The sequence below is a fragment of the Ceratotherium simum genome, chromosome 13 (genome assembly GCF_057802395.1).
Source record: "Ceratotherium simum simum isolate JZ-2026a chromosome 13, ASM5780239v1, whole genome shotgun sequence".
Classification (NCBI taxonomy): Eukaryota; Metazoa; Chordata; class Mammalia; order Perissodactyla; family Rhinocerotidae; genus Ceratotherium; species Ceratotherium simum.
The window spans coordinates 30,926,732-31,199,152 of NC_141912.1; the positions used below are offsets into that span (position 1 = coordinate 30,926,732).

The window sequence follows — 272,421 nt, forward strand, 5'->3', positions numbered from 1 at the left end:
TTGGCCCCCCACCCCCCACAAACAACAATAGGACCAGGAAGTGCAATCCTACCATGAATCCAGAATGGGGAGAGGAGGAGAGGAAGTCAAGATGGCGGCGTAGGCAGACTCTGAACTCACCTCCTCCCGCGGACACAGCCAATTTACAACTACTCATGGAAAAATTACCCCCGAGACAGAACTGAAAACTGGATAAGAGGAACTCCTGCAACAAGGGACAATCCTAACTGAGGTATAACAGGCAGAAACTCCCTTCTGGAGAGAAAAAACGCCACCTTCACAAGCCACAGCGCCTCACGGCTGCCTGGGAGCAGCCCACAGGTACGCAGCCCTCCCTGGAGGCGCAGGGCCCTGAGCCGGGGAGCGCCCCCGCTGTGGGCATTTTGTGGACCCAGCACAATCGAGTGGCAGAATATCTGACTTTGCCTGCTACTAAAACATTGGGGAGTACCCCCAGAAAAGCTAGTTCACAAAGAAATTAAAACTGGCTCTTAAAGGGCCCACGCACAAACTCACCCGTTTCAGAAAGCAACCTAAAATCACCAGAAAGAAAGGTGCACAGTGCTTTGGTGAAAAGACATTCACTTGATAGGCTCTGAGCGCATCTGAGACCTCTGCAGGGAGTGGGACATTGGCAGCGGTCATTGTTGTGGCATGGTGTGGGCGTGCTGACACAGACGCTGGCAGACGCCATTGGAGTTCTCCCTGGAGCCCACCAGCCCAGGGTCTGCCCCACCCACTGGAGCACCGATTTAATCCAGCTCAGCCAGGGCAGGGAGCCCACCCTAGGGACGGGCCCCACCCAACAACAAGCCCTCAGGCAACTTGTGGGCCTGCATAGATTGGTGACTGGATTCTCTGCAGCCTGGTGACTGGGCCCACTTCAGTGGGGCAGGGTGTGCACAAGGAGCGGGTGGAGAGTGTGGGGCGGTGGTGGAGTGTGTGGGGCTCCCACCGTGGAGAGACTGGGTCCACTTCGGGAGGTCGGGGCACGCACACGGGGCAGGACTGTGTTGACTGTGTGTGTGGATCAGTGGGCGGCAGGGCTTGTCAGCTGCAGAAGACTTGTGCTTCTCAAAGACCCACATAGGGGGTTTGCCCCACCTTCCAAAGCCTGAAACAATTGGGTGCTCCCGTGCCTGAGGCAAACCCCACCCAGCTGCAATCCTCAGAGAGCTGACAAGAGACCTAACGGCTGGAGGCTTATAGCAATTGTAAGCCCCTGAGCCTAACAACCTGCCATGCTGGGGGCCTACTCACTTAAAAGAAATACTGCAACACAAATGTGGTATTAGAACTTACAGCCAACTGTGCTGGGGCTCCCCACACCTGATAAAGAGACTGAAGGGCCCACAACAACTACAAGCAGCTGAGCATTACAACAGCTGGCCAGGACCATAACTCGGCCTCCCTGGGCGCCTACAGGGAGAGCAAACAGGCCACAACAGAAGGACACACGTAGCCCACACAGGGGTCACCCCTGGAATATTGAGAACTGAAGGAAGCACACTGCAGGCCTCATAAGCCATCACTTACATAAGGTCACCTATCCAAGAGCAGGAGAGTAGCTGACCTACCTAATACGTAGACACAAGCACAGGGAAAGAGGCAAAATGAGGAGGCAAAGGAATACATTCCAAGTAAGGGAACAGGACAAAACCCCAGAAAAGGAACTAAGTGAAACAGAAATGAGCAACCTACCTGACAGAGAGTTCAAACAAAGAGTGTTAAGGATGCTCACTGATCTGGGGAGAAGAATAGATGAACTTAGTGAGAATGTCAACAAAGAAATGGAAGATATAAAAAAGAACCAATCAGAAATGAAGACTACAATACTGGAAATGAAAAATTCACTAGAGGGACTCAAAAGCAGAGTAGAGGATACAGAAGAACAGAATGGGGAGAACCACAAATATTTGGTGAACAATTCTGATGCCACCACACCCAGCTATGCTCATCCTAGTCTCATCAATGGTAGCTGAGGATGGGGACGGAGCTGCACAGGAGACTGCTAAAGAGATTGATGTTCTTAATTGAACCACAGTGGAAGGTGAAATGGGCACTTTCTGGAAAAATGGAGGCACTCTACCAGCTAAATTAAAACAAAAAATGTTTCCTACACTGAGTAAAAAGCGAGCAAAAAAGTTATTCCCCCAAAAGAAAATCTTAATCAGCTCTGCTTGTTTCTTTGGACCTATATCTTGGGACTCTAGACGAAATTGGTCCTAAATCTTAATTCCAACAAAAAATTCTGTCCCCAACCTCCTGAGCTGTCATTAATTGTCTGAAAACCAAAGGAGTTATTAACCTCGACACAGAGAGGCTCCATTTCTGTATTAGTCAACTTTGGCTGCTATAAAAAAAATACCAGCGACTGGGTGGCTTAAACAACAGAAATTTATTTCTTACAGTTGGAGGCTGGAAAGTCCAAGATCAAGGTGACAGCCGATTTGGTTGAGCTCCAAATTTGGTTAGATTAGGGCCCCATTCTTATGACCTCATTTAATCTGTAACACCTCCTCGCAGGCCCTATCTCCAAATATAGTCACATTGGGCTCCAACATATGAATTGGGGAGTACGCTAACAATCAGTCCATAACAATTTCCTTACAGTTTCTTCCATTCACCATCAATCTGATTTTCTCCTTTCTTCACCATAAAAATTGCTAGCTTACTCTTCGTCAAGTCTCTGAAGAACACCAAACATACCAGGATTCAGGCTCTTAATTCCATGATTGCCTGTAATTCATTCTCTGAATAAGAGGCCATCAATAATATAATCAATAGGAGAATAAAAGAGGAGCAGGGAAGTGTTCTTTATCAGACAAATGGTTAGAGTGAGGCAGGGTCAATCAAGGAAAATTTGCTGGAAGAATCCTCCATTTAATGATCCTGAATATCAATGTTGATGTGGTCTAATTTTACATAACCCTCACCTTATTCCTGATCACATCCTAATTCACTCCCTCTTCCTATTTGTATCTCACTTTCTCCATAAGCCCTTTTGGATCTCTATGGACATACATGTGAATCCATCATTAACCTAGCTTAGGATGATGTGAATCCTTGGAAATACGGAGATGTTGACATTAAACTCTTGAATCATGAAGACTATGACTGTCCTATATTCATAGGATCAAATACAGAGCTGCTTAGTGAGTCTGAAGAAAGAGAGGGAGGAGATTAAGAGGACGAGGCAGCCGGGAGAAGAGACAACATAGGTTTTGCTTTTGGTTTTGTTTTTTGGTTTTTTTTTTGTGAGGAAGATCAGACCTGAGCTAACATCTATCTGTTGCCAATCCTCCTCTTTTTGCTAAAGAAGATTGACCCTGGGCTAACATCCACGCCCATCTTCCTCTACTTTATATGGGACGCTGCCACAGCATGGCTTGACAAGCGGTGCGTTGGTGCGCACCCAGGATCCGAACTCCAGGCTGCCGCAGCAGAGCGTGCAAACTTAACCGCTATGCCACCGGGCCAGCCTCTTAATATTTTATTTAAACCCAAAACACAGATGACAACAGTGATGACCTCTCAGGCTTGAGGATCCTCTGACTCTGAGGGAGTATCTAGAGATCATCTAATTACTCTCCTTTCTTTCCCTCAGGTGGAAGTGGGTGCAGTTTCTAATCCCCGTAGCTATGTCCCCAGCCCTTGAAAAGACATTCCTTGAAATCACGACTAAGACAGATGTACTGCGGGAATCTGAAGCATTTCAAATGTCAGAAGGGTTTTTGCTGTTAGACTCCTGCTCTCGCTTCTACCTGATAAATGTAAAGAATTTATAATGGAGTGTTAGATTATTGGTCTATTTTTTTTAAAGTATTGCATATTAGGTGAAGGAAAACAACATCTTTTAGACCAGGAATCACATCCACTGATATTTTCTTTGAAATCAGTAAATTTGTGGAATAACAATAAAGAACCTTATTGAGCACATCTTAGATGCCAGCATCACACTCAGTGCTTTCATTTTTCTCAATATATTCACATTACTTACTACCCTTCATTTTACTTACGATAGAACTGAGCTTGGAGAAATAATATGATTTATTCAAGGTTGCACAATTAGGAGGCAGAGTCAGGATCCAAACCCAGTTTTCCTTCATTTGAAAGATCCTGCTCTTTGCTGCATCACACTCTACAGCTTTTCAAAGTGGTCCAACAGCTACAACAAAAATCAGTCGACTTCATGAGCCTACTAAGCAGGAAGTTGCCCTTAATGAGTTCACCTAATGGCAGGGCCAGTTCACGGCAAGATTTCTCCCCCTTCTCCCTCTTTTTTAATTTATTTTCTTAAATTAATTTTTTAAATTGAGGTAACATTGATTTATAACACTGTCTAAATTTCAGGTGTATATCATTATATTTCACATTCTGTATAGACTACATGGTGTTCACTACCAAAAGTCTAGTTTCCATCCATCACTATATACCTGTGCCCCTTTACCCCTTTTGCCCTTCCCCCACCACCTTTCCCCATTGGTAACCACCAACCTGTTCTTTGTATTCACGTGTTTGTTTGTTTCTCTCTCACATATGAGTGAAATCATATAGGCTTTGTATGTCTCCATCTAACTTATTTTGCTTAGCATAATACCTCAGGATCCATCCATGTTGTTAGAAATGGCAAGATTTCATCTTTTTCATGGCTGAGTAGTATTCCATTGTGTATATATACCACATTTTTGGCCATTCATCCACCAATGGGCATTTGGGCTGTTTCCAAGTCTTGGCTACTGTGAATAATGCTGCAATGAACATAGGGGAGCATATATCTTTTCGAGTTAGTGTTTTTGTGTTCCTTGGATAAATACACAGAAGTGGAATAGCTAGATCATCTGGTAGTTTTTTTTTTTTAATTTGTTGAGGAATCTCCATACTGTTGTCCATAGTGGCTACACCAATTCACATTCCCAACAGCAGTGTATGAGGATTCTCCTTTCTCCACATCCTCTCCAACCCTTGTTATTTGTCTTTTTAATAATAACTATTCTGATGGGCATGAGGTGATATCTCACTGTGGTTTTGATTTGTATTTCCCTACTATTAGTGATGTTGAACACCTTTCATGTGCCTGTTGGCCATCTGTATATTTTCTTTTGGAAAATATCTATTCAGATGATCCACCCATTTTTTGATCAGGTTGTTTTGTTGTTGTTGTTGAGTTGTATGAGTTCTTTACATATTTTGGATATTAACCCCTTATCTGCTGTATGATTTGCAACTATCTTCTCCAAATTGGTAGATTGTCTTTTTGTTTTGTTGATGGTTTCCTTTGTTGTGCAGAATCTTTTTAGTTTGATGTAGTCCCATTTGTTTATTTTTCTCTTTTGTTTCCTTGCTTAGGGAGCCATATTCAAAAAGATACTGCTAAGACCAATGTCAAAGAGCATACTCTCTATGTTTTCTTCTAGTGTTATGGTTTCAGGTCTTACATTCAAGTCTTTAATCATTATATTGTACACCTGACACTAACATAATGTTATATGTGAATTATATCTCAATAAAAATAAAGCAATCTATAACATAAAGATATCTGGAAAATCCCCAAATATTTGGAAATTAATCAACATACTTTATTTTTTTGTTTGTTTGTTTGAGGAAGATTTTCCCTGAGTTAACATCTGTTGCCAATCGTACTCTTTTTCTATGTGAGCCACCACCACAGCATGGCCACTGACAGATGAGTGGTGTAGGTCTGTGCCCAGGAACTGAACCCAGGCCACTGAAGCAGAGCATGCCAAACTTAACCACTAGGCCACCAAGGCTGGCCCTCAACATACTTTAAGCCCCTGGGTTATCATGGCTTAAAGAAGAAATCACAAGAGAAATTAGCATTCTTTTTAACTGAATGAAAACATACTAAAAGTTTGTGGAATGTAGGAAAAGCAGTGTTCAGAGGGAAATTTATAACATTAAATGGATAATAAGAGACTATGATAAACAACTTAAGCAAATAGATTTTATAACTGACATAAAATGGACAAATTTCTTTAAAATCACGTTATCAAATTGTATTAAGAAGAAATAGGAAACCTAAATAATCCTGTGTGAATTAAAGAAATTAAATTTATAATTTAAAATTATTCCACAAAGAAAACTCCAGGGTCAGATGGCTTCATTGGTGAATTCTAGCACTTAAATATTAAAACAAGCCCTACACAAACTCTTGGAGAAAAGAGGAGGAAGAAACACTTTCCAAATCACTTTATAAGGCTAGTATAATGCTGATACCAAAACCAAACAAAGACATCAAAGGGTAATTTCAAACCAACATCTCTCATAAATTCTTAAGGAAATATCAGCAAATTGAATCCAACACATTATGATCAAGTAAGTTTTATCTCAGGATGCAAATTTGGATGAATATATAGGCACTCACATTAAAAGAATGAAGAACAATAACGATAGGACCATCTCCATACAGAAAAATCATTTAAAAAATTCAACACCCATATATGATAAAATCTCTCATTATACTAGGAACAAAAGGCCACTTCTTCAATTTGATAAAGGGCAACTATGAAAAACCTACAGCTGACATACTTTATGGTGAAACTGAATACTTTCTACTTAAGGAACAAGGCAAGGGTGTTGACTCTCATAATTTCTATTAAACATCATACTAGAGGTCCTAGTCAGAGTATTAATGCAAGAAAAATTAATAAAGGAAGGATTCAAGATGGCAGGGTAGGAAGATTCTGAACTCACCTCCTCCCACAGACACAACAAATTTACAGCTACCTATGGAATAATTTTCCTCTGAAAAGGACTTGAGAACTAGATGAACAGTGCCTCCACAACAAAAGATAAAAGAGACACATCAAGACAGGTAGGAGAGACAGAGACACGGTCTCATCCAGGACACCGCCGCAGGGGCAGTGACCCACAATTGGGAAGCGCTCCTAAAAATACAGAACTTATCCTGGAGGAGTGAAGGGACTGTGTCCCACATCAGGCACCCTGACCCTTGGGTCCCGCACCAGAAAGATGAGCCCCCAAAACATCTGGTTTTGAAAATCAACAGGAGTTAAGTCCAAGAGAACCATCATACTGCAGGGAATGGAGAACAGTTCATAAAAGACCCATTCATAGACCCACTCACCATGAGATCCAGCGCAAAAGCAACAGTTTGAAAAGTGCCTAGACAATAAGTGAGGGAGACTCACTTACAAATCCTAAAGCTGCTGCCAGAGAGGCAGGAAACTGCAGTGACTTTCTCTGGGGTTAGACGTGCTGTTGGGCTCCATTTTTACAGTCTCATTCTAACTTGCTGGTGGGCTCCAGTTTTGGTGCCCACCCCCTAGGCTTCTAGCACTGGTAGGTGTGCTCCACAACGTGCCCACCCCAATAGGACTGAGTTAGCGACCCACGCCCCACACATCCCACACCCTAGCCACAGCCCCACCACAACAGCCAGGGGTTGGGTGCCTCTTGAGCACCTGGCTCTAGAAGCCAGAGGTGTTTGCACTTCTGGGCCCCAAAAACCATCTCCTAACAAGACCACTCCTTCAAGACTGGGAGAGGAAGCTGTTTCACCTAAAACATATAGACAAACACAGAAAATCAAGCAAAATGAGGAGATGAAGTAACATGATGAAAACCAAAGAACAAGACAAATCCCCAGAAAAAAACCTTAATGAAACAGAGGTAAGCAACCTACCTGATAAAGAAAGAGTTCAAAGTAATGGTCATAAAGACGCTCACTGAACTTGAGAAAGGAATAGATGAACACAGTGAGAACTTCAACAAAGAGATAGAAAATATAAGAAACTGCCAAACAGAAGTTATAACTGAAAGGAAAAATACCCTAGAGGGGTTCGACAGCAGACTGGATGAAGCAGAAGCATGAATCAGTGAGCTGGAAGACAAAGCAACGGATCTCACCCAGATAGAGTGGAAAAATGAAAAAGAATTTTAAAAAGTGAAGATACCTTAGGAGACATCTGGGGCAACATGAACTAGATAATGTTTGCATTATAGGGATGCCAGAAGGAAAAGAGAGAGAGAAAGGGCCAGAAAACTTATTTAAAGAAATAATGGCTGAAAACTTCCCTAATGTGGGGAAGGAAAGAGACATCCCGGTCCAGGAAGCCCAGAAAGTTCCAAACAAGACGAACCCAAAGAGAACCACACCAAGACACATTTTAATTAAAATGGTAAAACTTAAAGGTAAAGAGAGAATCTTAAAAGCAGCTGGAGGAAAACAACTTATGACGTACAAGGGAAACCCCATAAGGCTACCAGCAGATTTCTCAGCAGAAACTTTACAGGCCAGAAGGGAGTGGCATGACATATTCAATGTGCTGAAAGGAAAAAACCTCCAACCAAGAATTCTCTACCCAGCAAGGTTACCTTCAGAATTGAAGGAGAGATTAAGAATTTTCCAGATAAGCAAAAGCTAAAGAAGTTCATCACCACTAAACCAGCCTTACAAGAAATGTTAAAGAAACTTCTCTAAGATGAAAAGAAAAGACACTAATTAATAATAAGAAAATATATGAAAGTAATAATCTCACTTGAAAAGGTAAATATATCGTAAAGGTTGTGGATCAATCACTTATAAAGCAAGTATGAAGGTCAAAAGATAAAAATAGTAAAAGTAACTAAAATTACAATAATTAGATAAGGGATGAATAAAATAAGAAGATATAAAATGTGTCATCAAAAATATAAAATGTGGATGGGCCTTACAAGACTGATATATCCATAGAATGTTTTATGTGAACCTCACGGAAACCACAAAGAAAAACTTATAGTAAATACACAAAAGAAAATGAGAAATGAATCTAAATATAACACTAAAGAAAGCCATAAAAACACAAGGGAAGAAGGAAAGAGAAGAAAAAAGGAACATAGAAGGGGCTGGCCACATGGCATAGCCGTTAAGTGCCTGCGCTCCACTGCTGGCGGCCCAGGTTCGGATCCCAGGTGTGCACGGATGCTCTGCTTGTCAGGCCATGCTGTGGCAGCATCCCATATAAAAAGTGGAGGAAGATAGGCACAGATGTTAGCCCAGGGCCAGTCTTCCTCAGCAAAAAGAGGAGGATTGGCATGGATGTTAGCTCAGGGCTGATCTTCCTCACAAAAAAAAAAGAAAAGAAAAAAGGAACATAGAGAAACTACAAAAATTAGCCAGAAAACAAATAACAAAATGGCAATAAGTACATACTTATCAATAATACTTTAAATGTAAATGGACTAAGTTTGCTAATCAAAGGACAAAGACTGGTTGAATGAAGAAAAAACAAGACCCAACTATATGCTGCCTACCAGAGACTCACTTCAAAAGTAAGGACACACACAGACTGAACATGGACTGTTGGAAAAAGATATTCCATGCAAATGGAAACAAAAAGAAAGCTGGTGTAGCTATACTCATATGAGACAAAATAGACTTTAAAACAATGACTATAATAAAAGACAAAGAAAGGCACTACATAACGATAAAAGGGTCAATCTAGCAAGAAGATATAACATTTACATATATGCACCCAACATTGGAGCACCAAAATATAAAAAGCAAATACTAACAGACCTAAAGGGAGAAATTTAAAGCAATGTAATAATAGTAGGGAACTTGAACACCCCATTTATAGCAATGGGTAAATCATCCAGACAAAATCAACAAGGAAATATTAGCCTTACATGACACATTAGACCAGATGGACTTAACGGACATTTACAGAACATTCCATCCAAAAACAGCAGCATACACATTCTTCTCAAGTGCATATGGAACATTCTCTAGGATAACTCACAGGCTGGGCCACAAAACAAGTCTCAACAAATTCAAGAAGACTGAAATCATGTCAAGCATTTTCTCCAACCACAATGATAAGAATCTAGAAATAAATTACAATAAGAAAGCTGGAAAAAACAAAAAAACATGGAAAGTAAACAACATTCTACTGAACAACCAATGAGTCATCAAAAAAAATTAAAGGACAAATCAAAAAATACCTAGAGACAAATGAAAATGGAAATATGACACATCAAAATCTACAGGATTCACCAAAAGCAGTTTTAAGAGGGAAGTTCATGGCAATACGGGCTTACCTCAAGAAACAAGAAAAATCTCAAATAAACAATCTACCCTTAGGAGGGTAGGAACTAGAAAAAGAAGAACAAATGAAGCCCAAAGTTAGTAGAAGGAAGAAAATAATAAAGATCAGAGTAAAAATAACTGAAATAGACACTAAAAAGACAATAGAAAAGATCAATAAAACTAAGAGCTGGTTCTTTGAAAAGAAAAATAAAATTGACAAACCTTTAGTTAGACTAGCCAAGAAGAATAAGCCAGAGGGCTCAAGTAAATAAAATTAGAAATGAAAGAGAAGGTACAACGGATGCCACAGTAATACAAAGGATTATAAGAGATTACAACGAACAATTATATGCCATCAAATTGGACAACCTAGAAGAAAGGGATAAATTCCTAGAAACATACAATCTTCCAAGACTGAATCATGAAGAAATAGAAAACCTGAATAGACCAATTACTAATGAGGAGATTGAGTCAGTAATCAAAAAACTCCCAATGAAGAAAAACAGGACAAGATGGCTTCACCAGTGAATTCTACCAAACATTCAAAGAAGATTTAATACCTATCCTTCTCAAACTCTTCCAAAGAATTGAAGAGGAAGGAATGCTTCCAAACACATTTTACAAGGCCAGCACTACCCTTATACCAAAACCAGACAGGGACAACACAAAAAAAGAAAATTACAGGCCAATATCCTCGAGGAACATAGGTGCAAAAATCCTCAACAAAATGTTAGCAAACCAAATTCAACAATATATTAAAAAGATCAAGTGGGGTTTTTTCCAGGGATACAAGAATGGTTCAACATTCACAAATCAATCAATGTGATACATCACATTAACAAAAGGAAGGATAGAAATCATATGATGATCTCAATAGATGCAAAAAAAAGCATTCGATAAAATTCAACATTCCTTTATGACAAAAACTCTCAACAAAGTGCATATAGAGGGAACATACCTCAACATAATAAAGGCCATATATACGACAAACCCACAGCTAACATCATACTTGACAGGGAAAAGCTGGAAGCTTTTCCTCTAAGATCAGGAACAAGACAAGGATGCCTACTCTCCTCACTCTTATCCAACATGGTATTGGATGTCCTAGCCACAACAATTAGGCAAGAAAAAGAAATAAAAGGCATCTAAATCAGAAAAGAAGAAGTAAAACTGTCACTATTTGCAGATGACATGAAACTATTTATAGAAAACCCTAATCTCCACCAAAAACTGTTAAACTAAATAATGAATTCAGTAAAGTCACAGGATACAAAATCAATATAGATAAATCTGTGGCATTTCTATATACTAATAATGAACTTAAAGAAAACAATCCCATTTGCAGTTGCATCAAAATGAATAAAATACCTAGGAATAAATTTAACCAAGGAGGTGAAGACCTGTACACTGAAAACTATAAGACACTGATGAAAGAAATTGAAGAAGATAGAAATAAATGGAAAGATATTCTGTACTCATAGATTGGGGAGAATTAATATTGTTAAAATAGCCATACTACCCAAAGCAACATACAGATTCAATGCAATCCCTACCAAAATTCCAACTGCATACTTTACAGAACTAGAACAAATAATTCTAAAATTTGTTTGGAACCACAAAAGATCCTGAATAGCTAAACCAATCTTGAGAAAGAAGAACAAAGCTGGAGGTATCATGCTCCCTGATTTAAAACTATACTGCACAGCTACAGTAATGAAAACAGCATGGTACTGGCACAAAAACAGACACAAAGATAAATGGAACAGAATTGAGAGTCCAAAAATAAACCTACACATATACAGACAATTAATTTACAACAAAGAAACCAAGAACATGAAAAAAAAAAAAAACAGTCTGGGTAAAGGTTAAATGGAATTCATTCAAATAATCAAAGTGACGAACTCAAGTCCCAGGAAACAGTCCAACAGAGTATTCTGAGGAACTGCTCCTAGGTGCGCAGTTTATATACTTTTTATTTTAACAAAGTAATGTATGTGCTGAAAAAGAGCTTACACATCTAATTTTCATATACTGTAAAGATAACATGACAAGAGTTTTTGGTTATACATCAAACAAGGTTTGTAATGTTGGTGTTATCTATGTGTGGAAGGAGGCAAGGACCAGGGTCGTCACTTTTTCTCTCCATCTCGAAGAAACGCAGCTGGGAAATGTGAGAGTGAGGTACCCTTTATCTTTTCTGTTGTGGATCTGTCCAGCATGCATCTTCAGTCATGAGGTATGAGATTGCAAAGTCATTCTAACACAGGCTTAAGATGGCCAGCATGGCTGCTTCACAGCATACCATGGATTTTGTACTGACTGTAAGCCTCTGCAGCTTGCTTGCTAGATTTGCCTGTTAGAGCAGGAAGAAGCGTCCCAAAAGTTCGTTCACAAAATACAATGGAGAGGGCCGGCCCTGTGGCTTAGCGGTTAAGTGCGTGCACTCCGCTGCTGGTGGCCCGGGGTTCGGATCCCAGGCGCACACTGGCGCAGTGCTTTTCCGGCCATGCTGAGGCCGCATCCCACATAGAGCAACTAGAAGGATGAGCAACTATGACATACAACTATCTACTGTGGCTTTGGGGAAAAAAAAGGAGGAGGATTGGCAATAGGTGTTAGCTCAGAGCCGGTCTTCCTCAGCAAAAAGAGGAGGATTAGCATGGATGTTAGCTCAGGGCTGATCTTCCTCACACACACACAAAAAAATACAGTGGAGAAAGAACAGTCTCTTCAATAAATGGTATTGAGAAAACCAAACGTCCACACGTAAAAGAATGAAACTAGACCACTATCTTACACCATAAACAAAAATTAACTCAAAATGGATTAGACTTGAATGTTAAGACCTGAAGCCATAAAATACCTAGAAGAAAACATAGGCAGTAAGCTCCTTGTATCAGTCTTTGTGATGTTTTTCTGGATCTGACTCCAAAGGGAAGGGAAACAAAAGCAAAAATAAACAAACAGGACTACATCAAACTAAAAAGCTTCTGCACAACGAAGGAAACCATCATCAAAACAAAAAGGCAATCTAGTGAATGGGAGAAGATACTTGCAAATCATATATCCAACAAGAGGTTAATATTGAAAATATATAAAGAATGCATACGACTCAACAACAAAAAAACAAACAATCCAATTAAAAAATGGGCAGGGGATCTGAATAGATATTTTTCCAAAGAAGACACACAGATGGCCAACAGGCAAATGAAAAGATGTTCAACATCACTAATTATTTGGAAAATGCAAATCAAGACTACAATGAGATATCACCTCATACCTGTTAGAATGGCTATTATCAAAAAGACAAGAAATAACAAGTGTTAGAGAGAATGTGGAGAAAAGGGAACCCTCATACACTGTTAGTGGGATTGTAAATTGGTGCAGCCACTCTGGAAAACAGTACAAAGATTCCTCAAAAAATTAAGAATAGAACTACCATATGATCCAGCTATTTTTATCCAAAAAATACAAAAACACTAATTCAGAAAAATATATGCACCCCTATGTTCATTGCAGCATTATTTATAATATCCAAGATATAGAAATAACCAAAGTGTCCATTGATGGATGAATGCATAAAGAAGATGTGATAGGGCCGGCCCCGTGGCTTGGCGGTTAAGTGCGCCCACTCCGCTGCTGGCGGCCGGGGGTTCGGATCCCGGGCGCGCACTGACGCACTGCTTCTCCGGCCATGCTGAGGCCGTGTCCCACATACAGCAACTAGAAGCACGTGCAGCTATGACATACAACTATCTACTGGGGCTTTGGGGGGAAAATAAATAAAAAAATCAAAATCTTAAAAAAAAAAAAGACGTGATATATATATATATATATGTGTGTATATATATATATATACATATATACACAATGGAATATTAGCCATTAAAAAGAATGAAATCTTGCCATTTGCAATAACATGGATAGACCCTGAGGGTATCATGCTAAGTGAAATAATTCAAAAGGAGAAAGATAAATACCATATGATTTCACTTATATGTGGAATCTAAGAAAACAAAAAATGAATACACAAAACAAAACAAAACAAACTCAGATACAGACAATAGATCAGTGGTTACCAGTGGGGAAAGGTGTTGGGGGTTGGGCAAAAGGGGTGAAGGGGGTCAATTGTAGGGTGATGGATGGTAACTGGACTTTTGGGGGTGATCACTTTATAGTGTATACAGATGTCAAATTATAATGTTGGACACTTGAAACATAGAATAATAATAAAAAGAGCAATTAAGAAAAAAAGATGAAGACCAAATCAATTGTATTCACTTCTTTGCTTTGCTTGCAAGTCCCCTAGAGCATTTTTAAGAAGAACATCTTTCAAAACATTTACAACATCTTTCATAATTATTTGTCTATTCAGCTTTTCTCCTTGTTATTGAGACAATTTGGGCAATTTATGTCTTCTCGGCAAAAAGGATCTTTTTCATTGGGATTTTCAAATTTAACAGCACAGAGTTAAACATTTTAGTTGCCAATGATATTCAAATCTCCACACTATCTGCTGTTATACCTCCTTTCTTATTCATCATTTTCTAAAAGTCTCTTGTTTCACTTTTGTGGATCCAAATAGTCAATACTGTATCTAACTCATTAAACGTTACTAAAAACCAGATCTTGAATATATTTTTACATAATATCAGTTTACAAATTTCATTTTCCATTTTTATTTACTTTGATTAACTTTATTGTGCTTATTGTTAATTTTCTAAGTCTAAAATTAAGTTCTGAATTTCTCTATTTTTACTTTTTGTATAATCACATCTTTATTTATTTATTTATTTTTTTTAAAGATTTTATTTATTCATTTTTTTCCCCCCAAAGCCGCAGTAGATAGTTGTATGTCATAGGTTCACATCCTTCTAGTTGCTGTACGTGGGGCTCGGCCTCGCGTTGGACGGAGAAGTGGTGCCTCGGGGCACGCCCGGGATCCGAACCCCGGGCCGCCAGCATCAGAGCGCGCGCACTTAACCGCTAAGCCACAGAGCTGGCCCTAATCACATCTTTAGAGTCAGCTATTTTTGGCTAGTGTCATCACGAACCCAATTTATTCAATTGATCAGCAAATACTTGATCACCCTCATCATACCAACCACTGTGCTAGACATTGGAATTAAAATAGCAAAAAAATGAAATAAAGAAAAAGAAATAAAAGATATAGATTACAAAGAAGTAAAGTCTTACATTTCAGCTGACATGATCATGTACATAGAAATTTCTAAGGCAAAGAAAGCTTCTAGAACTAACAGGTGAATTTAGCAAGACTGCAGGGTATGAGATCAATTGTGTTCCTATGTATCAGCAATGCAATTAAATTTCATTTAAAATAGCATCAAAATAAACTATTAAGGTATCAATTTAAAGAAAGTGAGCAAGATTTGTACACTGAAATCTACATAGCACGACTGAGAGAAAGTAAAGAAAAACTAAATAAATGGAGAGAAATACTATATTCAAGGATTGGAATACTCCATAATGTTAAGGCATCAATTCTCCCAAAATTTATCTATAGATTAAATGCAATTCAATCCTGACTCTTAAATGCCAATCAAAATCCGACCACGTATTTTTTTAAAGAAATCGTCAAGTTGCTTCTATAACATATGCAAATACAATGGACTTTGAATGGTCAAAATAATTTTTTGAAAAGAAAAAAAAAGGATGCACACGACCTGATTTCAAGACTTACTACAGCTCCAGTAACCAAAATAAAGTGCTCTTGGCATATGAATAGTCTAGACCAATAGAATAGAATAAAGAGTGCATAAATAGAACTGCATGTATATACTCATGAAAAGGAGTCAAGCTAATTCAATAAGGAAAGGATAGTCTTTTCCGAAAGTGATGCTGGAACAAACAGATACAAGAAAAAATGCTAACACTAGCTACAAAAGCTAACTTGAAATGAAGCATAGACCTAAACATAAGAACTAAAATTATTCAGCTTTTAAAACAGTGCTAGAAGTATAATTTGAGCCACAGATATAATTTTAAATGTCTTAGTAGCCACACTTTAAAAAGTGAAAAAGTGGATGAAAATAATTTTAACATATTTTTATTTTTATTTTTTTATTTTTGAGAGGAAGATTAGCCCTGAGCTAACATCCATGCCAATCCTCCTCTTTTTGCTGAGGAAGACTGGCCCTGGGCTAACATCCGTGCTCATCTTCCTCTACTTTATATGGGATGCCGCCACAGCATGTCTTGACAAGCGATGCGTAGGTGCGCGCCCGGGATCCGAACCCCAGGCTGCCGCAGCGGAGCGCGCACTTAACCGCTGTGCCACCAGCCGGCCCCTTGGTATTTTATTTAAACCCAAAACATTAAAAGTATTATAATTTCAGCATGTAACCAATAAAAAGATTATTAATGAGATATTTTACATTCTTTTTCTCATAATTTACCTTTCTTGAAATTATTGTTCTCGATCTCCAGGGGATTAGAAATTCCTTAATTTTATGTCCTGCCAGATGATGACTTTACTCCAGATCCGGCCATCCTAGGATTTGCTGATCACATCAAAATCACTTACCCCTCAAACTAGACGCAGGAGACAGTGAGCACAGAGACAGAGCTGGGGGCAGGACCCCACCTCAGCTTCCTCCCTCCTCTCCCAACTTTCCTCCACTCACAGGCCCTCCATCCTCCTCCAATCTCCAGGATTTCATGAATCCCCAGGCACAAATGGGGAGCAGGTCATGAGATATACAAACCTAGATCCCCACAATTCCTCTACAGGAAGTCCTTCCTGAAGTCTGCCCACTCCCATTCCTGCTGTAGCCCCAGTGCTTTCCCCAGTAGAGCCCCAGGTCTGTGATCCTAGAACACTTTTCCTCCCTATAACTGCAGGGCTCACTCCTCACCTCCTTCAGGACTTAGCTCAAATGTCACCTCTCAGGAAAGCCTTTCTGAGGATAATATTTAAAATTACAACCAGGCCCCTCATCTTTCCTACCTTGTTCTTTTCAGCATGTAAGCTCCATGAGGCAGGAATTTTGCGTGAGTTAGTCTGATATATCCCAAAGTGCCTAGAATAGAGCTGGCACAGAGCAGACGCTCAATAAGCATTTGTGAATGAATGAAGAAGTCTAGGGACCAGATCTCAAAGCTGAGACTGACACAGGAGAATTGAGTGGTTTCCTGGTAAGAGATTGGAGGTAAGAGGTGTTTCTCAGACTTTCCTTGTTTTTGATGACCTTGACATTTTTTTGTGTGTGTCAGGAAGATCAGCCCTGAGCTAACATCCGTGCTGATCTTCCTCCACTTTATGTGGGACGCCACCACAGCATGGCCTGACAAGCAGTGTCTCAGTGCGCGCCCAGGATCCGAACCCGGGCCGCCAGCAGCAGAGCACGCACACTTAACCGCTACACCACAGGGCAGGCCCGACCTTGACATTTTGGAGGAGTACTGCTCAGTTGTATGGCAGACTGTCCCTCGATTTGAGTTTGGTTGACTGGGGTATGGGTTTTTGGAAGTAGACCTCAGAGGTGAAGTGCCATTCTCCACACAACATATGGATGGTATATAATATCCACTTGATTGATCACTGATGATGTTCACCTTCACCACCTGGCTAAGGTCATGTTTCCCAGATTTCTCCCTGTGAAGTTCCTTTTATTCTTTGTCCCTCTCCACACAGTATCTTTGAAAGGAAGTCACTATGCGCAGCCCACACTTAAGGGGTGTTCTGCTATAAACATTTGCACGCAGGTTTTTGTGCAAATTTAAGTTTTCAAATGAGTCAGGTAAATACCTAGGAGAGTGATGTTTAGCTTTATAAGAAACTGCTGAATATCTTCCACAATGGCTGTGCTATTTTGTATTCCTGCCCACAGTGAATGAGGGCTCCACTTGCTCCACATTCTGGTCAGCACTTGGCATTACCAGTTTTTGGATTTAGGATATTCTAATAGGTGTGTAATGCTATAGCATTGTTGTTTTCATTTGCATTTCCCTAATGACATATGATGTTGAGCATCTTTTCATATTATTATTTGCCATCAATATACCTTCTTTGGTAAGGTGTCTGTTCAGACTTTTGCTCATTTTTTAATTATTTGTTTGCTTACTGTCGAGTTTTAAGGGTTCTATATATGTTCTAAAACAAGCCCATTATCAGATTTGTGATTTACAAATATTTTCTCCTCTCTGTGGCCTGAGCTCTTTTACAGACAAAACAGTATATATTAATGCATAGATATATTTTTCTGAGAAGAGAAATGAGAAGTTGCTAACTGTGATGGGTTAGAGATAGAGGACTAGGGTGAATGGAGGATGGGGGAAGGATGATGTGACTTATGTTTGTATATTCTTGAGTATCATTTGAATTCTCTTGTGTGTACGTGAATAATGTTTGAAAAATAAATTACATTAAAATCCCTTACACTTGTAAAACACATGACAGATCATCCTCAAATCATGTGTTAAGACTCAGATTCTGATCCTCTACTCGAGGACCAATCATCTTTTCACTGAACTCTTCTGCCTTAGATTTTCCATGTCTGAAAAAGGTAGGCTAGACTGTACAGACCAATACTCCCACTGAAAATACCTAACAATGCCATGTAAACTACAAAAACCATCTTCTTAAAAGCATCAAAGCTGACAAGATACTAATAAATGACCACATCCCCAAAAAGAAGGGAAAGATCCTTTTTGGTTTCCACACAGAATACCATCCTGAGAAATGGAGAAAAGGCTCTGTGAGTTCATTGCCCAGACATGGAGCCCAGCACTTTCAGCTCTGTGCCCCGACCTCTGAACTCTCCTACCCATCTGCTTCCCTTTTAAAAATTTAAACAAAGCTTTTTGTGTATATGTATAATGTACAATATATATGGTATAATATATATTCACTGTAGAAAAATTATAAAATGTTAAAAGTTATATATGACAAAGTAAAAATAACTGTGATCCTCACACTTGCAGATGTTCTGTTGCATTTTCTCCTAGTCTGCTGTCCCAGTGCTGGAACTCTCTCTAAGTTGATGAGCACAGAGCTCACGGGCCTCCAGCCCTGCTCTCCCCAGATGCCATTTCCTGAGGCAGTTCACTCTCACACCTCCTGAGGGGGCTATTTCTCACTTTCTCCTCCCACCTTAACCCCCTTCACTCTCTCCCCATTCCCCACTCTCAGATGATAAGCTTCTTTCTTTTTTAACGCAGAGAAAAGGACTAGGTGAGAACTGCACTATCACCCCTCCAGCCCCCCACATCTATATCTGATCTTCTGCCTGCATTCATATATTGATAGAAATAACCCACATACGCAAAATTATCCTTGGGGTCCTCACTAATTTGTGCGCTTGTATAGATATCCTGAAACCAAAATGTGTGACAACCCCTCATGTACACAGAGGGCGCGGCTCTCAGCCCGAGCGTGTAGTCTGGGACTGGGAAACTCAGTATTGCGGAGCCCCCACCTCGCTGAGTTGCAGTTCCGCCTCTCACAACCTCTGTCAAGTCCTTCCGCCTGGAGACTCATGTCGCGGCCCCAGTTCTCACTCCTATTGCGTTTCCGTTTTCTAGAGCAGCCAATCAACGTCTCCGCGGTTCCCGGTTATCAAGTCTCCACCACCGACCAGAACTCAGATTCATCCCAGACTGGCAGGATGCGGGATGTGGGGCTCCGAAACCTCCTCCTGCTGTTTTGGGAGGCCTTGGTCCTGACCCGGACCTGGGGAGGTGAGTGCTGGGTAGGGATGGAAGGGGCCTCTGCGGAGGGCGGAGCGAGGGGACCGCGCGGCGGGGGTGCAGGACCCGGGAAGGCGCGTCTCTGCGGACACCTGCCCAGACCGCCTCCTCCACCTCGGCCCCGCCCCGTCCTGACCCCTCCTCCAACTTACCCACTTCTTCCTCCTCCCCTGTCCCTCCTCAGCCTCCCGCCTCCTCCTCTCACCCACTCGGGTCTCCCACCCCTAAGTCCTCACCCTTCTCGGTCCGCTGCCCCTTCTCCGTCTCAAGACCCCCGCGCCCCCTCCCCGCTCCCGGCCGCATCACCCTTGGACCCGGGGACCCGCGCCGGGAGGATCGGGCCGGGTCTCAGCCCCTCCCCGCCCCCAGGCTTCCACTCCATGAGATATTTCCACACCGTGGCGTCCCGGCCCGGCCGCGGGGAGCCCCGCTTCATCGTCGTCGGCTACGTGGACGACACGCAGTTCGTGCGGTTCGACAGCGACGCCGCGAGTCCGAGGATGGAGCCGCGGGCGCCGTGGATGGAGCAGGAGGGGCCGGAGTATTGGGAGGAGCAGACACGGAACGCCAAGGACCACGCACAGAATTTCCGAGGGAACCTGAACAACCTGCGCGGCTACTACAATCAGAGCGACGCCGGTGAGCTACGCGGGCCCGGGGCCAGGTCACGACCCCCATCCCCATGGAAGGGCTGGGGTCTCCCCGAGACTCCGGGTCCGACCCGTGAAGCCGCGAGACCCGCTCAGCCCCCAGACCCTGGAAGAGCTGGTGGAGACTTTTCTGCGGTTTCATTTTCAGTTTGGGCATAATCACTGCGGGTGGTCGGGGGGCGGGGCTAAGTGGGCGGGGCTGACCGCGGGGCGGGGTCAGGGTCTCACACCCTCCAGTGGATGTACGGCTGCGACTTGGGGCCGGTCGGGCGCCGCCTCCGCGGGTACAGTCAACACGCCTACGACGGCGCCGATTACATCTCCCTGAACTAGGACCTGCGCTCCTGGACCGCGGCGGACACAGCGGCTCAGATCACCCGGCGCAAGTGGGAGGCGGCCGGTGTGGCGGAGCGCTACAGGAACTACCTGGAGGGCACCTGCGTGGAGTCGCTCCTCAGACACCTGGAGAACGGGAAGGAGACACTGCAGCGCGCAGGTACGAGGGGCCGCGGGGCCTCCCGATCTCCCCTGGGGCTGGGCTGACATCCCACAGAGAGGGGAGGGAAATGGGATCAGTGTCAGAATCCCGCCCCTCGGGAGAGGGAGGAATCCACCCAGGTTTTCATATTCTGTACTAATGACTCTCGGAGAGGCCCGATCTTCTCTAACGGAAAGTTAAGGAATCCAGTTTTTTCAGGAATAGAAGGGGAGACCGTCCCTGAAATCGCCCGTCACTGGTGCCCTTTGACCCTGGCAGCCATCACCATGACTTTCTCTCTCAAGGCCTGGTTCTCGGCCTGAGAACATCTTTGCAGGTCCCACTCCAGCTTTTCTGAGTCATTCACCCTCTACCCAGGTCAGGCCCAGAAGTCTGTGTTCTGCTCCTTTGAGACCTGGAGCCTCCCACTATAGGCTCTCACTCTGATTCTAGAATTTTCAAGAAATGGGAGATCATCCCAGATCTGCAAGTCTAGGCTGATGTCTAGGTTGTGTGCTTCCTCCTTCCAAACCAGTTGTCTTGTCTTTTCTCAGGATGGTCACATGAATGCTGCTTTAGTGGCCCATGGATTTCCTGATTTTGCTTCCATATCAAAAGCATGAATTTCCTGATTCTTCCTCCTCAGAACCCCCAAAGAGTCACGTAAACCACCACTCCATATCTGACCATGAGGTCACCCTGAGGTGCTGGGCCCTGGGCTTCTACCCTGCGGAGATCACCCTGACCTGGCAGCGTGATGGGGAGGACCTGACCCAGGACACAGAGCTTGTGGAGACCAGGCCTGCAGGGGACAGGACCTTCCAGAAGTAGGCGGCTGTGGTGGTGCCTTCTGGAGAGGAGCAGAGATACACGTGCCATGTGCAGCACCAGGGGCTGCCTGAGCCTGTCATCCTGAGATGGGGTGAGGAGGAGTATAAGGTGGGGGGGCTCTCTTTTCAGGGAAATCAGAAGCCCTTTTGAGCACTTTTATCAAGGTCAGGACTCAAGCCTGAGGTCAGAGCCCCTCACCTTCCCTTCCCTTCCCAGAGCCGCCTCCTCAGTCCACCATCCTCATCATGGGCATCATTGTTGGCCTGGATGTCCTTGGAGCTGTGGTGGCTGGAGCTGTGATGTGGAGGAAGAAGCACTCAGGTAGGGAAGGGAGTGGGGGGATCTGAGTTTTCTTGTCCCACTGAAGGTTTCAGGCCCCGGGTAGAGCTTGCTTTGCCTCATTAATGGGAAGTCCCATCCACACACGTGCTTGCCACTCTGGAGCTGATTGCTAACACTCTTGTTAAAGCAGTTGTGAAAATGAAAGTTTGTTTCACCTTGATAATTCTGGTGCTGGGGACCTGATTCCCAGCAGTCACAGGTCAGAGGGGCAGGTCCCTGCTGAGGACAGAGCTCCAGAAGGGCAGTTGGTCCATTCCCCACACATGTACTGTACTGTGTTTCCTGATCCTGCCCTGGGTCTTCAGTCACGGTTCTGGAAACTTCCTTGTGGTCCAGGACTAGGGGGTTCCCTTAGGATCTCATGGCCCCGCCTTCTCCATTATCTTCCCACAGGTCAAAAAAGAGGGAGCTACAAACAGGCTGCAAGTAAGTTTGAGTAGGGGGTTGATCCCTGAGACCCTTGTGATGGTGTAGACGGGAGCCCATGGCGGGAGCTTACTCACCCCATAGTTTCTCTTTTAGTCTCCTCTCCTGTGGGCTCTGACCATGTTCTGTTTTGTTCTACCCCAGGAAGTGACAGTGCCCAGGGCTCTGATGTGTCTGTCACGGATCCTAAAGGTGAGACCCTGGAGGCCTGAAGTGAGAGGAGTATTGGGGAGAGGTGACACGACTGGGTAATGGGGTTCTTTGGGGCATTTTGAGCATGCAGTGGGCTGTTGAGAATGTCAGCACTATGTGACTGACCTGAATTTGTTCATGATTATTTTCTTTCAGTGTGAGACAGCTGCCCTGCAGGGGACTGAGTGATGCAAGATTTGTTGATGCTCCGACTTGGTGATTTCAAGAACCCTGACTGCTCTTTCTGCAACTGGTATCTGCGTGTGTCTGCGTTCCTATTAGCATGAGAGGAGGTGAGAAGACTGGCCCACCCCCTGCCCACACTGACCTGTGTTCTTCCTCTGATGGACTTGCTTATTCTAGCAGAAGCCGGGCTGGGCCATCTCCATCCCTCTCTTAACTTCATGTTGCGCTGAGTAGTAATGACTTGCTTCTTTACTGAAAATATGAATCTGGATATAAACTTGTTTTTTCTAATTCTTGTCATAAGGGATTGATGTGTTAATTAAAGGAGAAGATTGCTGAAGTTTCAGAGAGGAAATAAATGGAAGCACTGAGAACCTTCCAGAATTTGTGTCTTTACTGTGCTGAGTCTGTTGCAGGTTAGGACAGAAGAAGGCTGTGAGGGGCCGAGCGTGGATGAGGCCAGTGCACGCTCAGTGCTCAGTGCATCGTGGGCTTTGATGTTGTCATTCCTTGGCTGGGTCATTTCTGCTGCTCGTTTATTCTGGTCTCTGTAGAAACTTGTTCGAACAGGACCTGCGATCACAGGGATGAGGACGTCACTTAAGCATTGTCATGTTTCTACGACCGTGGGCAGCGAGGGCTTTGTGTGGCTGGGTCAGCCTAGGCTCAGGCCAGGGTCTGGCCCTCAACCCTCATCTTGTGTGTGTTTATATTTTGTTTCTTTGGTTTTTTTGGATTATGCCTCTTTATTTTCATGTTTACCATTCTGGTCTTATTCTCCTCTGGGTGTGCCCATCTGTGACAGCAGCAGGAGTTGTTTGGCCTATCATTGACCCCACAAGGCCCAGGAGTCTGTTGTATCAAGAGATGAATTTTCAGACTCATCTAGCTTTTGCCCTCATTCTAGGGCTGTTTCCTGGATTGTTCTTTCCACCTTTTCTCCTTTTTTAAAGAACCAGATTATAGAATTAGTAGAGAGGAGGATCTGACAGTTTCTCATGTTAGGTAAATTCCTGTTGGATATCTATCTTCTCTGCAGCCTGCCCCCTCTCTATGCCCTCAGCTCTAGTCGTCCTAGTGCTGGCTCCAATCTAAACTCATGGATTTATAAAGCAGAGTCTACTTTAGATTCAGAGGTGGTTGGAAAATAGGACTCATAACCCAAGGATTCTCTTTTGTGAAGAGAGAAATATAATTGTGTGTGTGGTGTGCAGGAGGATAGCTGTGGGAGGGAGGAAGGAAAGAAAAGTACAGGCGGCATTGATGTCAGTTTGAGTGGATGTTGTGCTGTAGCTGCCACAAAACAGCATGTGGCCTGAGGTTACATTAATAAAGATACTGTCTCTAGAATAGGGAGGTGCTCTACACTGATCATTTATTCAACTGATTTTCCAGATATGTGACAAGTTATTTTTGCATCTAGGAAACCTCAGTGAATTAAAAACAGGCAAAAATTGCCAGCCTTGTGGAGCATGTATTCTAGTGGTGAGGGGCAGACTGTATGCTATAAGCATAGTAAATAAGGAAGTGTTTATGTTAGAAGTTCTAAGTGCTTTGAGGAAGGTGACCAGACTGTAAGAGTGTGGGGACAGGGAAGACGGCTGTTTTACTGCGGTGGTCACTGTGGGCCTCATTGGGAAGGTGACCTTGAGTAAAGATTTGAAGGACAGGATTTGTCCACGAGGATGTCTGGAGAAGTTTCTTTCCAGGCAGGGGAATCTCCAGTGCAAATGCACTCAGGTAGAAGTGTCTGTGTCTAAGGAAGAGTGAGGAGACTGGTGTGGCTGCAGCAGAGAGTAATTGAGATGAGGTCTGAAATACACGCAGGTCACGTAGGCCTCAAGGATATTGAAAGGTTTTGACTTTTCTCTGAGTAAGATGTGCAGTTACAAGATGGTTTTGAACAGAAGAGCAACCTACTTTGACTTCTCGTTAGAAGCCTCAGTCTGGTGCTGCGCAGAATCAAGAGGTGAAGGGTGAGCAACCAGTAGAGAAAACTATAGGAGACGAGTGCCGTGTTCAAGGCTAGAGATGTTAGTTGCTTTGTCTGGGGTGTGAGCAGGGAAAATGACACGAAGTGATTGGATTCTGGATACATTGTGAAGATGGGCTTTACAACATTTCCCAATGGGTTAAATCTGGGTTATGAGAAAGAGGATCAAGGAGGATACCCCAAATTTCAGATGTGCAAGAAGAAATGTGGAGTGCTTTCAGTGGAAATGGAGAGGACAATAGAAGAAACACATTTGAAGAACTGACATCATAGTCATCCAATTTAGGAAATGTTGAATTTGAGATGTTTGTTAGAAATGCAAGTGAGGTTAGCAGTTGGATATATGAGTCTGGAGTTTAGGTGAAATGTCTTGGTTGGAGAAATAGATTTGTTAGGTGACGCCGTATAAATGATATTTAAAGCTTTGAGAACTGATGAGGTCACCAAGGGAGTGATGACTATAGAAAAGAAAGGAAAAAGGACTGAACCCTGGACCCCTCCCATGCTAGGTGATCTGATTAGACCACACATGCAGAGCAGACTGCACAGTTCTGACACCATGTCTAGAAAGCATGGAGACCAGGAAGACCTAAACTTTCCTGTGCAAGGAAACCTCTGGACATCTCATTAAGATCTAGACAGTCTTGGGCCGGCCCCGTGGCTTAGCAGTTAAGTGCACGCGCTCCGCTGCTGGAGGCCCGGGTTCGGATCCCGGGCGCGGACCGAGGCACTGCTTCTCCGACCATGCTGAGGCCGTGTCCCACATACAGCAACTAGAAGGATATGCAGCTGTGACATACAACTATCTACTGGGGCGTTGGGGGGAAAAAAAAAAAAAGATCTAGACAGTCTTGAGTAGAGGGTGAGATTCTGCATTTATAACCAGTTTGGTGCTGATGCTGCTGATCTTCGGATCACACATTTAGTAGCAAGGTCATAGACCAGGAATCCCACATGGCTGTGCATCAGCCTCAGAGGTAGAGCTTGTTATATAAGTGATTCTTGGACTCTGTAAGACTTCAGAAGATCCATGTATATAGATATATATATATACTGACATTTTATATTAACTTTTATATTTCTTTGTATATGCACATATTTATGGGAGAGTATCTATAGTATTTTTCAGTATTTATGTGATCTCAACAAAAGTCTAAAAACCATCCTAGTTTAGACACCATGCTACTCAATCTCTGGTCCATGAACAGCTAATAATCAAACTGTTTTAGCAGATCCAATGACATGATAAAATGCTCGTCTTTTCCTTGACAGTTACTAGTCTGAGACAAGATAAGGCAGAGGTTTACTTGCTTAGACTCACTTTCAGTTCCTGTATGTATCTTATTGTGGGCTGATAACCAACATTTCATAAACCAGCACTGGCTCATAGAAGACTCAATGTAACATTAGTTTAGGTGGACTTGTATTCCAGCACCTACTCTGGAGCCAGATAAATACTAGTGATCAATAAATAGTTCATGGGGATTCTATTTGCATAACATGGTAGGCTAGGTTTTAAGGCTGCCTCTTCCACTAAAAATAATCAAAATATAAAAAGCATCCAAGAGTATAGTAGAATAATAAGGAGAATAATGATTTAGACCAAAATATAAATGTGTGCAAATAATCCAGAGGGAAAGGTTGTTTTTATCCTTAGGGCACTTGCCAATTCTGTGAAAATCTTAGCTTTGGTTTTCTTGGGTTCATGAGCTGCAACAGACAGGAAATGATGCCCAGAGCTTCTTCATGTGGGGAGCATAAGAGACATCCCCTCCCTGAAAATCTGGGGAAACAAAGTTCATATCCTCAGAGTACGGCTGAAACAAAACAAAATCTTCTCCATCCTCTAAGAGTATTCTAAGAAAATTTGCCTTTGAGCCAGCAAAAAGGAGCAAACAACTGTTTCTGAGAATCTGCAACCCTAGCTACCCCTCTTGTGATTTGTAGTCCAAATTTGCTTTACCAGTTTAGTCCAAAGTAACTTCAAGACGTGAATTTAGTTTATAATTGTCCTAGATTGATGATGACACAAAAATTGGAAGAGAGAAACAAAAATCTCTAGAGAAATCTACAATTAACCTAGGTATCAAAGAATTTACACAAATAATTATGCAAGGAAATAAAGCAGCTCATAGCAAGAACTGTGGATGTACAAATGGAAAAAAGACTATGATTGAGAATCATTAGAAACAAAGGATAGTATAAACAGGCTCATAAAACTTCAACATTAGAATTATGAGTCATAGAATATAACATAACCAGGATATAATATAAGCATATATATGATATAAAGAAAAAACTGAAAAGTTGAAAATGCCTACAGAAAAATATGACAAAATTAAAAATGCCTGCAGAACATAGGAAACTAAATATAACCTATCTGATTTTCAAAAGAACCAAATAAGTTTTTAAAAATTAAAACAATTTGAATTAAAAACTCACTTTACAGAGCCAGCCCTGATGGCCTAGTGGTTCAAGTTTGGCACTCACGGCTTCAACGGCCTGGGTTCATTTCCCGGTCATAACCACACCACTCATCTGTCAGTTGCCATGCTGTAGTGGTGGCTCACAGAGAAGAACTAGAAGGACCTACAACTAGGATATATAACCATATACTGGGGCTTTGGGGAGGGAAAAAAAAAAAAAAGAGGAAGATTGGCAACAGATGTTAACTCAGGGTGAATCTTTCCCTGCAAAACCAAAAAGCAAAAAAACCCCTCAGTTTACAGACTATTGCTTCAGGCCATGATGGGGTAAAAAGAACCAAATTTACTCTCCTGTCTTAAACAACTACAATTTCAAATAAATACAAGAAACAGTGGTAGTCAGACCTTGGACAACAGGCAGCACAGGGATTGTGACCCCTAAGAGAAAGAAAATAAAAGAGAGGAGGCCTACAATTGTCCACCTCCATTCCTGGAGAGATTTTCCAGGACACAGTGCAGGGAAGAGGAGCCCCAACAGAGCCCAGTAAACTCTGAGTTAATGGGACAGAGCTGTGAATTGGACAGACCAGGACAGGCAGAATCTAAGGGGAAGGTGCATAAAGAAGAGAGCTGAACAGAAAAAGCACTGGAAGTCTGCAGAGGGTTCCCCTCAAGTCTTCAGCTCATCAGTGCATGCACGTAAGGAAACTGTCCAAGGACAGGAAAGAATAATCCAAAAGGATTACAGGGAATAATATCTAGTGCTCTGCAGGGCTAGGAATAGTGCTTATTCCTACCAGCCAGACTGAAAACCTTATAATTTGCTGGGCATTGGGTAAAGTATGCAGAAGGGTCTTGTTTCAGAAGTTGGGAATAATTTGCCTTGGTCTAAACATTTTCCTGTTTTGCCTAACCAATATTAAAAGCAAGACCCGGGGCCGGCCCGGTGGCGCAAGCGGTTAAGTGCGCACGCTCCGCTGCGGCGGCCCAGGGTTTGCTGGTTCGGATCCCGGGCGCGCACCGACGCACTGCTTGGCAAGCCATGCTGTGGTGGCGTCCCATATAAAGTGGAGGAAGATGGGCACAGATGTTAGCCCAGGGCCGTCTTCCTCAGCAAAAAAAAGAGGAGGATTGGCGGATGTTAGCACAGGGCTGATCTCCTCACAAAAAAAAAAAAAAAAAAAAAAAGCAAGACCCAAAAGGATCTAGCAACTTCCAAATAACTTGTGTCCCAGAAATAAAAGCTGAAGAATATTTGTGGAATTCATAAATGTCTAGCACCTAATAAGGTAAAATCATAATGTCTGGCAATAAATAAAAAATAACCAGGCATGCAAAGAAAACAGAAAATACAACCCATAAGGCAGAGAAAAGTAACCAATTTAAACTAACCTAGAACTGACACAGATGTTAGCATTAGCAGTAAATGGCATTAAAACAGTTCTTGTTAATATATTCCTTATGTTCAAAAGTTACATAAGAGACATGAAAGTATATAAAAGACCAGAATCCAACTTCTAGAGATGAAAAATGTCTGAGTTGAAAAATACACTGAATATGAGATGGGATTAATGGTAGATTTGATATCAGAGAAGAAAAAGTCAGTGACCTTGAAGACATAGCAATACAAACTCTCCAAAATTATATAAAGTAATAATTATTACAATGTATTGTTGGATTTGTAACCTATTTAGATATGATTTGTATAACAAAACAGCCCAAAAAGGAAGAAGTAGAAATAGAGCTCTAGAGAGTCATGCTTATATATCTCACTGAAATTGTTCAGATAAATCTGAAGTGGACTTGGATAAATTAAGATAAGGATATGGTAAACTCTAGAGTAACTACTAAGAAAATTACTCAGATAGTGAAAACTATTAAGTAATTAAAATATTACAGTATAAAATATCCACTTAATAAAAAGAAATCAGTGAAAGAGGAATTGAGGTAGGGGAAAGACATGAGACACAGAAAATAAAAGTAAAATGGCGAGCCGGCTCCGTGGCTTAGCGGTTAAGTGTGCGCGCTCTGATGCTGGCGGCCCGGGTTCGGATCCCGGGAGCGCCCCGAGGCACCACTTCTCCGTCCAACGTCCAACGTGAGGCCGAGTCCCACGTACAGCAACTAGAAGGATGTGAACCTATGACATACAACTATCTACTGGGGCTTTGGGGGGAAAAAACTGAATAAATAAAATCTTTAAAAAAAAAAAAAAAAAAGTAAAATGGCATCATAAATCCAGTGTATCAACATTAATGATAAATATAAATGGATTAAACAAGTCAGTCAAAGCACAGATTGTTACACTGAAAACAAAACAAGATACATCTATGCTGTCTACAGTAGACACACCTGAGATTCAATTACAAATGGATTAAAATTAAAAAGATGGAAAAGATATCTCAGGCAAATGGCAACCATAAGGAAGCAGGAGTAGCCACACCGATATGAGACAAAAGAGACTGTTTTTAAAATGCTAGTAAGAAAAATAGGGACGTTCTATAATGATAAAAAAGTCAATCCATCAGAAAGATAAAACAATTATATATGCACCTAATAACTGAGCACCAAATACATGAAAACCAAATTAACGGAAATGAAGAGAGAAATAAATAACAATAATAGTTGTTGACTATTATTCAACAATAATAGTTGAAGACTTCAATACACCACTTTCAGTAATGGGTAGAACAACTACGCAGAAGATCAACAAAGAAAGAGAAGACTTGAACAATACTGTAAACCAACAGTATAAACCTAACAGACATTTAAGGAACACTTCACACAACCACAGCAAAATATATCTTGTTCTCAAATGCACACCAAGCATTCCTCAAGATATAAACCATGTGTTAGGCCATAAAACAAACCTCAATAAATTTAAAAGGATAGAAATAATACAAAGTATGTTCTTTTATCACAGTGGCATGAAATTAGAAATCAACCAATAACTGAAAGAAATTTGAGAAACTCATAAACGTGGAAATCAAATAACACACTTCTACATGACCAATGGTTCAAAGAAGATATCAAAATGAGATTAGAAAATATTTGAGATTAATAAAAATGAAGACACAGAATACCAAAATTGATGGGATGCTACTAAAAGAATACAGAGAGGGAAATTTATAGCTGTAATGCCTATAGTAAAAAAGAAACATCTCGGGGCCAGCCCCGTGGCGTAGCAGTTAAGTGCGCGGGCTCCGCTGCTGGTGGCCCGAGTTCGGATCCCGGGCGCGCACTGATGCACCACTTGTCAGGCCATGCTATGGCGGCGTCCCATATAAAATGGAGGAAGATAGGCACAGATGTTAGCCCAGGGCCAGTCTTCCTCAGGAAAAAGAGGAGGATTGGCATGGATGTTAGCTCAGGGCTGATCTTCCTCACAAAAAAGAAAAAAAAAAAAAGAAACATCTCAATTTCATTACCTACCTAACCTTTCACCTTCCTAACTTTCTACCTTGACTTCTACCTAAGTCAAAGGTAAAAGAGCAGCAAACTAAATCAAAAGCAAGCAGAAGGAAAGGAAAAGTAAAGGTTAGAGTGAAAATTAATGAAATAGAGAATACAGAAACAATACGTAAAATTCACTTAATCAAATTGGGCCTTTGAAAATCAACAAAACTGACCAAACTTCACTAGACTCACTTTGAAAAAAGAGAAAAAAAGAGAGAGAAGATTCAAATTACTAGGATTAGCAGTAAGAGAGGACATTATGACTGACCATACAGAAATAAAGAGAAGTATAAAAGAATACTATGAAGAATTGTATGCCAAGAACTAGATAACTTAGATAAAACAGACAAATTCATAGAAAAATACGAACTCCTAAAGCTGATTTAAGAAGTAGACAATCTGAATATATCTATAACAAGTCAGAAGATTGAATCAGTTATCAAAATTACCCACGAAGAAAGCCCAGGCCAAATGTCCTCACTAGGGAATTCTATCAAATATTTAAAGAAGAATTAAAATAATTCTTTATAAACTCTTTCAAAAAGAAGAGTGGGGGCTGGCCCAGTGGCATAGTGGTTAAGTTCTAGTGTTCTTCTTTGGCAGCCCATGGTTTGTAAGCCTGGATCCCGGGCGCAGACCTACACACTGCTCATCAAGCCATGCTGTGGTGGCATCCCACATAAAAAATAGAGGAAGATGGGCATAGATGTTAGCCCAGGGCCAATCTTCCTCACAAGAAAAAAAACAAGATATAATGATATACACCTGAAATTTACACAATGTTATACACCAATGTGTTACCACAATAAACAAAAAAATAAAATTAAATTAAAAAAGAGATACCCCTTCTTACCTCCTAGGATGGCTAGAATCAGAAAGATCAATATTAATAAGTGCTGTGAAGTTGTGGAGAAATTGAAACCCTTGTAAACTGCTGGTGGGAATATAAAATGGTGCTGCCACTTTGGAAAAGAATGTGGCAGTTCCTCAAAGTTTGAACACAGTGTTACTATATATGACTCAGCAATTCCATTCCTAGGTATTTACCCAAAAGAAATGAAAACATGTGTCTGTCACTGGGCCAGCTACCCCGCCCAGAGCTCCAGGTGGGAGGAGAAGGTGGGTCCTTGGGCACCCACAAGAAAGAATTCAAGCAAGAGCCACAGAATAAAGTACAAAAACAGCTTTTTATTTAGCAATTAAGTAAGATTCAGGTAAGGGAAAGGGACAGGCTACAGAGAGCCCGGGCTGTCTCAGAAAGCAGAGAGAGCAGCCTCGAGCTAGGCTGAAGGGGACTTTTTATGGGATTCTAGAAGGGAAGTGGACGCCATGGCTGGGGATTGGACCTTGGGATGTGCGACCAGTTGGCCGACTGATTCTAGAGCTGCATGTTCACTTTGTGGTCCCTCTGCAAACCAAGTGGTTTACAGCGGGCATGGACGGGCTGCTGACTTGTTCCATGTGACAGGATGTGTAGCTGACTTCAGGCAGCTGTGGCTTCCTGTTTGTGCAGACTTGTTTAACCTAGGGCCTCACCTAGTCCAGCAAGATGCCTGTCTCATGTCCACACAAAAACTCATACACAGAGGCCGGCCCCGGGGCTTGGCGGTTAAGTGCGCACGCGCCACTACTGGCAGCCCGGGTTAAGATCCCGGGTGCGCACCAACGCACCGCTTCTCCGGCCATGCTGAGGCCGTGTCCCACATATAGCAACTAGAAGGATGTGCAACTATAACATACAACTATCTACTGGAGCTTGGGGGGGAAAAAGGAGGAGGATTGGCAATAAATGTTAGCTCAGAGCCGGGCTTCTTCAGCAAAAAGAGGAGGATTAGCATGGATGTTAGCTCAGGGCTGATCTTCCTCACAAAAAAAAAAAAAAAAAAACTCATACACAATATTCACAGCAGCATTATTCATAATACCTAAAAAATTAGAAACAACACAAATGTTCATCAGCTGATGAATAAATAAATAAAAGTGGTATCCATGCAGTGGAATATTATTTGGCAATAAAAAGGAATGAAGTACAGATGCATGCTACATATGGATGAACTTTGAATACATCAGGTTCCATGAAAGAAAACAGAAAAAAAAGATCAAATGGACAGTTTGATTCTATACATTTATTTTTATTTTTTTTATTTTTATTTTTTGTGAGGAAGATCAGCCCTGAGCTAACATCCATGCCAATCCTCCTCTTTTTGCTTAGGAAGACCAGCTCTCAGCTAACATCTATTGACAATCCTCCTCTTTTTTTTCCCTAAAGCCCCAGTAGATAGTTGCATGTCATAGTTGCACATCCTTCTAGTTGCTGTATGTGGGACACCGCCTCAGCATGGCCAGAGAAGCAGTGCGTTGGTGCACGCCCAGGATCCGAAGCCAGTAGCGGAGTGCACGCACTTAACCACTAAGCCACGGGGCCAGCCCCTAGTTTGATTCTATTTATATGAAATGTCCATAGTAAGCAAATCCATATGGACAGAAAGTAGATTAGTATGTGCCTAGGAATGAGGGGAGTTTTGGAGGGAAATAGGGACTGACTGCTCAGGAATAAATGGTTATGGGGTGATGACAATGTTCCAAAATGGATCGTGGTGATGGTTGCACAACTCTCTGAATATACTAAAATGCAAGTTCTTTTAAATGATTCAATTATATGTGAATTATATCTCAATAAAGCTGTTCTAACAAAAAGTGATGGCCCACATTAAACAAAGTAGAGATGCCAGAACTGCCATGGCAGATTGTACAGAAAGAGATCAAAAGGCTCAGAGAAGTGGGCATGCTAGTATGAATCCTCTCTATAAAACTGGAAAACCCACCAGGTGACTATTTTCCTTGGAAGAGCCCAAAGGATACTCTGTATATTAGGCTATAAGGAGTGAGCAGGTGAGCAGAGTATCAACCTCACTGTGTCTGTCCTTTGTAGGCTGGGGCTGACTCTAGGAGATAATATTACAGAACTAGGCTCCCTAGCATCAGTGGGGATAATAGGATCCCAGAAAGCCAGAGAACAGGTGGCAGCAAGGTGGAAACACGGGAAAATTGCCAAAATAGCCAGCAATGTCAGAATGGAAGCCAAGAAGTTCTCACTGGGGGCCGGCTCCGTGGCTTAGCGGTTAAGTGCGTGCGCTCCGCTGCTGGCGGCCCATGTTTGGATCCCAGGCGCGCACCGACGCACCGCTTCTCTGGCCATGCTGAGACCGCATCCCACGTGCAGCAACTAGAAGGATGTGCAACTACGACATACAACTATCTACTGGGGCTTTGGGGGAAAAAAAATAAATAAATAAAAATCTTTAAAAAAAAAAGAAGTTCTGACTGCAAGGGATTTATGGAAATGGCTAATAGACCACGTTGTTTCTGGGGCAGGATAGATGGGCAGTGAACAAGAGTGTTGCTTAATATTGTAATTAACAGATCAAGAATGAATGAATTTAAAGCTGAGATCAGTTGCCCAATAGAAAATTTCCAGTTTCCAGACCTGAGCCAATTCTCAAACCCAGAACCCATTGGCTGAAGGAAAGCCTAGGTCCCCTGAGGAAGTACCCCGCCACATCATGGCAATTGTGTACTGTAGTAATTCCCTAAGTCCTTCCATAAAGGTACCTATGGCCATTTACTCAGGTCTCCATACACTGAGAAAAGAGAATATCCAGATATTTTTTAAGTCTAGTGGATGCATAGTCCAACGGAGACACTGATACCTGGGGAACCAAAGCACCATCAACCCCCATTAAGAGGAGAGGCATATGGGGAACAGGAAATAATGAGTCCTGTCTCAGGTCCATCCAAATCTCAGTGGGTTCTCTGCATCCATACATCCACTTGCTGGTCATTTCCCCAGTTTCCAAATACATAATTGCAGTGGACATATTTAGAATTGTCAAGAACACTCACATTGGTTCTTTGACCTGTGGAGTACAAGCTTCAGTAAGAAAGGCCAACTGGAAGCCCATGAACAGCCTCCTAACTTCAGCCAAGACAGAAAATTAAAACAATATTGTATCTTGGGGGCAACGAAAGAGGTTAATCCTCAAAGACTTAAAGGATGCAGCCACGGTGGTCCCATCACATCCCTACTTAGTTCACCACTGCGGATCCTACAAAACGGATGGATCATTGCCAATGACAGTGGATTACTGAAAACTTAATCAATAATTAGCCCCAATTAAGCAGCTGTTCTGAATGTGATATCTTTAATAGAGCAGATTTACACAGCTACTGATATGTGGTAATGACTATTGATATGCCTAATACATTGAATATCTATGAAAAAGATCAGAAGTTGTTTATACTCACATGAGACAAATAAGACAATACTTTCTATTTTTCCCCAGGGCTATGTTACTTCTCCTGCTCTCTATCAAAATGTAGAAAGAAGTAGTTTGTATAGAACCACAAAAGACCACAAGTAGCCAAAGCAATCCCTAGGAAAAAAGAACAAAGCTGGAAGCATCACACTTCCAGATTTCAAATTATATTACAGAGCTATAGTAATCAAAACAGCATGGTACTGGCATAAAAACAGACACATAGACCAATAGAATAGAATGGAAAGCCTGTAAATAACCCATGTGTGGTATAATAAGAAATACATTTGGTCTTTGTCCCTGGTTCCTAGCACAGAGTTTCTAAAACCCATGGAATTTTCTGAATGATAGAAGTGTCTTTTGTTACTCACAAGGAGCCTCTTTCTGACACATCTGAGTTATACAAATGAGATAACTTAGGGTGGGGCCCCTAGATAGTCTCAGGATGGGGCTGGTCGCCAAAAAGACCAACTGATTAGAGGGTTGGAACTTTCAGCCCCACCCACCAACCACTGGGAAAGTGGGGGTGCTAGATATGAAGCTCTATAAAAACTTTTGAACAAGATTTGATGAGCTTCCAGGTTGATGGATGCACCCACATGACAGGAAGGTGGCACACCCCAGTTCCTCAATTACAGAAGCTCCTGTGCTGAGAACCCTCCTGGACCTCTTGCTGTATATCTCTTGATCTGGCTGTTCATATGTATCTTTTATAATATCCAACTGGTAAACGTAAGTACATGTTAGTCTTAGTTTTGTGAGTGGCTCTAGCAAATTAATTGAACTTGAGAAGGGGGTCCTGGGAACCTCTGATTTATAGCCAGTTGTTCAGAGCACAGGTAACTACCTGGACTTGCAACTGCCTTGTGAAGTGGGGGCAGTCTTGTGGGACTGAGCCCTTAATCTGTGGAATTTGATGCTATCTCCAGGTAGAAGTGTTGGAATTGAATTAAAATGTAGGACACCAGTCGCTGTCCACTGAAAATTGGAGAATTGCTTGTTGGTGTAGAAAAAATAGATTGGACCATGCATATTCAGTCAATTAATATTTGACAAGGGAGCCAAGAATAATCAATGGGGAATGAATAGTCTCTTCAATAAATGGTGTTGGGAAAACTGGATATTCACATGCACAAGAATGAAATTGAACCCCTATCTTACACCACTCACAAAAATTAACTCAGAATAGATTAAACACTTAAATGTAAGACCGGAATCCATAAAACTTTTAGAAGAAAACATAGAGAAAAACCTCTTTGACATTGGTCTTGGCAATGATTTTTTGGATATGGCACCAAAAGCACAAACAACAAAAGCAAAAATCAGCAAGTGGGACTACATCAAACTAAAAAGCTTGTGCACAGCAAAGAAAACCATCAACAAAATGAAAAGGCAATGTATGGAAAGGGAGAAAATATTTTCAAACTATATATCTGATAAGGGGTTAATATATCAAAATAGATCAAGGATTCATACACCTCAATAGAAAAAAAACAAAAACCTGATTGAAAAATGGGCAAAGGACCTGAATAGACATTTTTCTGAAGAAGACATCCAAATGGCCAACAAGTACACGAAAAGATGTTCAACGTCACTAATCATCCAGGGAATGGAAAATCAAAACCATAATGAGATATCACTTCACACCTGTTTAGAATGGCTATTTTCAAAAACAAAAGAGATAAGTGTTGGCAAGGATGTGGATAAAAGGGAACCCTTGTGCACTGTTGCGAGGAATGTAAATTGGTGCAGCCACTATGGAAAGCAGATTCCTTAAAAACTTAAAAATAGAACTACCATATGATCCAGCAAATCCACTTGTGGATATTTATGTGAAAGAAATGAAATCACTATCTTAGAAGAGATATCTACAGGCCTATGTTGATTGTAGCATTATTCATAACAGCCAAGACATGGAGACAACCTAAGTGTCCTTGAATGAATGAATGGATTAAGATTTTGTATGTAAATAATGGAATGTTATTCAGCCATAAAATGAAGGAAATCCTGCCATTTGTGACAACTTGGATGGTCCTTAAGGGTATTATGCTAAGTGAAATAAATCAGATAGAGAAAGACACATACCGTATGATCTCACTTGTGTGTGGACTCTAAAAAGGCTGAACTTACAGGAAGGGAGAGCAGATTGGTGATTGCCAGGTGATGTTGGTCAAATGGTACAAACTTCCACTTATAATATGAACAAGTTTGGGATGTAATGTACAGTATGGTGACTATAGTTAACAATACTGTATTATATACTCGAAAGTTGATAAGAGAGTAGATCTTAAATGTTCTCACCACACACACACACACAGACAAAGGTTACTATGTAAAGTGATGGGTGAGTTAACTTACCTTATTGTGGTAATCATTTTGCAATATATACATATACAAATCATCATGTTGCATACCTTAAACTTACACAATGTTATATGTCACTATATCTCAATAAAGCTGGAAAATTATTATTTTTTTTTAAATGGAAGGGCCAGCCCTGGTGGCCTAGTGGTTAAGTTCAGCACACTCCACTTTGGCAGCCTGGGTTCGTTTCCCGAGCGCAGACTTACACCACTCATCTGTTACTGGCCATCCTGTGGTGGCAGCTCACATACAGAAAAATAAAAAGAAGATTGGCAGTGGATGTTAGCTCAGAGAGAATCTTCCTCAGCAAAAAAAAAAAAAAAAAAAAAAGTTTCTGTTTACCAGTAAAGAATATTTTCTGAAAGAAAAAGAACAGACTGGGCCATCTGGACATTCTACAGAATATTACATTGGTCTGATATATTGATAACATCATGTTATTGGGCTCTAATGAGCAAGAACTGGGATGTACTCTGGATGCTTTGGTTACATGAATGCATCCCAATGGTAGGTAGTTAAAATTATTCAAAGATTCAGAGGCCTGCCGCAGTGGTAAAGTTTGAGGTGGTCTGGGGCATGATGGAACATCCTCTCAGAAGTAAAGGACAGATCATTACACTTTGTACCTCCTGCCACATTTGGCAGAAGCCCCACATTCGGTACCTCTCTTCAGGTTTTAGAGGCAGCATGTTCCATACTATGGCAATATTGTTCTGACCTATATATCAGGTGACATGAAAAGTTGCTGGTTTTAAGTGGAAGCATGTCCAGGCTATAGTAAGTAGCCTTGCTACTTAGACCATCTGACCTAGAATTTATCACAGTACTAGAAATATGTATGGTAGGAAATGTTGCCCTGTGCAATCTGGTGTACCTAGAAATTCCCAATAGAAGGGTCTTCAATGCAGACTCCTGGGCCTCTGGAGCAATGAGCATGACCATCTGCTGCAGAGAACTATACACCATTCAACAAATAGCTCCAAGAACATTGCTGGGCCCTGTGACAGATGGAGAATCCAATCATGGGACATGAAAGGACCATTGACCACATATGCCTTTCATGATCTGGGTTCTGTCAGACCCTAGTAGCAATCCATTCTAAGATTGAAGTGGTACATCCAGGATTGGATTAGCACGGGGGTGGCAAACTACAGCCCACAGGTCACATCCAGGCCACCACCTGCATTTGTAATAAAGTTGTAGTGGAACACAGATACATCCCTTCATTTAGGCATTATCTATGGCTGGTCTTGCACTATGACAGCAGAGTTAAATAGTTCTGAGAGAAACCCTATGCACACAAAGTAGAAAATATCTGACACAAATTGCAAAACAAATGGTTCAGACCCCCATGTCACCTACCACTGTTTTACCTTTGCCTTTTCCTCAGCTCTCACCTATGATCTAATGGGGAGTTCCTACGACCAGCTGACCTAAGAGGGAAAAACCCTGAGCTTGGCTCACAAATGTCTCAGCTCAGTTATGTTGGTGTGAGCCAGTAGTGGCCTGCCCTATTCAGGGATGGCCAAAGACAGTGAGGAGGGAACTTCCTTCCAAAGGGCAGAACTTCAGATGGAGCTCCGATTCATTAACTTTGTGTAGAGACAAAAGTGGCCTGAGGTAAAAATATGCACAAACTCACAGACAGTGACAATGGCTTATCTGATTGATCAGAGTCCTTGAAGGAGCAAGACTGGAAGATCAGGGACAAAGGATATCTAGGGAAGAGGCATACAGTAGACACAAAGTGTTAGGATCTTTTGTATCAAGACACAAAGTGTTAGGATCTTTTGTATCTTTTAATGCCCACCAGAAATTATCCACTATACAAGAGACATTAACCAACCAAGTGCACAGCCAGTAGACATTAGCCAGCCTCTGTCCTGAACCACCACTGAGCTTGCACAACAGTCTCATGAAAGCAATATGCACGGTGGCAAAGAAGATGACTATGCGTGGGTCCAACAGCAAGGGCTCCTTATCACCATGGTTGATATAGTTACTGCCAAAACGTGTGACCTTCCAGCAACAAACAAAGTCCAGTGTGCACCAACCCTGTGGAGGCCAGCCTGCCATCTGGTGGCAAGTTCATAACATCGTTAGTCTTCCACCCTTGAAAAATCAAAGATTTATCCTAACCTGGATTGACGTGTATTTCAGGTAGGGGTTTGCTCTTCCTTCCCACAGTGTCTCATTCAGAACCATTATCTAAGCACTCACATCGGTAAATACGGGACCATACATAACAGTGCCCTGGACTAAGGAAGGTAGTTTACAACAAAGGCAGTATGAAAGTGAGCACATGACCATGAGATCCACTGGTCCTACCCCGTACAACACCATACAGAAGCTCCCAGCTGACAGTAGCAGAAGGGCCTCTTGAAAATGCAGGTCTGGAACCATGCTGAAGGTGACATCCTGCAAGGAAGGGTGCTGTCCTTCAGGATGAAGCATACACAAACAATCATTATATGATGCTGTGACCTGAAAGGGTAGAATAAGTAGGTCTCACAACCAGGTGTTGAAGGAGTGACTCTACTCACATCACTCTCAGTAACCCACTTGGGGTGTTTGTGCCTCCCACCCCCTCAATAGGTTCTACTGCTCCAGAAGTTCAGGTTTCTAGAGCAGGTTGCTTCCATCAGGGAACACAGTAAGAGTCCTATTAAACTTAGAGCTATGGCTGTCACCTGTTCTCTTTGGGCTCCTCATGCCAGCAGACCAGAGGACAAGAGAGGAAGTTACTGTATGGGCAGCGATAATTAATCCCGATCACCATGAGGAGCATGAGGGGAGTCGAGGGGCATATGTTTGGCACTCAGGTGATCCAAGAGGGCTTTGCTTGGCATGCCCATGTCGATTTTTAGTTGTAAATGGGCAGGATAGCAACCACAGGTGATAAAGTTCTGGAGACCAGGAACTCAGACTCCTCAGGGATGGGATTTGGGTAAATCACCAGAGGGTTACCTAGACCACCATAAGTGTTATCCAAATTTAAGAGAATGTAGAATGGGTGGTAGGGGAGGCAATGTGTTGTGGCCTCAGAACCAACTGGAGCAAGGGCTTCTTCATTTACCCAACAGTCCTAGTTGTCCTTTTCTAAGTTTCCTACAAATTGTAAACTACCAAAATTCTGGAGAAGCTGTGCCCACATGGAGTAACTAACATGAGAAAGTGGAACTGATTAGTGCAAAAGATGGACTGCGGCAGGCACTTTGGGTACCCACCAAGATTTAGTACACCCAAGCCTCAGCTGCTATCAGTGTTATTACTAAAGACTCACAACTGTCCCATTCTCCAGAGAACTGCCTTCAGCTCAAGGAAGCTGCTGATTGTCACATAGCCAGTTTTGAAGAACCAGACTCCTCGAGGGCTATTCAATGCACTAAAGCCTCGGCCTGTGAATTCTGGAGATTCTTTAAATTATCGAATAAGAGCTCTGCATGCTAGAACACTAAATCATCCTTCTCTTCTTTTCCTCTCCCCATCCCTCCTGGCCTCCTCCTTTACTTTCACTTTTCTCCTCTCTTCCACCTCTGCCCTCTTCTCCCCTTCCCCTCCACCTAGAAAATCCAAAGTAAATATTTTACAACGTTATAATAGCAAAGGCCTTTCTAAACATAACCCAAATCCAGAAATGATAAAGTAAAAGACTGAAAAACATGACCATCCACATTTGAAATTTTGGTATAGCAAAAAAAATGTGGAAAACTGTTATTATCATAATGTCTACAATGAAGATTTATAAATCAATAAGATCAGATCCACAAATCTGCTCTTCACTCTTCCTTCTTCTGGATGAAGATGACCACAGCAACCTTAGGCCACATAATGAACATGGTACAAACTCTCTCAGCCTGAATCCCTGAACGATTGTGTGGAGCAGATGGTGCTGCCTCCCAACCTCCCCAACACACTGCTGCATTAGAACCACAGTGAGCAGCTTATAGACAAAAATAATCTATTATGTTGAGCCACTTAAATTTGGGGGTTATTTGTTATAACAACCATGTTACCCTAACTAATATATGCCCTTAACCAACAGCCAGGGTCAGAGCACTAACTTACTTGTGAGAGAAGAGAAGGCAAGTGTTATAGACTGAAGGTTTGTGTCCCCCCCAAAATTCATATGTTGAAGCCATAACCTCCAAAGTGATGGTTTTAGGAAACGGGGTCTTTGAGAGACAATTATGGTTAAATGAGGTCATGAGGGTGAGGCCCTCATGATGGTATTAGTGCCCTTATAAGAAGAGATGCTAGAGAGCTTGCTCCCTCTGTCCATCATGGACACTGAGGTCCAGTGTCACCTGCAAAGATAATGAGGAACCAGGACTTGCTCTTTAGGTAAAAGGAGGGAAATAATTGTCCCCCAAAACTTAGGGGGGGCTGGTCCAGTTACAGGGTGTGGCTGGTTCTGTAGCTCTTCTATATTCACCATGCCAAGTAGGGCAGAAGCTGGAGGCAGAATCTAATAAATGATAGCATCACTGCCTCCCCAGAGGTCTCTGAATGTCCAGTGACTGTGTCTTATTGGGACTTGAATGGAAAATTGGAAAGTGATAGGTAGAAGAGACACACGTTAAAATTACGAATATGCATCAGAAGTAGAATATCTTCTGTGGGTTATAGGAAATACAAAAGATAGAGAAACAAGTTAACAACACTATGAGGAAGCCCTTAGCCCAATTTAGAATGTAGAACATTCTACAGAACAAGTGACCTGGTTTCTCCAACAAATTGAACACTTGAAAAAAAAAGAAAGGTGTGATGGGTGGTATGTTATAGAAGAAAAGAGACTAGAGAGACATAACAACCAAATGTAATTTGTAAGTATTAAGCGAAACTAGGCAATTATTGATAACTTTGTTAGGTGTGATAATAGCATGGTGGTTATGTTAAAAAAAAATAATCCTAGGACCAGCCCCGGTGGCCTAGTGGTTAAGTTCAGCATGCTCCGCTTTAGCAGCCTGGGTTGGTTCCCAGGCGTGGACCTACACTGTTCTGTTAGCAGCCATGCTGTGCTGGTGGCCCACATACTAAAAAAATACAGGAAGATTGGTACGGATATTAGCTCAGGGTGAATCTTCCTCAGCAAAATAATAATAATAATCCTTATCTGTAAGAGATGCATACTGAACTATTTAATTGTAAGATTATCTATATAGTATTTGCCTTGAATATACTCCAGGAAAGAAGAGTGGGAGGAATAGATGAAACGTGACGGCCAAATGTTGATAATTGTTGAAGCTGATGACGGGTAATGAGGGTTCATTATACAATTCTACTATTTGGGCATCTGAAATTTTCCATAATAAAAATAATTGGAAAAAGAAATATGGAGACAGGCACAAGAAGAAACCATTCAGAGCATTACAAGTGGATGCTTATATGAAATAAAAATCCCAGCTGAGGTGTGGTTGGGCAGGGAATTATCTCTGGCCTTGAAAGATTACAGTTCATCTGAATTGTGTCCTGCCCCCAAATTTACATGTTGAAGCCCTAACACCCAGTGTGATGGTATTTGGAGATGGGGCCATTAGGAGGTAATTAGTGTTCCATGAGGTCATGAGAGTGGAGCACTCATGATGGGATCAGTGCCCTTATAAAAGAGACACCAGAGACCCTCCTCTCTCCACCATGTGAGTACACAATGAGAAAGCAGCCACTAGCAAGCCAGGGAGAGAGCTCTCACCAGAACCCGACCACGCTGGCACTTCGTCTTGCACTTCTAGTCTCCAGAATGGTTAGAAAAGAAATTTTTGTTGTTTAAGGAAAAAAAATAAAAACTTTACAGTTCATTATAGGCTTGGTAGCACTATTTTACAATGGTGTATGCTGAAAACGAAAATAAAGTACACAATAAGCCTCATGTGTGCTGGACACTGGAGATACAGGGAGGGAGCCCACAGTCCTCTGGGGAAGAAGCTGGTTACAGTACAGTGTGAAAACAGGTGCCATACAGTGAGGTCTCCAGGTGCAGTTATGCACAGAAAGTTGCCATCTAGGGAGATGCTTCACATGACATGTGCAGGTGCCCTAGAGGAGGTGGCACTGGGAGGGGGAAGGACATGTTGAAGAACTGGCAGTTTAGGGTCAGGAATGATGTCAAGACTGAGATTCTGAAATCACATTGTGCGAGTGGCCCTGTCTCAACCGTAACATTTTAAAATCTTACCTTCTTTATGTCCTCCAAATTTGGCCCTAAATTTAGCTTCCACATCTTCCTTTGTCTGAATCTCAATCCTAAAAGTGGTCCTGATTCTAGGACAGGAATTTCTCTGACTCCTTTCCTTTAAAATCCCATAGCCAGATATTTTACATCAGTCTCTAAGAAGACCACATTCAGGAGGAAACCCAGGAACCCTCCTACCTAGAATGTAAGTCTGAGGGCCATGGTGTGCTAATCCAATTCTAATAGAACCCGTCTGCCTCCTTGCTCTACGATTCTGATGAAACGCCCAGCACCCCTGTGGGAATCCAAGTGTCTTCATACAGAGTAACATGACTTAGCAATTGTGTATAATAAAGGCTTTAGGGCTGGCCCCGTGGCTTAGCGGTTAAGTGCGCGCGCTCTGCTGCTGGCGGCCCGGGTTCGGATCCCGGGCGCACACCGATGCACCACTTCTCCGGCCATGCTGAGGCCACGTCCCACATAGAGCAACTAGAAGGATGTGCAGCTATGACATACAACTATCTACTGGGGCTTTGGGGGGAAAATAAATAAATAAAATCTTAAAAAAAAATAATAAAGGCTTTAGAGCATTACACTGGAAATCCATTCACTTTTGAGCATTTCAACATTAACTGCATGACTCTGTATGTGGACAGTGAGTAGCTCACCAAGTCAGTAATAAAGCAGGAAAACATGGATATCTGCCTGCTCGACTTTGGGCTACACTTCATGCAGGACTATCTCCTTAACATCAACCAGGAAACGCTCTTCTCCTGAGAATCGGTAATCACCGATTGAGTATTTGCTGCTCCTCTCCCTGACCCAACAAATCCCATCATGGATCATATCTTTGACAGCATTTCCTAGGTGAGGGAAAGAAATGCTCTTCATGACATTTAAACATGGCCAAGTTGTCACCATGCTATTGACACATGAGATATCTATTACCCCAAAGAGGGCTTACAAAGAGGAATATTAGTCAGGAAAACATAATTTTTTTGTCAGCATCCATTCACCTAAGCTAAGGTAGATCTCTCTACCTGCCAGAAGGAAGGTTTTCATTCCCTCCGAGTTTTCAAATACTTCAGATTCTTAAAAGATGAACTAAAAATGCTGAACATGTTATATGTAAGAAGCAAAGCTATTCTACAGCCCTGAGGGTGTCAATTCTTGTGTATTTGGTTACACATGATAAGGGGCTTTAAAATATCTCATTGGAACCCTGAATTCTGTTTATAAGGTCTGAATAATCTACAGAGTTTATAAGATTCCTGAGTCAACAGGAACAGATTGTGGATAGTTTTCTGATTCGAACATTAAAGCCTAGGAAAAGGCTGACACTATTTTACAATAACTTTAAAAAGCCATCTTTTTGTCTGTCTTTATCCTGGGCTGCTCCAAGGGAAAACTCAGGTATTATTGGTAGGGAAAAAAATGGTTCAAGGAAGGAGCAGGTCTTCTTTCTTTTTGCTACACAGAGATCAACGCTCAGGTGACTGCAGTCCAGGGAGCCTGGGGCTAAAATCCTCCACTTGAGAAGAAGGTTTTGATTTGAATGTCCATGACTGGTTTGGCTCAGGAAGCACATTTAAGGCAAGAATCTCAAGTCTCTTATGACAGCAACACTACATCAGCTCCTGGATTCTAAAGGGCTCAATTTTTCACATCTCTGAAATTGAAAGTTTTCAAAGATTATTGCAGGGTGCCACCACAGAGACAAAGTTGTCCTCAGCTGATGTTGTGGTGCACGTCTGAAGATGGCCAGTAACGGCCAGGAACTGTTTATCTGAATGTCACCTCAGCTGATTCCTTGCATTGGAAGCAGTACACGCAATGCATTGAATCTAGATTTAAATTCATAATTGTCACTTAAAAGGTCTGAATGATTATACTATAATTTAATATTAGATATCACCTATGCAGAAGAGTCTGAAATCAAATTCAGAAAATAAAATTCTGTAAGTAAAGTGATTATTTATTATGAGCAGAATGACTGGACTTTTGTACTTTGTCACGAAGCAACATTCAGGTACAACAGATGACCAAGCAGGGAAGAGAGCTGAATCTAGAGCAAGCCCCTTTCCATCTTCCTCCCTGAGACAAGGGTAAAACCTGTGTTGCTTATCACATGCCTTGCAATGTGTTAAGGGCAGCAGAAGCTGCCTTTTTCTAGAACAGCTTATATATGTGTTAAATCACTAGTGGTTGGTTTGACCAATTTGTGACACGAACAGGCATCATTCAATAGTTTCCAGTTCACCTTCAAAGAAAATTTTCAACTACATTTGTGACTTTGGATTGGTTACTTTCTCCCTCAGGACCTCAGTCTCCTTATACGTGAACTGTGGTTTAGTAAAAGTAACTATGATATCTCAGAGGTTGAGAATTAAATGAGCTGATACTTGAAAGCACTTGGAACAGTGGCCGGCACATAGGAAGTGCTGTACCAGTGTTTGGTGTTATTATTAATCTTTTAATGCAATTTGTATATGAAATTAGAGAAAATTAAATGAAAACTTTTCACCAAACTCACAATTCAGAAGGAATTTCTTGTCTTTCAATATGCTTTCAAAGTACGTAGGTGATCTTGAAAATGGTAAAATGATCAAGTCAAAAACAAGTTCTGAAGGGCAGAGTGTGGCAGCAGGTGTCTCAGGGATGCTGTGCTAAATGACCTGTGGCCAAAGCAATTCAGAAAGTGCTCAGACTCTTTAGGTTTCTCTAATTATGAAATCTTAAAATTTGGGTATTGATGGGAACACATTACATAATTGAATGGATAAATGTATGGTATGCCAGTCAGCCAAAAACATTGCATAAAATTAATGTAGATTTAATTTTTTTCCTTCAAAAGTTATCAAAAAATTAAGTGCAGCTTAGAAATGACATAAGAGCTGCAAAATGTTGAAGACTTTCCAGATGCCAGGTGCTGGCACTTCACATTGATTCTATCTCTTAATCCCTACAATAGCTCAAAGCTCGTTTTAGAGATGAGGACACTGGGGATTAGAAAGGTTAATATAAGTAACATGTCCAAAGCTAAACTTTTACTCATTTTAGCTGAGTCACTGAGAGAATTTTTAAATTCTGCTGGGCCTTCATTAAAAAACAAACAATATTTGCATTATCATGGTAAGACTTTTTCAGTTACAAGTGAACAGTTTCAGCAGAAGAGATTTAGCTTGTTGATTTACCTGGGAAGGGCAGGAGTGAGGCTGACTTAAGACATGATTGGATCCAGAGACTCACTAGATTCTGTCTCTCTGTCTCCCTCTCGCTCTGTTCCCAGGGAAGACAGCCAATATCAGCTCCAATCTCCCTCACATTATCTCATCTTAACAACTTCAGCAGAAAGATAGACATCTTGCTCACAGTGTCCATACATAAAGTACCAGAGAAGATTATACTTAGACCAATCCCTGTTGCTAGGCAGATGTGGTACACCCTGATTGGTCAGTTCTGGGTCACGTGATTCCCTCATCCTGTGGTGCATCATGATATTTATGGTCATGCTGATTATTAAACCATGTAACTATTAAACAAAAAGGCCTATGCAAATTCTCTGGGCCATGTGAGAAATGAAAGACAACACTGACTGTTAGAGCTGCTGGCTTTCTTTTCACTTCCATACCTCTTTATGTTTCCACCTAAAAGTTCCATCTTTTAATCCCAGAATTACCTGGAGGACTGGGCCACCTTTCTGAGATCAAAATTTTGATCTGAATTCCTGTAGGGTGAGCACTAAATCCCTTTGACCTGAGCTCTTTATTTATTCTAGTCTCTGTATTCATAGCCACAGACCTGTGGAGGCCATGCATTCAGGTGGTGCCAAAGTCACCCTGAAGTTGACAGACTCCAAGATTCCCCCAATGTTTCCATCGTCTGGTATTCCAGCCCTTGGGTAATACCCACCTTTGGAAACTAAGCTGGACCTGGTGACTTGCTGGTAACAATAGAATACAGTGAAGTGATGGAATATATATTTTGGGATCACAATGGGACAGGATATATGGGACTAGGGGTCAATTGTCTCAAGGTTGGCTGTCCAAGCCAGGCTGGGGAAGCAGACTCCCCATGGAACCCAATCATAAATGACCCTGCATTCCTTTTCTACCTGAGTGGTTGCTCCTCTAGATGTCAACCTCCACAGTCCCTGTCATCAGAATGAGAAGAAATCGCCATCAGTGATTCTCATCCTGGCTGGAATGAACTAGGGATCCCTCTGTAAAAAAGGATGAGAAGGGAAGAGAAGAAACAAAGACTCCAAAATCTAACACATCTTGAGCCCAAACACTCCTCTAAATCAGGTCCACGTGGCTGGAAAGTTGAGGAAGGTAAGTTTCTGATCTCCCCGTGCTGCCCGCTGTGGCCCAGAACCTTTCTCCGACTTAGAATAATGTCCCAGGGAGCCCACAGTGGTGAACACTGTAAATTTATCTCAGCTCAGCTCCAGAACAGACCACCACAGCCACCCACTCCTGGGAAGTCCTATTCTCTCTATATGTATTAGCTCAGTTGAGTGCAACAGAAACCCAAATAACAGTGTCTAAATAGGATGATGCTTGTATGTGTTGGACATGACAGTGAGGCAGTTGGTCCAGGGCTGCTAGGGTGACTCTGCACCACGAGGTTGTCCAGGCATCCAGGTTCCTATGACCTTCCTTTTCTGCTGTCCCTGGGATGGTACCCTTATCAGCATGATCTGAGGTACCTAAGAATATGCCCATGGTCCATGAACAGGGCAGGGAAAGCAGAGAAGGAGGTAGTTTCCTCCCTTTAAGGACAACGCTTACAACTTCACATCTGCTTCACAGTATTGGCCAGAACTTAGTCAGATGATCACAACTAGCCTCGAGGGAAGCAGGAGAATGAATGCAGTTTTCAATCTGGGTGACCATGTGCCAGATAAAACTCTATTGCTATGAAATAAGGATGATTTATGCTATACTTAGTAAATTTTTAAAAATCAGGAGTGACAGATTTGTTATCAATATCTTAAACTGAACCATATTTGTATGTAAAAAAGAATAATGTCAGCGTATACTGTTAATTGATAACAAAGATGCAAACAGAATGTGTGGTAAAATACCACCTGATACAAAGGGAAATCTCTCTATAATACTGTGGACACTGGTAACAGTGATTATGGCCAGGGAGGGAATGTGGAGGAATTGTAGATGAGAGAGAGGAGATAATTTACTTTTCACTGTAAACTCTTTTATGTTATATGAATTTTTAAAGCCTTGTGCATGTATTACCCATTCAAAATAAATTTTGAATTACCAAAGAAAACCCCACATTCATTTAGCAAACATTTATTAGGCAGTTACTAAAGGGCAGGCTCTCTGCTAGGCTCAGTGAGGGAAACATCAAGGAATTCACAATGGGGTAGAATAACCTGGTAAATGCAAAATGTTATAATTAACAGTTGGGAAACAGCTTCTAGGTGCAAGCAATGTCTAGACTGAGACCTGGCAGAGGAATACACTTAATCCAAGTAAGTGGGCAAAGGAAACCTTTTAGAGAAAGAGCATCACAAACAAAGGCTCAGATAGAGAGAAAGAGCATGTGGGGATGTGGAGGAACTGTTAGCAGATCAGGGTGGAGATTAGAGAGAGAAGAGCACAGGGACAAAAAGTGGGAGTGGTGTGGTGACCATGCTCCAGATCACAAGGCCATCTCAGCTTGAGGAAAACCTTGGCTTTTAACCCGAGAACAGCATGCAGCATATGGCAGCACTGAAGCCAGGGAGACCCTGATCAGATTCACATTTTGGAAGAGTCTCTCTGGTTGAAGTATGAGAATGAACTGCGAGACACTAGACTGGATACATGGAGAAGAAGGGGGTTGGGCAGGGAAAACCTTGCAGGAACAATAATGAGACTATTAGGATGGAGGAAAAGGGTTAAAAGGACCAGAGACTTCTGAGTGTAAGTTCAAGTGCTTGTCATGGGAACAGAAGCATGTGAAAATGCAGTGGGAAAGAGAGGTCCCCAAATGGTTAGCATCCCACCTGGAAAAATGATGTAAAACAAGCAGTTTGGGTCTGTAGCTTAAGGAGTGGGTGGGTTCATAAGTTGTTGGGTGATTGGAAGTAAGGGGAACAGTTCAATTTAGTGGAATTCTCTAAACACTTGAGTGCCTACTGTGTGCCTGGTGTTGTGCCACTCCCTGCATAAAGAAGACTAAGGTACATTCCTTTGTGACCTAAATGTCTCGTCTTTTTTTTTTTTTTTTTTTTAAAGATTTTATTTATTCATTTTTTTCCCCCCAAAGCCGCAGTAGATAGTTGTATGTCATAGGTTCACATCCTTCTAGTTGCTGTACGTGGGACTCGGCCTCGCGTTGTACGGAGAAGTGGTGCCTCGGGATGCGAACCCAGGCCGCCAGCATCAGAGCGCGCGCACTTAACCGCTAAGCCACAGAGCCGGCCCATCTCGTCTTGATGAGGAACTGTGCCAATCCATGATTTTCCAGGAGCCCCACTAATTTTGTCTTGTCCCTGTGTGGTGAGCTGAGACTTGGAGAGGAAACTTCACCCATGTGGTCCAAACATTAGTGGGGAGTTTGGTTAGGGAATACCCATTTCCTAATGTAGCTTACTAATCGACGCAAGAAAAATAAAATCACAAAGAAATCACCTGGATGAAGGGGAAGAAATCAACAAATTGAAATCACAAGAAGTGACTTTGTGGAATCCCATATGAAAGCCAGCTGGAAGAAATAGTGGGAGCCAGGATTTGCTTGGCAGGATGACATATGGAAGAAAAAACCACTTCAGTTTAGTGATGGTGCTTTCCTAGAGATAAAGGACGTTTTAAGGTAAAGAGGGAAATATTCTGAGAGGAAGCTCTTTCAGGTACACACAGAACTCAAGAGAAACCTTTCCAACGACACTATGATTCTTGTATCCAAAACTACACTTTGATAGACCCAGCTGGGCTCTGCAGATCATCTCGTCTAACTCAGGACTCCCAGTTATAATGATCTCGTTCAGTGATTGTCCAGCCTGTGAATGAACACATCTAGTGCAGAGGCCTTGCAACCTCTGGTTCCTGCTTTCTCTGACTTGGAATGTCTCTGTGCAGACAGATTCTAAGATGCTGCCCAAAATAGCCCCACCTCCTGGTGATTAGTCCCCTGTAGGATCTCCTCCCATTGAGTGTGGGAAGGACCCGTGACTCTTCTAACCAACAGAATGTGGCAACGGTGATGTTACTTCTGTGATTAGATCATATAAGATCATGACTTCCCTCTTGCTGGCTGACTCTGTCTACTGTCTTCTTGGCTTGCAAGCTCTGATGAACCAAGCGGCTGTGTTGGAAAGGTCCACATGGCAAGGAACAGAGGTCTCCAGTCTAACAGCCCACAAGGAACTACTCAGTCCTCTTCCCAATGACAGCCCTTCCCTTTCTCGAAGACAGACATCCTGCTTTCTCTTCACCAGCATAAATGTCAAGTTCTCTTAGGATCCTAGTTGCTTTCCTCTCACCATCCAGGAGGCCCCAGTGGGGAGCAGCAGGCAGGGTGGGAGGAAGTGCCCATGAGCAGGGGTGGGGCTAGTCCTCTCCTCACGTTTTCACCTTGGAGAGCAGATGTGACCAGGAAGTCAGCTGGAAGAAGAGAAGTCAGGGGCAGCAGGGATTGGAAGGAGATGAGTGAACACTCCTGTGTCTCTCAGGCCCGTGTGGGGCTGTTTTCAGGCTGTGAAATAAAACAGTGAGGAATAAACTCTGCATGGCCACTGCTGGTCTTTACCCTTTCATGATAGCCCACCTCACACCTCAAATGACAACGCCATCCATTCCCTATAGCCCAGATGCGACCCTCCCTTCCCATCACCTCCAGCAAACATACTCCATCAGCCAACAGAACCAACTCTCCTGTCACTTCAGACCCCATAGACTCAGCTGTAGAGGCCATGTGAAATGCAACAGATGCCTGGCCAGTCTCAGTGCCTGGACAAGAAAGGGAAACTGTCAGAGTCCACAGGAGGAGGTGACCCTTAACAAGGCAGGTGTACAGTGTACAGGAGTCAACATGACAGAGTGGGAACGTGGGCTCAGCAGTCAGACTGTTTCCTTAGAGTCACAGCTCAGCCAGTTGAAAGTCACTTAACCTCTCAGTGGGCTCAGTTTCCCTGTCTAAAAATGGGGTTGATAGCTGTTTCCATCTCATAGGGCTCATACGAGGTTTAAATGATTAATTCATGTAAATCCCTTACTATCCTAGTAAGGACCAAGCCTGACGCTTTTATTAAGGCAGAATCCTGGAAAGAGAGGACGTCCCACTATTGAGTTCCTATTTCCCTCTTCCAAATGTGATGAGGACCAGTTCTCCCAACACTTGTCACCCTGAGCCTACTCTTACTTGCCTGCAGATGGAGAGCTGCTCTGTCCTTTACAACCTGTGGGCTAGGGATGGAGGTAACCAGGAAAGGCCAGGGTGGGACCAAGGATGAGGAGGTCTCAGAGCAACACACAGATAAACTCACAAACACCCACACACATACAACGCACACACATACACCCATATATGCTTATATTCACATACAACAAACACATACTCACACACGTAAAATAGCCATACATGTTAATATGCACACATGAGTCCACACAGACACATACATGTCCATCACACACTACCTTCAGATTTGGGGCCTCGCTTACTCTCAATCTAAGACATTTAGGATGCTGAGGGAGAAAGACCTGAGAAAATTTGTTCCACCAGAAAGAGACCCACTTTCTAGGCACTCTGGTACTTTCTGGATCTCATGTGGCCCTGATCCTGGAACCCTGATAGACAAGCAGGGGATCTGACCTTAGATCAAGATCCTGGAGTCCAGAGGCAGCCACATGCACTGGCCCACCCTGGGAATTGGGGCTCTGGAAGTTCAGCAGGCCACCAGCCTCCCACCTCACCCACCACTTCTCAGCCTGCCCTCTCACAGCCAGGGGAACCTTCCGGGCTTTGCTGCACAACAGGATGACTGCACCTTGGCTCCAGAAGTAGCAGGGACAGGAGGTGCTACTCAACCCCTTGGGGTGAGACACTCTTAGATCCGAATGACGAAATCTAGCTCCGCTTCCCCAGCTGAGCTCTTGTCCTGTGACTCCAGCTCCAATGAACACAGCTCCCAGGAGATCTAGCTGGGCAAATCTCACCCCACACTTTGCTGAACTCTAATCTCCACCTACTTGGAATTTCTTTCTTTTATTTCCTTCATTGACCCAAATCACTACACATCCATCATGTTCTATCCAAAGTTCTATCCATCTCATTCATGAAACTCTCCATGACCACTGGAGTGTCTCACTTATGAACTTTGGTAAATTATTTTCTCTGCTTCTCATTTAACATTTAAGGAGGTTCAGGTCTTGGACATCACTTGGTGCATCAAAGGGTCAATCAAGTGTTCCCAGAAGTATGAGTGCCTCCCCATATTAACTGTAAGTCTTTGAGGATAAACATTAGGTTGTACTTTTGTGATTCCCCACCGCCAGCCCCCAAAAAATATATACTCAGCACATATCCACGACCAACTGACACTGCTGAATATTAAGTGAAGTAATGTCACACAGACCCTGCCCCCTTGTGACCATACTGGGCCAGCCTTTATCTCAAGCGACAACTTGTGCACCCTTGCCTGCCCCAGCCTGACTCTATGGGTGAAGTGGTAAGTACTGCTTTCCTCTGCTTTCTCCCAGGCACCCACCTGCTTGATTTTGTGGCTGCTCTTTGTTCGGACCATGCTCCATGGTTTGGCTGTAGTATCACTGCATATTTCCCTGATTTAAGTGGAGAATCTTCATCTGACTTGTGAAGATCTTGGTTTAATCATCAAAGTAACTTGGCTTCTCCATCAACTGCTTAATGCAAAGTTTGCCTTCATCTCCTCACTGTCATCATGCATGGAAAGGTTGGTAGTCTATGAAGCCAAAGGCAGTAATTTAAGGGACTCCTGGACCTGACTCAGACACAGCTGAATAGAAATACTGCACAGAGTGTGATCCCGAGGTAGGAACCAGAGACAGTGGATCAGCATAAGCTCCAGTATTAACTGACTGAGGACCTAGTCCCCAGTGTGTGGGGAATGAGTGTGTACGTCCATGTGTGTGTGTCTAATAAGAGAGACTGGACACATAACATAAAACAATGAGAAGACAATTGCACAACAACCCCCTGCACAAGTGAATTCAAATCCCTCACAGAGATGCGCTGAGAGAATTCAGAGAAACAAAGAAAACTGTTAGTAGAACACCTCAATAAGAAAACTTCCATGGAGAACTTGTTCTTGAGGAGGGCTTGAATAAGTGGAGAGATCTGGAGTAGTAGAGAAGTTTGAGAAATGTTCTCATGGCTTAGACTGAGGTGTGAGGAACCTGGAAACAGGACTCTTCTCAATCCCCGATGGCTCCCTCATTCTCTCCACTAACGTCCTCCTTCACATCACCTTTGATGCTACTGTGGAAAACCCACTGGCCTCAGAGTCAGAGAGTTCCCACTCTGCCACACTCTCTGTATCCTGGGGCAGTCACTCCCCTCTGTGGGCTCACCTTCTTTAATTCTAGAACAAAGTCAAGGAGGGAGACAAACAGGCTGAGGACAGGAGGAGTGTGTGCCCTGGCTGAACTGGTCCCATGTTCAGGATCAACGCAGTGTCAACACCAATTACTTAGCTGAACCTCTGTCTAAAACTCTAGGAAGGGAGGGGTGAAATGGAACAGTGTCTGCTTCAGCTCCTTAGAGGAAGGTCTGACGTCAGAATGGGTAAAATTATTGTTTTTTTCCCTCTTTTCTGGGGATCTCCCATCTCTCCCAGGTAAACCACTCCACGTTGCAGCAGGTAGAGGATCTCAGGCAAAATCCAGCCTTTTTCTCCCACTCTCTCTCCCTTCCTTCTTCACCATGTGTTGTGTTCAGGAGGAATTCTCTTGGTTTGGATTTTTGGAGAAGGAAAAGGCAGACAGGACTGACTGGAACTCAGTCACATATCTACACATCGTACCTGAGAGACAGGAGAACAGCAGAGGGGGGTAAACAATTAATATTGCTCAGTGGGCTTGAGAAAGGAGACAAAACTATTTCCATTCATTTTTCTCGTACCCAACTACACCTTTCACCTCAGTTTTCCCTCCAACTACCCAAAACAACCAACACTTTTCTTATTATATCACATGAAGGTACCTGGGAGTGGCAAAAGGCTCATGGTACTGTTGGGCCTTCATGCACTGTTAACTGATATGGTTTCCCATGTTGTTACCCAAAGTCATCCTTGACCACACTGGAAGAGTACAGAGAAATAAGTACGATTATTGTATTAGGTGCTGGGATTGCAGGTAAGTTTTTTCTTTTCGTTTTAAAAGTTCTTTTGTTGTTGCTATAATGATGTTGTGCAATCAGAAAATGCTGGGATACAGAGAAAGAGTTGATCTGGGCCTTTACAATGCAAAGAAAGAAGCAAAACAAAACCAAAGCCAAAAATGAAACAAAACAACACAAGAATTTAAATGTATTATCCAATTTAATCCATTCACAACTCTGTTAGTTGGTCAGATGTTATTATCCCAGCTTAACTAACAAATGTTAGGAAGGAGACTCAGAAGCGACCAGCCCAAGTCACATAGCTAGTAGAACCCAGGTCCTCTGACACTGGGCCCGGTGTCTACTATGTCATACTTTTATCTACTATGGCAACTTGAGTGAGGAAGAGGTCTCAGAGATCAGGTGGGTTGATGCCTTAATATTGTCAAAATTCTCTACATAACATCAAGAGCAAGTGGTTGAATTCCTTTAGGGATAGATAACTCACTAGCTACCAAGGCAGCCCATTCTATTGTTAAGCCTAAGTAAAAAAAAGAAAAATTCTTCAGCATGAGCACAATTCTGTCTCTCTGAAGCTTCTACAGAATGAAAAATTTCTGATGTTTACAGTCAGAAAGAATAAATACAATTCTCTACATAATAACCCTCGTAATATCCGAAATTTCTGTAGTCATAAGCAAGGCGAGTTGCATTAAAAAAAATGGCTGTTTTCAGTAGGAAAGTAGTCCAAATGTACCAGCCCACCATTACCAGAAACAAGAAGTCCTCCCTAACTACTTTTTGGGGAACTGTATTAATTTATTAACTCTGATCAAATTTATTTTGGGCTTGATATCTGCCAGGCACTGGGGATGCATTAACGAGCAAGTCAATTGTGCTTTGTGGGTTTATATACTAAAGAGTTGAGCTGAAAAGATAGGCATTTGGAATACAGAGCAAGGATGCCCACCGTAGACTGGGAGCAGCTCATGACGTCCTCCCTGAGATGACATTTGAACTGCCTTCTGAGGAAGAACTGGAGTTGACAGGGAAGGTGTGGTTTACATAGAGGAAAACAGCTGGGGAGACGTCCTGGGTATAGGACAGAGTGGCAGGTTCACAGGATTGACCAAGTCCAGGGAAGCTGGAGGCAGCTGCAGCACGGCAGTGAAGAGTGCGGGCCTCGACCTAGACCACCTAGATTCTAGTATTTCCTCATGACCCACTTAGCTATGTAACTTCGGACAAGTTACTTACCCACTGTGTGCTTCAGTTTCCTCACCTGCAAAATGGGTGATGTTTTAGGGATGTGGTGAGCACTAGCTGAGTTGATACATGTCAAATGCTCAGAACAGCGCCTAGCACATAGCTGATGCTCCACCAACGTTTGTTCTCATGGCTGGAGGGAAACGAGGTGGGAGAGAGAGGGGAGGTTGAAGACAGAAGCCAAGTCCCGTAAGCCCTCCTTGCCTGGCCTGGTAAACAGAGAAGCGAAGGTAAGGGTCTAATTTGAGAAAGTCCACTCTGGTGCAGTATGGAGAAGAGATTGGAGAGGATGAGAATGTATCGACGAGGACCAGTTAGGAGGCTACTGCAGCGGCCCTGCACTAGTGGCTTATATTATCCCTCTCCATCCTAAACAACTCCTCCTCCCATCTCAATTCCTTCACACATTCCTAACCACATCCACCACCTGTCACAGTCAAAGTTAGTTAAGACTAACTTTGATATCTAACCTTGATTCCCCATTTTCACTCTATATTGATTATCTTTTTGTGAGATGGCTTGAACTGTTTGGAGACAAGACAAACCTGCTGCTGCTTGGCTCCCACCTCTTAGAGCACACCTTGGACAGCAGTCATGGCGAATGGGCCCACCAGTACGAACCTCCTGGAAGAGGTGACGTGCAGCCGCCTGGAGCACATGAAGGACCTGTGAGCATCTTCTGTGGCTGCAGCTTCTGCCAGGCCTGCATCACTGAGTGCTGTGTCACTTTCAGATCCACCAAGGGAGCCATGTGCTGTCCATTCTGGAAGAAACCATTCAAGAGGGGGACATCATGCTCAACTGGACTCTGGCCAGTTTGGTCTCCATCCTAATACTGGGGCCCAGGAGTGAGAATCCAGCACAGGAAGTCTGGTTCTGTGAGCAGCACAAGGAAAGGGCCTTTTTCTATTGCCGGGAGGATCGGTAATTCCTGTGTGTGGTTTGCAACATCTCATAGAACACAAATGCCACTTGGCTATAGAGAGAGGAAGATGCCAAACTTTATGAGGTACGTAAACTCTTTTAATGTCTAGTCTAAATTTGGGACAAACTTTTGGTGTCTTGCTTTAGTAGTGGCTTTAGCAGTATTACAAAAATTAAACCTCTGTATTCTAAACACAATTCTGAATACAATAATAGATCCTTTCAACCCTGGTCAAAATTACTTTCGCATGATGCTAGTTCACTTCTAAAATTCTCAGGCATCATAATTTCTCTACCTGTGGAATACAGAAACTTTAGTGTTGCTCTAAGATTTCACATACCCTCCAAAATCCTCTTGAGATTTCTGGGTGTGAAGGAAACATAATTGGATACAAACTGAAAAAGGCAAAAAAGTGCTGAATAGATAGAGCTTTTGCTTGAGGTGGACCATGCTACTTCGGCAAATGAAAACACTGTTATTCAAGAAAAAATGTAACCTTTTTGGCTGAACTGGCAAAATCTAACTCATCAGGTATTTTTTGGTTGAACTGGCAAAATCTAATTCAAGCTTGCCAAAATGGGGATTAATTGTCTTATTGAACAGACTAAAAGGAAAAGCAGGAATACAAGTGACCCTGCAACCAAGCCTGATTCCCCTGCGCTCCTCCTACTGGAAGTTGTGGAACAACCTGTTCAGGGAGGACTGTCCTGGACAGATTCAGGCCACCAGCAGCTACAAGTCTGTCTCAGATGAGTCTATTCCTTGCCCTGGGTTGAGTGTTAGTTAAGATATTTGATCATGAAGCTTTAAGCCGCGGATGACAACATCATTCTAAGAGATGGGAGCCAAGTCGCAGAAGGTTTGTCTTCTCTCCAAACAGTTCAAGCCCTCTCACAAAAAGGTAATCAATATAGAGTGAAAATGAGGAATCAAGGTTAGATATCAAAAGGACATCAATTTTTAGGAGTACTGGGTATTGCAAGTCATATAATAAATAAATTATTATTAAAACAATCAAGATGAATTTCAGAAAGACAGTTCACCTCAAGAACATAAGCAGCTATGCCGGAGAAAGCTATCCAGGATAAGGCCTGTATGCACAAAACTAAGAGACCTATTCAGGGTTCACAGTCAGTGCAGACAGTACTATTTCCTTCCTGGTGACTTCTGTACAAGATCAATACATATTTGTGAATGAAATCATGAAAGACCTTCAAAAGTCTGTGTTGGGGGAGTAACTGTACTTAAAATAGCATAGTGGGAAAAGTTTGAGATTCTCTGGTGGAGAAAACAGTAACTCAGACTTAAGCCTTTTAAAAGAAATGATACTTTTCTATTTCTTCTAGGGGCCATGGCTATCCACCCAAGAGAGACTAAAGGACATCTAGGATTTTTGTGAACCCCAGGCTGAGGCATCCACTTCAGTCAGAAATGGTTCTATGATAGCAGCCACAGACAGTGAGTAATGGAAATTAAAGGATAGAGATACCTAGAAAGTCCCCTTTCTTCATGTGGAGAATGAAGGAAATAGGAAAGGTAAGGTCAACCTCCAGTGGTCATATTAGAGCTTCTCTTTTACCTGAGGTGACAAGACAAATACCACCTCACTTTTCTGAGACTCACTTTTCCCCCTGTAAAGAAGTAACAGTTTCCCTGTTTGACTCTTGTAGTTATCACGAGCCTTAAATGTGTTTTTTGTAAATTACAAGATGTTATGTAATTTAAGTTGTTTTAATAGTATTTGATAATAATAATGATGACTTCTCCCATCTTATGGAAGAGGAAACTGAGGAAGAGACTGCTGAAGTGATCTGTTCCAAGTCTAGCCAGGGGTAGGATATGGTTCTCCTATTTTCATCCAGTGGAGCTCTGACCCTCAGTCTCTTTTTCTAGCAGTGGAAGTGGTCCTGGACCTGGATACTGCTCACCCAAAGCTCCTAGTCTCTGAGGATGGGAAACATGTGACTATGAGAGACTCTCTACTAGGGCTGTCTGCTCATTCCAAAAGACTAGACACCAACCCCAATGTGGTGGATCAGGAAGGCTACTCCCCTGGGACCCACAGCTGGATGGTGGAACTGCCATACTGGGGAGACTGCTTCCTAGGAGTGGCTGCAGAATCAGTGAGAAGAAAGGGAAAGATCTTCCCCTGGCAGAAGCAGAGGATTTGGGCTATGAAGGTCACCAGGGGACAGTTCTGGGCTCTCATGACTCCAGAAACCAAACTGACCCAGGATGAAAATCCCCAGATGGTAGAGGTGACCTGGATTTCAGGAAGTGTCAAGTTTGCTAAAGCAGAAAAAGAGGCCACGATTTTTACTTTTCAGGATTCTTTTAAAGAGATATTAGTCCTATTCTTTGGCCTCTAAGGACTAGGGGGGCACAGCTGACCCTCTATCCCTGAGATGGGCTGGCTTTCCCTTGGCCTCTCATGAGAACTTGCTCAGAAACAGGTTAATCACCAAGGTCAGTGGTTCCTGTCACTTTAGGTCCATGGTGACTATCAGTGGAGGAACAGATGTGGCTCTGCCATCATATCTATGTGATTCTTTTTTGTGTGTGAGGAAGATCAGCCCTGAGCTAACATCCATGCTAATCCTCCTCTTTTTGCTTAGGAAGACCAGCTCTGAGCTAACATCTATTGCCAATCTTCCTCCTTTTTTTCCCCAAAGCCCCAGTAGATAGTTGTATGTCACAGTTGCACATCCTTCTAGTTGCTGTATGTGGGACATGGCCTCAGCATGGCCAGCAAAGCAGTGTTGGTGCGCGCCCAGGATCCAAAGCCGGGACGCCAGTAGCAGAGCGTGCACACTTAACGGCTAAGCCACGGGGCTGGCCCCCTACATGATTCTTAAGGATGGTAAGAGGTCTGTGTTCTCCACATATCAACTGGATCTGCTCCACTGATTCCTAGTAGAAGCCATGGCTTGTGTGTTCCAGTTCCTAAACATCATCATTCCATTTCCGGCCCACAGCCCAGATTTCCCACCATCTAAAGCAGCTGTCCTCAAATCTTAGTGTGCACAAAACCTAGGGTGCTTGTTGAAAATGCAGATTCCTGGGTCTACCCCCAGACAACCAGATAAAGAGTCTCTGGGGCAGAGCTTGAGAATTTGCTATTGGAGAGGAGCTCCAGGTGTTTGGGGATCACACTTCAAGAAAAATGGTCCTAGAGCAGTGCATCTGAAATTCTAGTATGTAAGCAAATGATGTGAAGATCTTGTTAAAATGCAGATACTGATCCTGTAAGCCTAGTGCTGGTCCTGAAATCCATTCTCATGGGCAAGAAACATGTAACATAAGGATTACATTTTAGTCTAGGTTGTTTAATCTTCTTTATAAAAGGGTTCACCATGTGATGTGCCCTTAAATATCCAGTATTCAGAAACCCAATGGCCTGACCACCCAGCAGGCCCATTACTAAAGGCCCATGAGTCTATATGCTTCAGTCAATGTCACTTTGTGTGCTCCATGGCCAATCGACATTCACCCTAACTGCACAGAGCGTCCAGTGCTATGGGCTGTCAGCAGTTTACCATCAAACAGTGGATGGCTGCAGCACTCCTTTGGATTTGCCACAACGCAACAGATGAGTTGTTCCATCAGTGACTCATGCTTCATTATCAGGTGGCATACCTGTTGTCAAAGCCCTCAGTGGCCAATGGTTTGGGGAAAGCAGCAGATGAGCACATCTTCTGCCCACCATCTCTCTGTGTAGCTTGCTATGGCCTCTGAATCCAGGCTTAGTGCTCAAGTAGATGTGCCATTTCCATTTCACATGTGATATTTTTTGTACTTTCCTACCTCTTACAATTTTGTCCGAGAAGACCCCTTTACAGTATGAGAAGGCATAAATTAAATTCTTTGGCATGATAATTGTTATTCACTAGGATTTGACAACACCAATGCAATTATATCACAATGGGCTGTACTCCTCAGAGTTGGAGGAAAGCCTTAAGTCAAAAAGCCCAGAGTCCACTGAATAATGGAATAGTCTCATGGTCAAAGGCCACAAGCAGCTGTCAGATTGGTGAGAGACCCCTGTAATTTCATGGTTCTGAGGAGGATGAAGACAAAGGTACAGCTTGTTTCAGATTTAACAGAACCACTACCAAGGCCTCCAGTCAAATTTAGCTGTATTTTTGGTGACTTGTTTCAGATAATGGAGGAAAATTCTATGTATATAAGGTTTTGTCTCCAAAACTAAAGAGTCAATCAGATAGGGGGTGTCCTTCTTTGTCACTGTGAGTTGTATAAAGTCAGTGATTTCCCTGAGGTGTTTGTGTGTCCAGACCCCAGGCCTAATCACATCTCACTTTGAGAAAACTGAATAGGTAATCTCTGGCACCTGATCCATATTAGTCTCACAAGATCAAATCATGGGCTGTGACCTTTTCTCCCCAAAATCCTCTTTCAGGTGGGACTTCTGGTAATGTCAGTATAAGGAGGTTGGGCAAGTCTCCCCACAGAAGATAATTATGAAAACTGGACCAAAATGTTAAAAAACAAATATTTGAAGTCACTGAAAATAAACAAAGGCAGGCAGAAGTATGGGAAGAATTTTCATCTTGAATCACCACTACTATAACGGGAGAGGACTGTAAGTTAGTAGCCTTCTCACCTGAAGGTGCCTCCAATCCCCCAGCAGATACCCCAGGGAGTCAAGGGGGCAGATGATAAAATTCAGAGCTCAGAGTAGCCGGAGATTTAAAGGGGGAAATTAGAAAGTGAGAGAGCAACAGAAGGACTGAGATACTAAATGTGAATATAAGCGCTGTCAAAATATCTGGTTGACCACTAAATGATGCATAGGTGTGGGACACTCCAGAGAAACGGCTGAAGATCAGGAAGAACCTAGAGGAAAGTCAACCCTTGACAGAAGGGCTGATCCTGGTAAAATCTGCAAGTCTGCACCTTTGACTGATGAATCCCCCCATCAGCACAAAGCTCAGGCAACAGAAAGCCAAAATCTTAACTGGCTTAAGGTATTGAAGATGAGAATGTGTGGCTGGCTGTGCCTTTGGAAATTTAGGGGAAATACCAAAAACAAAGCAACCACAGAGAAGGTGAGTGCCAAAATGTGAGTATAAACTGCCCAAATCCTTGGTTGACCACTGATACACAGATGCAGTAAATCTTTCAAGATCCGTAATAAAAATGCAGCAACTGGATACTGGAAAATGGAGCAGAGACATCAACTGTTGCACACAGCACGGGTTCAGATTTCACAGTGTAGTCCAGGCAAATTAACCACCTTCTAGAAAAAATAACCAATCTTCAGAAAAATAAAATAGACTCCAGATTTGCTAAAACATAATATCTTCAACGTCCACTTTTTTTAATATATAATTTTTTTTTATTTATTTTTTTCCCCCAAAGCCCCAGTAGATACTTGTATGTCATAGTTGCACATTCTTCTAGTTGCTGTATGTGGGACGCGGCCTCAGCATGGCCGGAGAAGTGGTGCGTCGGTGCGAACCCGGGATCTGAACCCAGGCCGCCAGCAGTGGAGCGCACACACTTAACCGCTAAGCCATGGGGCCGGCCCTCAATGTCCACTTTTAAATTAAATATTATTGAGCATGCAAAGAAATATAAATGTGTGACCATAATGAGAAAGTCAACAGAAATGCATTCCCAGTGTGCCCAGATGTTGGATTTAGCACCTAAAGACTTCCACACAGCTATAGAAATATATCTAAAGAATCAAATGAAAATACATTGAAGGAATTAAAGGAAATATTAGTATTAAAGAGTGAACAGACAGTAAGTCTGAACAAAGAAATGGAAAGTATAAAAAAGGATCAAATAAATATTCCAGAACTGAAAAGAAAAAAAAATGAAATAAAAGTTCAGTGGATGACTTCAACAGAAGAGAAGGCAGAATAAAGAATCATAAGGATGAATATAAATCCATAGAAATTACCCAATCCAAAAAAATACAGAGAAAAAACACTGAAGAAAAACAAATAAAACCTCAGAAACTCATGGGAGAATATAAAATAAGGCAAATAGACAATCAGAGTTCAAAAATGAGACGAAGGAGAAAAAAGATTTGAAGAAATCATGTTTGAAAGTTCTCCAAATTCAGGAAAAGAAACCTTAGCTTATAGATCCAAGAAGCACAACAGACACCAAAAGAGATAACCATGAAGGCCACAACTAGACTCATCCAAGTCAAACTGATGAAAACTTAAAATAAGAAAAAATCCTGAAAGCATTAAGAGATAATGAACCTTATATACAGGGGGTGGTGGTTTTAAAATGTTAAATTCTTTAATATTCCTTCCTTCAGAAGGTAGAACTAACTCACCTCCTCTTGAGTGTGGACTAGACTCAGTGACTCACTTCTAAAGAACAGAATAAGGCAGAAGTGATGTTGTGTGACTTCAGATGTTAGGTCACAAAAGGGACTGTGGTTTTCTGCTCTCTCTTTCTCTCTCTCTCTCTCAGATCATTTGCTTGGGAGAAACCAGGTCCTAATCAATGAACCTCTGACATTTGCTTGGCTGGATGTGAACAGTGCTGCGGACCAGTGACTCTTTTGTCCCTCCCATTTCCCCCATTATTACTGCCTCTTTTTTTCGCATGGGAAGATTCACCTTAAGCTAATTTCTGTTGCCAATCTTCTCCCTTTTTTTTCATTCCCCACCCCCAAAGCCCCAGTACATAATTGTGCATAGTTGTAAGTTCTTCTAGTTCTTCTATGTGAGCTGCCGCCACAGCATGGCTACTGACAAACAAGTGGTGTGGTTCTGTGCCTGGGAACCGAACCCGGGCCACGAAAGCACAGTGCCCCTAACTTTAACAACTGGGCCACAAAGGCTGGCTCTCCCCCATTTTTAAACGTCTATGGTGCTTATCCTTTTATCTGTCCCACAGCTGCATATTAGGTTTGTTGGGGGAGAGGACACATAACTTGTCTCTTTAGTTCACAGGTCTTCAGACCATGAGGAACTCCATGTGAAAAGCCTCACTTACATAAACACACTCAGTGAGCCTCATCTGCACCAGATCTTATGTAGATTATGAGATTCTGGACTTTTCACTGATTCTGTAATGCGATGAGATTTTTGGGCCCTTGGGCAGGAAGCACTTTGCTTTGCCTGTAGAAACTGAGAAAGAGTCTCTCTTTGACTAAACTTTAATTAGGCTCCTCTGAGCCCTCTCTTCGATTAGGCCTTGACTTGTGGGTCTCAATTTCCATCTTTGCTTCAGCCAGTTTTGGCAGAAATCCTGTCAAGTCAGTTTAGTGAGAATCGCTCATCCAAGATATCTGGTCAAATTCCTCAACCCCCAGCAACTCCCAGGTAATACGAGATCACTCTGGCCTGCCTTCAGCAAGAATCCTGTTAGGTCAGTTTCACAAGACTTACCCTATCCATGTGGGAATTTTCTATCAACTGACACCCTCCCCCTTGGTTATCAATACCCATTTTTCCTTGTAGTATTCATAGTTGAGCCCAATCTCTCTCCTCTACTGCAAAACCCCTGTTGCAGTAGTCCCTTCATTAAAGTCTTCCTTACTTTATCAGGTGTCACAATAATTTTTATTTCTTTGACAGAGGAATGTAAATAATTAGTGGCCAGAAGATGGACTGTGGTGGTTTTCAAATGTCCACAAATCATTTGATATTCTTTAAATTAGAGATAATTCCCACCCACCCTCACTCCCCCCCACACACCCCCCTCCATGAATATGGGCTGGACTTTTTGGCTCACTCCTAATGAATAAAATAAAGCAGAAGTGATGGTGTGCAACTTCAGAGATTGGGTCTTAAAAAGTACTATGATTTCCTGTTTGGTTTATTGTCTCCTAGGTCACTAACTCTCTGGTAAATCACCTGCCATGTTGTGTGGACACTCAGCTAAGGCGACATCCACATGGCAAGGAACTGAGGCTTTTGCCAACAACCACGTGAATGAGCTTTGAGGTGGATCTTTCCACGCTAATCAAGCCTTTCAGTTCTGGCTGACATCTTGATTGCAACCTTATGAGAGACTCAGAGCTGGAACCACCAAGTTAAGTTACTTCTTCCTTCACTCATTGGAAACATGTGAGGTAATAAATCTTTGTTGTTTCAAGCTGCTAAGTTTTGGAGTAATTTGTTACAAACCAATAGATGACTAATTCACAGGGGAACAATAATACAATGAATGCCTGATTTCTCACTAGAAACAATGGAGACCAGAAGAAATTGGAGCAATATATTCAAAGTCCTGATAGAAAAAACATGCCAAACAAGAATTCTATATCTGCTGAAACGGTCCTTCAAAATAAAGGTGATTTTTTAATTACTCATATTGCTTTTAGAATCCCATTTTAATTTTTTTATTAGCTTCTTTTGTATGATTTTTATTCTTATACTGGTTGTCCTAGGGATTACCATATACATCCTTAACATCAAACAGTCTACTTCCAGTTAGTAATGTACTATTTCACATAAATATAGAAATCTCGCAACTATTTAGGCCTCTATACCACGTCTGTCTTTTATGTTATAGGTGATACATGTAATACATCTCTGTAGGTTACAAAAACCACAAAAAAAAGTTGTGATTTTAGTTTTAAACAGTCATATATTTAAAAGTAACAGGAAAAGGGCACAAAAAAGAAGAGATAGCCTTTTGCATTTAGCCAGATATTTGCCATTTGTTCACGTTCTTCATCTTTTCTGAGAGTCTGAGTTTCCATCTGGTATCATTTGACTTCAGCCTGAAGAACTTCCTCTGTCATTTCCTATAGTGCAGGTCTGTCAGTGACAAACTCTTAATTTTCTTTTATCTGAAAATCTCTTTATTTTGCCTTTATATTTGAAGGATATTTTTGCTGGATATAGAATTCTGGATTGATAATTTTTTTCTTTAGGTCATTAAAGTTGTTGTTCCACTTCCTTCTGGCTCTATGTTTTCTGATGAGAAGTCATCAGACAGTAAAGGAGGAACAAAAGAACCAAAAACACGGCTCGCCCAGTGGCATAGTGGTTGGGTTCGCACGCTCCGCTTCAGTGGCTTGGGGTTCGCAGGTTCGGATCCCGAGCACAGACCTACACAGTGCTTCTCAAGCCATGCTGTGACAGGCACCCCACATATAAAGCAGAGGGAGATGGGCACGGATGTTAGCCCAGGACCAATCTTCCTCAGCAAAAAGAGGAGGATTGGCAACAGATGTTAGCTCAGGGCTAATCTTCCTCACCAAAAAAAAAAAAAAAGAAACAAAAACAGAGAAAATATGATAGATGTAATATCTATCATATCAACACCTACCATAAACCTCATGGACCACCACCACAATTAAAAGGCAGACATTCTCAGAACTGGTTAAGAAACAAAACCCAACTGTATGCTGCTTACAGGAGATGCACTTTCTTTTTTTTTTCCTTAGATGCACTTTCAATATAAAGATGCAAGTTGAAAGTAAATTGATGGAAAAAGATATGCCATGCAAACAGAAACCATAAGGAGGCTGAAGTGGCTATATTAATATCAGAAATAAAAGAGATTTAAAAACAGAATGCATTGCCACAGATAAAGAGAGACACCACATAAGGATAAAATCTAATAGATGAGAAATTTCACAATTACAGACAAAAGGATATCAGTAGTTGCCTAGGGTGGGAGGTGGGGAGAGAAGATCAAATACAAAGGAGCATGAGGGATCTTTTTAAAACAAGGGGACTGTTCTATATGTTGTTTGTGGTAGTAGTTCTGTGATTCTAAACAATTAGGGATATTCATCCAACTGTTCATCTAAAGTTGGTTAATTTTATTTCATGTAAACACCTTAAAAATTTTTTTTAAGTGGGGAGAAAGAAGGCAAAGCGAAAACACTTTTAGATAAATAAAAACAGAGAATTCATTGCTAGCAGTCTTGCAATAAAGTAATTTTAAAGGAAGTCCTCTAAGTGAAGGGAAATGACACTAGATGATAACTCATATATACAGAAAGGAATAACAACAGAAATATACATAATATTCTCTTACATTTTTCTTAATTTCTTTAAAAGACAGATAACTGTTTAAATCAAAAAAGTATTACACTGTATTATTTGGTTTATAATGTATATTGATGTAATATATATGACAGTAATAGCATAAAGGTGGTTAACTAGAACTGTATTGTGGCAAGATTCCTAATTTTACTGGTGGAAAGTTAAAAATGCAGGTTTCAATTCTTAAAACAACAATAAAAATTGATGGAAATAAATATAAGTAAAAAGCCACTAAAAGACATCAAATTATAAACAAAAAGTATTTGTTTGAAACAAAGGAGGGTAGGAAAGGAGGCACAGGAATGAAAAAGAGATGAGACAATTAAAAAACTAATAGCTAAATGATAGACCCAAATCCTAACATATGAACAATGATATTAAATATAAATTGACTAATATTCCAATCAAAAGGCTGAGATTTGCAACTATGACATACAACTATCTACTGGGGCTTTGGGGGGAAAAAAAAAAAGGAGGAGGACTGGCAATAGATGTTAGCTCGGAGCTAGTCTTCCTCAGCAAAAAGAGGAGGATTAGCATGGATGTTAGCTCAGGGCTGATCTTCCTCACAAAAAATAAAAAAATAAAAAAATAAAGTAAAAGGCTGAGATTATCAGACTGGATAAGTATCAAGACAGACTTAATGCTCTATATGATGGAAAAACTTTAAATACAAAACCAAAAATAGGTTAAAAGTTAAAGGGTGAAGGAATATGCCATGTAAATAGAAAGCATAGGAAAACTGGAATGTCTGTACTACTATGAAGCAAAATAGACTTGAGAAGGCGTATTGCTAGAGGCAAAGAAGGACTTTTTATAATGATGATAGGTCAGTATCACAAGAAGACAAAAGTAATAAATATATAAATACCTAACTATAGAGTTTCACAATAGATGAAGCATAAAGTGGCAGAACTGAAAAAGAAATAGACAAATTAACAATTGTATTTACAGATTAGTACTCCTATCTTATCAATAGAAGAAGTAAAAAAAAAACTAGTAAGGATTTAGAAGACTTAAATATTGTGAGCCAACTTGACCTATTTCACATGTATTGAGTACCACATCCAGCAAGAATCGAATAGACATTTTTTCAAGTGTACATGGAACATTCACAAAAATAGACCATATTCTGGCCTAAAATAACTAAAACCTAATTCTGGCCTAAAACTCATTAAATTTAAAGGGATTAAAATTTTAGAGTATACTCTCTGACCACAATGACGTTAAATTAGAAATCCACAACATGAAGATATCTGTAAAATCCCCAAATATTTGGAAATTAATTGACACACTTCAAACTCATGGGTTATCACAGTTTAAAGAACAAATCACAAGGGAAATTAGAATTCATTTTAATGGAATGAAAACGTAATTAAAATTTGTAGGATGGAGGAATAGCAGTATTTAGAGGGAAATTCATAACATTAAATGGATAATAAGAGACTATTCTGAACAACTTAAGGAAATAGATTTGATAATTGATAGTAAATGGACAAATTCCTTTAAAGACACAAATTACCAAACTGAATTAAGAAAAATAGGAAACCTAAATAATCCTGTGTGAATTAAATAAATTCATAATTTAAACACATTTCACAAAAAAACTCCAGGCTCAGATGGCTTCAGTGGTGAATTCCATCAAACATTTAAGTATTAACACCAGTCCTATACAAACTCTTGAGAAAACAGAGGAGGAAGAAACAATTTCCACATCATTTTATGAGGCTAGTATTATGTTGATACCAAAACCAGACAAAGATATCAAAAGGCAACTTCAGACCAGTGTCTCTCATGAATCCTCAAGGAATTATCAGCAAATTGAATCCAACAAATCATGACCAGGATGCAAGTTTGGATGAATATATAGAAATCAATCTAGTGTATCATATTAACAGAATAAAGAATGAGAACCACAGAATCATCTCCACGCAGAAAAAGCATTTTAAAAATTCAACACCCATTCATGAGAAAAATCTCTCAGCAAACTAGGAATAAAAGGACACTTCTTCAATTTGATAAACAGCATCTATGAAAAACCTACAGCTGGTATCATACTTTATGGTGAAACTGAATACTTTCTACTCAAGATATAGACAAGGCAAGGATGTTGGCTTTCATTATTTCTATTACACATTGTACTAGAGGCCCTAGCCAGAGTATTAATGCAAGAAAAAGAAATAAAAGGGATACAGATTATAAAGAAGTAAAGCCTTATAATATACAGCTGACATGATCGTGTACATAGAAATTCCTCAGGCAAAGAAATCTAGAACTAATAGGCGAATTTAGCAATTCTGCAGGGTACGAAGTCAACTCTATTCCTATGTACCACTAATGTGAAATTAGAAAAATGAAAAATTTTTAATTCCATTTAAAAGAGCATCAAAATAAAATACTGAAGTATTAATTTGAAGAAACTGTACAAGATTTGTACACTGAAATCTACATAGCACCACTGAAAGAAAGTCAAGAAAAACTAAGTAAATGGAGAGAAATACCATATTCAAGGATTGGAAGACATCAATTCTCCGAAAATTGATCTACAGATTAAATCAATTCAATCCTGAATTCTAAATGCCAATCAAAATTCTAGCAGGTTTTTAAAAAGAAATTGTCAAGCTTATTTTATAATTTATATGAAAATGTAAAGGACATTGAATGTCAAAATAATTTTTTGAAAAGAAGAAATTTGGAGGATGCACACTGCCTGATTTCAAGGCTTACTATACAGTTCCAGTAATTAAAATAAAGTAGTGTTGGCATAAGGATAGTCTAGATCAATGGAACAGAATCAAGAGTGCAGAAGTAGAACTACACGTATATGCTCATGAAAAGGAGTCAAAGTAATCCAATGGGAAAAGGATAGTTTTTTCCACAAATGATGTTGGAACAAATCGACACAAAGAAAAGAATGAACGCTATACACAAAAACTAACTTGAAATGAAGCATAGACCTAAACATAAGAGCTAAAATTACTAAGCTTCTAAAACAGTGCTATCCAATAGAAGTATCATTTGATCCACAAATTTGAGCCACAGATGTAATTTTAAATTTTTTAGTAGCCACATTAAAAAAGTAAAAACAGGTGAAAATCATTTTATATTTTCTTTAATCCAGAACAATCAAAATACTATAATTTCAGAAAAAGATTGCTGATGAGATATTTTACATTCTTTTTCTCATGCCTTACATTTCTTGAAATTATTGTTTTGAGCCTCCAGGAATTGAAAATTCCTTAATTTTAAGTTCTGCCACGTGGTGACTTTACTCCAGATCCAGCTATCCTAGGATTTACTGACCACAATGAAATCACTTACCCCTCACACTGGATGCAGGAGAGAGTGCGTGCGCACAGAGACAGAGCTGGGGGTAGGACCCCCACCTCAGCTTCCTCCCTCCTCTCCCAACTTTCTCCACTCAGAGGCCCTTCATCCTCCTCCAATCTCCAGGATTTCATGAATCCCCAGGCACAAATAGGGAGCAGGTCATGAGATGTACAAACCTGGATCCCCACAATTCCTCTACAGGAAGTCCTTCTTGAAGTCTGCCCACTCCTACTCGTGCTGTAGACTCAGTACTCTCCCCAGTAGAGCCCCAGGTCTGTGCAGAGGGTGATCCTAGAACACTCTTCCTCCCTGTAAGCACAGGGCTCACTCCCTCACCTCCTTCATGACTTAGCTCAAATGTCACCTCTCAAGAAAGCCTCCCCTGAGGATATTTAAAATTACAACCGGTTCCCTCATCTTCCCTACCTTGTTCTTTTCAGCATGTAAGCTCCATGAGGGCAGGGATTTGGCCTGAGTTGGTTTGTTCTATCCCAAAATGCCTAGAATAGTGCCTGGCACAGAGCAGATGCTCAATAGGTATTTGTTAATGAATGAAGAAGTCTAGGGACCAGATCTCAAAGCTGAGACTGACATAGGAGAGGTAGGTGGTTCCCTGGTAAGTGATGGGGCAGGGGGTGTCTCTTTCTGGTGGGAGGGGAAGGAGCTACTCACTAGCTTATCCCAGGCCAGGAGCCAAGCTGACAGAAAGCCACACAGAGCCCCCTGGCACTTCCCATACAGCCAACATCACATGGCCAAGGACTAAGCCAGACCACCAGCTGCCTCCACAGACTCTTACACTCCGGAGGGGCACCCTGGACCGGTGGCAGTGTTCTTAGGTGGTGAGGTCCTCCAGGTTGCAGTCTTATCTCCAGAATCTACTGATTCTGTGCAGCTGGCAGGCATGGCTCAGCTGCAGCCTGTGGGGCCCATGGGAGCCCTCCCCTGACCCGCGACCCCCAAACTCCTAGGTCAGTCAGCAGGCCCAGAAATTAAATTTGGGTCCAGGACTGCAGGACCTTCAATTTCAGGGTTTGGAGGTGGCAGGCAGCAAGGCTTGAGGAATCCAGCCAGCAAGTCAGTGTCTGCTTAGGTCTGCAAAGGCGAAGAAGAGGCAGGATGCCAGGTCTTGGGCTCTAGGGGCTGTGGAGGAGCCAGGGCGGGCTTGGGGGGCACCAGCAGAGGGTGGAGCACGCTCCAGGCTCCAAAGGGTGGAGGGTCTAACGCCTGGGCACGAGCTCCACTCTTGCCCTCCTTGGGTATGGTGTTGAGACGCATGGTCCCGGATGCCTGGGGAGGGCAGAAGGACGCCTTCGGGTTCCAGAAGAAATGTTAGGCAGAAGCCTGGGCCCCAACTCTTCACTGATCTCCTTGTAGCCCACGGTAGTCTCCAGGCTTCACCCCACCTACTGCCCTCCAGGCTCCAGGAGGACAGTCTCCGTGGCCTCCAGCAGCTTAACAGTTCCCTGCCCGTGGCCCCTGGGCTGCTCTTTTTGGAGCAGTGGCTCCTGCTGTCTTAGCAAATAAAGAGAAGGTGTCCAGGTAGCTGAGGGCTGTGAAATGGGGATGTACTTGGACACAGCTGAGAAGTCATCGCTCAGGGAGTGGGACTCTGGAAACTCTGGAATCAGGCCCAGGGCTGTCCCCTCCGGGGAGGCACAGGATTTGATCTCCCCTCCCCTCAGTTCTTTGATTCTCTCTGTCACGCCAGCATAAGAAGTCGGACGTGGAGGGGAGGGTCTTGCTCTGGGTGAGGGGAAGCCCCTTAATCACCTCCCCTCTCCTCTTCTTATCCCTTTCTTCCGTGTATGTAAGTATGGGAAAATGCCTAAACCTAAGTATAGTTTACAGACCAATTACAGAGCTAACACCTGTGTAATCACCACCCATGTGAAAATAAGAGACCTCAGCGCCCCAGCCAGAAGCTCCTGTGGCTCTCCCCACACAGAACTCAGTCCTCCCCACCCAGGTATTCACTAAGCTGACCGCCTCCCCTGCCCCTCTCCTCTCTGGTTCCTCCCCCTCCACTCCTGTTGGCCTTCATCCCACTACTGTCACTATTTCCTCCCTCTCCTCACTCCTCCAGGAGCTTCCTCATCTTTCTAGGCCATTACCCTGGGGATCTCTTCCTCCTCTTCCACCCCATCCTAGGGATGGAAAATTCAGAGTTGATTTCCTGGAGGAGAGGACTTCATTCCTGGAAGCAGCAGCAGGAACAAGTGACAGGGCCTCGGGGGTTCAAGGTCTCATCCAGGAGACTGAAAGCACCCAGTATATTTGTGGGGTCCACCCCGGACCTAGGAACCAGCTGTTATGGTCTGGAGATCTGCTCCTCCCTGAGGCCAAAGTCCACGGTCAGGGGCCAGCCTGGCGGCATAGTGATTAAACGCATGCGCTCCACTGCGACGGCCCCAGGTTTGCAGGTTCGGATCCTGGGTGCTCACCCGACGTACAGCCTGTCAAGCCATGCTGTGGCGGCGTCCCATATAAAGTGGAGGAAGATGGGCACAGATGTTAGCCCAGGGCCAATCTTCCTCAGCAAAAAAAAAAAAAAAAAAAAAGACAAAGGAGCATTGGCATCGGATGTTAGCCCAGGGCCAATCTTCCTCACAAAAAAAAAGAAAAGAAAAGAAAAAGTCCATGGTCATTCAATGGGGAGAAAAACGTCTATGTTAATGTGTATTTTGGGAAAAAATTCAGACTCTGAACCTGACACTAGATGGGGGCTCCCCTTGCGTGTACAGCCCTGTCCTGCTGCTGGGGGCCCAGGGAGACCCTGGGGAAGTTCTGAGGAAGAGGCCAAAGGAGAGCTCTGGTCTTCTGTCCTCAGCCCCGTGGCCACGCAAGGTCGCCATCGCTCTGCTCCCTCCTATTCGCACAGCCAGGGGAGAGGATGGGCTGTGGGGTGAATCAGGCAGAAGTGGCTGACCTGGACTTCAGTGGGGGATGAAGATGCCTTCTGAGCAGCCCTGGGCTCAGGCTCGGGGGTGGGGCAGAGATGGGAGGAGAGGAGAGCTCTGGGGCCCTGCCCTGTGTCTGAGGTTTCCTTCTTTTCTCCCACAACCCCTCTCTTGATAGCACCTTGATAGCAACACTCTGGAAAACTGAAAAGTAGATTATATTTTTCTTCTACTCCCTATTCCTCTTCTGAGAGCTATTTTAAAAAATTAACTCTTTTATTTTAGAATAAAAGTTTGAGATTTACAGAAAAGTTGCAAAGTAGTACAGAATTCCTGTACATCCCACACTCAGTTGTCCCTGTTTTTAACATCTACATCAGTATCGTGTATTCGTCACATCTAATGAAGCAATATTGAAACATTATTACTAAACTCCATACTTTATTTGGATTTCATTAGTTTTTCCTTTTTCTCTTCCAGGATCCCATCCATGATACCACATTAAGTTAAGTCCCAATCATGTCTCCTTCAGGCTGCTCTGGATGTGACAGTTTCTCAGACTTTCTTTGTTTTTGATGACCTTGACATTTTTGAGGAGCACTGCTCAGCTCTATTGTAGACTGTCTCTCAATTTGAGTTTGGCTGACTGGGGCTATGGGTTTTTGGGAAGAAGACCACAGAGGCGAAGTGCCATTCTCAACACAACACGTCAAGGGTATATAATACCCACTTGATTGATCACTGATGATGTTAACCTTGGCCACCTGGCTAAGGTCATGTTTCCCAGGTTCCTCCAGTAAAGTTCCTTTTTTTCTTTGTCCCTCCCCACACAGCAGTCTTTGGAAGGAAGTCACTATGCACAGCCCACATTTAAGTGGTGTTCTGCTATACACACTTACATGCAGGTTTTTATGCTAACGTAAATTTTCAAACAAGTTGGGTAAATAGCTAGGAGAGTGAGCAGTAGGTTGTATGGTAAGCCTATGTTTAGCTTTATAAGAAACTGCTGAATATATTCCATAATGGCTGTGCTATTTTGTATTCCTGCCCACAGTGAATGAGGGTTCCTGTTGCTCCACATCCTGGTGAGCAGTAAGCATTACCAGTTTTTCCATTTATTGTAATAAATTTATTGTAATTTATATTGTAATACATGTGTAATGGTATATCACTGTTCTTTTCATTTGCATTTCCCTAAAGGCGTGATGTTGAGCACCTTTTCATATGATCATTAGCTATTCATAAATCTTCTTTGGTGAGGTATCTGTTCAGACTTTTGCTCATTTTTTAACTCTTTGTTTCCTTATTATTGACTATTAAGAGTTCTCTATATATTCCAAAACAAGTGATATGATTTGCATCAGATGTGATTTGCAAATATTTTCTCAGAGTCTGTCCTGAGCTCTTTTACAGACATAATAGTATACATTAATGCACAGATATATTTTTCTGAGAAAAGAAACGAGAAATTGCTAACTGTGATGGCTTCTGGGTAGAGAACGTGGGTGACTAGGGGATGAGGGGGATGATGTGACATTTATTTGTGTCACATATATATTCTTCAGTTTCATTTGAATTCTCTTATAGGTGCATGAATAATGTTTTCAAAAATAAATTACATTAAAATACCTTACACTTGTAAAACACATGTCAGATCATGCTCAGATCACGTGTTAAGACTCAGATTCTGATCCTCTACTCGAGGACCAATCACCTTTTCACTGAACTATTTTGCCTTAGAATTTCCATTTAAGAGAAAGGTGAGCAAGATTACATGGACCAATCCTCCCACTGAACATAGCTAAAAATCCCATCTTAAAAGCATCAAAGAGCTGACAAGATACTAATAAATGACTACACCCCAAAAAGAAGGGAAAGATCCTGCTTGGCCTCCACAGAGAATAGCATCCCGAGAAATGGAGAAAAGGCTCTGTGAGTTCATTGCCCAGATATGGAGCCCAGCCCCTCCAGCTCTGTGCCCCGAGCTCCGGACTTTTCCTACCCACTTCATTCCCTTTTAAAATTTAAACAAAGCTTTTATAATCTTATTATGATGTATATGTATAATGTATAATATATATGATATGATGTATATTCACTGTAAAAAAATTATAAAATGTTAAAAGTTATAAATGACCAAGTGAAAATAACTACAATCCTCACACTTGGAGATATTTTGTTGCAGTTCTTCCTAGTCTAGTATACATCCTCCTGCTGCTGCCCCAGTGCTGGAACTCTCTCTCTAAGTTGGTGAGCACGAGCTCAGTGGGCCCCAGCCCTGCTCTCTCCAGGTGCCATTTCCTGAGGCAGTTCACTTTCATACCTCCTGAGGGGGCTGTTTCTCACTTTCTCCTCCCTCCTCAATCCCCTCCATTCCCTCCCCACTCCCCACTCTCAGGTGATGAGCTTCTTTCTTTTTTCACTCAGGGAAAAGAAGCACTAGGTGTAAGAACTGTACCATCACCTCCCCACACCCCACATCTGTACCTGTATCCTCTGCCTTCACAGCAGTGATGAAGGATGGTCCTGCTCCTGTCTAAGGCCACCTTTCAGCTTGAGCACAGGATCAGTTTCCCTCCCTCCCCTGCATCATCAACTTGCTGCTCTCTACTGGCTCATTCATTCCTGGATACAAACATGCTGTAATATCTCCCATTTAAAGAAAAAGAAAGAAAGAAACTAAATAAACCAAAATCCTCTCACAAAAATCCACCACTCAATCCCAAGTCTCCTTCCAACTATTGCTCCACTTCTATGACACTCCTTATAGGACAATTCCTGAGTCCATTCTCTCACCCCCCATGTTGTCTTTTTATTTTTACCCAATATCCATTTGCACATAGTTTAAAAGGTCCAATACTTCTACAACACTTGTTATGAAGACAGATGCCACCCCGCCCCCATTTCCTGAATATCAGAGATAATTTGTTTCAGTTCTTCTAGCTGATTCTCTAATTGTTACTTCTATGCTCTAGCAGAATACTTATAATACTCCTTCTTTGTTATTCAGTTTTATGCATCATCTTTAGTGAATTGGCTCTTCTTTCACACACCTCCATCCTCCCAATGTAATTACTTAACAATTTTGATTAGCTCAATGTAGTGTTTGCACTATTATGATCATGTAAACGTTTGCCACAACTGAGCATTTAGTAGACTATGATTACTTTTCCTTTCTTGAATCAACTTTTTATGTTCTCTGGAGTTAGTAAATATCTTGCTTCTTCATTTGATTAGTTTCTGTTGTATTCATTACTAAGTGACTCCACTACTCTCCCCAGTCTAAATGTTTATGAGCACATTTGAGCACATCAAGTATTCTATCAACTTCCTCTTTGTGAAGACACCTGTCCCACAGCCCTCAGTCCTGCCACGTGTGGACTGGTTCCCTGCACACCTGGGGCAGGGCTGACATCCAGGACCTCCTTCACTTCATCCTGGGAGCCCTCTGCCTCTCTCTTATTCTGGCTCCCCTGTTGCCTGGATCCCACTTTTCCCCTCTTTTGATTTTCTCCATCCTTGTTCCCCACTTTGCCTGGTAGTATCCTGAGGAAGGGAACAAGGAAAGTAAAACATTAAAATTCTAAACATCTGAAATGTCTTTAGGCTGCCCCAGCTCTTACTCACACCTTGACTTGGTACAGAACTCCCTGTTGCAATATTTTTCCCTCAGAATTTGGAAGGCATTGCTGCAACGTCTTCTAGCCTAAGTTTTCAAGGTCTCTTCTTTTCTACCCTTTTTCTGAAATTGCACTGTGATTGTCATGGTGTGGGTCTGTTTTCATCTACTGTAGTAAGAACCTACTTAGGCCCTTCAAAATGTAAATTTGTGTCTGTAAACTCTGAGAAATTTTCTTGAAATTTTTAAATCATTTTCTACTCTCCATTCTTTTTGAAAATGGTATTATTAACATGTTGGAATCTCTTGATTGACAGACTAGTATTCTCATAGGTCTTCTCTCTTGCTTGCCATGACTTTCCGATTTGTACTTCTTAGTGGGAATATGACTTTAATCTTCCAGTTCATCTACTGAATTATTCATTTCTATGATGATATTTTTAATTTCCAAGAGCTCTTTCTTGCTCAATGACTGTAGATAAGTGTATATAATTCTGTTCTTGTTTCATATGCCATATATGTTTTATATCTATTAGATATTATTGACAGTAGTGGTAGAGGACCTGTTAGGTCTCCTGGTTATCTGCTTTCGTGTCATCATGAACTTTTTCCTCACAGCACTCGGCTCAGTAGTGATTTCATTTATTTTTGTCATTTCTGCTAAATGTCTATCTCCCTCAGGACACTGCAAGCTCCATATCACCAGAGTCTTATTTTGCTCTTCACTGTATCTCCCGAGTCTAGCTGATCCTGATCCTCTGGAGGCCTCAAAATATACACTGGATGATGGACTTCACTGTGGTTTGGGGAGTTAAGTCAGACTGCCGCTTGATGTCCTCCTGAGCTCTGAGCCTAGTGGCCTCCTGTCATAGAACATTCTGGAATAATGAAACAGTTCATTTGCATGGGGTGCAGAGTCATCCTTCCACCCACATTGGACAGGGAACCAATGGAAGACAAGTCAACAAAGCCCTGAGAGAAAACTCCCTGGGTTCAACCCCGGCTCCACCACCCCCTAAACCTCTCTGAGTCTCCCTTTCCCTGTTCAAACAAAGAGATCACAGGTTGGGAGTCTCATGGGTTTGCTTTGAGGGCAAATTTGACCCCCTATGTAAATCACGGCATCATTGCCTGAGACATATTAAGTGTTCCTCTTTTCATAGTTAGCATCATTACAGTGATTATCGCATTTAGATAAACTCCATTCTTTCGCTTGTATAAAGCACAATTCAAGAAACATCCTTGAATGCATATTTTAGAGAACATGTGTGATTATCTTCTTAGGATAAATTCCCAAAAGAGAAATTTCTGGATCAAAATGTAAGCACATTTAAATTGTTGAGACATTTTTCAAAAGCACCCTTCAGCGATTTTGTACCAGTTTTCAATCCCATCAATCTTTATGACAGTGTATTTTCCCTACCCTCTGGTAAATACTCTTAACACTTACTTTCATCTTTAGCAAAGTGATAGTTTTTAATTTTTATTCCCATTTCTTATTCCACATTCTCATTTTTATTTACATTTATTTATCACTATATATGTGTTTGACATTGTCATTTCTTCTTTTCCAAATTGTTTTCTAATATTCTTTAATTATTTTTTGATTCAGTTGTACCTATTTTAAAATATTGACTTTAGAAAGAAGCAGCAGCAGCCCCAACATCGGGAACTGGTCTGACACTTACAGCTAGGCCTCAGTGTTGTCAGGAGCTGGCCGGGTGCTCACCACCTGGCATGTGATTCTCCTGTTGGATGTAAGTCACCTCACTGAACAACCACATCAGACAAGGACACTCCGAGAACATGACAAAAGTGAGACAAAACAAGACCACTACATCACTATGTCAGCGCAGACAAAAACAAGGCACCATGCAACTCATAGAATACCAACATCGCCCTGTGCTGGCGCATATGAGCGACCCCTGCTTCTTTCCAGTTACAGCTTCATCCTTGCTCTAGTCGGCCCTGTCTCCAGAGAGGAATTATTGAGATGCCGAATCACAGCATTGCCCCCACTTCCTGACAACACCCAATCTAGAGTGAACTCCTGCCTCCACAGACCGCACCCCCCCAAATCACCCCACCAAAGCCCAAATCTTATCCATGTTCTAACACCTTCACACTAAGATGCCCTGTGGTCCTCGATGGTGTGTGTTCTCCCTCATAGAGATAAGTAGTAAATGCAACTTGTTTGCCCACAGGTGTGCTCCTGGTGGCCTCTCGTTGAAGAACATTGAGACGTGTTATAACTCTTTTGTCTGTCAAAATTTATGTTTTTGAGTTTGATTATTGGCATGTGTTTGTATCTTTGTGAGTGAGTACTTGCTATAGAGAAGTTTTATGCTTTTCTTTATGGTTTTTCATCTTTGGGTCATGCTTCGAGTATTCTTTATTCCACCACTGCAAAAGTTTCATGTATATTTTCATCTAGGAGAGAGGGGCCCAAGGGTGAAGGGAGATAGAATTGTTTGAATTTTGCAGGAAAGTATGGGGAGGAGCAATAGGTAAAGATTCTGAGGAGGTGGAATTCTAAGGTTTACATCTTTGCTCTATAATTTTACAAGTATGTACAGGGCCTACAAGGTATTTGATATACCTTGTGTTCAATAAATGCTTTGTCTTCAGCTAAGTGAAGACTTATGTCCCTGCTTATGTTCACCAGGTTAACAAAAACAACACCAAGAGTCCCAATGTGATATACACAAGGATTAGCTCCAATGATGGGCATTTTCAAACACTTATGATGTTAAGGTGATAAATCAGGTTTCGGTTAATGTCTGTACACTCTAGCTGTTAAAATACATATGAATTAAATTTCCTGGACATGCTGTATTTTAAGCATATGTCTAAAACCCACATGGACAAATGTATGACCCCCATATGGAGATAATTTTATACAACCTATGAGTCACACAGTATCTTTTGGGGAGGAGGAGACTGAAAACTAAGAACATTCTAGATAGGCACTGTCCAATGTGGTAGCTACTAGCCACATATAGTTATTTAAATTTAAAGTAAATAATACTAAAAATTCAACTGCTCAGCACAGTAGCCACATCTCAAGTGCTCAATAACTACAGGTAGCTACTGGCTCCCACATTGGACAGCACAGATATAGAACAATTCGTTCATCACAGAACGTTCTCTTGGACATACTGCTCTTCATACTCTGCGGGCCTCAAGTCAGATGCATTAGACCATGTAAAATGAAAGGGCCAATATTATTTCTCTTCAAGATATGTCAGATTTCTGTCTGAGATATGAATACATAGTAAGCTGGTGTAAAAAAAAACCAAAATAGGTTATCAGTGGGTCTAGTGCCTTCAGGCACACATTGTTCCTAGTTCCAAAGGGAAACATCTGCCTCTCCACCTCTCTTCCCAGACTGAGGACACTCTCAGGCATCAAATTTCCAGCAGGTGAGTTCTCTTCTAGAGGAGACGAGGGGCAATGATCTAAGCTAAGTTTTGGGAGGCAGGGAGTCCAACTCAGGGAGAGGAATTCTGGGAAATGAAGAGAAGGCAAAAGTGGGGACCAGTTGGGAGACTCTCCCTGGTTTATTCAGAACAGCAGTTCTCAAAGTGTGGTCTGTGGAACCCTTGAAGTCACTGAGACCCTTCCACGGGATCCATGACGTCAAAACTATTTTCATAAATATTACTAGACATCATTTGCCTTCTCATTATGTTGACATTTGCACTGACGTAAAACAGAGTAAGAATGGAGGCTGTGATACCAAACTACAATAGTAGTTATCTTCACCACCACTTACTTGCAGAAAAGAAAAAAACCTTTTACTTTAGAATGTCCTGGTTGAAGCATTAAAAATTATCTTGACTAAATCATTATCCTTAAATCCACATTTTAAAAATATCTTACATGATGATGTGGAAAGTACACCTAAAGCCCTTCTGCTACATTGCCAAGTACTATGTCCCAAGGGAATAATTTGTGAGAGCTGAGCTAGCCTCTTGTTTATGGAACACCATTTTTACTTGACAGAATGAATGACAGAAACTATGATTACTTAGACTTAGATAATTGGCATACACTTTCTCAAAATGAATGTGAGCTTCTCCCTTCAAGAAAGTCCACTGACAGGTAACAAGTGACAGTACTTATTGCCGTGATAAAATGGAAGCTCTCAAGAGAAAACCAGAATTTTGGAAACCTTGTGTCCAACCACGTAAGCTTCCCAGTACTGACAAACTTTCCTGTTGGGATCTGTGGTAAAATTAACAAAGGTGATATTGATAATTTATAGTTAAATGCATCAACACTGGAAGATCTATATGACAGTGAAAATGCATTACTTGAAAAAATCATACAGTAGTACTAGAGCCATTCAATATGCAAAATAGGTCTGTGGATTTTTTGTTTGTTTGTTTTGCTGAGGAAGATTAGCTCTGAACTAACATCTGTGCCAATCTTCCTCTACTTTATATGTAGGTCATCCTCACAGCATGGCTGATGAGTGGTGTAGGTCCATGCCCAGGATCCAAACCCACAAACTCGGGCCACCAAAGTACAACGTGCCAAATTTATTTAACCACTACACCCCAGGTCTGTGAATTTTAATATAACAAAACAGGAAATATTCAATGATGTTGTTTCAGGTTCCACTTTGCAAATAACCTTTGAGAAACTACCACTTGTGTAGTTTTATTTTAGAATCAAAGTTGAATATCCACAGTTATCTGAAAAGGTTATTAAAAATATACTACTTCTTTATATTTGTGTGAGGCTGTATTTTTTTCATAACTTTCCGAGGAATAGGAGCTACTCCCAAATCCCCAAGTCAAAGCTGGTGTCTGAGTTTTGTCTTTCTTTCCTCCTTCCAAACCAATTGTCCTGTCCATTCTCAGGATGGTCACATGAGCGCTGCTTTAATGACCCATGGAGGTAACTGAAAGTGTGAATTTTCTGATTCCTCCTCCTCAGACCCCCCAAAGACACATTACCCACCATCCCATCTCTGACCGTGAGGTCACCCTGAGGTGCGGGCCCTGGGCTTCTAGCCTGTGGAGATCACCCTGACTTGGCAGCGTGATGGGGAGGACTAGACCCAGGACACGGAGCTTGTGGAGACCAGGCCTGCAGGGGACGGGACCTTCCAAAAGTGGGCGGCTGTGGTGCTGCCTTCTGGAGAAGAACAGAGATACACGTGCCATGTGCAGCATGAGGGGCTGGCTGAGCCCCTCACCCTGAGATGGGGTAAGAGGCGGATGAAGGGAGGTACCCTTCTTAACACCTTCAACAAGGTCAGGACTCGAGCCTGAGGTCAGAGCCCCTCACCTTCCCTTCCCTTCCCAGAGCCACCTCCTCAGCCCACCATCCCCATCATGGGCATCATTGTTGGCCTGGTTCTTCTTGGAGCTGTGGTCACTGGAGCTGCGGTGGCTGGAGCTGTGATGTGGAGGAAGAAGTGCTCAGGTAGACAAGGGAGTGGGAGATCTGAGTTTTCTTGTCACAGTGGGGGTTTCAAGCCCAGGTAGAACTTGCCCTGCCTCGTTAATAGGAAGTACCATCCACATACGTGTTTGCCACTCTGGAGCTGATTGCTAACACTCTTTTGTAAAGCACTTGTGAAAATGAAAGACAGATTTTACACCTTGAGAATTCTGGTGCTGGGGGCCTGACGTCCAGCAGTTGAAGTTTGGAGAGGAAGGTCCCTACTCAGGACAGACCTCCAGGAGAGCAGTTGGTCCAGTCCTTACACATCTCCTTTCTGCATTTTCCTGATCTTGCCCTGCGTCTTCAGTCACATTTCTGGAAACTACTTTGTGGTCCAGGACTATGGGGTTCCTCTAGGATCACACGGCCAAGCCTTCTCCGTTTTCTTCCCATAGGTGAAAAAGAGGGAGCTACGCTCAGGTTGCAAGTAAGTTTGAGTGGGGAGTTGATTCCTGAGACCATTGGGATAGCGTAGAAGGAGCCCATGGGGGAGCTCACTCACCCCATAGTTTCTCTGTTAGTCTCATCTCCTTTGGGCTCTGACCACACCCTGTTTTTGTCCTACCCCAGGCAGTGACAGTGCCCAGGGCTCTGATGTGTCTCTCACAGATCCTAAAGGTGAGACCCTTGTGGCCTGAAGTGGGAAGGCTGTTGAGAAGGGACACAACTAGGTTTTGGGGCTTCTTTGATTGGGACATTTTGAGCATGTGGTAGGCTGCTGAGAGTGTCAATACTTATGTGACTGACCTGAATTTGTTCATGATTCTTTTTTTTCAGTGTGAGACAGCTGGCTTGTGGGGGACTGAGTGATGAAAGATTTGTTCACACCCCCACTTTGTGACTTCAAGATCCCGAGTTCTCTTTCTACAAGCGGCATCTGAATGTGTCTGCATTCCTATTAGCATAATGTGAGGAGGCGGGGAGACTGGCCAACCACAACCTCCTCCCCACACTGACCTGTGTTGTCTCCCTGATCGACTTTCCTGTTCCAGCAGAGGCAGGGCTGGGTCATCTCCATCCCTGTCTTAACTTCATGTTGCGCTGAGTAGTAATGACTTGCTTCCTTATTGAATATATGAATCTGGATATGAACTTGTGTTTTCTGATTCTCCTCATAAGGGACTGATGTGTTAATTAAAGGAGAAGATTCCTGATGTTTGAGAGAGGAAGTAAATGGAAGCACTGAGAACCTTCCAGAATTCGTGTTTGCAGTGCTGACTCTGGTGCAGATGGCGACAGGAGAAGGCTGTGAGGAGCCAAGGGTGGATGGGGCCTATGCCCAGGCTGTGCTCCATGCACTGTGGGCTTCGATGTTGTCATTCCTTGGCTGGGTCATTTTTGCTGCTCATTTGTTCTGGTCCATTCTGTAGAAGCTTATGCCACCAGGACCTGTGAATGAAGACATCAACCCACCAGGGATGAAGATGTCACCCGAGCATTGTTGTGTCTTCAGGATCATGGGCAGCAAGGGCTTTGTGTGGCTGGGTCAGCCTAGGCTCAGGCCAGGGTCCGGCCCTCAGCTCCTACATTTTGTGTGTTTATATTGTGTTTCTTTGGGGTGTTTTTTTGATTATGTCTGTTCTTTTTCATGTCTCGAGTTCTGGTCTCATTCTCCTCTGGGTGTCCCCCATCTCTGACAGCAGCAGGAGTCACTTGGCTTGTCATTGTCCCCACAAGGCCCAGGCAGGCCCTGCATACTGGAGCCTCTCATATCTAGAGATGAATTTTCAGACTGAATTTTCATTTGGCTCTTGCCCTCCTTCTAGGGCTATTTCCTGGATTGTTCTTTCCATCTATCCCCCCTTTTTAAAGAAATAGATTTTAGAATTAGTAGAGAGCAGGGATTCGATAATTTCTAATCTTAGATAAATTCCTGTTGGGCTTCTATCTTCTCTGCAGCCTGCCCCCTCTCTCTGCCCTCAGCTCTAGTAATCCTAGTGCTAGCTCTGATCCAAACTCATGGATTCACAAAGCAGAGTCTACTTTAGACTCATGGTTGGAAAATAGGACCCATACACCTAGGATTCTCTTTTCTGAAGAGAGAAATATAATCGTATGTGTAGTGTGCAGGAGGGTGGTTGTGAGAGGGAGGAGAGGGGAGAGCAGCCTCCCCTCTGTACCTGTGAGAAAAGTACAGGCAGCATTGATGTCAGTGTGAGTGGAGGTTGTGCTGTAGCTGCCACTAAACAGCATGTGGCCTGAGGTTACATTAATAAAGATACTGTCTCTAGAATAGGGAGGCGCTCTACACTGATCATTCATCTGATTTGCCAGCTATATAACAAGTTATTTTTGCATCTAGGAAACCTCAGTGAATTAAAAACAGGCAAAATTGCCAGCCTTGGGGAGCATGTCTTCTAGTGGTAAGGGGCAGACCGTATGCTATAAGCGCAGTAAATAAGAGAAGTGTTTACATTAGAAGTTTTAAGTGCTTTCAGGAAGGTGACCCAGAGTTAAGTGTGTGGGGACAGGGAAGATGGCTGTTTTATTAGGGTGGTGAGTGTGGACTTCATTGGGAAGCTGACTTTGAGTAAAGATTTGAAGGACATGAAGGTTGTCCATGAGAATGTCTAGAGGAAGTTTTTCCAGGCAGGGGAACCTCCAGTGCAAATGCCCTGGGGCAGGAGTATGTGTGTTCAAGGAAGAGTGAGGAGGCTGAGGTGGCTGGAGCAGAGAGTAATTGAGATAAGACCTTAATTACACCCAGGTCATGTAGGCCTCAAGGATATTAGAAGGTTTCTCTGAGTAAGATGTGGCGTTACAAGACAGTTTTGTACAGAATAGCGACCTACTGTTACTCCTCTTTAGAAGCATCAGTCTGGTGCTGTGCAGAATCAAGAGGTGAAGGTGAGCAACCAGCAGAGAACACTGTAGGAAACTAGCGTCATTTTCCAGGCTGGAGATGTTAGTTGCTTTGTCTGGGGTGTAAGCAGAGAAATAATAGGAAGTGACTGGATTCTGGATACATGCTGAAGATGGGCTTTACAGCATTTCCCAATGGATTAAATCTGAGTTATGAGAAAGAGGATCAGGGAGGATACCCCAAATTTCAGACTATGCAACTAGAAATATAGAGTGCCTTCAGTGGAAATGGAGAGGACAATAGAAGAAACACATTTGAGGAAGCAGCATCATAGATATCCAATTCAGGAAATGTTGAATTTGAGATGTTTATTAGAAATGCAAGTGAAGTTAGTAGGATATATGAGTCTGGAGTTTAGGTGAGATGTCTTGGTTGGAGAAATAGATTTGGGATGTGACACCATATAAATGCTATTTAAAGCCTTGAGATCCAATGAGGTCACCAAGGGATGACTACAGAAAAGAAAGGAACAAGGACCAAACTCTGGACCCTCCCAGTGCTAGGTGATCTGATCAGACCACATACCCAGAGCAGACTGTATAGTTCTGACCCCACATCTAGAAGGCACGGAGATGGGGGAGTCCTAAGCTTTCCTGTGCACAGGAATCCCCTGGACATCTCATTAAGATCTAGACAGTCTGGAGTGGAGGGTGAGATTCTGCATTTATAACCAGTTTGGTGCTGATGCTGCTGGTCTTCAGATCACACATTATCAGCAAGAATATAGACCAGGATTCCCAAATGGCTGTGCATCAGCCTCAGATGTAGGGCTTGTTAAATAAGTGATTCTTGGGTTTCGTGACCAATATCCTGAGATGGTAGGTCTGGGGAAAGGTCTGAGTATTTTGTAACAAGCCCACAAGCAATCCTGGTGCTCAGCCAGATTGCGAACCACTGATGCCAATAATCAGAGAGCATTCAGGGTAGGGAGGGGTATTAAATCCACATTTAAGTGTTTTTTCCTGGGAAGAAAGTGGCAAGACATATGCTGGGAGATATATGTTGTTTTCTCTACCATGTGTAGAGCCAGGTAGAAGATTTTGGAAGTGGTCATCAGCTCAACAAAAGAAAATCTCTGAGTTGCTAAGCGAGTTCCTAAATGTTCTCACCACAGAAAAGAAATGATAATTATGCGACATGATGCAGGTGTTAGTTATCTAAATCTGTGGTGGTAATCATAACTCAATATGTGTATCAAATCAGGAGGTTGTACATCTCTAACGTACACAATGTTGTGTGTCAATTATATCTCAATAAAGCTGGAAAAAAAAAATCTCTGAATCCTTGCTCTCTGAAACTATTCCCTTCATGGATTTCTCACTTCTTGGTGTGAACAATGGATTCCAAATCTCTCTAATTGGAACATAAATGAAAATAGATAGATAGATAGATAGATAGATAGATAGATAGATAGATAGATAGATGGGGAGGTAGGTCGATAGGTAGATAGGAAGTATTGGGGCCCTGGGTACCAAGTAGGAATCACTGCCAATACTGCTGGGCACAGATGCCACTGCTCATACCACTGACTCTCCTGATGCTGGACACTGGATCCTGCAGCTAGGACTGCTGTCTCTGCTGCTCCTGACAACTAGATGACAATACCGCCATTCATACCACCTTTGCCAAATGCATTCTGCATTTGGCAGTCCCATGTCACCAAGTCCTGAGTCAGACTCCAGCATGTGGTCACCTGACTGATGGAGCCTCATGCCATGACCCACTGCAAAAATGTTTGGAAAAGTGGGTTTTCCTCTCTTATGGAGGGAGATGGTCTCTGCCTCCTATCAAGACTCTTTCAGTGTGGAATTCTCCTAAAGTGGGAAGAGGGTACAGGTTCTAGGGGTGGAGACTGGGGGTGAGGGATGGGAAAAGAATGACAAATTGCCATTTTTGGAGCAGTGATCTGAGACCACAACTTGATCTGGTACGTTGTAGGCACTGAGGTTTGGTTGGATGAATGAGTGAGTAATAAATGACATCTTTGAACTTATTCCCTGGATAGTCTGTAATGGGCTCCAACTTTTGTCTACTCTAGGTTATACTCACAAATAAGTAGAGTGGCGTTGTTGGATGATGAAGTGATTACTCAAAATATCTTCTCCCTGCCTTTGTCTCTTGCTAGGATTAAAAAACCAAGATGTATAAGACTTCAGAGGATCCATATATATATATACACACGTGTATACATATATATGTATACATGTATATATATGTATATGTACACCCGTATATATATGTATACATGTATACACTCACATTTTATATTAACTTTTATATTTATTTGTATATGCACATATTGGAAGAATATGCATAACATTTATCAGTATTGAAGTGACCCCAACAAAAGTCTAAAAACCATCCTGGTTTAGACACCATGCTACTCAATCTCGGGTCCATGAAGAGCTAATAATCAAACTGTTTTTGCATATCCAATGACATGATATAAATGCTTATCTTTTCCTTGACAATTACCAGTCTGGGACCAGATAAGGTAGAGTCTTAGTTGCTTACACTCACTTTCAATTTCTCTCCATATCTTATTGTGGGCAGATAAACAGTTCACAAACCAGCACTGGCTCATAGAAGACTCAAAGTAGCATTGGTTTAGGTAGACTTGTGTTCTACCACCTACCCTGGAGCCCGAAAAATACTAGGAATCATTAAATAGTTCATGGGGATTCCATCACCATAACATGGAAGGCTAGGTTTTAAGGCTGACTCTTCCACTAAAAACAATCAATAAAATATAAAAAGCATTCAAAAGTATAGTAGAATAATCAAAAGAATAATGATTTAGGCCAATATATAAATGTGGGCAAATAATCTAGAAAGAAAAGTTGTTTTTATCCTTAGGGCATTTGCCAAATCTGTAAAAATCTTAGCTTTTATTTTCTTGGGTTCATGAGCTGCAACAGATAGGAAATGATGTCCAGAGCTCATTCATGTGGGGAGCATAAGAGAGATGCCCTCCCTGAAAATCTGGGGAATCAAAGTTCATATCCTAACAGAGTAAGGGTGAAACAAAACAAAATCTGCTTCATTCCCTAATACAAGAGAATTCCTAGGAAATTTGCCTTTGAGCCAACAAACAAAGAAAAAATGGAGCAAACAACTGTTTCTAAGAATATGAAACTCGAGCTCCCCTCCTCTGATTTGTAGTCCAAATGTGCTTTACCATTTTGGGCCAAAATAACTTCATGCCATAAATTTAGTTTATAATTGTCCTGGATTGACGATGACCCAAAAGCTGGAAGAAACAAAAATCTCTACAGAAATCTACAACTAACCTAGGTATCAAAGACTTTACACAAACAATTATGCAAGAAAAAAAGCAGCTCATAGCAAGAAATGTAAAAGTACAAATGGAAAAAGACTATGATTGAAAAGCAGTAGAAACAAAAGACAGTATAAAGCGGCTCGTAAAACTTCAATATTGGAATTATGGGACATAGAATGTAACACAACCAACCAGGATATAATATAAATATATATACAATATGAATAAAAAATTGAAAATGCCTGCAGAAAAAAATGAGAAAATTAAACATGCCTGCAGAACATAGGAAACTAAATATAACCTATCAGATTTTCAAAAGAACCAAGTAAGTTTTTAGAAATTAAAATTAAAACAATTTGAATTAAAAACTCAGTTTACGGACTTTTGCTTTGGGCCACGATGGGGTAAAAAGAACCAGATGTACTCTCCTACCTTAAACTACAAATTCAGATAAATATACGCAACAATGGTATTTAGACCTTGGACAACAGGTAGCACAAGGATTTGATCCCTAAGAGAAGGAAAATAAAAGAGGTGAGGCCTACAATTGTCCACCTTCCTTCCTGAAGAGAGTTCCCAGGACACATGCAGAGAGGAGGAGCCCTAACAGAGGCCAGCAGTCTCAATGAGTTGAGGGGACAGATGCGAGAACTGGAGAGGCCAGGACAGCCAATCAAAGGTAAAGGTGCATAAAGAAGAGAGCTGAACAGAAAAAGCACTGGAAGTCTGCAGAGGGTTCACCTCAAATCTTCAGCTCATTAATGCATGCATGTAGGGAAACCATCCAAGGACGGAGCAAGACTAATCCAGAAAGACTACAGGGAACAGCATCTAGTGCCCTACAGGGCTAGGAATACTGCCTGTTCCCACTAGCCAGAGTGGAAAACCTTATAATTTGCTGGGCATTGTGTAGAGTATTCAGAAGGGTCTTGTGTCAGTAGTCGGGAATAATTTGCCCTAATCTAAACATTTTCCTGTCTTGCCAAACAAATATTAAAAGCAGGACACAAAAGGATCCAACAACTTCCAAATAACTTGTGTCCCAGAAATAAAAGCTGAAGAATATTTGTGGAATGCATAAATGTCTAGCACCTAATAAGGTAAAATCATAATGTCTGGCAGGAATTAAAAAATAATCAGGCAAGCAAAGAAAACAGAAAATACAACCCATAAGGCAGAGAAAATTATCAATTTAAACTAACCTAGGTTGGTGTCAAGAAGGCGGCGTAGGTGGACTCTGAACTCACCTCCTCCCACAGACACAACAAATTTACAACTACTCTTGGAACAATTACCCCGAGAGAGAACTGGAAATTGGATAAAAAGGACCCCCGCAACAAGGGACAGTGCTAACTGAGGTGGAAGAGGCAGAAATTCCTTTCTGGAGAGAGAAAAAGCCACCTTCACAAGCCACAGTGCTTCATGGCTGGCTGGAGTAATCAAGGTATGCAGCCTTCCATGGGGGAGTGGGGGACCTGAGCGGGGCAGCGTTACTGATATAATCATTTTTTCGACCCAGCACAACCGAGACAAGTCTCATAATACCTGGCCTTGCTGGCTACTAACAACAACAGGGAATACCCCCAGAAAAGCTACCGGACATAAGTGTCCAGCTCTTAAAGGGCCCATGCACAAATTCACCCATTTCTGAAAGCTATCTAAAATCACCAGAAAGAAAGGTACACAGTCCTTTGGTGAAAAGAGACTCACCTGCACCTCTGGGTGCATCTCAGTGAGAGGTGATACCTCTCCAGGGACTGAGACATTGGCAGCAGCTGTTACTGTGACCTAATACAGGTGTGCTGACACAGCCCTGGCAGACACCGTTGGAGATCTTCCTCTGGCCTCTCAGCCAGGGTCTGCTCCACCCACTAGAGCACCAATTTAATCCAGCTCAGCCAGGGCAGGCAGCCTGCCCAAGGACTGACCCCACCCAACAGCAAGCCCTCAGGCAACTTGTGGGCCTGCATAGGCTGGGTGCCTGGATCCTCTGCAGCAGGGTGACACAGTCCACCTCTGTGGGGCATGGTGTGCACGACGATGGGGTGAAGTATTTGGGCCTTGGTGAAGGGTGTGGCACCTGTGCAGTGGGGCAACTGGGTCCGCTTCAAGAGGGTCGGGATGTGCGCACAGGGCAGGACTGTGTTGACAGGGTGTGTGACCCTGTGGGCGGTGGGGCTTGTCAGCTGCAGAAGACTTGTGTTTCTCAAACAGCCACATAGGGGATCAGCCTCACCTCCCAAAGCCCAAAGCCTAAAACAATCGGGTGCTCCCATGCCTGGAGCCAGCCCCATTCAGCTCTAATCCTGAGAGAGCTGACAAGAGCATTGTAGGCTGAAGGCCTACAGCAATTGTAGGCCCTCGAGCCTAGCAACCAGCCATGCTGGGGGCCTACTCACGTAACAGAAAAACACAACAGGAATGTTCTATTAGACCTTGCAGCCAACTGTGCTAGGGCTCCCCACACCCGATAAAGTAACTGAAGGGTCCATAGCAGCTACACACAGCTGAGCATTATAACCAGCAAGCCAGTGGGACAGCCCAGACTCCCTGGGCACCTGCAGCAAAAGCAACCCTACCACAACAGAAGGACATATGTAGCCCACACAGGCGTCACTCCTGGAACATCTGGAACTGATGACGAGAGGGAAGCACACTGCTGGGCCTCATAAGGCATCTCTCACATAAAGCTACCTCTTAAGATCAGGAGACGTAGCTGACCTACCTAATACATAGATATAAGCACAGAGAAAGAGGCAAAATGAGGAGATAAAGGAATACATTGCAAGTAAGACAACAGGACAAAACCCCCGAATGAGAACTAAATGAAACAGAAATGAGCAATCTACCTGACAAAGAGTTCAAACAAAAAGTCATAAGGACGCTCACTGATCTTGGGAGAAGAACGGATGAACTCAGTGAGAACATCAACAAAGAAATGGAAAATATAAAAAAGAACCAATCAGAAATGAAGAATACAATACCTGAAATGAAAAATTCACTAGAGGGACTCAAAAGCAGAGTAAATGATACAGAAGAACACATCAGCGAGCTGGACAAAAGACTAGAGGAAATCACCCAAGCTGAACAGATAAAAGAAAAAAGAATTAAAAAGAATGAGGACAGTCTAAGGGACCTCTGGAACAACATCAGGCGCACTAACATCCATGTTATAGGTGTCTCAGAAGGAGAAGAGAGACACAAAGCGGCAGAGAATCTATTTGAAGAAATAATAGCAGAAAACTTCCCTAACCTAAGGAAGGAAACAGACATCCAGGTAGAGGAAGCACAGAGAGCACCAAACAAAATAAACCCAAAGATGCCCACACTAAGACACATTATAATCAAAACTATATATATATAGACCTATATATATGATCTATATATATATCATATATAATCCAGAATTAAAGAGAGAATCCTAAAAGCTGCAAGAGAAAGGCAACAAGTTACATACAAAGGAAACCCCACAAAGCTATAAGCGGACTTCTGAGCAGAAACCTTACAGGCTAGAAGGGAGTGGCACGATATATTTAAAGTGCTGAAAGGAAAAAACCTACAGCCAAGAATACTCTACCCAGCAAGGTTATCATTCAGAACGGAAGGAGACATAAAGAGTTTCCCAGACAAGCAAAAATTAAAGGAGTTTATCACCAAGAAACCAGCCTTACAAGAAATGTTGAACGGACTTATTTAAGGAGGAAAGAGAAGACCACAAATACGAATAAGAAAATTATCAGAAAAAAAAAAAGAAGCAATAAACTCACTGGTAAAGGCAAAAATACAATAAAGGTAGCAGACGAACCACCTATGAAGATAATAGGAGGGTCAAAAGACAAAAGTACAAAAATTAACTATTTCCATGATAAGAGGGTACCAGATACAAACACACACAAAAAGAGATTCAATACGAGATCAAAAACACAAAATGTGGGAGGAGGAGAGTAAAAGAGTAGAGCTTTTAGAAAGAGGTCAAACTAAAGAGACCGTCAACTTAATATAGATTGCTATATACATAGGCTGTTGAACCTCATGGTAATCACAAACCAGAAATCTATAATAAATACACAAAAAACTAAGAGAAACGAATCCAAACACAATACTACAGAAAGCCATCAAACCACAAGGGAAGAGAGCAAAAGAAGAAGAAAGGAACATAGAAGAACTACTAAAACACCCAGAAAAAAGTAACAAAATGGCAATACCTACATTTTTATCAATAGCTACTTTAAATGTCAATGGACTAAATGCTCCAATCAAAAGGCATACGGTGGCTGATTGGATAAAAAACAAGACCAATATATATGCTGCATATAAGAGACACACTTCAGACCTAAAGACACTAACAAACTGAAAGTGAAGGGATGGAAAAAGATACTCCAAATGGAAATGAAAAGAAAGCTGGGATAGCAACAGCTATCTCAGAAAAAATAGACTTTAAAACAAAAACTATAACAAGAGACAAAGAAGGGCACTACACAAGGATAAAGGGAAAAATCCAACAAGAGGACATAACGCTCGTAAATATCTATGCACCCAACATAGGAACACCTAAATATATAAAGCAATTATTAACAGACATAAAAAGAGAAATAGACAGTAACACAATAATAGTAGGGGACTTTAACACTCCACTTACACCAATGGATAGACCATCCAAATGGAAGATCAATAAGGAAACACTGGCCTCAAACGACACATTAGAGCAAATGGACATGGTCGAGATACACGTAACATTCCATCCAAAAACCACAGAATACACAATCTTTTCAAATGCACATGGAACATTCTCCAGGATTGATCACATATTAGACCACGAAACAAGTCTCAATAAATTTAAAGAGACTGAAATAATACCAAGCATCTTTTCTGACCACAATGGTATGAAATTAGAAATCAACTACCAGAAGAAAATCAGAAAAGCCACAAATATGTGGAGATTAAACAACATGCTACTAAATAACAATTGAGTCAATGAAGAAATCAAAGAAGAAATCAAAAAATACCTGGAGACGAAAATGAAAATACAACATGCCAAAATTTATGGGATACAGCAAAAGTGGTTCTTAGAGGGAAGTTTATAGCAATACAGGCCTACCTCAACAAACAAGAAAAATCTCAAACAATCTAACAGTGCACCTATAGGAATTGGAAAAAGAAGAACAAACAAAGCCCAAAATCAGTAGAAGGAAGGAAATAATAAAAATCAGAGCAAAAATAAATGAAATAGAGCCTAAAAAACAACAAAAAATTCAATGAAAATAAGAGCTGGTTCTTTGAAAAGATAAACAAAATTGACAAACCTTTCACTAGACTCAGCAAGAAAACAAAAGAAAAGGCTCAAATAAATAAAATCAGAAATGAAAGGGGAGACATGACGATGGACACCTGAGAAATACAAAAGATTATAAGAGAACACTACGAACAGCTATATGCCAACAAATATGATAATCGAGAAGAAATGGATAAATTCTTAGAATCATACAACCTTCCAAAACTGAATCAAAAGGAAATAGAGAATTAGAATAGACCAATCACCAGTAACAAGATCGAAACAGTAATCAAAAATCTCCCAAAAAATAAAAGTCCAAGACCAGATGGATTGCCTGGTGAATTCTACCAAAAATTCAAAGACTTAATACCTATCCTTCTCCAACTCTTCCAAAAACTTGAAGCGGAGGGGAAGCTTCCTAACCCATTCTACGAAGCCAACATTACCCTGATACTAAAACTAAACAAGGACAACACAAAAAAGGAAAATTATAGGCCAGTATCACTGATGAACATCAATTCAAAAATACTAGCAAATCGAATACAACAATACATTAAAAAGATCATACACCGTGATCAAGTGGGATTTATTCCACGGATGCAGGGATGATTCAATATCTGCAAATCAATCAACATGATACACCACATTAACAAAATGAAGAATAAAAATCACATGATCATCTCAATAGACGCAGAGAAAGCATTTGACAAGATACAGCACCCATTTACAATAAAAACTCTGAATAAAATGGGTATAGAAGGAAACTACCTCAACATAATAAAGGCCATATATGACAAACCCACAGCTAACACCATCCTCAATGGTGAAAAACTGAAAGCCTTCCCTGTAAGACAGGAACCAGACAAATATGCCCATTTTTGCCACTCTTACTTATTAACATAGTATTGGAAGTCCTAGCCAGAGCAATCAGGCAAGAAAAATAAAAGGGATCCAAATTGGAAAGGAAGAAGTAAAACTGTCACTATTTGCAGATGACAGGATTTTATATATAGAAAACCCTAAAAAATCCATCAAAAAACTTCTAGGGGCTGGCCCGGTGGTACAAGCGGTTGGGTGCGCACACTCCACTGTGGCAGCCCAGGGTTCGCCGGTTCGGATCCCGGGCGCACACTGACGCACTGCTTGGCGAGCCATGCTGTGGCGGCATCCCATATAGAGTGGAGGAAGATGGGCGGGGATGTTTGCCCAGGGCCAGTCTTCCTCAGCAAAAAGAGGAGGAGGATTGGCAGATGTTAGCACAGGGCCGATCTCCTCACAAAAAAAAAAAACGGGAGGATTGGCATCGGATGTTAGCTCAGGGCTAGTTCTCCTCATGCGCGCGCACACACACACACACAAAACTTTTAGAAATAATAAATGAATACAGTAAAGTTGCAGGATACAAAAATCAGTTGCATTTCTATACACTAACAATGAAGTAGCAGAAAGAGAAATTAAGAATACAATCCCATTTACAATTGCAACAAAAAGAATAAAATCCCTAGGAATAAACTTAACCAAAGAGGTGAAAGATCTGTACCCTGAAAACTATATATAAAACATTGCTGAAAGAAACTGAAGAAGACACAAAGAAATGGAAAGATATCCCATGCTCTTGGATTGGAAGAATTAACATAGTTAAGATGTCCATACTTTCTAAAGCAATCTATAGATTCAATGCAATCCCTATCAAAGATCCAACAACATTTTTCACAGAAACAGAACAAAGAATCCTAAAATTTATATGGAACAACAAAAGAACCCAAATAACCAAAGAAGTCCTGAGAAAAAAGGAACAATGCTGGAGGCATCCCACTCTCTGATTTCAAAATATACTACAAAGTTATAGTAACCACAACAGCATGGTACTAGCACAAAAACAGATGCACAGATCAATGGAACAGACTCGAGAATCCAGAAATAAACCCACACACCTATGGACAGCTAATTTTGGACAATGGAGCCAAGAACATAAAACGGAGAAAGGGAAGTCTCTTCAGGAAATGCTGTTGGGAAAACTGGACAGCCAGATGCAAAAGAAGGAAAGTAGACCATTATCTTACACCACACACAAAAATTAACTCAAAATGGATTAAGGACTTGAATGTAAGACCTGAAACCTTGAAACTTCTAGAAGAAAACACAGGCGGTACACTCTTCGACATCCATCTTAGCAGCATCTCTTCAACTACCATCTCTGACCAGGCAAGGAAAACAACAGAAAAAATAAACAAAAGGGACTACATCAAACTAAAAAGCTTCTGCACAGCAAAGGAAACCATCAACAAAATGAAAACACAACCTAACAATTGGGAGAAAATATTTGCAAACCATATATCTAATAAGGGGTTAATATCCAAAATATAAAGAACTTATACATCTCAACAACAAAAAAACTAACCACCCAATTAAAAAATGGGCAAAAGATTTGAACAGACATTTCTCCAAAGAAGATATACAGATGGCCAACAGACACATGAAAAGATGTTCAACATCATTAACTATCAGGGAAATGCAAATCAAAACTACAATGAGATATCACCTCACGCCCGTGAGAATGGATATAATTAACAAAACAGGAACAACAATTGTTGGAGAGGATGTGGAGAGAAGGGAACTCTCATACGCTGCTGGTGGGAGTTCAAACTGGCGCAGCCGCTATGGAAAACAGTATGGAGATTCCTCAAAAAATTAAGAATGGAACTACCATACAATCCAGCTATTCCACTGCTGGTTATTTATCCAAAGAACGTGAAAACACCAATGCGTAAAGATACATGCACCCCTATGTTCACTGCAGCATTATTCACAATAGCCAAGAGTTGGAAGCAACCTCGATGCCCATCAAGGGATGAATGGATAAAGACGATGTGGTATATATACACAATGGAATACTACTCAGGCATAAGAAAGGATGAAATCCAGCCATTTGTGACAACATGGATGGACCTTGAGGGTATTATGCTAAGCGAAATAAGTCAGAGGGAAAAAGTCAAATACCACATGATCTCACTCATAAGTAGAAGATAAAAACAATAACAATCAATCACATAGAGACAGGTTGGATTGGTGGTTACCAGAGGGTAAGGGGGTAGGGAGGAGGGCAAAAGGGATGATTAGGCACTTGTGTGTGGTAATGGATTGTAACTGGTCTTTGGGTGGAGAACATGATGTAATCTATACAGAAATCGAAATATAATGATGTACAGCTGAAATTTATATAATGTTATAAACCAATGTTACTGCAAAAATAAATAAATAAAAATAAACTAACCTAGAACTGACACAGATGTTAGCATTAGTGGTAAATGACATTAGAAGTTATTACAGGGGCCAGCCTGGTGGCCTGGTGGTTAAGTTTGCATGCTTTGCTTCAGCAGCCCGGGGTTCCTGGGTTCAGATCCTGGGCAGAGACCTATGCACCACTCATCAAGCCATGATGTGGCGGCATCCCATATACAAAATGGAAGAGGATGGGCACAGATGTTAGCTCAGGGCCAATCCTCTTCAGCAATAAGAGAAGGATTGGCAGCAGATGTTAGCTCAGGGCTGATCTTCCTCACCAAAAGAAAAAAAAAGTTATTGTAAATGTATCCCTTATGTTCAAAAAGTTACATAAGAGACATGAAAGTATATAAAAGACCAAAATAAAACTTCTAGAGATGATAATGCCTGAGTTGAAAAATACACAGAATGCAAGATGGGATTAATGGCAGATTTGATATTGCAGAAGAAAAGATCAGTGACCTTGAAGATGTAACAGTACAAACTCTCCAAATTATATAAAGTAATAATTATTACAATGTATTTTTGGGTTTGTAACATATTTAGATATGATTTGTACAACAAAGCAGCCCAGAAAGGAAGAAGTAGATATAGAGCTATAGAAAGTCACGTTTCTACAGAAATATATATCTCACTGAAATTAAGTTAATATAAATCTTAAGTAGATTTTGATAAACTAAGATAAGGATATGGTAAACTCTCGAGTAACTACCTAGAAAATTACTCAAAAATATAGCGAGAAATTATTAAATAATTAAAATATTACAGTAGAAAATATCCACTTAATAAAAAGAAATCAGTAAAAAAAAGAAGAATATAGAAGTGTAAAAGACATGAGACACATATAAAATAAAGTAAAATGGTGGGGCCAGCGCACTGCTGTAGCGGTTACGTTCACACGATCTGCTTCGGTGGCCTGGGGTTTGGATCCCGGGTGTGCACCAACGCACTGCTTATAAAGCCATGCTGTGGCAGCATCCCATATAAAGCAGAGGAAGATGGCCATGGATGTTAGCCCAGGGCGAATCTTCCTCAGCAAAAAAAGAGGAGGATTGGCAACAGGTGTTAGCTCAGGGCTAATCTTTCTCAAAAAAACAAAAACAAAATAAGTAAATAAAGTAAAATGGCATCATAAATCCAATGTATCAACATTAACATTATTTACAAATGGATTAAATAAGTCAATCAAACCACAGACTGTCAGAGTGAAAACAAAACAAGATACATCTATGCTGTCTACAGTAGATACACCTGATATTCAATTACAAATAGATTAAAATTAAAAGGATGGAAAAGATATCTCAGGCAAATGGCAACCCTAAGAAAGCCGGAGTAGCTACACTGATAGCAGACAAAAGAGACTTTTTAAAAAATCCTAGTAAGATAAACAAGGACATTTTATAATGATAAAGCAGTTAATCCATGAGAAAAATAAAACAATTATAAACATATATGCACTTAATAACTGAACACTAAATACATGAGAACAAAATTGACAGAAATTAAGAGAGAAATGAACAACACAACAATAATAGTTGGAAATTTAAACACACCACTTTCAATAATGGATAGAACAAGTACACAAAAGATCAACAAAGAAAAAGACGACTTTAACAACACTGTAAGCCAACAGTATAAAACCTAAAAGACATTTATGGAACACTCCACCCAACCACGGCGAAACATACATTCTTCTCAAACACACATGGAGCATTCCTCAGAATAAACCACACGCTAGGCCATAAAACAAAACTCAATAAATTTAAAATGAGAGAAATAATACAAAGTATGTTCTTTTACCACAGTGGCATGAAATTAAAAATCAACTAATAACTGAAAGAAATTTAGGAAATTCACAAATGTGGAAATCAAATAACACACTTCTACATAACCAATGGATCAAAGAAGATATCAAAATGGAAATTAGAAAATATTTGAGATCAATGAAAATGAAGACACAGCATACCAAACTTTATGGGATGCTACTAAAAGAATACAGAGAGGGAAATTTATAGCTGTCATGCCTACATTAAAAAAGAAACATTTCAATTCAATTACCTAACCTTCCACCTTAAGCCAAAGGTAAAAGAGGAGCAAACTAAACCAAAAGCAAGAAGAAGGGAAAAGTAAAGACTAGAGTGAAAATTAACGAAACAAAGAAAAGAAAATAAACAATACATAATATTCACTAAATCAAATTTCGTCCTTTCAAAATCTACAAAACAGAAAAACCTTCAACTGGACTCACTTAAAAAAACACAGAGAGAGGTAGAGAGAGAAGACTCAAATTACTAGGATCAGCTGTGAAAGAGAGGATATTATAACTCACCATACAGAAATAGAGAGAATTATAAAAGAATACTATGAACAATTATACGCCAATAATTAGACAACTTAGATAAAACAGACAAATTCATAGAAAGATACAAACTACTAAAGCTGATTCAAGAAGTAGACAATCTGAATATACCTATAACAAGTCAGAAGATTGAATCGGTTATCAAAATTACCCACAAATGAGGGTCCAGTGAGGGTCACCAGGCCCAAATCCCCTCACTGGTGAATTCTACCAAATATTTAAAGAAGAATAAAGGAGAAGAGGAAGGAACAATACCACATCATTTCATGAGGCCAGGTTTATTCAGATACCAAAAACAAGACAAAGATATACAAGAAAAGAAAATTACAGGCTAATTATCTCTTACAAACATAAAAACAGAAATCCTCAACAAAATATAGCAAATCAAATCCAGCAACGTATAGAAAGAATTATACACCATGACTAAATGGAACTGATTCCAGGAATGCAAGGTTGGTTTACATTCAAAAACTCAATTAATGTAATACACCATATTATTATAAGCACACCCCTCCATAGGACAATGAGAATATGGAGATCAGTGTGTTCTGATCCTTCTCTGCTTATGAATAGTCCCTGATATATTTTACATCTTGCACCATGTGGCACTGTAGCACATGTGCCTGTGTCCCTTTGAATCACATCTGGGTTATGTATTGAGGGGCTTCACCAGGATTATTCTGACTCCGGCTACACCATGGACTAATCCCTATCCTGATATAACAAAAGAGCAGTGAACACTTACAGCCTAAGGACTGAAAAGGGGGCAGCATCAGGCTGTTCTACATTTGTGAGCAAGAACATAACTGCAAGACAGCAGGTATTCCAGCTGCCAGCAGAAAATATGATTGGTTTTAAGGAGAAAGGGGTTTGTTTTGGTTTTGGGAGGACCAGACTCAGAGGAGTATAAGAGCATAACGGTTACAGCTGGAGGAAGTCATCTCATGCAAGTTGAGAAGGCGTCAATAACACAGAGTCCCGGGCTTTTTCTTCTCTCTCTCTCCATCCTCCCTGCACCTGGTCCAGCAGTGATGGAAGCAATATGGAGCTCACAGCCTCAAGGGAGCAATGGAGGTCCAGCATCACCTGCAAAGGTAATGAGGAACCAGGACTTGCCCTTTAGATAAAAGAGGGAAATAACTGTCCCAAAACCTTTAGAGGAGGGCTGGTCCAGGTACAGGGTGTGTCCGGTTCTGTAGTTCTTCTATATTCACCCTGCCAACTAGAGCAGAAGCTTGAGGCAGCATATAATAATAGCATCACTGCCTCCTCCACAGGTTTCTAAATGTCCAGTGACTGTGTCCTTAGTGGGACCTGAATGGAAAATTGGTAAAGCGAAAGGCAGAAGAGATACGCCTGTTAAAATTATGGATATGCATCAGAAGAATATCTTTTGTGGGTTACGGGAAACACAAGAGATACAGAAACAAGTTAATATCATGTGGAAGCCCTTAGCCAAGTTCAGAATGTGGAACATTTTACAGGACAATGGACCTGGTTTCTCAAAAAAATCGAAGGCTTGAACAAAAAACCAAAGGTGTGGTAGATGGTACGTTACAGAAGAAGAGAGACTAGAGAGAGATAACAACCAAATGTGTGCGGACCTTGTCTGGACACTACTTCAAACAAACCAACTGAAAAAGATACCCTGAAGACACCAAGGGACATTTGAATATTCACTGAGTATTAAGTAAAATTAGGCAATTACTGATAACTTTGTTAGGTGTGATAATAGAATGGTGGCTATGTTAAAAAAACAACCATCATCAGTAAGAGATGAATAATGAAGTATTTAACTGTGAAATTATATGCATAGGATTTGCTTTTAATATACTTTAGGAAAGATGAGTGGGAGGAATAGATGAAACATGATGATGAAATGTTGATAATTGTTGAAGCTCATGATGGGTAATGAGGATTCATTATACAATTCTCTCTACTACTTGTGCATTTGAAATTTTCCATAATAAAAATAATTTGAAAAAGAAACATGCAGGCCAGCCCCATGGCTTAGCAGTTAAGTGCATGTGCTCCGCTACTGGCGGCCCGGGTTCGGATCCCGGGCATGCACTGACACACCGCTTCTCCAGCACACCGCTTCTCCAGCCATGCTGAGGCCGCGTCCCACATATAGCAACTAGAAGGATGTGCAACTATGACATACAACTACCTACTGGGGCTTCGGGGGGGGTGGGAAATGGAGGAAGATTGGCAATAGATGTTAGCTCAGAGCCGGTCTTCCTCAGCAAAAAGAGGAGGATTAGCATGGATGTTAGCTCAGGGCTGATCTTCCTCACAAAAAAAAAAAGAAACATGGGATAAGTACAAGAAGACACTGTTTAAAGCATTAAAAGTGGCTGCTTATATGAAATAAAAATCCCAGGTGAGGAGTGGTGGGGCAGGGAATTATCTCTGTCTGTGAAAGTTAACAGTTCATCTGAATTGTGTCCCACCCCCAAATTCATATATTGAAAACTTAACCCCCAGTGTGATTGATGATATTTGGAGATGGGGCCATTGGGAGGTAGCGTTCTGTAAGAACACAAGCGTGGGGTGCCCATGATGGGATTAGTGCCCTTATAAAAGAGACACCAGAGAGCTTCCTCTCTCCACCATGTGAGTACACAGTGAGAAAGCACCATCTGCACGCCTGGAAGAGAGCTCTCACCAGAATCTGACCATGCTGGCACTTGATCTCGGACTTCCAGCCTCCAGAACTGTTAGAAAATAAGTGTTTGTTGTTTAAGCCAAAGAAAAGTTTACAGTTAATTATAAGTTTGGTAGTACTATTTTACAACGGTATCTGATGAGAATGAAAATAAAGTGCACACTAAGCCTCATTTGTGCTGGGCACTGGAGATACAGGGAGGGAGCCCACAGTCCTCTGGGGAAGAAGCTGGTTACAGTACAGTGTGAAAACAGGTGCCATACAGTGAGGTCTCCAGGTGCAATTGTGCGGAAAGTTGCCTTCTAGGGAGGTGCTTCACATGACATGTGGAGGTGCCCTAGAGGAGGTGGTGTTGGGAGGGAGAAAGGATGGCATCCCACATTGAAGAACTGGCAGTTTAAACTCAGGATGATGTCAACACTGAGATTCTGGAATCACATTCTGCAATTGGCCCTATATAAAACTTACCTTCTTTATGTCCTCCAAATGTGGTCCTAAATTCAATTTCTATGTCTTCCTTGGTCTGAGTCTTAATCCTAAAATTTGTCCTCTTCCCAGGTTAAAAGTTTCTATTATTCCTATCCTTTGAAATAGCCTCTCCATAGCCTGAAATTTCCCACCATTCTCAAAGACCACATTTAGGAGGAAATCCAGAAACCCTGCATCCCAGAATGAAAGGCTGAGGGCCACGGCGTGCCAATCCAATTCTAAAAGAACCCATCTGCCTCCTGTGCTCTAAGATCCTGATGAAATGCCCAGCACCCCTGCGGGAATCCACCTGTCTTCATACAGGATAACATGCCCTAGGAATTGTGTATAATAAAGGCTTCAGAGACATTACACTGGAAATCCATTCACCTTTGAGCATTTCAATATTAATTGTATGATCTGTATGTGAACAATGAGGTCCCTGCTAAGGCTCACCAAGTCAGGAATAAAGCAGGAAAACATGGATGTCTGCCTGCTGGACTCGCAGGCTACACTTCATGCAGGACCATCACCTTAACTCAACATCAACCAGGAAACTCTCTTCTCCTGAGAATCAGTAATCACCATTGAGTATTTGCTGCTCCTCTCCCTGACCCAACAAATCCAATGATAGATCATATCTTTGATAGCATCTGCTAGGTGACGGAAAGAAATGTTCATGACATGTAAACACGGCCACATTGTCATCATTTTATTGACACATGAGATATCTATTACCCCAAGGAGGGCTTACAAAGAAGAATATTAGTCAGAAAACCATAACATCTTTTTGTCAGCATCCATTCACCTAAACTAAGGTAGATCTCAAGGTAGATCTCTATCTGTCAGAAGGAAGGTTTTCATTCCCTCAGAGTTTTCAAACACTGAAGATTCCTAAAAGTTTAACTAAAAATGCTGAACATATTATACGTATGAAGCAAAGTTATACTACCTCCTTCAGGGTGTCAGTTCTCATCTACTTGGTTAAACATGGGAAGGGGCTTTAAAATATCTCACTGGAAGCCTGAATTCTATTTACAAGGTCTGAATAATCTCTGGAGTTTATAAGATTCCTGAGTCAAGGGGCACAATTGTGGATAGTTTGCTCACTCAGATATCAAAGCCTAGGAAACAGCTGACATTTAGAACTTTAAAAAGCCATCTATTTGTCTGACTTTATCCTGAGCTTGCTCCAGAGGTAAGCCTGGGTGTTGTTTGCAGGGGAAGAGGGATAAAGGGAGGGGCAGCTCTTCTTTCTTTTTGCTAAACAGAGAGCAATGCTCAGTCCAGGGAGTCTGGGGCTATATTCTCCACTTGAGAAAAAAGCTTTGAGTGTCCATTACTGATTTGGCTCAGGAAGCACATTTAAAGCAAGACTCGCAAGTCTTTGGGACAACAATACTGCATCAGCTCCTGGATTGTAAAGGGCTTATTTTTTCACATCTCTGAAATTGTAAGTTTTGGAAGATTACTGCAGGATGCCACCACAGAGACAAAGTTGTTCCTCGGCTGATGCTGCCTGTGCATGTCTGAAGGTGGCCAGTAACGGGCAGGAACTATTTATCTGTCACCTCAGCTGATTCCTTGCATTGGAAGCAGTACATGCAATTGCATTTAACCTAGGTTTGATTCATAACTGCCACTTAAAAGGTCTGGAGTGATTGTAGTATAACTGAATATTGGTTATCAGGTATGCAGAGGAGACTGAAATCACAAAGAATAAAACTCTGTAAGTAAATTGATTATTTATCATGAGCAGAATGGCTGCCCTTTTGTACTTTGTCATGAAGCAACATTCAGGTACAATAGAGGACCCAATCAGGGAAGAGAGCTGAATTTAGAGAAAGTCCCCTTCCATCTTTCTCCTTGAAACAGGGGTAAAACTGTTGTTTATCATATGCCTTGTAACGTATTAAGGGCAGAAGAAGCTACCATTTTCTAGAACTGCTTATATATGTGTTAAATCAGCAGAGTTTAATTTGACCAATTTGTGACATAAACAGGTCATCAATAGTTTCCAGTTCACTGTTTCAAAGAAACTATTTCAATTACATTTGTGACTTTGGATAAGTTACTTTCTCCCTCAGGACCTCAGTTTCCTTATGCGTGAACTGTGGTTTAGTAAAAGTAACTATGATGTCTCAGGGGTTGGGAATTAAATGAGCTGATATTTCAAAGCCCTTGAAACAGTGGCTGGCACACAGTAAGTGCTGTACCAGTGTTTGCTGTTATTGTTAATCTTATTACTGCAGTATGTACATGAAATTAGAGAAAACAAAATGAGAAATTTTAACCAGACAGACAATTCAGAAGGAATCTCGTCTTTCTATACGCTTTCAAAGTACACAGGTGACCCTGAAAGTGGTAAAATGACCAAGGACACAAACAAGTTCTGAGAGCAGTGTGTGGCAGCAGGTGTCTCAGTGATGCTGTGCTAAACCACCTGTGGCCAAAGCAATTCAGAAAATGCCCAGACTCTTTAGATTTCTCAAACTATGAAACCTTAAAATTTGGGTATTGATGGAAACATATTATATAATTGGATGGGTAAATGTATGGTATGTCAACCAGTCAAAACACTGCATACATTTAATGTAGATTTAATTTATCCCTTCAAAGCTATTAATAAACTAATAGTGCAGCTTAGAAGTGATGAAAGAGCCGACATATTCTGAAGATTTTCCAGGTGCCAGATGCTGGCACTTCACATTATTCTATATCTAATCCCTATAATAGCTCAAAGCTCATTTGAGGGATGAGGACACTGGGGATTGGAAGGGTTAATATAAGTAATACGGCTACCCTGCTAGTCATTGTAGCTGAGTGGTAGAGAGAACATTAAATTCTGCTGGCCCTCATTAAGAAACAAACAATATTTGCATTATTGTGGCAAGATTCTTTCAGTCACAAGTGAACATTTTCAGGGGAAGAGATTTAATATGTTGATTTACCTGGGAGGGCCTAATGTTGAGGCTGACTTAAGACACAAATGGATCCAGGGACTCAACCTTGTCATCAGATTCTCTGTCTGTCTCTGTTTCTCTCTCTCTCTCTCTTCCTAAGGAAGACAGCCAATATCAGCTCCAATCCCCCTCACATTATCCCACCTTAACAACTTCAGCAAAAAGATAAACATCTTTCTTGCAGTGTCCATACGTAAAGCACAAGGGAAGATTACCCTTGGACCAATCCCTGTTGCTAGGTGGATGTGGTACAATGTGGTACACCCTGATTGCTTAGTCATGTGTCACGTGATTCTCTCATCCTGTGGTGCACAATACTTCCTAAGATATTAAAGGTTGTGCTGATTATCAAACCACATAACTATTAAACAAAAAGACCTATGTAAATTTTCTGGACTGTGAGAAATGAGAGACAACATTAACTATTAGAACTGCTGGCATTCTTTTCACTTCCTTACTTCTTTATGTTTCCACCTAAAAGATCCAACTTTTTTTTTTTTTCTGAGGAGGACTAGCCCTGAGCTAACATCTGATGCCAATCCTCCCCTTTTTTCTTGAGGAAGACTGGCCCTGGGCTAACATCCGTGCCCATCTTCCTCTACTCCATATGGGATGCTGCCACAGCATAGCTTAACAAGCGGTGTGTCAGTGCGCACCCAGGATCCAAACCCACGAACCCCGGGCCGCCACAGCAGAGCGCACGTACTTAACTGCAGCGCCACCAGGCCAGCCCCTAGAAGTTCCAACTTTTAATCCCAAAATTACTTGGAAGACTGGGTCACCTTTCTAGGGTCATAATTTTGATGCAAATTCCTGTGGGGTGAGCACCAAATCCCTTTGACCAGAGCTCTGTATTTATTCTAGTCTCTACATTCCTAGCCACAGCCCTGTACAAGGCCACGCATTCAGGTGGTTCCCAAAGTCACCCTGCTGTTGGCAGACTCTAAGATTCCCCCAATGTTCCCATCCTCTGGTATTCCAGCCCTTGTGTAACCCACCCTTGGAAACTAAGGTGGACCTAGTGACTTGCTGGTAACAATAGAAGGTAAAGTGATGCAATATATATTTTGGGATCACCACAGGACAGGATATGAGGGACCTGGTGTCAACTGTGTCAAGGTTGGCTGTCCAAACCAGTCTGGGGAAGCACAGACTCCTCATGGAATCCAATGACAAATGGCCCTGCATTCCTTTTCTACCTGAGGAGTTGCTCCTCTAGATGTCAACCTCCACAGTCGCCACCATCAGACAGGATGAGGAGGAGGAAGAGATCACTCGCAGTGATTCTGATCCTGGCTGGAATGACCTAGGGATCCCTATTTAAAAAGGACAAGAAGAGGCCAGCCCTGTGGCTTGGTGGTTAAGTGCGCGCGCTGCAATGCTGGTGGCCCGGGTTCGGATCCCGGGTGCGCATCGAAGCGCCACTTCTCCGTCCATCCTGAGGCCGAGTCCCACATACAGCAACTAGAAGGATGTGCAGCTATGACATACAACTATCTACTGGGGCTTTGGGGGGAAAAAATAAAATAAATAAAATCTTTAAAAAAAAAAAAAAAAAAACCAAAAAAAAAAAAAAAAAAAAAAAAAAAGGACAAGAAGAGAAGTGAAGAAACAAAGACTCCCACATCTAACACCTCTTGAGCCCAACACTCCTCAAAATCAGGTCCACGTGGCTAGAAAGATGAGGGAGGTAACAGTCTCCAGTCTCCCTGTGCTGTCCCCTGTGGCCTAGAACCCTTTCTCCAATTTAGAGTAAAGTACCAGGAAGCCCACAGTGGTGAACACTGTAAATACATCCTAGCTCAGCTCCAGAACAGATCACCAGGGCCACCCACTCCTGGGAAGCCCTATTCTCTCTAAATGTATTAGTTCAGCTGAGTGTAACAGAAACCAAATAACAGTGGTCTAAACAGGATGAAGCTTGTATGTGTCCCCCATGACAGTGAGGCAGGCAGTCCAGGGCTGCTAGGGTGACTATGCACCACGAGGGTGTCTGGGCATCCAGGTTCCTATGATCTTCCTTCTCTGCTGTTCGGGGGAGGGTGCCCTCATTGGCAGGACCTGAGGTACCTAAGACCATGTCTATGTTCCATGAGAAGGGCAGGGAAAGCATGGAATGAGGTAAAGTTTCCTCCCGTTAAGGACAAAACCTACAAGTTCACATCTGCTCCATCTGATTGGCCAGAACTTAGTCGGACTAACATAACTCTTGAGGGAGGCTGAAGAATATATGCAGTTTTTAATCTGGGTGATCATGTGCCCAGATAAAACTCTATTACCATGAAATAAAGATGATTTATGCTATACTTAGTAAATTTTTAAAAATCAGGAGTGACAGGGGCCAGCCCAGTGGCATAGCAGTTAAGTTTGCGTGCTCCGCTTCGGCAGCCTGGGGTTCCCAGGTTCTGATCCCGGGCAGGGAACTACGCATCGCTTATCAAGCCATGCTGTGGCAGCATCCCATATAAAGTAGAGGAAGATGGGCATGGATGTTGGCCCAGGGCCAACCTTCCTCAGCAAAAAAGAGGAGGATTGGCAACAGATGTTAGTTCAGGGCTAACCTTCTTCAAAAAAAAAAAGAAAAAAAAATCAGGAGTGACAGAGTTGTCATTATCAATATCTTAAACTGAACCAGTTTATATGTAAAAATAGAATGATCTCAGAATATAGTGTTAATTGATAACATAGATGCCGATAGAACATGTATTGAAATACCACCTGATAAAAAGGGAAACATCTCCCCATAAGACTGTGGAAACTGGTAACAGTGGTTATGTCCAGGGAGAGAATTTGGAAGAATTGTGGATGAGACAGAGGATGGAAACTTACTTTTCACTGTAAACCCTTTTAAGTTTTATGATTTCTTAAAACCTTGCGCACGTATTACCCATTCAAAATAAATTTTGAATTACCAAAGAAAAACCCACATTCATTTAGCAAACATTTATTAGGCAGTTACTATAGGGCAGGCTCTCTGCTAGGCTCAGTGAGGGAAACATCAAGGAATTCACAATGGAGTTGAATAACCTGGTAAATGCAACGTTATTATTAGTAGTTGGGAAACAGCTTCCAAGGAGGAATCAATGTCTAGACTGAGACATGGCAGATAAATAGACTTAATCCAAGTAAGTGGGTAAAGGAAGCCTTTTAGGGAAACAGCATCACAAACAAAGGCTGAGAGAGAGAGAGAGAGAACACTTGGGGCGTGGGGAGGAACTGTTAGCAGTTCGGCATGAAGATTAGAGAGAGAAGAGCACAGTGACGAAAAGTGAGAGTGGAGTGGTGACCATGCTCCAGATCATGAGGCCATCTCAGCTTGAGGAGAATCTTGGCTTTTTACCCAAGAACAACACACAGCATATGGTGGCACTGAAGCCAGGGAGAACCCTGATCAGGTCCGCATTTTGGAAGAATCTCTTGTTGAAGTGTGAGAATAAACTGAGAGACACTAGACTGGATACATGGAGAAGTGGGGTGAGCAGGGAAAACCTTTTCAGAAACAACAGTGAGAATATTAGGATGCAGGAAAAGGGCTGAAAGGACCAGAGAGTGCTATGTGTAAGATCAAGTGCTTGTCATGGGAGCAGGAGCATGTGAAAATGCAGTGGACAAGAGAGGTCCCCAAATGGTCAGCACCCCACCTAGAAAAATGATGTAAAATAAGGGGTTTACGCCTGTAGCTTAAGGAGTGGGGGGGTTTATAAGTCATTGGGGGATCAGGGAGCAGGTGGGAGGGAGTTCAATTTAGTTGAATTTTCCAAACACTTACAGAGTTCCTACTATGCAGCAGGTATTGTGCCACCTGCTGGGGACATAAAGAAGACAAAGGTACATCCCTCTGTGACCTAAATGTCTCGTCCTGATGAGGAACCATGCCAATCCATGACCTTCCAGGAGCCCCACTGATTTTGTCTTGTCCCTGTGTGGGAAGCGAGCTGAGACATGGAGAGGAAACTTCACCTATTTGGTCAGAACATTAGTGGGAAGTTTCATTAGAGAACACCCATTTCCTAATGTGACTGACCAATCAAACAAGAGAAATAAAATCACAACGAAATCACCTGGATGAAGGAGAAGAAACCAACAAAGTGGAATCACAAGAAATGACTTTATGGGTCCTGTATGAAAGCCAGCTGGAAGAAACAGTGGGACCCAGGATTTGCCTGGCAGGATGACACATGGAAGAAAAAACCTCTTCAGTTTAGTGATGGCACTTTCCTAGAGATGCATGAGCTCTGAAAGTAAAGGGGGAATTATTCAGAGAGGAAGCACCCTCAGGTTCACATAAACTCAAGAAAAACCTTTCCAATGACGATATGATTCTTACAGCAGGATGGTGCTTTAACAAACAAGCTCAGCTCTGCAGATGATCGTGTTCATCGTGGGACCCGGGTATAGTGCTCTTGTTCAGTGACTGTCCAGCCTGTGTGTGAACACAGCCAGTGCAGAGGCCTCACTACCTTCAGTTCCTGCTTTCTCTGACCTGGAACATCCCTGTGAAGACAGATTCTAAGATGGTGCCTAGTGATCCCCACGTCCTGGGATTCACACCCTTGTGGAATCTCCTCCCATTGAGTGTGGGAGGGACCTGTGACTAACTTCTAAGCAACACAATACGGAAATGGTGATGTCACTTCTGTGATTAGATCACATAAGATTGTGACTTACATCTTACTTGTCTCTGTCTACTGTCTTTTCTGCTTGCAAGCTCTGATGAACCAAGCAGCTGTGTTGGAAAGGCCCACATGGCAGGGAACAGAGGCCTCCAGACTAACAGCCCACAAGGAACTACTCTCACTCCTCTTCCCTAGGGCAGCCCTTCCCTTTCTTGAAGACAGACATCCTGCTTTCTCTTTACCAGCATAAATGTCAAGTTGTCTTACTGTCCTAGTTGCTTTCCTCTCACCATCCAGGAGGCTCCAGTGGGGAGCAGCAGGCAGGGTGGGAGGAAGTGTCCACGAGCAGGGATGTGGCTAGTCCTCTCCTCACGTTTTCACTTTGGAGAGCACATGTTACCAGCAAGTCAGCTGGAAGAGGAGAAATCAGGGGCAGCAGGGATCAGAAGGAGGTAAGTGAATATCTCTCTCTCCGAGGGCCATGTGGGGCTGTGCTTTTGGGCTGTGAAATAAAACAGTGAGGAATAAACTCTGCATGGCCACTGCTGATCTTTACCCCTTCAGCATTCTGGATAGCCCACCTCACACCCCAAATGCAAACACCATTGATTTCCTGCAACCTAGAAGTGACCCTCCTCTCCTGTCACCTTCAGCAAACACACTCCATCAGCCAACAGAACCAACTCTCCTGTCACTTCCAACCCCATGGTCTCACCCATAGGGACTGTGAGAAATGCAACAGACTCCCAACCAGTCTCAGTGCCTGGAGGGGAAGGGAAGGTGTCAGAGCCACAGGAGAAGACAACCCTTAACGAGGCAGGTGTACAGTGTACACGGGTCAACATAACAGAGTGGGAACTTGGGCTCAGTAGTCAGACTGTTTTCTTAGAGTCACGGCTCAGCCAGTTGAAAGTCATTTAACCTTTCAATGGCCTCAGTTTCCTCGTCTGTAAATGTGGTTGGTAGCTGTCCCTATCTCACAGGAATCTTATGAGGTTTAAATGATTTTATTCATGTAAACCCCTTACTATCTTAGTAACAATAATAAGGACTTTTATTAAAGTGGAATCTGGAAAGGGAGCGGGACCCACCTATTTACCTCCTATTTCCTTCTTTCATGTGATGAGGACCAGTTCTCCCAACACTCATCATCCTGAGCCTCCTCTTACTTGCCTGTTGATGGAGAGCTGCTTTGTCCCTTACAACCTGTGGGCTGGGGATGGGGAAAAACAGGAAAGGCCAGGGTGGGGCCAAGGATGAGGAGGTCACAGAGCAACGCACACACATACACAAACATCCATAAATGCTTATATACACACACACCCTCACACAACCCATACACACACCCATACATGCTTATATACAAACACACGTATATACACACTCACACACACAAAAATACCCACATGCGTTTATTTATATGCGCACATGAATCCACACACACACACACACACATATGCACATCATACACTCCCTTCATATTTGGAGCCTGGCTTAACCTCACTTAATCTCTTATAAGAATTCTAGGATATGGAGGGAGAAGGACCCTAGGAAATTTGCCCTACAAGAAACAAACCCACTCCCTAAGCACTCTGGTATTTTCTGGCCTCATGTGGCCCTGCTCCTGGAACCCTGATAGATGAGCAGGGGACAAGGTCCTGGAGTCCAGAGACCACCACATGCACTGGCCCACCTGGGAATTGGGGCTCTGAGAGTCCCGCTCTAGCCTCCTACCTCACCTATAACTTCTCAGCCTGCTCTCCCACAGCTAGGGTTCCCTCCCGGGCTTTGCTGCACAACAGGATGTCTGCACATTGGCTCCAGAAGTAGCAGGGACAGGAGGTGCTACTGAACCCCTTGGGGTGAGACACTCTTAGATCAGAATGAGGAAACCCAGATCCTCTTCCCCACCTGAGCTCTTGTTCCTCCAGAACACAACTCTTGTGACCCCAGATCCAATGAACACAGCTCCCAGGCAATCCAGCAGGGAAATGCTTCCTCATTTGGGATCATGGGCTGAGAGGTGGCTCTGAGATGGGAAGGGATGTTTAGGGGCACTGATCTCACATCTGAGCCCTGACCCAGCTGAAGCTGCCCAGAGGGCTCCTGCTTTCCCTAAGAAGAGGTTCTGTCCCTCATCTTCCTCCTTACTCTATGCCAGGGTGACAGACTCGGGCAGCCCCTCATGCTGCACATGGCACCTGCATCTCTGTTCCTCCCCAGAAGGTACCACACAGCCGCCCACTTCTGGAAAGTCCCATCCCCCACAGGCCTGGTGTCCACAAGCTCCGTGTCCTGGGTCAGGTCCTCTCCAACACGCTGCCAGGTCAGGGTGGTCTCCACCGGATAGAAAGCCCAGCACCTCAGGGTGACCCCCTGTTGAGGTGCTGGGTCACGTGTGTTCTGGGAGGCTCTGTGGTAGACAAAGCAGGGAGGCTCAGGCAAAGGCTTGTTGAATAGCATCTACTCCAAAGACCAAGATGCCCTAACTCTTGATGGTTTGGCTGCCAACCAGGGCAAGGCAGGGAGAGTCCTCAATCAGGGGGTAGATGGAACCACAACTAAGCTAAGCAGGGTCCAAGACAAGGGCATGGGAACCCAGTCCAACACTCTCCTCCAGGGTAAGAGCCTCTTCAAAGACTCTCCACTGCCTTATCAAGCCATTGGTCAATGCTTCTAGACAAATGTTTATAGGTACTCACATGTATGTATCTAGTAGCAAAGGGCTAGAAGTGTCAAAAACCTCCAGTGCCTAGGAACTAGGCCTGTGCTCTCCTGAATAGTTTCACTCCAGGGTGGGCCTAAGAAGAATGGGTGGGTCAGATGACACTGTCTGGGAGACTCAAGATGGGAGGCTCCCCAAATCCACATCTCTGGCTTGTGGGGAAGCCATCCTCAGCACCGGGGCCCCTCCCATCCCACACTAGATAGCCTACACTTCTATGCTAGATCAGCTCTGGAGGAGACCCCCACCCACACTCCGGAGAAAGAACTGGCCCTAGCTGGGGATGGTGAAAGAGCTGAGTGGGTGGGCTATGGGAAGTCATTACCAGTGTGGTCCAAGCTCTCCCCTCTAAACTCCAAGTACCTCCACAGCCACAGGATGCACTCCTTCTCCAAATAAATCTTGTCTATGAAGTTCCCACTGGCCTCTCACTTTTGTTTGGTGTAGCGGGGCAATGAATGAGACCGCCATGTATTGCAGAGAGTCCATATCCAAACTCACGTAGTTGTCACCATCATAGCCATAACTGCCAGTGCCAGGTGATCCCACTGTCCTCCTGGAGCTCACAGCCACAGGCGAATTGGAGGGTGTGGGGGCAGAGTCATTAAGGGCAGAGTACACCTCCAAGGACTCTCTATCAATGGTCCCTGCTCCCCCACCCCACCCCATCCCACCTTATCTCTTGGCTTCTCCTTAGGTGACATTCACACTCTACACACAGTAGTTTTTCCACTGATAGTGATCTCCTTTACCTGTTGTCAGCTCTGCAGTAAGGAGTGGTCTACAATTGGTTCCAGGAAGTATTGAGAAAGCATTGGATGGGGAGTGATAGACTTGGGTTTTGCCATGAACTGTGTCACGTGGACAAGTTATTCAATCTCCACGGTTCTAAGTTTATCTTGTGTAAATGAGAGGCTTAGACTATGACCACACAGGTCTCCTTCTCCTTCTGTGCCAAAAGTCTCAGATTCTAAGTGCAAGTTTGTGAAAACAGAATTGCAGTACACAGCATTAACATAAGAGGGCACAACGTGCTCAGTATAGTTTTCCTTGAGTGCTATGTACTGAATTATGTCCCCCGAAAATTCATATGTTGAAGCCCTAATGTCCAATGCGACTATATTTGGAGATAGGGCTTGAAGGAAGTAATTAAGGTTAAATAAAGTCATAATGGTGAAGCCCTAAACCAATATGACCGATGGACACATAAGAATAGGAAGAGACAGAGATCTCTCTTTCTCTCTACATACACACACTGAGGAAAGGCCATGTGAGGACATAGCAAGACGATGGCCATCTGCTAGCCAGGAAGAGAGCCCTCACCAGAAACTGAACCCTTCTGGACCTTGTTCTTAGATTTTACAGGCTTTAGAATTGTCAGAAAATAAATTTCTGTTGTTTAAGTCATGCAGTCTGTGGTATTTTGTTATGGCAGCTTGAGCAGACTAATACATTGAAGTACTCAGGAATGCAAACAACATCGACAAGCCCAAACTTCCCCTGGAAAATTCTTGAATGAATTTCAAAGTCAAATATAAATAATCCTGGTACTGCCCCAATCTGGATTAACCATATCCTCCTCTGGGCTCCCACAGTCTACCAGCTCAAGCTCCTAATCCAACACTTACACACTCTACCAGATTCTATTACCTTCTTATGCTGTAAGCCCTGAGAACGTGGGGACTATGTTGGTGCCTATAATATAACGACCTAGCAAACCTTTGTTGAATTCATGCTCCTATAAGGATCAACTGATAATAGCAGGCTCACTATTCAGCTTTAATTCTACCTCTCACTGGTTTATGCCTTGATTTGGCATTCAAGGCTCTTCACAAACTTGTTTCAATAGTGCCAAGAAGATGAGAGATATCTATAAAGATTATTGAACTGCATTTGATCCCCTGAATTCACTGTGCCAAATCTTATCCCACACATTGCTAAAATCTAAGTCCTGCCTGCTTGAAATACATTTCTTTATTTTATTCCTTGACCCAAATAATACACATCTATCCGATTCTATCCAAAGTCCTACCTCATTCATGAAACTCTCCCTATCCACCGGAGTGTCTCACCTATGAACTTTGGTAAACTATTTTCTCTGCTTCTCATCTGACATTTAAGTAGGTTCTGGTCTTTGACATCACTTGGTATGGATCAAAGGGTAAATAAACTGCTCCCATAAGTATCAATGACTCCCCATATTAATTATAAGTTCTTAGGGGACAAACACCAGGTTATACTTACATGGTTCTCCACCTCCAGCACCCAAAAGATACATGCTAAGTTTACCTTCATGACCAGTGAAACTGGTGAAATAATGAATTAATGGCAAACAGACTCCACTCCCCATGTGACCAGACTGGGCCAGCCTTCACTCTCAAGTGGTAAATTATACACGCTCACCTGCCCCACCCAACCCTATGGGAACAGCTATCAAGAGGCTTCCCATCCCTAGGGATTGGGGTGAGGTAGTGAGCATTGCCACCCTCTACTTTCTCCTAGGCATCAACCTACTTGATTTCGTGAGTGCTCTTTCTTCAGTCCATGCTTCACTGTTTGATTGTGCTATGACTGCACGTATCTCATATTTAAGTGGAAATTTTCATCTGACTTGTGAAGGTCTTAGAATCATCATCAAAGTAACTCGGCTCCTCCATCAACCACTGAACACACGACTTTGCCTTCATTTCCTCACTGTCATCGTGGAAGAAGGGTTGGTCATCCACGAAGCCAAGGCAATAAACACGGGGACTCCTGGACCTGGCTCAGACACAGCAGGGTAGAAATACTGCAGAGAGTGGGATTCTGAGATAGGAATCAAAGAATATATATCACAGTGAACTCTAGTATTTATTGAAGGAGGATCCAGTTCACAAAGTGATGGGGAATCAGTGTGTATGTCTGTGTGCATCTAACGGGAGAGACAGGACACACAACATAAAACAATACAAAGACAACTGTACAACAACCCCCTGCACAAGTAAATTCAAATCCCACACAGAAATGCACTGAGAGAATTCAGAGAAACAAAAAGAAATGTTACTGCAGCTTGTAACATCAGCATCACGGCAGAGTGACTTGTTCCCTCAGTCTCTCCCCTTTAACTTACAACTAAATGGACGTTCATTAACCAGCAGAGGATTCCCTACACAGCACAACAGGACTTCTGAGAGATCCACACAGCCATACATTTGAAGGTAGGAGCTGTGCAGGACTGTAGGAGGAGGCGGGAAAAGCCCGGCCTGTGCAAATGCTTGCGGAGTTGCAGCCCGGCCAGCAGGAGCACCCAACATGCCACAGTGGCCCCGCCTGTGGGAGCACTCTGCACTGAGTGACAATTGCTCAGCCACCACATGGGCATCCCTCCCCTGTAGCACAGCACAGGTAAGAAGCCACCCCGCCTGCTCAGAAGGCGGTCTCACCCGCAGAGCACAGCAGCCCAAGGGATCTATCAAGTGGTGGCTCAGCCCCTGTATGGGCACCACCCACCCTTAGTGTGGTACAGGCGAGAAGGCGCGCCATGTGCTCAGAAGGTACCCTCACCCACGGAGCACAGCACCCCGAGGGATCCAACGAGTAGCGACTCAGACCCACATAGGCGCAGCTCCCACCCAGTGCACAGCGGCTCTGCTGGTACCCTGCCAAGCACAGGGGCCCTGCCTACGGTGCCTGACCCACCCACCCAGCACAGAGGCCCTGACCACGTGAGCACAACCTGCAGAGCAGCTGCGGCCAGCCAGAGTGAATGCAGAGTAGCCCTACCCATACAACTTCCAGCAAACACGGCGGGATCAGAAAACACAGCTCCTGTCCACCCCAGCAGTGGCAGGTGGAATTTGTGACCTGATACTACCACAAATGTGCTGGCAAAGGATCACTTCTTCAAACACAATGAAGAACTATATTAACACTTCAGAGGAGAAGGAAAATGGCAAGTCTCCAAACCAATCCTGAAGTCACAGAAATTTACAATCTAAATGACAGAGAATTCAAAATAGTTGTGATAAACTCAACGAGTTACAAAAAAACTCAGAAAGACAGTTCAGTGAACTCAGGAATAAAATTCATGAACAGAAGGAATACTTTACCAAAGAGATAGAAACTTTGAAAAAAAAACAAAACAGAAATTCTGGATCTAAAGAACACAATTAACGAGATAAAAAATAATCTAGAATACACAAAAAAACAGAGCTGACATTATGAAGGACAGAATTAGTGATTTAAAGCAAAGAAATATAGAAATGCTTCAAGTGGAGGACAACAGAGAACTAAGATGTTTAAAAAATGAAGAAATTCTTCAAGAAATATCAGACTCAATTAGGAAAAGCAACATAAGGATTATAGGTATTCCAGAGGGAGAAGAGGGGGAGAAAGGAGCAGAGAGCTTGTTTAAAGAAATAATAGCTGAGAACTTCCCAAACCTAGGAAAGAAACTGGACTTACAAGTACAGGAAACCAATAGAACTCCTAATTACATTAGGGCAAAAAGACCTTCTCAAAGGCATATAATATTAAAACTGGCCTCAGTCAATAACAAAGAAACAATATTAAGGGCAGCAAGGCAGAAGAAAATAACCTACAAAGGAACTCCTATGAGGCACACAGCAGATTTCTCAGCAGAAACCTTACAGGCTAGGAGAGAATGGAATGACATATTCAAAATACTGAAAGACAAAAACTTTCAGCCAAGAATACTCTATCCAGCAAAACTATCCTTTAGATAGCATGGAGAAATAAAAGCTTTCCCAGATAAACAAAAGCTGAGGGAGTTCATTGCCACTAGACTTTCCTCAAAAAAATGATGAACGAAGCCCTCCTACCCGTAACAAAAAGGCAAAGGTTTACAAAACCTTGAGCGAGGAGATAAATAGAATCAGAAAATTGCAGCTCTATATCAGAATAGCTCACTAAACAATTACAAACATAAAAGACAAAGGGAAGGAAAGCATCAAAAATAACTATAAACACTTCAATTTAGTCACAAACTCACAACACAAAAAAGAACAATTTGTGATAACAATATCTCAGAGGGGGAAGAGGAAAGGGATGGAACATGCATAGACTAATGGAGATAAGAGGCTATCAGAAAATGGACTATCTCATCATGAGATCTTTTATACAAACCTCATGGTAACCACTAAACAAAAAATCAGAGCAGAGCCACAAATCATAAATAAAGAGAAAACTGTGAAAACCATCACAGAAAACCACCAAACTGAAATGGCAGTCAGAAATACGAGGGAAAAGAAACAATGGAAATATAGAACAACCGGAAAACAAGAGACAAAATGGCACTACTAAGCCCTCATATATCAATAATCACTCCAAATGTAAATGGATGGAATTCTGCAACCAAAAGAGTGGCTGGATGGATTAAAAAACAAGACCCAACAATATGCTGCCTCCAGGAAACACATCTCAGCTTTAAAGACAAACACAGGTTCAGAGTGAAAGGACGGAAGACGATACTCAAAGCAAATGGCAAACAAAAGAAAGTAGGTGTTGCCACACTTATATCAGACAAAGCAGACTTCAAGATAAAAAAGACAAGGAGAGACACAGAGGGGCAGTATATAATAAAAGGGACATTCCACACCAAGAAGATATAACATTTATGAAAATATATGCACCTAACACACCAATATATACAGTGGAGCATCAATGTATATAAAGAAACTATTAAGAGACCTGAAGGGAGAAATTGACAGCAACACAATAATGGTGGGGGACCTCAACACCCCGTTTACATCAATGGATAGATCATCCAGACAGAAAGTCAACAAGGAAACAGTGGCCTTAAACAAAATACTAGATCAGATGGAATAACGAGATATATGTAGAACATTCCATCCAAAAACAGTAGAATACACAATCTTCTCAAGTGCACATGGAACAGTCTCAAAGATAGGCCATATGTTGGGAAACAAGGCAAGCCTCAATAAACATATGAGGACTGAAATCATATCAAGTATCTTTGCTGACCATGGGCTATAAACTAGAAATCAAGAACAAGAAAAAAGCTGGGAAAGTAACAAACATGTGGAGACTAAACAACATGCTACTGAACAACCACTGGACCAATGAAGAAATCAAAGGAGAATTAAAAAAAAAACCTGGAAACAAATGAAAATGAAAACACAACATATCAACTCTTATGGGATGCAGCAAAAGGGGTCCTAAGAGGGAAATTGATAGCAACACACGCCTACCTCAAAAAAACAAGAAAAATTTCAAACACTCTAACAGTGTACCTAAAGGAACTAGAAAAAGAAGAAACAAAGCCTAAAATCAGTAAAAGGAAGGAAACAATAAAAACCAGAGTGGAAACAAATGAAATAGAGACTCAAAAAACAATAAGGGGCCAGCCGGGTGGCATAGTGGTTAAGTTCGCGTGCTCCGCTTCAGTGGCCCAGGGTTTGTGGGTTTGGATCCCGGGCGTGGACCTATGAGGCACTCATCAAGCCACGCTGAGGCGGGTTCCACATACAAAATAGAGGAGGTTTGGCACAGATGTTAGCTCAGGGCCAATCTTCCTCACCAAAAAAAAGAAAGAAAGAAAGAAAAAAGAATCATTGAAACTAAGAGGTGGTTCTTTGAAACGATAAACAAAATTGACAAACCTTTAGCTAGACTCACCAAGAAAAAAAGAGAGACGGCTAAAATAAATAAAATCAGAAATGAAAGAGGAGAAATTACAATGGACACCTCAGAAATAGAAAAGATTATAAGAGAATAATACGAAAAGCTATATGCCAGAAAATTGGATGATAAACAATGTTACATAAAAAAAAAAAAGACTTATATACATACAACGGAATACTACTCAGCTATAACAAAAGACAAAATCATCCCATTTGCAACAACATAGATGGACTTTGAGGATATTATGTTAAGCAAAATAAGCCAGACAGAGGAAGAAACACCAGATGATTTCACTCATACGTGGAAGATAAACAAACACATGGATAAAGGGAACAGATTAGTGGTTACCAGAGGGGAAGGGGGTTAGGTGGGTAAAAGTGGTAACGGGACACATATATATGGTGACGGATAAAAATTAGACTACTGGTGCTGAGTACGATGCAGTCTATACAAAAACTGATAAACAACAATGTACACCTGAAATTACACAATGTTATAAACCATCATGACCTCAATAAAATAACTGAAAAAATAAAATGAGAGGAGGAAGATGCACTCTTGTTTACCTCGTCTTCCATTCTGTTGCCTGGTACATAGATGTTACAGCTAGAGCTTTAGCACCACCCTGAGCCATAACAATGAGGTGCACACTCTAGGGATCACAGAACGTAAGCTGAAGGAAACTGGGTCCCAGATGACTTTGATGAACTGTCAAACAGACCCTGGAGGGCCTACCTCCAAACATTTTTTTACTTAGGAAATAAATTCCTCATTTGTTTAAGCCACTGTTACCTTTTATTTATAATATACAGCCAAACCTAATCTAACTGAGGTAACCACACCCCATGTGCCTCCTCATTCAACACATTTCCTCCTATACACCTCTTCTTCACACTGTATCCTTCACATGAAAGGGCTCCATCCCTCTCTAATAATCCAATCAAGTCTAAGACTGCCTTTTCTCTACAAAGTTAACACTACCATCTCTTCTTAATACACACTGCTCCTTTATAACATGTTCCAAGAGCACGCAACAATCCTTGAAGAATAAGAAGGTGAGGAGACTTTTTTCTATCAGCTATCAAGACTTACAATAAAGTTACAGTAATTAAGACAGAGTAATATTGGCACAGAAACAGATGCAGGTAAATATGGATAAGTAATTGCTGACAATTATGACACTGCAGAGCAGTTGGGAAAAGGTCACTCCTTTCAATAGTCCTGAATCAACTGACTGTTCATATGGGAAAACAAAGTAACCTGATCTCTATCTAAAACCATACTCTCTCAAATGCATCCCAGGTGGATAGTAGATATAGTGTAAAACTCAAAACAGTAAAGCTAATAGAAGATAATAAGCAAATATCTTCATGACCTAAAGCTAGAGAAAAGACTTCTTAAACAGGAAATAAAAAGCATTAACCATAAAGAAAAATATTGATAAGTTGGATTACATTACAATTCATACCTTTCGTACATCAAAAGACATCAAGACAGTAAAAATGCAAGCCATAGAGTGGGAAAAGATATCTGGCACTTACATAAACGACAAAAGGCTTATATCCAGACTATATAAAGAACACCTCCATCAAAAATCTCCTAACAGGGGCCAGCCCCATGCTGTAGCGGTTAAGTGCACGCGCTCCACTGCTGGTGGCCCAGGCTCAGATCCCAGGCGCGCACCGACACACCACATGTCAGGCCACGCTGTGGCAGCACCCCACATAAAGTGGAGGAAGATCAGCACGGATGTTAGCTCAGGGCCAGTCTTCCTCAGCAAAAAGAGGAGGATTGGTATGGATGTTAGCTCAGGGCTAATCTTCCTCACACACACACAAAAAAAAACTCCCAACAAAGCGAAACAAGGCATGTTTACATAAATTTAAAAAGATTGAAATCATAACAAGCATCTTTTCAGACCATGAAGTTAGAAATCAACTACAAGGAAAAAACTGGGAAAGTGACAAAGCTCTGGAGACTCAACAACACACTACTAAACAACCAATGGATCATTGATGAAATTAAAGGAGAAATTTCCCATACCTGGAGACAAATGAAAATGAAAATACACTGTACCAACTCATATGGGATTCAGCAAAAGCGGTCCTGGGTGGGAAACTCATAGCAATACAGGCCCACCTTAACAAACAAGAAAAAGCCCAAATAAGCAACCTCAAACTACGTCTAACAGAATTAGAAAAAGAAGAACAAACAAAGCCTAAAGTTAGCAGAAGGAGGGAAATAATAAAAATCAGAGCAGAAATAAATGAAATGGAAATCAAGAAAACAGTAGAAAGGATCAATGAAACAAAGAGCTGGTTCTTTGAGAAAGGAAACAAAATTGACAAACCCTTAGCCAGACTCACCAAGAAAAAAAGAGAGAAGCCTCAAATAAATAAAATTAGAAATGAAAAAGGAGAAATTACAATAGATACCACAGAAAGACAAAAGATTATAAGAGAATACTATGAAAAACTATATGCCAACAAATTGGACAATCCAGAAGAAATGGATAAATTCCTAGACTCATACAACCTCCCAAAACTGAATCAAGAAGAGAGAACCTGAATAGACCAATCACAAGTAAAGAGATTGAAACAGTAATCAAACACTTCCCAAAAAATAGAAGTCCACGACCAGTGGCTTCTCTGGAGAATTTTATCAAACATTCAAAGAAGATTTAATACCTATCCTTCTCAAACTATTCCAAAAAATAGAGGAAGGTGAACACTTCCCAACACATTCTACGAGGCCAACATCACCCTGATACCAAAGCCAGGCAAAGACAATACTGAGAAGGAAAACTACTGACCAATATCCCTGATGAACACGGATGCAAAAATCCTCAACAAAATATTGGCAAACCAAATACAGCAATACATTAAAAAGATCATACAGCATGATCAAGTGGGATTTATACCAGGGACACAGGGATGTTTCAACATCTGCAAATCAATCAGTGTGATACACCACATTAATAAAATGAGGAGTAAAAACCATATGATCATCTCAATAGATACAGAGAAGGCTTTTGACAAGATCCAACACCCATTTATGATAAAAACTCTCAATAAAATGGGTACAGAAGGAAAGTACCTTAACATAATAAAGGCCATATATGACAAACCCACAGCCCACATCATACTCAACAGGGAAAAACCAAAGGCCATCCCTCTGAAAACAGGGACAGAACAAGGGTGCCCACTCTCGCCACTCTTATTCAACACAGTACAGGAGGTTCTGGCCAGAGAAATTAGGCAAGAAAAAGGAATAAAAGAAATCCAAATAGGAAACGAAGAAGTGAAACTCTCACTGTTTGCAGATGACATGATGTTATATATAGAAAATCCTAAAGAAGCTATTGGAAAACTATTAGAAATAATCAACAACTACAGCCAAGTTGCAGGGTATAAAATCAACATACAAAAATCAGTTGCATTTCTATATACCAACAACGAACTAACAGAAGGAGAACTCAAGAAGACAATCCCATTTACAATTGCAACAAAAAGAATAACATATCTAGGAGTAAATTTAACCAAGGAAGTGAAAGACCTATACAATGAAAGCTATAAGACATTATTGAGTGAAATCAATGATGACATAAAGAAATGGAAAAATATTCCACGAACTTGGAAGAATAAACATAGTTAAAATGTCCATACTACCTAAAGCAATCTACAGATTCAATGCAATCCCAATCAGAATCCCAAGGACATTCTTCACAGAAATAGAACAAAGAATACTAACATTCATATGGGGCAACAAAAGACCCCGTATAGCTAAAGCAATCCTGAAAAAGAAGATCAAGGCTGGAGGTGTCACAATCCTTGACTTCAAAACATACTACAAAGCCATAGTAATTAAAACAGCACAGTACTGGTACAAAAACAGACACATAGATCAATGTAACAGAATTGCAAGTCCAGAAATAAAACCTCATATCTATGGGCAGCTAATCTTTGACAAAAGAGCTAAGGACACACAGTGGAGAAAGGAAAGTCTCTTCAATAAATGGTGCTGGGAAAACTAGACAGCCACGTGCAAAAGAATGAAAGTAGACCATCTTCTTTCACCATACACAAAAATTAACTCAAAATGGATCAAAGACCTGAAGGTGAGACCTGAAACTATAAAACTCCTGGAGGAAAATATAGGTAGTACACTACTCGTCATCAGCCATAAAGGGATCTTTTTGAATTCCATGTCTACTCAGACAAGGGAAACAAAAGAAAAAATAAACAAGTGGGACTTCATCAGATTAAAGAGCTTCTACAAGGCAAATGAAACCAGGATCAAAATGAATAGGGAACCCAGCAGCCGAGAAAAAATATTTGCAAACCGTATATCTGATAAGGGATTAATCCCATAATATATAAAGAACTCACAGAACTGAATAACAAAAAATCAAACAACCCGAACAAAAAATGGGCAGAGGAAATGAACAGACACTTCTCCAAAGAAGATACACAGATTGCTAATAGGCACATGAAAAGATGCTCAACATCACTAATCATCAGGGAAATGCAAATCAAAACCACACTAAGATATCATCTTACACCTGTTAGAATGGCTATAATCACCAAGACAAAAAGCAACAAATGCTGGAGAGGCTGTGGAGAAAGGGGAACCCTAATCCACTGCTGGTGAGAATGCAAACTGGTGCAGCCTCTATGGAAAACAGTATGCAGATTCCTCAAAAAGTTAAAAATAGAAATACCTTATGATCCACCTATCTCACTACTGGATATCTACCCAATGAACCTGAAATCAACAATCCAAAGAGGCTTATGCACCCCTATGTTCATCGCAGCATTATTCACTACAGCCAAGACATGGAAGCAACCCAAGTGTCCCTCGACTGATGATCGGATAAAGAAGATGCTGTCTATATACACCATGGAATACTACTCAGCCATAAAAAAAGACAAAATCGTCCCATTTGCAACAACATGGATGGACCTGGAGGGTATTATGTTAAGTGAAATAAGTCAGAAAGAGAAAGACAAACACTGCATGATTTCACTCATATGTGGAAGATAAACAAAGACATGGACAGATAGAACTGTCTGGTGATTACCAGGGTCGGCGGGGGTGGAGGGTGGGCACAAGGGGTGGAGGGATGTACTTATATGGTGACTGATAAACAATAATGTACAACAAAAATTTCACAAAAAAAAAAAAAAAATCTCCCAACACAGAAATGCCCAGCACCAGATGGCTTCACTGGTGAATTTTACCAAACATTTACAGAAGAATTAATGTCAATCCTTCTCAAACTCTTCCAAAAAACTGAAGAGAGGGAACACTCCGAAACTCATTTTATGAGGCCAGCATTATCCTGATACAAAAGCCAGAAAAGGACACTACAAGAAAAGAAACCTACAGGCCAATATCCCTGATGAATATAGATGCAAAAATCCTCAATAAAATACTGGCAAACTGAATTCAGCAGCACATTAAAAGTATCATTCACCATGATCAAAAGGGATTTATCCTTGGGATACAAGGATGGTTCAACATAGGCAAATCAATAAATGTGATACATCACACATTAATAGAATTAAAGATCTTACCATCATCTCAATAGACGCAGAAAAAGCATTTAACAAAATTCAACATCCATTCATGATAAAAACTCTTAACAAATTAGGTATAGAGGGAATCTACCTCAACATAATAAAGGCTACATTTGACAAGCCCACAGCTTACATCATACTCAATGGTGGAAAGCTAAAAGCTTTCCCTCTGTAAGATCAGGAAGAAGACAACAATGGTAACTCTCACCACTCCTATTCAACATAGTACTGGAAGTCCTAGCCAGAGCAATTAGGCAAGAAAAAGAAATAAAAGGCATTTATTAGAAGTAAAATTCTCTCTATTTGCGGATAATATGGTTTTATATACGGAAAATCCTAGAGACACCACCAAAAAACTGTTACATCTAATCAACAAATTCAGTAAAGTTGCAAGATACAAAATTAGCATACAAAAATCAGTCATGTTTTTATACACTAGCAATGAATTATCTGGAAAAAATAAAGAAAATGATTCCATTTACAATAGTATCAAAAACAATAAAATACTTAGAAATAAACTTAACCAAGGAGGTAAAAGATCTCTACATTGAAAACTACAAGACACTGATGCAAGAAATGGAAGACGACACAAATAAACGGAAACGTACCCTATGTTCATGGATTATAAGAATTAATATTGTTAAAATGTCCATACTACCCAAAGCCATCTATATATTCAATGCAATCCCTATCAAGACTGCAATGGCATTTTTTACATAAGTAGAAAAAACAATCCCAAAATGTATACAAAACCACAAAAGACCCTGAAAAGCCAAGCAATCTTGAAAAAGAAGAATAAAATGGGAGGCATCACACTTCCTGATTTCAAGCTATATTATAAAGCTATAGTAGGGCCGGCTCCGTGGCTTAGCGGTTAAGTGCGCACGCTCTGATGCTGGCGGCCCGGGTTCGGATCCCGGGAGCGCCCCGAGGCACCACTTCTCCGTCCAACGTGAGGCCGAGTCCCACGTACAGCAACTAGAAGGATGTGAACCTATGACATACAACTATCTACTGGGGCTTTGGGGGGAAAAAACTGAATAAATAAAATCTTTAAAGCTATAGTAAATCAGAACAGTATGGGACTGACATAAAAACAAACACATAGACCAATGGAACAGAATCCAGAGCCCAGAAATAAACCTAGGCATAGATGGTAAACTAATATTTGACAAAGGAGCCAAGAATACTCAATGGAAAAAAGACAAGTTTCTTCAATAAATGATGCTTGGAAAACTGGATATTCATATGTAAAAGAATGAAACTAGACCCCTATCTTACATCACTCACAAAAATCAACTCAAAATGGATTAAAGACTTAAATGTAAGACCAGAAACCATAAAACTCCTAGAAGAAAATATAGGAAAAAAGCTCCTTGACATGGGTCTTGGCAATGATTTTTTTGGATTTGACACCCAAAGCAAAGTCAACAAAAGCAAAAACAAAAAAGTGGGACTACATCAAACTAAAAAGCTTCTGCACAGCAAATGAAACCATCAGCAAAATGAAAAGACAACCTACGGAATGGGAAAAAATAATTGTAAATCATCTATCCGGTAAGGGGTTAATATCCAAAATATATAAAGAACTCATACAACTCAATAGCAAAAAAACAAATAATCCAATTTAAAAATGGACAAAGGACTTGAATAGACATTTTTCCAAAGAAGATATATGGATGACCAACAGGTACATGAAAAGGTGCTCAACATCACTAATCATTAGGGAAACACAAATCAAAACTACAATGACATATCATGTCACACCTGTTAGAATGGCTATCATCAAAAAGACAAGAAATAACAAAGGCTAGCAAGGATGTGGAAAAAAGGGAACCCTTGTACACTATCCGTGGGATTGTAAATTGGTACAGCCACTATGGAAAACAGTATGAAGGTTCCTCAAAAAATTAAAAATATAACTACCATATGATCCAATAATTCCACCTCCAGGAAAATAACTGAAGGAAACAAAAACACTATGTCGAAGAGATAACTGTACCCCCATGTTCACTGCAGCATTATTCACAACAGCCAAGACATGGAAACAACCTAAGTGTCCAGTGACGGACGAATGGATAAAGAAGTTACGGTATAATATACAATGGAATATTATTCAGCCATAAAAAAGAAGGAAATCCTGCCATTTGTGACAATATGGATGGACATTGAGGTCATTACACTAAGTGAAATAAGTCAGAGAAAGACAAATACTGTATGATCGCACATACGTGGAATCTTAAAAACAAGAAAACAAACTCAGAGAAAAAACAAGAAAACAAACTCAGAGAAAAAGAGATCAGATTTGTGGTTACCAGAGGCAGGGGGTGGGGAGTTGGGAACTGGATGAAGGTGGTCAAAATGTACAGACGTCAAGTTGTAAGATAAATAAGTACTGGGGATTTAATGTACAACATGATGGCTATATTTAACACTGCTGTATGGTATATTCAAAGTTGAAAGTAAATCCTAAGAGTTCTCATCACAAGGAAAAAAACATTTTTTTCTTTTTTAATATCTATATGAGATGATGGATGTTAACTAAAGAAGTAGTAATCATTTCATAATATATGTAAGTCACGCCATTATGCTGTACACCTTCAACTTATACAGTGCTGTATGTCAATTATATCTCAATAAAACTGGAAAAAAAAAGAACTCCATAAGAAAAACGCCAACAACTCAATAGATAAAAATGGGCAGAACAGACGTTTCAAAAAACAAGAATATCAAATGGCCCATAAATACAGAAAAAGGCATTCAATCTCATTTGTAATCATGGAAAATAAAAACTAAAAAGTGACACCACCACAATACTCAGTAAAAATGGCTAAAATTCAAAAGTCCAAAAATATTGAGTGTTGATGAGAATGTGAAGCAATGGGGAGTCTGCACTGATGGTGGGGCTTCTGTGAACTGATAAAACCTCTCTGGGAAGTGGTGTGGAATTATCTACTAAAGTTGAACATATATTTAACCAGTGATCTAGCAATTTCACTACTAGAATTATTCACAACTGTGAGCACACACATGTAAATACACACATGAACACTCACAGCAGCCAAAAATTGGCAAAGTCCAGAGTCCATCAACAACAGGATGAATCAATTATGGCAGGTTCATAAAATGGAATACTGCACACCAGTGAAAACAAATGAACTACAGCTACACGCAACAACAGGTGAATAAAAGACGTAACATTAGCAAAAGAAACCTGACATACAAAGGCATTCAATATGCGACTCTTTTTACATTAACATAGAAAAACAGGCAAAACTAAACTATATAGTATCTAGGGACACATACTTAGGTGGTGGTGAAGCTACAAAGAAAAGCATGGACAAAAATACCGTAGAGGTCAGGGCGGCTGTATGAGAGGGAGGGGGTAATGATGAAGAGGTGGCACAGGGGAGGGGGATTTCTGAATGGCTGGCAATGTTCTATTTCTTGAGCTGGATGGTGGTTCCATGGTGATTTTTCACAGAAATATCACTGTGCCACATTTTTTAGCTTTACGACTTTTCTGAATGTGTCAATTTCACAATTTAAAAAGGTATATCTGTATCTGTGTACCTACCTACCTATCTAGTTTTAAAGTAATTAGGGGAAACAATTATTCTTCATTCTCATGGCTTCCTTGAGATTTCCCCCAAATCACTCCCCCCTCCCTGACCCCTGGCCTTTTGAGGACTGATGTAACCAGCAGTTTTTAGAGCAGAGCTGAGCATGCTTGGCCCAGCTCCTTGCCCTTTTCGTCTTCAAATCTTAACACAGAGGGGATGATTTCTCATCTGCTCCCAGCCATATGGAAACTTAGCTGGCAAGTTCTGATGGCGGGGGAGGGGGCAGCCTCAAGTGTTGGGTGGCAAGCTCAAATCAAGGGAGAGTAAGCAAATCAACTAGCTATTTCTGAGCTATTCCCTCCAATTAGTTTCATAAAGCTAATAAAGGTGGTATTTTAGTCTCTGTCTGACTCTTGTATCTCTCTTGTTCTGAAACTGGCAGGGAGAAAAGAAAATGTTATTTATTGTGCCCCTAAAATCACAAGAACAAATAAATGATCTTTTTCCCTAGCACAAGAGATAAGTTCACTATTTTCCTTTCTTTACCACTGACAACCAGGGAGTAACCTCCTACATATGGTAGAAGTCAACTTTTAATTAAAAAGCAACAAAACATGTAATGAGGACCTATACTATTTATATTTGGAATCATAAATGATACTACTAAGATTACTTTTTTTAAAGTTAGTGACTTACAATCTTAATGAGTTAATTAAAAACTTACATAGGTCAGGGGGTAGAGGGAAGCAAAAGAACAATTCAGAATATAACAAGGTACTAAAATCCCATGCTCAAAGGCAATCTATAATGGCAGAAGTTCCAGAATGAGAGAGGCCAGAAAATCCACACAATCAATAGCAGTGTAACGCTGGGCAGGAAAGCCAAAGGCCTTGCTAGCTGAGACTTGGTCTGCTTTCCTTGGTAAAGCTGTAACACCCACCAGTAAATTTTTTAAATATGAAACTTTCAGCAGTGGCTCCACAGGCTATCTTGTAATATGCTGATGTGGGTATAAATAGGTACACTTTTATGGGAAGGAAACTGGAGGTCTCCATTCAAATTTTAAATTTTCATGCCTTTTGACCCAGCAGCCCAACTTCCAGGAATTTGTCCTACTAATACACGGCATGACAATCTAAAAATATATGTGCAAATATATCAAATTATTATGTTGTACATCTAAAATTAATACATTTATATGTCAATTATATCTCAATAAAACTGGGGAAAAAAGATACATGTCCAAGAATGTTCACTATAGCCTTTATTTAATAAGACTTGGAAAGAACCCAAATACTCGTAATAAAATGGTTGAATAAATTATATATCTTCACAATGAAGTAATAATACAGACTTGAAAAAGAGTGAGGTAGCTCTATGTTACTGAACTGGGAAGATAAAAGCCAGTATAAAGTATAATAAGCAAATTGAAGACTGTTTCTATATGTTTGAAATGTTTCATAATGAAAAAAAATGGTGAGAGAAAATTAGATGTTTTGCCTTTTCTTAAGAATCTCGGAAGTCTGGACAGTTGAACCCTCTCCCTACCCATCCTACCATATCTGACCTCAACCAATTTTCCACCTGCACTGCTAATATATCTATTTCCTCTATATGACTCAGTGGTTTCAAGATATCTTTTATTCTCCTTTCCAGATACAAAAACAATATTAAAAACATATATTAAAAAAAATCTTTAATTATCCTGTATCTCATTACTGTAATTCATTTTTGTACACTCCTGTGTTGGAAATCTCTTGGTATAAATCAACATTACAACTCAGCGTTATTCCACCTCTCTGGAACTACAATCCTTTTTAATTTTAAACGAAGAATACACTTCCTTGTTCAAAGAATGTACTTCTACCCTAGTACATAAATCTCAGTCCACAAAGTTTCACAGATCATAATAAATTTGTGTTAAGAGCTCAGATTTCCTTTATTATTATTTTGTGTTATTATATAGACAGATGGAAATAAGAGATCATATCATTGTGTTCACCCTCTTTCCCAATTGTTCTCTCTTGGAAAATACCATGTACCTCATTATTGTTCTATGTCAGAGGTCAGCAAACTATGGTCTGCTACCTGTGTTTGTATGGCCCGCAAGCTAGGAATGGTTTTTACATTTTTAAATGATTGGGGGTAAAATCAAAATAATAATAATATTTCATGACGTGAAGAATTTATATGAAATTCAAATTTCAGTGTCCATAAATAAAGTTTTATTGGAATACAGCAACGCTCACTCATTTAGTATTGTCAAACGCTGTTTTCACACTACAAAGAGTGTGGGCTACAAAGCTGAAAATATGTCCTATCTGGCTCTTTCCAGATAGGTTTGCCAATCCCTGTTCTACGTCATACTACATGTCCTTCATAATTTTATAGTTTTACCTAGACATTTTCCCCCCTTTCCTTCCATATTCAGCATAAAATCTTCTTAATAACCTATTAGTCTCCAGGCAAACACATTCTTCATAATCCTTGGAAACGCACTTCCTCCTGGGAATTTCCTTAGTCTAACCACATCCCTGCTCACCTACAGAAAGCCAGAATGGAGGGCTAGCAACACCTTAAAAATTACAAATGAACAGATCAAAACCAGAACCAAACCTCACAAACACCACTCTCCCTCTAAAGCAAGGCTAAAGAGGCTGACCGCCCAGTTAGTGGCCTTCAAACTACCCTACCTTAGAACTGAGGCATTGTGTGAACTAGTACAAGTACTGCTGCTAAAATGCCTAATGGCCAAAAAGCAATGAGGGGGAAAAAGTTAATAAATGTAGTTTTCTCAAGTTTAATCCTCTTTAAATCATGGGCTCCGGAAAAACGTGAACGAAAAACAAAGGAACAGTAAAGAACAAGTAGACAAATTGTATTTAGATGTGTAATCCTAAATATTTATACCTTGCACATTTGATATTTTCTGCAAGTAAATAGTTTCTGGCTCCCAGAATGAGAGGTTAAATACTGCACAGTGTTCGTAAACAGCATCACAACTTAAAAACATGTTGGGCCATTGGGCCATTTCCTCTCGGAGGGTACACCAAAATCTGTTCATCTCTTTCAGCCGACATTCTGCACGCCAAGGGTAGGGGCAGAGAGGGCAGGGCAAGCTGCCTTTCCTACTAGTAGCGTCATACACTCTCCTCCTCAGCCCCATCACACCTCCACCCAGCACTAGCTCCTCCCCAGCTCCATCATCTCTACTCAGCACCTCCTCCCCAGGCTCATCACACCTCTCTCAGCGACTTTCCCAGCCTCATCACCTCACCCTCTTCCTCCAACGTCACAGGGCTGCGAAGCTTCCAGCAGCAGGAGAGGAAAGCAGGGAGGCTATAATGCAAAAGTCTGGAGTCCTCACACAAGCACCATCTGCTCTTGTGCAGAAACTCAAGTCACAGTCCCAAAAGTGGAAAGAACAGGCCTTGGCCCGCATGCAGTTAACGGGTGTTTGCCGCGCCCTTCCTGCGGTCGGGCCCCGAGCCAGGAGCTGAGCATACAAAGGTGAACAGCGGAGTCGCAGTACCAGCTCTCTCCGGCCTCCCACGCTGGCGGGGAAGGCAGATAATTTCAACAAAGGCCGCCACGCAGGGGTAGGGCGAGGAGTACTTGAAGCCCACAGTAGAGAGAACTCACCTAGTCCTTGAATGTTAAAAGGCTAAAACTCAACTAATCGGAAGTGACGTGCCAGCCGAGACCGCAGGTCCGCCAATTACGTAATTGGCCGCCGCCTCCACTCGCCACCTTCCCCCTGGACGGGCCACAGAGAGGAGAAGTGTAGCTCAAAGTCCGCGACCCGCCCTTGCCCCGCCCCCGGCGGCTCCCAGCCCCACCCGGGACCAGACGGGCCTGGCCAGAGCCCAGGCCCGCAGCCTGCACGGGACAGCCTCGCCGGTCCCGGAGCCCGTCGGCGCCCTGCGGGCAATGGGCTTCAGCGCTCAACCTCGCGCATGCGCGGCCCTCTTTCCCCGGAGGATTCCTCGGGTCACCTGGACGACCGCATTTCAGCCACCTGCCCCTCCGGGTCCCTTCTTGCCCCCGACTCCTCCTGCTGGTTCTCACCTCCGGCCCCCCGCCTTCTCCTTCCTCCACAGGCACCACTAACCCCTCCCGTGGCCGCCCGGCAACACACCGGCTTCCACTGACACGAGCCTCTCGGCGCGGTTTCCGCTTCCGGCGAGTATTGTGTGTCGCGCTGCGGGGCGGGGGCGGGGGGAGGAGGAAGGAGGGAGGCAGCGCTCCGGCGGCTCCGCGCCCCGCACTCCCGGACCCGAAGCCGGGAAGGTAGGTGCTGTCCCGCCGCCGCGCCGGGCCCTGGGGCCTGCCCCCGCCGGCCGGCTCCGCACGCCGCGTCCCAGCGCCCCACGACTGCGTCACCAGCCCCCGGCACGTAACCACAGCTGCCTCCGCCCGCCTCGGGCCCGGGCGGACGTTTTGCCGCCCCGGCGACGTCAGCGCGTCCGGCGTTGCTTGGCTACCCCGCCGTTCCCCCGTCCCGCTGCGGCTCGCCGCCCCGGGTGAAACGCTGACGCCGTCACCGCGGGTCTCGGCTGCGTCATAGCGGCGGGCATCCCACCTTCACGTCACACCTACTCCTCACCTGGACACGCACCCCTCCCTCCTCTCCAATCCCCCTACGCCAGATCTGGCGGGAGAAGATGGAGACCGGGGTGGGACCGAGTTGCGGACCACGCTCAGGAGAGGGTCGCAAAGTGGGACCCCGGACAGTGCTAGAAACAAAATGAGGACGTCCCTGAAGTTTGCCCTTCTACTGAGACACGAGGAATAGAGGGAAAGAAATGACCAACCCAGAGCCACCTGAGGCCTCGCTATGGCTGTAGCTCCAAGCCCTCTCCATACTTCCCTAACCTTTTCCCCATTTCTCTTTCACACCACTTCTTTGCCAGTCCAGATCCATCCTGGTCCCTAACTGCATACAGTTCAACTCACTCCAGGTGAGGAGGCCACCTAATTTCTAGAAGATTGGGGAAGGGGCAGGGTCACTAGTCAAAGTTGGATTTCCATAGGTAGAGAAAAATCGAACTGAACTCCTCTCCTGGTTGAGGGAAGAAATTCAGATCCAAATAAGTTATCAACTCCTACTCCAAATTAAACACTTTTCATGTGTGCCATCAATATATACAGCAATAATCATTGTTAACCCAACTTATCACGTGGCCACTTATCAGCACATAGACCTACTAAATTTCCTTCTTTTGAGTCTCTTGGGAGGGAGGAGGAGGGAGGGTGGACAGGAGGGGTTATGGGGATAGAGAAATCAACTATTTCATGGATAAAAGAGGTGACATTTTAAGGATAGAGGACCAGTCTTCTGCTTTATAAATCTCTCTGGTCCATTTCCAGTTCTTTGAGGCTTCACTTGAGGGAGGTTTTGTTGCCTCTTTTCTTTCTTTTAATTCCCAGCCACTCTAGAACCTATTAGTTGGAGGCACAGTATGTCCAAGGACTTAGTTATCAATAGCTATTTCAAAAGACTCCAATCACTGCTGAATATTTAGAACAGACTTGTCAGCCTTCTTTTCAAGAAGTTGTTGGCCTGGGCTCAGTAATATACTCTTTACTATAGTTGCCATGAATTTACCACTTTTCAGCAGTTGCAAGTGTCCAAATGCACACAAATAGAAATGGGATGTTGTGTGAATCATTTCATTCCAAGAAGAGAGTACACTTCCTCTAGGCTAGTCTGATGAAAGGAAGAATTTCAAACTTTCCTGAAAAGAAGAGGTTGTTACCCTTGCCTAACTCATGCCATTTATCGCCTTTTGAAAGAGTAAGAGACCAGTGGCAGAGAATCAAGCTTACCCTCCCATGGACTATTGTAATAAAACTCTTTATAACATTAAACTTTAAAATATAGTTAATTTAAGAAATCTTAATTAATACTTTGACTTCTATGGCTCTTTTCGCTTTCCCAAACTCCTTTCTAACATATTAGAAAAATATGTTAAACTACAGATACATTAGTCTAGAACTGTTGGTTCTAAGATATAAGTGTATCAGCCTGGATCAGGAGAAATACACTGGGTTGAAGGAAGCCTCTGTTTCTAACAAGAGAAAGCAGAGGTAAAAGACAGAAGAAATTGGGGGTTGCGTGTCAGTTTGGTGAAGAAGGAAAAAAATTAGATTGATGGCTGGGAGTCACAAGTTTTGGAAATGGAGAAACAAAAGATGGGTTGAATTTAGTGGAAGAGAAGATGTAAAGCACCAAGATGGTGCTACATCTGGAGTTAGGATATAACATGGGGGTAAATGTCAGGCTAAGGATGCAGAAAAATTAAATCTCCAACTAATATTTTTCTTTTATCTGCCCCCTTCCTATTCCCAAGTTAAATAATGGCAGAGACAAGTCTGTTAGAGGCTGGGGCCTCTGCAGCCTCCACAGCTGCAGCTCTGGAGAACTTACAGGTGGAGGCGAGTTGTTCCGTGTGCCTGGAGTATCTGAAGGAGCCCGTCATCATTGAGTGTGGGCACAACTTCTGCAAAGCTTGCATCACCCGCTGGTGGGAGGACCTAGAGAGGGACTTCCCTTGTCCTGTCTGTCGAAAGACATCTCGCTACCGCAGTCTCCGGCCTAATCGACAGCTAGGCAGTATGGTAGAAATTGCCAAGCAGCTCCAGGCTGTCAAGCGGAAGATCCGGGATGAGAGCCTCTGCCCCCAGCACCATGAAGCCCTCAGCCTCTTCTGCTATGAGGACCAGGAGGCTGTATGTTTGATATGTGCAATTTCCCACACCCACCGGGCCCACACCGTCGTGCCACTGGACGATGCCACACAGGAGTACAAGGTGGGGAACCAGGCGCATGATGCCAACAAGAGGGAAGAGGGAGGAGCACAGAGGATAGGAGACTCCCTGGGTAGAGGATCAGATGCTCCTGAGGGCAAGATGGTATCTGATCCTCATTCTGTAGTCCCCTTAGAGCTACATATACAGTGAGCACATAGTACACCTGATCGGTTATCCTCAAGCATGAAGAAGAGCAGTGGTGAGGAGTACCGCAAAATTTCTCTCTGACTTTTGTAACACCTTTGAGTATATGTGGTCTTGGAATGTATCATGTCTTTCATAAATGAATGAAACCACATGGAAAAAATCAAACTTAGGAAGAACTGAGAAGTAGTCTGGTTTCTTCATTCTCTCCCCCTGCTCAGAATGTCCCTTTTTTTCCCATTGGTATTGGGAATAGGCACCATAACTTTAGCCTGATCCCCACCAGACTAAACTGAACCAGTCTGTAGTTTGCATCTTCCCCAGATAATGGATAACATGGCATCTGGTTTAACTTACTGCTGGGACGCAGGGTAAATGTTTGAGTAATTTGAACTAGAGATTTTAATATCTTAGCACTTTATCAAGTACTTTGTTTAATTATGTTAATAAAATGTTGGAAACAAGATTTAAGGTAGTTTACCGTATAAGTAATCAAGATTTTATTATATTTGTCAGTGGTTAGAGTTGGATGGGAGGACAAGTTTAAAGAAGGATATCAGGGCACAGAAGGTCACTGTGATGTGATAGGTAGTTACTTGGGTAAGAAAATGGATAGGGTTGGGGAAGGGCACAGAGTTGGTGACAGCTGGACAGCTATGAGATTCAGTTCGAGGAAAGTTTGGTGAGCAAGGAAGGTCACGGGGACAGGCTGGTGGCAAGGGAGGGACCTGTAGGAAGTTGACACCCCAAACGACAGGCAAGAAAAAGTTGGATCAAGAGGTGGTGAGACGGATAGGAAGCAAACAAATGGTTTAAAACAGATATAGGTTCTGCCAGCCAAGCCCAAATGCCACCTCTCCTGCTTCTCACCCATCAGGAGAAACTGCAGAAGTGCCTGGAGCCCCTGGAGCAGAAGCTGCAGGAGATCACCCACTGCAAGTCCTCGGAGGAGAAGAAGCCTGGCGAGCTCAAGGTAAAGGCCAGCAGTCAGCCAAACATTAGCCACACATTATTTAATGCACTGGTTCTGTTTCATTAGGAAAATGCTACTCTCTCAAAAATAATAGTACTTTATCCAGCTTCATTGTCATTAAACATTGTACTTAAATTACTTGTCATGAATTAAGTATTGAGGAGAAAGATGTAAGAGGTGAAGGACGGACTGAACATCTTACATCTGGCGAGTTGAGGGAGTTCATGCCCATTGGTCTCCTTTTCTTTGTAAAGCAGGGAAGCAGGCTCTCTGCTGAGAGTGCAGAGATAGGAGTTTCATAGAAGGATTGAGGAGAGGAGAATTTGGAAGGTTCACTGGAGAGGAAAGGAGAAGGAGCTGACCGAGAGCTCCCAGAACTGCCCCAGTGACGTTAGGACCACATTCTCATAACTCAAGTGTGCTGTATGATGTTGGTTTATTCCTAGAATGTTCCCCTCCCCGTCTTCTGCCTGTAGGATCCTATCCATCCTTCAGGCAAGATGAAAGCCACTTCCTATGCAGCCTTTCCTGACCCTTCAGAAATTAACTTTCTTAATTTTCATACAATTTTGCGTCTCTTTCATAGCTTTACCATATTTGTAGCATGGTATTTTGGTTTCTGCCTTATTTCTTCTGTTGAACAGTGAACAAGTATTAATAGTGGCAGTAATAATAATTAGTATTTATTGAGTCCTGTGTGTTAATTCACTGGGTATCCATGACATTCCAAACTTAGAGAGTTGTTTTAGGTCTTAGGGTTCTGCTCAGGTTGGAGTTCTAAGAGTTCAGGCCAGACTTGGCACAGTGGGACATAGAAAAGCTACAAGACAAAGGGAAGGGAGTCCTAGAAGTCATCTTTGGCAAAGGTGAACTTAGATACCCTGTAAGATAGGTATTATTACCCCAGTTTACACAAGAGGAAACGGAACTTTGATAAGTGTCTAGACCAAAATCATACAGCCAGTATGTGACAAAACCAGGGATACTAGTTCTACATGAAACAATAAATACTTATTAAGCTTCCAGTATGGGCGAAACCCTGTATTTGACACTGAGGAACAATGATGAGCAAAAACAGTCCCTGCCCTCCTTGAGCTTACAGTCCAGTAGAAATAATGGAAAATCACATGGCACAAAAAGCACAGTTGCAAGTTCATAAGAAGACAACATAGAAATTTGACCTCACTGAAGGCTTCCAGAAGAAATAATGAGTTTTTGGAGTTGAGATTTAGGGATCACCAGAAATGAAACACAGGTTTGAAAATAGTAGAAACGTTAATTTTTTTCAGCAGTGACAACATTTTAGCACAAATCAAGTATTGTTACCTTAGTCCTGTATACATTTTAGCAAAACAAGCATTTGAATTTTTTAAAATTTGAACTAATTTTGATAGCAAAGGTGAACTTTGAAAAAAAGTTCTTTATTCTTTTGGAGGGCCCCTGAGAAACTTAAAATATGTGAAAATGAAGCTTATTCTCAGTCATTAACTTTCCTCTTCCCATTGATCACCTTCTTAAAGGTGAGGGATGGAGAGGCGACTAAAAATTTTTAAAACCTTCTAAATGCTGGAACAGAACTGTGGTGTTCTTAAAAATATAAGTTATCGGGACCAGCCCTGTGGCTTAGTGGTTAAGTTCAGTGCACTCTGCTTAGGCAGCCCGGGTTCACAGGTTCACATCCCAGAGGCAGACCTACACCACTTGTCAGCCATGCTATGGCAGCCGCCCACATACAAAATAGAGAAAGATTGGCATAGATCTTAGCCTGGGGTTCACTCAAGCCAAAAAAAAAGAAGATTGGCAACAGATGTTAGCTCAGGGTGAATCTTCCTCAGCAAAAAAAAAAAAAAAAAAAAAAATGTAAATTATCATTTCAGTGGTCTCTGAAACTATTACCAACATTCCTTTTGTGACCATTTTGAATTCTCCTACCCTCTCCCTCATCCCTACCTCCAGAATCAGACCCAATGCCCCTTTTAGAAATAATTTATAATTAACCATGCTGAAATGAAAATTGTGGATAAAATAACCTATCTACATAATTTAAAAAAGAGTATCATGCCCAAATATAGGATAATATAATACAACATAAAGAAAAGTAATTTATAATAAAATCTGATATGTAAATATCTGGGCATGACTACCCTGAAAGACACCACAATGTAGTTTTATCCTTGTGCCTATATGTGACATCAACAATACAAAAAATACAAATTCAGACTGAGGTAATTATGTAGTAATGTTGACTCAAATACCACAAGCTCTTGGTGATATAATTTTTTTAAATGATAAATAACTTTTGGTACAAAAGTACTAAGAAAAAACAAAATACAGTCTTAATGAGTTTGATTTAGCCATTCCTGAAAAATTGAGGTATATTAAAAGCATGTAAGAATTACTCTGTGTTTATATATAAAATGGCCTTCAGTTCCAGGCCCACATTTTTGAATATCCAGCAGAACATGAGAAAATGGTGGAGGACAATTCATCTTGCTGGGTTGTCTCACACGTTGGAGGAGTGCTAGCCTAGCATCCTTGCCAGGAGCCCCCCTAGTCATGGCAAACAAAAAAACACCTCCCATTTCCAAAATACCCCTAGAGGGACGTAACACGCTCATTAAGAAGCACTGCCCTACTTATATAGAGTAAAAAGGGAGAAGGGATTATGGGATTATACAAGGGAGAGCACTTTTGCTTCCTATTTACTACAGTTACGAATCCTAAATTCTACCCATACATCACCCCTAAATATACATGTAGAGGGAAAAGGGCTGTGTTTTTCTTAAGGGTAAATGTTGTGAGAATATACTTTGTTCCAGTGTGCCCCTTTGAAGGCAGCAGTGGAATGGGAAGCAGCAAGTGGCTCTAGAACTGGAGCTTGTCAGCCTGCCTCTGCTGGGAACTAGCTTGAAATCCAGACACCCCAGGCTTGTAAGGCCCACCCTGGCTTTGCAGCCTCACTCTCTATTCCCCCTCAGCCATGCCTTTCAGTCCCTATCCACTTCTTCCTTCCAGAGTCCCAGTCTCTGCTTCTCACTTTGCTTCCCTCTTGGGTTGATTTCTCCCCATCAGTCACATGACGCTTAGAGAATCCTTCTTTGGGGAGATCACTTCTTGTTGCAGTGGAGGTACAGAAGGGAGGATGTACTTGCTGATAACCCTCAGAAAGGGTTATGGTGGTATTTGAGTCCTACATTATCAAATTTCAGGAATGTCAGAGGTTTAAGTCTATGTGCTGGCTGAGAGAAAGCATGTTTCAAATTTCAAGCAACTACAGTAGTCGCCTCTTATCCACCGGGAATACATTCCAAGACCCCAGGTGGATGCCTGAATCTGAGGATAGTACTGAACCTTACATATCCTATACATACATATTTGAGGTGTGACAGCAAAACTAGTACATATTTCTTTTTCCTTCTTCACAGTTACAGATAGAAGATTCGTTCTTACCATAGAACTTAGCAACCTCAGCATACAATTTTTTTTGTTTCCTTATTAAGTCGAGAACTTTTACCTTTTCACATAAGGGAAGTACTTTACAGCTTCTCGTTGGCGTATCCAAATTGCCACCATCACCACCCTTGTGCTTCAGGGCTGTTATTAAGTAAAATAGGGGTTACTTGAACACAAGCACTCCAATACTTGTGACAGTGGATCTGATGACCAAGATGGCGACTAAGTGACTAATGGCTGGTAGCCTATAGGCTAGACGAAGGGATGACTCACGTTGCTAGTGGGATGGAGCGGGATGGCTCAGCTCTAGATTTCATTACGCTACTCGGAAAGGTGCACAATTTAAAACTTGTGAGTTGTTTATTTCTGGAATTTTCCATATAATATTTTCGGACCACAGTTGACCGAAGGTAACTGAAACCACAGAAAGTGAAACCGTGGATCGGGGGACTACCGTAATTTACTTACACACTTCTGGAACCTGTTGTTGGGGTGGAAACTGTCAGTTCTCTGAAGTGAATTGAAACTCTCTAACAGGTTCAGCCCTAAAATCTACATATATATTTTGTAACAACCCATTACTAAAATCCTACTGGAACATCATACTTTTCCAGTTGGTTCTCTGGTTTTTATCAGGTAGATGTCTTGCAATATACAAATGATGACAGTCTTATCTCCAACTTTCCAGTATTTGTGCTTTCCTTTTCTTGACACATTACATTAGCTAGAACTTTAGAGTTGGGAGTAGTAGAGATGTCTCTGATACGTATAATAGTAGATGTTATAATATTATTGAGTTTTTATATCTTGAGTTTTTTTACCAAAACATAAAAGTATAGCTTTTTTGGAAGTTAATATAATTAAAGAAAATTTAAAAATTTTTTAACATTGATTTTTTTTTTATCTTCCCAATGGTCTTCACTCCCAAGTCATGGAGCCATTCTTACAGAAGGAAATTCTAGTAGAGGGAAACATGAGTGTCCTGTTTCCAATGACACTGGAAGTCTGTTAATTCAAACACATGGAGGGTGGGGAAAGGCACCCTATGCCCTTGCTAAACATAACACCGTCCCTCTTTTCTCAGAGACTAGTAGAGAGTCGCCGACAGCAGATCTTAAAGGAATTTGAAGAGCTTCATAGGAGGCTGGATGAAGAGCAGCAAATGTTGCTTTCACGCCTGGAGGAGGAGGAACAGGACATTCTACAGCGCCTCCGAGAAAATGCTGCTCACCTTGGAGACAGGCGCCGGGACCTGGCCCACTTGGCTGCCGAGGTGGAGGGCAAGTGCTTACAGTCGGGCTTCGAAATGCTTAAGGTTCGGCCTTTGCTCCTGCATAGCCCCTCAGGTCGAGCGCAGTATAGCTTTGCACAGGCCATTCTGTCAGCCCAGGATGCTCACTCTTCTGCTCTGCTTCTCTAAATCCAGTTCTTTCTTCCAGACATACTCAAAGGATCTTTCTCTATAGAAAGGCTTCTCTAATTTCTCCCATCCCCTTCTAATCATTTCTTTGTTCTTATGTCTTGTCAACAATTATGTGCTTAATTTGTACCAAAGTAACAAGTCAGTCTTTTGAAAGGAGGGCAGTCTAGTCTGAATTAGTGAAAAAACTATTCATTAAGAATTGTGTAAATGCAGTTATCATTACTTTTCTGTCCTAGAACTTGATTTACTAGCGCTAAAAAAGAATAGAAACATAGTTTGAAGGACACTTGAAATTATGTGTAAAATAATATATTGCTTTTGGTATGTAAATGGTGCCTCTAAAATGTTTGAAATAATCTGTTCTCTTAAGCAGATGAATGGTGTTAGCCAGGCTGTAGGAAACATTTATCTTAGAGATCAGATTACCAGCATTTGAATCAGTGAGGCTTCATTGTACATTTTTCTGCATGTTATGTATTGCTTGGTATTTATTCTTATGTCCTTTCATGTATGTGTGTTCTGCCTTCCACATTAAACTGGGAAATCCTTGGAGGGCAGAGATTTGTCTTCTTTGTCTTCTGGACCCCAAGTATTCACAAATCAGGACTGGCACACAGTTATTAATGTTTATTAACCAATACCAGACAGAGGATACCAAACCACAACAGGAAAGTATGATTCATTCCTATGCCACCAGTCGAACTATCTTTACTGATCCTCAAGGAGACGGGTGTGTGGTTGGTACTTGGGGGACAGAGTAAAGAGCAGACACAATCCCTGTCCCTTGCATTGAGTTCTCGGTGTCCTTGAGGAGCAAAGACAAACACACAAGAAACCATTTGGAAGTTATATAAATTACCAAGCTTCATGATGACCAAAGTTGAAAGTGGGGATTATATTGAGAGAGATGTACTCAGATCCCTCTGGAGTCCCCTTGCATTGTGACCCTCAGTTTGCCCTATGCCTATTTTATAGATCTAGAACTTGTGGGAGGAGGGGGAACCTTTTACCTTTAGGACCCTTGACCACCAGGACCAATATTGCTTTCTTTTCTCCTTCCCTCTAGGATGTCAAAAGTACCCTGGAAAAGTAAGTGATTCTTGCATCTCTTTGAGTGAGTTAGGTCTTGGCTAGGGACTAGGGATACAGTAAGGAGTTGGGGGAGTAAGGATGGGAAAGTCATGCAGTGTCTGGGTAGGATATGAGAGAAGGTTCATTGCATCCATGAAGCGAGTTAGAGAGCAAATCATCAGGAGTAACAGTCCCTTACCTTTTCCCCTTTAAGCATCAAGACTTGTAAGGAAGATACCAAGATAATGTAGAACTAGATTCTAGATTCTAGAACTAGATTGTACAGGTGGAACTGTGTCCAAACAAGATGGAAGGAGGAAGGGGTTGGGAGAGCGGGGAGGGTGATTATCCATTTGCATGAAATATCCCAGAAAGTTCTGAGACTCATTCTTAAGATAAGAGTCTGTTCAGGGTACCATATAGCTCTCTACAGATTGGTAAAAGAAAGCAACAAGCAAGTACTTGTCTTCAGGGAGAAGGAAGAACGTGGGAGGATGGAGAATTTTAGTTTCTCCCTAAAGATGACCACATCTGAATACTCACTTAGCTGGAGCTTCCCCTGACCCTGCCCTTTCTTCCCCTATCTCCCTATCCCTCTTAGATGTGAGAAGGTGAAGACCATGGAGGTGACTTCAGTATCCATAGAGCTGGAAAAGAACTTCAGCAATTTTCCCCGACAGTACTTTGCCCTAAGGAAAATCCTTAAACAGCTAATTGGTGAGTTGTTCCCAAAAGGAAACTAGCAGAGAGAAGAAAGTCCTTCTGTCCTACTTTATCTGGGCTTCAGTTATCCCATCTGTCACTTTTCGTGCCCATACCCACACCTACCCTGTTACCTGGCTTTCAGTCTCACTCTGAGTCACACAGCTCAAAGTGAGAAGCCTTATGTGTCATCTGCTCTAAGTCCCACACTTGTCTAAATAGGGATTCAGAAAGGTTAAATAATTTGCCTAAACTGGTCCTCTCTTGAGAGTGAAAGGGAGTGTCATTAATATTTACTTAGGGAAAATAGTCATAAATCAGGACTGTTCCAGGCAAACAGAAACATGGTCACCCTGTCCCTAGACCATAATGCTATCTTGTCCTTCTTAATATTTTTCATTCTTTCTGGCTTTGGACTGTGTCTTGCACTTCTCCACACAGTGAGATAGATGATGATGTCAGGGGCCGATGGAGAGTGAACGAGGCAAAAACCTAAACCACCAGCCCTTGGAGAGTCAAGCAATCACTATCTGTTTATTTTAGGGCCAAGGTGAGAAGTGAAGCCATTGTTTCCCCCTCTCCGTTAGGTGACATCATGCATTGAGAAAGTTAACCAAACCACAGTGTTCTGGGGACCTTTAAGGGAATAGGCTCTGTAAAGGCAGGCTGGAAGAGTGAGGCAGGGGTGTTTAGCTATTCCCATCCTCATCTAGCTCCCCACTCTGGCTTCTCCCGCCAGCGGATGTGACCCTGGACCCTGAGACTGCTCATCCTAACCTAGTCCTGTCGGAAGATCGTAAGAGCGTCAAGTTTGTGGAGACAAGACTCCGGGATCTCCCTGACACACCACGGCGTTTCACCTTCTACCCTTGCGTCCTGGCTACTGAGGGTTTCACCTCAGGTCGACACTACTGGGAGGTGGAGGTGGGCGACAAGACCCACTGGGCAGTGGGTGTGTGCCGGGACTCCGTGAGCCGAAAGGGCGAGCTGACTCCGCTCCCTGAGACTGGCTACTGGCGGGTGCGGCTGTGGAATGGGGACAAATATGCAGCCACCACCACGCCTTTTACCCCTTTGCACATCAAGGTGAAACCGAAGCGGGTGGGCATATTCCTAGACTATGAGGCCGGCACACTGTCTTTTTACAACGTCACAGACCGCTCTCATATCTACACCTTCACTGATACTTTTACTGAGAAACTCTGGCCCCTCTTCTACCCTGGCATCCGGGCTGGTCGGAAGAATGCTGCACCACTTACCATCAGGCCCCCAACAGATTGGGAGTGACAGGTAGAGACGTGGGAATAATTGGGGTGAGGCAGGGTCAAGAGCTATGGGCCTTCCTTCCTGTGACCTGCTGGAATGTCTTCGTGTCTACCTGGTTCTGGTCCTGAACCATCTGGGAGAAACACCTTGGTTTCTAGAATGGTTTATATGGAGGAGTAGGTGGGACTGGGCTGGGATGAGAGCACAGCTGTGTCTCCCTCCAAATTGTCACGGTGGGGAGCTGGTTCCCAGGGGATTGTCTCCCCTGAAGTCCATCAGGTTTTCTTTTGCACAAGGATGGGTTGGGAAGGAAGGAGAGACTTTTCCAGAAACAAAAATTCTGTGGGAGGTCTGACTTGCTCAAATTGGAGGAGGAAACAGAGACCCCTGTACATCCTTTTAGGGGGTTCTTTGACCCAGAATAGTCTTGTTTCTTACAGAAGATCACAGGGGTCTGTGTACCTCTAGATTGAAATAAAGATGAATGACAGTTGCTCTTATGGGTCTAGAAGTTGAGGAGTTTTCTGAGGGCAGAGATTGGGCATCAAGAAGGTTAGAAAAAAGATCATGGAAGGAGGCTAAAAGAACAGATTCCTAAAGACTAATGAAGGGGAGAGGGTTTTCTTTGGTCTTCTATTCCCAGAGTAAGGTTGCCATTATGAGTAGGATTGGCCAGAGGTAGGAATGTGGGGAGGAGAGGGTAAGAAAAAAGAAGAGGAGAACCCGGGTCCCTGCCTCAGCCTTCAGCAGAGGCAGCTTATTGCCTGCCTCCTTATAGTTGATTTTCTCCAAGAAGTCAGTCACCTTGTTCCTTTTCAGAAGTGAGGTGCCAGAGACTCTGCAAGACACATCTTCCCTTTCACTGCTCTCCCAAGGGAACTTGGAAAGGAGAGAGTCAGGTATTAGAGGAAAGAGAGAAGTATTTCTGTCCAAAGCCCTGGCCTTAAAGAATGTTACTAAGTAGCTACTCCCAAAATGTCAGCCTTGTTACCTGGCTAAGGTGTCCAAGCCAGAAAGGGAGAAAGGAAATGCAGTCTTCCTCACCCTGAGGACAGGGTAGAAGAGCGTGGTGTGTGTAGCAAAGGGCCGTATAGGCATTTTCCTTTTGCCTGTGTGCATCCGGCCTGGAACTAGTATTCACAGGAGCCAGTTTTTTGCTTGTTTGTTGCCATCCTTCACCATTTGCCATTTCCCCATCAGAGAATGTAAATCATTTTAATGTTAGGCCAAAATAAACAGCCTGTAGGGTACATATGTTGTCCAAAAAGGTAAAGCAATGCATGCCAAACCAACCTAAAATGACCTGGATTATCTGCTACTTGGATAATCAGGGGTTCACACAAGATTAGAACAAGAAACTGCAGTTTATTGAGGGCATTTCAGTTCCTCCTACCACCTCAACAGGACTTTGTCCAGACTCTCCTCTTACCTTTGTGCCTTGACTGTGGTTCTTTGTGGCAAGATGCTTTGGTTGGTAAACATAATATGGAACAAAGGATCCACTGAAGTGATCTCTGTGTTGTGTGGTCATTTGATGACAGTCTTGTGTTGCTATGTAAGAATCACTGGGTGTTAAAAATCCATGTTCCTGGGGCTTACCTTCAGTGATTGATCAGGGTCCGGGGTGGGCTTGGGCATCTACATTTTAAACATACTCCTCTCATTTGAGTCTGGGGACCCTTGTGAAACTCATCCCAGAGGAGGTTTCAGCCATTTCCTCCAAGCTGGAGGCCTTGCCCAGGGGTTTTGAGATGGGGGAGAGGCCTCATCCTCTCCTGACTTATGCTGCCGTCTCCCTGTCAGGCTTCATTGCTGTTCTACCCCTCCAGCTTGCATCCCTCTACTTCCGACCTCAGGAACTGGTGGTCATTAACTGTGAAGCAGAGGTAAACACGGGATGCCAAACAGAACAAATGGGAGACAGAAACAGGTCAGAAGGAGGGATGTGAAGTGTGTGTTTGTGCTGAGGGTGGGGTGTAGTTTCAGGAGCAGGTGATGCAGTCCACGGGCTTCTGTGCTCCAGTACCGCTGAGACTAGGAGTTAGTGAGGATCACCTACTGTGTGTCCGGCATTGCTTAACAGAAAGTGTGTTTCTTGGTAAGTGGAAAAGAGTGGGAGTAAGCTGTGCTTTTTGAGGGCCAGGAGCCCTCTTCCCTCACTCCACCATCCTCACGATCCTTTCTAATTTCACTCCCGCTGGCACTAGTGCTTTTTTTAATGTATAACCTCTATTCCTTCGGTGCGTAGATCTTCCAGGCATCCGCCCTTGGCTTCAGGAGAGTAGGGCGGAAGGTCTAGCTGGATATGAATTCCACGTAACCATCTTCCCAACCTATCTGCGTAAAGAGGCAAGTCTTTCTGTCCAGAAGACGCTTAGCAGTTTAAGATCCTCTGCTGTTTCACTTGTCTCTCCAGTCTACCTAATATAACTGATCATGGGCTTGAAGAAGACTGGAGGAAAGCCAAAACTCATAAAGGGACCCTGGGCTTGGGCTGCGGGTACACGGGTTTACAAACACACGGGTCTGTGAGGCCGCAGGGCGGCGCCAGAGTAAGAACCTCAAGGAACCTGCGCGAGGGAGCGCCTCGCGGGCCCAGGAACTACACTTCCCGGGAGCCCTTGCGCGGACACCCGGGACGGGGCTCTCCGAGGGGCGGAGCCTGCGGATGGTAGCTTGTGAGGCACTGAGGCGGCGCGGATGGCGGGGCCTGTGAAGGACCGCGAGGCTTTCCAGAGGCTCAGCTTCCTGTACCAGGTGAGTCCCGCGCACCGGGAGGTGGCCGGGTGGGGCCGGGAGCCGACTGACCGCGCCCCTCCCCCAGGCCGCCCACTGCGTCCTTGCGCGGGACCCCGAGAACCAGGCGCTGGCGAGGTTCTACTGCCACACTGAGAGGACCATCGCGAAGCGGCTCGTTTTGCGGCGGTGAGACGGGAGCGAAGCCTGGCGGAGGGCGGGACGGGGAAGGATGGGAGAAGGAGCGCGGGCGCCGGATGACCATCCCCCTCCGGCCCCAGGGACCCCTCGGTGAAGAGGACCCTCTGTCGTGGCTGCTCTTCCCTCCTCATCCCGGGGCTGACCTGCACACAGCGCCAGAGACGTGAGTGTTCCTGGGGCAAGCGACCCCTTCCTCGATTTGGATGGGTTAGAGTGGGATTTGCTGGAGCAGGCTTTTTCCAGCTCGGGGTTATGTTGCTGATTCCACTTGGACGAACTAAGGTTTAGGCGTGGCTTTTATACCCTATCTGGGCAGTACAGAAATGATGTGGCCGTTAAGAGGCAATCCCACACATGCATAATAATAGGTGTTATTTGGCATCGTGGAGGACGCGATTTCCACCATTCATTCATTCATTCGACAGATATTTAGTTTTCTAAGATGTGTCTATTGTGCTAGATTCGTTATTCTCATTGAAATTCTAGTCTTATAGGACAGACTAACATAGAAACAATTAAAATAAGTGTGGAAAAATGCTTTAATTGGGAGAGTGGAATGCTAAACTACTTTTGCTAAACTACGGTGGTGGTGAGGTTCATGATAGCAAAGCGAGTGGGAAATGGAAATTCTAGGCATAGTGAGGACCCTGAGACAAGAGAGCTGGTGCTGCTTTCCAGGAAATGAGAGTTCAGGAGGCTGGAGTTTGAGGTGGGCAAGACATGAGGTTGGAGAAGGAAACAGGGCAGATATTGAAGAGTCTTGTTAAGGAGTTTGGGCTTTATCTTAAGGGTACCAAGACATTGATAGAGTTTATGCAGGGACTTGACACCATCAAACTTGCATTCAAAGTGGGTAGGGGGTGGAATTCCTACTGGAAAACAGTGAAGGAAAAACTGGGTACAGGAGATCTTTTCCTCTCCTGAACGTGGGCACTCTCTTCCTTTTTCCGACTTTCACCCCAGGCTGCAGGGGACAGCGCTGGACAGTACAGACCTGCCTAACATGCCACCGCAGCCAACGGTTCCTCAACAATCCTGAGCATCTGCTCTGGGGAGACCGGCCTGAGGCCCAGCTGGGGAGCCAGGCAGGTGAGCGGTGGTAGAGAAGAACAGGGGATAACCCAGGGGGATAGAGACAATGGGGAACATAGAGCTGAAGAGGACACGTAGGTGAGCTCTGGATTGGTGAGAGGTGCCACAGTCTTAGAAAACTCTAATTCTGCTCATCTACACAGATCCCAAACCACCACAGCCCCTGCCAAACGCAGCCCACCTTCCCGAGGAGACAGTGCAGCCTCAGAGCTCCAGTCACCAGTGATGGATTCACCCTGTCTTTCAAGTAAATAAAGTTTAATTCTGTTTCACTTTGTGAGTCTGTTCTGTGAGTGTTTCAGCTCTTAATTCCATTTTCCTCTGTTTCTGTATTTCTCTGTCACCAGCTAACCTGTCCTCTGTCCTTATCATCCTCGTACTCCTACCATTCAGGGGATCCCGATTTCCATAGACCACTTGGCCCCACTAAGCAGCTCCCATTTCCAGGACCCTGACTCCAGTGCCCCTTCTCCCCTTCTTCCTCAGTGCAATGCCTCGTTTGGAACTCAGGCTCCAGAGTTGTCTGCAAGGGCGTTAGCCTTCTTAGGACATTCCATATTTAGGTAGCTCTGACTGTTGACTAAGGGCTGGACAGACTGCTGACACCACTGATGCTGTTTTTAAAAAAGTTTGGGTGGGGGGAGCTTCAGATCCTCCAGGCCCAGTCAGAGTTGGTCTTTTCCCAATCTCTGAGTTTTCCTCTATAAAATTTTAATAAAGAAAATTGTACAAACCTGAACTAACAAAGTCAAAGATGCTAACGAAAGGACGCTGGCAGATACTACACAAGTATGCTCTGTAGGTAAACTTTACCTTCAAAGTTTTCTTGAAAATTAGTAAACAACTAATTTTGTTTTATTTGATAACCCTAGAGAACTACTCAGGACAGAATTTCAGACCGACCTGTTTGCTAGGTGCCAGCTAATCATTTTACCCTAAAAGCATACAAACAAAATTTACTATTCCCAGAATGCAGTTTTGTTTCTTCTCCTTCTCTTATAAATCCTGTAATGCACTTACTTATTGGTGCATGAAAATTACTCCATAACATTGTGGCTTAAAACAACAATAATTTATTATTTCCCCTGATTCTATGGGCTAGGCTGTCTGAGGGCTTGGCTGGGTGATTCTGTTCCATATGCCATCTGCTAGAGTCACTCAGGTGCATTTAGCTGGTGGCTAGAACCTAATCTGGAAGACCCGAGAAGCTTCACTTGCATGTCTGGCACCTCACTGCTTCTCCATGTGGCCTTGCTGTGTAGCTGGCTTTGACGTCCTCACAGCATGGCTGTCTCAGGGTGGTTGGACTTCCATGGCTTCTGGCTTCCACAGAGAGCATTCCAAGAGGACAAGCTCCAAGGTGCAACTGCTTATCAAGCCTCTGTTCTTGTCACGCTTGCTGATGTCCCCTTGACCAAAGCAAGTCATATGGCCAAGCCCAGATTCGACATGGAAAGGGCTACACCAGGGTGTGAATACTGGGAGATTCATTGGTTTCCTGGTGACCACCAATATAGCAATCTACCACATCCTCTCTTTGCTTTCATCCTTGACTCAGTCTCTCCACTGACAACTTCACATGTCAGTAAATTATTCTCATGGAAAATACTAAACAGTGTGCACATAACTAAATGTTTCTGAGTTGTTCTTTGACAGTTTATTTCTGTAGATTGTGCCTACCTAGGTCAACTGAAGCTGCCAACAGAAACGTGTACCCTGAAAGTGCACCCCTTGCTGACCTAGACCCTTTGTGTCCTCGGCTCTCCTTCCTTGGCTCCCCTCATGAGTCTCATTTCTGAGCTGGTTGGTTCTTGCACACTAAATCTGATTCTTGGCCGGTTTGTTTTTAATGTGATTATGATTGCACATGACTGTCCGTGTCCACAGTGGGATGGCAGCAGGGTTCCTCTAACTGGAGATCATAGCCCTCTTCCTCCTTCCAAAACTCTGTCCTTTTTCATGTTTACTTATTATGACACTGTGGTTATCAGTATATGCAAAAATGGATTTCTGGTAGAGGAAATCCATTTTTGCAAATCCTAGTATGCAATAGTCAGCTTTCTTTAATGTTTCTAAACAATTTAATAATTCAAAATCTGTGCCCTTTTAGGACCCTTTGAATAAAATTAATAGAGGAAAGACACCAAACTTAGGTCATTCCAATTGAATCAAGAAAACGAGGTCTTCCAAAAGCCATAGAAACCAAGACTTAATCATTCCTGAACCTTATCATTCCTAGAGCTTAGATTTAGCATTTTTTAAGACTGGTAAAAATGAGTATCATTGTCAGGGAGGGAGAAAGAGAGAGAAAGATTGAGAGACTGTCCTTCTGAATTCAGAAAATTACTTAGATTCTCAACAAAGGGAACAATACATAATAATTCTAGCTTTATCTATGTCACATAGTGGCCATAACAATCAAATGAGATAATATATATGGAGGCACCTTGAAAATTGGGTATTATAGGGCATTTTAATAGAGTGTAAGTAGTAACCAAAATTATGCTTTGGAAGTAATAATATGTATCAAAATATGTTAGAAAAGACAGGTCCTGGACCTCAAGGAATCTGAGTTATTGTCCCCACAAAATGTATTTGTAAAATTTGTAAAATGAACAGGTTGACTATGTTCTTTTCCTAAAGTTTCTTCCAATTCTGGAAACTAACAAATGAAGTTATCCAATTTTCCCAGTAGATGTCACAAAACTAGGATTTCTTTCGGACTTTTTCATGCATTCGTTCAATAAATATTTTCTGAGGGCCTCCTCTGGCAGGGCATTGCTCAGAACTTAGGACATATATCAGTGAACAAAAGAGTTGGGGGTAAGACAAGCAAAAAACAATGTTTGATGGTAAATTATATATTATAAAAGGATGTGTGCAATAGAACAAACCAGGAGGGTAAGGAAGCTGTTGGATACAGATTCCAGTTTTAATTAGAGCAGTCTAGGAAAGCAGCCCTGAGAAGGTGACCACAGCGACTCTGCAGGTGCCTCTTCCATATCCCCTCAGATGACCCCAGAGGAGATTACGTCCTGCAGATACTTCCCATACATGACAACAGCTTCTATCTCTGCCCAAGGGTGTTATCTGGAAGCAAGAGCCATGCAGGGTAGGCCAAAAGTGCCAGGCAGTAATGCCCTGGGAGTAACCCCAAACAGTGAGGGATGAGAGTTGGTGGATAAATATTCTACATAGTCTATCAGAGTCTCCAGCAGGGTTGAGCCCTGGTGGCACCGGTGCTTAGACATGCCCTTTATACACTTTCCTCCCTCCCCTGTTTCACTCCCCACTTCCTCACCATAATTCCTGGGGTGATCTTCCAGGTAAACTACCTGCCCCCAAGTCTTTATCTATGGTTTGCTTTGGAATAATTCAAACTAAGAGTAACATTTGGAAAAAAAAAGACTTGAAGGAGGTAAGGGATCTAACCATGTGGGTAGCTGGGAAGAACCTTCTAGGTAGAGAGAACAGCTAGGGCAAAGGTCCTGAAGTGGGAGCCTGCCCAGGACGTTCAAGGATCAGAAAGGAGGGCCGGCCCCATGGCTTAGCGGTTAAGTGTACACGCTCTGCTGCTGGCGGCCCGGGTTCGGATCCCGGGCGTGCACCGGCGCACCGCTTGTCCGGCCATGCTGAGGCCGAGTCCCACATACAGCAACTAGAAGGATGTGCAGCTATGACATACAACTATCTACTGGGGCTTTGGGGGAAAAAATAAATAAATAAATAAAATTTAAAAAAAAAAAAAGGATCAGAAAGGAGGCCAGTGTGAGTAGAACAGAGTGAGCAAGGTGGAAAGTAGTAAATGTGCCCAGAGAGAGAGTGGGAGGCCAAGGATCTTTAGGCCATCATAAAGAAATTGACTTGTTCATTGAGAGGCCACTGGAAATTTTTAGCAAGGAATGACATGATCTGGCAAAACATTTTAAAAGGATCACTCTGTTCTTTTAAAAGTAGACTAGAAGGGCAAAATTGGAAGAAGGGAAAAGAGGAGGCTATGGCAGTCGCCCATTTGAGAGTTGATAGTGGCTTGGACCATGGTGTTAGCAGTGAAGATGGAGAGAAGTGCTCAGATTTTCGATACAGTTTGAAGGTAGAGTCCATAGATTTCCTGGTGGACTAGCACTGCGCTGTGAGAAAAAAAAAATGGATAAACAATTCCGCAAAACTAAAGTTTAAAGGGGCACCTCATATGTACTATATATAATATTCAGAACAAGATATTGGTCTGTCTTTGAAAATATCCTTTGAGAAGGATATTTTATGAATTCCTATATGATCAGAATGTAGAGAGAGTCCAGTGTATCTCCAGCCCCAATGTGGGGAAAGAAGGTGTGGATTAGTTTCCTAGGGCTACCATAACAAGGTACCCCAAAATGCGTTGCTTAAAACAACAGAAATTTATTCTCTCACAGTTCTTTTTTTTTTTTTTTTTTAATTTTTTGTTTATTGCAGTAACATTGGTTTATAACATTGTAAAAATTTCAGGTGTACATCATTGTACTTCTATTTCTGCATGGACCACATCATGTTCACCACCAAAATACCAATTACAACCCATCACCACACACATTTCTAGAGGCTAGAAATCAAGCCACCAGCAGGGCCATGCTTTCTCTGAAGGCTCCAGGGGAGGATCCTTCATTGCCTCTTCTTAGCCTCTGGGGGTTGCTGGTAATCCTGGGCTTGTAGATGCATCATTCCAATCTGCCCCCATCATCAGATGGTGTTCTTCTTGTCTGTCTATCTCTGTCCAAATTTGCCTCTTATAAGGACACAGTCATTGGAGTAAGGCCCACCTTAATCCAATATGACCTCCTCTTAACTTGATTACATCTGCAGAGACCCTATTTCCAAATAAAGGCACATTCACAGGTTCTGGGTGGACATGAATTTTGGGTGGGCACTATTCAATTCAGTCCAGGGTGGAAGTTGGGTTTGAATTCAATCTAGTCATTCCCAGCGTTTATGGAAAGTATACTGTAAGGTTATTTAGAATGGAGAGACATCCCATAACTTCTCTAACTCTCTGAACTTCTCTCTCTGTAATGTTAGTGCTATAAAGGTTCTTAGCGTATATCTTCTCTTTATAAAGATAATCAAAGACTCAGAAAAGTTGCATGATATGCCAAGTTCACTGCAAAGCCAGAATTAGAACCCAAGCTTTCTTCGTCTAAGGGATACTCTTTCTATGTTCACAGTGGCTGAAAAGAAGGTGCAACTCTCCCTGCTAATTTCAAAACTAATAAACAAAACAACCTAGTTTTCTAGATTTTTTCATATTAACCAGGATATCTTATCTATGATTGTTCTACTGAGTGGCCCTATCCCCAGGAAAATGGAACCCTAGCAGAAGATTAGGCTCAGGCCTCAGTCCATGTCACAAATCAATAAACTGGATTTGGAGATGCTATTCTGGGTTACAATGAATTTAAGAATTAAGCATTGTGTTACTTACTAGAGCTGCCATAACAAAATACCACAAACTAGGTGGCTTAAACAACAGAAATTTATTGTCTCATAGTTCTGGAGGCTAGAAGTCCAAAATCAAGGTGTCAGCAGGGTTGGTTCCTTCTGAGGACAGTGAATGAAGGATCTGTTCCAGGCCTCTCTCCTCGGCATGTAGATGACTATCTTATTGCCATATGTTCACATCATCTTCCCTCTGTATGTGTCTCTGCGTCCAAATTTTCCCTTTTTATAAGGACACCAGTCATACTGGATTAGGGCCCACCCTAGTGACTTCATTTTAACTTGGTTACCTCTTTAAAGAACCTATCTCCAAATAAGGTCACATTCTGAGGTACAGGGGATTAGGACTGCAACATATGAATTTGGAGTGTGCGGAGGGAAGGACACAATTCAACTGTAACAAACATGAAAGGATTTATAGCAATCTCAGTAGTTCTTAAGAATGCCACAGTTTACTCAAGATTAATTCTACCAGTAGGTTGGTGCTTGCAAATTCTTGGCCACCGTCAGCTGCCTGCCCCACCTTAGGAAACACACTGTCTCAGTTATCTGCCTGGGTCCCAAGCTGTCCACCCAGGATGAAGGAGATATTTTCAAGACAGTTCTCCCATCTAGCCATAAGGGACAGACTTCCTGCTGCTGCAGACCGTCCCACGGTTTCTGGCCTTCTGGGTGAGGGGTTCTTCTGCATCTGGGTCTCAGCCACTCAGCACAGCAGCCCCACTTTGGCTCTTAAATGAGTCAGCATAGCAATGCCATTCTGATGTTTCAGCCAGTTCAGCACTGGCATGATCACAGACTCTAGTCCTGGTTTGAGAAGAGGCGATGATGGTGTCAGTTCAAAGTTGCTTTTACTTTGTCTTCTGAAGCAGCAAACAAACATTGAAAAGATATACCTGAGATAAAGAAGCAACGACAGGAGCCCCAGCCTCACTGGAGAGACAACCACAAGGTCAGAGGGACCCAAAATTGTGGGCAACCTCACTGCCATTACTAAGGTCAAAGATGTTGGCACCCAGGAACAACTCAAACGCCATACGAGGGAATAATCCGTTACTCAGCCAACCAGGCCACCGTGTTCTACTGCGCAGGCTCTGTGCCTTGACTTTCTTGTGCCAGCGCTGCCAGTCTCTGCCCCCACCTGTGCAGTGATACCTAGAATTTCTCCCTTTGTGTCACTGGGGGCTTTTTGGAGGAGGGCTGGCTAGTGGTCTACCACACACAGGTACACACTGTGGCTTTATCCAGAGATACAAACAACTCTCGTAAATCATTCATAGTAACTGAACAGGGTAATGTGCATTCACTTATCTGATGGACATCTTCCTAATACAGCCTCTCTAAACACACCATTTCCAACCCTCCCACTGCTGCTCATTGTGGTAGCACCAGCAACTCATTTTTGCTGGTCTATTACAGGTACACGTTTAGCTTTGTGAGAGTCTAGATGATGTGATTCAATTTTCCAGAGCTTGATGACCCCTAGATAGCTGATGCCCTGTGGAGCTGAAAGATCAGACAGTGAATCAGTGACCCCTATCAATCTGTAGTCATAGGCTTTATAAAAAGACCTGCATTTCTGACTTTCCCACCCTGGATAATTATAAAACTGGACAAAATGTATAAGGCATTTGTTTCCAGACTTTGGACTATAGGCAGCCAGGGACTGCAATCCCTGAGAGAAAGGGAATGTAGGAGATGAGCCCCACTTTTGCCCCAGCCCTCTGCCTTATGACAATTTCCTACCCATGGCACAGGGCAGCAGGACAGAGTATGCTGGTTCTGCTGAGCTGAGGAGGCAGAGACCAGAATTCAGGGCTGCTGAAGTGGCTGGAACTTTCCAGGTACAGAAAGGAGAGTGGTGCAGGGGTGGGGGTGGCAGAAGGCTGTGTGGGAGTTACCCCTGGATCCTAGGCCAAGCGCTGGGCTGTACTTGCACAGGGCCCAGCAGAGTGTGCTGCTACAGGACCAAGAGCAGCACTTACCAGAGGTCACAGTGGTGGGAGGGCGACACTGCAGCCCTGCAGAGTGGAGACCTTGCTGAAAACCCTGGGCATTGAGCTGAGACACCAGAGAGGCCCACCTTTGAGTGAGGACCGTGCCCTAGAGTAAGAGCTGAAAACCAAGGTTCAGCAGGGTCAAGATGAGCTTCCAGTGAAGTAACTACTTGGCAGAAGAAAACTTTCTTTAAAGGAAGACAACATAATCCAGTGTTAAGTACTGTACTGTTTTTTTTGTGTGTGTCTGTGAGGAAAATCGGCTCTGAGCTAACATCTGCCAATCCTCCTCTTTTTGCTGAGGAAGACTGGCCCTGGGCTAACATCCATGCTCATCTTCCTCTACTTTATATGGGACGCCGCCACAGCATGCCAAGAGGTGCGTCAGTGCGCACCCAGGATCCGAACCGGCGAACCTCGGGCCGCCGCAGCGGAGCGCGCGCACTTAACGGCTTGTGCCACTGGGCCGGACCCCAGTACTGTACTGTTTTTTGATCTCCTAGTTTCACAGTGATTACCCTCTGGTAAAAGTTGTTGTTTTCCTCTCCCTGGCATCCATTACTCCACCTATTGGTAATATGATCTATATTTTTCTTCTCCCTCACTTGCGATCAGTGTATTTTACATGGACTTACTCCAAACCTGATTCTACAAGTGGGCAAGTGATCTAGGCCTATGCAATCAGAGCATCAAAATCCCCTGCCCAGCATGATCCAAGGGCATGGGTGATACCCAGGCTCCTCAGTTAAAATAGCAAAGCTTATAAAAGGTAGTTCAAACAGGGAAATAATGTAGACACAATATTAGGTACCTCAGAAAAGCTCTGGGATGACCAAAGAATCAGGCATGGAGGCCACGCAACCAGGAGCAGTGCCCAAACCACACTGTGGAACTGTCCCAAAGAGCACCTCACTGCCGTCACTACTGAGCCCAGACACAGCCGACCACACTGCTGATGCTGGGCAGTGGGCATCTGCAGCTCCACCAACAGTGCCCATGAGAAGCTGGGCACCTCCCCTGACTCCTTCACCAAATGAAGGATTCTGGCAAATATCTACTTCCTCACAGTGCTGTCTTCCAAATCTCAGTCTAGCATACGTATAACTGATTGGCAGTTCTAAGGTCATATGTCTATGCTCTAGTGTCAGGCAAAGTATGGAAAGTAAGTTGTGGCTTCTATTGGAGGAAGGGATACAGGAGTCATAATATGGGAAATCCCCCCCCGAATAAGAAGGCAAATGTAGATACTGGGCAGCAACAAAGCATATCATGTGTCCTATACCAGCAGTTCTTGAAGTGTAGTCTCTGAACTGCTAGTGTCCCCCAAATCTTAGTTTCATAATAATACTAAGATTTTTTTTTGCCATTTTCCCTGTGTTGACATTTGCACTAGCGGTCCAAAGCAATGGCAGGTAAACTGCTGGTGACTTAAAATGAATCAAGGCAGTGGTACCAATCTGTATCCTTCGTTGCCATACACAGGGCCAGGGTCGGGGGCAGGAGGAGCCAGTCCCAGTTAAGTATGTCCTCAATAAAGAAGTAAAAATTCTGAATTTTATTAAGCCTTGACCCTTGAACATTTTAACTTTCTGTGTGACACATTTGGAAGTGTGCATAAAGCACTTGTGCTGCACACTGAAGTACAGTATGGGGAAATTATTGTCTCCAGCAAAAGCACTTATGTGACTAAGTTATGAGCTGAACTAGTTTGCTTTTTTCATGGAACACTTTTTTTATTGGTGTCATAATAGTTTATAACATTGTCAAATTTCAGTTGTATATTATTATTTGTCAGTCGCCATATATATATGTGCCCCTTCACCCCTTATGCCCACCCCCCAACCCCCTTCCCCTCTGGTAACCACTAATCTGATGGAACACTCTTTTTACTTGAAAAAATGACTGACACAACCATAAACTAGGGTTATTCTGGCTTGGTTTTTGACAGACATATACTGAAAAATGAATGAACTGAGCCTGTCTCTTCAGGGAAAAGAACCAACAGTTTTTGTTGCCATTGATAAAGTTCAAGCTTTTACGGGAAAATTATAATTTGGAAAACTTGTAACCACCTGTATTAGTTTCCTATTGCTGCTGTAATAAATCACCACACACTTAATAGCTTAAAACAATACAAATTTATTATCTTAGAGTTCTGGAGGTCAGAATGCCGCAATGGGTCTTACTGGGCTAAAATCAGTGTGTCAGCAGGGCCGCATTCCTTCTGGAGGCTCCAAGGGAAAATCCATTCCCTTGCCTTTTCCAGCTTCTAAAGGCCACCTACATTCTCTGGCTTGAGGACCCTTCCTCCATCTTCAAAACCAGCTGCCTAGAATCTTCAAATCTCTCTCCTTCTCTCTCCTCCCTCCGCCCTCCTCTCTCTGCTCCCCTCTCCCCTCTCCCCTCTCCCCTCTCCCCTCTCTCCTCTCTCTCATAAAGACACTTGTGATTGTATTGGGCCCACTATAAAGTAACATATTCACAGCTTCCAGGAATTTGGGGGGCCATTATTCTGACTACAACATGGCCACTGTGAGCTCAACAGTTTCCCAATACTTAAAGATTTTTCCAATGAGATTGCTAGTGATTTTTAATGAATGTACCTCTTTTATTTATTTATTTATTTTATAATTTTATTTATTTATTTTTCCCCCAAAGCCCCAGTAGACAGATGTATGTCATAGCTGCACATCCTCCTAGTTGCTGTATGTGGGACGCGGCCTCAGCATGGCCAGAGAAGCGGTGTGTCAGTGCGTGCCCGGGATCCGAACCCGGGCCGCCAGTAGCAGAGTGCGTGCACTTAACTGCTAAGCCACAGGGCCGGCCCAGAATGTACCTCTTTTATATTGTATGAAATGTGTCAACATTTGGAAGATCTGCATACCTCTGTGAACCAATATTTTCAAAGACAAATCCTTGATATTACACAATTATGCATGGGCAAAAGATCCACTCAAAGTGCAACATAGACCAGTTAATTTTTTAATAACATTTTCCCCAATGTTTAAAAGTTAATGTGCACTATAGAAAACAGAAAACACAAGAAGCAAAGAGCACAAAAATCAGCCATAATCACAAGTAGTTTACAGTTTGGCTGGTCCTTCTAGTCCTTCTGTGTGTATACATGTAAACAACTAAGCATACGTTATTTATTTGGTTGAGATATATGTATCATGCTTTTTCACACATTATGAATATTTACAAATTCAAAGTCCCAATGTCATAAGTATTTTGATAAACAAGAATATACTGGGGCCAGCCCAGTGCCTTAGCGGTTAAGTGCGCGTGCTCCGCTACTGGCGGCCCGGGTTCGGATCCCGGGCACGCACGGACGCACCGCTTCTCCGGCCATGCTGAGGCCGCGTCCCACATACAGCAACTGGAAGGATATGCAACTATGACATACAACTATCTACCGGGGCTTTGGGGGGGAAAAAAAGTAGGAGGATTGGCAATAGATGTTAGCTCAGAGCCGGTCTTCCTCAGCAAAAAGAGGAGGATTAGCATGGATGTTAGCTCAGGGCTGATCTTCCTCACAAAAAAAAAAAAAAGAATATACTACACTACCTCAATCAGGAAAGAAATGTAATCCTACCTTTTACAGAGACAAAAACTTCATAAAAGACAAAAATAACCTCTTGGTAAGTGGCTTCTTGATAAAGATGTTAGCAGAATTAAAATTAAAATACTGTACAGCTCCATTGCCTGCAGCTGAGGTGGCCAAGATTGCATCCACCCAGTGCTGCCTTCTTGGTCCCTCAGGCCCTCTGCGGCCATGAGGCAGCAGCCACCCAGGCCTAAGGAGAGTTGTGAGCTGTGCCTCTCCAGGTCCCACTGCCCTTTCCATGGGAGCTCGATTTTAACATAACAGAATAGCAAAGTTAATTGATAGGATCTCAGAGTCCACATTCTGACAAATCTTCAAGAAGTTGTCACTTGTTGTGTTGTGGTGTACTATCAAGAATGTCCAGGGGCCAGCCTGGTGGCGCAGTGGTTAAGTTCAGCACACTCCGCTTCTGCTGCCCAGAGTTCACATGTTCGGATCCCGGGCGTGGACCTACACCACTCAACAGGCCATGCTGTGGCAGCGACCCGCATATAAAATAGAGGCAGATGGGCACAGATGTTAGCTCAGGGCCACTCTTCCTCAAGCAAAAAGAGGAAGATTGGCAACAGGTGTTAGCTCGGAACCAAGCTTCCTCGTCAAAAAAAAAAGGAAGAAAATTTATCTTGACAAAAAAAAAGAATGTCCGTAACTATTTGGAAAAGCTATAAAAACGCTCCTTTACTAAACTACATGTCTAAATGAAGCCAGATTTTCTTCATATACTTCAAGCACCATACTGCAACAGACTGAATGCAGCAGGTATGAGGATCCAGCTGTCTTCTGTTTAGCTAGACGTTAAAGAGATTTGCAAAAATGTAAAACAATGCCACTCTTTTCACTAAATTTTTGTTTTTAAAAATATGGTTATGTTTCATAGAAATAGATTATGTTAATAAATAATGGGTTTTTGATGAATTAATAGACACAAATTTTTTTCAGTTTTAATTTATGATATAGTAAATGTCAATAGCTATAACCCATATAAACAAAAGCATTTGGTGGCCTCAATAATTTTTGAGAGTGTAAAGGGGTCCTGAGGCCAAAGTATTTGAGAACTGCTGATCTACTCACTGCTTCTCCCACATGTCTTACCGGGATATTTGTATTAGTATTTGCATTGCTTAATAATTAAATTACCCAAAATTTAGTGGCTTTAAACAACAAGCATTATCTTGATTTCTGAGGAACAGGGATCTGGGTGTGGCTCAGCTGGGTCTTCTTGGCTAAGGGTCCCTTAGAAGTAATCAAGACATCAGCTGAGGCTGCAGCCAGCTCAGCGCTCCACTAGGGAAGGATATGGTTCCAAGCTCACTCACATGGCTGATGGCGAGCCTCAGGTCTTTGCTGGCTACTGACAGGTGGCATTAGTTCCTTAGCAGGTGAGCCTCTCTATAAGAGTAGCTTACCACATGGCAGCTGGCTTCCATTAGAGACAGAAAGAGAGAGAGAGAGATCAACAGAGAATGCTCAACATGCAAGTCATGGTCTTTTGTAATATCCCATCACCTTTGTGATAATCTGTTCATTAGAACTGAGTCACTAGGTCTGGCCCATAGTCTAGAGGAGAGGATTACACAAGTGCATGAATATCAGGAGGCAGGGATCACTGGGGGCATCTCAGAGGCTGTCTACCACAGTATTTGAGAGCAAATCCAAACTCCACCATAAATACATCAGTGTGTATCTCTAATTTAAAACGTAACTATAATAACATTATTACACTTAATAAAATAACATTCCTTAATATTTGTACTTGATTGACATCTCTTACTTCTCTCTCAGAAAGATACTTTTCTTGGCACTTTTATTGTAAATGTAAACACAAATATAAAAAAACATGTGAAAGAATGGTACAGCTTAATGAATTATTATAAGGCACCCTTAAATCACACCAGCTTAAAAAATTGAATGTTGCCCACCACTTCATAGGCCCCTCCGTGTGCCATGGCCCAGTCACAAACCTCTCATAGCTCTCCCAAATCACTTTGCTTTTATAGCAATAACTACTTGGCATTTTTTTATAGTTTTATCATCCAAGACACTGTAGTTTCATCTTCCCCCATTTTTAAAACCTGATGTTTCAAATATCTCTTAATCTATAGGTTCCTCTCCATGCTTCTTTCCTTTATGGTTTATATTTAGAAGAATCTGTTTGCCGCAAAGACTTTCCCACCATCTGGATTTTGATGAATGTATATTTATGTGAAATTCAGCATATTTCTTCGTCCTCTGTATTTCCTCAAAATTGGGAGTTGGATCCAGAGGCTTGATTAGACTCGGGTTTAACCCCTTTGACAAGACTATAGGTGATTTTGTGTTCTTTCTTAGGGAATCACATAATATCTGGTTTTCTCTCACTTTGTCATGTTAGCCGCTGTTGACATCCAATATCCAGATCCACTAATTCATCAGAGGTTACAAAACGCTGGTGTTTTAAATCTCTCATTACATGTTCATAATTTGGATTTTTTTAAAGAGATGCTTTCCTTGTCTACTATTTGCTTAACCAGTGGAATTGTTCTAATAGGAAAGACAAGATAAATACTTGATCCTTTCCCTTAATTTGCTCAATTTTAAGATACTGAATTGACTTCCTTTCATCCTCCAAAAGTAACCAATAAATTTTTTTCTATACATCATTGTGAACTCACGGATTTAAGCCTCTTTGATGAGTTTCAATCTATTGCAATTATAGTCCTTACGAAGCTAAAATTGTCCCATCTTTGGCAGTGGGAACCTCTTCAATTTGGCTCCCGGGTCCTTTTGATATTACCCTGGTAATCTTCAATAGCATCCTTGATATGTGGTATGACAAGATGGTCCAGATGCATCTTGTCCTTCTCCACCACCCCAAACCTGGAATCAGCTATTATGTCAAGAAGTCCTGGTCTCTTTTAATGAGAAATGGTATTTTGAAACCACAATTGGGTGCTAAATCCTCATTGTTATGGATTTGTCATTGTTTCTAGGCATTTACAGTGGGCAGAGCTAAGGAATATATAGATAGAGATACAGATACAGATACATACACATATATATGCAATATATTATAGGGAATATATATATATAGTTTTTTTCACAAGTTCATACAGATATTTCCAATTTAAGAAATGAAATACCTCAAATTTATATTCATATTCATGAATTCAAATTCAGGACTACAGGGTTCTTACTTTTTCTCTTCTGTATTACATGTGTATCTCCTTTCTCCCACACAAAGAATCCTGGTTTTCAAGGATATAGGGGCTAATAAAGATAATTAGGTAACTTAGAAGATCCCATAAATACTCATATCCCTCATTATGTTCACAACAATCACCAATTAAAATTACTAAAACTATCACCACCAATATGATAACTGCAAATAAGAAATTTTTGCATATGCTTCCTCTGTTCCCCCCATTTAAAAAATAGCTGTACAATATCTACACTGTCAAAGCATACAGTTATTAAACAGCATATTTTTTCCTATTGCTCTCATTTATTATTAATTCAACATTTAAAGTTTACCACCAGTCTTTGTGTTGATATCTCTCTAGTCATTTTTGCATCTGAAGCTCATTCTCTCATTAATTTCTCAGGACGAATTCATAACAACAATATGTCTTGTGGTATAGTTTGCTGACAGTTTTTCTGTGCCCTTTATACTTTTTCTTGAACTAATATACCTTATTTTTTAGAACAGTCTTAGATTTACAGAAAAATTGATTTGAGAGTACACACAGTTCCCATATTTACCCCCTATTCCACACACACACAGTTTCCCATATTATCAACATCTTGCATTAGTGTCGTACATTTATTATAATTAATGAACCAATATTGATACATGATTATTAACTAAAGTCCATTAAGATTCACTTTTTGTGTAGCACAGTTTTGTGGGTTTTGACTAAGGCATAATGTTAGATATCCACCATTACAGTATCGTACAGAATGGTTACATTGCCCTAAAAAACACCCCGTGCTTCATCTACTCATCCCTTCCCACCTCCTACCTGAACCACTGGCAACCACAGAGCTTTTTCTTTAGAATCTCTGTAGTTTTGCCTTTTTTCAGAATGTCATATGGTTGGAATCATACAGCATGCAGCCTTTTCAGACTGGCTTGTTTCACTTAGCAATATGCATTTAAGCTTCCTCAATGTCATTTCATGGTCTGATAGCTCAGTTATTTTTATCACTGAAAAATATTCCATCGTGTGTACCGTAGTTTGTTTATCCAGTCACTTATTGAGGGACATCTTGATTGCTTCCAGTTTTTGGTGATTATGAATAAACCTGCTATACACATCATGTGCAGGTTTTTATGTGGACATAAGTTTTCAACTCATTTGAGTAAATACCTCGGAGCACGATTGCTCAGTCATATAATAAGACTGTATTTAGCTTTGTAGACTATGGTTAGCTTTGTCTTCCAAAGTGGCTGTACCTTGTGCATTTTGATGCTCTGTTGTTAGGTGCATAAGGATTATTATGTCTTTTTGGAGAATTGACCCCTTTATCATTATGTGATACCCCTCTTTATCTCTGATAATTTTTCTTGTTGTGAACTCTCCTTTGTCTGAAATTTATATACCCACCTCAGATTTCTTTTGATTTATGTTAGCATGGCATATCTTTCTCCATGTCTTTACTTTTAATCTCTCTGGTCCATTTATTTAAAGCAACTTTCTTGGGCCGGCCCGTGGCGTAGCGGTTGAGTGTGCGCGCTCCACCGCTGGTGGCCCGGGTTCGGGTCCCAGGCGCACACCAACACACCACTTCTTCGGCCATGCTGGGGCCGCGTCCTACATGCAGCAACTAGAGGGATGTGCAGCTATGACATGCAGCTATCTACTGGGGCTTTGGGGGAAAAAATAAATAAATAAAATTATTAAAAAAAAAAGCAACTTTCTTGTGGACAAAACTAGTTACGTCTTGGTTTTTTATCCACTCTGATAGTCTCTGTCTTTTAATTGGTGTGTTTAGACCCTTCACATTTAAAGTGATTACTGAAATACCTAGTTAGATTAATATCTATCATATTTGTAACTGTTTTCTATTCATTTAACTTATTGTTTTTTTCTTTTTTTAATCTCTTCTTTTTTCTACCTTCTCTGGTCTTAACTGAGCATTTTACATGATTCCATTTTCTCTTCTCTCTTAGCATATAAATTATACTTCTTTTTCAAAATTTTTAAGTGGTTGCCCTAGAGTGTGCAATATACATTTACAACTAACCTATGTCCACTTTCAAATAACGCTATACTGCTTCACGGATAGTGCAGGTACTTTATAACAGAGTATTCCTAATTCCTCTTTCTCACCCCAGCAATAACGTTGCTGTCCTTCATTTCACTTATTTTCATGTGTTACAATCACCCATTACATTGTTGCTGTTATTACCTTGAACGGTTATTAGCTCAATTAATAATAAGATAAAAATAAAAGATTTTATTTTACATTTATGTCTTCTTTCTTTGATACTCTTCTGTATTTATGTAGATCCAAGTTTCTGACCCATATCATTTTTCTCTCTGAAGAACTTTTAACATTTCTCGCAAGGCATGATGACAAATTCCCTCAGTTTTTGTTTGTCTCAGGAAGTCTTTATTTCTCCTTCACTTTTAAAGGATAACTTCACTGGATCCAGAATTCTGGGTTGGTTGTTTTTTCTTTCAACACTTTAAATAATTCACTCCACTCTCTTCTTATTTGTGTGGTTTCTGATGAGATAACTGATTTGATTCTTATCCTTGTTCCTGTGTAGATAGGTACTTTTTTCCTCTGGCTTATTTCAAGATTTGCTGTTTGTCTTTGGTTTTCTGCAGTTTTGAATATGATATGCCTAAATGTAGTTTTTTGTTTGTTTTTATTTATTCTGCTTAGTGTTCTCTGAGATTCTTGGATCTATGCTTTGGTGTCTGTCATTAATTTTGGAAAATTCTCAGCCATTATTGCTTCAAATGTTTATTCTGCTTCTTTCCCTCTTTCTTTTCCTGCTGGTATTGCCATACACATATTTGTGTAATTGTCCCACAGTTATTGGATATTCTGTTATTCTTTCTTTTTTTCTTTTTTTCATTCTTTTTTTTTATATATACCATTTCAGTTTAGGAATTTTCTATTGACATATCTTCAAGCTCACTGATTCTTCCCTTGGTTGTCTCCAGTGGACTGATTGGCCCATCAAAGACATTGTTAATTTCTGTTACAGTGTGTTTGATCTCTAACATTCCCTTTAATTCTTTCTTAGAGTTTCCATCTCCTTGCTTATATTACCCATTTGTTAATCCATGTTATATTAGTCTGATAGCCAGTAGGCTATCAGGCTGCCATAACAAAATACCATAAGCTGGGTAGGTTAAACACCGAAATTTATTTTGTCACACTTCTGGAGGCTGGAAGTCCAAGATCAGGGTGCCAGCATGGTCAGGTTCTGGTGAGAGCTCTCTTCCTGGCTTGCAGATGGCCACCATCTCATTGTGTCCTCACATAATCTCTTCTTTGTGCACACATGAAAAGAGAGAGGGCTCTGATCTCTCTTCCTCTTCATACAAGGACATCAATCTTATCAGATTAGGACCCCACCCTTATGACCTCATTTAACTTTGATTAGCTCCTTAGAGGCCCTATCTCCAACTACAGTCAGTCCATAACACATGTTGATTACTTTTTCCACTAGAGCCCTTAACATATTAATGATAGATATTTTAAATCCCCTACCAGACAATTCCAAAATCTTGGTCATATCTGAGTCTAGTTCTGATGCCTGCTTTTTCTCTTCAGATTGTTTTTTTCCTTGCCTTTTAGCTTTTCTTGTAATTCTTTGTTGAAAGCTAAACATGATGTGTCAGATAATAGGAACTGAGGAAACTGGGGTTTTATTGTGAGGTTTTATGTTGATCTGGCTAGGTGCTGGGCTGTGTTTAATGTTTGCTGTGGCCATCAATGCCAGAGGCCTCAATTTCTTTGTGTTGTTTTTTTTTTGTCCCTGTTGTCTTTAGGTTTAAGTTTTTATCCCTGTCATCTTAGGTTTCCCTCAATACCCCTTCTTAAGTAGTGTGTCTTGCAGCTCTCTCAGTTGTAATCCACTGTTATTATACTGGAGCCCTGTTGATATGGTGTTAACTTATTGTAGAGGGGCTTATCAGCTTTCAGCTTCACTGTAAGATGATTTGGATTCCCCAATATTGGGGTCTTTAGATCGTTCCTACTGGTTAGTCATATTCCTTCCAAGAAGTCTTTTTAAATCTTCTACTTGAAAGATAGAGGCCTATATGCCAGCATCCATGAATTAAAAGAAGAATGAATCTGGGGGAATTAGCATTCAGAACTCAATATGCATATGGTCATTGTAATTCTCCTATTTTCTGGACAGTACTCATGCCCTAAAACAGCGCTGGGCATTCCCAGCCCATGGACATTCTTTTTAAATGTCTTCAGATTTATTCTTTCTGCTGCAGGGAAAGAAGGGCAATTACCCAGTAACTTAGAATAGGAATAGGGCTTAAAAATCAGTCTTAGGGGGGTCAGCCCTGTGGTGTAGCAGTTAAGTGCACATGCTCCACTGCTGGCAGCCTGGGTTCAGATCTCGGGCAGGTATAGGCCATGCTGTGGTGGCATCCCATATAAAGTGGAGGAAGGCCATGCTGTGGCGGCATCCCATATAAAGTGGAGGAAGATGTGTACAGATGTTAGCCCAGGGCCAGTCTTCCTCAGCAAAAAAAAGAGGAAGATTCACATGGATGTTAGCTCAGGGCTGATCTTCCTCACACACAAAAAAATCAATCTTATTAAATTCTTTCAAGCAATCCTTGTTTCAGTGACTCCTTTTCTACTTCCAAAAGTACCATTCTGGGCCTTCTTAGGATCTGTGGTGTAAATCAGGGGGAATATTTTCAAAATATTTCAAAATATCATTCAAAAGAGAATGAGACAGGACAATAATTCACCATATTAACAAACTAAAAGAAGAAAATTATATAATAATCTCAGTGAATGTAGAAAAAGCATTTGACAAAATCTAACATTCATTCCTAATAAGATCTCTCAGCAAATGAGGGATAGATGGGAACTTCCTCAACTTCAAAAAGACATCTATGAAAAATCCACAACTAGTATCACATTTATTGGTGAAAAACTGAATGCTTTCCCACTAAAATTAGAAAAAGACATGGTTGTCTACTCTCACCACTTCTAGTCATCATTGAACTAGAGGTTCTAGCCAATGCAATAAGGCAAGAAAAAGAAACAAAAGGCAACCAGATTGGAAAAGAAGGAGTAAAATTGTTTTTATTTGCAGAAAACATGATCATCTTTGTAGGAAATCTTAAGACATCTGTAAAAAAGCTCCTACAACTAATAAGTGAGTTTAGCAAGAGTGCAGGATACAAAATCAATATACAAAAACCAATTGTATTTCTATATACTAGAAATTGTATTTCTATACGTAATTGGAAATTAATATTAAAAATCAATACCATTTCCAATAGCATCCAGATATGAAATACTTAGAGATAAATCTGACAAAAATTATGAAAGGCCAATGCACTGAAAACTACAAAATATTGCCCTGAGATCCAAATAAATGGAGAAAGATATGTTCATGAATTGGAATACTCAATATTATCAGATATCAGTTCTTACAAAACATCTCTCTCTAGATTCAATGCAATCCCAATAAAAATCCCAATACCATTATTTTTTACTTTGAAGTCATATATTAATAGCCAAAACAACTTTTAAAAAGAAGTGGGACCACGCGTTAAGTTCCATGCTCTCTGCTTCTGCAGCCCAGGTTTGTGGGTTTGGATCCCAGGTGCGGACCTACTCCACTCCTCAGCCATGCTGTGGCAGCTACCCGCATACAAAATAGAGGAAGATTGGCACAGGTATTAGCTCAGGGCAAATCTTCCTCAGCAAAAAAAAAAAAGAAGAAGAAGAACATATTGGAGGACTTAAATGACTTACAAAACTATAGTAGACAATATATTCTTGATGTAAAGATAGACAAACAAATCAATGGAACAGAAGAGAGAGTCCAAAAATAGATCCACACATATATGGATAACTGATTTTTGACAAAGGTGAAAAGACAATTCAGTCAAGAAATGACAGTCTTGACAACAAATGGTGCTGAAGCAATTGCTTATCCATATTCAAGAAAAATTAACTTGGATCTACTGGTCTCCCCAGCCCTCCTCCTCACACCGAATCTCCTAGTCTGGGCCCTTGTCCGTCTGGTCTTCGGCTTTTCCGTCTCACGACCCACACGCCCTCTCCCCAATCCCGGCCGCATCACCCTAGGACCCGGGGACCCTCGCCGGGAGGAGGGTCGCGCCGGTCTCAGCTCCTCCCCGCCCCCAGGCTCCCACTCCACGAGGTATTTGAAAACCTCCGCGTCCCGGCCCGGCCCCGGGGAGCCCGGCTTCACCGCCGTCGGCTACGTGGACGACACCCAGTTCGCGCGGTTCGACAGCGATGCAGCGAGTCCGAGGATGAAGCCGTGGGCGCCGTGGATGGAGCAGGAGGGTCCGGAGTGTTGGGACCACCAGACCGCCGGCGTTAAGAGCACAGCACAGACTCAGAGTGAACCTGCGCGGCTACTACAACCGATCCCGGTGTGCACGCGGGTCCGGGTCCAGGTCGCGACCTCCCATCCCCTACGGACCAGTTGGGGTCCCTTGGGAGGTAGTGACACACTAGACACTTCACAGTCAGAAAGAGCTCACCAGATTTTGGTCTGGGTTTTAGTATTTTCCGTCTGAGCTGTAACCGACAGCAACTCTGGCCAATCACAGGCTGTCTGCCTCGGGCTGGTGGGGCGGGGCAATGTGGGACGGGTCGACGGGGGCGGGGCGTGGGTCTCACTGCTTTCAGCTGATTGCTGGGTGCGTGTTGGGACCTGACGGGATCCTCCTCGGTGGTTACAGTCAGGACACCTACAATGGCGCTGATCACCTCCCCCTGAACGAAGACCTGCGCTCCTGGACCGCGGCGGACACGGCGGCTCAGATCACCCGGCACAAGTGGGAGAAAGGTGAGTGAGGTGGTGGAGAGCGAGAGGGCCAGTGAGTGCAGTGGGTCTGCAGTTACCTTGCACTCGGGAAGGAGACACTGCTGCATGTAGGTACCAAGGGCCGCGGGGCACCACCCTGACCACCCCTAGGGCTGGGACTGTGTTCCCTAGCAGCTCCTTCAAAGAGGAGAAAAGACAGATCCTACCATTTTCCTTCTCCCCTGTACGACCCAGAAAGGGATGAGGCTTTCCAGACTCTGGGAATTTGGTAACTCACGCAAGGATCCCTCCTTCTCTGAGGGACAGTTAGGTATCCAAATGCCTCTGGGATGGAGGAAGGACAAGTGACTGGAAACGTTGGCCAGCTGTTCCTTTTGACCCCTTCCCCCATGGACTTGGGAGCCAAACTATGCAGAGGAGACTATTTCCTACACCCCATCTGGGCCCCTACTCCACAGACTTTTAGGAGCCTGACTCACGTTCAGGACTAGAAGGTCTGTTCCCGTTTCAGAACTGGAGCCCCACATCCTGGGTGGCCTCGCCTCATCCCAGAACCTGTGCAGGAGTAGAATATCCCAGACCCCTGCTTCCAGGCTGGTGTCTGGGTTTTGCCCTCCCTCTCTCCCAACCCAATTGTTCTGCCCATTCACAAGATGTTCGTGTGATTCCTGCACAAACGGCTCATGGGAGGAAAACTAAATGAGATGGTGCCGGCCTGGTGGCGGAGCGGTTAAGTGCGCAGGCTCTGCTGCGGCGGACCCGGGTTTGTAGGTTCAGATCCCACCGACGCACCACTTGTCAAGCCATGCTGTGGCGGCGTCTCATATCAAGTAGAGGAAGATGGGCATGCATGTTAGCCCAGGGCCAATCTTCCTCAGCAAAAAGAGAAGGATTGGCATCGGATGTTAGCTCAGGGCTAATCTTCCTCACACACACAAAAAAGGCAATGAGAGTCCCCTGGATTCAGGATAGCCTGCCAGGATCAAAAACTTGTCTTTCCTAAGATATTGTTAAAACGTTCTCAGGGGATAAAAAGGAACTGAATCCATAATTTCCAAGAAAATGGATAAAAGCCCCGGTGATGAATAGTTTCAGCAAATATCATAAATATAGAGAGCAAATGAAACTTCCTCATCTATGAAAGAAAGCAAAGGAAGCCCCGGCTCATAGCCCTCTAGCGTCTAGCCCCTAAACGCTAGAGGGGGGTGTAGTCGCAGCGGAGAAAACCAATCAACCTGCTAAAACAGACGCCCAGAAAGAAACCTCCTCCTCACTGCTTCTCTCTCCTCTTCTCCCTCTCCTCCCCCCTCTCCTCCTCTTCCTTCTTTGGAAGGCTCCGCCCTTCACCGAGGCCACCCACCAAATCCACCAGAGCGATGGAGTAGCGGCAGACCAGTCTCCCCAAAGTCCCCTGTCCCGCGTCCCTCCCACCCGGGACCCCACGCTCTCCCCAGTGGCAATTTTGGAGTCACTGTGCCCTTCCACACCGCCTTATCTCTCCTTCTGCCCGCCTCCGCTGTCTGGCGGCTCTTCAGTCATCTGCGCGTTGCTCAGCTACGTGTTCTGGGACCCTCCAAGTTGACGACGCCCACAAGGTGTGCGGAAGCTCCATTCCAGTCGCAATGTTTATTTTTCCCAACTTAAAATTCATTTATTATTCATGTATGGAAAATGATAAGTACACTCAAAACGCAGGTCTACTTACACACAGCATATAAAAGGAAATGAAGCACCACGTGACATTTTGCGTGAAAATGACATTACCGAATCACAAAACAAGTCGCGTCTTGGCCGATCCACAGAAGAAGAGGATGCACTTTCCCAGCCCTCGCAAACCTCCTTCACCGAGCACCAAGTCAGTCCTTAGCGCTGAGACATAGTACAATGCGAGTTTTCTGTACAATTGAAAAAAAATAATCACATTAAGATTTTCTATTATATTTTCAGGGATGGCCTAACCAGGACGTTTGCTGAGTAATATTTATCAAAAATCCTGTAAGAAACTATGAACTTAGCAGGAGATATTCTGTTGAAACGTGCATTTCTAGAAAGCACAGTCACAAAAACGTGCTCTGTGGTAAACAAATCAAGCAGAAGCTGTCCATATGGAGCATAAATATAAGGATTTTGCTTACAGAATATATGCCAGTGTCCCAATATGCAACATTGTAGTATAAATATAGAATGTAAACAACTTGCCTCTAATGAATTACTCTAAATAAATTTTACTCTGACAAATAACTGCTAAGGTTATACTTAAATAGCAAACTGGAGAGTTCTAGAAGAAACCCTATTTATCCTAATGTAAAGCTTGATATTTGTTTGCAAAAAAATTTTTTTTTAATTTAGGAGAAAAGTGCTTGATGGAAACAACCACCTTGGGTAAAAAAGCATTTCTTCCCACCATAAACAAAACAAAAACTCCATTCAATACACTTCCCCTTAAAATATATTATATTGGGTTCATTTTTAGCAGGAAATGTTTCAAAACTCAAAATGCAGGAGACATTTTAATGATTTAAGAGCTATTATCAAAAATAAAATTTTTTGCAAGAAGAGAAAAAAATGTTAGCATATTGGATACTAAGTAAGCCCAACTCTGCTCTTAGAAATGGCTAGTTTGCTTCAAATTTCAAAAGCCCCTTGTGGTAAACTGATTCATTTGCTGTTGAAACTGACTTGTGAATTTTGTAGGTACTATGGATTTGTTCCATCCAACAGGAACTTGCAGCAACTGCTGAAAAAACTCTTTCTGTGGCGCCTGATGAGGGACTATAGCTTTTACCAGTTGCGTAGCTAGACAGCGACTTTCTGCAGAGCCTTCAGTGCTTCCCAGTCCATCCCTACCCCCCACCACCCCCAGCCAGGAGTAAACACTGAGATGAGCCTAGGGGCCCCTGCAACTAAGGGCGGTGAACTCCAGTGAACCTGAAACCAAGCCTGTGCTGCTCCCTGAAGTGTGCCAGAGCTGAGAGCATATCAGAATTCTGCAGTGGTGCCACAAGTTCAGGGTTCTCTATTCTCAGTGCATAGTGGCTCTTGTGGAGTGGAGCGACTACACAGTGCACATAATCATGGGTTGTCAGTTATCTGTTGCAAGATGTGCTTTATTCTTCCCGCTCCAGGTCCTTCATTTGGTGCAGTAAACTCCAACGGGAGCTGCCGGTGTTCTGGGGGCATTGCTACCAGGGCCTCTTACCCTGCTGGTTCTGCTGCCGTTTGCTGAGTTCTAGGGACCAGCTGTGGGGCCACGGACTGGGTGCTGCGTCTCTCAGTTCCATGTGGGAAGGCTGACCTCCTGCACCCGTGGAATCACGGCTCAGTGAGGAAGCAGATGAATCACCGCCAACCTGCCCTTGCAGCCTTTCCTCTTGGTTCCTGATGGTCAGTCAGTGTTCAGGCCTCAAAGCAATTGGCAACATGGAAAGCACTCAAGATTTTCTCAAAATTCTGCCTTAATTTTTTCTGTCATTTCTTGCATCATTGCTGTTTTCCTAACATGTTCTAACATTTGTCTCTTTATATCTAGATTATTAAGCAGGTGACTGTAGAATTTCTGTCTCAGCTGCTGCATTTGTGTTCTGCCCCTTCTTCCTGTCTTATTACACAAGGATTAGGAAGCATTCCCTGAACAAAGGAATTTCCCGTAATCTCGGGGTTGAATATGAATTGTGACTACACCTGAATTTATGTCTACAGAAGCTGAGTGTGTACAACCAAGCCTCTTAAACTTGCAAACTCTCCAAGGTCATCTAAACCACTGGGTTGGTCTTCCTCCAGTCTGTGTGGCGATACTTCGAGGAGTTGAGGATGTTACAACACACATTTCCAGAGGTGTGTTTTTGCTGAAGTGAATGATCCTGAAGTGCTTTGGGTTCTGATGAGGATATGAGCAGCGCAGATTCCATACTGACTCTGGGAATCCTCATCCTTTAACATTCTCCCAGTAAAAATCCCCAGGAGCTGTAAAGCATTTAGAAATTTCTTTCTTGGGCAGCTGACTAAGCACGTCTCAGAGCAAATTTCATTATTCGGGGCTTCATAGCGTTGTTGCGTCTTGGGCTTGGCAGAGCTTTGTGCCAAAGCAGGACAGAGCGGGGGCTGGGAGAGGCGAAGTTTCCCGCTCTCAGCCCAGCGGCCCAGCCTCTGGCGAGCAGGGAGGGAGCAGGCGAGGGCGCGTCCAGAGGCGCGGCGGCAGCTCGCAAACTTCAGGAGCGCACAGCCGGCTCTGCGCGCAGGGCTCACACGCCACAGACGGCGCGGCGCCGGGTGCCGGAGCCCCTGACCCGGCGGCTCACCTGTGGCTGGCCACGGCTCCAACTCCGTGTTGCTGGATCGATCTCTCTGCAGGAGTTCCCGAGTTCTGTATCCGCACAGTCCAGCATCGTGCCTGGCACATAAAGGACGTGAATAACTCTTAGCGGATTTAACGAAAGAGCAATCAAGCAAGGCGGTCCGAGCTGCACCGTGGAGAAACCACAAACACTCCCAGACCTCTTCCGGGTCCTGCTCTCTTTCCAGCTGCTGAGACTCTTCTCCCCCTAACCTTCCACGTCTCGACGTCACCGGGATCCCCTGCTATAATTCCCACCTGGGAGCTTCCTCTGGTCTCTCTCTAGTGTCATTCGCCTCGCTTGACAGGGTCCCCCATCCCCGCCACACACACGGATTTGGGACACACTGTCTTCCAGATTTCCCGGTTCTCCCAGCTCAGATCTCTCCCCCCACGCTCTGGACGGGCCCTTTGCTTCCCGGGGGTGTAAGGGAAGAAGCAATTCAACTCGACTCTCTTGGCTTCTTGTTGTGTCTGGGAAGAATGGGACAATCTGGGTTAGTGAGAAACCAGGGGAGACTCAAGGGACAGTGTTCACGATTTATTAGAGATGTGCAATATCTCAATAGGAGGATTTTTTCTCAATAGGAGAAAAAAACAGTCAAATTGAAGAAAGGGCCGAGAGAAAGAAGAAAGGACGATGGGCTCCAGTGCTAAAAAATAGTTCATGAGAGACCAAATACGGTCGAAAACGCGGAGGAAATCTGGCTTTCCTGAAGTTCCTCGGCGGTTGCGTTGGTCACAGATGCCGGAGTCCCTCGCCCGGGTCCGCTCCTTTGGCGCCGCCCTGTGGCCGCTCCACCTGGCTGAGGTGCAGTTCCTATTCTCTGCTGATTCCACATCCGTGATCTCCCCGTCTCCCCTCGCTCATCGCATCAATACTTAGCACTCAGTCCCCGAAAACTCGGTTTGCTCAACAGTGCCCCAGGAGATCCAGTCGCCTTCCCCTCTGGACCTGTGACTCCGATCTGCAGCGCGCAGGCTCCTACTCTGCGCCGCCCTAATCTCTGGTTCACCCCTCCATCCCACCCCGGCCTTTGTGGCGGTTCCATCTCAGGGTCTGCCCTTGTCTGGGATGTGAAGCGCAGTGTGTGGCCACTGCCCTAGCTTAGGTCATCATTATCTGTCCCGGGGATTTCTGCTAAAATTTCCTAACACTTTACTTTGCGTCCAGCCTGGCTTTCCTCCCAGGACTCTGCCTGCAACCAGAGAGATCTTTGTAAAGCAAAATGTCATTTGGTCTCTCCCCTACTTAAAAGTCTTCAGCATCCCACATAAGCATCTCAAGTGATGCAGAAAAGGATTTGATAAAATTCAACACCCTGTCATGTTGTTGTCGTGATAAAAACACTCAACAAACTAGGACTGGAAGGAAACTCAACATAATAAAGGCCATATATGAGAAGCCCACAACTAACATCATAATCAATGGTGAAAGTCTGAAAGCTTTTCATCTAAGATCAGGAACAAGACAAGGATGTTCTTGTCTAAGTCCCACCTGGGAGCTTCCTCTGGTCTCTCCCTGTTGTCATGCCCCTCGCTTCACAGAGCCCCTAGTCCCTGCCATATACACAGATATGGGACACCCTCTGTCTTCCAGGTTCACCACTTCTATTCAACATGGAACCAGAAGTTCTAGCCAGAGCTATTAGGCAAGAAAAAGAAATAAAAGGCATTCAAATCAGAAGGAAGAAGTAAAATTATCTCTGTTAGCAGACGACAGGATCTTCTATGTAGGAAATCCTAGAGATTCCACATGAATAAAAACTGTTAGAGCCAATAAATGTATTCAGCAAAGTTGCAGGATACAAAATCAACATGCAGAAATCAGTTGTGTTTCTATACACTAATAACGAACAATCCAAAAAGGAAATTAAGAAAATAATTCCACTTACAATAGCATTAAAAAGAGTAAAATATTAGGAATAAACTTAACCAACAAGGTGAAAGACTTGTATGCTGAAAACTACAAAATATTGCTGAGAGAAACTAGAGACACCAATAAATGGAAAGACATTCTGTGTTCATGGATTGAAAGATTTAATATTGTTAAGATGTCAATATTAATGAAAGTGATCTACAGATTTTTGCAATCTCTATCAAAATCTCAGTGACATTTTTTGCAAAGATAGAAAAATTTATCCTCAAATTCATGTAGAATCTCAAGGGATTCTGAATACCCAAAACATCTTGAAAAAAAGAACAAAGGAAGAGGACTCGTACTTCCTGAATTTGAAACTTATTACAAAGCTCCAATAATCAAAACAGTGTGGTACTGGCATAAAGACAGATATACTGGCCAATGGAATAGAATAGAGAGCCCAGAAATAAACCCTAACATATATGTTCAAATGATTTTAGACAAGGATGCCAAGACCAGCCAATGGGAAAAGGACAGTCTTTTCAACAAATCATGCTTGGAAAACTAGATATTCACATGAAAAGAATGAAGTTGGACCCTTTCCTAACACTATGTACAACCATTAACTCAAAATGGATCAAAGACCTAAACATAAGAGCTAAAACTATAAAACTATTAGAAGAAAACATAGGGGGAAATCTTCATGATGTTGGACTTAGTAATAATTTCTTGGATATGACACCAAAGGCCCAGGCAACAAAAGAAAAAATAGGTAAGTTGGACTTCATTAAAATTAAAAACTACTCTGCATTGAAGGACACTATCAGAGTAAAAAGACAACCTACGGAATAGGAGAAAATATTTGCAAAGCATATATCTGATAAGGGATTACTATCCAGAATATGTAAAGAACTTTTACAATTGAACAACAAAAAACAAACAAACCAATTAAAACTGGGCCAAGGACTTGAACAGACATTTCTCCAAAGAAGATAAACAGATAGCCAATAAGCACATGATAAGATGTTCAACATCACAATCATTAAGGAAATATATATCAAAAACATAATGAGATACTACTTCATACCCGTTAGTATGGCATATATATTTTTTAAACACAAAATAACAAGTGTGGACAAGAAATTGAACCTTTGTGTATTGTTGGTCATAATGTAAAATGGTGCAGCTGCTGTGGAAAACAGTATGGAGATTCTTCAAAGAATTCAACATACAATTACCATATGATCTGACAATTCCATCTCTGGGTATATACCCAAAATAAGTGAAAGTAGGGACTCAAACAGATATTTGTACACCCACATTCTTGCAGCATTATTCACAGTAGCCAAAATGTGGAAGTAGCCCAAGTACCCATCTATAGATGAACGGATAAACAAAATGTGTTATATACATACAATGGAACATTATTTAGCCTTAAAAAAGGAAGGAAATTCTGACACATGCTGTAACGTGGATAAACCTTAAAGACACTATGCTAAGTTAAACAAGCCAGCCACAAAAGGACAAATACTGTATGTTTCCACTTGTATGATGTACCCGGGTAAGTCAAATTCATAGAGACAAAAAATAGAACAGAGGTTGCCAGGGGCTGGAGGGTTGGGGGGAAGGGGGAGTTAGTGTTTAATGGCTACAGAGTTCCAACTGGGGAAGATGAAAATGTTCTGGAGATGGATGGTGGTGATGATTGCGTAACAATGTGAATGTACTTACTACCACAGAATTGTACATTTAAAAATGATTAAAATGGTAAATTTTATGTTATGTATATTTTACCACAATGAAAAAAAGACACATTCCAAAAAAATTAAGGACAGAAGTCATCTGACTATCCCAAAAGCTTCATAAGTAACATTGTTTCCATGTTAAGTGCCATAGTCATTTGACCACCCACCTTGCTCTCACCTATACTTCATCCTAATAAACCACAGGTGAAAGTGTAACTAACTGCAATGCTTTTGCATGACAAGAGCTATTATTCCACTTAACACCAGCAAAGGGGTCCCTATTGCTTACAGACCGTTTAGCGATCTACTCCAAAATCCCAGGCTGAGGCTCCATTTTCTAGAACCATTTACAGTGCCAATTGTCTTAGCCTAGATCCTTGAGAGAGCAGAGACTGAGTCAAGGATTTCAGATGCTAATAATCATTTGTGAAGTACAAGCTCAGGCCTGTGAAGGTCAAGAGAAAACAGAGAACAACAAAAGACCCTGAATAGCCAAAGCAATCCTAAGAGAAAAGAACAAAGCTGGAGGTATCACACTCCCTGACTTCAAAATATACTAGAAAGCTATAGTAATCGCAACAGCATGGTACTGGCACAAAAACATACACAGATCAATGGAACAGAATTGAGAGCCCAGAAATAAACCCACACATCTATGGACAGCTAATTTTCTACAAGGGAGCCAAGAACATACAATGGAGAAAGGAAAGTCTCTTCAATAAACGATGTTGGGAAAACTGGGCAGCCACATGCAAAAGAATGAAAGTAGTCTATTATCTTACACCAATTGCAAAAATTAACTCAAAATGGATTAAAGACTTGAATGTAAGACCTGAAACCACAAAACGTCTAGAAGAAAACATAGGCAGTACGCTCTTTGACATCAGTCTTAGCAGCATATTTTCAACTACCATGCCTGACTGGGCAAGGGAAACAAAAGAAAAAATAAACAAATGGGACTACATCAAACTAAAAAGCTTCTGCACAGCAAAGGAGACCATCAACAAAACAAAAAGAAAACCTAACAATTGGGAGAAGATATTTGCAAACCATATATTGGATAAGGGCTTAATCTCCAAAATATATAAAGAACTCATACATCTCAACAAAAAGAAAACTAACCACCCAATTAAAAAATGGACAAAAGATCTGAAGAGACATTTCTCCAAAGAAGGTATACAGATGGCTAACAGACACATGAAAAGATGTTCCACATCACTAATCATCAGAGAAATGCAAATTAAAAGTACAATGAGATACCACCTCACAAGGTCAGAATGGCTATAATTAACAAGACAGGAAAAAGTGTTGGAGAGGATGTGGAGAAAAGAGAACTCTCATACACTGCTGGTGGGATTGCAAACTGTTGCAGCCACTATGGAAAACAGTATGGAGATTGTGCAAAAAATTAAGAATAGGGGGAAGGAAGTCAAGACGGTGGCGTAAGCAGACTCTGAACTCACCTCCTCCCTCGGACACAGCCAATTTACAACTACTGGTGGAAAAATTACCCCTGAGACAGAACTGAAAACTGGATAAGAGGAACTCCTGCAACAACGGACAATCCTAACTGAGGTAGAAGAGGCAGAAACTCCCTTCTGGAGAGGGAAAACGCCGCCTTCACAAGCCGCAGTGCCTCACGGCCGCCCGGGAGCAGCCCACAGGTACCCAGCCTCCCTGGAGGAGTGGGACCCTGAGCCAGGGAGCCCCCCCGCTGTGGGCATTTTGTGGACCCAGCACAATCCAGGCGAGTGGCAGAATATCTGACTTTGCCTGCTACTAAAACATTGGGGAGCACCCCCAGAAAAGCTGGTTCACAAAGAAATTAAAACCGGCTCTTAAAGGGCCCATGCACAAACTCACCCGTTTCAGAAAGCAACCTAAAATCACCAGAAAGAAAGGTGCACAGTGCTTTGGTGAAAAGAGACTCACCTGATAGGCCCTGAGTGTATCTCGGTGAAAGGTGAGACTCTCCAGGGACTGGGACATTGGCGGCATCCATTGTTGTGGCATGGTGTGGGCATGCTGACACAGACGCCATTGGAGTTCTCCCTGAGGCCTACTAGCCCAGGGACTGCCCCATGCACTAGAGCATTGATTTAATCCAGCTCAGCCAGGGCAGGCAGCCCACCCTAGAGACTGGCCCCACCCAACAACAAGCCCTCAGGCAACTTGTGGGCCTGCATAGATTGGTGACTGGATTCTCTGTAGCCTGGCAACTGAGCCGACTTCAGTGGGGCAGGGCGTGCACAAGGAGTGGGAGAAGAGTGTGGGGCGGTGGTGGAGTGTGTGGGGCTCCCGCCGTGGAGAGACTGGGTCTGCTTCGGGAGGTCGGGGAGCGCACACAGGGCAGGACTCTGTTGACTGTGAGTGTGGACCCGTGGGTGGCAGGGCTTGTCAGCTGCAGAAGACTTGTGCTTCTCAAAGACCCACATAGGGGGTTTGCCCCACCTTCCAAAGCAGGAAACAACTGGGTGTTCCTGTACCTGAGGCCAGCCCCACCCAGCTGCAATCCTCAGAGAGCTGACAAGAGACATAAAGGCTGGAGGCTTATAGCAATTGTAAGGCCCTGAGCCTAACCACCTGCCATGCTGGGGGCCCACTCACTTAAAAGAAATACTGCAACACAAATGTGGTGTTAGAACTTGCAGCCAACTGTGCTGGGGCTCCCCACACCTGATAAAGAGACTGGAGGGCTCACAACAACTACAAGCAGCTGAGCATTACAACAGCTGGCCAGGAGCATAACTCGGCCTCCTTGGGCACCTACAGGGAGAACAAACAGGCCACAACAGAAGGACACATGTAGCCCACATAGGGGTCACCCCTGGAACATTGAGAACTGAGGGAAGCACACTGCAGGCCTCCTAAGCCATCACTTACATAAGGTCACCTATCCAAGAGCAGGAGACGTAGCTGACCTACCTAATACGTAGACACAAGCACAGGGAAAGAGGCAAAATGAGGAGGCAAAGCAATACATTCCAAGTAAGGGAACAGGACAAAACCCCGGAAAAGGAACTAAGTGAAACAGAAATGAGCAACCTACCCGACAGAGAGTTCAAACGAAGAGTGTTAAGGATGCTCACTTATGTGGGGAGAAGAATAGATGAACTCAGTGAGAATGTCAACAAAGAAATGGAAGATATAAAAAAGAACCAATCAGAAATGAAGAATACGATACTGGAAATGAAAAATTCACTAGAGGGACTCAAAAGCAGAGTAGAGGATACAGAAGAACGGATCTGTGAGCTGGACAAAAGACTAGAAGAAATTACCCAAGCTGAACAGGTAAAAGAGAAAAGAATTAAAAAGAGTGAGGACCGTCTAAGGACTCTGGGACAATATTAAGCGCACTAACATCCGTGTTATAGGTGTCCCGGAAGGAGAAGAGCGAGACAAAGGGGCAGAGATACTATTTCAAGAAATAATAGATGAAAACGTCCTTAACCTAAGGAAGGAAACAGACATTCAGGTACAGGAAGTACAGAGAGCCCCAAACAAGATAAACCCAAAGAGGCCCACACCAAGACACATCATAATCAAAATGTCCAGAATTAAAGATAAAGAGAGAATCCTAAAAGCCGCAAGAAAAAGTCAAGTTACATACAAAGGAAACCCCATAAGGCTATCAGCTGACTTCTCAGCAGAAACCTTACAGGCTAGAAGAGAATGGCACGATATATTTAAAGTGCTAAAAGGAAAAAACTTGCAACCAAGAATACTCTACCAAGCAAGGTTATCATTCAAAACGGAAGGAGAGATCAAAAATTTCCCAGACAAGCAAAAATTGAAGGAGTTTGTCACCAAGAAACCAGTGCTACAAGAAATGTTAAAGGGACTGATTTAAGGGGAAAAGAGAAGACCACAAATAGGAAAAATTATCTATTTCCATGATAAGAGGGTAATGGATACAAATGCACAAAAAAGAGGTTAGATATGATATCAAAAACATAAAAGGAGGGAGGAGGGGAGTTAAAGAGTAGAGCTTTCAGACAGAGGTCAAACTAAAGAGACCATCAGTTCTGTATAGAAGAAGAAAGGAACAGAGAAGGACTACTAAAACACTGAGAAAAAAAAAAGTTTAAAAATGGCGGTAAGTACATACTTATCAATAGCTACTTTAAACGTCAATGGACTAAATGCTCCAATTAAAAGGCATAGGGTGGCTGATTGGATAAAACAACAAGACCCATATATATGCTGCATACAAGAGACACACTTCAGACCTAAAGACACTCACAAACTAAAAGTGAAGGGATGGAAAAAGATACTCCACGCAAATGGCAATGAAAAGAAAGCTGGGGTAGCAGTACTCATATCAGACAAAATAGACTTTCAAACAAAAACTGTAAAAAGAGACAAAGAAGGGCATTACATAATGATCAAGGGAACAATCCAACAAGAGGATATAACACTTGTAAATATCTACGCACCCAATGTAGGTGCACCTAAATATATAAAGCAATTATTAACAGACATAAAAAGAGAAATAGACAGTAACACAATAATAGTAGGGGACTTTAATATTCCACTTACACCAACGGATAGATCATCCGAACAGAAGATCAATAAGGAAACACTGGCCTTAAACGACACACTAGAACAGATGGACCTAGTAGATATATACAGAGCATTCCATCCAAAAACCGAAGAATACACGTTCTTTTCAAATACACATGGAACATTCTCCAGGATTGATCACACATTAGGGCACAAAACAAGTCTCCATAAATTTAAGAAGATTGAAATAATACCAAGCATCTTTTCTGACCACAACGGTATGAAACTAGAAATCAACTATAGGAAGAAAATCAGAAAAGCCACAAATACATCGAGATTAAATAAAATGCTACTGAACAACGACTGGGTCAACGAAGAAATCAAAGAAGAAATCAAAAAATACCTGGAAGCAAATGAAAATGAAAATACAACATGCCAGAATTTATGGGATACAGCAAAAGTGGTTCTAAGAGGGAAGTTTATAGCAATACAGGCCTATGTCAACAAACAAGAAAAATCTCAGATAAACAATCTAACAATGTACCTAAAGGAACTGGAAGAAGAAGAACAAACAAAGCCCCAAATCAGTAGAAGAAGGGAAATAATAAAAATCAGAGCAGAAATAAATGAAATAGAGACCAAAAAAAACAATAGAAAAAATTAATAAAACCAAGAGCTGGTTCTTTGAAAAGATAAACAAAATTGACAAACCTTCAGCTAGACTCACCAAGAAAAAAAGAGAGAAGGCACAAATAAGTAAAATCAGAAATGAAAGAGGAGAAATTACAACAGACACCTCAGAAATACAAAAGATTATAAGAGAATACTATGAAAAGCTGTATGCCAACAAATTCGACAATCTGGAAGAAATGGATAAATTCTTAGAATCATACAACCTTCCAAAATTGGATCAAGAAGAAGTAGAGAATTTGAATAGACCAATCACCAGTAAGGAGATCAAAACAGTAATCAAAAACCTCCCCAAAAATAAAAGTCCAGGACCAGACGGCTTCCCTGGTGAATTCTACCAAACATTCAAAGAAGACTTAATACCTATCCTTCTCAAACTCTTCCAAAAAATTGAGGAGCAGGGGAAGCTCCCTAACTCTTTCTATGAAGCTGACATTACTCTGATACCAAAACCAAACAAGGACAACACAAAAAAAATTACAGGCCAATATCACTGATGAACATTGATGCAAAAATCCTCAACAAAATACTAGCAAATCGCATACAACAATACGTTAGAAAGATTATACACCATGATCAAGTGGGATTTATTCCAGGGATGCAGGGATGGTTTAACATTTACAAATCAATCAACGTGATACACCACATTAATAAAATGAAGAATAAAAATCACATGATCATCTCAATAGACGCAGAGAAAGCATTTGACAAGATACAGCATCCATTTATGATAAAAACTCTGAATAAAATGGGTATAGAAGGAAAGTACCTCAACATAATAAAGACCATATATGAGAAACCCACAGCTAATATCATCCTCAATGGTGGAAAACTGAAAGCTATCCCTCTAAGAACAGGAACCAGACAAGGATGCCCACTCTTACCACTCCTATTTAACATAGTACTGGAAGTCCTAGCCAGAGAAATCAGGCAAGAGAAAGAAATAAAAGGGATCCAAATTGGAAAAGAAGAAGTGAAACTGTCACTATTTGCAGATGACATGATTTTATATATAGAAAACCCTAAAGAATCCACCAGAAAACTTTTAGAAGTAATAAACGAATATGGTAAAGTTGCAGGGTACAAAATCAACATACAAAAATCAGTTGCATTTCTATACACTAACAACGAAGTAGCAGAAAGAGAAATTAAGAATACCATCCCATTTACAATTGCAACAAAAAGAATAAAATACCTAGGAATGAACTTAACCAAAGAGGTGAAAGAGCTGTACATGGAAAACTATAAAATGTTGCTGAAAGAAATTGAAGAACACAAAGAAATGGAAAGATATTCTGTGCTCTTGGATTGGAAGAATTAACATAGTTAAGACGTCCATACTTCCTAAAGCCATCTATAGATTCAATGCAATCCCTATCAAAGTTCCAACAACATTTTTCACAGAAATGGAACAAAGAATCCTAAAATTTATATGGAATAACAAAAGACCCCGAATAGCTAAAGGAATCCTGAGAAAAAAGAACAAAGCTGGAGGTATCACACTCCCTGATTTCAAAATATACTACAAAGCTATAGTAACCAAAACAGCATGGTACTGGCACAAAAACAGACACACAGATCAATGGAATAGAATCGAAAGCCCAGAAATAAACCCACACATCTATGGACAGCTAATCTTCGACAAAGGAGCCAAGAACATACAATGGAGAAAAGAAAGTCTCTTCAACAAATGGTGTTGGGAAAACTGGATAGCCACAGGCAAAAAAATGAAAGTAGACCCTTACCTTACACCATACACAAAAATTAACTCCAAATGAATTAAAGACTTGAATGTAAGACCTGAAACTATGAAACTTCTAGAAGAAAACATAGGCAGTACACTCTTCAACATTGGTCTTAGCAACATATTTTCAAGCACCATGTCTGACCGGGCAAGAGAAACAATAGAAAAAATAAACAAATGGGACTGCATCAAACTAAAAAGCTTCTGCACAGCAAAGGAAACCATCAACAAAAGGAAAAGACAACCTAACAATTGGGAGAAGATATTTGCAAACCACACATCTGATAAGGGCTTAATCTCCAAAATATATAAAGAACCCATGCATCTCAACAACAAAAAAACTAACAACCCAATTAAAAAATGGGCAAAAGACCTGAACAGACATTTCTCCAAAGAAGATATACAGATGGCCAACAGACACATGAAAAGATGTTCAAAATCATTAACTATCAGGGAAATGCAAATCAAAACTACAATGAGATATCACCTCACGCCCGCCAGAATGGCTATAATTAACAAGACAGGAAACAACATATGTTGGAGAGGATGTGGAGAGAAGGGAACTCTCATACACTGCTAGTGGGAGTGCAAACTGGTGCAGCCACTATGGAAAACAGTATGGAGTTTCCTCAAAAAATCAAGGATAGAACTACCATATGATCCAGCTATTCCACTGCTGGGTATTTATCCTAAGAACTTGAAAACACCAATGCATAAAGATACATGCACTCCTGTGTTCACTGCAGCGTTATTCACAATAGTCAAGACTTGGAAGCAACCTAAGTGCCCATCAAGGGACGAATGGATGAAGAAGATGTGGTATATATACACAATGGAATACTACTCAGCCGTAAGAAACAATGAAATCCAGCCATTGGTGACAACATGGATGGACATTGAGGGTATTATGCAAAGTGAAATAAGTCAGAGGGAGAAGGTCAAATACCGTATGATTTCCTTCATTAAGTAGTAAATAATAACAACAATAAACAAACACATAGAGACAGAGATTGGATTGGTGGTTACCAGAGGGGAAGGGGGGAGGGAGGAGGGCGAAAAGGATAATTGGGCACATGTGTGTGGTGATGGGTTGTAATTAGTATTTGGGTGGTGAACATGATGTAATCTATGCAGAACTAGAAGTATAATGATGTACACCTGAAATTTACACAATGTTGTAAACCAATGTTCTGCAATAAACAAAAAATTAAAAATAAATAAATAATAAAAAAATTAAGAATAGAACTACCATATGATCCAGCTAGTCCGCTCCTGGGTATTTATCCAAAGAACATGAAAACATGAATGCATAAAGATTATGTGCACCCCTATGTTCATTGCAGCATTATTCACAATAGCCAAGACTTGGAAGCAACCTCGATGCCCATCAAGGGATGAATGGATAAAGACAATGTGGTATATATACACAATGGAATACTACTCAGCCATAAAAAGGACTAAATCTGGCCATTTGTGACAACATGGATGGACCTTGAGGGTATTATGCCAAGTGAAAGAAGTCAGAAGGAGAAAGTCAAATACCATATGATCTCACTTATAAGTAGAAGATAAAAACAACAACAAACAAACACATAGAGACAGAGATTGGATTGGTGGTTACCAGAGGGGAAGAGGGGAGGAAGGAGGGTGAAAGGGGTGATTAGGCTCATGTGTATAGTGATAGATTGTAATTAGTATTTAGGTGGTGAACATGATGGAATTGACACAGAAATCAAAATATAATGATGTACGCTCAAAATTTATATAATGTTATAAACCAATGTTACCATAATAAAAAAATTTTCTCGCAAATAAATAAATAAATTTTTGAAAAAGAGAGAAAAGGGAATTCAGTCAAGGGAAAATGTGACCCAATGCAAAGCAATGCAGTACTGCACTGGCCTCTGCTTCAAAACACGCCTTGAGAAGACAACTGATTGCTCAGCAGATCTGTTCATCCTACACACAGGATTTGTCTGGAAGGGCTGCAAGAAGGAAGAGCAGCTCCTAGTAGTGCACAAAACAGAGAAAGGAGGAGAGTTTTATCTTCCCAGCTCCCTTCTAAATCCCATTTCCCATTGTGCTTCTCACCCCTTAATAGCTACTCAAGAAGCCTGACTCCACACCCAGAACCTGAGCAGCCTCTTAGGAAGCTGGACACCAGGCCTTGCAATGTGGTGCTTCCTCTAGTCCTAAAGAGGTGGGTTGCGACTGAGAGAGCAATTGTGAGCCAAATATAAATCATAATATGCGTTAGATTAAGGAAATGCGCTTTCTCAGAATAATACAGCATTCCTTCACCCAGCCTAAGGATTAAGGTATTGTCAATTATTGCGAATATTTTGAGAAAGTTATAATGTATACTTTATTCCTTTTTAATCGAAGGAATGCTGTAAGAGGGGCCCAAAATCAAATTTTCTATTGCATTTTCAAGGAAAGTGCCTCACTAGCATTTTAGACTCTGAATGAGTCATATTTGTAAAAGATGCCGTGACAACCTAGAAAATTAGTGGGTTCTTATCTTTAGTTTCATTTCCCTTTTTCTTTATCTCTTTAGTTATATGAGTTCTGCTCAGAAGCTCTATTACTACGTATGTTTCTAGAAAGCATAGCCCCAAATTGCATACAGTCTTAAATCCAAATAAAGCAAAAGCTATCAACATGGAGTATACATCTTTAAAGCAGGTTAATTGCAGAAAGTGCATGCCCAAGTCACAGTAAATAACATTGCACTGCAAACCATAGGATGTAAGTAATTTGCTTCTCTTTAATAATTTTGCTTACAAATTACTACCTGTCATAAGCTGGGTAATGGCCCCTAATCACATAATAATCCAGAAACTGTGAATGTTGCCTTATTTGGCAAAAGAGACTTTGCAGATGTGATGAAGTGAAGGCTCTTCAGATGAGGAGATTATTCTAGATTTGCCAGGTAGGCCAATATAATCACAACGGTCCTTATCAGAGAAGGCAGGAGGAGTCAGAGTCAGAAGAGAAGGCAATGTGAAGATGGAAGCAGAGATTGAAGTGATGCACTTTGAAGCTGGAGGAAGGGGCTACAAACCAAGGCACACAGGCAGCCTCTAGAAGCTGGAAAAAGTAAGGGAATGGATTCTCCATTAGAACCTTCAGAAGGAACCAGCCCAGCTAACACCTTGACATCAGTCCACTGAAACTAATTTTGGATTTCTGGCCTCAAGACCTGTAAAAAAATAAATTTGTTTTGTTTTAAGCCACCAAATCTGTGGTAAGTTGCTATAGCAGCCATAGGAAACTAATTCACTACTTTGGTAGGCCAAAAGATATCCATGTTAAATGTGACTATTACTTTATATGGTGAAAGAGTGAATATTACTTTGTATGGCAAATTATGTGATTAAGTTAAGGATCTTGAGAAGAGGAGTTATCCTAGATTATCTGAGTAGGCCCTAAGTGCAATCATATGTATCGTTACAAGAGAGAGGCAGAGGGAGTTTTGAGGCACATGGACACACAGAGGAGAAAGTGATGTGAACACAGAGGCGGAGATTGGAGTGATGCAGCCACAAGCCAATGAATGCCTGCAGCCACCAGAAGCTGGAAGAGGCAAGCAAGGAATGGATTCTCCCCTAGAGCCTCTGGAGGGAGGGTGGCCCTGCCAACAACTTGATTTTGGACTTCTGGCCTCCAGAATTGTGAGAGAAAAGATTTCTGCTGTTTTAATCCATCAAGTTTGTGTCAATATGTTAGAGCAACCAAATGAAATTTATATAACTACCACAATCTAATGCTAAAAAGCAATCAGGGGCCGGCCCAGTGGCATAGTGGTTAAGTTCAGTGTGCTCCGCTTCGGCACCCTGGGTTCGTGGGTTTGGATCCTGGGCACAGACCTACACCACTCATCAAGCCATGCTGTGGTGGCGACCCATATACAAAATGGAGGAAGCTGGGCACAGATGTTAGCTCTGGGCCCCTCTTCCTCACCAAAAAAAATAAAAATTAAAAAAATACAAAGCAATCAATTGGACAGTTTCAGGGCAAAATCAATTCACCCGAGTTTGAAAGTTGATATTTGTTTGCAAGAATCTCAGTAAATGCAGAAAGAAGTATTTGATTCAAACAACTTCCTCGAGTGCAAAAGCATTTATTTCCACCTGAAACTATAAATTGCACGCCATCTTCAGATCACCAAATAGAATATAACAAGACAGAATGCGAAGCTTAAAATGTAAAAATGCATTATTTTAAATATTTATCAAACATTATAAAAATCAAATATCTTTGTTTTTCAAAAAGAAACATTGCTATGGTTCAAGGCATTCAACAACTTCCAAAGACTCCACTGACCCACCTACATTGTTATTAGATATTATAGTTTGCTTTATGGTTCAAAAACTCCATCGTAATAAAGGATCCATTTGTTGCTGAAAACTAACTTCTAGAGTTTGTAGCTGCTGAGAATTTTCTCCTTCAAGAGCCTGAAGTATGTGCTGAAAAAATCAAGTCCTCTGACGCCTGATCTGGGACTTCTGTTTTCACCAGGCGGACAAGTGGCCATGTTGCTCTCTGCAGAGATCCAGTGCTTCCTGATCTCCAATCCCTCCAGGCCAGAAGTAAACCCTGAGATAAGTCTAAGTCTTTGTTGCTAATGTCTGTAAACAGTGCTGAATCTGTAACAAAGCCTCCACTTCCTTGCAGGGTTTGACATGGCTAAAAGTATATTAGGATTATGGATTAGTGACTAAATCATTCTTCTCATGAAATTGCAGACTGCAAGATGAGCCCACATTGTGAGTTCTTGTTTTCTGCTGCTAAAGCCCTGCATTCCTTCTGCTGTGGGCCCATGCTTGGTGCAACGGTACTTGTCCTGTGGGGCTGCTGCTGGTAGCACAGATGCCAGTGTCACCCACAAGGCCGCTGATACTCAACTGTTGTTGTGGAGGCCAGGGATTAGGTAAGCTCTCTAGTTTCTACACAAGAAGACTGACCACCTTCAACTGAGGGGCATTACTCTCTAAGGAAACAGATGGATCGCAACCAGACCTCCCCTGAACTGTACTCAGCCCTGAACTGTACTCAGCGTTGGTCCCTGAACGTCAGCCTACCTGTACACCAAAGCAAAGTATCCCCCTGGCATTCTCTCAAGATTGCTCAAGGCTCTGCCTTGATGTGTCATTGTTTTAGGCATCATTGCTGGATTCATGGCAAGCTTTAGCAGTTATCATATTATATCCAGATTATAAAGCCAAATCTAATCTCTAGATTTCTATGTATCAACTACCTGTGTTTGGGAACTGGCCATCACTAAGAGCCTCTTCAGGTCAGGACTTTGAAGTGTGCTTTGAAATAGATTTTCCATAATCTGGACCATTATCTCAGGGTTGGCTATGAGCTGCCATAGCATCTGGCTTTGTATACTGAGAGCTACACTAAGGTCCCTCCACAGCGACCTAATTCGCAAGGATTTCTCTTGGTAGAACCAAGTGTGAAGTTGCTACAAAGGGGTGATGGTATATGTGATGACATGACTTCCCAGGTGTGCATTTGTTGAGTCATCTGGTCCTGAAGTCTGTTTTCTCTTTTGATAATAAGGAGACTCCACTGTGACTCCATTGTGAATGTATCCTTATTCAAGATCCAGCAACTCAGCAGCCCAATTTGGTCAGCATGGTCTTACTCCCTTGCACTGCTGGATGCTAGTCCGGGTACAATGAACTCCTCTTTCTAGTCTCCACAGCGCTTTTTTGACCTTTGATCTTTTTGATTCTTGGACTCTACAGAGTGGCATCTACGGGGCATGGCTGTCAGTGACTCAGGCCAGCCAGAAGTCATAGGCAAGTGAGGGGAGCCCAGAAGTAGCCAGTAGTTGTTCAGTGCAGGGGAAAGCTGGGGTAAGGGCCTACCCTTCGTTGTTGAGGGCACAATGGCAGCTTCAGTGGGAGCCATGGGGATCGGCATATACTCCACTGCAAGCTGCTTCAGGGGTCTCTGTGGCCACAGTCCCAACTACAGTTAAAGGGTGGATCTCCCTGATGAAATCAAAGTCTCTTTGAGCACTATATTGTCATAGTCTATTGTTGTGTCTAGAGGAAATGAAATAAATATTTTTGGCTTAATTTATGGTCAATGCATTATCAATGATTTTTGAAGAGTAAATTATGGAAACCTTAAAAAATGTCCCCAGCCTATTTCCACCTCTCATGCCAGGCGCTAGCATTCGTCTCTTCTCATTTTCTTATTCTTGTCAGGATGTTTCTGGGATCTTCTGCAAGAATTCTCAACTCTAGGCTTTTAGCTACTTCTCCACATGGAATGCAATTCTGGCCCAAATTCTGTAGTCTCTCTCTCTCTCTCTCTCTCTGACTCTGTCTCTCTCTCTCACACACACACACACACGCACACACACCCATGCGCACGCTCACGTACCCTGTCCAGAGACCTCCTCCTTTCTCCTGGTTTCTGGGATCACATCACACATTCCAATGGTTGTCCCTCCAGGATTTCAAAGTGTCTTATTCCCTCTTGGTTCCCTAAGGAGAAGGGATGTAGCAAATGGGCTTGGCCCCTTCAGGCTTCTTTCTGATTCAGGCCCTTTCAGCCTGGGAATGAAAAGCACTGTAGGTTAGTGATCAATTATGGAAAAACCAAGAGACATTCTCCAGGAGCTGGAGGTTGGTGTTCAACAGTAGGACTTAAGGGTCAGATTGAAGAAGGGATCGTAAGAAAGGAGTGGAGGTGCTGGAGGGTTTGCTTGGGAAGGTCAATCAGAAAGTGGACCAAATGCCTTCAGATATGTAGAGGTTCTGAACCAGCGGTTATTTTCTTGTGTGTTCTAGCTACTCTGGATTTATCTTCACCTGCCAGGGTCCAGTAAGCTTTAGCTGCTCCACATTCTGATAAGTGGCAGCCCACAAATCTACTTGCTGCCCTGCTCTGCACAATATTGCCCACATCTTCCTAGCACCAGAGATGTGGAAATTCCCAACCCAGGGTCTCCCTGGTCCACTTCCATTCTGCCCATTCACTCAGATGTGCAGGCTTTGGGCCTCTCTCCTCTGCTGCACAGTCAGAGTCTCAGGCTTTCCTCAGCCTGCCCGCTGAATGTTTGTGGCTGCACCATCTCTACTTCCTGTCCTTGTCTTGGATCCCAGCATAGTCTCCACAATCCTACATCAGGTCACCATTTTCTGTTGCTCAGAGTTCTTCAAAACCTCCTAACCCATTTTATTGCCTCCAATCTTGCTCTGACTCAACCTTTTAGTGCATTACAATTACAGTCATCCTTCTGAAGCAAGTATCCAATCTTGTTTCTTTCCCGCTTAAAATATTTCAATATCTCTCCATTAACCTCCAGATAAAACCAAAATTCTTGACAAGTTTACCCAAACATGTGTCATCAAGACCTTGCACACTTTTCCAGCTTCCTCTCTCTCCTCTCTTGCACCAGCCAATGATTCCTCTTGCAGTTTTGCAATCTTGCCACAAACTTGTCATTTACTGGTCTGACTTAGGTGTTCAGTCTGCTTGGTTTTGGCTAATTCCTGCTCATTTTTAGGTTAGACATTACCTTCCCTGGGAGATTTAACCTGCTTCTGCCAAACTGGCTTAGCTCTTCCTCGTTTATGTTCTCACAGTTTCTTCCTTTCTCTCTCAGAGTGCTGATTGCAGTACTTGTATCTGCCTGGCTCGTGTATTTCTTTCCTGCTGTGCTGTAGCCCTGGAACATAAAGGCCTGCTTATACTCCTCACTGTTCTGTCCCCAGGAAGCAACCCACAGGCTGGCATAATCTAGGTTCTCAAGCTCTATTTGCTGAATAGATGAAAAAAAAATGGAGATTATAGAATAACCCACTTCATACAGGCTTGTAGTGAGAGTCCAAGAAACAATATATACAAATGAATATTTTATAATTTATAAAGTGTTTATAATGTTAGATGTAATTAGCACCAAAGGTGTCTATCTTCCCTACAAGATCCCAGGCCCAATGAGGACAGGTACACTGGCCTACTTATTTTTCCTTTGAACACAGTCTATACTTGATCATTGTTTGTTGAGATAGTGACTCACATGAAATAGATGAGGAAATGGAGACCCAGAGAGGTAAAGTGCTCTGCTAGGCTCACACAACTGAGGCCAAAAAGGGGAAAACTGAAAAGCAATTGACAAGTATTTAAATATGGACAGAGGATTACAGTAGGGAAGCAATGAAAGTCTGGAGTCTTGTGTGTGCTCATTTCTCTCTCTCAAGCTACACCAACACTATAGGAATTACGGGGGTCACAGTGAACTACAGCCAAACACCTCCACTAAAGACTTGGCCTGTTGGCAGATGTGAGAGAGTGAGACTCAAGCATTTCAAATCCCTAATTCATAGGTTTACTGGTAGCTAGACACTTCCTGCTTACCCTGTTTCTCCATCATCCTCAAGGACTGTGTTTGGGGTGCTATCTGTACCCATCTTCTTTATTCCATTTGCCCCTCAGATGGCCATTCTTCTCTTTGAGTGAGAGCAGCTGCTATCAGGGTCTTGGGCTGAGGGCACTTGGTGACCGTTTGGGATGCTGGAGCTGTCTCCTTCCCTTTCATAGCCACCCCACGCACCACAAAACTCAGCTCCACAATCAGACTCATGTCTCCCTAGCACCTCTAAGAAATTATTTAGATTAAAAGAAAAATACAGAAAAACATATGAAAAAATGTTTATGGGCTTGATTAATTTACATGGAAAGCACTCACTTTCCAGTTTTCTGCCTCTCACCAGAACTTTATCCCTTAACATTGAACTCATTTCAAACTTCTGGCTTAACTAGGAAATGCTGTAGCCAGTCTCCTCTAGACTGCATCCCATGAGCCTCTAGGCTTTGGAGGACATGGCACAACTTTTCCAATTCAAATATGTAGTTCTGTTCTGGCTAGAACAATGGTCTTCCAGGACCATTCTTGAGTCATACTGGAGCAAATTGAGCAAACCATGAATTCGTTCTTTCACAACCCTTGGCACATCATAGCTACTGAAAAGTATTTACTGAATTTAAATGAATCTCTTAAACACATCACTGGTTTACATCAGCTTGCAGCCCCTTTTCTTGTCGACCAGGGGCCAGCCCTCCAACACTTGCCATTATTAACCAATGTGCTGGATTGTATCTTATTAAACCAGCAGCCCTCCTTCTAGCATGTCCTCTGCAGAAGAGAACCCAGGAAATATATCTCTCAGAATTCCCTTCCCATATAGTTCCAGTTCAAGTCTTCCAATGGAAGAAATTCTCAGCAGCTTTGAATTAGGGTTGAACCCCCACTGCTTTGCCTATGCAAACTGAGACAAGGGGTGAGAGTTTTCTCACAGGTTCTAGAGAATTACAGCAATCTCTCAGAAAGCTTTTGAGAACCACTCATCAGTGCTCCAGGCTGAGGTCTCCAGCATTTGCTTCCCTAACCTTCCAACTTCTGTTCTCAGACCTTTGTTGTGACTGGTATTACTTTCCTATATCTGCCATAGCAAATTACCACAAACTTAGTGGCTTTAAAAAGAAACCCACAAATTTATTATCTTACAATTCTAGAGGTCAGAAATCTGAATGGGTTTCACTAGGCTAAAATCAACACAGCAGGGCTGTGTTCCTTCTGCAGCCTCTAGGGGGAAATCTGTTTCCTTCTTCAGTTTCCAGAGTCCTCCACAGTTCTTGGCTCATGGCCCCTTCCTCTGTCTTCCAAGTCAACAGTGGAATCACTTTGACCTCTGACTCTATCATCACATCCCCTTCTCTAACTCTCACTCTCCTCCCTTCCTTTTCCACTTATAAAGAACCTTGTGTTTACATTGGACCTGCCTGGATAATCCAAGATAATACTCCCATCTCAAGAACTTTAATCACATCTGAAAAGTCCCTTTTGCCATATTAGGTGACATTTTCACAAGTTCCAGGGCTTAGGACATGGATGTCTTTGGAAGACCATTATCATGGCTACCACATGGCTTCACTGATGTTTGCTCCCCCAGATTTTCAAACAGTAGCATATCTCTGTTTGAAATTTCTGTTATTTGTTTGAAAAGCTGATATTTCTATGTTAATTAATTCATTTATTTCTATGTTAAAATTTTTATTCCTGGAATACCAGAGTGGGTCCATTTTCCTGAAAAAGCCTACACTGATACAGTTCCTCACCCAAGAAGAGCTGAAAATTGTGCTCCTTTTATCCCGAAGTCTCCAAATGGTGCTGATTTCTTAATATGCAATAGCTGTAAATTAGGCAATGATCTTGGTAGGGCAATGGAGGGAGAAAAAAGGAATAACCAGAAAGCCCTTTTGATTCTATCCCTTGTTCATGGTGTCTGGTTTTTCTGGGCTCTTGGATGAAACCTCCGACACTGACACCAGCCAACTTCTGACTGAAAGAGCTTTTTACAGTCGTTGTATTCAGTTCTTGGATTTGTCATTTTCTCTATCCTCTCTTGTATCTTCATGTTAGCATTTTTCTTCTCTTCCAACACTGTAGTCCTGCATTGATTCTGGTCGTTGTACTCTTTCTACCTTGCACACACATAAGCCAATTCTCCAAGGAGAAATTCCAGACACCTCTTTGTTGTTTGTTTGTTTATGACTATTTTTATTTGGCTGCAAAGTTTATAGGGCAAGCTCTCAAGTTCTTTAACTTTCTATTTTTTAAATTTTACTGTGAAAATAATGCACATCACAATAGGAAATGAAACAATCAAATCTGTACAAATATATTTTTAAATCTCTTCTGTCACTAAAACCACACCCACTTTATTGAGGTAATTTGTATTATTAGCCTCCTGTCTCTATTTCCATGTTCTCTGTTTTCATGCAAACATAAACACCTATATTGGGTGTCTTTATCTCAGACTTCTTTTTTAGCCAAAAAACACTAATTTTATTTGTAATTTAATTATTTTTATAACAACTTGAGAGATAATTCACATGCCATTCAGTTCACACATTCCAAGTGTAGGAGTCAGTGGTTTTTGGTGTATTCACAGAGTTGTGACACCGTTACCACAATCAACTCTAGAACATTTATCACCCCAAAAAGAAACCCCTTATCTATCAGCAGTCACTATCCATCTTCCCCTAAGACCCCCAGTTCTAGGCAGTCACCAACCTATGTTCCACTTCTACAGATTTCCTATTCTGGATATTTTATGTAAATTAAAATAATACAATATGTGGCCTTTTGTGTCTGGCTTTTTCCACTTAGGAAAACATTTTCAAGGTTCATTCTTTTTGTAGCATGTATTAGTACTTCATTTCTTTTCTTTTTTTTTACCAAGTCATATTCCATTATACAGATATACCACATTTTGTTTATTCATTTATTATTTGATGAAGGTTGGGTTGTTTCCATTTTTTGCTATTATGAATAATGCTGCAATAAACTTTTGTCTACAAGTTTTTGTGTGGACAGGTGTTTTCATTTCTCTTAGGTATATACCTAGGAGTTGAATTGCTGGGTCATATGGTAACTCAATGTTTAACCATTTGAGGAAATGCTAGCCTGTTTTCCAAAGGGACTGCACCATTTTACATCTCCACTAGCAGGGTATAAGGGTTCCAATTTCCCCATATCCTCATCAACACTTGTTATTATCTTTTTTATAATAGCCCTTCTAGTGGGTGGGGAGTGGTATGTCATTGTAGGTTCAATTTGCATTTCCCTGATGGCTAATGATGTTGAACATCTTTTTGTGTTTATTGGCTTTTGTATGACTTCTTTAGAAAACTTTAAATTCAGATCCTCTCTCCATTTTTTAATTGGGTTATTTGTCTTTTATTGTTGAGTTATAATACTTCTTTATATATTCTAGATACAAGTCCATCCCTTACCAGATGTCTGATTTGCAGAAAATTTTTCCCATTCTGTGGGTTTTCTTTTTGCTTTCTTGATGGTGTCCTTAGAAGTACAAAAGTTTTTAATTTTGATAATATCTAATTTATCTATTTTTTTACATTTTTACTTATGCTCTTAGTGTCACATTTAAGAAACCATTAGCTGATCAAAAGTTATCAAGATTTGCAACTATGTTTTCTTCTAAGAGTTTTATAGTGTTAGCTCTTACATTTAGGTCTTTGATCCAGTTTGAATTAGTTTTTGTATGTGGTGTGTAGTTGGGGTCCAACTTCCTTCATTTACGTGTGTATATCCAGTTGTCTCAGCATCATTTGATAAAAAGATTATTCTTTCCCCCATTTAATTGTCTTAGCATCCACTTTGAATATCAGTTGATCATAAATGTGAGGGTTATTTTTGGACCCTCAATTCTATTCCTATTTTATTCTTTTTGGTGCTATTATAAATTGAATTGTTTCCTTAATATCATTTCTGGCTTATTCATTGATACTGTATAGAAATACAATAGATTTTTGTATGTTGATCTTATATCCTGCCAATTTCTTGAACGCATTTTTAGTTCTAATGGTTTTTTAGTGTATGAGATCATATGAGATCATATCATCTGCACATGGAGATAGTTGAACTTCTTTCTTTCAAATATGGAGGACTTTTATTTCATTTTCTTGCTTATTGTAGCTTTTTAAAAATGAAATTATTCTATTCAAAGTCCCCTGTTATTTGCTGTTTTTATGTATATAATATCATGGACATCTTGCTAGCTTCACAAAATAAGCTTTAACTCATCATTTTTTGTGTGTGTGTGTGTGAGGAAGATCAGACCTGAGCTAACATCCGATACCAATCCTCCTCGTTTTACTGGGGAAGACTGACCCCGGGCTAGCACCTTCCTCTACTTTATATGGGACGCCACCACAGCACGGCTTGATAAGCGGTGCGTCAGTGCGCACCCTGGGCCGCCAAAGCAGAGCGCACGCACTTAACCCCGACGCCACTGGGCCGGCCCCTAACTCATCATTTTTAAACTACCCCATAGTATTATGTGGGCAGCAACTCCTGTATTGATACATATTTAGGTGGTTTCCTTTATTCATTGCTACAGTGAATGCCCTGTGCATATATCTTTACACATATATCCTTACACAACCATCCCAAAGTCTTGGCTATCCCAGAGTCTTCTGATTTCACATAACACTACACCATGGTAGTTAAACCGATGCTCTGACCAACTAGCTGGATGGACTGACTGACTGACTGAAATCTCATTTCTGCTGTGTTTAATTTAAAAACAGTGACTATATTTGGAGCTCAGAATCTCCAGGCCCAGCCACACTTCATCTTTCCCAGTCTCAGTGGTTCCCTCTCTGCCTCTTAACTCTGTCCCTCAAACCACCCTTGTACTCCAGTCCAAGAAGTGCTCTAGCCCTCTGGTCCTAGTTCTACCACTTGCTTGCTAACCTACCTTGCTGGAGAAGGTAAGTAAGGGATTTATCTCCATTCACTTCACGTCTAGTTATCAAATCTCCACGTAGCTCACACAGGTTAAATTGAAAACGTGCCTGTGTTTCATCTTTCTAGCCACTGCGCACACCATCATAGTATTTTTCATACCTTAGACCTGCTCAAAGATTTGTGGCTGATGTCCAGATAGGATAAATTCCTGGGCTCCTCACACTCTGCAGATCCAGACCACCTCCCACCTTGGGAATGTGTTCCTGCCAGACCAGTCTCCTCACCATTCCCTGTGCATGCCAGTGTGAGTCTTTTGATGCTTTTATGCAATTTTGTGTATTTTGTTCCTCCATTTTTGTTAGCATGGGGGTAGGTGTGGATACCTAATGTGCCATATTAGTGATTCCCACCACATCCCCAAATATGCTTATCACAGATCTTCTCATCTTGTTCCTCCCAAGTCATTGAACATCTGAGCCAAGTATTAGCCACTCTCATGCATTGATGAGGATCTAACCACAAGACATTTCTCCCTTTAGCAAAGGGACTTCCAGACAGTCTTATGAAAAATCTTCCCATTGGGAGGATTTCCCTTTCCCTTGTTCTTTATAACCATCCTTGAATGGGGCTGTAATGCTGTAACAGCCCATTTCCAGCTACTCAAAGCATATTCAAAACCATATGTAAATCAGGCTCAAATTTTTTCCTCTACAGTCAACTAGCCTTAGGGAACTCCTTGTAGACCACAGCATGAAACAAGGAAGAGTGGACCCTGCAGCTTTTATAAGAATACTAAGAATGTAGGGCCAGCCCTGATGGCCTAGTGGTTAAGTTCAGCGTGCTCCGCTTCAGCAGCCCAGGTTCAGTTCCTGGGTGCGGACACACACCACTCATCTGTCAGCGGCCATGTTGTGGTGGCAGTTCACATTAAAAAAAAAATGGGGGCCGGCCCTGTGGCTTAGCGGTTAAGTGCGTGCACTCCGCTGCTGGCGGCCTGGGTTCGGATCCCAGGCGCGCACCGACGCACCACTTCTCCGGCCATGCTGAGGCCGCGTCCCACGTACAGCAACTAGAAGGATGTGCAGCTGTGACATACAACTATCTACTGGGGCTTTGGGGGAAAAAATAAATAAGTAAATAAAATTTTTAAGAAAAAATGGGATGATGGGCAACAGCTGTTAGCTTAGGGCAGATCTTCCTCAGCAAAAAAAAAGAAAAGAAAGAAAGAAAAGAAAATTTGCATTTAAAAAGAATACTAGGAATGTAATTCATCTTGTTATGCAACTTACCTGTGCTTGTGGGGCCTGCTCAAGTCTGATGCTATATGTACCACTTCCCCTTGATGAAGGAGTGCTGCTGAGCATGGTGGAACATATAAAACTCAGGTCATGATAAATCGCTTTGTCGTTTGCTGTATTATGAGTGTGACATTCAGAATTGACCAGGGCCCAGTATCAAAGCAGGAGCTGTTTATGAAAAGGAGAATACAGAGTACAGCTTTTTTCTAAAACCCTGAAACTTATACAGTCAATCTCCTATGACTGCCACACACACACACACTACAATATCCAATTAAGCATTTTGGGACAAATGGCAAATATGCTTGCCTACTGCCTGGATCAGAGTGACATTTCCGTTTCAGATGGGAACATTTTTGCACTTGTACTATCTTATGGGATTTTGGTTCAGAGAAACTACCTTGCAGGATGAGAAGTTATTACTTTGTTGTTATCATTGTTGTTGAGGAAAATTCACCCCGAGCTAACATCTGTTGCCAGTCTTCCTCTATTTTGTATGTGGGTCGCCACCACAGCATGGCTGCTGACGAGTGGTGTAGGTCCATGCCCAGGAACCGCACCCAGGCCATGGAAGAAGACTGTGCCAAACTTAGCCACTAGGCAGTGGGGCCAGCCCCAAGAAGTCATTACTTTTTCTTTGGTGAAATTATCTGTTTTCACTAGGGGTTAATAACACCAGTGTAGTTACTTCTCAAAGAGCTTGTACTCCTTAGAGTTTGAGGAATTCCTCAAGTTGAAAAACTCATGGTCCACCAGATAGTGGAGGAGTCTCATTGCCAGTGCTATGACCAGCTGTAGGATTGATACATGTGACTTTGGGGGACGATAGAGAACCAAGGCAGGGCTTCTTTCACACTTAGCTGAACTGCCTCTAAAGACCTCCTTTCAAATTTAGCTGCATTTTTGATGACTTGGTTCAGAGACTCTAGGAAATTCTCAGGTGTGGAATTGCTGTCTCCAATACTAAAGAAGCCGATAAGATGTGGGGCATCCTTCTTTATCATTATGAGTGCTATAAAGCCAGTGATTTCCTGAGGAATTTGGGGTCCCCTAAACCAAGCCTCATCTTATGGGTTTGAGAAACCTGAACAGGGAATCTCTGGTGTTTGGACCCGTATTGGACTCCCAAGACCTAACTATGTGGGCTGTGACATTTTCTCCCAAAAGACTCTTGCAGGGTAGAACTTCTGGTAATGGCAACATAAAGAGGTTGACCGGCAAGTTTTCCTCCAGAAAACAATTATGAAATATGGACAAAAATATATACATAGAACCACACATACGTGTTTATGAAAAAGACTTCAATGTAACTCAACGGGAAACAGATAGTGTTTTCAAAAACGGGGCTGGAACAAATTGACAAAAAAGAGAATGAAGACTATACAAAAACTAACTTGAGAGGAATTATAGACCTAAATTTAAGAGCTAAACTTGTTAAACAACCTTCTAGAACAGTGCTATCCAATAGATTATAACTGAGCCACAATTGTGAGCCACATATTTAATATAAAATTTTCTATTTGCCACATTTTGAAAAGTAATGAGTAAAATTAATTTTAATAATATTTTTATTTAACCCAATACATCCAAAATATTATAATTTTAGCATGTAATCAATATAAAAGATTATTGATCAGATATTTTCTATTCTTTTATTATGCTTAACCTTTTTGGGGTCTTTTTTGGTGAGGAAGATTAGCCCTGAGCTAACATCTGTTGCCAATCCTCCTCTTTTTGCTGAGGAAGATTGGTCCTGGGCTAACATCCATGCCCATCCTCCTCTACTTTATATGTGGGATGCCTGCCACAGCATGGCTTGATAAGTGGTCCATAGGTCCACGCCTGGGGATCCAAACCCACAAATCCTGGGCCACTGAAGCAAAGCACAAGAGCTTAGCCACTACGCCACCAGGCCAGCCCCCATTAACCTTTTTGAAATTATCATTTTGAGCCTCCAAGGGTTAGAAATTCTTTAATGTTATGTCCTACCATGGGAAGTCTTTCCTCCAGATCCAGAGATTCTAGGATTTGCTCAACACATCATAATTGCTTACACCTCAAACTCTGGATGAAGGAGAGAGTGAGCACAAAGATAGAGTTGGGGGTAGGAATCCACCTCAGCTTCCTCTCCCAACTTTCTTCCACACACAAGGCCCTTCACCCTCCCCAATCTCCAGGACTTCACAAGTCCCAGGCACAAGTCAGGAGCAGTCAGGAGATAGCAAACCCAGAAAGGAAGTCCTTTCTGCAGTCTACCCAGCCCCATTCCTGCAGCAGCCTCAGTGCTTTCCCAGTAGTGCCCCAGGTCCTTGCAGAGGGTGATTCTAGAATACTCTTCCTCCCTATAAACTCACAGCTCACTCCCTCTTCTCCTTCAGGACTTCGCTAGAAACTCACCTCTCAGGAAAGCCTCCTGAGGGTAATATTTAAAATTGCAGTCTGTTCCCTTCATCTTCCCTACTTTGTTCTTTTTCTCTGTCACACTTTACTTACTGACACCCCAAAGATCAACTTCAGTTACTTTATTTACTGGCCTGTCTTTCTTCTGAACGTAACTCCGTGAGGGCAGGGATCTTTCCTGTTTTGGTTTGATGTATCCCAAGTGCCTAGAAAACTGGCTGGCGCATAGAAAATGCTAAATAAATAATGACAAATCAAGAAACCAGAACTCCTTAAAGCTGAGTCTAGGGCAGGAGGGGTAGGCATTTTCCTAGCATGTGATTTTGAAGTCGTCTTAGGCTGAGGGGCAAGCAAGGCTACTCAGCTTTTCCCTCCGGAGCCGCGCAGAGAGCCCCGCAGCGCCCTCTCCACTCCGGATGTACCACACCCAATGGCCCCCCGATGAAGCCGGACCACGGGCTGTCTCACTAGCCTCTTGGGCCAGGGCCAGGGGTTCTTAGATGACGGAGTAGCAGCCATAGCGCCAGAAGGCGCTATTGCTCGGCTGCAATCCGCCCCGAAGGGATCGAGAAAGCAGATCCGTGTCTGCTTAGGTCCACGAAGAGCAAGAAGAGACAGATCCTGGACTCTCCTGGCTGGAGAGGGGCTGCCTTCCAGGCTCCAAGAGGGTGGGTGGTCTGACACCGGTGGGGGGGATGGTCCATCCTTGGTGTCCAGGGGAATGGTGGTTGGACGCCTGGGTCCTGGAGGTCTGGGGAGTCGCAGAGGGACCTCCCTCGGGATCCGGCGGAAGGGAGGATGTTGGCCAAACGCCTCGCTCAGTCTCACTGCGGAGTTCCTTGTAACGGAATATGGTCTCCAGCTCCTACGCCACGTCCTGCCCTTGGTCCCGCCATACTAGGCCTGGAGAATCACCTGGTTAATTCCTGGAGGCACCTTCATCCCTGGAAGCATCAGCCAAACAAGTGTCAGGGACTCGGGAGTCCAAGATCTCTTTCCAGGAGACTGAGGGATTGGGGGGGGTCCACCATGGACCTGGGAACCAGCTATTATGGCCTGTAGACTTCGCTCTGCCCTGAGGGCAGAATCCACGTTCATTCAGTGAGCAGGAAACATCTATGGCAGTGTGGAATTTGGAAAACACTTCGCACCCCGAACCTGACACGGGATGGGGGCACCTCCATGCATGCAGAACTCGGTGCGCCTGCTTGGGGCCCAGGGAGACCCTGGGGAGGTCCTGGCTGAGCAGGCGAAAGGAGAGCTCTAGTCTTTTGTCCTCAGCCCTGTGGCCACACAGGGGCGCCGCCACGCTCCTCTTGGATTCTGGTTGAGCAGCCCGGGAGAGACCCGGGCTGAGTCAGGCAGAGGTGGCTCACCTGGAGGCTGGGCATCCATGTGGGGAAGAAGAAGCCTTCCAAGCAGCCCTGGACTCCGCAGGGCTCAGGCTCGGGGGTGGGGTGGGGTAGGGTAGGGATTGAAGGAGAAGAGAGATCTGGAGCCCTGCTGTGTCTCTGAGGTGTCCATCTCTTCTTTCCACAATTCTCTGCAGCCCAGCGATGGCAATACCCAGATAAATGGAAAAGTGGATAGTATTTTCTTCTACTCTCTATGCTTTTTCTGAGCGCTATTTTTTCAAATTAACTTTTTATTTTTGAATACTTTTAGGTGAACAGAAAAGGTGCAAAGATAGTACAGAGTTACCATACATCCCACACCCAGTTTCCCCTGTTGTCAACAACTTACATTACTGTAGTACATTTGTAACACCTAATGAAGCAATATTGACACATTATTATTAACTGAACTGCATACTTTATTTGGATTTCATCAGTTTTCCCCTAATGTCCTTTCTCTGTCCCAGGATTCTATCCAGGAGACCACATTACATTTAGTCCCCCTCATGTCCCCTTAGGCTCCATAGACTGTGACAGTTTCTCAGACTGTCCTCGTTTTTGATGACGTTGACATTTTTGAGGAGTACTGGTCAGGTAGACTATCGAATGTCCCTCAAATTGGGTTTGGTGTTGTTTTGATCATGGTTAGACAGGGATTATGGGTTTGGGGACAAGGGGAAGTGCCATTCTGAATACAACATATCAAAGTCATATTATCAACTTGATATATCATTGTTGATGTTGACTTTGATCACCTGGTGTACTAGTTTCCTGTAGCTGCTGAAACAAATTACCACAAACTTGATGACTTAAAACAACAGAAAGTTACTCTCTCGCAATCCTGGAGGCCTGAATTCTGAAACCAAGGTGTTGGCAGGGCCATCCTGTCTCTGGATGCTCTAGGAGCGAATCCATCCCTTGCCCCTTCTAGCTTCTGGCAGCTACATGGGATTCCTTGGCTTGTGACAACATTACTCCAATCTCTGCCTCCTTCATATCACCATCCCTTATGTCTGTCTCTCTCTTCAGTGTCTATTACAAGGACATACGTCATTGGATATAGGGCCCACCTGAATAGTGTGAGATGATCTCCTCATCTCAAGATCTTTAACTAAATTAAATCTGCAAAGACTTTTTTTTCCAAGTAATTTAACATTCACAGGTTCTGGGGATTGGGACATGGGCATTTCTTTGGGGGGGTCACCATTCATCGCACTAGGTACCAGGCTAATGTTTCCCAGGTTTCCCCACTATAAAGTTGCTTTTTACTTCCCCCTGCATACTCTACTGAAGGAAGACACTATGGGCAGGAAGTTACACTCCACCTTCTGTGGCTCAGAGCACCTACATAAATTATTTTGAATTCTTCTGTATGGGAGACGTATCTACTCTTCCCATTCAGTCATTTATTTATATCAATATGGACTCATGGGTATTTATTTTATACTTTGGCCTATAATCTGATAAAATTTGTTGGTAAAATCGTTCCAGTTTTGACCATTGGGAGTTCTTTCAGTTGTCTCTCGAGTCTCTTTGACATATCCGCATGGTTTTATTTTTTGAGCACTTTCTTATTTTCTGGCACTAAAGGATGATCCAGACATCTTGTATATTCCCTGATCTAGCCCTAGAGCCAGACGTTTCTCGAAGGAGCCTGGATTCCTCTTATTAGAGACTAGTGTTAGAAACCAAGTTCTGGGCACTGGGTTTGCTTGTTGCTATTTAGGTATCATTGCTTCAGGCTTTCTCAGTGGGTAAAATTGGTAAATATATGTGGATATATTAATCCATGTATACACGCACATATAAAATTATTACTATGTGTGTATATAATGCATGCATACACGTGTATATATTAAAGTAAACATAATTTCAACTGATGTCTCCACGCTAATCCAGTACCACGTGGTTCACTGCAGCTTTTCCACCCTTGTTGATCTGTAACCTCCCATATCAACAGTAAGAAACTTGGCTCCCACATCCACCAACCTTTTACTTCTTGTCAATCCCAGTATACATATACAGCTATTTCAGAACCGTTAACCTGTACCCCTGAGAAAAACAACTTTGCAAACTAGAAAACAGGGCTTATGTACAGTTCCTTTTGTCTTTAGTCTTAGGGTTTCCATTTATTCCCAAAGTTACTAAGACATTACCTCTTTCCCCACCACCTTCAGTGAGGTTAGGTCAGACATTTGGAATAGAGTTAGACGTTTTTGTCACAGTCTGCATTCCTCCTGGTTGATTTTCAAAATTTGCATTCATTAAGATCCACTCTTCATGCTGTATGTTCTATGGTTTTGATACATGGGTAGTTTGTGTATCCATCCTTATAGTACCATACAGGATAGTTTCACAATCCTAAAAATCCCTGTGCTTCACCTAGTCAACCCTCTCCCCTTCCCAAACCCCTGGCCATCACTGATCTTTTTCCATCTCTATAGTTTTGCTTGTCTGAGAACGTCACATAAATGGAATCATACAACACATAGCCTTCTCAGACTGGCTTCTTTAGCTTAGCCATATGCACTTAACATTCATCCATGTTGTCACATGGATTCATAGTTCATTCCTTTTGATCACTTAATAGTTTTCCACTTAATGGTATGGATATAGACCACAGTTAACTTTGTCCATTCCTCTACTGAAGGACATCGTGGTTGCTTCTCGTTCCAAGTGATAATGAATAAGGCGGTCACAAAAAGACAAATATCTATGACTCCACTTACATGAGGTACTGAGAGTAGTCAAGATCATAGAACATGGACAGGTATCTGCCAGGGACTGGGGATAGGGGGGAATGAGGAGTTATTGTCTAATGGGTAAAGAGTTTCAGTTTTACAAGATGAAAAGAGTAATGGAGATGGATGGTGCTGATGGTTGCACAACATTATGAATGTATTTAATACTACTGAAGTTTTCACTTAAAAATGGTTAGGTTGGCAAATTTTATCTTGTGTAATTCACCACAATAAAAAAATTAGAGAAATAATAAGTATAAAAAAAGTTTAAATGTGAGAGTAATATGACCAAGCAATTCCGTGCCTAGGTATATAACTTAGAGATTGAACACATATGTCCAAACAAAAACTTGTGCACAAATATTCATAGCATCATTATTCCTAATAGCCAGAAGGTGAAAATAACCGAGTTGTCCATCAACAGACTTAGTCATAAATAAAATGGGGTAAATCCATACAATGGAATATTATTTGGCAAAATAAAGAAATGAAATACTGATACATGCTACAACGTGGATAACCTTGAAAACACTATGCTAAAAAGAAGCCAGTCGGTAAAGACCGCACATTTCATGATTCCATTTATACAAAACATCCAAATTGGGAAAACCGGTAGAGACAGAAAATAGGCTAGTGGTTACCTAGGGCTGGGAGATTTGGCAGTAAATGTGGGGGAGGAGCAACTGCTAATGGGTACTGTTTCTTTCGGGGTGATAAAAATGATCTAAATTTTGGGCCGGCCCTGTGGCTTAGAGGTTAAGTGCGCGCGCTCCGCTGCTGGCGGCCCAGGTTGGCCCTGTGGCTTAGAGGTTAAGTGCGCGCGCTCCGCCGCTGGCGGCCCAGGTTCGGATCCCAGGCGCGCACCGACGCACCCGTTCTCCGGCCATGCTGAGGCCGAGTCCCATATACAGCAACTAGAAGGATGTGCAACTATGACATACAACTATCTACTGGGGCTTTGGGGGGGAAAATAAATAAATAAAGTTTTAAAAAAATATTTGCTCAATTAATGAATTGTGCGTGGAAATTAAATCACAATTTTAAAAAATGTTCTAAATTTGATGGTGATGATGGTTGCAAAACTCTGTGAACATACTAAAAATCATCGTATTGTATACTTTAGATAGATGAATTGCATGGTATATGAATTATATCTCAATAAACCAATTATAAAAACACATATCTGTAAAGAAAACGCATTGTAATTTTTGAATATTTGTAACATAGACAAAAACATGCTTTGGTTAATATTTGTACACACTACTTGTTAAACTTTGTGAATAAATTGTTTTTAGGGAATTTTTGAATATTTGTAACATAGACAAAAACATGCTTTGGTTAATATTTGTACACACTACTTGTTAAACTTTGTGAATAAATTGTTTCCTGAGGTACTGTCCATATTGACTGGTCTATGATCCACATATGATCCACTTTGGCCTATGATCCATGGAGAAGATATAAGAACAAAAGTGGATCAACATATGATCCACCTTGGTTTACGATCTGTGGATATGTTATAAGAACAATTGTCATTTACTTCAATCGCAAAGTCACACAAATGTGATTCTTTGATGAAATGAACCAGGTGCATTATGTTGTGCTTTGTGAAGCCAACTAAAAGATACTTTGACATACGAGAAGTGGCCAAAATCCTTCTCACGGAAATTACCTTGGGCTCCTGGCTCTTTGGGGAGTGTGATTATCAAAATGGAAATTAATAAACAACAAAAACTATCTGTAAATGAACCACTATCCAATGCCTTCGGCCATTAGTTGTCCCCAAGATTAAAGAGGAAGCCTCCATCCCACCACCTTCCATTTTCCAAGGGTGCTTATTGTCTGTCCTTGAGCTCTGTGGGGGAAAGATTCTTTCTAGAAGCAAAATGCACTGGGGAATATGAAAGATTCTGAAGCGAAGTCTGAGTTAAAAGCTTCTCTGAGCCCTTTTTTCTGCCCAGCACAGAGTAAGGAATTCTAGAGAAGGAAGAAGAAGGAAAGTAGGCTGAGAGACAAGCTAGTGTCATTCTCTCTTCTAGGAACTGAGGAGACAGCTGGCAGGAGTGCCCTGTGTGGCAGAGGAGAAGGTTCAAGGAAACGTCTAAATGTCTCCAGTTTTGGATCTCAAGATCTCCAGCACTGAGAGCAATGTCCGGGATGCAGAGACGACTAAGGTGGTGGAGTGGGATGAAAGATGGGAGGGAGCACCCGAGAATCCCCATGTACACAGGGCTTTTTCAGAAGTTTCACTTTTCAATTCCAAATTCTTTCAGGTTATTCTGCCTGGAGACCTAGGACACTTGCCAATTTCTGTTTCTGTTGGGTATCCTTTCTAGTGTAGCCAATTAGAGGAAGTTCATTTTCACAGAGCAGCCGCAAGGTACCCAGAGTTCTCCCTCAACTCCAAGAGGTCCCGAGGTACCAGGTCACCGTGGCCCAAAACCTCCACCGGCTCCTCTCAGGGATGCTGGTCCTGACGGAGACCCAGGCCAGTAAGTGTGGGATCCGTAGTGACACTGCCTTTGAGGAGGGAGGAGGAGAGGAACATCCCTTTGGATCTCTTCTTCCTTCCCCCTTGCTCACTTTCCTTCCACCTCCAGCTCTCCTTCACTACCCCCCCAACACACACACACACTCAGACACACACTCACACACACACACACACACACACACAGATGAGGAACCTGTGCTCGGGGCTCAGCCTAGAGGAGAATCAGGCTGAATCATCGCCCCCCTTCCCTCCCTCAGGTTCCCACTTCTGGAGGCGTTTTGATACCTTTCCGGTCGAGACTCGCAGAGCCCAGATACTTGGCAGGCAACTGCCTGGACAAGGGGCCCTCTGTCTCCCGGGGCAGGTAGTTTCTGGGACCCCACAGGCCCCTCATACCTGAGGGGAGAACACACCTCGCAGCTAACAGCTGATCTGGCTAATTACCGTCTTGGAGCTGGGGTCCCCGTGGGCGGGTGACGAGGGTCTCCCACCTCCTGTCTGAGTTCAGCTGCAGGTGCCCGGGAATCTGAGCCTGTGCGCGGGTGTGAGCTGCCTGCCTACCTCTGAGCAGATTACACCTTCCAGAACAGGGACCCGCGCTCCAGAGCCGAGGCGGGACAGGAGAGTGGAAGGCAACCTGGTGGGCGGAGTGCTTCCAGACCTACCTGGAGGGCACCTGCCTGGAATCGATCCATAGATCCCTGGAGAACTGAAAGGAGACCTGATTCATGCAGGTAGCAGGGCAGCCTCCCTGGACCTTCTCTTTGGCTAGGGCTGTATCCATAGCACTGTCTCTAAGGACGGGAGAGAGGACGGCATTGATATCGATCAGGGAAGTCTCCCGAAGTTTAAGCCTTTCTTTTGAGGAAGTGGAATTTGTCCTGGTCTCTAAACGCTTGACTTCACCGTCGCCCAAGGCCACTGCTTTCTGGGACATTAGGGACCACAAGGCTTGAGGGAGAGAAGGTAGGCAAAAAGATGTGAGAAATAATTGAAGGCCAGTTTCCCTTTGAAACTGACCTTGAAGACAAGCTTTGCCTGGGTTTCTTTCTCTCAGTCTTGAGAGAGGCCTGCTGCTCTGTGTGACCCTGCCTTTATCTGTGATGCAACAGGAGCTCCTCTTCCTCTCACTGAGGCTTCTGTGAGTCTCACCTCCAGCCTAGAACCTGCTCTAAAATAGCACTTCCTCTGAGGCCCCTGTGAAGGAAGCCAGGGTTCGATTTTCTAATTCCCTCCCCAATTCTCCTGTCTTTTCCCAAAGTGGTTACTTGTGCCTCTGTTTAGTGAATAAGGGGAAGAAAATCAACAGAAATTTTGCAAGTGTAACTGTTCATAAACACTACAAATTATCTCAGCTTTTTTTAGCTGAAAATAAGTTCTCTAACTTGGTTCATCTTTTTAAAAATTGCTTTGTTATTCCAGGTCTTGGATGTTTTCATATAAATTTTTTAAATCAGCTCATCGATTTCTACCAAAAGCCTCTGAGAAATTTTTGGGGATTATGTTGAATCTATAGATCAATTTGGGGAGAACTGTCATCGTAACAATGTTGAGTCTCGCTGTCCAAGAAAAGGGGTCCATTTATTCATGCCTTCTTTACTCCCTCCCAGCAGTGTTTCTTGGTTTTCAGTGTCTTGGTTTTCAGAGGTCTTAGACATTGCTTGTAAGATTTACTCCGAAGAATTTGATGTTTTTTGGTACTAGTGTACTTGGAATGATATTTAAATTTTATTTCCAATTATTTGTGGCTTATATATAATATATTTGGTGGGTGTTTTTGTGTATGAACCTTGTATCCTATTACCTGTTTTGCTAAAAGATTTGTGTGTCTGAAATCCTGAGTCATATTTGGTCGTAAACTTCTTTCTTTGTCCAATTTTGCTAAGTTTAAAGTTTTAATTTGTTAAGTTTAAATTTAACAAAATAAATTTGTCCATTTCATCTAAGTTGACATCAAGTGGTTCATAGTATTCTCTCACTATCCTTTTAACCTCTGTAGGATCTGTGGTAGTAATCCCTTTTTCATTCCTAATACTGTGATTTTTGTTCTCTTTTCTTCTTAATTAGTCTCCCTAGAGGTTTGTCAAGTTAACAAAGTTTTGCCTTTGTTAATTTTCTCTGTTGCTGCCTGTTTTCTACTTAGTTGATTTCTTCTCTTTCTTATTTCCTTCAACTTACTTTTTTCTTGCTCTTCTTTTTCTAGTTTCTTAAGGTATAACTTACATCACTGATTTCAGATCTTTCTTCTTTTCTAATCCAAACACTTAAAGCTTTAAGTTTCCCTCCAAGTACTCCTTGAGCTACATCCACAAATTTTCACATGTTGTTCTATTGTTATTATTCAATTCTAAATATTGTTGTACCTCTCTTGTGATTTTTGTCTTTGACTCATGAGTTATATAGAAGTGTGTTAATCTCCAGATATTTGGGGCTTCCTGTACTATATCCTATTAGTATTAATTTCTAATTTAATTACATTATGCTCAGAGAATATACTCTGTATGATTTTTATCCTTTTAAATTTATTAAATGTGTCTTCTACCACAGTACATTGCCTATCTCTCTCGTGCCCTTGAAAAGCTTTGATTTTCAATTGCTAAATGTCATGGTCTATAAATGACAATTAGATCAAGATGCTGGATAGCTCTTTTCCAGATTCTCTCTTTACTGATTGTTTAGTTCTATCAGTTGCGGAGAGACGTGTTATAAACCTGTTTTGATAGTGGAATAGGAGGAGTAGGGGCTTTTTGTTTTGTTTTGTTTTTAATTGGTATCTGACTGCCACGTGTCCGAAGCTCTGCCAGAGATGGGTCTCGCCGCTTGCTTCCGGAGAGGACCGAGCCCAGGAGGCTGTCAACTTCGCCAGATGGACGCCGCGCGGGAAAGGCCGCTCCTGGGCCCGGGAACCTGAAGGCTGAAGACGTCTTTGGAAAGAAGTGTAAAGAAAAAGCACGTTCCCTGGGTTCTGGGCCCTACCGAGGTCAACGTGTCAACGTGCCAATACACCGCCCCCAGGGAACGAGTCGCCCGAAGACGACGAGCCTCCTGGCTTTCGTGTGACGCCTCCCTCAGGGCCTGGTGTCCCCTCCGCTCTCCGGATAACGACCTCCAGCTGAAGATCCGGGCCCCGAGGCTGATCAAGGGACCCCAAGACAACCCCGTCCTGGGGCCGAAGTGTGCTCAGGAGGTGACTCATTAGGGACTGGCGAGGCTCGGCGGGCCGCCTGCAAGTCCCCCCAAGCCTGTCGGGAGCGGAAAAGCCTTCCCGGAGCAGCAGCAGGGCAGCCAAGCCCCGTCCGGGAGCTCCTCGAGGCCGCGGATTCCGCCGCGGAACCGCCCCGCGAGGCGGGAGCGGAGAACGGTGACGAGCAGAGATGGGAACCTCAGACTCCGGTGTGAAAAGGCGACGAGTGACTTAGTGACTGGCGGCTTTAGGAGCCAAGAACGGAGCTAAAGAAGAGGCTGCCCAGTCCAACTAGGATGAAAAGGAGGGATGGGGGCGGGGTACAGGCGACCTAGAAACTGTTTAAAGGGGGTAGGGGTGCGCCGGGCTGAAAACCAGGTGCGGGGTGCGTTTCGCTCGGTTCCTAACAACTTAGACGCGGAGTCGGGCAGCGGGCGCGGGACGGGGGCGCCCGGGTGAGACCCGCCACGTGTGGGCTCCGGGAGTGAGTCCAGGCCCGGCGCTGCAGTCGCCGGCTCCTTCCCCGCCGTGTTCATCCTTCTCCTCATTCTTCCAATTATGCCCCCTTCTCCTCCCTCTTTTGCCCCTCGGGCTGCTACCCCGACTCAACCGTCCTTCCCCCGGCGATTCCGCGATTCGGGTAGAGAGGTAGAGATGGAAATGGGGGCCATTTCGGTCGCGGTTTCTGGAGACATCCCAGGAGGCGCCAACAGGGTCTTAACGTTTGCGTCGCGCTCTCCGGTTACAGAGCACTTTCCCCGAGGGCTTTCCCCGCCGCAGCCACGAGGGAGGATCTGATCATCCCTCTTCCCGCGCCCGGGAAGGAGAGTGAGGCCGCACCGAGGAGGCGGGCCCCAGGACACGCGATCCTCCAGCTGCACTAGAATCCAGGCTGCTCAGGGATGGAGCGGGTCTTCCAGGCGCCGGAAGAGTCAGAGGAGTCCCCAGCCAGGACTTCATATTTCGCGGCCTGCTTACGGGAAATTAGGACTAGAATGGCGCTGACTCTCCCCTGCGCTCGCCCTGGGTGGGGTCTCCTGGGCCTGGCAGGCTGCTCCAAAGACTCGGCTTTCCCGGACTCCAGAATCTATCCTTGAAAGAGAGGAAGAAAATCAGATATTCATGACCTCAAAAGTTTACCACCGCAAACACAGATCCCACAAAGGACTTGTGTTTTGACTTCATAGAGAAATCTACAATTCATCAGTTAAAATAATCAAACAACACAATAGGAACATGGACAAGAGACGTGAACAGACGTTTCATTAAAGGAGATATGCGGATGGCTAACAAAGACATGAAAAGATGTTCAACCTCATTGGCCATTAGGGAAATGCAAATTAAAACCAAAATCAGAATGGATAAAATAGGAAATAGTGATACCACCAAATGCTGGTGAGAATGCAGAAAAACTGGATTCATTCATTGCAGGTGGGAATGTCAAATGGTACACCCACTCTGGAAAGAGTAGGGCAGTTTTTTAACAAAACTAAACATGCAATTCACTCTTGGGCATTTATCCCAGAGAAATGAAAACAAGTTCACACAAAAACCTGTAATGTTCGTAACAGACCGGGTGTGAGCAGACAAGAAGAGCTCAGTGGCTGGACCAGACAGATTCAGCTCCAAGAATTCCCACAGGGACCAGAAGCCACCAAGATCTGTGGTTCCCAGGGTAGAGACAGCATCAGCCCTGAGGGTGACATGACCTGAGAAGGGAAGAAGGGACCAGAATTGGGAAGCAATTCTTTTGTGTGTGTGTGTGTGTGAAATTTTTGTTGTACATTATTGTTTGTCCAGTCACCCTCTAAATGTATCCCTCTACTCCTTGTGCTCACCCCCCATCCCCCTTGCCCCTGGTAACCACCAAACAGTTCCAGCTGTCTGTGTGTTCATTTATCTTCCACATATGAGTGAAATCATCCAGTGTTTGCCTTTCTCTTTCTGGCTTATTTTGCTTAACATAATACCCTCCAGGTCCATCCATGTTGTTGCAAATGGGAGGATTTTGTCTTTTTTGTGGCTGAGTAGTATTCCATGGTGTATATATACCACATCTTCTTGATCCAATCATCAGTCGAGGTACACTTGGGTTGCTTCCACATCTTGGCTATAGTGAATAATGCTGCGATGAACATAGGGGTGCATAAGCCTCTTTGGATTGTTGATTTCAGGTTTGTTGGCTAGTTGTCCAGTAGTGGTATAGCTGGATCATAAGGTATTTCTATTCTTAATTTTTTTAGGAATCTCCATACTGTTTTCCATAGAGGCTGCACCAGTTTGCACTCCCACCAGCAGTGGATTAGGGTTCTCATTTCTCCATAGCCTCTCCGGCATTTGTTGTTTTTTTCTTGGTGATTATAGCCATTCTTATAGGTGTAAGATGATATCTTAGCATGGTTTTGATTTGCATTTCCCTGATGATTATTGATGTTTAGCATCTTTTCATGTGCTTATTAGCCATCTGTATATCTTCTTTGGAGAAGTGTCTGTTCATTTCCTCTGCCCATTTCCTGATCGGGTTGTTTGTTTGTTTGTTGTTCAGTTGTGTGAGTTCTTTATATATTATGGAGATTAATCCCTTGTCGGCTATATGGTTTGCAAATATTTTTTCCCAGCTGGCGGGTTGCCTGTTCATTTTGATCCTGGTTTCACTTGCCTTGTAGAAGCTCTTTAATCTGATGAAGTCCCACTTGCTTATTTTTTCTTTGGTTTCCCTTGTCTGAGTGGACATGGAATTCGAAAAGATCCCTTTATGGCTGATGATGAATAGTGTACTACCTATATTTTCCTCCAGGAGTTTTATAGTTTCAGGTCTCACCTTCAGGTCTTTGATCCATTTTGAGTTAATTTTTGTGTATGGCGAAAGAAGATGGTCTACTTTCATTCTTTTGCAAGTGGCTGTCCAGTTTTCCCAGCACCATTTATTGGAGAGACTTTCCTTTCTCCATCGTGTGTTCTTAGCTCCTTTGTCAAAGATTATGTGCCCGTAGATGTGAGGTTTTATTTCTGGGCTTTCAATTTTGTTCCATTGATCCATGTGTCTGTTTTTGTACCAGTACCATGCTGTTTTAATTACTATCACTTTGTAGTATGTTTTGAAGTCAGGGATTGTGATGCCTCCAGCTTTGTTCCTTTTTCTCAGGATTGCTTTAGCTATTCAGGGTCTTTTGTTGCCCCATATGAATTTTAGTATTCTTTGTTCTATTTCCATAAAGAATGTCCTTGGGATTCTGATTGGGATTGCATTGAATCTGTAGATTGCTTTAGGTAGTATGGACATTTAAACTATGTTTATTCTTCCAATCCAAGTGCATGGGATATTTTTCCATTTCTTTGTGTCATCATTGATTTCACTCAATAATGTCTTATAGTTTTCATTGTATAGGTCTTTCACTTCCTTGGTTAAATTTATTCCTAGATATTTTCTTCTTTTTGTTGCAATAGTAAATGGGATTGTCTTCTTGAGTTCTCTTTCTGTTAGTTCATTGTTGGTATATAGAAATGCAACTGATTTCTGTAAATTGATTTTGTACCCTGCAACTTTGCTGTAGTTGTTGATTATTTCTAATAGTTTTCCAAGGGATTCTTTAGGGTTTTCTGCATATAAGATCATGTCATCTGCAAACAGCGAGAGTTTCACTGCCTTGTTCCCTGTTTGGATTCCTTTGATTCCTTTTTCTTGCCTAATTTCTCTGGCCAGAACCTCCTGTACTGTGTTGAATAAGAGTGGTGAGAGTGGGCACCTCTGTCTTGTTCCTGTTTTCAGAGAGATGGCTTTCAGTTTTTCCCTGTTGAGTATGATGTTGGCTGTGGGTTTGTCATATATGGCCTTTATTATGTTAAGGTACTTTCCTTCTATACCTATTTTGTTGAGAGTTTTTATCATAAATGGATGTTGGATCTTGTCAAATGCTTTCTCTGCATCTATTGAGATGATCATATGGTTTTTACTTCTCATTTTGTTAATGTGGTGTATCACATTGATTGATTTGCAGATGTTGAACCATCCCTGTGTCCCTGGTATAAATCCCACTTGATCATGGTGTATGATCTTTTTAATGTATTGCCGTATTCGATTTGCCAATATTTTGTTGAGGATTTTTGCATCTATGTTCATCAGGAATACTGGTGTGTAGTTTTCCTTCTTTGTGTTGTTCTTGTCTGGCTTTTGTATCAGAGTGATGTTGGCCTCATAGAATGTGTGGGGAAGTGTTCCACCTTCCTCTATTTTTTGGAATAGTTTGAGAAGGATAGGTATTAAATCTTCTTTGAATGTTTGGTAAAATGCTCCAGAGAAGCCATCTGGTCCTGGACTTTTTTTTTGGGGAAGGTGTTTGTTTACTGTTTCATTCTCCTTACTTGTGATTGGTCTATTCAGGTTCTCTATTTCTTCTCGATTCACTTTTGGGAGGTTGTATGAGTCTAAGAATTTATCAACTTCTTCTAGTTTGTCCAGTTTGTTGGCATATAGTTTTTAATAGTATTCTCTTATAATCTTTTGTATTTCTGTGGCATCTGTTGTAATTTCTCCTTTTTCACTTCTAATTTTATTTATTTGAGGCTTCTCTCTTTTTTTCTTGGTGAGTCTGGCTAAGGGTTTGTCAATTTGTTTATCTTCTCAAACGACCAGCTCTTTGTTTCGTTGATCCTTTCTACTTTTTTTTTTTTCGATTTCATTTATTTCTGCTCTGATTTTTATTATTTCCCTCCTTCTGCTGACTTTAGGCTTTGTTTGTTCTTCTTTTTCTAATTCTCTTAGGCGTAGTTCGAGGTTGCTTATTTGGGCTTTTTCTCATTTGTTAAGGTGGGCCTGTATTGCCATGAGTTTCCCTCTCAGGACTGCTTCTGCTGCATCCCATATGAGTTGATATGGTGTATTTTCATTTTCATTTGTCTCCAGATATGATTTTATTTCTCCTTTAATTTCATCAGTGATCCATTGGTTGTTTAGTAGCATGTTGTTGAGTCTCCACAGCTTTGTCACTTTCCCAGGTTTTTTCTTGTAGTTGATTTCTAGCTTCACAGCATTATGGTCAGAAAAGATGCTTTCTATGATTTCAATCTTCTTAAATTTATATAAGCATGCCTTGTTTCCCAACATATGGTCTATTCTTAAGAATGTTCCGTATGTGCTTGAGAAGAATGAGTAATCTGCTGTGTTTGGATGGGGTTTCCTATATATATTTACTAAGTCCATCTCATCAAGTTTTTCATTTAAGTCCATTATTTCCTTATTGATTTTCTGTCTGGATGATCTATCCATTGATGAAAGGGGTGTGCTAAGATCCCTACTATTATTGTGTTGTTGTTAATATCTCCTTTTAGGTTTGTTAATAGTTGCTTTATGTACCTTGGTTCTCCTGTGTTGGGTGCATATATATTTAAAAGTGATATGTCTTCTTGGCGGAGTGTCCCTTTTATCATTATATGTTGCCCCTCTTTGTCTCTCATTACCTGTTTTATCTTGAAGTCAACTTTGTCTGAGATAAGTATGACAGCACCTGCTTTCTTTTGTTTGCCATTAGCTTAGAGTATTGTCTTCCATCTTTTCACTCTGAGTCTGTGTTTGTCTTTAGAGCTGAGGTGTGTTTCCTGGAGGCAGTGTATTGTTGGGTCTTGTTTTTCAATCCATCCCACTACTCTGTGTCTTTTGATTGGAGAGTTCAGTCCATTTACACTTAGGGTAATTATTGATATATGAGGGCTTATTGTAGCTATTTTATTGCTCTTTTTCCAGTTCTTTTTCATTTCTTTTGTTTCTCATCCGATGTGTTTCAGACTACCAATTCAGTTTGGCAGTTCTGTATGGGAGTTCTCTTAGTTTTCTCTGTCTTTATCCTGTGTGATTCTGTTCTGATTATTTGGTTAGTGGTTACCATGAGGTTTGTATAAAAAAATCTTGTGGATGTGATAGTCCACTTTTTGATGGCCTCTTATTCCCTTAGGCTAAGTCGATACAATCCCTTTCCCCTTCCCCTTCTAAATTATTGTTGTCACATCCTATTTCTTGTGTTTTGAGATTATGTTTAACATGATGAGGTTATATTTCTTTGTGGTGCCTACCTTCCCTTGATCTTTGGTTTTATAATTAAGTGTTTCCTAATCTATTCTGATAGAGAGCTGCAATTTTTCTGGTTTTGTCAACCTGTTTTCCTCCTTGTTCAAAACTTTGAATCCCCTTTCTCTTTCTTTTCTCAGGCATGAGGACCTTCTTGAGCACTTCTTGTAGTGGCGGTCTTGTGGCAATGAACTCCCTTAGCTTTTGTTTATCTGGGATAGTTATTATTTCTCCATCATATCTGAAGGATATTTTCACTGGATAGAGTATTCTTGGCTGAAAGATTTGTCCTTCAGAATTTTGAATATATCGTTCCACTCTCTCCTAGCCTGTAAGGTTTCTGTTGAGAAATCAGCTGAGAGCCTGATAGGAAATCCTTTGTACGTTATTATTTTTTGTCTAGCTGCACTTAATATTTTTTCTTTGTCATTGACTTTTGCCAGCTTTACCACTATATGCCTTGGAGAGGGTCTTTTCGTGTTGATATATTTAGCAGATCTATTTATTTCATTCACTGGTATTTCCAGCTCCTTCTCCAGGTTTGGGAAGTTCTCAGATATTATTTCTTTGAACAAGTTCTCTGCTCCCTTTTCCCTCTCTTCTCCCTCTGGAATACCTATAATTCTTATATTGGATTTCCTAATTGAGTCAGATATTTCTCGGAGAGTTTCTTCATTTCTTTTTAGTCTTAGTTCTCTTTCCTCCTCCATCTGGAGCATTTCTGCATTGTTGTCCTCAATGTTGCTCATTCTTTCCTCCATATTGTCAGCCCTGATGCTTAAGGCTTTCAGGTATGTCTTTATCTCCTCTATTGTGTTTTTCATCTCTAAGATTTCTGATTGGTTTTTCTTTACAGTTTCAATCTCTTTTGTGAAGAAACTCCTGATTTCATTGAATTGTCTATCTGTGTTTTCTTCTATTTCATTAAACTTTTTTATGATGGCTATTTTGAATTCTCTGTCATTAAGGTTATACATTTCTGTGCTTTCGGGGTTGACTTCTGGGCACTTGTCATTTTCCTTTTGGTCTGGAGATTTCATATATTTTTGCATAGCACCTGTCGGTACTGGTTTCTTTTTCCTCATAGCGAAAATATATGGTGGCAGTTTCCTCTTGCCCTGCTGAGTGGGGGTCAAGAGCTGTGTATTCTGGCCTGCCTGGATCAGCAGATGCTCTGGTTGGCATCTGGCTGAGCTGAGGCACGGCTGAGCTGAAGCACAGCTGATCTGAAGTCCCGCTGAGAGGAGGCTGCTGGAGGTGAAGTGTGGGAACAGCTGGAGCTGGATTGTGGGAAGAGCTGGGACTGGAGTGCAGCTAGGACAAAGACCTCAGCTGAAGTACAGCTGGACTGAAGAAGCCGGAGCTGGAGCACTGCTGGGCTGAAGCTGGAACTGGAGTGTGGCTGGGTTGAAGTTGCTGGTGCCAAGTTAGCTGGAGCCTGAGCACCGCCAAGCCAAAGCAGCTGGAGTCTGGGGGCAGGGACCCATTGAGCTGATGCAGCTGGGGCTGGGGCACAGTTGAACCAAAGGAGCTGAGGCTGTGGCATGGTGGAGCTGGGGCAGCTGGGGCAGCTGGGGCTGTGGCGCAGTGGGACCTGAGCTGCTTCAGCGTCTTGTGTGGGGGCATGGACACAACCTGCTGCTGGTGGAGCCCAGGCACCTGGGGGCTGCTGCTGCTGCTGGTGGGGTCAGGGCGCCTGGGGGCTGCTGCCTCTGGGGGTGGGCGGAGCTGAGGTACAGCTGTGGTGAAGCCCCCGGTGGTCGGGTGGTCGGGCTGGGTGGGGGAGGGGCGCTTACTTTCACCAGCCAGAACTCAGTGGTCTCTAGCCTTGCTGCAGCTCTCTGCTCTCCTGAGGAGCTAACTTGTCGAAAGTACCCTCGCCACAGTTCCACTCCCTCCGTAGGGAGATTCCTCACGAGCTGTGAGGGGTCTTGGAGAGCTCTGGTTTTCCCCACCGAGAGCAGCCCCTCCCCCCTCTCTCTGAGATCCCAATGGTCTCAGTCTCACAGTCCTTGGGGAAGGAAGGGAACTCCTCTTACCTCCTTCCAGCTACTCTGGGGATTCCAGCACCTCAGTCATCAAGTGTATGGCTGACTGGGTGCCTCAGACATCCCTTGTGTTGTGTGAATAGCTTCTGTTGGAATATGAACGTCCTTTTTGTTGTGTCTTAGAGGGGGAGAGTTCAATGTGGGAAGCTCACTCCACCATGATGCTGACGTCACCCTGGCAAGCAATTCTTTAATCACAGCGGTTGCAAACACATGTGAGTAAGAGATTATTATCATGGAAGTGATAACACAAAACATGAAAATTAAGTCAAGATGGATCATAGACCTAAATGTAAGGTCTAAAACTTTAAACTCCTGGCTCTTTTGACATCCTAGGAAGGATGAACAGTTACAGACATTCTAGTTCCTCTCAGAGGAAAGTCCTAACTTCCTAAGGCTTCACGATATCCTCCCTGGGTATCCCCTGAGGTAAAAACTGGGAATCCGATAGGATGCCCCAAATTCCTCTGGAAGGAAAGGATACCCAACCCCAAGGTGAGCTGTGACCCCAGTGCTCCAGGAACTGAGATGGGGCAGCAGTGCCATGCTGCCCAGCGTGGGCTGAGCCCAGACCCCGGGAGTAAGTGCACTGAAAGAAGAGTCCAGAGGCTGCAGAGCTTTGCTCTTGCTTGGAAGACACCAAGGACACTGGAGTGGAGGGACCCCTTCCCGACCTTTTCTCTCATGCTCATGCTGCGCACCCCTCCAGGGGACATGCATTGTTGGCTCCCTGGGCTGTATGATCTGCTCTGAGCTTTCATGATTCCTGATGTCCCTTCTCTCAAGTCTCTATAGAGTAAGGAGACAGATCTCCACCTTTTCTTTTTCCTTCACTTCTGCCTTCCAAACCCATCCCCTCTTGTCCACTTCCCCCACCTTCTTAAACCAGGAGCACAATCTAGATTTCTGGGCAGGGGCTTGTTTGCTCTTACACACACACACACTCACAAAGAGACACATATATACGTAGAGAGACAGAAACACACACACATGCTCTTAACCATACTCCTATGCCTCCTTCATTCCCATTCCCCAGTGATGGAGCTGGGCTCTGGATCTTGAAAGTATGCAAATCCCACCAGAGCCATCCACCTCAGAATCACTTGCTCCTTCTGTCAGGGACTCTGAGCCACATTTCTCTATTGACTGCCACAAACTCGAATGCACTGCAGCAGACAGCATGCTGGCCTGGAATTGAGGAGTTCTGGGTTCTGGTTTTCCCTCGGCCTCTAATTCTCTGCCTAGTTTTGGTTAAAGCACTCACCAGTTCCAGACCCCAGTTCACTCCTCTGAAAAGTGAAGGACTCAGACTGGGTCTTCTCAATGGTCTGGACAAGTCTAGGGGTCTGTAGTTCTCTAAGTCCCCCATGTGATGACCAAGAATGGATTAGGTTCTACGTGCTGCCCCATTCCCTTCTAAATAAACAGAAGATCAGGATCCGGCAAATTGACCACAGTCCTGAAAACTCCCAGGTCGACCTAGTTACAGGATCCTGGAAACTGCACCGAGAAGCAGGAGGGGTCCTCTTGGGGAGGACAGAGGTTGTGATGGTGCCCTTAGGACTCTAAGGATTATACATCTTCAAAGATTCTATCTACTCATTTCTATGTCCAGAATCACTATAACCTCTACCACCACAACTACAACCACCATCCTTAGAAAACCTGCTATTTTTAGTGACAGGAAGCATAAGAAACTGCAGTTACCCTGCTTTCTCAGAGGGAAATTTTATTTTTCATGAGGAAGATCAGCCCTGAGCTAACATCCATGCCAATCCTCCTCTTTTTGCTGAGGAAGACCAGCCCTGAGCTAACATCCATTGCCAATCTTCCTCCTTTTCCCCCCACCAAGCCTCAGTAGATAGTTGTATGTCGTAGTTGCACATTCTGCTAGTTGCTGTGTGGGACGCCACCTCAGCATGGCCGGACAAGCGGTAAGCCTGTGCGCGCCCAGGATCCGAACCCGGGCCGCCAGTAGCAGAGCGCTCACACTAAACTGCTAAGCCACGGGGCTGGCCCCTCAGAGGGAACATTTTGACCGAAATCTCCTTTATCTTCACCACTCCTTGCCCACTTTATTACAGATACAACTCAATGATTTTGGTAAGTTTATGGAGTTGTGCAACTATCACCAAAATTCAGTTTTAGGACATTTCCATTCCTCCAAAAAGTTTCCTTGTTCCTGATTATAGTTAATCCCCACTCCTATCCTCAGTTCTAGCCACCAACTGATCTGCTATTTTTGCCCTTTCTAGATGTTTCATATAAATGGAATTGTATATCATGTAATCTTTTGTGTCTTGTTTCATTAACTTAGCATAATGCTTTTGGGGTTCATCCATGTGATGGCCTGTATCAATTGCTTGCTCCTTGTCATTGTTGAATAGTGTTCCATGGTATGGATATACCAAAGTTAGTTTCCCCCACCACCAGTTAGTAGACATTTAGGTTTTTCCCAGTTTGGGTGCTATTATAAATAATGAAGCTACGAGTATTCATTTATATGTCTTTGTGTGAACATGTGTTTTCATTCATCTGGGATAGATTCACAGGTGTGGGATTGCTGGGATCTATTTTATTTTATTTTTTTTTTTTTTTTAAGATTTTATTTATTTATTTTTCCCCCCAAAGCCCCAGTAGATAGTTGTGTGTCATAGCTGCACATCCTTCTAGTTGCTGTATGTGGGACGTGGCCTCAGCATGGCCGGAGAAGCAGCACGTCGGTGCGAGCCCGGGATCCGAACCCGGGTCGCCAGCAGTGGAGCGCGCTCACTTAACCACTAAGCCACGGGGCCGGCCCCTAGGATCTATTTTAAATTTATGTTTAATGTTTCAAGAGACTTGTCAAATTGTTTTCCAAAGTGACTCTACCATGTTACATTGCCACCAGCAATGTATGAGGGTTTCAGTTTCTCCACATCCTTGGCAATGCTTTTTTTATTATATAATGTCTCCTCTTATTACAGCTATACTACAATTGTATCTCAATGTAGTATCTTATTATGTTTTTAATTTTCCTCCTGATGGCTAATGATGTTAAAATACCTTGTCATGGGCATACAAGGCATTCATATATCTTCTTTGGTGAAATGGTGATTCAAATCTTGGGTCCGTTTTTAGTTGGTCTGTTTATCATCTTATTATTGAGGTGTGGGAGTTTTTTATATATTCTGGATACTAAATCCTTATCAAATATATGGCTTGGAAATATTTTATCCCAGTCTGTGGTTTGTTTTTTATTTGCTTCATAATATCTTTGGAACTAGACATTTTCTCATGTTGATAAATTCCAGTTATCAATTGTTTTTCTTTAATGGACTGGGCTTTGGTATCTAAGAACTGTTTGCTCAGCCTAAGGTCATGAAGAGTTTCCCTACTTTCTCTTTGTTTAATTTTAAAGTTTTAGACCTTACATTTAGGTCTATGATCCGTTTTGAGTTAATTTTTGTGTTTGATGTGAGATAAGGGTCAAAATTTATATTTTTTATGTGGATATACAAATATCCAAGCATCATTTGTTGAAAAGACTTTCCTTTGGCACTTTTGTTGAAAATGAATTAACCATAAATGCAACAATGTATCTGTAGAGTCTCAATTCTGTCTCATTGGTTTATATGCCTCTCCTTGTGCCAATACAACACTGTTTTGATTACTGTGCCTTTCCAGCAAATTTTGAACCTGGATGGCATGAGTCCTTCTACTTCATTATCCTTCTTCAAAATTGTTTTGGGTATTTTAGGTCTTTTGCATTCCAGTAAAAATTTTAGCATCAGCGTGTCAAATTTTACAAAAACACTTTCTGGGATTTAGATAGGGATTTTATTTATAGGTCAATTTAGGGACAATTGTCATCTTGACAATATGATTCTTCCAATCAAAAACATTAAATGCCTCTCCATTTATTTAGATCTTATTTAATTTCTCTCAGCATTGTTCCAAATTGTCACTATACATCTTGCACTCATTTACTTAAATTTATTCCATGGGCTGGCCCTGCAGCTTGGCAGTTAAGTGCGCACGCTCCGCTGCTGACGGCCCGGCTTCAGATCCCGGGCGTGCGCCTACGCACCGCTTCTCCGGCCATGCTGAGACCGCGTCCCACATGCAGCAACTGGAAGGATGTGCAGCTATGACATACAACTATCTACTGGGGCTTTGGGGAAAAAAATTAATTAATTCATTAAAATTATTTTAAAAAATTATTCCTAAGTATTTGATGCTTTTGTCAACTGAATTGTTTTCTTAACTTCATTTTCAGTTTGAGCCAACGTTGAACATCTCACCTGCCAGCAACAGAGATTAATGCTGAGCCCACAATATGGCAATATTCTCTGAGAACACAAAGCAGCTACTTGATGGCAAGTTGACTACATTGGGCTTCCTCAATCCTTAAAGAGCCAGCCATTCGTTCTTATATAAATAGATACTGGTTCTGGGTAGAAGTTTGCGTTTTCTGTTCATAAAACCTCAGCCAATTGCCACTATCCAAGGGCTTACAGAGTGTCTGATCTTATACAACATATCTCTGCCCAGGAGACCCACTTTACAGCAAACTAGAACTGAAAGTGGGCCCATTACCATAGGATCCACTGACAGTATCACACACTGCACCAATCTGAAGCTGCTGGCCTGACAGAGCATTTGGATAATCTGGTAATGGTGCCACAGAAGCACCAGCCCAGAAGCAACACTTTTCAGGATGGGGTGTCAATTTTCATAATGTGGGGTATTTATTGAATCAGAGACCTCTATCTGGTGCTGTGTCCCCAGTGGGAAGAGTACATGGGTCCAGGAATCAAGGGATGGAAGGAGTGGGTCCATTTTCCATCACAGACAATAACCCACTGGGGGAATTGGTGCTTCTTGCTTCCTTCATTCTGGGCTCGGCTGGATTAGAAGTCATGGCCCCCACTTGCCAAGTGATACAGTGAGGGCCACACTGAACTAAAAGCCATACAAGCTGTGGCTGCTGCCTGGGCACTCTGGACTCCTTGGAGAAAAGAGGAGACCCAGTAGTGGTAGGAGTAACTGACTCTAATGAGAGGGGAGGTGAGGCTGCTGTTCCACTATGAGGGTGGGTAGGAATCTGTGTAGAACCCAGATGGTCCACGTGGGCATCTCTTGGTACTCTGTGCCCAATTTTGACGATGAAAGACATTTGCAGCAACTCCAGCTGAGAAGGATATGATTACCAGTGCCTCAATCTCTTGGGAATAAGGGTTTGGATAACACCACCAGGTAAGGCATCAGGACCTGCCACATTTAAGAAGTTTTCAGCTTCCCCAAATTAACACTGGGCAGAGCAGGGCCAGGCCATTCTGTAACCAGAGAAGCCTGGGGCTGAGGATGGCTTTGGAGAGAATTATACAATGAAAAATTCAAGTTAAATTGTTTTGCCATCCCCTAACAAGACCAGCTTGTCAATTAGCTGGTCCCAGGGAGGACGGTGCCCGAACTGAAACTAGCCTCCTGGGTTCTTATCCAGCTGCTCTCCTTTAAAACTGGGTCTAGGGCCGGCCCGGTGGCTTAGCAGTTAAGTGCTCGTGCTCAGCTGCTGGCTGCCCAGGTTCGGATCCTGGGCGCGCACAGACGCACCACTTCTCCGGCCATGCTGAGGCCGCGTCCTACGTACAGCAACTAGAAGGACGTGCAGCTATGACATACAACTATCTACTGGGGCTTTGGGGGAAAAAAATAAATAAAAAATAAATAAATAAATAAAACTGGGTCTCTCCTCTTCTTGAAAAATAGAGAAGTTCCAGCAGAGGATCCCGGCTCCGACACCTTGAATTCAGCCACCCACACCCTGCCGCTCTGCTTGGTCAAACACTATCAAGAACTGATAACACCTGGAGCAGACTGTAGCAGCTGGAATCTAGGAAGAGCGTTGTCGGGGGAGGTGAGTGAGTGCAGCAGAGGGGTGCAGGGAGTTGTTGGGCCCCTGGGGCCATCTGGAGCAAAGCTGTCCTGCAGTCGCCACCAGACCAGTCCTGGAGCTGAAAGGGTGTGTCTAGAGCGCAAAGGCTGTGTCGGGCTCACCTGGGCTCTGCTGCAGGACAGAGGAGGGAGGTGGATGGTGGGAGGAACCCCCAGACAAGAGAGTAAAGAGGAAACGAGTGTTATAGTCACTCAAGGCTTTGTCAGTCATGACAGGAGCCCAAAAAGTGGCTATCTGGTGGAGCAGGATGGGAAGAAGAGCAGGATGAGAAGGACAGGGGTTGGGGTTGGGGCTGGAGCTGGGAGACAGGGAGCAAGGGAGGGAAGAAAGAGCTGGGGTGGGTGATGGTGCCAGTCTGAGAATCAGGTGCCCATTCCACTTTAGTAGGCAGGTGCCCAGTTCCACTTTAGTAGGCTTCTAACCACGTCAGTGTGGGTCTCCCAGTAGGTAGAGGAGTCTTAGCTTGAGAACACCGAAACATGGTTTCCGAAGATATTCCCAGAACCCACCCCTCCAACACACCTACTGAGAATCACTGGGTCCTTCCCCGGTGACACTATCTTTCCTCCTCATTTCCCTTCCCTCCTCTTCTTTTACCTGCCTTTCCCTCCTTCTGTTCTCCTGGCCTTGACCCCCATTTGCCCTGCCTCTCTCCTCTTTCTTCCCCTCTGATAATTCAGGAAGGAACAGAAATGCAGGCAGAGGTCAGATGTTTTAAGAATTTATTGAGTGGTCTCTGGGAGTGTATTTTAAGACAATAACATTGTCCCTGGTTTCAAAGTATTTCTCTCCACATTTTTTCCTTAGGTTTGTGAGAAAGGCCATCTGATCAGCCCATTACCCAAGGAAGGAAACTGAGACCCAGAGTCCTGAGGATGCTTGTCCAAGATCACCCAGTCCACGGGCCCTAAGAATCAAAGACCTCAGGCCCTGGTATCATTCTGCCATTCGCTTAAGAAATCAGGATAGGTCCTTTATCAAAGGATAAAGTGGATAAAGAAGATGTGGTGTATATATACAATGAAATACTACTCAGCCATAAAAAAAGATAAAATCGTCCCATTTGCAACAACATGGATGGACCTGGAGGGTATTATGTTAAGCAAAATAAGTCAGAAAGAGAAAGACAAACACTGCATGATTTCACTCATATGTGGAAGATAAACCAACACATGGATGGATAGAACTATTTGGTGGTTACCAGGGGGAAGAGGCTGGGGGATGGGCAAAAGAAGTAAAGGGATGCATTTACATGGTGACTGACAAACAAGAACGTACAACAAAAATTTCACAACAGAGAAAAAAGTTTTACTAATATTATTACTGTATACTTTCTTGGTTTCTGATCTTCCCCTAATTCTTAGTTTCCTGTTATATGCTGAGTTTTTCTTTATTTTCATTGTTATTACTTACTTCATTTTATTTTTGTAATTCTGTTCAGCATGAAAATAAAACAAGTGAAGAACTTTTTCATTATACAAAAAAAAAATCAGAATGGGGATGTTGAAGACTCTTCATGCATCAGATGGTTGTCTGTGCTCCTTGGTGGGAGTCTTCCTGTGACCCCAGTTGTTCCTGCTGGGGGTGACCGCGACTCCTGAACCCATCCCTGTAGAATAGGAAGAAAATCAGACATGAAGGCATCTAAAATTTTCCTCCTGTGAACCCTTTTTTGGGAAGTAGAGGGATGTGCTCCAGGAAAAAAAAGGAATATACTAAAAAAGAGGAAGACTTGGGATCTGAGAAACCAGGGCATCAACCCATGAGAAGGGAAAGGGAGTCACCAGGAAGAAGGGCAGGGAGAGGCGTCTACAGGACAGCTGGGCAGTGGGCCCAGACAGGGGCAGGCTGGCCTGGGTGGGTAGAAATGCAGAGGGGAGCCTTCACCAAGAAAATGACCTAGACAACAACCATCATGAGTTTGAAGGCATTGAGAAGGGATTCACTGAACTGGGGGACAGTTGGGGGGATAAATTTATAAAATTAGAAGATCATGGAAAGTAAGAAAATGAAAACATCAGGCAATTATTAAACCCCTGGAAAACATCAATATGTATGAAAAGGACAATTAAGGAAGTTTAACATGTGGCTCAGGCAGGAGTAACATTCCCGTAAGTAAAGAATTGTCACTCTGTCTCCCAGTCCAGACAAAACGACCATATACCTACACTAGGAGGATGAGACTGCATTTGTTGAGGGGCGGGATAGAAACTGTGGAAGGAAGGGATGTTGGAATGTCAAAGATAATGTCTAAAAGTGAAAAATAAAAAGAAGCACGAATGTATGCTATCAAGAGAGATGGAGATAAAAAACAAAAAGTCAGATGGGGGTCAGCCGGTGGCGTGGTGATTAAGTTCACATGCTCCGCTTTGTCGGCCCCAGGTTTGAGGGTTCGGATCCCAGGTGTGGACCTACACACCGATAGTCAAGCCATTCTGTGGTGGCATTCCACATATAAAATAGAGGAAGACTGGCACAGATGTTGGCTCAGAGCCAGTTTTCCTTGAAGAAAGAAAGAAAAGGGGGGGGAGAGAGAGAGAGAGCGCGAGGGAGGGAGGGAGGGGGAGGGAAGGAAGGAAGGAAGGAAGGAAGGGAGGGAGGGAGGGAGGGAGGAAGGAAGGAAGGAAGGAAAAGAGAGAGAGAGAAAGAGAAAGAGAGAGAAAAAGAAAGAGAGAAAGGGAGGAAGAAAGGGAGAAAGAAAGAAGAAAGAAAGAAAGAATCATAAGCTAAAAGGCTTGAAAGTGGTTATTTACCAGTAAGGGGATAGATAGGAATGGTTGAGGGGAGGCAGAGGGGAGAGGTGGTGTTTTGAAACAGGTAACTTGATGGAGGGGGAAGTAGGCAGCAAGCCTCATTCAGAATTCCAAGGAGTCTCTGGGTTCCTGAAGCCTTTTCCCCTGAACCGGCACAGGATTGGTCCTGGGGCTGAGGTTCCAAGCACCCAGGGCAAGCAAGGGCACTGAGGCTGCTGTAATGTGGAGAGAGGCAAGAGAAGTCCCCCACCTTTTGACCTGAGCCCATCAGCATCCTCTAGTCTCCCTCATGGCTCCGTTCCAGGGTCAATATGACAAATGGCCTCTAAATTCATTCACTTGAATGGAATTCCTCCCCCCACTTCCTATACACCTCACCCCCGCCATTTCATCAAAGTGTTGTCCTGCAATTGTTTGTGGATACATTTTTGCCAGCCAGAGAGAGAGAGGATAGAAGAGGAGCTCACCCAGCACAGCCAGATGGAGGCAGCTCCGAGGACCCCCACGGTGACCACAGTCCACCACGACCCTGACGCTGGGCTTGAGGTGCGCAGTGAGATTCTTAGTTCTGAGGGAGATATCTCCTGTGGGCAGAAAGGAACAATCAAAATTGGGGAGCTATTCCTCATTTCTAAGAGAGTGCAAACACAATGGGAAAGCATAGCTAAATGCAAGACATTGTTACCCCAGAAGATGGAAGCATGCTGAAGGGTGGTGGGACAAGCAAGAAGGTTGTGATGGGGTGGGGCACTGGGGACTTCCTGAGCACTGGCTGGGGTTATAACTCTTGACTAGGAGATGGATGTTGAGGGTTCCGTATAATTACTAAGTGAAGTTTACTTATACGTTTTAAGGAGCTTGATATATATATATATGTTATATTTTACAATTGAAAATAATGGAAATGGGCCGGCCTGGTGGCGCAAGCATTAAGTGGGCTCGCTCTGCTGTGGCAACCCCGGCTTTGCCAGTTTGGATTCCCGGCACGCACCAAGGTACCACTTGTCAGGCCATGCTGTGGCGGCGTGCCATATAAAGTGGAGGAAGATGGGCACAGATGTTAGCCCAGGGCCAGTCTTCCTCAGCAAAAAAAAGAGAAGGATTGGCAGATGTTAGCTCAGGGCTGATCTTCCTCAGGAAAAAAAAAAGGAAAAGAAAATAATGGAAAAAGAAAGGAAACTTCAAAAATAAAAACAAGCTAGGGTATGGTAGAATCACCAGTCAGCCCTGAGTCCTGCATTTTCAAGTCCTATTCGCGGGCCTGCGACCCCGCATGACTCACCCTCCCACCCGCAGTTTCCTCTCCTGTCGCTAGACTTGGGGTTGCCAGAACGAGAGGTGAAAGCCGGAAGGGGCCCGAGCCGGCCCGGTGGCGCAAGCGGTTAAGTGCGCGCGCGCTCCGCTGTGGCTGCCCGGGATTCACCGGTTCGGATCCCGGGCTCGCACCCACGCACTGCTTGGCAAGCCATGCTGTGGTGGCCTCCCATATAAAGTGGAGGAAGACGGCCACGGCTGTTAGCCCAGGGCCGTCTTCCGCAGCAAAAAAAAAAGAGGAGGGTTGGCGGATGTTAGCACAGGGCTGATCTCCTCACAAAAAAAAAAGAAGTCGGAAGGACCCGAGCTGAAGCGGAAAAAGAAAAAAGTCGGGGGAAAAAAAAAGTCGCAAGGACTCGAGCTGAAGCGAAAAAAAAAGTCGAGAAAAGAAAAAGTCGAAAAAAAGAAAAAGTCGCAAGGACCCGAGCTGAAGCGGAAAAACACAAAAGTCGCAAGGACCCGAGCTGAAGCGGAAAAAAAAGTCGAAAAAGAAAAAGTCGAAAAAGAAAAAGTCGCAAGGACCCGAGCTGAAGCGGAAAAACACTCGAAAAAGAAAAAGTCGCAAGGACCCGAGCTGAAGCGGAAAAACACAAAAGTCGCAAGGACCCGAGCTGAAGCGAAAAAAAGTCGGGAAAAAGTCGAAAAAGAAAAAGTCGAAAAAGAAAAAGTCGCAAGGACCCGAGCTGAAGCGGAAAAACACAAAAGTCGCAAGGACCCGAGCTGAAGCGAAAAAAAGTCGGGAAAAAAAGTCGAAAAAGAAAAAGTCGAAAAAGAAAAAGTCGCAAGGACCCGAGCTGAAGCGGAAAAACACAAAAGTCGCAAGGACCCGAGCTGAAGCGAAAAAAAAAAAAGTCAGAAAAAAAAGTCGAAAAAAGAAAAAGTCGAAAAAAAGAAAAAGTCGCAAGGACCCGAGCTGAAGCCCAGTCAGTCACTTGTGCTCACAGACGAAAGAACCCAGCTTAGTCTGAAAGGGTCTCAAGACGAGAAAAAAGAAAGTTCCCACCCCAGCTCAGGTTTTCCTGCCTCCACATCCCCAAGTGCTGAGGGCCGAGCCCAGTCGCTCCTTCTTCTAAGCTCTGGGACCCGGGCTTTCCCCCTCCTCACTCCAGACCCCCAGATCCACGCACCAGGTTCAGGTTCATCATGGGCACTGCTCCCACCGACAGGGCGAAACTTGTGGTGCAGCCGCTCCTGACAATCGGGTCCAGCCTCCTCTCGAGAGCGCGCACCGGGCGCCTTGCTGAGTAGCTGGGACTAACGGAGGAATCGGCTTCGAGGTCGCGAAGTGTTCTTGTCCGAAATCGTGCCCGAGTGGTCTCAGTACAACCCAGTACGAAAAAACATAAAATTTTGGGTGACACAACAACCCGCAGCAGAGGTGGCAAAACCTCAACCACTTTGTGTGTGTGTGTGTGTGTGTGTGAGGAAGATTCTCCCTGAGCTAACATCCGTTGCCAATCCTCCTCTTTTTTTGCTTGAGGAAGATTAGCCCCGAGCCCACATCTGCACCAATCCTCCTCTACTTTTTGTATGTGGGATGCCTCCACAGCATGGCTGATGAGTGGAGTAGGTGCGGCCTGGAATCCCGGCCGACCCAAACCCGGGAACCCGGGACCCGGGGCCGCCGAGGCAGAGCAGGCGGAAGTTAAATCACTCAGCCAAAACCACAAAAACTTAAGCATTTTAAAACCACCTCCTTTGATATAAAACTCTTAGTTTTGAATGACAAACACTGTATGACTTCACTCATATGTGGAATATAAACTAACACAGGGACAGAGAGAACAGGTTGATGGTTACCAGGGGGAAAGGGGTTGGGGGCTGGGCACAAGGGGTGAAGGGGAGCATTTATATGGTGACTGACAAATAAAAATGTACAGCTGGAATCTCACAATGTTATAAACTATTATGATATCAATAAAAAAATTTAAAAAAGAAAAGAGTTCTTGGTTTCTGCGGTTAGCAGCAGGCTAAAAGCCCACGAGGCTTTGTCCGATCCAGGATCCCAGGGGGCGCCCGGCGAGCGCCTGGCCCGGGGCTCCGAGAACAGGGCTCCGGCTCCTTCTCTCTCCGGCAGAGCGAGGCTGCAGCACCAACAACCCTTTCCTCGGACCTCGGATACTCAGTTCTGGCTCCAAATCCGGGCTGCCACCCGGGGAAGCCTTGAAACTCAGGCAGCCCAGGCTGACACGGAAGGCGGCTCCGAATTGAGCGGGACCGGCTGGGTTCTCCCGCAGAGCCGAGCTCTTGGGGCCGCGGAAGCCCAATCAGAAGGAAAGGCCTGGACCGTACCGGGATGTGAGCAGCGGGTGGGACCCTCGGTGCCTGAGGACCCCATCTACCCTCCCCCCATAGTTTGGGCGGGGCAGGCTCCATCGGGTGCTGAGGGGACCGGATCTGCGTTCGACGGGTTTGGGAACCGCTCTCCGCTTGGAGGACCCGCGCCCGGCTTCCCGGAGATTCAGCGCTGGGACCGCGGAAGAGGCAGACAGGTGGCCTCTGGCAGCACAGCCCGGCCTCCCGATTTCTATATCCGACCTCCCGGCTTTTCAAAGTAGTGAAATTGAAATGACCGGGGTTCTCCGCTTCTGTCCACCGCCTCGTCCCCCTTTACCTTAGACGGAGGGCGTCGCTGGGCTGGCAGCCTCGGGGTCCGGAGGGGCCGCGCAGCTGAGGCTTGTGTGCAGGGACACCGAAGAAGTCACTGCCCTTCGGCATAAAATTATGGTCAAGATGATCTCAAAATCTCGACTTTTTAGCGGGGGGGGCGGGCCGGGCGAGGAGAGGAGCGGGATTGGCGGAGCTCCGCAGGACCGCGGCCAGTGGGGACCGCGGAGATGTGGCGTGGGACCAGCCTCGAGAAGGAGCTCAGCCGGGCCACGTCCGGCCCCCTTCCAGCCCCACCTGACCGCCGCCGCCGCCGCCGCCGCCGCCGCCTCGAGAGCGCTCGCCTGTCCGCCCCGCCGCCGCGGCCGAGCCCGGGAGTCGAGTGGGAGTCGGCCGGCCGCCGCGGGCAGCGCCAGGACCCCGCGGGGGACACCGCAGCCGGACGGAGCCCGGGAGGGGCCGCGCCGCCGCTGTCTGAACTAGGATGTCCCGACATGAAGGGACATTAATTTCCTTAAAAGAAAATTTCGAGGTCGCGGATACAAGTGTTTAATTTGCTACGATCACGATCTCGGTGCCTCTTGTTATGAAAGTGGTGCAACAACAACGAGGCGGGCACTGACCACCCGACGCCGCGCGCATTAACAGGGGTAGATTTTGATTTGCGCTGTGCTGGGGAAGCTTTCTCTGTAGTTGACTCGTCCCTATTGCGGAAAACTGGGCTGTACGGAGGCATCTCTTCAAGAACGTGTTCCTTCCCGACAAGCAGAAACCTCAGCAGAAGTGATTTGGCCACTATGGGCAGCATTACCTGGAGGCGACCCTAATCATGTCACCGATGACTTTGCAGCTCATCTTACACTTGAACACAGAGCCCCCAGGGATTTAGATGAACCGAATGGTGTTCCACATGTACTAGAATGTTCCACGCTGGCCGGGGATTAGGAGGTCCTCATGCTCGGAGATCAAACATGCGGTTTACTAGCAGTTCTACTGGTGGACTTTCTTCTTCTCAGAGTCCATATTCTCCGAGCAATAAGGAAGCCATGGGTCCTATAGCTGAGCTTTTATCTCAGTGATCGGGAGTGAGGCGATCTGCAGGAGGACAGCTTAATTCTTCTGGCCCTTCTGCTTCTCAGTTACAACTGCAGATGCAGCTGCAGCTGGAAGGGCAGCTCGCCCAGGTGGACCGCAACAGCTGGAGACCGCACACACCACCACCCAGCGTACTAACACAAGCAGTGTCACCACCACAATCACACAGTCCACAGCCGTAACCAACACAGCTAACACGGAAAGCAGTCAGCAATCTATCCAGAATTCCCAATCTCTTTTAACAAGGTTGAATGATCCTAAAATGTCTGAAACAGAGCGCCAGGCCATGGAAAGGGAGCGCAGACCGCAGCCTGTTTGTCCAAGAGCTCCTTCTGTCCACCCCAGTGTGCAAACAGAGCTCATCCTCAGATGAGGATGAACAGGGTGGGGGGGGGCGGAGATGGCAGATTTTGGTTCTATGGGCTGTGTAGATATGATGCCTTTAGATGTTGCTTTAGAAAACCTAAATTTAAAAGAGAGTAATAAAGGAAACGAGCCTCCACCGCCTCCTCTTTGATGACATCCCACTTAGCAGACAATGTCCTCTGTGCTGTTTTTGCCAATGAAAGTGGACGACAACTGTCTTGGGTTTGTTTGGTGATTGTAATTTCAGGTCTGTCACTCTTGTTACGTTGTGTGCATTCAAAAGGAAGAGAGAAAATATACATGATAATCATTTCCACAACTAATTTTTACTTCTGGCAGGTAAAGGTAGGGAGCAGTGCAGGGGCGATCTCTGCTTCCTGTACCTTGACACCTAAAAGGCTCTCCTAATACTCCACATTCAAACTGCAGAGGAAAATTGAAATCTCTAATGAAGCTGCTGTGTATATTTATGAACATTAATGAATAAAACCTGCTTGGATGATTTAAAAAGAAAATCTCGAGGTTTTATTCGTCCAGCGGGAGGTGCTCCCCTTCCACTCTTCCTACCCACCCCCTGGCCAGCTCTCAAACAAAGAGCCTGGCCGGGCCGGGGGTCCCGGACTAGTTCTCTGAACCATAGTCAAAAAACGTACATGGGGGCGGATGAGATTCGACGTGACGAACGGGGAAGCGGGACCTTGGGGTTGGAGTCCAAGAGGACGAGAAGCCTCCCTCGACTGTCTGTCGGAGGGTCGGCACCTCTGCCCTCAATGAGCTCCGGCCGCTCCGGAAGAGAGCTCAGCCCAAGATACTTTTTTCTTTACCAATTCGAACAACGCGCGGGGCAGACCGCCTCTGTGCCCAGGCATGGAAGCCGGGGAGCGAGGGTGTCTTTGAAAAGAGTTATACAAAGAAAAAGTCACATTCATTTCTGCTTTCCCCTGCTGAGTACAGCTCATCAATCAACTGGTCCCAAGGGAGACGGTGCCCGGACCAAAACTGGTCCCCTGGGTTCCCGCCCAGTGCCTCCCCATAAAGCCGGCTCCCCCGAGCTCTTAAAAAAAGCAAACCCCCAGCGGAGGATCCCAGCACCCAGGCCTCCAATTCCGCCTGGGCGTGTCCTGCACCCACCTCACCGCCTCGAGAGCTGAATCACTCCGGAAGGGCGCTGTAGCTGAAAATCCCATAACGGCCGCTGCGGTCGGCGCGGGGCAGAGTGGATATCCTGCAGCTCCTCAGTGAACCTGTTCCCGAGCAGAAAGGGCGCCCCAGGGAGGACAGGAGGAGGCAGAGGCGAGTGTGAGGCCGCCTGGACTGTGCTGCGGCACAGGGGAGGGAGGTGAGAGGCGAGGAAGAGTGACTCCAGGGAAACCCACACCGCGGTGGGACGGGGGGCGGGGCGGGGTGCGTTTGCGACTCAAGACTTTGGCAGTTTACACTGAAGCAAAAGAAGCAGCTGCCAAAAATAAATTGGGGGGGAGACAGGTGGCGTCCCAGGCCCGGATGCCTTCGCAGCCTGTGGCTCAGGCTCCTCTCGGCATTGCGCTCCTTGTCGAGGCGAACCTTTACCTTTCCATCCGGGCGCTCTGGAGACTCTGACCTGTACCTTCTGCAGAGGGCGGATCGCGCCTGCTGCTGCTGGGTGCAGACTCCAGACCCTGCTTGCCTCTCCGAGTCCAGGCTTGGGACAGTCGTCCCTGAGAAAAACCCTGAACGTTCGTACTTCCAGTTTTTCCCACGGACTAAACGGGTATTCTGAACACCCAGAAATACTCTCTCCTAATAATCAATTTTGAGGCTGGAGGGAATGACATGAGGGAGGGGGCAATTTTACACAGCATCTTTTTGAGCTTGTACTATTTTTATTTTGTTGCTGATTTTTGTTTCTGTTTGTTTGCAGATCTGTGGCAAAAACTAATTCAATTGTCTTCCTCTCTCAAAGTACTGCTGTTGGCACCACACTGTGCCTCAGTTATCATTAAGCCAGGACTATAAGAGTGGTACCTACCACAGACGGGGGTAATGAGGAGAAAATGAGCTCATATTTATTCGGCTCTTTACTGTTAGCCTTACAAATGATTTTCAATACCATGAAACACAGTTGATTCTAAGTGTTCACGTGCTTCTTGATTGATTCTGTTGATGGGGGAGGATTGAATAGATGGGAAACTCAGTTGTGTAAAGTGAGTTAGGTTCCTGTTTGGTGAATCAAATAAAAGACTGCAAAGTACACTTCTACCTGATGTGATCTGCTAAGCGGCCGCAGCTCACACTGAACACTTTAGAGCCAGTACTTGGCACTCTAAAAAAGGAAACCTATTTTTCTTTTTTTTTTCTCCTGAGGAAGATATGTCCTGAGCTAACATCCACTGCAAATCTTCCTCTCTTCTGCATGTGGGCCACCACAACAGCATGGCCACACAACAGCAGTGTAGGTCCGCTCCAGGAAACCAAACCGGGGCAGCCAAAGTGAGCCCGCTGACGGTAACCACTAGCCCACCAGGGCTGGCCCAGAAAACATATTTTTTTTTGAGGTCATAATAGTTTATAACATTGCGAAATTTCAATTGTACATTATTATTTGTCAGTCACCATATATATGTGTCCCTTTACCCCTTAAGCCCACCCGCCTAAACCCCTTCCCCTCTGGTAACCACTAATCTGTTCTCATTGTCCATGTGTTTACCTTCCACATATGAGTGAAATCATACGGTGTTTGTCTTTCTCTGTCTGGCTTATTTCACTTAACATAATACACTCAAGGTCCATCCACGTTGTTGCAAATGGGACGATTTTGTCTTTTTTATGGCTGAGTAGTATTCCATTTTGTGTGTGTGTGTGTGTGTGTGTGTGTGTGTGTGTATATATATATATATATATATATACACACACCACATCTTCTTTATCCGTTCATCAGTTCTTGGGCACTTGGGTTGCTTCCACATCTTGGCTATTGTGAATAATACTGCATTGAACATAGGGGTGCATAAGTCTCTTTGAACTGTTGATTTCAAGTTCTTTGGATAATTACCAGTTGCGAGATAGCTGGGTCATATGGTACTTCTATTTTTAATTGATCTCCATACTGTTTCCGTGCTGGCTACACCAGTTTGCATTCCCACCAGCAGTGTATGATGGTTCCTTTTTCTCCACATCCTCTCAACATTTGCTATTTTTTTTTTTGCCTTGGTAATTATAGCCACCAGAAACAATTTTTATTTTTATTTTTTTATAATTTTATTTATTTATTTATTTTTCCCCCCAAAGCCCCAGTAGATAGTTGTCTGTCATAGCTGCACATCCTTCTAGTTGCTGTATGTGGGACGCGGCCTCAGCATGGCCAGAGAAGTGGTGCGTCCGTGCGTGCCCGGGATCCGAACTGGGGCCAACAGCAGCGGAGCATGGGCACTTAACTGCTAAGCCATGGGGCCAGCCCGCAGAAACAATTCTTAAGAAACTATACTTTTGTTCTCTTCACATTATGCCATGCATGTCTAAAGAAACATAATGAACTATGTATATGTAATGTCAAGGACAATTTAGTTATCTTCTTCTTTACATTTTAGTAGGGAATGCAATGATACTGTGTTACTCCAAAGAGTGCCTGGAAAATATTTTAGAAATAGAACTTCCAATGGGTGAAGAGGGCCGAAAGGTACAAACTTCCAGTTGTAAAATAAATAAGTCATGGGGATGTAATGTACAGCATGGTGACTGTAGGTAATAATACTGCACTTCAGGGGCCGGCCTGGTGGCGCAAGCAGTTGAGTGCGTGCGTTCCGCTGCGGCCGCCCGGCGTTCGCCGGTTCAGACCCCGGGCGCGCACCGACACACCTCTTGTCAAGCCATGCTGTGGCAGCGTCCCATATAAAGTAGAGGAAGATGGGCATGGATATTAGCCCAGGGCCAGTCTTCCTCAGCAAAAAAAAGAGGAGGATTGGCAGATGTTAGCTCAGGGCTGATCTTCCTCACACACACACAAAAAAATACTGCACTGCGTATTTGAAAGTTGCTAAGAGAGTAGACCTTAAAAGTTCTCATCACAAGAAAAAACATTCTGTAACTATGTAGAGTGACAGGTTTTAACTAGACTTATTGTGGTGATCATTTCACAATGTATACAAATACCAAGTCAATATGTTGTACCCATGAAATTAATATATTCTTATACATTAATTATACCTCAAATTTAAAAAAGAAAAATATATGTGTGTATATATATATATATTCTATTCTGTTTCTCTGGAGAACAATGACTAATACAAATTGTGGTACCAGGAGTGGATCTAGAGGAACAGATTCTTAAGGATGAGTTTTCTGAATGGTTGTGTGGTTTCTGTAATTGGCTGTCCAATCTAAGTAGATTCAAAGACACTAATGACTCTATTTCTAATAGTAAAGAGGGCACTGATAGTCCATGGCATGATGTGGCTACAGAGATACTCAGAATGTCATTATTGGACACTCCTAATGATCACCTGTAAGAGGCAAAGGTCTGGGTGACTATGTATATGATACCTTTGAGAATTTTTCTCAAGCTAATGAGTATAATGAGATTGACTGGGTGCTTCTAATGTCCCCAGACAATGTGGGGAAAGAAAAGGATGAGCTCAGGGATTAAAGATTTTATTTATTTATTTTTTCCCCCAAAGCCCCAGTAGATAGTTGTATGTCATAGCTGCACATCCTTCTAGTTGCTGTATGTGGGACTCGGCCTCAGGATGGACGGAGAAGTGGTGCCTCGGTGCGCCCCCGGGATCCGAACCCGGGCCACCAGCATCGGAGCGCGCGCACTTAACCACCAAGCCACGGGGCCGGCCCGAGCTCAGGGATTAGAATTCACAGCTCAATTGCTGCATAAGTGATCTGAACTTTTCTGTGTCTGCCCTGAAAGAGACCGTAATATCCTGTAGCCTCAATGGCGAACTTGCTGAAAATCCAACCCAGAATCTCATGCTGTGAGTGGCTGAATTACAATACAAATTGAATTCCTAGCCTCACAGGGTGTCTAGTGTAAATGAGGGCATTAACTGGGAAGATATGGAATCATGAATGTTGGGCTGGGGATGTGTGGGAAGACCTTGATGAAGCTGGGGATGTTGAGTCCCCAGCCAAGTTAGCTAAGTTAAATTCTGGTGAATCTTCTTTTCCGGTAGAAGCAGCCTCCCCACCCCATGACCATCTGAGAAGATTAACCCAGTATTGCCTGAGGAAACTTTAATGGCCTCCCCTGAGGCCATTGCCTCGCAAGACACTGCTGATTCTCCTCAGGTCCCAGCCCCACTACTTCACTGCTCCTAGACCTATAACTAGCCTCAAGTCCTAGCAGGCCCCTAAAGGTGAGGTACAAAAAATGACACATGAAGAGGTGCACTACACTCCAAAGGACTACTTGAGTTTTCCAATTTACACAGACTGAAATCTGGGGATTACGTATAGGAATGGATATTAAGGGTATGGGATGATGATGGAAGGAATGTAAGGTTGGATCAAGCCAAATTTATTGACATGAGCCCACTAAGCATGGATTTAATGTTGCAGCTAAGGGAGTTAAAAAGGGCTCTATCACAGTTTGGTTAAAAGGGACATTTCACCTAGAAGATATAACAATTATAAACATATGCACCAAACATAGCAGCAACAAAATATATGACGTGGATTGAAGAGAGAAACAGACAATTCTATAATAATAGTTAGAGAGTTCAATACTCTGCTTTCAATAATGATAGTACAACTAGACAGACATAAGGAAATAGAAGACTCGAACAGCATTATAAACCAGTTGGACCTAACAGACATCTACAGAACACTCTGTCCAGCAACAGCAGAATACACATTTTTCTCAAGTGCACATGGAACGTTCTCCAGGATAGATCGTATGTTAGGCTAAAAAACAATTCTTAATAACTTTTAAAAGATTCAAATCATACAAAGTATCTTTTTCCATCACAGTGAAGTGAAACCAGATATTAATAACAGAGGGAAAACTGAAAAATTCGCAAATATGTCGAAGTTCAAAACACGCTTTTAAAAAACCAATGGGTCAAAGATGAAATCAAAAAGAAAACTAGAATATTCTTAGAGATGAATGAAAACACAACATACTGAGACTTATGGGATGCAGTAAAAGTAATGATGAGGGAGGTTTACAGCTGTAAATGCTTACATTAAGGAAGAAGAAATAACAGGCCGGCCCCGTGGCTTAGGAGTTAAGTGCGCGTGCTCCGCTGCTGGTAGCCCGGGTTCAGATCCCAGGCACGCACCGACGCACCGCTTCTCCAGCCATGCTGGGGCCGTGTCCCACATACAGCACCTAGAAGGATGTGCAACTATGACATACAACTATCTACTGGGGCTTTGGGGGAAAAAAATAAATAAATAAAATCTTAAAAAAAAAAAAGAAGAAAGATCTAAATCAATAATCTAATTCCATATCTTAAGAAAATAGAAATATAGGGCAAATTAAACCAAACGAAAGCAGGAGAAAGTAAATAATAAATATTAGGCCATAGGTAAATAAAATAGAGAATAGAAAAACAATAGGAAAATCAATGGAACAGAAATTGATTTGACCAAAAAAAATTGACGAAACTTTATGTAGATTGGCTAGGAAAAAACAGACAAGATTTAAATAACCAAAATCAGAACTGAAGATAGGAACATTCCCACCAATTCTACATACATAAAAAGGATTATCAGGGCTGACCCCGGGGCTTAGCGGTTAAGTGTGCACGCTCTGCTGCTGGCGGCCCAGGTTCGGATCCCGGGCGCACACTGACGCGCCACTTCTCCGGCCATGCTGAGGCCGCGTCCCACATACAGCAACTAGAAGGATGTGCAGCTATGACATGCAACTATCTACTGGGGCTTTGGGGGAAAAAATAAATAAATAAATAAATAAATAAAATTTTTTAAAAAAAGGATTATAAGAGAGTACTATGAACAATTGTATGCCAACAAATTGGATAAGCTAGATGAAATGGACAAATTCCTAGAAATAAACAACCTACCACAATTAATCACGAGAAAATAGAAAATCTGAATAGTCCTAGAACTAGTAAAGACATAGAATTAGTAATCAACAACCTTCCAACAAAGAATTGCTCAGGACCAGATGTCTTGACTGATGAATTATTCCAAATGTTTAAAGAAGAATTTAACCCCTATCCTTCTGTATTAGTCAGGGTTCTCCAGAGAAACAAAACCAATACATAGATAACAGATAGATAGATAGATAGATAGATAGATAGATAGATAGATAGATATAAGAAGAGTTTTATTAAAGGAATTGGCTCACATGATTATGAGGCTGACAAGTCCCCTGATCTGCTGTCTGCAAGCTGGGAACCAGGAAAGCTGGTGTGTAATTCAGTCTTAGTGCAAAGGCCTGAGAACCAGGGAAGCCAATGGTGTAAGTTCCAGTCCAGATCCAAAGGCCCAGAAATGGGGGAGGAGGAGGAGGATAGTGTAAGTCCCAGTAGGAGTCAAAGGCCCAAGAACCAGGAGTGCCAATGTCTGAGGGGAGAAGAAGATGGATGTCCCAGCTCAAGCAAAGAGAGCAAATTCACCCTTCCTTTGCCTTTTTTTTTCCTACCTAGGCTCTCAGTGGATTGGATGATGCCCACCTGCATTGGTGAGGGTTATCTTCTTTACTTAGTCTACCAATTCAAATGCTGATCTCTTCCAGAAACACCCACACAGACACACCCAAACATGATGTTTCACCAGCCATCTGGGTATCTCTTAGCCCAGTCAAGCTGACATATGAAATTATCCATCATACCTTTTCAAACTCCTCCAAAAACTTGAAAAGGAAGGCCTCATTCTATAAGGCCAGCATTACCCTGATATCAAAGCCAGACCAATATCCGTTATGAACGCTGATGCAAAAATCCACAACAAAACACTAGCACTGAATTCAGCAGCATATTAAAAGAATTATACACCATGACAAGTGGATTTATTCCTGGAATGCAAGCATGGTTCAACATACAAAAACTGATCGATGTAATACATCACATTAAGAGACGGAAAGAAAAAACACATGATTATCTCAAATGATGCAGAAAAAGCATGTGACAAAATTCAATACCTTTCCATGATAAAAATACTCAACAAACTAAGAATAGGAGAAAACTACCTCAACATAATAAGGGCCATATATGAAAACCCTCAGTTAACATCATAATCAGTGGCAAAAGACTTTAGAAAAATTTTTTTTATCATCAGGGAAAAGACAAAGATGCCTGCTTTCACCACTTCTATTTGACATGGTATTGGAAACTCTAGCCAGAACAATTAGGCAACAAAAAACAAAAGGAAATAAAAGTCATCCAAATTTGAAAGGAAGAAGTGAAATTATCTCTATTTTCAGATGACATAATCTTATATGTAGAAAATTCTAAAAATCTGACAAAAAATTGTCAGAGCTAATGATTAAATTCAGTAAAGTTGAAGGATATAAAATCAGCATGTGAAAATCAGTTGCACTTCTAAACACCAAGAATGACCAATCCAAAGAGGAAACTGAGAAAACAATTCCATTTACAATAGCATCAAAAAGAGTAAAACACTTAGGAATTAACCAAGGATGTGAAAGACTTGTACAATGAAAACTGTAAAACATTGAAAGAAATTAAAGAGACAAAAAAGTGAAATGACATCCTGTATTCATGGATTGGAAGACAAGATTGTTAAGATATCAATAACCTAAAGCAATCTACAGATTTAATGCAATCCCTTTGGAATCCCCAATGACATTTTTGGCAGAAATAGAAAGATCATGCTAAAATTATTATGGAATCTCAGGGATTCCCAAATACTCAAAACAATCCTGAAAAAGAAGGACAAAATTGAAAACTCATTTTTCCTGATTTCAAAACTGATTATGATGCTACAGTAATCAAAATAGTGTGGCACTGGCTTAAAGACAGCATATAGACCACTAGAATAGAACAGAGAACCCAAAAATAAACGCTCACATATATGGTCAAATGATTTTAGAAGAGGATGCTAAGACGTGTCAATGGGAAAAGGACAGTCTTGTCAACAAATGATGCTGGAAACACTGGATATCCACATGCAAAAAAATGAAGTTGTACCCTTACCTAACACGATAAAAAAATTAATTCAAAACTGGGTCAAAGACTGAAACATAAGAGTAAAAACTCTTAGAAGAAAACATAGGGGAAAAGGTTCATGATATTGGATTTGGCAATGATTGCTTGGATATGACACCAACGGCCCAGGCAACAAAAGGAAAAATAGACAAATTGGACTTCAAAAAAATTAAAACCTTTTGTGCATCGAAGAACATTATCAATAGAGTAAAAGTGCAATTGATAGAATGGGAGAAGATATTTGCGAATATCAAGTATCGTATATCGAATAAGGAGTTAAGACTCAGAATATACAGAGAACCCCGAAAACGCAACAACAAAAAGCAAATAACCCAATTCAAAAGTGGGCAAAGGACTTGCATAGACCTTTCTCCAAAAAAAATATACAAATGGCCAATAAGCGTATGAAAAGATGCTTACTGTCATTAATGATTAGGGAAATGCAAATCAAAACCACAATGAGATACTGCTTGACACCCATTAGGATGGCTACTATCAAAAACACAGAAAATAACAGGTGTTGGCAAGGATGTAGAGAAAGTGAAACCTTTGTGCACTGCTGGTGGGAATATAAAATGGGGCAATTACGATGGAAAACAGTATGATGGTTCCTCAAAAAGACGAAAATCGAATTACCATATGATCCAGCAATTCTACTTCTGGGTTTTACCCAAAAGAACTGAAAGCAAAGACACAGAGACATATTTGTACACCACGTTCATGGCAGCACTATTCTCAATAACCAAAAAGGAGAAGAAACCCAAGCATCCAATGATGAATGAATGGATAAAGCAAACGTGGTATATCCATTCAATGGAATATTATTTGGCCATAAAAAGTAGTGAAATACTGACACAGGCTACAACATGGACATACGTTGAAGACATAAGGGAAATGAGCCAGTCACAAAAGGATAACTACTGTATGATTCTACTCATACGAGGTGCTTAGAGTGGTGAAATTCATAGATATGGAAAGTAGAATGGTGGTTTCTAGGTGCTGACCGAAGAGGAAAGGAGTTATTGTTTAATGGGTACAGAGTTTCAGTCTTGCAAGATGGAAAAAGTTCTGGGGATGGATGGTGGTGATGGTTGCACAATATTTTGAATGTACTTAATGCCACTTCACTGTACACTTAAAAATGGTCAAAATTGTAAATTTTTACATATGTTTTTATAGTCAGTTTTACTCAATAACATACTTAATCTCACTGAAAAATCCAAAGGAGAACTAAGCAATCAATAATACACAAATTTTAGTTTAATTGAACTGAAATAAATTTCTTTTAAATTCTGAATAGTTACAGAGATATCTTCAAAGACAATGAGGACATAGAATTCTTCTTATATCACATTAGCCGTACCCAGAGTTTAGATTTTGACATCCTCAATATACATACAACTATCACGAATCCAAAAAAAAGTAAGAGTCATGAAGACTATACCACAGTAATTAGTCACACCTAATGAAGCAATATTAACACATTATTATTAACTGAACTGCATACTTTATTTGGATTTCATTCATTTTTCCCTAATATCCTTTTTCTGTCCCAGGGTTCTATCCAGGAGACCACATTACATTTAGTCCCCCTCATGTCCCCTTAGGCTCCATTGACTGTGACAGTTTCTCAGACTTTCCTTGTTTTGGATGGCCTTGACATTTTTGAGGAGTACTGGTCAAGCAGACTATAGAATGTCCCTCAAATTGGGTTTGGTGATATTTTGATCATGGTTAGACAGGGATTATGGGTTTGGGGACAAGGGGAAGTGCCATTCTCAATACAACATATGAAAGGTATATAATATCAACTTGATGTATCATTGTTGATGTTGACCTTGATCACCTGGTGTACTAGTTTCCTGTAGCTGCTGAAACAAATTACCACAAATGTGATGACTCAAAACAACAGAAAATTACTCTCTCACAGCCCTGAAGGCCTGAAGTCTGAAACGAAGGTGTTGGCAGGGCCATCCTCTCTCTGGATGCTCTAGGAGCGAATCCATTCCTTGACTCTTCTGGCTTCTGGCAGTACATGGCATTACTTGGCTTGTGGCCACATTACTCCTGTCTCTGCCTCCTTCATATCACCATCCCTTACGTCTGTCTCTCTCTTCTGTGTCTATTATAAGGACATTTGTCATTGGATATAGGACCCACCTGAATAGTCTGGGATGATCTCCTCATCTCAAGATCTTTAACTTAATTAGATCTGCAAAGACTCTTTTTCCAAATAATTTAACATTCACAGGTTCTGGGGATTGGGATATGGACATTTCTTTGGGGGGTCACCATTCATCTCACTAGGTACCAGGCTAGTGTTTCCCAGGTTTCCCCACTATAAAGTTGCTTTTTAGTTCCCCCTCCATACTCTACTGAAGGAAGACACTATGGGCAGGAAATTATGCTCCACCTTCTGTGGCTCAGAGTACCTACATAAATTATTTTGAATTCTTCCATATGGGAGACTTATCTATTCTTCCCATTCAGTCATTTATTTATATCAATATGGACTCATGGGCCTCTATTTTACTTTGGCCTATAATCTAATATTACCTTATCTTGTTTGTAAAATTGTTCCAGTTTTGACCATTGGGAGTTCTTTCAGTTGTCTCCCGAGTCCCTTAGGCATATCCCCCATGGTTTATTTTTTGAGCACCTTCTTACTTCGTGGCACTAAACGATGATCCAGACATCTTGTATACTGCCTGATCCAGCCCTAGAGCCAGACATTTCTCCAAGGAGCCTGGACTCCTTTTATTAGAGAGTAGTATTAGAAATCAAGTTCTGGGCACTGGGTTTGCTTGTTGCTATTTGGGTCTCATTGCTTCAGGCTTTGTCAGTGGGTAAAACTGGTAACTATATGTGTATATATTAATCCATGTATGCACACACATCTAAAATTATTACTATATGTGTATATAATGCATGCATACACGTGTATATATTAAACTAAACATAATTTCAACTGATGTCTCCAACTCCAACCCAGTGCCATGCGATTCACTGAAGCTTTTCCACCCTTGTTTTTCTGTAACCTCCCATATCAACAGTAAGAATCTTGGCTCCTACTAGCCACCATCCTTTTCCTTATTGTCAATCCCAGTATACATACACAGCTAATTCGTTAACCTGCACTCCCAAGAAAAACAACTTTACCGACTAGAAAACAGTGTTATGTACAGTTCCTTTTGTCTTTAGTCTCAGAGTTTCCATTTATTCCCAAAGTTACTCAGACATTACCTCTTTCCCCACCACCTTCAGTGAGGTTAGATCAGACATTTGGAATAGAGTTAGACGCTTTTGTCACAGGCTGTATTCCATCCAGGGATCCCCCACCCTCCTGGTTGATTTTTAAAATTTGCATACGTTAAGAGCCACCCTTCCTACTGTAATGTGCTATGGTTTTCATACACGGGTAGTTTTGTGTATCCATCCCTATGGTACCACGCAGGATAGTTTCACAATCCTAAAATTCCCTGTGCTTCACCTAGTCAACCCTCCCCCTTCCCAAACCCTGGCTGTCACTGATCTTTTTTCCGTCTCTATAGTTTTGCTTTTTTGAGAACGTCACATTAATGGAATCATACAACATATAGCCTTCTCAGACTGGCTTCTTTCACTTGGCAATATGCACTTAACATTCATCCATGTTGTCACATGGACTAATAGTTCATTCCTTTTGATCACTTAATGGTCTTCCACTTAACGGTATGGATATAGACCACAGTTTGTTTTGTCCATTCATCTACTGGAGGACATCTTGGGCGTTTCTAGTTTTGGGTGATGATGAATAAGGCAGTCACAAAAAGACAAATATTCTATGACTCCACTTATATGAGGTACTTAGAGTAGTCAAAGATCATAGAAGGTAGACAGGTAGCTGCCAGGGACTGGGGATAGGGGGGGATGAGGAGTTATTGTCTAATGGGTAAAGAGTTTCAGTTTTACAAGATGAAAAGAGTAATGGAGATGGATGGTGGTGATGGTTGCACAACATTATGAATGTATTTAATACTACTGAACTGTTCACTTAAAATTGGTTAAAATGGTAAATTTTATGTTGTGTATTTTACCACAGTAAAAAAATTGGGAACAAAAAGGATTATTAAAAAAAAAAAAAAGTTTAGGGGCCGGCCCAGTGGCATAGTGGTTAAGTTCACACATTCTGCTTCTGCGGCCCTGGGTTTACAGGTTTGCATGAGGTATGCGGACATACACACCACTCATCAAGCCATGCTGTAGCGGCATCCCATATACAAAGTAGAGGAAGATTGGCCCGGATGTCAGCTCAGGGCCAACCTTCCTCACAAAAAACAAAAAAGTTTAAACATAAAGTAATATGACCAAGCAATTCCACTCCTAGGTATGTATATACCTGAGAGACTGAACACATATGACCAAACAAAAAGTTGTGCACAAATATTCATAGCATCCTAATAGCCAGAAGGTGAAAATCATCAACTGATTTATGCATAGATAAAATGGGGTAAATCCATACAATGGAATATTATTTGGCAAAATAAAGAAATGAAGTACTGATACATGCTGCAACATGGATGAACCTTGAAAACACTATGCTAAGTGAAAGACGCCAATCAGAAAAGACCACGCATTGCATGATTTATATGAAATATCCCAAATAGGCAAACCCATAGAGACAGAAAATAGACTAATAGTTACCCAGGGCTGGGAGATTTCGGGGTAAATGGGAGGGAGGAGCAACTGCTAATGGGTACAGAGTTTCTTTTGGGGTGATGCAAGTGTTCTAAATTTGATGGTGATGATGGTTGCAAAACTCTGTGAACATACTAAAAATCATTGTATTGTACACTTTAGATAGATGACTTGCATGGTATGTGAATTATATCTCAATAAACCTATTATAAAAACACATATCTGTAAAGACAATGAATTGGAACAAGTCAGGGAATTTTTGAATGTTTGCACCATAGATAGAAACATGCTTTGGTTAATATTTGTATACACTTCTTGTTAAACTTTGTGAATAAATTGTTTCCTGAGGGACTGTCCATATTGATTGGTCTATGATCCACTTTGGCTTGTGATCCATGGATATGACATAAGAACAATTGTGATTTACTTCAGTTTCAAGGTCACACAGATGTTATTCTTTGAGAAAGTGACCTCAGGTACATTACATTGTGCTTTGTGAGGCCAACTAAAAGATACTTTGACATATGAGAAGTGGGCAATAATCCATCTCATGGAAATTACCTTGGGCTCCTGGCTCTTTGGGGGGTGTAATTATCAAAATGGAAATTAATAAACAACAACAAAAACTATCTGTAAGTGAACCACTATCCAATGCCTTCGGCCATTAGTTGTCCCCAAGATTAAGGAGGAAGCCTCCATCCCACCACCTTCCATTTTCCAAGGATGCTTATTGTCTGTCCTCGAGCTCTGTGGGGGAAAGATTCTTTCTAGAAGCACAGTGCACAGGGGAATATGAAAGACTCTGGAGAGAAGTCTCAGTTAAAAGCTTCTCTGAGCCCTGTTTTCTGCCCAGCACAGGGTAAGGGATTCTAGAAAAGGAAGAAGAAGGAAAGTGGGCTGAGAGACAAGCTAGTGTCACTCTCTCTTCTAGGAACTGGGGAGACAGCAGGCAAGAGTGCCCTGTGTGGCAGAGGGGAGGGCTTAAGGAAAGGTCTAAAGGACTCCAGTTTTGGATCTCAGGATCTCCAGCATTGAGAGCAATGTCTGGGATGCAGAAGACAACTAAGGTGGTGCAGTGGGCTGAAATAGTGGGAGGGAGCACCCGAGAATCCCCATCTACACAGGGCTTTTTCAGAAGTTTCACTTTTCAATTTCAACCCCTTTCAGGTTATTCTGCCTGGAGACCTATGACACTCGCCAATTGCTGTTTCTGTTGGGTACCCTTTCTAGCGTAGCCAATTAGAGGAAGTTCATTTTCACAGAGGAGCCGGAAAGTACCCAGAGTGCTCCCTCAACTCCAAGAGGTCCAGAGGCACCAGGTCACCGTGGCCCAAAACCTCCACCTGCTCCTCTCGGGGATGCTGGTCCTGACGGATACCGAGGCGAGTAAATGTGGCATCTGGAGTGAAACTGCCTTTGAGGAGGGAGGAGAGGAACGTCCCTTTGGATCTCTTCTTCCTTCCCCCTTGCTCACTTTCCTTCCACCTCCAGCTCTCCTCACCTTCACTACCCCCCTCAACACACACACACACACACACACACACACACACACACACACACACACGAGGAAGCTGCGGGCGTGGCGCAGCCTGGAGGTGGATCGGGCTGAATCATCGCCCCCTTTCCCGCCCCCAGGGTCCCCCTTCTTGAGGTGTTTGGCACCTTTCGGCTCGGGACTGGCAGAGCCCGGATGCTTGGAAGACAACTGCGTGGACAACGGGGCCCTCCGTCTCCCGGGCGCGTGTAGCTTCTGGGACCCGACAGGCCCCTCATACCTGAGGGGAGAACACACCTGGTAGCTAACAGCTGCTCTGGCTAATTACCGTCTTGGAGCTGGGATCCCCGCGGGCAGGGGCCAGGGTCTCCCACCTCCTGCCTGAGTTCAGCTGCAGGTGCCCGGGAATCCGAGCCTGTGCTTGGGTATGAGCTGCCTGTCTACCACTGCCCAGATTACATCTTCCAGAACAGGGACCCGCGCTCCGGAGCAGAGGCAGGACTGGAGAGTGGAAAGCAACCTGGTGGGCGGAGCGCTTCCAGACCTACCTGGAGGGCACGTTCTTGGAATCGCTACATAGATCCCTGGAGAACTGGAAGGAGACCTGGTTCATGCAGGTACGAGGGGCAGCCTCCCTGGACCTCCTCTTTGGCTGGGGCTGTGTCCACAGCACTGTGCCTAAGGACGAGAGAGCGCACGTCATCCATCAGGTAACCCTCCTGGCAGTTTAAGGGGTGCTTTGGAGGAAGTTGAATTTGTCCCGGTCTCGGGGCGGCCCGTGGTTTAGCGGTTAAGTGCGTGCGCTCTGCTACTGGCGCCGGGGTTCAGATCGCGGCGCGCACCGCCACACCGCTTCTCCGGCCATGCTGAGGCCGGGTCCCACATAGAGCAACTAGAAGGATGTGCAACTATGACATACAACTATCTACTGGGGCTTTGGGAAAAAAAAAAAAAAGGAGGAGGATTGGCAACAGATGTTAGCGCAGAGCCAGTCTTCCTCAGCAAAAAAAAAAAACAGGAGGATTAGCATGGATGTTAGCTCAGGGCTGATCTTCCTCACACACATTAAAAAAATTTGTCCTGGTCTTTAAACACTTGACTTTACCCTGGCCCAAGGCCACCGCTTTCTGTGACATTTAGGGACCACAAGGCTTGGGGGAGAGAAGGTAGGAAAAAAGATGTGAGAAATAATTGAAGGGAAGTTTCCCTTTGAACCTGACCTTGAAGAGGAGCTTTGTCTGCGTTTCTTTCTCTCAGACTTTGCCCTAAACCTCTTCCCAAGGCCTGCTGCTCAGTGTGACCCCGCCTTTACCTAGGATGGAACCAGAGCTCCCCTTCCTCTCGCTGAGGCTTCTGTGAGTCTCACCTCCAGCCTAGAACCTGCTCTAAAATAGCGTTTCCTCCGAGGCCCCTGTGAAGGAAGCCAGAGTTTGATTTTCTAGTTTCCCTCCCCAATTCTCCTGTCTAGTCCCAAAGTGGTTACATGTGCCTCTGTTGAGTGAATAATGGGCAGAAAATCAACAGAAATTTTGCAAGTGTAACTGTTCATATCAGGACAAATTATCTCAACTTTTTAAGCTGAAAATAAGTTCTCTTTGTTCATCTTTTTAAAAATTGTTTTGGTTATTCTACGTCTTGGATGTTTTCATATAAATTTTTAAAATCAGCTCATCAATTTCCACTAAAAGCCTCTAGGGTTCTGTTGAAACTATAGATCAATTTGTGGACAATTGTCATCATAACAATGTTGAGTCTCACTATCCAAGAAAAGGGGTCGATTTATTCATGCCTTCTTTAGTCCCTCTCAGCAGTGTTTCTTGGTTTTCAGTATCTTGGTTTTCAGAGGTCTTAGACATTGCTTGTAAGATTTGTTCTGAACAATTTGATGTTTTTTGGCACTAATGTACTTGGAATGATATTTAAATTTTATTTCCAATTATTTGTGGCTTATATATAATATACGTGGTGGGTATTTCTGTGTATTAACCTTGTATCCTATTAGCTTGTTTTGTTAAAGGATTTTTGTCTGAAGTCTTGAATGATAATTGTCCATAAATTTTTCTTTCTTTTTTCAATTTTGCTAAGTTTTAAGTTTTAATTTGTTAAGTTTAACTTTAACAGAATAAATTTGTCCATTTCATCTAAGTTGACATCAAGTTGTTCATAGTATTCTCTCACTATCCTTTTAACCTCTGTAGGATCTGTGGTAGTAATCCCTTTTCTTTCCTAATACAGTGATTTTTGTTCTCTTTTCTTCTTAATTAGTCTCCCTAGAGGTTTGTCAAGTTAACAAAGTTTTGCCTTTGTTAATTTTCTCTGTTGCTGCCTGTTTTCTACTTAGTTGATTTCTTCTCTTTCTTATTTCCTTCCTTTAACTTACTTTTTTCTTGCTCTTCTTTTTCTAGTTTCTTAAGGTGTAACTTACATCACTGATTTCAGATCTTTCTTCTTTTCTAACCCAAACACTTAAAGCTTTAAGTTTCCCTCCAAGTACTCCTTTAGCTGCTTTCCACAAATTTTCGTATGTTGTATTATTGTTATTACTCAATTCTAAATATTTTTGTACTTCTCTTGTGATTTTGTCTTTGACCCATGAATTATATAGAAATGCATTAATTTACAGATGTTCGCGGCTTCCTATACTATATCCAGTTGGTATTAATTTCTAATTTAATTACATTATGCTCAGAAAATATACTCTGTACGATTTTTATCCTTTTACATTTATTAAGATGTTTCTTCTTTATCTACCTCCTGCCCTTGAAAAGGTTTATTCTTCAATTGCTGGATGTCATTGTCTATAAATGACAGTTAGATCAAGATGGTTGGTAGCTCCTTTCCAGTTTCTCTCTTTACTGATGATTGGTTTAGTTCCATCAGTTGCTGAGAGACGAGTTATAAATGTTGTGATTGTGAAATTGGAGGAGCAGGGTTTTTTGTTTTGTTTTGTTTTTAATCCGTATCTGACTGCCGCGTGTCGGCAGCTCTGCCAGAGATGGGTCTCCGCCGCTTGCTTCTGGGAACGGCGGAGCCCAGGAGGCTGTCAACTTCCTCTGATGGACGCGGCGCCGGGAAGACCGTCCCCGGCCAGCCAAGAAGTTGAGGGCTGACCATGTCTTTGGAGAGAATTGTAAAGAAAAAGACACCTTCCCTGGCCTGGGCCCTACCGAGGTCAACGTGTCAACGTGCCAATACACCGCCCCCAGGGAACTAGTCGCCCGAAGACGACGAGCCTCCTGGCTTTCGTGTGACGCCTCCCTCAGGGCCTGGTGTCCCCTCCGCTCTCCAGATAACGACCTCCAGCTGAAGATCCGGGCCCCGAGGCTGATCAAGGGACCCCAAGACAACCCCGTCCTGGGGCCGAAGTGTGCTCAGGAGGTGACTCATTAGGGACTGGCGAGGCTCAGCGGGCCGCCTGCAAGTCCCCCCAAGCCTGTCGGGAGCGGAAAAGCCTTCCCCGAGCAGCAGCAGGGCAGCCAAGCCCCATCCGGGAGCTCCTCGAGGCCGCGGATTCCGCCGCGGAACCGCCCCGCGAGGCGGGAGCGGAGAACGGTGACGAGCAGAGATGGGAACCTCAGACTCCGGTGTGAAAAGGCGACGAGTGACTTAGTGACTGGCGGCTTTAGGAGCCAAGAACGGAGCTAAAGAAGAGGCTGCCCAGTCCAACTAGGATGAAAAGGAGGGATGGGGGCGGGGTACAGGCGACCTAGAAAGTGTTTAAAGGGGGTAGGGGTGCGCTGGGCTGGAAACCAGGTGCGGGGTGCGTTTTATTCGGTTTCTAACAACTTAGACGCGGAGTCGGGCAGCGGGCGCGGGACGGGGGCGCCCGGGTGAGACCCGCCACGTGTGGGCTCCGGGAGTGAGTCCAGGCCCGGCGCTGCAGTCGCCGGCTCCTTCCCCGCCGTGTTCATCCTTCTCCTCATTCTTCCAATTATGCCCCCTTCTCCTCCCTCTCTTGCCCCTCGTGCTGCAACCCCGACTCAACCGTCCTTCCCCCGGCGATTCCGCGATTCGGGTAGAGAGGTAGAGATGGAAATGGGGGCCATTTCGGTCGCGGTTTCTGGAGACATCCCAGGAGGCGCCAACAGGGTCTTAACGTTTGCGTCGCGCTCTCCGGTTACAGAGCACTTTCCCCGAGGGCTTTCCCCGCCGCAGCCACGAGGGAGGATCTGATCATCCCTCTTCCCGCGCCCGGGAAGGAGAGTGAGGCCGCACCGAGGAGGCGGGCCCCAGGACACGCGATCCTCCAGCTGCACTAGAATCCAGGCTTCTCAGGGATGGAGCGGGTCTTCCAGGCGCCGGAAGAGTCAGAGGAGTCCCCAGCCAGGACTTCATATTTCGCGGCCTGCTTACGGGAAATTAGGACTAGAATGGCGCTGACTCTCCCCTGCGCTCGCCCTGGGTGGGGTCTCCTGGGCCTGGCAGGCTGCTCCAAAGACTCGGCTTTTCCGGACTCCAGAATCTATCCTTGAAAGAGAGGAAGAAAATCAGATATTCATGACCTCAAAAGTTTACCACCGCAAACACAGATCCCACAAAGGACTTGTGTTTTGACTTCATAGAGAAATCTACAATTCATCAGTTAAAATAATCAAACAACACAATAGGAAAATGGACAAGAGACGTGAACAGACGTTTCATTAAAGGAGATATGCGGATGGCTAACAAAGACATGAAAAGATGTTCAACCTCATTGGCCATTAGGGAAATGCAAATTAAAACCAAAATCAGAATGGATAAAATAGGAAATAGTGATACCACCAAATGCTGGTGAGAATGCAGAAAAACGATTCATTCATTGCAGGTGGGAATGTCAAATGGTACACCCACTCTGGAAAGAGTAGGGCAGTTTTTTAACAAAACTAAACGTGGAGTTCACTCTTGGGCATTTATCCCAGAGAAATGAAAACAAGTTCACACAAAAACCTGTAATGTTCGTAACAGACCGGGTGTGAGCAGACAAGAAGAGCTCAGTGGCTGGACCAGACAGATTCAGCTCCAAGAATTCCCACAGGGACCAGAAGCCACCAAGATCTGTGGTTCCCAGGGTAGAGACAGCATCAGCCCTGAGGGTGACATGACCTGAGAAGGGAAGAAGGGACCAGAATTGGGAAGCAATTCTTTTGTGTGTGTGTGTGTGTGAAATTTTTGTTGTACATTATTGTTTGTCCAGTCACCCTCTAAATGTATCCCTCCACTCCTTGTGCTCACCCCCCATCCCCCTTGCCCCTGGTAACCACCAAACAGTTCCAGCTGTCTGTGTGTTCATTTATCTTCCACATATGAGTGAAATCATCCAGTGTTTGCCTTTCTCTTTCTGGCTTATTTCGCTTAACATAATACCCTCCAGGTCCATCCATGTTGTTGCAAATGGGAGGATTTTGTCTTTTTTATGGCTGAGTAGTATTCTATGGTGTATATATACCACATCTTCTTGATCCAATCATCAGTCGAGGGACACTTGGGTTGCTTCCACATCTTGGCTATAGTGAATAATGCTGCGATGAACATAGGGGTGCATAAGCCTCTTTGGATTGTTGATTTCAGGTTTGTTGGCTAGTTGTCCAGTAGTGGTATAGCTGGATCATAAGGTATTTCTATTCTTAATTTTTTTAGGAATCTCCATACTGTTTTCCATAGAGGCTGCACCAGTTTGCACTCCCACCAGCAGTGGATTAGGGTTCTCATTTCTCCATAGCCTCTCCAGCATTTGTTGTTTTTTTCTTGGTGATTATAGCCATTCTTATAGGTGTAAGATGATATCTTAGCATGGTTTTGATTTGCATTTCCCTGATGATTATTGATGTTTAGCATCTTTTCATGTGCTTATTAGCCATCTGTATATCTTCTTTGGAGAAGTGTCTGTTCATTTCCTCTGCCCATTTCCTGATCGGGTTGTTTGTTTGTTTGTTGTTCAGTTGTGTGAGTTCTTTATATATTATGGAGATTAATCCCTTGTCGGCTATATGGTTTGCAAATATTTTTTCCCAGCTGGCGGGTTGCCTGTTCATTTTGATCCTGGTTTCACTTGCCTTGTAGAAGCTCTTTAATCTGATGAAGTCCCACTTGCTTATTTTTTCTTTGGTTTCCCTTGTCTGAGTGGACATGGAATTCGAAAAGATCCCTTTATGGCCGATGATGAATAGTGTACTACCTATATTTTCCTCCAGGAGTTTTATAGTTTCAGGTCTCACCTTCAGGTCTTTGATCCATTTTGAGTTAATTTTTGTGTATGGCGAAAGAAGATGGTCTACTTTCATTCTTTTGCAAGTGGCTGTCCAGTTTTCCCAGCACCATTTATTGGAGAGACTTTCCTTTCTCCATCGTGTGTTCTTAGCTCCTTTGTCAAAGATTATGTGCCCGTAGATGTGAGGTTTTATTTCTGGGCTTTCAATTTTGTTCCATTGATCCATGTGTCTGTTTTTGTACCAGTACCATGCTGTTTTAATTACTATCACTTTGTAGTATGTTTTGAAGTCAGGGATTGTGATGCCTCCAGCTTTGTTCCTTTTTCTCAGGATTGCTTTAGCTATTCGGGGTCTTTTGTTGCCCCATATGAATTTTAGTATTCTTTGTTCTATTTCCATAAAGAATGTCCTTGGGATTCTGATTGGGATTGCATTGAATCTGTAGATTGCTTTAGGTAGTATGGACATTTAAACTATGTTTATTCTTCCAATCCAAGTGCATGGGATATTTTTCCATTTCTTTGTGTCATCATTGATTTCACTCAATAATGTCTTATAGTTTTCATTGTATAGGTCTTTCACTTCCTTGGTTAAATTTATTCCTAGATATTTTCTTCTTTTTGTTGCAATAGTAAATGGGATTGTCTTCTTGAGTTCTCTTTCTGTTAGTTCGTTGTTGGTATATAGAAATGCAACTGATTTCTGTAAATTGATTTTGTACCCTGCAACTTTGCTGTAGTTGTTGATTATTTCTAATAGTTTTCCAAGGGATTCTTTAGGGTTTTCTACATATAAGATCATGTCATCTGCAAACAGCGAGAGTTTCACTGCCTTGTTGCCTGTTTGGATTCCTTTGATTCCTTTTTCTTGCCTAATTTCTCTGGCCAGAACCTCCTGTACTGTGTTGAATAAGAGTGGTGAGAGTGGGCACCTCTGTCTTGTTCCTGTTTTCAGAGAGATGGCTTTCAGTTTTTCCCTGTTGTGTATGATGTTGGCTGTGGGTTTGTCATATACGGCCTTTATTATGTTAAGGTACTTTCCTTCTATACCTATTTTGTTGAGAGTTTTTATCATAAATGGATGTTGGATCTTGTCAAATGCTTTCTCTGCATCTATTGAGATGATCATATGGTTTTTACTTCTCATTTTGTTAATGTGGTGTATCACATTGATTGATTTGCAGATGTTGAACCATCCCTGTGTCCCTGGTATAAATCCCACTTGATCATGGTGTATGATCTTTTTATTGTATTGCCGTATTCGATTTGCCAATATTTTGTTGAGGATTTTTGCATCTATGTTCATCAGGAATACTGGTGTGTAGTTTTCCTTCTTTGTGTTGTTCTTGTCTGGCTTTTGTATCAGAGTGATGTTGGCCTCATAGAATGTGTGGGGAAGTGTTCCACCTTCCTCTATTTTTTGGAATAGTTTGAGAAGGATAGGTATTAAATCTTCTTTGAATGTTTGGTAAAATGCTCCAGAGAAGCCATCTGGTCCTGGACTTTTTTTTTGGGGGGGGGGGGAAGGTGTTTGATTACTGTTTCAATCTCCTTACTTGTGATTGGTCTATTCAGGTTCTCTATTTCTTCTCGATTCACTTTTGGGAGGTTGTATGAGTCTAAGAATTTATCAACTTCTTCTAGTTTGTCCAGTTTGTTGGCATATAGTTTTTAATAGTATTCTCTTATAATCTTTTGTATTTCTGTGGCATCTGTTGTAATTTCTCCTTTTTCACTTCTAATTTTATTTATTTGAGGCTTCTCTCTTTTTTTCTTGGTGAGTCTGGCTAAGGGTTTGTCAATTTGTTTATCTTCTCAAACGACCAGCTCTTTGTTTCGTTGATCCTTTCTACTTTTTTTTTTTCGATTTCATTTATTTCTGCTCTGATTTTTATTATTTCCCTCCTTCTGCTGACTTTAGGCTTTGTTTGTTCTTCTTTTTCTAATTCTCTTAGGCGTAGTTCGAGGTTGCTTATTTGGGCTTTTTCTCATTTGTTAAGGTGGGCCTGTATTGCCATGAGTTTCCCTCTCAGGACTGCTTCTGCTGCATCCCATATGAGTTGATATGGTGTATTTTCATTTTCATTTGTCTCCAGATATGATTTTATTTCTCCTTTAATTTCATCAGTGATCCATTGGTTGTTTAGTAGCATGTTGTTGAGTCTCCACAGCTTTGTCACTTTCCCAGGTTTTTTCTTGTAGTTGATTTCTAGCTTCACAGCATTATGGTCAGAAAAGATGCTTTCTATGATTTCAATCTTCTTAAATTTATATAAGCATGCCTTGTTTCCCAACATATGGTCTATTCTTAAGAATGTTCCGTATGTGCTTGAGAAGAATGAGTAATCTGCTGTGTTTGGATGGGGTTTCCTATATATATTTACTAAGTCCATCTCATCAAGTTTTTCATTTAAGTCCATTATTTCCTTATTGATTTTCTGTCTGGATGATCTATCCATTGATGAAAGTGGTGTGCTAAGATCCCCTACTATTATTGTGTTGTTGTTAATATCTCCTTTTAGGTTTGTTAATAGTTGCTTTATGTACCTTGGTTCTCCTGTGTTGGGTGCATATATATTTAAAAGTGATATGTCTTCTTGGCGGAGTGTCCCTTTTATCATTATATGTTGCCCCTCTTTGTCTCTCATTACCTGTTTTATCTTGAAGTCAACTTTGTCTGAGATAAGTATGACAGCACCTGCTTTCTTTTGTTTGCCATTAGCTTAGAGTATTGTCTTCCATCTTTTCACTCTGAGTCTGTGTTTGTCTTTAGAGCTGAGGTGTGTTTCCTGGAGGCAGTGTATTGTTGGGTCTTGTTTTTCAATCCATCCCACTACTCTGTGTCTTTTGATTGGAGAGTTCAGTCCATTTACACTTAGGGTAATTATTGATATATGAGGGCTTATTGTAGCTATTTTATTGCTCTTTTTCCAGTTCTTTTTCATTTCTTTTGTTTCTCATCCGATGTGTTTCAGACTACCAATTCAGTTTGGCAGTTCTGTATGGGAGTTCTCTTAGTTTTCTCTGTCTTTATCCTGTGTGATTCTGTTCTGATTATTTGGTTAGTGGTTACCATGAGGTTTGTATAAAAAAATCTTGTGGATGTGATAGTCCACTTTTTGATGGCCTCTTATTCCCTTAGGCTAAGTCAATACAATCCCTTTCCCCTTCCCCTTCTAAATTATTGTTGTCACATCCTATTTCTTGTGTTTTGAGATTATGTTTAACATGATGAGGTTATATTTCTTTGTGGTGCCTACCTTCCCTTGATCTTTGGTTTTATAATTAAGTGTTTCCTAATCTATTCTGATAGAGAGCTGCAATTTTTCTGGTTTTGTCAACCTGTTTTCCTCCTTGTTCAAAACTTTGAATCCCCTTTCTCTTTCTTTTCTCAGGCATGAGGACCTTCTTGAGCACTTCTTGTAGTGGCGGTCTTGTGGCAATGAACTCCCTTAGCTTTTGTTTATCTGGGATAGTTATTATTTCTCCATCATATCTGAAGGATATTTTCACTGGATAGAGTATTCTTGGCTGAAAGATTTGGCCTTCAGAATTTTGAATATATCGCTTCCACTCTCTCCTAGCCTGTAAGGTTTCTGTTGAGAAATCAGCTGAGAGCCTGATAGGAAATCCTTTGTACGTTATTATTTTTTGTCTAGCTGCACTTAATATTTTTCTTTGTCATTGACTTTGCCAGCTTTACCACTATATGCCTTGGAGAGGGTCTTTTCGTGTTGATATATTTAGCAGATCTATTTATTTCATTCACTGGTATTTCCAGCTCCTTCTCCAGGTTTGGGAAGTTCTCAGATATTATTTCTTTGAACAAGTTCTCTGCTCCCTTTTCCCTCTCTTCTCCCTCTGGAATACCTATAATTCTTATATTGGATTTCCTAATTGAGTCAGATATTTCTCGGAGAGTTTCTTCATTTCTTTTTAGTCTTAGTTCTCTTTCCTCCTCCATCTGGAGCATTTCTGCATTGTTGTCCTCAATGTTGCTCATTCTTTCCTCCATATTGTCAGCCCTGATGCTTAAGGCTTTCAGGTATGTCTTTATCTCCTCTATTGTGTTTTTCATCTCTAAGATTTCTGATTGGTTTTTCTTTACAGTTTCAATCTCTTTTGTGAAGAAACTCCTGATTTCATTGAATTGTCTATCTGTGTTTTCTTCTATTTCATTAAACTTTTTTATGATGGCTATTTTGAATTCTCTGTCATTAAGGTTATACATTTCTGTGCTTTCGGGGTTGACTTCTGGGCACTTGTCATTTTCCTTTTGGTCTGGAGATTTCATATATTTTTGCATAGCACCTGTCGGTACTGGTTTCTTTTTCCTCATAGCGAAAATATATGGTGGCAGTTTCCTCTTGCCCTGCTGAGTGGGGGTCAAGAGCTGTGTATTCTGGCCTGCCTGGATCAGCAGATGCTCTGGTTGGCATCTGGCTGAGCTGAGGCACGGCTGAGCTGAAGCACAGCTGATCTGAAGTCCCGCTGAGAGGAGGCTGCTGGAGGTGAAGTGTGGGAACAGCTGGAGCTGGATTGTGGGAAGAGCTGGGACTGGAGTGCAGCTAGGACAAAGACCTCAGCTGAAGTACAGCTGGACTGAAGAAGCCGGAGCTGGAGCACTGCTGGGCTGAAGCTGGAACTGGAGTGTGGCTGGGTTGAAGTTGCTGGTGCCAAGTTAGCTGGAGCCTGAGCACCGCCAAGCCAAAGCAGCTGGAGTCTGGGGGCAGGGACCCATTGAGCTGATGCAGCTGGGGCTGGGGCACAGTTGAACCAAAGGAGCTGAGGCTGTGGCATGGTGGAGCTGGGGCAGCTGGGGCAGCTGGGGCTGTGGCGCAGTGGGACCTGAGCTGCTTCAGCGTCTTGTGTGGGGGCATGGACACAACCTGCTGCTGGTGGAGCCCAGGCACCTGGGGGCTGCTGCTGCTGCTGGTGGAGTCAGGGCGCCTGGGGGCTGCTGCCTCTGGGGGTGGGCGGAGCTGAGGTACAGCTGTGGTGAAGCCCCCGGTGGTCGGGTGGTCGGGCTGGGTGGGGGAGGGGCGCTTACTTTCACCAGCCAGAACTCAGTGGTCTCTAGCCTTGCTGCAGCTCTCTGCTCTCCTGAGGAGCTAACTTGTCGAAAGTACCCTCGCCACAGTTCCACTCCCTCCGTAGGGAGATTCCTCACGAGCTGTGAGGGGTCTTGGAGAGCTCTGGTTTTCCCCACCGAGAGCAGCCCCTCCCCCCTCTCTCTGAGATCCCAATGGTCTCAGTCTCACAGTCCTTGGGGAAGGAAGGGAACTCCTCTTACCTCCTTCCAGCTACTCTGGGGATTCCAGCACCTCAGTCATCAAGTGTATGGCTGACTGGGTGCCTCAGACATACCTTGTGTTGTGTGAAGAGCTTCTGTTGGAATATGAACGTCCTTTTTGTTGTGTCTTAGAGGGGGAGAGTTCAATGTGGGAAGCTCACTCCACCATGATGCTGACGTCACCCTGGCAAGCAATTCTTTAATCACAGCGGTTGCAAACACATGTGAGTAAGAGATTATTATCATGGAAGTGATAACACAAAACATGAAAATTAAGTCAAGATGGATCATAGACCTAAATGTAAGGTCTAAAACTTTAAACTCCTGGCTCTTTTGACATCCTAGGAAGGATGAACAGTTACAGACATTCTAGTTCCTCTCAGAGGAAAGTCCTAACTTCCTAAGGCTTCACGATATCCTCCCTGGGTATCCCCTGAGGTAAAAACTGGGAATCCGATAGGATGCCCCAAATTCCTCTGGAAGGAAAGGATACCCAACCCCAAGGTGAGCTGTGACCCCAGTGCTCCAGGAACTGAGATGGGGCAGCAGTGCCATGCTGCCCAGCGTGGGCTGAGCCCAGACCCCGGGAGTAAGTGCACTGAAAGAAGAGTCCAGAGGCTGCAGAGCTTTGCTCTTGCTTGGAAGACACCAAGGACACTGGAGTGGAGGGACCCCTTCCGACCTTTTCTCTCATGCTCATGCTGCGCACCCCTCCAGGGACATGCATTGTTCGCTCCCTGGGCTGTATGATCTGCTCTGAGCTTTCATGATTCCTGATGTCCCTTCTCTCAAGTCTCTATAGAGTAAGGAGACAGATCTCCACCTTTTCTTTTTCCTTCACTTCTGCCTTCCAAACCCATCCCCTCTTGTCCACTTCCCCCACCTTCTTAAACCAGGAGCACAATCTAGATTTCTGGGCAGGGGCTTGTTTGCTCTTACACACACACACACTCACAAAGAGACACATATATACGTAGAGAGACAGAAACACACACACATGCTCTTAACCATACTCCTATGCCTCCTTCATTCCCATTCCCCAGTGATGGAGCTGGGCTCTGGATCTTGAAAGTATGCAAATTCCACCAGAGCCATCCACCTCAGAATCACTTGCTCCTTCTGTCAGGGACTCTGAGCCACATTTCTCTATTGACTGCCACAAACTCGAATGCACTGCAGCAGACAGCATGCTGGCCTGGAATTGAGGAGTTCTGGGTTCTGGTTTTCCCTCGGCCTCTAATTCTCTGCCTAGTTTTGGTTAAAGCACTCACCAGTTCCAGACCCCAGTTCACTCCTCTGAAAAGTGAAGGACTCAGACTGGGTCTTCTCAATGGTCTGGACAAGTCTAGGGGTCTGTAGTTCTCTAAGTCCCCCATGTGATGACCAAGAATGGATTAGGTTCTACGTGCTGCCCCATTCCCTTCTAAATAAACAGAAGATCAGGATCCGGCAAATTGACCACAGTCCTGAAAACTCCCAGGTCGACCTAGTTACAGGATCCTGGAAACTGCACCGAGAAGCAGGAGGGGTCCTCTTGGGGAGGACAGAGGTTGTGATGGTGCCCTTAGGACTCTAAGGATTATACATCTTCAAAGATTCTATCTACTCATTTCTATGTCCAGAATCACTATAACCTCTACCACCACAACTACAACCACCATCCTTAGAAAACCTGCTATTTTTAGTGACAGGAAGCATAAGAAACTGCAGTTACCCTGCTTTCTCAGAGGGAAATTTTTTTTTTTCGTGAGGAAGATCAGCCCTGAGCTAACATCCATGCCAATCCTCCTCTTTTTGCTGAGGAAGACCAGCCCTGAGCTAACATCCATTGCCAATCTTCCTCCTTTTCCCCCCACCAAGCCTCAGTAGATAGTTGTATGTCGTAGTTGCACATTCTGCTAGTTGCTGTGTGGGACGCCACCTCAGCATGGCCGGACAAGCGGTAAGCCTGTGCGCGCCCAGGATCCGAACCCGGGCCGCCAGTAGCAGAGCGCTCACACTAAACTGCTAAGCCACGGGGCTGGCCCCTCAGAGGGAACATTTTGACCGAAATCTCCTTTATCTTCACCACTCCTTGCCCACTTTATTACAGATACAACTCAATGATTTTGGTAAGTTTATGGAGTTGTGCAACTATCACCAAAATTCAGTTTTAGGACATTTCCATTCCTCCAAAAAGTTTCCTTGTTCCTGATTATAGTTAATCCCCACTCCTATCCTCAGTTCTAGCCACCAACTGATCTGCTATTTTTGCCCTTTCTAGATGTTTCATATAAATGGAATTGTATATCATGTAATCTTTTGTGTCTTGTTTCATTAACTTAGCATAATGCTTTTGGGGTTCATCCATGTGATGGCCTGTATCAATTGCTTGCTCCTTGTCATTGTTGAATAGTGTTCCATGGTATGGATATACCAAAGTTAGTTTCTCCCACCACCAGTTAGTAGACATTTAGGTTTTTCCCAGTTTGGGTGCTATTATAAATAATGAAGCTACGAGTATTCATTTATATGTCTTTGTGTGAACATGTGTTTTCATTCATCTGGGATAGATTCACAGGTGTGGGATTGCTGGGATCTATTTTAAATTTATGTTTAATGTTTCAAGAGACTTGTCAAATTGTTTTCCAAAGTGACTCTACCATGTTACATTGCCACCAGCAATGTATGAGGGTTTCAGTTTCTCCACATCCTTGGCAATGCTTTTTTTATTATATAATGTCTCCTCTTATTACAGCTATACTACAATTGTATCTCAATGTAGTATCTTATTATGTTTTTAATTTTCCTCCTGATGGCTAATGATGTTAAAATACCTTGTCATGGGCATACAAGGCATTCATATATCTTCTTTGGTGAAATGGTGATTCAAATCTTGGGTCCGTTTTTAGTTGGTCTGTTTATCATCTTATTATTGAGGTGTGGGAGTTTTTTATATATTCTGGATACTAAATCCTTATCAAATATATGGCTTGGAAATATTTTATCCCAGTCTGTGGTTTGTTTTTTATTTGCTTCATAATATCTTTGGAACTAGACATTTTCTCATGTTGATAAATTCCAGTTATCAATTGTTTTTCTTTAATGGACTGGGCTTTGGTATCTAAGAACTGTTTGCTCAGCCTAAGGTCATGAAGAGTTTCCCCTACTTTCTCTTTGTTTAATTTTAAAGTTTTAGACCTTACATTTAGGTCTATGATCCGTTTTGAGTTAATTTTTGTGTTTGATGTGAGATAAGGGTCAAAATTTATATTTTTTATGTGGATATACAAATATCCAAGCATCATTTGTTGAAAAGACTTTCCTTTGGCACTTTTGTTGAAAATGAATTAACCATAAATGCAAGAATGTATCTGTAGAGTCTCAATTCTGTCTCATTGGTTTATATGCCTCTCCTTGTGCCAATACAACACTGTTTTGATTACTGTGCCTTTCCAGCAAATTTTGAACCTGGATGGCATGAGTCCTTCTACTTCATTATCCTTCTTCAAAATTGTTTTGGGTATTTTAGGTCTTTTGCATTCCAGTAAAAATTTTAGCATCAGCGTGTCAAATTTTACAAAAACACTTTCTGGGATTTAGATAGGGATTTTATTTATAGGTCAATTTAGGGACAATTGTCATCTTGACAATATGATGCTTCCAATCAAAAACATTAAATGCCTCTCCATTTATTTAGATCTTATTTAATTTCTCTCAGCATTGTTCCAAATTGTCACTATACATCTTGCACTCATTTACTTAAATTTATTCCATGGGCTGGCCCTGCAGCTTGGCAGTTAAGTGCGCACGCTCCGCTGCTGACGGCCCGGGTTCGGATCCCGGGCGTGCGCCTACGCACCGCTTCTCCGGCCATGCTGAGACCGCGTCCCACATGCAGCAACTGGAAGGATGTGCAGCTATGACATACAACTATCTACTGGGGCTTTGGGGAAAAAAATTAATTAATTCATTAAAATTATTTTAAAAAATTATTCCTAAGTATTTGATGCTTTTGTCAACTGAATTGTTTTCTTAACTTCATTTTCAGTTTGAGCCAACGTTGAACATCTCACCTGCCAGCAACAGAGATTAATGCTGAGCCCACAATATGGCAATATTCTCTGAGAACACAAAGCAGCTACTTGATGGCAAGTTGACTACATTGGGCTTCCTCAATCCTTAAAGAGCCAGCCATTCGTTCTTATATAAATAGATACTGGTTCTGGGTAGAAGTTTTTGCGTTTTCTGTTCATAAAACCTCAGCCAATTGCCACTATCCAAGGGCTTACAGAGTGTCTGATCTTATACAACATATCTCTGCCCAGGAGACCCACTTTACAGCAAACTAGAACTGAAAGTGGGCCCATTACCATAGGATCCACTGACAGTATCACACACTGCACCAATCTGAAGCTGCTGGCCTGACAGAGCATTTGGATAATCTGGTAATGGTGCCACAGAAGCACCAGCCCAGAAGCAACACTTTTCAGGATGGGGTGTCAATTTTCATAATGTGGGGTATTTATTGAATCAGAGACCTCTATCTGGTGCTGTGTCCCCAGTGGGAAGAGTACATGGGTCCAGGAATCAAGGGATGGAAGGAGTGGGTCCATTTTCCATCACAGACAATAACCCACTGGGGGAATTGGTGCTTCTTGCTTCCTTCATTCTGGGCTCGGCTGGATTAGAAGTCATGGCCCCCACTTGCCAAGTGATACAGTGAGGGCCACACTGAACTAAAAGCCATACAAGCTGTGGCTGCTGCCTGGGCACTCTGGACTCCTTGGAGAAAAGAGGAGACCCAGTAGTGGTAGGAGTAACTGACTCTAATGAGAGGGGAGGTGAAGCTGCTGTTCCACTATGAGGGTGGGTAGGAATCTGTGTAGAACCCAGATGGTCCACGTGGGCATCTCTTGGTACTCTGTGCCCAATTTTGACGATGAAAGACATTTGCAGCAACTCCAGCTGAGAAGGATATGATTACCAGTGCCTCAATCTCTTGGGAATAAGGGTTTGGATAACACCACCAGGTAAGGCATCAGGACCTGCCACATTTAAGAAGTTTTCAGCTTCCCCAAATTAACACTGGGCAGAGCAGGGCCAGGCCATTCTGTAACCAGAGAAGCCTGGGGCTGAGGATGGCTTTGGAGAGAATTATACAATGAAAAATTCAAGTTAAATTGTTTTGCCATCCCCTAACAAGACCAGCTTGTCAATTAGCTGGTCCCAGGGAGGACGGTGCCCGAACTGAAACTAGCCTCCTGGGTTCTTATCCAGCTGCTCTCCTTTAAAACTGGGTCTAGGGCCGGCCCGGTGGCTTAGCAGTTAAGTGCTCGTGCTCAGCTGCTGGCTGCCCAGGTTCGGATCCTGGGCGCGCACAGACGCACCACTTCTCCGGCCATGCTGAGGCCGAGTCCTACGTACAGCAACTAGAAGGACGTGCAGCTATGACATACAACTATCTACTGGGGCTTTGGGGGAAAAAAATAAATAAAAAATAAATAAATAAATAAAACTGGGTCTCTCCTCTTCTTGAAAAATAGAGAAGTTCCAGCAGAGGATCCCGGCTCCGACACCTTGAATTCAGCCACCCACACCCTGCCGCTCTGCTTGGTCAAACACTATCAAGAACTGATAACACCTGGAGCAGACTGTAGCAGCTGGAATCTAGGAAGAGCGTTGTCGGGGGAGGTGAGTGAGTGCAGCAGAGGGGTGCAGGGAGTTGTTGGGCCCCTGGGGCCATCTGGAGCAAAGCTGTCCTGCAGTCGCCACCAGACCAGTCCTGGAGCTGAAAGGGTGTGTCTAGAGCGCAAAGGCTGTGTCGGGCTCACCTGGGCTCTGCTGCAGGACAGAGGAGGGAGGTGGATGGTGGGGGGGACCCCGAGAGAAGAGAGTAAAGAGGAAACGAGTGTTATAGTCACTCAAGGCTTTGTCAGTCATGACAGGAGCCCAAAAAGTGGCTATCTGGTGGAGCAGGATGGGAAGAAGAGCAGGATGAGAAGGACAGGGGTTGGGGTTGGGGCTGGAGCTGGGAGACAGGGAGCAAGGGAGGGAAGAAAGAGCTGGGGTGGGTGATGGTGCCAGTCTGAGAATCAGGTGCCCATTCCACTTTAGTAGGCAGGTGCCCAGTTCCACTTTAGTAGGCTTCTAACCACGTCAGTGTGGGTCTCCCAGTAGGTAGAGGAGTCTTAGCTTGAGAACACCGAAACATGGTTTCGAAGATATTCCCAGAACCCACCCCTCCAACACACCTACTGAGAATCACTGGGTCCTTCCCCGGTGACACTATCTTTCCTCCTCATTTCCCTTCCCTCCTCTTCTTTTACCTGCCTTTCCCTCCTTCTGTTCTCCTGGCCTTGACCCCCATTTGCCCTGCCTCTCTCCTCTTTCTTCCCCTCTGATAATTCAGGAAGGAACAGAAATGCAGGCAGAGGTCAGATGTTTTAAGAATTTATTGAGTGGTCTCTGGGAGTGTATTTTAAGACAATAACATTGTCCCTGGTTTCAAAGTATTTCTCTCCACATTTTTTCCTTAGGTTTGTGAGAAAGACCATCTGATCAGCCCATTACCCAAGGAAGGAAACTGAGACCCAGAGTCCTGAGGATGCTTGTCCAAGATCACCCAGTCCACGGGCCCTAAGAATCAAAGACCTCAGGCCCTGGTATCATTCTGCCATTCGCTTAAGAAATCAGGATAGGTCCTTTATCAAAGGATAAAGTGGATAAAGAAGATGTGGTGTATATATACAATGAAATACTACTCAGCCATAAAAAAAGATAAAATCGTCCCATTTGCAACAACATGGGTGGACCTGGAGGGTATTATGTTAAGCAAAATAAGTCAGAAAGAGAAAGACAAACACTGCATGATTTCACTCATATGTGGAAGATAAACCAACACATGGATGGATAGAACTATTTGGTGGTTACCAGGGGGAAGAGGCTGGGGGGTGGGCAAAAGAAGTAAAGGGATGCATTTACATGGTGACTGACAAACAAGAACGTACAACAAAAATTTCACAACAGAGAAAAAAGTTTTACTAATATTATTACTGTATACTTTCTTGGTTTCTGATCTTCCCCTAATTCTTAGTTTCCTGTTATATGCTGAGTTTTTCTTTATTTTCATTGTTATTACTTACTTCATTTTATTTTTGTAATTCTGTTCAGCATGAAAATAAAACAAGTGAAGAACTTTTTCATTATACAAAAAAAAAATCAGGATGGGGATGTTGAAGACTCTTCATGCATCAGATGGTTATCTGTGCTCCTTGGTGGGAGTCTTCCTGTGACCCCAGTTGTTCCTGCTGGGGGTGACCGCGACTCCTGAACCCATCCCTGTAGAATAGGAAGAAAATCAGACATGAAGGCATCTAAAATTTTCCTCCTGTGAACCCTTTTTTGGGAAGTAGAGGGATGTGCTCCAGGAAAAAAAAGGAATATACTAAAAAAGAGGAAGACTTGGGATCTGAGAAACCAGGGCATCAACCCATGAGAAGGGAAAGGGAGTCACCAGGAAGAAGGGCAGGGAGAGGCGTCTACAGGACAGCTGGGCAGTGGGCCCAGACAGGGGCAGGCTGGCCTGGGTGGGTAGAAATGCAGAGGGGAGCCTTCACCAAGAAAATGACCTAGACAACAACCATCATGAGTTTGAAGGCATTGAGAAGGGATTCACTGAACTGGGGGACAGTTGGGGGGATAAATTTATAAAATTAGAAGATCATGGAAAGTAAGAAAATGAAAACATCAGGCAATTATTAAACCCCTGGAAAACATCAATATGTATGAAAAGGACAATTAAGGAAGTTTAACATGTGGCTCAGGCAGGAGTAACATTCCCGTAAGTAAAGAATTGTCACTCTGTCTCCCAGTCCAGACAAAACGACCATATACCTACACTAGGAGGATGAGACTGCATTTGTTGAGGGGCGGGATAGAAACTGTGGAAGGAAGGGATGTTGGAATGTCAAAGATAATGTCTAAAAGTGAAAAATAAAAAGAAGCACGAATGTATGCTATCAAGAGAGATGGAGATAAAAAACAAAAAGTAAGTTGGGGGCCAGCCGGTGGCGTGGTGATTAAGTTCACATGCTCTGCTTTGTCGGCCCGAGGTTTGAGGGTTCGGATCCCAGGTGTGGACCTACACACCGATAGTCAAGCCATTCTATGGTGGCATTCCACATATAAAATAGAGGAAGACTGGCACAGATGTTGGCTCAGAGCCAGTTTTCCTTGAAGAAAGAAAGAAAAAGGGGGGGGGGAGAGAGAGCGAGGGAGGGAGGGAAGGAAGGAAGGAAGGAAAGAAGGAAGGAAGGAAGGAAGGGAGGAAGGAAGGAAGGAAGGAAAAGAGAGAGAGAGAAAGAGAAAGAGAGAGAAAAAGAAAGAGAGAAAGGGAGAAAGAAAGGGAGAAAGAAAGGGAGAAAGAAAGAAGAAAGAAAGAAAGAATCATAAGCTAAAAGGCTTGAAAGTGGTTATTTACCAGTAAGGGGATAGATAGGAATGGTTGAGGGGAGGCAGAGGGGAGAGGTGGTGTTTTGAAACGGGTAACTTGATGGAGGGGGAAGTAGGCAGCAAGCCTCATTCAGAATTCCAAGGAGTCTCTGGGTTCCTGAAGCCTTTTCCCCTGAACCGGCACAGGATTGGTCCTGGGGCTGAGGTTCCAAGCACCCAGGGCAAGCAAGGGCACTGAGGCTGCTGTAATGTGGAGAGAGGCAAGAGAAGTCCCCCACCTTTTGACCTGAGCCCATCAGCATCCTCTAGTCTCCCTCATGGCTCCGTTCCAGGGTCAATATGACAAATGGCCTCTAAATTCATTCACTTGAATGGAATGCCTCCCCCCACTTCCTATACACCTCACCTCCGCCATTTCATCAAAGTGTTGTCCTGCAATTGTTTGTGGATACATTTTTGCCAGCCAGAGAGAGAGAGGATAGAAGAGGAGCTCACCCAGCACAGCCAGATGGAGGCAGCTCCGAGGACGCCCACGGTGACCACAGTCCACCACGACCCTGACGCTGGGCTTGAGGTGCGCAGTGAGATTCTTAGCTCTGAGGGAGATATCTCCTGTGGGCAGAAAGGAACAATCAAAATTGGGGAGCTATTCCTCATTTCTAAGAGAGTGCAAACACAATGGGAAAGCATAGCTAAATGCAAGACATTGTTATCCCAGAAGATGGAAGCATGCTGAAGGGTGGTGGGACAAGCAAGAAGGTTGTGATGGGGTGGGGCACTGGGGACTTCCTGAGCACTGGCTGGGGTTATAACTCTTGACTTGGAGATGGACCTTGAGGGTTCCGTATAATTACTAAGTGAAGTTTACTTATACGTTTTAAGGACCTTGATATATATATATATGTTATATTTTACAATTGAAAATAATGGAAATAGGCCGGCCTGGTGGCGCAAGCATTAAGTGCGCTCGCTCTGCTGTGGCAGCCCCGGCTTTGCCAGTTTGGATTCCCGGCACGCACCAAGGTACCACTTGTCAGGCCATGCTGTGGCGGCGTGCCATATAAAGTGGAGGAAGATGGGCACAGATGTTAGCCCAGGGCCAGTCTTCCTCAGCAAAAAAAAGAGAAGGATTGGCAGATGTTAGCTCAGGGCTGATCTTCCTCAGGAAAAAAAAAGGAAAAGAAAATAATGGAAAAAGAAAGGAAACTTCAAAAATAAAAACAAGCTAGGGTATGGTAGAATCACCAGTCAGCCCTGAGTCCTGCATTTTCAAGTCCTGTTCGCGGCCCTGCGACCCCGCATGACTCACCCTCCCACCCGCAGTTTCCTCTCCTGTCGCTAGACTTGGGGTTGCCAGAACGAGAGGTGAAAGCCGGAAGGGGCCCGGGCCGGCCCGGTGGCACAAGCGGTTAAGTGCGCGCGCGCTCCGCTGTGGCTGCCCGGGGTTCACCGGTTCGGATCCCGGGCTCGCACCCACGCACTGCTTGGCAAGCCCTGCTGTGGTGGCCTCCCATATAAAGTGGAGGAAGATGGCCACGGCTGTTAGCCCAGGGCCGTCTTCCGCAGCAAAAAAAAGAGGAGGGTTGGCGGATGTTAGCACAGGGCTGATCTCCTCACAAAAAAAAAAAAAAGTCGGAAGGACCCGAGCTGAAGCGGAAAAAGAAAAAAGTCGGGGGGAAAAAAAAGTCGCAAGGACTCGAGCTGAAGCGAAAAAAAAAGTCGAGAAAAGAAAAAGTCGAAAAAAAGAAAAAGTCGCAAGGACCCGAGCTGAAGCGGAAAAACACAAAAGTCGCAAGGACCCGAGCTGAAGCGAAAAAAAAAAAGTCGGGGAAAAAAAGTCGAAAAAAGAAAAAGTCGAAAAAAAGAAAAAGTCGCAAGGACCCGAACTGAAGCGGAAAAACACAAAAGTCGCAAGGACCCGAGCTGAAGCGCGAAAAAAGTCGGGAAAAAGTCGAAAAAGAAAAAGTCGAAAAAGAAAAAGTCGCAAGGACCCGAGCTGAAGCGAAAAAAAAAAAGTCGAAAAAAGAAAAAGTCGAAAAAAAGAAAAAGTCGCAAGGACCCGAACTGAAGCGGAAAAACACAAAAGTCGCAAGGACCCGAGCTGAAGCGGAAAAAAAAAAGTCGGGAAAAAAAAGTCGAAAAAAGAAAAAGTCGAAAAAAAGAAAAAGTCGCAAGGACCCGAGCTGAAGCCCAGTCAGTCACTTGTGCTCACAGACGAAAGAACCCAGCTTAGTCTGAAAGGGCCTCAAGATGAGAAAAAAGAAAGTTTCCACCCCAGCTCAGGTTTTCCTGCCTCCACATCCCCAAGTGCTGAGGGCCGAGCCCAGTCGCTCCTTCTTCTAAGCTCTGGGACCCGGGCTTTCCCCCTCCTCGCTCCAGACCCCCAGATCCACGTACCAGGTTCAGGTTCATCATGGGCACTGCTCCCACCGACAGGGCGAAACTTGTGGTGCAGCCGCTCCTGACAATCGGGTCCAGCCTCCTCTCGAGAGCGCGCACCGGACCCCTTGCTGAGTAGCTGGGACTAACGGAGGAATCCGGCTTCGAGGTCGCGAAGTGTTCTTGTCCGAAAACGTGCCCGAGTGGTCTAAGTACAACCCAGTACGAAAAAACATAAAATTTTGGGTGACACAACAACCCGCGGCAGAGGTGGCAAAACCTCAACCACTTTGTGTGTGTGTGTGTGTGTGTGTGTGTGTGTATGTGTGAGGAAGATTCTCCCTGAGCTAACATCCGTTGCCAATCCTCCTCTTTTTTTGCTTGAGGAAGATTAGCCCCGAGCCCACATCTGCACGAATCCTCCTCTACTTTTTGTGTGTGGGATGCCTCCACAGCATGTCTGATGAGTGGAGTAGGTGCGGCCTGGAATCCCGGCCGACCCAAACCCGGGAACCCGGGAACCGGGGCCGCCCAGGCAGAGCAGGCGGAAGTTAAATCACTCAGCCAAAACCACAAAAACTTAAGCATTTTAAAACCACCTCCTTTGATATAAAACTCTTGGTTTTGAATGACAAACACTGTATGACTTCACTCATATGTGGAATATAAACCAACACAGGGACAGAGAGAACAGGTTGATGGTTACCAGGGGGAAAGGGGTTGGGGGCTGGGCACAAGGGGTGAAGGGGAGCATTTATATGGTGACTGACAAATAAAAATGTACAACTGGAATCTCACAATGTTATAAACTATTATGATATCAATAAAAAATTTTTTTAAAAAAGCTCTTGGTTTCTGCGGTTAGCAGCAGGCTAAAAGCCCACGAGGCTTTGTCTGATCCAGGATCCCAGGGGGCGTCCAGCAAGCGCCTGGCCCGGGGCTCCGAGAACAGGGCTCCGGCTCCTTCTCTCTCCGGCAGAGCGAGGCTGCAGCACCAACAACCCTTCCCTCGGACCTCGGATACTCAATTCTGGCTCCAAATCCGGGCTGCCACCCGGGGAAGCCTTGAAACTCAGGCAGCCCAGGCTGACACGGAAGGCGGCTCCGAATTGAGCGGGACCGGCTGGGTTCTCCCGCAGAGCCGAGCTCTTGGGGCCGCGGAAGCCCAATCAGAAGGAAAGGCCTGGACCGTACCGGGATGTGAGCAGCGGGTGGGACCCTCGGTGCCTGAGGACCCCATCTACCCTCCCCCCATAGTTTGGGCGGGGCAGGCTCCACCGGGTGCTGAGCGGACCGGATCTGCGTTCGACGGGTTTGGAAACCGCTCTCCGCTTGGAGCACCCGCACCC

The 272,421-nt window shown here is 42.9% G+C and overlaps 3 protein-coding genes, 3 long non-coding RNA genes and 1 pseudogene across 9 annotated transcripts; 5 read left to right on the plus strand and 2 right to left on the minus strand.

The window, feature by feature from the left end:
* Positions 1–19,395: 19,395 nt before the first annotated feature.
* Positions 19,396–23,242, plus strand: LOC101397911 (uncharacterized). The gene is made up of 7 exons (XM_087437803.1): positions 19,396–20,398; positions 20,743–20,905; positions 21,534–21,809; positions 21,935–22,039; positions 22,454–22,486; positions 22,631–22,678; positions 22,835–23,242. Exons 1-3 carry the CDS (start codon positions 19,396–19,398, stop codon positions 21,571–21,573), a joined length of 1,206 nt encoding a protein of 401 aa, XP_087293929.1. The 3' UTR covers positions 21,574–21,809; positions 21,935–22,039; positions 22,454–22,486; positions 22,631–22,678; positions 22,835–23,242.
* LOC147915642 (uncharacterized) lies at positions 23,121–133,232 on the minus strand. The gene is made up of 6 exons (XM_087437804.1): positions 133,152–133,232; positions 132,736–133,087; positions 56,783–56,924; positions 39,765–39,857; positions 39,062–39,137; positions 23,121–23,437 (listed from the first exon to the last, which is right to left on the minus strand). The coding sequence occupies exons 1-6, from the start codon at positions 133,230–133,232 to the stop codon at positions 23,384–23,386; spliced, it is 798 nt and encodes a 265-aa protein (XP_087293930.1). The 3' UTR covers positions 23,121–23,383.
* On the plus strand, positions 132,978–148,813 carry LOC101389197 (ribonuclease P protein subunit p21). Of its 2 annotated transcripts, XM_014782933.2 has the most exons (11): positions 132,978–133,628; positions 135,021–135,480; positions 136,502–136,597; positions 141,135–141,365; positions 142,540–142,562; positions 143,146–143,261; positions 143,986–144,170; positions 147,337–147,437; positions 147,530–147,612; positions 148,413–148,538; positions 148,685–148,813. In XM_014782933.2, exons 2-11 carry the CDS (start codon positions 135,028–135,030, stop codon positions 148,765–148,767), a joined length of 1,497 nt encoding a protein of 498 aa, XP_014638419.2. In that variant the 5' UTR covers positions 132,978–133,628; positions 135,021–135,027; the 3' UTR covers positions 148,768–148,813. The 2 variants fall into 2 exon arrangements, with proteins under 2 accessions (XP_014638419.2, XP_004424479.2); XM_004424422.3 differs by lacking the exons at positions 132,978–133,628; positions 135,021–135,480; positions 136,502–136,597; ... (2 more) ...; positions 143,146–143,261; positions 143,986–144,170 and adding an exon at positions 147,126–147,269.
* A 69,374-nt stretch (positions 148,814–218,187) lies between these two features.
* Positions 218,188–226,416, plus strand: LOC147915643 (uncharacterized). Of its 2 annotated transcripts, XR_015554066.1 has the most exons (4): positions 218,188–219,631; positions 223,675–223,774; positions 225,168–225,315; positions 226,162–226,416. It is a non-coding gene; the product is annotated as an uncharacterized LOC147915643 (long non-coding RNA). The 2 variants fall into 2 exon arrangements; XR_015554065.1 differs by lacking the exon at positions 226,162–226,416 and having other exon boundaries at positions 218,189–219,631; positions 225,168–225,318.
* A 168-nt stretch (positions 226,417–226,584) lies between these two features.
* On the minus strand, positions 226,585–232,424 carry LOC147915644 (uncharacterized). Its single transcript, XR_015554067.1, has 3 exons — positions 230,549–232,424; positions 228,575–228,691; positions 226,585–226,963 (listed from the first exon to the last, which is right to left on the minus strand). It is a non-coding gene; the product is annotated as an uncharacterized LOC147915644 (long non-coding RNA).
* A 129-nt stretch (positions 232,425–232,553) lies between these two features.
* LOC147915645 (E3 ubiquitin-protein ligase KCMF1 pseudogene) lies at positions 232,554–233,652 on the plus strand (annotated as a pseudogene).
* Positions 233,653–248,555: 14,903 nt separating this feature from the next.
* Positions 248,556–267,165, plus strand: LOC147915646 (uncharacterized). Of its 2 annotated transcripts, XR_015554068.1 has the most exons (6): positions 248,556–248,667; positions 248,921–249,397; positions 260,393–260,484; positions 264,291–264,390; positions 265,786–265,933; positions 266,779–267,165. It is a non-coding gene; the product is annotated as an uncharacterized LOC147915646 (long non-coding RNA). The 2 variants fall into 2 exon arrangements; XR_015554069.1 differs by lacking the exon at positions 260,393–260,484.
* The last annotated feature ends 5,256 nt before the right edge of the window (positions 267,166–272,421 follow it).

Coding starts and splice junctions, on each gene's coding strand:
- LOC147915642 (XM_087437804.1), bottom strand. CDS start 133,232: ATGACGCAGCCGAGACCCGCGGTGACGGCGTCAGCGTTTCACCCGGGG. Junction 56,925..132,735: donor GAGAAGGCGGGGGGCCGGAG/GTGAGAACCAGC, acceptor GGTTTCTTCCAG/AATGGACAGCACATGGCTCC. Junction 39,138..39,764: donor ACTGTCAGCTGGGAGCTTCT/GTATGGTGTTGT, acceptor CCTCTTCCCTAG/ATATCCTTTGTCCCTGATCT.
- LOC101389197 (XM_014782933.2), top strand. CDS start 135,028: ATGGCAGAGACAAGTCTGTTAGAGGCTGGGGCCTCTGCAGCCTCCACA. Junction 143,262..143,985: donor AATCCTTAAACAGCTAATTG/GTGAGTTGTTCC, acceptor TTCTCCCGCCAG/CGGATGTGACCCTGGACCCT. Junction 147,613..148,412: donor CTGCACACAGCGCCAGAGAC/GTGAGTGTTCCT, acceptor CTTTCACCCCAG/GCTGCAGGGGACAGCGCTGG.
- LOC101397911 (XM_087437803.1), top strand. CDS start 19,396: ATGTGTGACAACCCCTCATGTACACAGAGGGCGCGGCTCTCAGCCCGA. Junction 20,399..20,742: donor CTACAATCAGAGCGACGCCG/GTGAGCTACGCG, acceptor TCCCTGAACTAG/GACCTGCGCTCCTGGACCGC. Junction 20,906..21,533: donor GGAGACACTGCAGCGCGCAG/GTACGAGGGGCC, acceptor CTTCCTCCTCAG/AACCCCCAAAGAGTCACGTA.